Raw genomic sequence first — 288,358 nt, 5'->3', positions numbered from 1 at the left:
AATAATAAATTTGAACTCATTGAACTTCATAGCTTCGAATTTGGAAAAATCATTTTAACACATTATTTTACCCAATATAAGATTTCTAAAAATGCAGAAAAGGAAAAGTTACGTTAAAAATACATCAGGGAATAGAAATCTTAAATACATATTTAATATCATAATAAACAAATATCTGTCTAAGAAATGGGTAAATAAAAAATGTTTTATAAAAATAAATAAACTTACCTTTCTCTCTCCTTTGTCATTGTCTAAAAATGAGAAAAAACTGTTTCTCCCCCTCTCTTTTATAAAATAGCGGCTGACTTTGAAGATTTTATTTATTTATTTATTTTAACGAAAAAAAACATCTTAAAATTTCCTTTAAAGAAATGTAAGGTCAAGAGGAATTTAAAAAAAGTTACACAAGTGAATGAAATGTTTCTTATGAAACTCGTCTCTTAAAGAAAAGATTAATATGTCATTAAATATTATTGTTTGAAGTTTTTGATTATTGGAATATGTCTCACAAAAGTGGGATGCTAATTTATTTTATTTTGTTAAAAAATCTTTAATGTTACGAGATGTTTAAAATATGACTTTTAACATTATTGAAAAGAAAGCTCATTCGTTTTTACGGGACGTGGTGTAACGCATGATACTTGTCGCCTCTAACACATGATATATGAAATTGAAAAAAAAATTAGAGATAGTAATAATTTCTGTTATATATGTCAGGAACAATGATAATTACCATATTAGCGACTTGGTTACATTTAAAACGAAACATGGAACTCAATGCGTTTTTTTATTTTTATTTATTTATTCATTTTAAATATTACGACAGTTTCAGAATTGAAAATATTCATTAAATGATTCGGGGATTTTTTTGCAAATTTTTATAAGATCATGTGTTAGAATTTTCATAAGATCATGTGTTTTGTGCTTTTATAAGATCATGTAACACAAATATTAAAACACAAAATTCTCTTTGCAATATTTAGTAATAATTTTAATTAAATCTTTTGATTTTAGTTCTAATCTTAAACTCTAAGCTGGAATTTAATTTTAAAATTTTATGACTGGGAAGAGCATTGACCTGATGTCGTATTCTGATGCATTGATTGTATTGACTTGTTTGGGGTTCTCTCAGAAATGTTTTTTATTTTCAATTTCTTAGTAAAAAAAAATAAAAAATAAATAATTAAATAGATAAATGAAATATTTTTTTTACTGATTTGATTTAAATTTTAACAAAATCTTTTTATCGCGTTTAAAGTTATAGTTTTTTTTAAAATTAAACTCCAAATTTATAATTGAAATACGTGCAATGGAAACTAGTATTACTAGTACTAGTATTATACTTTTGCGAACAACTTTTTTTCAAGTTTAAGTGTTGTTTATTATGATGAAAGTTGAGATTGTTGACAATGTAATTTTCTCTATAAATCAACTACAGATATTTCTTAAGATGCAAGCATTCATGATGGATAAAACAAATCAATTAGGTTAAAAATTGCATAAATGCTAAAGAACAAATAAAAGCAGCAAAAGTTCTCTTAGAGCCCTAAAATGTAAATAACATTTTACTTTTATATATACTAAAGTGCAGGTTGGTATAATCAAACTGAAGAAACAAAGAAACACTGTATTGACTTATGTCAAGACACTGTAACTAATTTTATAATACATGTTTATTTAAGTTTTTAAAACTATATACTAAAATATCTGAAATATATTTCTTATCAGGGTTGGCAGGTTTTTGACATGTGACAGTTTAATCCATGGTTTAAACCGTCACGTCAAAAATCTCACTGTCAAAAACCTATATTCATATGTGAAATTTAATTAATACATAAAATTTATATATTTTTTAAAGTATAGTGTTTCTAAATATGCTCTAGAAAAAATAAATTTAAAATTTTGAAGAAACACTTATATTTTGAATAGTAACCAAAATCTTGTACTTTTGAAAACTCACATCTTTTGTAATATTATGTATTCATTTTCATGTGTTATTGAAAATCTGCAGTGATATTATTAAGAAATTTATTTATAACCAAATTTAGTGTATATATAGATTATACTAAAAATTAGACATTTTTAAAGATAAACATTAGCAGTTTTGTACATTAGACATCTTCTTTTAAAGAAAAATCTTTTTAATATTCTTTTAAATCTTCTTAATAATCTTATTAACATAAGACAATACAAATTTAAGTGCTTTCTGTTAAATACACAGAGTAGTTAGTGTCGATTTACAGTATATTCAGCCTATTCATTTACTATGCTGAAAATTTAGTTTATCCAAATACTTGTGAATTTCATTTTGCTGAATACTATATAATTTTGTTGAATATCTAAATATTCAGCTGTTGAATAATTACTTCTTACTTTCAAGATATACATTATTTGTATTCTTAATACAAGTGGAGAAAAAAAAATTTAGAGATAAAAATTGTTTTAAAATGATAAGTGTAATAATTTGAAATAAATATAATAAACAATATGAATTATATTTATCATTATTCATAAATATAACTACTTTTAAATTCAAATTAACATACTGGATAATAAAGATATTCGGTATAACATTAAAAAAAATTTTTTATACACTTGTATCTTGTATCAAGTTTGTATTTATACAACATAACTTGTTAGCTCCTTATAAATATTAGTTATATGTTCCTTATATGTCAAAAATGCATAGTAATAAACTTTTAATTTTCTTAAGTATCAAAAAGAAAAAAAATTTTTTTTTTTAAATATAAATATTTAAACAATTTTTGTGCAAAATTTTTCTGCGCATGCATTTGAATATAAATTTCTGAGATTTTAAATCTGTTATTTTACCTTAATTTTAATTAAAAAATATTTTAAAACCTGCTGATTACCTATAGTATAATTAAATTTCAATATAATGCATGGCAACTGTTGGTAGTTTTGAAGTTTATATATTTTCTTGGCAAACTTCAGTTTTTGACATTTTTGACGGGTTTTTGACGGTTTAAACCAGTATTATACCCTTGTCATGTCAAAAACCACTTTTTGACGTCAAAAACCCAACCCTGTTTCTTATTAACAAAATAGTTCACTGTTGCCTTCTAAGGATAAATTATTTTAAATGTATAATTTGCTTTTGTAGATCCATTTACTAAGATATTCTCCAATTAATTATTTCTTATGTAAAAATATTGATTTTTCTGTGAAGATTTTCTTATTATTTATTTTGAATCTACCATTCCTTTTTTTTCTTATACTATTATATAATATCTTATTTAGTAATGTTATAAGAAATTGCTTTCTTTTTTAGTCGTATAATTATGAAATAGGACTTGGTTCTTGTACTTTATCACTTTTGAAATTGCATTTAAAGAAAACAATGTTAAAGTAAAGTGCTGCGTATGATAATGAAATATATATAAATATTTTTTTAAAACTTTTATAACTTTTGAAACTGTAAACAAATGAATAAAATAATAAGGTTAAAGTAAAGCACTTTAAATGTATTAATTGCTTTCTCAGGTCTATTCCTTGAGATCTATTTTAATTTATTATTTGCGTAAAAGTATCGATTCCTTTGTGAATAATTTCTTATATATATTTCCAATTGAAAATTATCACCTTTTTCTGATTAAATGTTTAATTTGACTGTACTGTTTATTTTGAATGTATAAAGTGTTTCCTTAACTCATTTCTCAAATCTATCATAGTTCATTATTAGCGTAATAATATGTATTTCATTGTGAAGAATTTTTATTATGCATTTGGAATAAGAAAATTTAATCTATTCTTTTCGTTCTAATTACGCATCTGAAATGCTGAATTTAGCGATAAAAGCAATAAGTAATGTATTGCAATAAAAATACATTATAAAATTTCGTTACATTTGAAATTGCGAACTTTTAAGGTAATTGCCATAAGATCTTCATCCTAATTAAAAAATAATAAAAATAAGGTTAAAGTAAAACATTTAAATGTCTAAGCTTTCTTAGAAACGTTTTCCTCAGATCCATCTTAAATGCATTTTGTTTTGAAAAATGCATAGTTCATTTAAATCTTCATCCTATTGAAAAATGAATAAAATTTTTAAATCAAATATGAATTATATTTCAGAAACAAAGAAAAGAAACTGTGGTGCATTATAAGACTTTTTAAAATTATTATTCAAATGTTATCTCATTAATTTTGAGTCAAACAGATTTTTTTTAAAAAAAAGAATAAAAGGATTAATAACTTTAGATAAGACGTTTGCAAAACGTGTGTTTAATCTTTAGGAACTGACACCGTACGTTATTCAAGAACTAATATTTTGTATACGTTATTTAAGAACAAGAAATCGGAACCGGTTACTTAATAACTGATATATCTTAACCGATAAGTTCTAAGGAGTAGTCAGGGAATTTGAGCCAATGAGAAGGAAGAGGCGTAAACGTCATGATTCGAGGAAAACTGGTTCCCTCCGCCAGAAACGTTATCTTCCTTCCTCGGCGACTCTTCGCCAACTTGCCGTAGTTATGATAATATCCCCAATTTAACTATTCCTGAATTATAATGCATAAACTTAATCTTGCTCTTCTAACTATATGCTAACACTAACGTAAAGATGGTGCACAGCATGCAACACGAACAAACAGTAATAAACAAATGGAAAGAGGCCAAATCAAGACTGCCAAAACAGCGAGTTATTCAAAATCTAGCAACCATGTCACGTTTTTTAATAATAAATAACAAAATAACTAAAACAAATGTTCACTCCAAACTCCCCAGAATTACATAATAACATTAATATCTTATGAAATAAAGCAGATTTGAGCTCAGAAATTATCTAATTTATTTCTTTTATTGAAAACAAAATTAGCCGTTTGAAAACATCGCCTATCAGAATAACATGTAGTAAGCAGCTGCAAACTTTTTAACCGGAACTAGAGTTGGGCACAAGCTCGAGATTGTTATTGTTTACATTTCTATTGAAAACACCATCCATTGAATTATAATTTTAAAATAATTACTATTTTCAATGAAATAGCAGCTTTTTTCAATCACAATTATTACATAATAAATATTTTAAATGAAATAATAATATTAAAATAATAAAACTGATTTTAAAATAAAACGAGGAAAGTTTATGACTCTTGCAGTTTTTCGTTGACCCCCCCCCCCAGTCAAAGTAAAGTTTTCATGCCACTGTCAACAGTTCATAATTCTCTAGCTAATAATAATAGAATGTTAATTTTTTTTATTTCCACGTAGTTCTTGTACATTTTTTACACACCTGCTATAATTTGAAATTTCAAAGTCTAATAGTTTCTGCGCAGCAAATCAAAATTAAAAGTTGAACACTCAAAACTGTGGCTGCCTGTTCGACTTACAAATATTTTCGATAACCAAATAATATTATCAAATAATTTATTAGCTACGTCAAGTTGATGTTTAATAATTAACAACAAAAAATAGCGCCAGTTTGCTTTTTGGTGTATTGAAAACGAAGTTGAACACATAAAGGTCCCACTTTTTTATATTTTTATACCTTCAATAGCAGGGCTCCGACGGCTAAGTGCTTGCCCCGCTAACCCAAAACGGAAACCACTCTCATTATAGAGTTTTGATAGATAATTGCGTGGCTGTAATCAGGATTTTTCACATATTCACCATTTGAATTTTATTAAATTAGCTTTTGATTTTTCAAAGCTTACCTTAAATTTAAACTTTTGACATGGTTTTTTAAGAAATTTTACTTGTGATCTCTACCCTATGAAAATAAAACGAATAGTTTCGCTTTACCGAATTAAATGGCAACAGAGTATTAGTGTCATCGTCTGCCTGTATAGCAAATGTATATATATCTCTTTCCAGAATAATTGTGATTGTTTTTTTTTTATTGAAGTGAGAAATAATTAAGGTATAATGTTATTTTGAAATGAGCTATAAAATTGTGAAAATTTCATGGTTGCACTTTTCTTTGTTGACAAATGCTTCTAAATGTTTCGTCGATATTGTACTTCCCTAATGTTTAAATTTAATCATTAAATGTTGATTATACGCATTGTTTGGAGATATTTATTTACTGTAGGCTGTTTGCAATATTATATTTCAAAAGATCAAGCATGCATATTCTATTCAAAATACGTTTTTAGCTGATGTAAATATCCCTAACTCGTTTGTTGTTATCTCTTGAAATGTTCGCAACGGAGACAATCTGATGATGATTATTGGTGTTTAAAATATTCTATGAAACTTTTCTTTTTTCAAATCCTATTTTGTTGACGTTTTCACTGATTTTCTCATGTTATACTTTCAGCTGTTTTGAGTCAAAATCTAAACAAATGCATAAGAGTTTTGCTCCAAACAAGTTTGTTGTTGATTTAGGCACTTGAAAGAGAGTAGTGGAAATTTTGATTGACGAATTATAATTATTGAATTAAAGAAATAAAAATTCAACTTCATTTTATTTTAAACAATTTTATTGAGTGAAAGGTAGAAATTGCATGTACTTAAGTATCCCAATTACAATATGTAAATAAATATTCACCATAACTTTGATTTTGCATTACTAATGTTTACATCTTATTTGTCGTTGATGTGAATTCAAAGTTTTTCTTGATAAAGATTTTATGCTGTGTATAATTTAAGATTACTGCTTCCAAATATTTATATTTGATTTTTAACTTTATTGTTTTTTCCCTAGTCTACATTATATTGATTATTCTGTAGATAAGTTAGTTATAATAATAAAATGTTTGAATATATTGAATAATGAATACTATCATAAACGTTTTAATTTATAACACATTTCTTACTTTGTTATTTGGTCCTTCATTGTAATGCCCTTTTCATATTTTTAAAACTTTTCATTGTTTTATTAAGCTTTTGTTCTTTTATATTGTATAATTATCTGGAAAGACCGAGCTGGTTCAAAGTTATTTAAATTGTTCTATTTTTTATTATTTCTTCCCTCTCTAGTCCCTTTAAAAAATGCAATCTATGTTTTTTTTTATACCCATGAATATTTTTCTCTATCTCTTATGATTTAAACCAAAGATTTATAAAGCATCGAGTAATTTTATTCAATTTAAATTATTCTATCGGTAATAATTTTTAAAAACAGATTTTTTTTTCATTAATAAATTCTTTAGCTAATATTAACCTTTATGGGCTTTTCTTCTAACACTTTTTTTTATTATTTTTTTCATCATTGTCTCAGTCATTAAAGTTTTGAGGGATACAATATTTTAATACTCAGTTACGCAATAGATTTCAAACTTTCAGATATGAAAATAATTTTCTCATCTGCTAAGAGATTAATTTTTTTTTTTTAAATTGTTACCTTATTTTTTATTTAATTAAATTTAAAATTCTGATAATTGATAAAAATTTTTTTAGCTAGTCTGAAATATTCGGGGGACATTTTGAAATTTCCAATTATTGAAGGGCTCAATGCACATACCGTTCTTCTTGCCAATGGTGTCCATGTTGTTTTTCAGGTCTTTCCGACCCATTGAGGTCTTTAAAGTTATGTACACAAGACTGGTGTTTTAAGGTTTTAACTCTTCCCATCACTAATAAAAATATGAAATTAAGAAAAACTGATATCAAATAATTACTGTTATCAAATAATTTTAATTTTAAAACTTTTATTACAGGATGTAATTTTACATTAAACATTTTGATAAAGATCACTACATGGTATGCCTCCCTCCAAAAAATATAGTAAAATTATTGTTTTTTGCTCTTTAATATTGAAAGCTGGGATTTTTTGCTCACTCTATTATTATTTTTTTATATTTTATTATTTCAGCATATTTTTTGAACAAAAGCTATTATTTTAGAGTTATTTATTAAAAGCAAATTTTAAATAATCTATATGATAAGTTTTCATTAAATTTTTTATAATTTGGTTGCCCATAATTTAAAATAAAAATGCTTTAATTTTTGTAAGAAAGCAAATTTAAATTAAAAGCCCCTCCCCCCCCAATCTTGTTCATGTGAAATTTGTTATGCAAAATATTACTTTAAAGCAGTAAATTGAAAAAATGAAGTGATTTAATTACAGTTGAATCTAATTTAATTAATTTACATTCAAGTCCTTTCTTATTATATCTATTGACAGTTTTTTTTTTCTGTCAAAAACTGCTATTTTACATGAGAAAAGTAAAAAAGAAAGATGTTTTAATTGTTAAAAATTGTCTTCTAAAAATTGCTAGGATGAGGGCCAAGTTTAAGAAGGTTATGTATTAAAAAATATTTTTGTAGCATATTTTAAATATCTGATTATTAAATTAAATGTGATATTAACTTGTATCATATTTAAAAACTAGATTTAAAATACAATGTTAGTTATTAGTAACATTTAAAGAAATAACAACTATTTTTCTTTAGTCCTTGTGTTATTTCATGTTTGATGATTATAAAATTAATACTCATTTATTTAAATATCTTTATGCATAGCTGAACAAATAAATTCAAGAAGTTTGGCAAAAAATTTCAATTAGAAATTTGGTCGAATTTTCAAACTCTTCTAGACAAGAAAGTGTATAAGAATTAAAAATTAAACTCCATCTGAAATGAAATTCTAGTTATGATAATAAGCATTTAGAATTAAAATACTAGTATAAGTCAAATTATGTTACCTGTATTTATTTGTGACTTTCATGAATGTAAGTTATATTTAAAATTTTTGATCTTGTTCACCTTTTTACTTTTTGGGTAGAATTGAAATAATTCAATCTAATTTTTTTGTAAGTTTTTATATCAGTAAGGAACATTTGGTATTATATATTTATCATAATATAAAAATCATAATTAATAACACAATACTAATGTTTTTAAAATTTATTTAATTGGTCTGACACGTTATATTACTGCTGATTAGAATATCTGTGTGCTTATAAGAATATCTTTATTAGTATTTGTAACTATTATAATTACATCAATCTCATTTTAGGTCATGTCCAGTGCAGGTTCGCATCCATTTGGGTATGGCCAAAGTGCTAATAATGCTTTAGGTAAGCTACAATTTTAGTTTACTGGTAAATAGTTTAAGGAAAATTTGTCTAAATTGAATATTTTTTAATGCTTATGTGTAATATAAATGTGAAATAATTTAATGTTATCATATATATTATTTTAAATTAAAAAAGAAATGAAATTTTTTTGTCTTGTTCTAAACCTGTTGCAAACAAATACAAAAGGACCTCAATTATCAGAAGTTATTGGGACTGGAATTACTACAGAAATGATTAAAATATTTGTATTGTAGAATTTATGTATTGTAATATCTGTGTTGTAGAATATTTTATTGCAGAATTTTACCTTTCTTTTAATTAATAAAATGTGAATTTTCTGTTTTTTTATTATACTATTAGTGCCATACAAAATTCAATTTTAATAATGTTCATTTAATTAATGGTCATTACAGAATTTGTCCTAGGAATTAAGAAGGGCAGGGTGCTTCCTCATAGAATAAAGCACTTTCAGTTTCGAAAGGGCACTCACTTAAAAAAATTTATTGAAATGTATAATATAATGTAATAACTGAGTTTGATCCTCAATAATTTTTAAGTTACCATCTTATAAAATTTTATTTCTATATTTCCAAAAGTGATTTTCTCTCATTATTTAAATAAGAGAGAAATTTGTAGTTTATAAATAATAATTAAAGGCATGCTAACAGACAATCTCTGTGCATATATTTTTTTCCCAAAAAAAGTAAGCTGAAAATTTTTTTTTTTGATAAACAGCTTTCATGATTTTTTCTATAATTTATGCTGAAAATTATTAAAAGATGAACATTTAAAGGTGCATTTTAAAAAAGGTATTTATTTAGGAAATAATTTTAAAATTTAAAATCACTAAAAAATTTATTAGTCTACCCCCTTGAAAAAAGAGAAACTTATAAAAATTTAAGCAGTTTTGAGAATAATCCTAACAAAGTAAATATTTGTGATAGTAATCAGGATTAAACTTATAAACACAGATTATTTTTGTGTGTCATTATTATTTTAATAGTTAATTAATTTTTCTTAAAAATGGATCAGCATAAAAAGGCAGTGTTTTTAAGGGATGTGGGCTTATTTTTACTGGAAGAGCAAAGAGGGTGCATTTATGGCGATTAAAGGGCAGGCAGGGCGGGCCGCCCTTTAAAATAACGCATAGGGAGAACTCTGGTGGTTATTTTAAAACTCAGTGGCACTATTGGTACTCATCTACTCCTGTCTGGAATAAACCAGCAACATCTAATTCTGAATTTATAGCTGATGTAATTGAGTTTTGAGTTTGATTATATGTATCGATTTTAGCTGCTGATTTATTTAATTTATGTTTCTTTCTAACATTTTTTTCTGGATTTCATTCTTATTCGGATATATTTTTCTGGCCCAGGAAACATATGCTTCTTTTTAGCAGAAATGGAAGTCATGATGTTAATGTGATGCCAAAAACTGCAGCTGTCAGATTTCTTTAGCAAAACCAAAACAGCTTAACTTCACCAACTTATGAAATTGTGGTATTCACTTAAATGAAATAATCATAGTTCAAAATTAAAAGTGGTCTGTTGATTTGAGACCTCTAAACTAGACTAGACTAAGACTTGGTCTGCCATAAAATAACTATCAGTGGTCACACGGTCCAGCAACCAATGTAAAGGGATAATATGCTGTTTTTATTTTTGGTTTCATGTTTTGATCTGTGTTTTATTCCGAAATATATTTCATTGTAATTTGACTATTGCACATTCTAATTTTCAATTTAAAATCAGTTTATACCAGTGCAGACTAGTTTTAAGTTTTTTCTATCCTTGTAAATAATTCTCTGTTAAATGTATGGTATAAAGTGTTTGTTTTTTTAAAATTTATTATTTTGAATTGTTTCTTGTAAGCTAACTTATGATAATGTTGAAATTAAGAAAAGAAAAAAAATTAAGGAATTTCATAAGAATCATGTATTTAAAATAAGATAAAGGTTGGGGTTGAGTAAAAATATGATTTTTTATAAAAATGTTGCTAATTTTGACATTTATTAAGTAAACCTTGATGATAATAAAGGGTATTTCATTTCTTTCTCGAGTGTAACCACCTGAATGACCCTGAATTTTTAATTGCTGCTGTCAGATATGTTATAAAGTATTAAATTGAGTGACAATTTTATTTCTGAAAGGTATGGGAACACCAACTTTACAACAAACGCCTCGAAGTTTGACCGGTCAGCAATTCCCTTCTCGGTCAACTGGAAATGGTAGTCATGTTCAAGGTCATGTAACACCGACGAGTTCAGGGATGCCAAATTTTTCTCAGTGTCTTCCCAATAGTATCCCTCCACAACAACCTTCACCCAATCGGTACTCATCTCAGTCTTTTGGTGCTAAAGAAGAAAGGTAATATCCCACTTATTCTTTAATTAATGTTATTTTTAAATTTATTTTGTGATGCGCAGTCTTCATATTAAAATCATGTCGTTATTATTTTACTTGCACGATGAGCTGTTGCTTTAGTTATCAATTTAATTCAAAAACTTGTTATAATAACTTGCTTGTCATCATTTACATAAATTAATAATAAAAATTTATATAATTATTATACTAGTTTATTGTTTGCTCAGATGACAGCAGTAGCAATCAAAGCATGTTAAACCATTAAACTATTACTAACTGTATATGAAAATCTCTTGACCCACAAAAAACAATGTTTGCAAAGGAAACTTTTTTGCTGCTGTCTGCATAGTTGTCCTCATCTTTCATTGACAGCTAGTGAACACACTCTGGTTAAACAGTCTGTAAAATTTTGACAAACACAAATTCGTCTTTAGTTAAAGTATAGTTTATTGGGCAATATCAGGATCTAACTAATGTTGTACATGTTTAGAACTAGTAAGAGATACTAGTTTACTGGGATGGCTCAGTGGTTAAAGACTGTGGTTCAATTCTTAGCTGCAGTTTAAAGCCCACCTGGTTTCAGATTGATGGGTGCTATCTTGTCTGGGAAGTAAAGGCAATCTTTAAGAAATACTGATCACAATTATGCCAATGACCATGGAATTGTGGAGCCTTAACTTCCATGAAACCTTTGGCGTACAACAGGGAATGCTTTACTTTTTTTAATGATAACTTTGGTGAATCTAAGTACTACAGCCGAATTTCTTATTATATAAAATAATTTATTCTGTCATTACTACTTATTTGATTTGACAAGAGACAATAACATTCAAGCTTTAATGTTAGCCAATTTTAGTCCCTATTTGCTATAATTTTTTCCTTAAGTATCTGATCATTTATCATTTTAAATTGATTTTGACCATGCTAAAATGTAAAGTTATCTGAAAGACATTGTTTTTTTAAAATGATGCAATTAGCAGTCCTCATGGTTACTCAGTAATTGTTTTCTTCTTTTCTTTATTTTTTAAAATAATATTAAAAAAGAAAATTTTGTGTGAAATCAAATTTAGATTGACATTCTTTGTTCAATCTAGAAAGCTTAAAAAAATGTATAATTTTTTAAAAACTTTTTCTAAAAACAAATGTTTACATTTTTTCTATACTTATTATTTAAAATGATAATAAAGATCTCTATATTCAAATATTAATTCGGTTCAATACTTAAACTGTTTTAATATTTGAAAGGCATTAAAAGTTGTGGTGTAGAAAAAGTTGTAAATAAAATAATTGAATGTTATTTTTTTATAAAATTAAATTGGTGTCTATCAGCAGGAATATTCTCATGGGAACTCGAGCACTTCCAAGTCAAAGAACTTTAACGCAAGATATGAAAAGGATAGTTGGAATTGGGCCTTTAGGAGGGTATGGTTTTAATGATATTCTTGCTTCAGTAAAAGATTGATAGAGTTTACTTTTAAAACTTCTGTATTTTATGTACATTTATCAAATGCAATACTAATATCGAGTATGAAAATTGTTGATTTATTGTGATGCCTGTATATAAATAGTTTTAACTATAAATAGTTCGTCTTATTCCTCTTTTTAAACAATAAATGGTTCTTTGAAGTCTTCTCTACTAACACTGATCCTTTTTTTCTGGTTTATTTGGCTAAAACATTTTGAGAGTCATTTCTGCCCTTTACTTATTAGACACTAGTTTAGTATAAAATTAGCATTTTAAAAGCAATAAAGTTTGTTATTTTGGTTTATATGACATTGCTAAGAAAGAACAAATAAAATACATTAAAACATAAATGACTGTTATTCTAAACTGTAAGTGTGAATTTCCTATTTTCAAATAGAAATATTTAAGCACTAAGCTATCATCAGTTCTGAAAATAAGAGCTTTGGGAAAAAAACAAATAATGTGCCATTTTAAAAACATGCTATGGTCAACATCCATTCATTCTCGTAATAAAATGAACTAGTTTTAAATGACAAAAAATGTTTCTCTAAATTTTCTGAAAGTTAATTTTCTAAAAGCCGTTAAAATCTTTTCTCAAATTAAACGGTTTCTCAACATTTTTATGAGATAATTGGTTACAATTATTAAATTGTAATTCAATGATATTTTGTCAATTTAATTTTATAACTCTGTTAAAGCTATTGGTGACTTATTTGACTTTTCTTTATTTCATTGTGTTCATATTGCTTCATTAAACTTTGTAAAAATGTATTAGTAAAGTTAGTGTGTTCATTTGTTATTTTTCTTTTTAGAAATATGCCATCATCTGATGATTCATTTAGTAAACGGGATAGGAGCTCTATGTTTAATGTGTATGTATATTATATATTTCATTATTTATCATTAAATATTTGTATACATGCCCAAAATTGTACAATTAAAACCCAATTTCATATTCTGCTGTAAATTATAAGAGGAGCAATTTTTTTTTTGTTTTCTTAACATTAACTAAGTAACCATTCTTGAAGTTTCTTTTCTGAGTCTATATTTTGTTATTCTTTCAGCAGTCAAAAATGCTAAAAAAAAATTTCTTACTTATTTCAGTATTTTAAGTTTTATGGTAAAGTCTTATGATTTTTATATATTGAAACGTAATTTTTTTAACAATTCAATTTAATGTTATTTGTCGATTAAGAAGTTAAGTTTTGTGAAATATTAGTTCATTTTTTAAATTTTCTAATATGTAATATATTATTTTTTTCCGTTAGAGGTGTAAATTCTCTAGCAGCTATGGCAAATAGAACAGGTTTCTCTCAGAATAGTAGAGGTTTTCCTTTACAAGGTTTAATGAACAATAGTATGCAGCCAAATAATTTTTCTTCAAGTCCAGGTAGATAATTTTTTTATCATGTAGTTATTTTAAGCTATTTCACATTTATGAGCTATTTCAATTTTTTTCTGCAATTGTTTTAATACCATTATTTTAATTTTTTTTAATTCAATTTCTTCTTAAAAGGTTTAATGAACAACAACATGCAGTCATATAACTTTTCTACAAGTCCCGGTAAGTTACTACAAACTTTATTGTTATTAAATATGTTTATATTTTATAATATTTTTCTTCAAATGTTCAATGTTAAAAATTTTGGTTTATATTGCTTTTTAATAGTATTCTACAAGTAGTGATACTACAACAAATTATAAAATGTCAATTAACTACTTAAACATGTTTATTACCATATACAGTACTGGTAGTGAATGCTGAAGTTGTAGTTGCTTATGTTATATGGCATAAAATGTGCTAAATGTATTCACTTTAAAGTAAAGGAAAACGGTTTCCTTATCAATGAAAAATATTTTAAAACTTATAAGAAATATATTTTAGAAGCAATTTTATTTATAAGTTTGACTTTTATGAAAAGTTTAAGAAACAGCCTGTTTTTGTTTTATGTGTACTTCATGCAACCTGTTATAAAAAATTGCAAATTTTTTATTTTTTGATCTATTTTTTTTAATCATTTTTTATTTTGTTTACGCATTGAGATAAGAACGTCTCGTATGAAAAAATAAAATTCACATGCAAAAAGCAAATCGAATTCCTACTTGTCTTACATTTGTCACTGTTGAAACTAATTTATAACATAATTTAACATATTTAATAAATTAATAATAAGTACAGTAATTTCCAGCTGATACACCGCACCAACGTAAAGACCACACTTCCTTTTTTTATTCATTAACATAGAATAAAGTGTGAAATCTCACTAGATTTACTCAATTATATTAATAGGAAGTACTACATATAAATTTGGTTACAACTTTTTAAATACATAATTAAAGTTTGAAATTAAATAGAAGTCATTCACAGTTAAAAGAAAGAAGGTAACATCTTTAAAAATGCGGAATAGTGGGTTCCGATTCTTATCAAGTATAACATACATGAAAATACACGTAAAAATGATAATCTTTAAAACATAAAATCTATACTTAGAAAACAGTTATTATTTATAAATCTTTTTTTATATGCACTTATTATAAAAAGAAGGAATTGAGAATGATATTAACTTACGGTAGAAACATATGTAACCTATCAGAATCATAATTTGGAGAATGTGTATGCGATTAAAAATAAACTAATCACAAAATGAAAATAAATAACCAACTTATTATTTATTTTTCAAATATTTCCAATCTTATATTTAATCAAATCCATCATAATCAGATTCTTCACTTTCGGAACAAAACAAACGTTATAGTTCATCATTGAGTTCATTTTTAGATGATATAGGAAATGCTAAAGCAAACACAACAAAAAAGAAAATTACTGAAATTGATTATAAAAGACTATGCAAAATATAAAAGAAACATACTTTCAAGAGAAAATAAAAATAAATTATGAATTTCAATGACGAATGAATGAATTTAGTTTCAGAGACTGAAGCAAATATTGAAATATATTAATAGTTCGAAGTCTTGCTCCGTTTTATTTTTGGGTAATTTCTATAAACTGAGAAGGAGATTTTTCCAGAACCTCATTTTATTTTTCTCCCTTTTTTTAATTTTTTTCCTTCTTTCAAATTTAATCTTTTTTTCCCCAGCCACACTCTGACAGTTCTTACGTTAGTCAATCGGCATATCAGTGTCAACTTACATACTACTGTGATTTCCCTTTCTTAGACACGATTATTTAGTGCAGAAGCTTCGTTTTTTAAAATTTTTATTTCTTATATATTGTATACAGTGATTCGCAAAAGAGACCGAAATTTTTTATTAGTGTTGAAAAATAAGTAAAAAATACAAATTAAAGTATCTACGGAAATTGGATTGATACATTGAATAAAAAGATTTTAATTTTCTAGTTTTCTGACTGTTTGAAAATAAATAAATTATTTATAAAGGAAATATAGATGAGGAAAAGAGAGTAAAAAATATAGCGTACTAGTTTAAATATTAAGTTACAAATCTGAATTTGTAACCCCATTTATTGATGACGTCATACGGTTTTTCGTCAGTCAAAAAAACTACTTTTATCACCCCATATTTTAATTCAAAAAATAATAATTAAAAAAAACTTTTTTTTAGAGAAAACATTACAAAATAGGTTGGTAATGTCGAAAAATTTTCTGTAGAAGTCCGTTTTTGAATAAAACCACTGCGAATGCAAAATTATCATAATGGACTTGCGGAAATGAATTCTTTGGATAAGACACATCGGCACATAAGCCACACATCGTGACAACTGAACTTTTAAACACAGGCCGATGCCTATCTTCCAGAAATTACTGTACATAAATTGAATATTTTAAGGAATTTCCATGACAAAAAGAAATCTTATGAAATATAAACAAAAGTTAGATTTTTTTTCAGAAATAATTAGAAAGAAATGTACTCAATTTTTTTATATATAAAAAAATTGAGGTAATAAGGTTTGCATTTTGTGAAATACAATAGAAGATTTATATTATGCAATTTTATAAACAGCGATTCTCTGTTGGTGTAAACAATGTGTAAACAAAACAAACAAATTTGTAGGTGTAAACAATGAAAATTGTAGATAAGAAATTTTTGTAGCTAAGCTAGAGCTATTGACTTTTTACATTTGTTCGAGGTAACAATTTCAGTAGCTAAGCAAGCAGAAAATTAATAATTTTTTTTTATTAGTTCTAATGCTCCAGAAAATTTTTAAAAAAATTTCTGTGTTTTTAAGTATCCATATTTAAAAATTAATTTAAATTCCTAGTGCACTTTAGCATTCAAATAGAGTCTCGGTGCTGCCATCTAGTGTGGCAGAAACTAGACGTCCTAATTAACATGACCAACGGTATCTCACCCATTGTGGTGATCCTGAAAGAGTGGATACCACCTCTGGAGAACGCACTAGGTCTGCTCATCGGCAAGACCGATTGTGCAGCTCATTGGAAATAAAAAAATATTTAAAAATTAATTAAAGGTATTTTGAGATTGATCTGTTCGTGACTAATATTGCCATATTTAGTAGATAAGTTTAAAGATATGTAAAATATACTATATAACTCAAAAGTCAAAAAAATCGGAAAGCCTCTCGTTTCAAAGTTTGCGATATACTGATCTTTGACAATATTTTAAAAATGACAGTTCTCTTATTTTAGTAGTAGAATTTTTCATAAATTAAAGATTTTTTTTAGCTTCGAATGCTACTTTGAGTTAATGCGGCGTTACTGATTTTGAAAATGAAAATCATTCATGATTAAATGGATGGTCATGGTCATTTTGATCAAATTGGACACAATAATTGTCCAATTTGATGATTTTGAATATGATTAATTTTTACAAAATGATACTGGAAAATAATTATCCATTCAGGTTTATATTATAGCAGTTATTGAAAATTAATATTTTCCTCAAAGAAAGAGACAAATTGGTTAAATTTTATTAAAAATTATTTTTAAACTTATTTTATTAAACCATTTATGTGTGAAGAATTTACTGTATATCATATGTTTAAAATTGTAATTAGTCACAATTATAAATAAGATTTAAAAGTTTGTAAACCTGTTTCAGACTGATATTATATCTTCTACTATATAGTTTTCTCAGTCCCTATTTTATTTTTATTAATTCTTAGACTTGGAGCAGCAATTTTGTTAGTTATCATGTGATACTGTTGACTTTAAATATTATATAAAAATGGATGCATAGAATTTATACGCCATACTCTTGCTGTAAACTATCCATAGTACTATCATATTCTTTCTTTACGTAATTCATCTCTCAGTGCATAAAATTAATAACATATTCACTTTTTTGTATAAACATTGCTCTCATGCCGCAAGGAATCCCAGAGATTTTCTTCCTTTTTCTTTTCTTTTTCTCCTTTCAAACTGTTTACATTAAAGGCAGTATAGCTAATTCTGGCTCTTATTGAAACTTAGCATCCAATTCAATCTTTTATATCATTTTGTACTTCATTCAGCAATAAACCATTTTGTTAGAAGTTCATAGTTGTCCTGATTTTTTTGATAAAAAATATAGTGATTTTATTTTATAGCTTTTTGTCGTAATATTCCTGATTTTTGTGTGTGTTCACGACATTCCATTTTATACAAATGAAAGTTTTAAATTAATCAATTCAAAGAATTGAAAGATTTGGTATTTTGATCCAGAATTCCTTTTTTAATTATTAATGCTAGCAAAATCTGATTATTCAAACTTAACCGATTATTAATATCCTGATTTTTTTTGATAAAAAGTTCACAACATTCCTTTTTATACAAATGAAAGTTTTAAATTAATCAAAAAGATTTGGTTTTTTGATCCAGCATCCTTTTTTAATTATTAATGCTAGCAAAATCCAATTATTCAAATTTAAGGATTGTCTATCAATTACATACAGAGTTCAGGTATATAGCTTTGCCTGGAAGAATTATTTTTCTAAACTTTTTGGGAATTCAGTCATTTTATAAAAAATTAATTCGGTTAACCATTTTATGTTATCAAATTTTTATGGTTGTGAATTCAAGGTCATACACTTATTTATTATTTTCATCAAATGTAGTAACAAATCTTATAACATGAAGTTTTAAAGTTTCACAATTATTGTATTTAATCTTCTCTTTCATCTGGTTTTATAAATGATTAATTTCATTCAAAAACATGGTAACATTATTAGAAAAATTTTAAAGGGTTTATTATCTACTAAATTACTTTTGTACAAAAATGTTACGAGATACATTCGTTTTGTTTTCAGATCAAGATCTCTCCTTTAAAATTATTTGTTTAAGAAAGTCTTGAACTCTTACAAATTTTAATGAACGGTGCTCTAAAATTTTTCCTATTATATCAACTTTTGTGAGTTGTTCAGTGCTCCATTAATAAATTAATGCATTAAACTGTTAAAAATTTGTTCTAAACAAAGAAGTTATGAAATTAAAAATAATACCTTTTATTGATCTATTTTTGTGATAAAGTTTGCTTTTAATATACATTGTGAGCAAGTATTACTTTTTTTAGTTTTATTGCTTGCCTTTTTTAAAAGTATATAAGTATATATAAACTGCTTAAAAAATTCCCTGGTTTATTATTATTTTTTTTAATGAATTTTGTCCTAATTTATAAATATATGTATTTGACCCTCTACTAGTCTTGGAAGTTCTTAAATTTTTGAAGAAACCTTAAAATAAATTTAAACTATTTTTTTTTCTTTTTGTTGAATATGAAAACAAAATGTAAAATATGTATTTTAACATGTATAAAAATAAGATAAGTTTATTTACTGTAATGAAAAACCTATATTGACTGTATTCATCAATGTAAACCATACTTGCTCAATGTTGTCCTAAATTTGAAATTGAAAAACCCCTGTACCAAGTTTTTTTTTTTTTTTTTTAAAGTATACATTTGTAACATTCATTTGAAAAAAAATAGTATCTTACTAATAGTAATTGCATGTTGTCAGATGTGAATAACAGTTAAAATATGTATTATTTTTTATCAAAATATATATATATTTTTAACCATAACTGTACTATTATAACTTGAATATGCGAGAATTTTAGTGTTAATAGGTCAAATTGTACTTTAAAACAATTATTGACTTTCAAAACTATGCTGCAACAATTGGTATTTTCTATGGTAGATAAATATCTAGCAATTTAATAATTAAGCTAGATAATTTAAGTAATACTTTTATATTTTTGAAGAATATACACAGTTCTCATTACTAGAAAAAATTTAATTCTATATTGCTCTGTTTAATTTAAAATGTGTTATTCGATTATTCAATTAGCAGTTAAGTGGGGAAGACTGTATGTGTTAATAGTTTTTGCCTATTGAATGTAACTCAACAATTTTTTTCTTTTTTGAAGTATTTTTTATATTCTAAATTTAAAATTTATTTGTTGGTTTTTTTTCTGTCGTGCAACATAATTTTGCATACTCTCATCTTCATTCGTCAATGAATGTTTTCTTTTCCATTAGCATTAGATCTCTCTGAATTTCCTTCTCTAACAAATCGAAGTTCTCAAGAAAATTCAAGTGCCAATATGTCGCACAATCCAATGGCTGGTCGGCCACCTTATGGTAATAAATTTGTATATTTGCATGAGTATTTTGTTTTACATGAGATATTTTCTTGAAAGGCTTCTGCATAGGTTTACGTTTATCTCTATTTCTTTCTTTTTTTTCTTTCTTTTTGTTTTGTTTCATATTTTGATTAAAATATAAAAAAAATTTCTTTCACTTAACAGCTAATTATTAATCTAAATACTTCTATTGTATTATGGCTGTTTCTTTTAAATTCTAACGTCTACTGATACTTTTGCAAAGTAAAACCACTGTTAACACATCACTAATATTTTATAACAGATTTCAAAAACTTTATTGCTGCAAACAGAGGCAGGTTATCTTCATTTTGTTTTTCTTTGCATTAGCCACTTTAATTCAGATTTTCTACAGTCTTGCTATCTAATTATAAATAGAAGGTTTAGTTTGTAAATATAGTTAAATTAAAAAACAAAAAAACAACTTTCATAAGTAATTTTAATAAACTGCTAATTTATTCAATTGACTCATAAATATTTGAAAAATTGTAATGAGTCACTCTTTCCGTCTACTTGATTGTTCTGTTACATAATTTTATTTGTTATTGGTTTTAAGTTTTTTGGATTCCTTATTTTTTGCTTTATAGTCATAGCATTTTTTAATAAAATTTTTCTCTTCATATTACTGCTTCTTTTTTAAATCTTAACTTTTATATGGAGAAATGCACTTTAGGGATAGGGGACCAAATGCTGTTTTGGCCATAGCTTTAAAATTAATATTATTAATATATAAGTATTTATATTTTTACTTTTTGTGCATTTTATACAATTTTATTTGAAGTGTAATTTTGTTCTGTTTGAACTACTTTACTAAAAAGTGTTGTTCGTGTTTGTTGTTGTTAAAAGTGTACAAGTTTTATGAAAAAAAAAAACTATGTATCTTTGGTGATACAGTCATTATTATAAATTAAAATAACATCACAAATAATTTAATAAAAAATGCTAAACACATGGATTAAGAAAAACGTTGCAAATTTCAACACACTCAACAACTTTAAACATTTGTTATCTGGCACTTTAAAAAAAGTAATTAAAACCATCCTCGTTTCTAAGAGGCTTTCCATGTATATTAATAAATTGCCTCACTCCCATTCTTTTCATTTATTTTGAGACATTTTTTAATTTGTCATTGTTAATATGATCTTGCAGCTTTATATGAAAAAATTTTTTTAATACTCTTCTTGTTGATATAGGCACTTATTTTGATGTAGACAAACTGTCTAAATGCATGTATTTAGTTTTATCTACTAGTAAATTATTATTATTTTTTTCTTCTTTGTGACTCTTAGTTTTCAAAATATGACCACTTTTTAAATCGAATTACTTGTGATGTAAAATTTATTTTCATTTATAATTTTATTTTTTGAGTTAAACTTTAAAAGTTTAATTTTATGTTTGAATAATAAACATAGAGAAAGGGTAATATCAACATACTTGACTTCAACCATATCCTCTTTCTTTGTTATCAGAAAGAAGTAGTGATTACTGTCCTTACATTTTTAAGTAATATCAAAACTAATGCTACACCGCTGTCTTAATTATTTTTAATCAGTTGGCAAATACAGTAAAATTTTAACTTTAATTTTTGCAGCCTTGCATATTTAGTTGCTAAAGTTTGTCATATTTATTGCAGTTTTCCTGCAGTCTTGTCACAATCAACTGAGTTCTAAACACTTTCTTTTGTTTTAGGATTGTTGTGTGCATTTTTATTGTGCGTGTAATAACAAATTACATAGTGACTAATAAAATTAAGAAAATGTTGTAAAACTTTCAATTTGTTAATACTTAAATTATTTTACGATGTAAAAAAATGGCATTTGAATGAAAAAGGAAACTAGATTAGAAAGAGTAGCTGTATACTGCAACATATTTTTTATTATTTCAGTTGGAATGGTGAAACAACCTACTAATGAGTCCAATGAATTTCAAATACACAGTGAAGATTTTCCAGCTCTGCCAGGATCTCAAAGTCAGTTCTTGTTTCATAAACTTTTATTTATTTTTAAGTAAGACATTATTGAAGATGGAACTGAAACATATATTTGTTTGTTTTTTAAGATTTTTATTTTGTTTGCAGCTTAATATTTTAATTGTTTTAAAATTGGTAATTATTTGGCAATTTGATTATGTTAGTTTTGGCATGGCTTCTAATTGCAAATGATGTTGGAATTTTTATAAATATCAGAAAAATAACAAGTGATTTTATTTATTTATTAATTATTATTTTTTTGTATAAAATATCCAAATTTATACATGAAATATTTTATTCATTAGCTTTACCTTTTACAGATACCTAATAATGTGTAAAACAGTAATACATATTAGTTAATTGAGTTGTAAAAACAGATATACGGCAATTAAAATGTTTTTTTTTAAGAGTTTAGATATCATCCTCCTTAAAAAAAATTAATAAATTTGGCAAAACATTTGCAACAAAGTTTCAATGCGGGTGGCAAATAGTTTCTAATAAAGTAACAGGTTTCAAGTAAAATTTAAAAAATCACACTATTAGTAACATGCTTCAATAAGCACTACTACAATTTCGAATTTTAAGCCTGTGAAAAGTGTGAAGGGAAGTTACTTAAAAACATTCTTATAACCATTTTTTAAAATTGTCCAATTGTCGGACTGTCTTTGATCGTAATTGGTCCAAATAAACATCGCTCTTCTGTGTTTTAAAAAATGATTACGTATTTTGTAATGATTGAATGAGTTTTGCAATGTGGTGTCAATGAAACAAGCTCCAAATTCCTTTTACTTTTGAAATGTAAGCAAATGCTTAGCAAATAATATTTCATAAATTTGAATAATTAAAAACAGCTCACATTTTTTTAATTAGTTCTTTTTAATGATATGAATAATTTCTTGATTAGAACAGAGCCTTGATTATAAATATTTGGTTTAATTGAAATAGTGGGCTGGTATAGCCTGGTTGGCAGGGCCCTGAACTTTTTGTTTGAAGAACGTTTGTTAGAACGGGAGTTCGAATCCAGCTGACCAAAGATTCCCCATGTAGTAAATGGTGACTGGTGCATGTTAAATCTGTCAGGTCACAAAGGTCTTATTGTTTCCATAACAAATTATATCTCTGGGGGTACTGAATTGGAGATGATCGATCTCTGGTTCAGGTCAAAATTACGATCTGTGGATGAATGTATGAATGGGTCCACCTTATAAAACTGATGCGACGTATAGGTGTGGCAAAAGTTGAATTGTATGTAATGTTAAATCTGTCAGGTCACAAAGGTCTTATTGTTTCCATAACAAATTATATCTCTGGGGGTACTGAATTGGAGATGATCGATCTCTGGTTCAGGTCAAAATTACGATCTGTGGATGAATGTATGAATGGGTCCACCTTATAAAACTGATGTGACGTATAGGTGTGGCAAAAGTTGAATTGCATGTAAGAGATTTTTACAAGCAAACTCTAATAATTTTCATGGCAGGATACCATTTTCAATTACAAAATATAAGCATAATGTTTTTTGTTGTTGTTGTTTCTACTGAATAAGATGCTTAATTTTGTCTTGAAAGGTTTTTCTTACTTCAAATGATAAGGAAGGAAATTATAGGTAACAATTATAAGATTTTTTAAAATATATATTAAAGAGATAAATTTAACTAATTGCCAAAAATTTTACCAATATATTTCATTTTGTTTTAATATTGCATACATTCATCATATCCTGATATCAAGTTTCAAAAACAACCTTACAGTTACAAATAAGATTTGTACAACATGATTGGAAAGGTAATTCTATAAAGGTTGAAGCATTTTTACAAAACCTTTAATTGTCTTTATTTTTCTTTTTAAATAAAAGAAATTTAATTTTTTTGTAACATTTAGAACTTATATTTTCTTCAATAAAATTAATTCCATAATAGGAACTTCTATAAAAATATTAATGCAGTTAAATGAGAGACTTCTGTATTAACATTTTAAGTGCAAATTATGACATTTATAATAAATGAAAATCTAATGTTTTTAAACTAGGTTTGTATTCGAAAATATGCATTTCTCAAGTTACTGCATATTGCAAGTTATTAAATTTTTAATGTTACTAAAATCATATGACTCTTCTAGATCCAAATAGAGATATTAATTTCAATAAATTTCAATTCAATTTATTAAGTAAACGTTATTTTATTCTTAAAAATGTGTAACTTTTTTTTATTATTTTATTTTTTATTTTTAATGATTTTCTCTAATTTTAGCTCAAGAAAGCAATCAAGAAAATGTCAATAAAACGGTGAGAAATTTTTTATGTTCCTAAACTTATGAACTGTTTTCCATTTCTTAAAAATTCATGATAATGTACTTTTAAATATAATATTGTAAGTTAATGTTACGTGCAATTTTATAATTCTGTAAGCTGAAAATAAGGACATTACAAATATTATACTATGTATTTGCAAGAACAACTTTTTAACAAGCAATCAAATTTTTACATTCTAAGATGCAATCTTAATGCAATAGTGCTTATGTATCCAACTGGGTGAAAATAGGCGATGTTGATGAAAATTTTGTTTTTTATGTATTGTCTGTATTTGAACTTTAGTTCATTAGCTTTCTAAATCTCTCTAAATTTAAAATGAGTGTTATGATTTCTAATTATTATATTGATGTAAACTAAATTGTTTTGACATTTTTTTGGTAATTACATAATTTAAATGCATTTTTAGAAACAGGTTGATTTTGAGAAAATCTCTTTATAACATTCGTTACCAAAATTGTTTATTATAGATTGCTTTGAAACTTCGAATGTAGATTTTGTATAATGTTAACTATGATTTGAAACAAAAAGTGTGAATTTATTATTTTTATCATGCTTAAGTAAGAATGCTTAGATTTATTTGTTTCTATTTTCAATATATTTGTTTCTATTTTCGGTATATTTGTTTCTATTTTATTGTATATTTGATTTTTGTTAAATATATGGGTAACCATATTATTGAGTAATAGAAATAATTAATTAGATCTTAATGCATTACAGTTTGATGGAGAGCTGTTAGTGTGACAAAAAATTGCAATTTTTGTGCTCAAATTTGCCCTTATTTTGAAAAAATATTTTTGAAAATTTTAAAGTTTGCTTAAGTTTTTTATTTTAAGACCTCTCTTTATCAACAATAAACTTTAATTTAGGCTATTTAAAAAAACAATTTCACGTGCAGTCAGATACCTTAAGACTCAATCTTAATATATTTAATGTTTTTTAGCAAGGTCAGTATTTCCCAGTTTATCTGGGGGGGGGGGCTTTTTTACCAAGTGTCAATGTTTACAGTTTTCAGATATTAATGATAGGAATATGAAAGATCAAGAGTAGTAAAAAGAAAAGAAGATAAAAAAATTTTTTTGCAGATATGAAATCCGGTATTAAATGTGTTGTGCACAAATTACCATTATCAAATTTTTCATGCACTAAAATGCTGTCTTAATAAATCTTCAAGGTTCTAACCTTATATATCCTTAGGATTGGGGAACCCACATCCTTAGGATTAGGGTTTTGGGGATTTTGTTATATCTCTGGAACTATTTAAGTGAATGAAAAAAAATTTGCACTTATCAGTAAAACTAATTTATCTGAAAAAAGTGTCATGCCAAATATTTTTTCAAGAATATTTATTATTATTCAATTTAGTTATGGTCAACAAGATTTTGAGTTGTTTGATTGTAATTTTTTTATTATTTTAAAACTATGTAATTCTAAATAACAAAATCAAAAGTTTAGACGAAATAGGCTAAAAAATTGTTTTATTATAAAAATTTTCTTTTTTCTAATTTAAAACTATGTAATTCTGAATAACAAAATTCAAAGTTTGAACAAAATAGGCCAAACAGTTTATGAGTAATAACATTTAAAAAATACCTCATTTTTTAAATTTTCATCTCTCAAGGACAAATATAATTTTTATGAATACTAATAACTTTTTATAATTATTCTAACTGGTTCTTTTCAAGTTTTACTTTGTCTTAAATGCTGTAAAAATTAGTATACCTTACAGTTTGAAAATGTTTTGACCATTATCAAATAATTTGTAATAATTAATTATAATATTATAAATAATAATATTATAAATAAATAATTATAAATAATTAATTATAAATAATTAATTATAATTTTTATTCATGAAATTATCTCTGGAAAAACAAGTTTTATAATTGTGTAAAAAAATATTTGATTCACTGAAATAGTTCTGTCATTGGCAATGTATGGAAAATGTGAGAACTAAATGGTGAAAGCTCACCTGACTAAATTATCAGGACCATATTTTCTATACTATGTACCCCCCCCCCCAATATTTTGAGGTTCAAGAATTCAAGTCTGTTGAAGAAAAGGGTATATTTATTCAAAGGAAGAACGTTTTTTTTCTTCTAGGTTTTAAAACTTAAAATATCTTAAGTACAGAATAATTAGCATATCTAAAATAAGCTCTTTGAGACCATTAAAATTGCATCTTAGTGCATGACAATTAAAAGGTATTAAAGGCTTCTTTTTTCTCTTTTGCACACAGTAAACAAAGGCAACGAAGATATTATTATATTGCAATTAAAAAATAATTCAAATGGACTGCAATAATAGCTGTGCATACTTCAAATGTGATTATTATTATTTTAGTGTTCTGAAACTTTCTTGCAAGGACACAATTAGTAAATTTCTAGTATTTATATATTTACTCTATTTTGCATACTTTTGTTTCATTTTACAGAATATATTTAATTCTGTTTTTAATTTTTGTGTTGATTTAGGAAACAAAAAATAATCCACTTCAAAGTAATGTAATAGGAAAGCAGATATAATTTTTAAAGTGTACTTCAATTTCTTAAATATTTTATACAAAATCATCATTTCATTTATGTGGACATCTTTTTTCATATTATTGTCATTGATAATTTAAGTAGCAGATGTTTTTTCTGCATCTATTATAATATTCAAATCATCTAAATTGATCTTTCAGACATCTGGGAGGTGTTTAGAAACATCAAAAGATTCCAATCATTTTTCAAATGATAAATCAAGTGTAACACAGAAAAGAGGAATTCAAACATCAAAAGATGGTATGAATTTTTGTTTGCAAATTCTTTTTGTAGCTCACAATAATATTGCACTTTTAAATTAGACATTATATTTTCTTCTGTGCTTTTCTTGGTTTTTTAGAGAAATAAATGAACATTTACTAAACATTGCAGTATTATTTAATGAACATTTTTATGTTTATAAGAAGAATTCATAAACAGAAAGTGGTAAAAATATTACGTGAAAATGAAAAACTAATAGAACCTGAAGAAAATTCAAGCAGAAGTCATAGTAGGAAAAATTATATATTACATGTTTAAAATATTAAATATTGATTGACACAGGTAATCGATCACAAATTATTATTATATAAATATAGTTACTAGATATGGATAGCTTGTAATCATGGTGCAGTGGCCAATATTCTATGTTGTAAAGCAAGTGAGCAATATTTTTAATATAATGCCATTGCTGATAAGGAATATTTTTATTTTTTTCCTCTTTTAATTTTATTTGTATTTTTCTGCTGTTAAACTTGTGAATGTAAACGTATTGTAAGTAGAATCTCGTAAAAAGTTTATATATTTGTGTTCTTTGTAATTTCTTTTTTCTGTTCATTGTTCCTTTGTGAGACATTGGACTACCTAATCCTTATGGATTATAATTCTAGCTAGCCCTGTAAGGCAACAGCTGGTTCAAGTAAATATATAGCAGCTCAACAAGAATAACGTCACAACTAAAAAAATATTTAATTACTTTACATTATTACATTAAAAAATATACATTACTATCATTGTAAATTCTAATTAAAAAGAAAGAATAATCAGTGCAACATGTATGTACTTTTATTAGTTAGAGATTGTGTTACATACTTATTTTATGTTCCTTATACTCTAAATTATTGCTTTAAAAAAAAAAAGCCATCTGAGTGTATATGAAGTATCTATGGTAATTTTTATTTTATAATAAAGTTTCCACAAATTTAATAAGGATTTCAGAGAAAAAGTTTATTGTTGTGTATGCTGTTTAATTTGAAAACTAAAAAAGTCATTTTTTATGTTTTTCTTATTTTGTGTTCCTGTATTCTGTATAATATTTCAGAAAATATTTATGTAGAATTTGTCTATATTTTCCTGTGTATAAAGACGTTCATATGTATAAAGATTTTGTCATATAACTTCATTCAGTTTTCTGTTATTGTTATTGGAAAGTGCTAGGTTATTAATGCCAAAAATGCAATTTTTTTTCAAATATTTCTTTGGTAACATACTTTATTAATTGATTGAGAGGGATTAATTTTATAATAGACTATTCTGTGCAAATTGCAAATAATAGTGTATTTATAACTATTCCTAGGTCATCTAACTTATATTTTGTTTTAAGTTATAATATTAATAAGTTATTTTTATCTTGTTCGATCAAAAAATATTCAGTTATGATTTTAGTGTCATTAATTAATGTTTTATTTACTTACATCTGCATTGTTCGGAATTTTAGGTAGAGTTACTAACATTCCACCCGGTATGGTGACGGACCAATTTGGCATGGTGGGGTTGTTAACATTCATCAGAGCAGCAGAATCAGAACCAAAATTAGTCTCTTTAGCTTTAGGAAGTGATCTTACAACATTAGGTCTTAATCTTAATACGACAGAGTAAGTTTTTATTTATGTCTATAGATATTTAGTTTATTTATAAATTATTTTATTTTGTAATGTGTTAACTGGGAAATTTTCAGTAAAATTTACGCATTAAGTGGAAAGATTTCTAGTTGTGGTAGTAGCTACCAGAATGTCTCTTGATGCTCTTAAATTCCAATATGTTGTTTAATCATTAAAAATAATTTAAATGCTTAATAAAATCTTACTTATTTGAATCTCTTTTACCTGAAACTTTTTATCAGCCAAAGTTCATTTTGTTGAAGAATTTATTTTTTTCTCTGTGTGTCCATAAATAATTAAAAGTATAAGGAAATTTATTGTTATTGCTTTGAATAGCTTTTATTTGGAACTTCTGTTGTGATCTAAAAACTAATGTAACATTTTCATCCTGTTTTTATTATTTTTATATATATATATTTTTTTTAACAGTGCAATTTCTTTTTGATTGTCTCTTGCATTTTTTCATCATTAAGTTTTATTAGTTTTTTTTATGTATATCTTTTTTTTTTACTGATCACTGATTATGTTATGATGACAATGATTTATTATGCTAGTTTTTAAGAATTTTCAAATTTCTTGCAGAAATTTATATCCTAACTTTAGTGGTCCTTGGGCGGAGCATCCATGTAGACCTCAAGACATAGGTTTGTTTACATTAACTTAATCTTTCTCACAGTAACTTAATCATTCTTACATGCACTCCATTTAGTTTTTGAAAACTTGTTTATCTGTTAACTGAATGAAAATTTATAAAAGATATTTGCTGGTGCCTTTGAAAGTTATTCAAGTGTAGCCTAGGCATTTTTTAACATACTGCTGTGACCTGGATAATGCTGTGCTTTTTTATCACATACCTTTCTTATGTTTTGAATCCTGGGTTCAGACTTTTTTTAAGATTTCAAAAGTAAAGGAATATAGGTACACTCTTACTGTTCATGAAAGCTAGGTGAATTTATAGATATTGTGAAATGCTGATATTTTTTAAATAATGTGGTGATATTTTTTAATGTATTCATAATAGACAATTGAATACCATGCATTATAATAATTATCAACAGTGATAATATCATGTTCATTATTAATGGTGATAAAATCAAATACTGTATTATCACAATTATTATTAATAAAGGTGATTTATTGAATTTCATTAAAAAATGGGGCTTGTTATCAACCATAATAAAACTAATATTTTGAAAATTAATCCTAATGTTATCCTAAATTAAAATCCTAATCTTGAATGACATATTCTTAGAAAATGGCAAACTAGTGGAGGTAACCAGTTTTACGTATCTTGGTAGTATAATTATCAACAAAGGAGAAACTTGTGAAGATATACTAAATAATTTAAACATAGCCTGATGCAATTATGCTATTCTTAATAAATTCTGGAAAAACAAATTCAACAAAAATTAGAATTTTCAGTGCTAATGATGTAAACTCTGTCCTACTCTATGGATCTGAGACATGACACTGCATTAAAAATAGTATGAAAAAAATCTTCCAAGTATTTATTAGCAAAAGTTGAAGAAGAATCTATGCAATCAAGTGGTTCCATAAAATTTGTATTGCTGAAATCCCTTAGAAAACAAAACAGAATCCTATTGAACAGGAAATTAAAAAACGTAAATGGATTGGCCATGTTCTATGTAAACCTAAGAAATGAAAAAAACAAGACGAAACAAGCTTTTGATTGGAAACCTCAGGGCAATAAAAGAAAGACCTAAAAATAAATTTGCGCAGGACGATTATAAGTGAACGATTATAAGTGAATTGAAAATAATAGGAAAGACATGGAGAGAGGCAAAATGTATGGTCACAAATAGAGTGACCATACATTTTGCCTCTCTCCTGAGATGGAGATCTATGATAGGAGACCTATGCTTCAATTTTGAGTGAAGAGAAATATGTATGTATGCATTAAAATTTAATAAAATTAATTCAATGCATTGTACCAGGTCAATAGAAACATTGATCCATGTAAAAATAAAGTAGGTAAATTAGTGAAACCTTGAAAAATTGCATGAAATGGCAATATTTATAGGCCATACATTGTGGCAATAAAATTACAAAATCACCTTTGCTCTAATGTTTATTGTATTTCAATTTTTTTAAAAAAAAGTTTTGAAGCTTTTTTTTTTACATAAAAATTGTAGCTCTCAGCATTTTTATGTGTAAATCATTAAATCATCCATCATGGGCAATATATAGGGCTTAGAAAAAGGACTCGATCCTTTCTCTAGCTAATGTGCTATCTTGATGTAATCTTCTTTTTCCTCTCTTAGAAAAACAGCTAGTGGGTTGAATGCTGTGCCAAAAAGTGATCTTAACTAAAAGTACAAAGTTTTGGAGGTCTCTTATTTTATTCATTTTTTTCTGCATATAAGTTAAGTTTACAATTTTTGAAGAAAAAAATCTTTTGATTTCAATAATTGTCATTGTATTTAAAATAATTGTTTAAGATCTTTATTATTGAATTTTTTCATGTTATTCATAATTCAAAAATTTCAATTACTTCAAATACTAGTTGAAATGCTGCAATTATATTAGAAATTGGGTTTTTGTTCATTGTTTGGCCATTTTTGATGAATAATTAGTTTGTCCTAAATATCAAATTGTGTGCTCTGGCAAATTTTTGACAAAGCAGAATATGATTGTTGACTAAATAATACAAGCTGAGTGGACAGATGATTTTTTGGCTTTAGATGACTGTTTATAAATTAGTTTACTTACAAGTGAATTAGTAACTGAAATATATTTTGCATAAAAATAGTAAGTTATGATGCTTTTTAACATTTTTTTTATGGAAAATGTAAATAAAATAAAAAGTCTTTAATAGACAGTCAGCTGATTTAAGAAACTTTTTTATTGCAGATTATCATGTTCCAGCTGAATACTTGGTTAATCAAAGTATCAGAGATAAATTAGCCCCAGTGAAATTAAACCGGTATGGTGAAGATCTTTTATTTTATTTGTTCTACATGTTTAGCGGAGATGTACTACAAATAGCAGCTGCAGCTGAACTGTAAGTTATACTTTTAGTAATACTTATAGTTTCTGATAAGTTTAGACAGTATTATATAGCATAACATTTTTACATTTGGTTACCATAGCTGCCAACTTTACTGGATTTTGCCAAGTTCTCCTGGTCTACTAGTTTAATAAAAATTCTGGTTTTATACATATTAGAAAATTCTTTAAAATTGAGTTTCCTTAAAAAATCCCTATTAAAATAGAAATTTTGCTAGATTATTGCTTGCTTGAATATTTAAATAAGTATTACTAATACATAATGAAGCGAGCTTCATTTATAGTATTCAGTTTAAACCTCTTTTTGTTCAAAAATGTTCACTTTATTTTTATTCAGAACTTCACTTTTAAATTAATTACAAAATATTTTAACTATATTTTATGAATTAAATGCTTATTACTATTCAAAATTATGAGTTGACATAATACATAATATTTCAAGTTCTTTTGATGTCAATCATTTACTGGAAAATATTACAGTACATGACATATTTTGATGACTATAAAAGTTCCTAAAATTCTCTATGTGTATAATATTTAATACATATGCAACAATTATCATGAAATTTATAATACAGTGGGTGATCGGTTAACGAACATAATCCGTTCCAAGACTATGTTCGCTATTCGAATTGTTCGTTAACTGATTATCGATTTACCATAGACTTCTATGTGAAATCGATTAATTCGTTCTGGAGACCCTAAAAATTAAATTTTAAAAATATAATTTCTTAATAAGTTTTTAAAAAAATTATGCATACATATAGTCTAGCATATTAATCAATCCTTTTCATTTTATGCTTACGGGGCGGTCCAATGTCGATTGCTTTTCTCTCTCTTTCAGGATTTTCCGGAAGTAACTAATAGCATTGTCGTTGTAAAGATTCTCAAACCTACTGACATCAGCTTGGTTTGGGTGCCATTCTAAGACCATTGCTCTGACATCCTCCCACTTTTTCAAAATATCTTTAATGGCAGATGTCGGCATTGGTCCTCTTTCATCAAGAGTAGGAGACGCTGTGTTTCTTGGTGTTCTTCATTCAAAATTTCTTGGAGTTCTTCTGTCGTTAGTCCATCTTCTTTAAACATTTCTCCTTTCAGTGATCTTATTTCGTATGCAAAATGATCACAAATGTTTAATAAAAATTTTTTTCAGGCCGAGAAGTGTTCGTTAGAATTCGTTTTGTTCATTAACCGAATATGTTTCCGTTGTCCGAACACAAAAAATCTTTCTTGAAATTGTTCGCTATCCGAATATGTGTTCGTTATCCGAACACAAAAATCTTTCGTGAAAGTGTTCGTTAACCGATCAGTTCGTTAACCGATCACCCACTGTATTTCGTAAAATCTACTTAATATTTTCCTATTCATGTTGGCGGCTATGGATTACATACAATTTATTAAAAAACATTAATAAGTTTACGGGACAATATGTAACACATGATTGCATGTGCTAAATTCTGGTTCATCTCTGGTAGAAACTGAACTCTGAATGAATAGTGATTTTATCAGTACAAAAAGGGAATTTTCGGATCTTGTGTTGGCTATTTATCCGAGTTAGAGGCTGGTTCGTTACACTTCATTATTTAATAAAAAATGGTTGTATTTACAGGGTTGCCACTCCACGGAGAGTATAGGGAAAACCTGGAAAATACAGGGAATTTAAAAATCACTTAAAATCACAGGGAAAATGCAGGAAAGTTTGAGTTTTTCTTTAGAAAATGGGAAAATACAGAGAATTTTGTTTCTTATTTTCGTCTTTTAAAGAATGGTGACCACTCAGTCAATATGTAATCTATGAAACATTTAAGGATGATAATTCAGCTATACTAAACTATTTCCTTTACTATAGCATTATTTATTTCAACTATGTTCAGCTGTTCTTTTTTTCTTGAAAATTTTCAAGCAATTGAAACTAGTATAGTTAGCCCAATACAGCTCACACAAGAGCACAGTGATTGTGTTTTTCCTCTTAATATATTATGTAAAATATGCACAGGGATTTTTTCCCAGATTTGAGTGGCAACCCTGATTTAACATAGTTTGAATTTCCTAGTTTTATCCCTGAATGATTTGCAAACATACTTATAACATTATTTTGCAGATACATTTCTGAATATTAAGTATGTGTTGCAGAAAGAAAAATAAATTCTGCTTTGTGGTTATTTTTATTTTAATAGGACGGCCTTACTTACAAGTCTACAATGTTTTTAATCTATGTCCCTAGTCTTTTTTTTTAATCTACAATGTGTGCAAGGTTCTTTAAGTATGTTATGTTTTTTTTTTATGTATAACTGTAATTTTTATACATAATGTTTTTGTTCACAATAATAATAATAATGCTTGTAATGTGCAACCATTGTGATTTTTAGATATAACCGTGACTGGAGATTTCACAAAGATGAAAGAGTATGGATCACGAGGGTTCCAGGAATGAACCCTACAGAAAAATGTGTTTCATTTGAGAGGGGGATGTACTATTTTTTCGATGCAGATAACTGGAGGAAAGTTGCAAAAGAATTTCACCTGGACTACGACAGGCTGGAGGACAGACCAAACGTGCCACCAGCGGTGTCAAGTTTAGCACCATCGCAGGCAGTTCTGACGTAGTTCCTTTACTTTTTAATCTTGTTATTAGTACAAAAACTAAACGAAGGAACATCCGAGTCAGAAATAATCATCTGCCGATTACTTACTCATGTCATGTCATCACGCCTTTTTTTGTACACTCCATTCTATGAAATTTGCGTGATGCCATTTTATTTGCTAACTTAAAAAAAATCTACTGCAGTCAAACGTTATCCATTGTCTCTGCATTTATTGCGTTTAGCCCATGTTTTATTGCTATTTTGTTTAATTTTACAGTAGATTTTTTTATTAGGTAAAAAAAATGGTTTCTGCAGTTTTCATTATTCATCGCTTGCAGCACTTGGATCAGTTGCATTCAATGTTTACATAGTTTTGCCTCTTTGAAATATTATTTTCTGACATAAAATAGATTATCCTGCTTTATATTATTTTTATGGTTTAAAAATGCAATTTTTTGGGGATTATTTATGTTATTTATTAGATTACTAATGTTGCAATTTTTTAGTTGAATGGATTAAGTCACATGGCCATAAGTATTTTAGCAATATTCTTTCGTGATATATTCATTCAAATATCAACTGTGCGATGTATATAGTGTAATATGCTTGATTATTGAAATTTATTGTTGAAGTATGATCTAAAACTTGAGTTCTTGTTTCTCCATCAAAATAATTTTTAAATATCACTTTCAAGTTTGTTTTTTTTATAATAGGTATATAATTTTAATTTTAAATGTATAAAATAATTTATTTTTAAAAATAATTCTCTTATTTTTAATATAAGAGAAATAAAATGCAATTTTATTTCTCTTATGCTTGATGTTTGAGTAATGATATTTTTTTTTAACAATATATTATTATTAATATTACACAAAATTTGGAAAAATTTGTCCTTTATAATAAGTCACATCAGAAATTTCTTTTTTACATTAATGTGTATATTAACCACTAATATAATACTTAATTATTAATCACAGGTTATGATATATCGGAAAACATATTATTATAAAAATTTATTCTGAAAATTTTAAATTATTTTTAAATAATAAAAATAAAAATTAGGGAGAAAATATAGACATTGAAAATTTCTGAAATTAGTATGTTGGTAAAATATTTTGCAATATTGCTTTCATATTTATCTAATTTAAGTTAAAATAGTTTCTGAATGTGCTTTTTTTTCTCGACATTTTTTTCAAATATTTTGCCCTTCATATTAGTGAAAACCAAAAAGTAATTTGTATTAATATAATTCTAGACAATTTGATGTATGCTTAATTACAGAAACTAATTTTTTAAATTATTTTTTCGATAGCAACGAAATATCATTTAGAAAAGTATAGGGATTTTACATTTTTCCCCCTATCTTTTAATCTAAACTTACAACTTATTATTTGTAATTGATAGAACTAGAAAGACAGGAAAAAGAAATCTCCATTAAATTTAAGTTAATCTAAGTTTAAATTTTAATCAATAATCAATCTAAAAATGATGATTTATTTATAAAAATTATTATTGTTTTTCGTATCATAGCTTTTTAAATTTTTCTTTATAAAATTACTTAATATTATCAGAAAAGACTAGGATAAAATATTACCTGAATATGACTTATTACAAATTTGCAGCAATTAGTATTACCAAAGTTTATGCTAGCAGTTTATACCAAAGGTTGAAAAATTACAATTTTCTTTTCTGTATTATATTTGAAATATTTGCTGCGTAACAGCCAGAAAAGTACTAAGCATATAGTAGACATCAAAATAATCACTCGCCACATGGCGAGTCTAAAAAAAAAAAGTGACGAATTAAATAAACAACCGGCCACTTTTTGCTCTTTTTTTTGGAAATTGTTTAATCATAAAAGTACATCAATATAGAAAGACTTTGAAAGACTTAATTTTCTTTAAAATGCCTAATATTTCTATTCAATATTTTGAGCCTAGAATCTATGAATTTGTGATGGAAAGATTCATGTGGATAGAAAATTCATGTCTTTCAAACTTGTAATGTGTACATAAAATAAATTCGACCTCCCCAAATATTTTTAAATAAAGTTATTTTAAGTCACTATGTTTGACTAAATTTTGTCATATATTTGTTATTTTTATTGTTAAATTAAATTTTTATAGCCATAGATTATTTTCAATATGGTTTTTTTTTAAAATATAATTTAACCAAAAAGCAAAAGAAATTTGCAAAAAGTTGCTATTAAAGCAAAAGGACCTATTGATATTGGTCATCCACTCAATAGGTTTGAGGAAAAGTAAAGTGGCTACTAAATTATTAGTGTACCGGCCACTGACTACTAACTAAAAATTAAAATTTTCAGTTCTAGCATCTAGTATTTGTAAAATTTTAAAATTATGAAGTGTTTCTGAAAAATTTAACGATTGTTAGTTATATATTCCAACAGCTATTTTTTAATTGAAAATAAAGATAATAGTATTTAACCGGATAGATAAGAAGAAAAAAGTTAAGTTGTGATCAATTTTATTATGTGTCATATAATATAAAATTTAACTTGTTCATTAAAACTTTACTAGAAGACAGCATTTATAGTGTTAAAAAAATAATCCAAATTAAAAAAGCATGTTGTTCAATATGCTCAAGATTTTTCAGAGAATTCAGTTCAATTTATGACGTATTTAATTTTTCACCAAATCCTTGAAAAATATTATTACTAAGTAAATGTTTATTTTAAATTTTATATTTAATTTTCATTATGCGTGAGTAATATTATAAGCATTTCATTTAAATAACATTTTATATTAAAACGCAACTGGTTATGTAATAAGTGAATTAAATTATGTAGTAATATAAATATTTGTCTAAATAATATACATAAATTTAAAGTCTTGTTTTCCTCTTTTTACCTTTAAACCTTAACTTTCAAACGTAGTCAGTCCAGTAAATTTTTTCGATTCCAACTCCTGTAACATCAACTTCACAGCCATGGTGATTCTGTAAAAATACTAAAAAGTGATAACTATATAGTGTTAATAGTGTTTTTTTTTTATTTTATAAAATGAATTTACTGTCATTACTTGATTAAAAACTTCATTTGCTTCAAAAATATGTGAATTTGAGAAAATAGTCGACATGTTTCAAATACTCAAAAATAGCCACCCAGTTTCAAGACTTGCTAGACATAAATGAGAAGAGAAATAGTGATTTGAAAAATAAAACATAAAATTGCCAGCAAAAAATGAAAAAATAAAGGTGAGAAACAAAACTAGAAAAATCGCAGTAGCTGAAAGAGAAAAAATATTGTACCACAGTAGCCAAAAAAGAGAGAGAGAAATTTTTTCTCTCTGTGTGGTTTCTCTAGTTTTGTTTCGCACCTTTAATTTTTTATTTTTTGTTATCAGCTTTATGTTTTATTTTTCAAAGCACTTTTGTCTCTTCTCATTCATATCTGGAGATGCTATTTTGAGTGCTTAAAACATATTGACTTTGATTTCCATCTTCATGTTTTTGTTGCCAATAAAGTTTTTTAATCAAATATGTCTTCCTACTTCAGTTTCTTGGGATTATTTATTTAACATTCACTATTAGTTATTTTATTAAACAAAAGCTTTTTTTTCTTAACAAAAAAACTTAACTGATCTCAATCTTATACCCCTAAGTATCAGATAAATAAGATACTAAATTTTTTACTAGCAGCCTCATAAACTTTTACATTCAGTATAAAGTGAATTTTGAAAGCAAGTCAGCAAAACATTCCAAAATTTTACTACATATTCAATAAACATTTTTACTATTGCACTCAATATTTTTTCTGTGAGGGATTGAAAATAATTGGTTCCTTTCAGAAAATATTTTTGGAGTACAGACAAAGTTATGTTCACTTCATTCTAAAAAAAATGCACAATACTTGCCTCATTTTGTTATAATGACTATATTTTAAAGGTGACGCTCATGCAGGTACTAACGTACTAGTTCCCCTCTAATTGTTGACTTGAATCACCGTAATTTATTCATTGTTATGTAAATTAACATAGAATATTTTTGTGTGTCAAAGTTTTAAATTTTTGTAATATAGTTGATATGTATTGAGTTTTTGATTCTTTTTAAAAAAAACTTAAGTTTTTCTGTATTAAATATAGTAATGTTGTTAACTTTTATATAGTATTTTGTAAAAAATAAATAATTACTTTACTTAAAAATGAAAAAAAAAAGAAAGTTACAAGCAAGGTATCCAAAGTGTCACGGGTCAATCAAGCTGAATTTTCTTATACTGATAGCTTTTAAGGGTATAAATTTACATGTGAAACAATTTTTTTTTAAATTTAGAGATGGTTATTTAAAACTTCAACTTTTCTCTTAAGAATGCTGGCAGCATTTATTTATTAGAAGATAATTGAGAAATATAAAAAACTTATTAAAGGGTTTTTAAGATAGAAATGTTTTCAAATTTTGCACAATTCTCAAATTTCTGCTATAAAATACATTTTAAACTAAAAAGTAAGGTTCATAACTTATGTGTAAAAAAATAATTTAAAATGAAAACATCTTCTTTAAATGAAAGCAATTCTAATAATCACTTAGGATTTTTGACTTATTTTCTTATTAGTACTAACAATGAAAATTAATTTCTCAAAATTTGCAATAATAATACAAAAAAAATTTTTTTTTAACATTGCATCGTTTATTTACGAAACTGATTAAAAAAAATAAGTCAATAGCTACTTTAAAATAGATAATTTCTCAAAAATGTATTAAACGTCATCTAAGTAGCTAACTTTTTTCACTTTTTTAGTGAAAACTGAGTTTTTTGTTTTGTTAAATCTTATATATTTAAAAAGTTAAATTTTATAACTAAAGTGAAGTAGATAAAATAATAATTCCAATTTTATGATTATAGAATGACACTTCTGGTATTTTCCTTGTTAGTCTTTAAAAAAAAGTAGGTAAATGAAATACTTTGCATGTTTGCCTTTTTCATAATACACGTCTCCATAAAGACTGTAGTACATTGATACAGCTGAACAATTTGTGTTTTGTTTATGTAAAAAAAAAAAAAATATCTAAATCATTGAACCTTGTGCTGTACATTTTTATTTTTCTCATATGTTCATCATATTTTTGTAAATGAAATTTCAGTAAAATTATTGCAAGATTATTGAGCTCTCAGTTTTGTTCACTTTTTATTTTTTTAATCTGTTCACTTTTTATTTATTGATTTTTTTTTAATCAGGACGCTCTCTGCCTCTGGAGATATTTCTTTGTTATATTAGACTGCTCATGCTCGAGAGAGCAAGTGATGGATGTAATTAAAAATAATAATAATAATTTTTTTAATCTTACACACCCATTAAAAATTATGTATAAATTTTTCAAGTGCAAATTTTCAATTAACAACAAAGAAAAAAATAAGCTATTTCTGAAAAATACAGGCTTAAGCACTTTATAAGTTTTACTCTTGCGGCAACTCAATTAATCGTAACCGCGACATTTACGATAAGTAACTGTCTCTTACTTCTCATTCGCCAGAAGAATCCTAACTGTCTCTGTAGCATGACGTGCTGCTCTCATTTATATTACTCTTCTTTTTACTTAATATTTTAAATGTAAAATAAATACTAAATTAGTGTAAACTCTGTCAATTGTCTCCTGACACAACCAACCACCACACTCTAATAGACTAATGTGCAAAAGTGGAAGACCAGTTGGGAATTTTCAGTTTTTTTAATACATTGCATCATTTGTGCAGATTATTTCGTCATCTTGCATGAGATGCATTCAGTTGTCATAAATAATTGTCCCTGATTTGTTTAAATTCAGTTCTATCATGAATTTAGAGGTAGATAATGTGGTGTAATTATTCTATTGGATTTTGAGTGGTTGCTGAAAGCGCAGAAATTGTGGCACTTAATAAATCTAACTTTTCTGAATCTGAAATAAGTAAGTGTGCATGTGAGCAAGACAAACTATATGTGAACTTAACATTTCTTGAAAACACAGAGTGCTCTTAGTAATTATATTAGAAGCCATAGAGCGTTTGCTATCCAATGAGGTGAACCGGGTTCGAATCCGAGCAATGGCAGGTCGATTCGAATTCCGCTCCTGCTCGTAGCGTCCACAATGCTGACGTAAAATATCCTCAGTGGTAGACTGATCATGGGTTAGATTCCCCTTGCCGCTAGGCTAACCGTCGGATGTTTTCCTCTCCAAATAACGGGTTAGTTCCATCAAAAAGTCCTCTGTCAAATTACGAAGACAAAATTTCTCCCAATACTTGATCCCAGAGTTCCCTAGTCTTTTGCATTGGGTTCTAAATTACAAGGCTTACAGAGTTGAACATTAGGAGTCGTAAACCCAAAATTGGGTCGGCTGTTCAACAACGATTAAAAAAGAAAATAATAGAAGGATGGTTGCGCTATCTTCTGGAAAAATATTAAGCAGACTATGAAAAGACACCAATTACAGTAGGAGTACTATTTTAACACATTTAACCAATGAGTTTGCTTTATTATCCTATATAACCTGCAATGAAACCTTGATCATGAAAAGGATGGCTGGCCTTAAACTTCTGCGCATGACAATATAGTGAAAAAGAAATTTTTTTTTGGTAATTTTTGAGCTTATCAAAAAGTATCTTATCTTTTTTTTTTTTTTTTTTGCATCAGCATATGTAAATAGGAAGGGGTGGTTTTGGTGCATGCATACAAATGCTTGAACTATCACTTCACAGCTCTGAAAATTTCATTCACAAGCAAATTGTCTGTGAGTGGGAATATGTCAATGAGTAGTTTTGCATTAGCCTTTTTTAACACAAAATGATTGAAGAGGCAAAAATAGCCAGGGCTACTATCTATCCATAATAAACAAAATACTGTTAGCATACCTCTCAAGTCTCATGCTTTTTTTAAAGGAGACTCCGGTATTCTATGATTATCTCCCATTTACCTGTATCTTTTCAAATTTCTCTGTAATTTTTGAAAAAATTAAAAAAGAAACTTTTTTTTTTATCAAGAATTGTTAATGGCAAAAATATTTCTACATTGAGTAACTAAAAAATTGATTGTATTAAAAATAGTTTTAAAAAAATATTTCATATGTTATGTCAGGGAACTTATGCATTCTGCATTGAAATGCAAAGCGAAAGAGAATTTTCTCTTAAGTAAAAACCAAAAGAAAAAAGCTTACCAAATTTTGCTCATTGTCTGATGAATAGTAATTTATCTGGTAACTGTTATGAACAGAATTTTGATAAAAATTTCATATGCAAAGCAAAATCAGCTAAATATTAACATAATATGAAAATATTTTGAAAAAAAAAAATTTTAATGCTAAGAATTATGGAAATTAATGTTGAGTGTTTAAGTAATTAATAATAATGGTATAAAAAAATCATTAAACTAAGGCTTTTGCATAATTTTTACTGTGTTAGCTCTAAGTGTTTATATTTTGCATTTCATTTTTTGACTTTCTGGCTTTTGCATAATGTATCAAAACTGTACGTGTAGCCCACAATTGTCACTAGTAAAAATCTACCCTATTTTTTTTCACATCCAATTAATCAATTTCAAAATGAGTGAAAAAGTTTGTTAACAGATAATACTGTTGATTGGAAAGCTATAAAAAGTATTTTTTGCTGCACACCAATGACTATATTATGTTTACAATTGAAATTTCATAAACTTTTATTCAGATAACTGTTAAGTAAAAAGTAATTAAGGTTAGTTTGTTTCTGCCGAATAAAAGTTGGAATTTAAACATTTTTACTACCAGTTTTTATAGTTTTCCAGAAAAGAAAAGTTAACACATAGCTTTGACTGATAGATGAGTAGGGAACCTAACAAAGTATGAAGGTGATTCTCAAGAAATGAGGTAAAAAAAAAATGTCCTAAATTTGTTACAAAACTTACATTCACAATTTTAAAGTTTTTTCCTGTATTGTTTTTAATTGCTTAGCGTGAATTATGTTGTTTTATCTAGATTTATTCCAAAATACTGATAGGCTTGACAATTACTGTCTAGATATCATAAGAACTCTTCAGGACTGAAAGTCTGATGCTATAGAACCAAGAATAAAACTCATTTCTAATGAGAAATATTTCACTGACAAGATTCTTTCAATTTAATGTAAAACAATTGACTTTACAACCCTACTGAAAATAAATTCCCTTCATACTTGCCAACAGTCTGGTGTCAGGAGTTCTCGTGACTGGTTAACACTATATAAGGACAATGTGATTCCCCAGGCTATATATTACCTGGTGTTCCGAAAAAGGATTAAGTTCGAAAAATCAAATAAGATGGAAAAAAGAAGAGAGAAGTTCTATTCTACTTGGAAATCTAGAAAATATCTCGCGGAATTTCAATATTAGTGAAAAAGTTTGTCAGATAATACTGTTCATTGGAAAGTTATAAAAAGTATTTTTTTTTTTTTTTTTTTTGGTTGCACACCTAGCCATTTTGACTAAAAAATTTGCAACGTCTTATATTATTTTTTCCTTTGATTGCGCCATGCTGCAAGTTTCATTGTAGGCCAAAGAAAAAATCATTTTTCAAGAAAATTGGGTCAATTTTCGGAACAGTATACCAGATTTCTTTTTAAAAAGGCCAAATAAAAAACTCTACTTAAGTGAAGTAAAAGTAAATTTTATCGCAAAAGAATAATAAAGTATATTATTATAGAATAATAAAATATGTATTTAGTCGATAAATCGAACAGGTCTGAAGGTCATAATTCTCCACTCTTTACACCCCCACACCTTTACCCTGATTATCGCAAGTGCCAGTACTTTTCAATAAGAATTCGAATAAGAAGTAAAAAATGAAAATTTTCGTGGATTATTATCGATTTTAATTCCTTAAAGTTAAAAACATGTAAGAGATAAAACAAACAAATCACATGAAAATTGCATATAAGAATTTTTTTTTCTTACGTGTAAAAATTTTATCGTGATTGTAATCTAATTTCGTCCTCCTCAGAAATTGGTTCTCCGGTTGACACCAATGATACTGAACAACTCATGATAATTTCAAATTAATGCATGAATACTTTTTACAGAGGACTAATGCATGACAAAAATAACTAGCATCGATTAGTTAATATTGTTCATATTAATATTTCGTAAAAAATCATAAGGCCCGCCACTGTTTTGGGTGTACAACTTAATGTTACATTTTATTTTGCTGAGATAAAACTATAAGACATAGACGACGAAAAGATGTACAGGGAGTATAATGGAATAAAAAAAAATTAACATTCGATTATTAATTCGATCGACTGTTAAACTTGTAGAAAATATCCAAATCCGTCTGGATGCCGCATTTTTTTTTTTTTTTTTTTTTTTTTTTTTTTGAAATTCTAATTTGTAATTTTTAAGTGCTTTTTTCGTGAATTTTTTTCACACCTTTTTTTATGCTTTACATTATATAAGTTTTCCTTGTTGCACAAAAACTAAAAGACTTAAAATCACAAAGGTGTGTGGAAAAATATATGAGAAAAAACGATCGAATAAATATGGAAAGGAGGGGGCTAGCGTAATTTTGATATTTTTTCCCCTTTTCTATACCAAAAATCTAGTAATTTATGATAGATACCCTTTTTAATGCTTGAAAAAGATGCGAAATTTGTCTTTTCTAGGTTTCTCATGCCAGATTATTATTCATCTCTCTGATATTTAGAAGGCTTCTAATTGTTCCAATTTTTTACTGCTAATAAGTAAAATTTAGTTCTCCAGATGTCGTGAATTATAAATAAACATTGTAATTCGCATTAAAGTGATTAACTATTTACCCATCGGAGTTCATATACATTGCTCTACGAATCGCATGGAAGTGATTAACAAGTCGCATCGTGATTCATATAAGGTGTTTTATAAATCACATTGTGATTCATTTTTAAAGTAATTTCTCAATCACACATCGCAAATGTGATTTCCGATTCAGACACTGATTTAAGTTCTCTCCAAATCATGCATAGCAATTCTCATTCAAGTGGTTTACGAATCACGCATTAGGAATTGTATTAGAAGGATTTAAGAATTATGCATTGCGACTTGCATGAAAGAGATTTAAGAATCACTAATCGCGATTCTTCTCAAAATGATTTATAAATTACGTATGGCTATTTTCAATTAAGTGCTTATCGAATCACGAATTGCATTATAGTGATTACCAATATAAGCATCGCTATTTGCATGAAAATTATTAACGAATCTCGCGTCGAGTTTCGTATTACGGTGATTAACGAATCATCCAACAGGATTCAGTCATTTATGTATCCTGATTTACTACTTGTTAGTTCGTGCGTTTTTCGAATTGTATCATTTGCTATTCATATTGTCCCTATTTTGGAAATATATATTGCAATTCAATTTCAATTTGCAAATCGCACATTGTGATACATGATTTACAAGACTAATTACAGGTTTCATATAATTTCGACTCACTCATGGCATATCATGATTCATATAAAGATTCTTTGTATTTCAATAACTGTACAGTTACATAATAAATTCTATCAGTTATTTACAATGCTTGTTTCATGTAATATTATTTTTCAATTCTAACTTGATTCATTTAATTTCATGAAAAGTTTCACTGTCCGATACCAGTTTTTAAAAGTTGACAAGTATCCAATGTGAATTGAAAAATATTTTATAGTTTCCAAAGTGACTTGAAACAGCAATATTCTAATCTATATACAACTATCAGTCATTAATAATATATTTAATCTAATAACTATCAGACATTTGCATTGGAAGCTGTAGGCTATGCATATTAAACAATCTACAACTATTAAACAATGCATATTAAACAATCTACAACTATTAAACAATGTAAACTTGATAAATTTAATAAATAAAATTGTTCTGTCAACCAAGCATTGTGCTTTAAAAATATACTATTTCTGCTTCTACGTAATTATAAAATCTGGTTGACATGTATTTTAGCATACTGAATAGGAATATGTTACTGAATAGGAACTTAAAAATTTGATTTTAGGTCCTTGAATTTAAAAAAATAAAAAAAAATGGAGTGGAAACACTGAATTTGGGAATTGAAAAATTCGAAATAATTAAGTAAAAAAACAACATGTGATTTGTTCTGCAGTAATGCAATTTTCATTTGTGAACTTATTGAAATTTTTTTTTGTTGCTACTATTTATCTATTATTGTAGAAAAATTTATTTATCTTGCGATCTTCATTTTATAAGTTCGTGCTTAAAAACTTGATGAATTCATTGACTTGACTTGACGAATTAGTTTAATAAAAAAGGATAAATAAAATAAAAAATAAGCGATCAAAATATAAGATATAACTAATATCTTATCAGTTTTAATGCTTGCATCAAAATTTTTAATAGTATAAAAAACTCAAAAGAGCTCTTTCTAATTTGAACTGCTATTTGTATAGATATATAAGTATTTTATATCTGTATATTAGGTAACTTCCTCTCATTTTGTATGGGACAGCATTTCTAAAAGTTTCAAGCATGATATTTCAAATCTTCCAAAACATTTGCTAATAGAAATTTTTTTAATATAGTGTTAGTATAGAAGTGTTTCTATATTTTTGTCCACTTCTCATTTATTGCTTCTTATTATGTTGCACATTCTGTATTTCTAAGTTTAAATATTTTTTTTCCAAGTATAATTGATTATTTTTCAAAACCAAGTGTTTTTTAAGTTTGCTCGATAAACAAAAGGTGCTTACATAAAGTTATAGTAAGTATATATTTTTTAAACAAAATGATATCTTAATTGATTTTTAAGAAGAAAAAAAAACGATGATGAATGAGTTACAATCACGAGCGGGGAACAAATAGGGTAGAGAGCCACCTAGTTATTTCAAATTTGTCATCAAGCTCAAGATTACCTTAATCAAATAATTAAGTAAAATTTCAATCATCTCAAAATGAAAACACAGTAAATATGCCATGTAAAATTTTTTTGCAAAAGTAATTTCTGTGAATGACCCCTTAATTCATCATTTAAAAACTCTAAGGCATGATTACTGCATTGTTGGTCAGAATCGCTCATTGTTAAAATCAAATGAAAGAGACAAATGAATAATTATGTAACAGCAAAAGTCCACCCCAACAAGATTTGTTTCTACATTTGCTTGCAAGAAGAAATAAACTTATGACCCCTGAATTCATCACCCTAAAAATTTGATACTATAAAATTGTTAATTGAGTTTCTTTTTAGTAGAATGACTGAAATCCCAAACAGGTTAAATCCACTGATGGTTCTGTACGTAAAAAGTTGTACATTAACCTGCAGTCTTCTCTGCATAGCAAAAACCGGTTTTTCCATGTGATTAGATAGGGAAATAGTGAATCGGGGAGGAACATTCTCCCAGTTTTGCTCATTTGCTAAACCGCCAGGGGGTTAAACGATGAATGCAGGCAAGGCTATATCATATGCCATTGAATTCTGTGTTTTCTACTAGCATTATTAATTAAAATAAAAAAAATACTGGATCAAAAATCCAAATTTTTAAAAAATCTGCATTTGTATTCTTAGAAAAAGAGAAATTCTGAACACATAAAAGAATCGGGAATAACAGGGCAAAAAGATAAAAATCAGGACAAAATATCTTTTACCAGGAAAATTAAGACAACTATGAACCCTACACGTTGTTTGCTGCAAATGATGGTTAGTTTAATTTTTTTTCTTTACTTTTTTAGTTAGTTATTCGACACATAATGCTGCTAATTTTGAAACTTAGAACAAATGTCTTGTTTTCCTAAGCAAAATAATCAAACTGTTCATTTCAATGACCTTCCCTTCCACTTTAAATGATTTTTCAAATTCTTTGTTGTTTATGAGATGCACGGTATGTTCTTTAATAGGAAAACTCTTTGCTTAACAATAAATAAGTCATTTTGTTTTTGCAGATACAATTTTGAATGACTCTTCAAATCAGGCATGCTCACCGATTTATACCCACAAAAACTAAAAAATCTAGCTCCACATTAATGAATCTAACTAAAATTGGAGTATTGATTCGTCTATGCAATTTTTAAAGAGAAAAAAAAAATTTATACCAAAAATTAAACTTTAATTATCTAATCAGTTATATGGAATTTAAATGTTATGCGATAGAACTGTTTCACATTTCTTTTATAATTTTCTCATCTTTAGTAGGTTTAAACCAATATTTGATATTAAAAAAAAAGACAACATAATGTTGTATGAACAAAATGCTAAAAAAATTGAAGTAACAATGTAAAACTAATTTATTTATTAACTTTATAGAAGAATTTTAACTAGTTCTCATCACAAAGTAAAATTTACAAAAAATATATGCGATTCGAAGTATATACTAAATATGAAAATATTTGTTACAAATTATTTAGCTGCCAATTAATTCATTCACAAAACTTTCGATTTTATCTTCATCTTGTAAACCTATGAAGTTCTTCTGCACTTTGCCATTTTTGAAACCTATGACACAAGGAACACTTTCAACCTATAACAAATAGAAGAAAAAAATTATTGTTTTAGCTAAAAAAGTAAAATGAAACTTTTACAAATGTGTCAATAGAAACTATAATTTAAAATACATAGAGGTTTCTATAACAACATGACTATAGAAGTACACACACATACTACATTCACATCAATATAACAAAAGAAGAAAAGATGATGTGCGCTGCATGGCAGGAAGCTTATCATTCGACTGCTGTCTCTTACCGTAACCTCCGCTCTCTCTCTGAGTGTCTCTATATTCTCTCGCTAGGAGGCGTTGCTAGTTTCTGTACAATTGCAGTTCTTATTCTATTTTGAGCACTTCACGTTTGTCACCATTGTTTGAAGTTCATTCCCCATAATGAACATACTACATATATTCATTCAGATATTCTATATTTATACAGATTTAGATTTTCTAATGGCCCTCCATAAAAGATGTTAAACTTTTTTAAAAATATTTTTGGACTCCTTTCCTTCCCTTTGACATAATAATTCCTTGATGCACGCTTTAAAAATTAAAAAACCAAAAGCATAAAAAAATTTTGAGGCATACCAGTGGTTTGATATTTCTTTCTTTGTATTATTACAAGTTATTTCATTAGGGTTGCCATTTTGTCAGAAAGAAACTTATTTCTTTCAGGATACTGGAAGAAAATGAAAAAAACTGGACAAAATGGAAGAAACTAAAAATAATGACTAATACAATTGTTTAAAAATACTTAAATTTAAACAAATTAAATTTAATACAAAAAGAAATAAGTTTAAGTTGTTCACATTTAATTTTTTTTTTAAAATAATTTTTTTTCACATTTATTTCAGTTTTATACAGAATTTTAAAATGTATAAATCATGTTAGTTAACAGTCGTAAATTCGAAATAAAATTTAACATCCTGTTTTTCATTGGAAATAAAATGTGTGATTAATAGTAGTAGAGTATATGTTTAGCATGTAATTTATTAAATAAGTAGTATTAATAAAATTTGATCTTGATATCTCCATAGTTCTTTATATATGAAATATTGAAGAACTACGAATAGTTTAACTCAAATTTTTTTACTTTAATATTTCTTAGTAACTGTTGCTTTTAAGTTTTTATTTAATTAAAAATTACATATTGAATATCTTAAGAAGTTAATACTGTTATTTAAACTAGATTGAGATTATAAACATCTTGAAAGGAATATTTAAGTATTTTATATTATATCTTTTTAGAAAATGTTTCTTCCACTTGGGAGAAACCAATTTTTTCTGGGATATTTTTTTCCAATGTGAAAGAAACTTGTCATACCTGAAATAAATGGAAAAATATTTTATATATTAATTCAGTATATTATTAGCCACTTTTTGTTCAATGGGATACATGTGATTGTTTATATGAAGTAGAGGGTAGATCTAGGGCATGTCACATTTAATGTCTTATTTCTTTCAGTTATTTTTGATTATAATAGAGTAGAAAAACGCGATTCCTTAAGCTGCCCTCAATAATTTACCCACTTTCTCAATGTTAATTAATAATGTCGCACTTTTTTTTAATATTTTTAGACCTCCCTCCGTTACTTTGGCACAAAGTGTCACACAGTCAGTTGTGGCACTACATTAAGATATTTTCAATTCAGAAACAAAACTCTACCATCAAATTTTAAAACTTTAACTATGTGTTTTAATGTCATTTGTGAGTGTAAAAATAATATTTAAGTTATATGCGCACTTATTTTGAAAAAAAAATACAGCATAAAAATACTCTATGACTGACTTCTTTTCAAAAATGTCTTTATATTAGAAATGTATTTTTTGTTCAAGAAATTTTAATTGATAAGTATTAGGAACTTTTTAAACACACAAATTAAATGGATTTCTTTTTTTCAAATCTTAACTCTTATCATACAATTCAGGCACCTCCATCACATAAAAATTTTGTTTAATGACAAATATTTCTGTTAAACATCAATTTTCTTTTCAATACCTGAAATTTCCTCTTCATCTTTCACTTTTAATGAATCATGTTATCATTTAAAAGATTTATGATTTTTTTTAACAAAAAATATTTTATTTTTGTCTAGATAATTGTATGAAAAAAACTAAAAAAAAAAAAAAAATTTTAAATACCAAAACTAAAAAATATGCTTGTACCAATTTATTTAATGTGCTAATTCATAACAGGCTAATTAATAATAAATAATCCTAACATGTGTGCAAGGAAATTTTTTCAAATAATACTCTTATCCACATATGCTGTTTAAGAACTTTCTGAATTTGAGAACTATTTTTTGGTACTTTATTTCTGTAAAGTCGCAAAGTATATTGCATCACTAATTAATTTTTTTTAATGTTAACCAATTACTTTTCTTACCTCATATTCCATAGCAAGATCTTGAAAAGTATCAATATCAACTTTAACTAAGTGAACTTTGTCAGCATTTTTTGCAACTACAGTTTCAAGCCTAGGTTCTAACATTTTGCATGGTCCACACCAGCTGGAAAAAAATATTTAAAATTAATAGAATAAATGAAATAAAATCAGCTATTTACTTAGTATCGTATCGTTAATACAATGTTATAGCCACGTTCGAAATTTGAATTATCACTATTTAATGTGCTCGATTCCTGACAATTCCATCGTAATTTCATGTCGTTTGATGATAATTTTTTCAAAAGCTATACATTTTTAAAGCTGATATTTTTTAATATGATGTTATGATATACGAATTTCGAGCTTGAGTTATCACTTTTTGGCGTGTTTGATTCCTAACAATTTTATTGCAATTTCATTGCATTTGATGATTGCTTTTCGAAAGTTATTAATAATTTCTCAGCCTTTTTATGCGGTTTTTTTAAATTCCGATATGTTAAGTAGGACGGTCGAAATTCAAATTTGAGTTATCACTATTTGATGCTTTTGATTCTATCGCAATTTCTTTTCGTTTTATGAAAGGTTTTTCGGCAATTATTCATTATTTTATCAGCCTCTATAACATGATTTTTAAAAATCCAATATTTTTATCACAACAATCGATTCCATTGTAATTTCCCACCTTCTAATGATATTGGGTCGTTCGAAATGTTCGTGTCGATTCCATAATGCTAGTTAATGTATCGGCACGAATGTTTCGGATAACCCAATACTTCTTTCGGCTGTAAGTAATAAGTTTTTTTGCCTTTTGCACATGGTTTTTCTTTCTTCTCCGATATCTTTAAAAGATTTAATACAACGTCCGAATTTGTGTTATTACTTCTTAAGGCGTTTGATTTGCAACCATTCCATCATAATTGACGTCGCTTCGTGATAGTTTTTTCGGCTGTTATTTATCATGTTTTTGGCCTTTTACACCTGGTTTTTCACACTCCTATGTATATTACATTATTTTGACATGTGAATTTCGAATTTGAGTTATCAGTTTTTAAGGCAGTCGATTTGCTACGAATCCATCATAAATCCGCATCGTTTCCTGCCTTTTCCACTTGTTTTTTCTTATTATGATAATTTTATACTATGTTATTATGACAAGCAAGTTTTTCGATTTAAGGAGCCACATTTTGACATACTCAATTTATATCAAAAATCCAAGAAGACGTCGGCTTCGGTGGTCATATTTTTATTTTATTTCATTTGTTTTGTATCAAAAATCCACGTCGTTTATGGCTAATTTTTTCGGGCAGCTGTTAGCAGTTTCTTGACTATTTCCTCATGATTATTTCAATTCTGATGTAATTAATACAATGTTATGGCTAGTGGATTTCATATTTTAGTAATCACTTTTTCACATGCTTGATTCACGACAATTCTAGCTTAAGTCCACATTAATTTTCAATTGCTTTTTTGGCAGTTATTACAATTACTTGTCCTTTTTCCATTCATTTCGACATCATTTTTAAAATCCCAATATTTTTAATAAGTTATTATTATGACACGCAACATTTTTAAAATTTCTGAATTACACTAATTTTAAAACAAATTTATAAAAAGTGTGAATTTAACTAAGGAATTAAATTTAGACCCCTGCAAAATAATTGACATCAAACCAAAAAAATAAAATAGGAAGTATATGACTTAACAAGATGCCTTAAAAAAGCTTAAGCTAGGAAAATCACCAAAAAATGGGAAGATTTCCGTACTGTGATCTGAATTATCGCCAAGTCTTAACATGATCCTTGAAGAACTAAAAAAATTAAAAAAACATAGCAGAAGGGGAACAAAAAGTGGGGTCATTTCGGTATCGTAATCCGTCGGGGAATATTTCCATATCCTGATCTGTCATGCCAACTACAATCGTAAAGGTGCCAAATAGATTTTTAACTTGCAATTTTTTTTAAAAAAAACCTGTAGATATTTGACCTGGGGTGGCTACGAGTTATACCTTTCGAGTTGGTCCCTTTCTGTGATGTTTTTTTTTAGTTGCTTGCATGCCACTGCCCAGACTTGGCGATTATTTTGCCTGGATTCGAAACTTGCAAATTAAAAAAAAAAAACATATAGACGTGTGACTGGGGATGGCTACAAGTTACACCTTTCAGGTTGGTACTTTTCTGTGATTTTTTTTTCCTTTAGTTTCTCGCAGACCACTGCCCGGATATGGAAATCTCTCCTCGAAGTGCATAATTAGCCTGGCAAACTTCAGCACGTTATTTATTTAAATTTACAAGTTTAAAATCCGCTTGGAGCCCGGGCGATTGAAGTTGGTGAGGTAGATCACGATACGGAAATATCTGCTTCGAAATTATTAGTACCTTGCTTTAAAATCAACTACAACAGGAAGTTCACTTTTAAGTACTGTTTCATTAAATTCAGATAAATCTTGAAGAGTGAAAACTTTTCGATAATTGGATGAAGTTGAAAATAGATTGGCTCCAGTGTTTGATGCAAGCAAGGCCCTCTTAAAAACTGCCTTCATTAAACAATTCCTAACCACAGTCATAATTAATATTTGAATTTTTTCGTATCTATTTAATTTCAAATTAGTATCTTTTGTACAAATCGAAGAAGTTATAAAGATTCGATAAGGTTTTGACTACCTATTTCTGTTAAGCTCAAGTCAGAAAGAAGCAGACTCTCTTCCTTCTTGGGTCTCTATCTTTTAAGGAATTGGTAACTAATTTTAAACCATAGTTTCTACTACAGAATGGCAACAAGGAAATGATAACGTCGGATCAATGGGCTTTTCGCATTGTGATTGGCTGTTGACTATCACTCATGGTTGCAAGAATTTGGGAAGTTATCGCATTTATTGTGAATTAAAATAAAAATTTCAATAATTTTGTGCACGCCTGTCTGTGTTCTCGCGTAATCTCGTATTTGGTGTGATGAAACAATTGGTTCATTGATGGATTCTGTTTACATTTATTTCGTAAACAGACACTGGAAAAGAGGAGATTTGTGTTTAAAAAAGAAATTAGGCGAAAATGTTTTCGAATTTTTAGATATTTATAAATGTAACAATAAAAATGAATGTTTTCTTTGCTATGTTTATTATTTGTTTTTAAATAAAAGTATGTCATTTTGATATTAAGAGTATGTTCTTAATACTTTGCTCTTAATACTTTTAAATTAAGTATTCTCTTATAAAAGCTTAGCTGCAATATTTATATAATTTTCTTACATTCTGTTGTAAGGAAAAGAAAATTCGGATCTAAATTAAAAGAATTAATTATGCCATGTAATGTCTAATCATCCTATGCATATTTCCTAACATTTGTACTTAATTATTAAGCATTATAATTGAAACATAAAAAATAATTCTGGAGTAAAGTTCAAATTGATGTTTAAGTGTTTATATATTATGTTTATTCGACATTAAAAGTGTTTCTACTTCTAACATTTTATAAATGAATTTGTAACCCGCAGTTTTAATAAAATAAAATTATCGCTAGTTAATAAAACTATGGCAAGAGAAAAATTATCGGTAAAATTTTTATGTGGTTATCAATTATTATATATTTATTTGGAAGTAATGAAAAGTAATAATATATTTGTGAATCTAAGCACATCATGATAAGCAATAATATTGAAATGATAAAAATTCTGTGGAAATAACAATAATATTAGAAATGAAAAAAATTCATGTTACATGAAATTTATTTTCGAATAGTTGACTACTTACTTTCAAGATGATAGATTAGATTTTTGATTACATATTATTTACTGCTGTGTATTAAGAGTTAGGTCAAATGTGCATCAAGTGGCAGTATAAAAATGTTGCTTTTTTTAAACTTACCACTGCTTTATTAGAAAAACAATTTTGTAACAATCAAATAATAAATATATAAAAATCTATATTTGAAGCATATAAGAGTAAAATTTTTTATTTTTTGATTTAGAAACTATCAATCAAAAAGATCCTTTAAAATTTGAATTATATTTATATAATAAGTAGAAAGAAATATTAGCAAAGGAAAAATTTCATAATGAGTCATTGAACAATATATCAATCACTTTTGAACTGACCCCCCTACTATTTTAATGAAATTTGGTGGAACATGCACACATGATAAAGTAAACAATTCTAACAGTTTTTAATTTGAAATTTGTCCAAGTTATAAACACTTGAAAAAATAAAATTTTCACTGAAAAAACCACTAACTTGCATACATATAAATAACTGTATTTTTTTTTTACTTAAAAAAAGTTACTTTAAGAACTTTTATTTTATAAGTTACTTTTTTTTTACTTTAGAAGAAAGTAAATGGTGTTTAAAAAAAGATTTGAAACACCATTGCAATAAACCTTTCATTTGATGCCTTATATGACTTTCTGAGGCTAGGTCAACTTTCAAAGCAACCTGATTTGACCTGTGATATGTGGTCTCAAAGAATTATGAAAGAAATTTTTTTTTTTAACTACAACATTCTTCTACACCTTTCAAATTTGTAGCATAGAAATTGAAATTTAAAAAAAAAAAAAACATTAATTATTGCAAACCAAAATTTTTATTAATTGAAAGTGGTATGCTGTACAAGTTTTTTTCCCCTTTAAGACATTTCATACAATATACATGGAAAACTGAGTAAAAAGCCTAAAATTCTTAAACCAATATATAAATCAATGATCATTCATACCAAAAGTAGTATTTATCCCATACTTTTGTCTCCTAAAATGTATCGAAAATAACATTTTTATTTTTAGCAAGTGTATTATATTTTTCTTATTAAAAAATGGTTTACCTTTTGATATGCAAAAAATATGTGAAATAGTTACAAGATATGAATAACATTTATTTCATAGAAATTTTTTTTTAAAATTATGATTATTAACTCTGTTACAATATGTTATGAACAGAATTAGTAATTTTTTAAACATATAAGCATTATAAAATTTTATGAAATAGTTAGGAATGATGTAGTGCTATTTTTTTGTTAATTATTTTTATCTCATTAGACGGTATAAAAAAATCTTAACCTGTTGTTGTTAGTACTTCAACCTTCTAAATGATCTGTGATTTATTTACTTTTAATATCAAAGGCTTCTGTGGGTACGAGTATGACAGTGAGGGTCCATGAGGCTGTAGAAAACGTATCTTAACTTCTTCGTAGTTTATATTTACATCTAAAATACATCGTATCCACCATTGGCTGTACTGCAAAATTACAACATACCCTCTAATATCTTCTAAGAGCAGTTCTAAAGGATGTAACACCACTGACTGGATCTTACTTTCAGATGAATTTTAATACATTTTCGTTTTAATTGATGTGTGGCTTTCGTGTCTGTTTTCATATATTTTTTTGTGTACCGGAGATTGTGTGGCTTTTCAAAAAAGTGTCTCTATTTCTCACAATCATAATATGATTTTATAATACACAAAATTTGTTTATTGAACACAATATTAAAAAGTGTAAATAATTTACTCTAATTTTTATTTCATCAAAGTTTTTTTTAAAATTTTTTATAGGATTGTTTTGTGTTGAATGAATATCTAATTTAAATTGGTCTAAATGTTGCTAGCATATATATATATATATATATATATATAGATTTTTTTTTCTGAAAAAGTTATGTATGAATGCTGAAACATGAAGGAAGAAATTTTTTTTACAGTACAACTATCGTTTTGTGTTAAAAGGGCATTTATTTTTTATGCTTTGTTTAGAAACATAAAGAGACCAAAGAACATCTTAAGGGATTGTGGATCTCATTTCAAATCAGCTTAAGTAAATAGAATTAAATTGTTTTTTATTATTTGAATTAACAGTATTTGTTTATGCTTACATGGTTACTGCTACTTTATAGCCTAAAATAATAATTTCTTGTTTTGTAATCAAATGGAGAAGTGTATTATTTCTTCTTAGTCTAAATCAACTACAGTTTAAATGGTCATAAAAAGTATTTTTAATTCTTAATTTATTTACCATTTGTATCAATGTTAATGTACTCAAAGTTTGGTATGAAATAAAACCTAATATAAAAAAGAAGCTGCTTTTGTACATAGTCTTAAAAAAAAAGCTACAAGTAAAGTAAAGTTTCATTTTTTCATAACATGTTACACATATATAATTTTTTTTTTTCATTTTTTTATCATGGCTAAAATAAATTTTCATAAATTTAATACAGAAAATGAGATTTGTTAAATATTTAGTTAATTTTTTACTCATGAAAAAAATATATATATATAATTTTTATTTTATTTGCATGTATAGAATTGGCCTTTTATGTATAATCTGCACTAAGGCTCTTTCTCATACTGTTTAGCAGTTTTGGAATTTTGACATTTTTTTCAAAAAAATTATTGAATATAGCTTTTTTTATTTTATTTATTTTTGTCATTTCTTAGATGACCCTTTGACTATCCTTGGGCTGCAACCCGCAAACAGTAAGCCTATACTTATCCCCATGATTCATGCATAGAATAAAAAGGCATACCCCATTAATTTAACAGTACTTTTTATTATTTATTTTTAATTGTTTATTTGTAAAATCGCTGTTTGAACTCTAATGCACCATTGAAAAAGATTTTCCTTAGAGCAGGGTTTCTTAACCTGTGGTTCATGAACCCCTAAGGGGTCCATGAGTTATATTTTGGGGGTCCACTGACTACTCCTAATTTTGAAAACGTTTGGAAGCCTACCCATTGCTTGTAAAGCGAACTATGGCAGCTATAATTCCGTTTGCTACAGTGTATCTTTGCGAAGCGGGATTTTCCACACTTGTGACAATAAAAATATAACATCGAAATCGATTGAATGTTGAACATGATATACATGTTGCTTTGTCAAAAACCATCCCCCAGTTAAATTTATAAATTAAGGAAAAGCAGCAGCAACCATCAGATTAAAAATTTTAATTATAAAAATTTTGTATACTATTAAAATGATAAAATGAAATGTTTTCTAATAATGGATGGTTTTTGCAATTATTTGTTTCACAGGGGGGTGGTCCATGACTTCTTAAAAATTTTTAAAGGGGGTCTATTATACCAAAAAGGTTAAGAAACACTGCCTTAGAGCATGAGTGGTGAGTTTTCATTGCTTATTACTAAGGAAAATAGTGAGGTTAACTGGCAATCAATAAATAATGTTTCAATTTTGATTTGCTACGTTTTATATATGGATTAATTGTATTTGAAGAGAAGTGTGCTTAGGATAAAGCTCAAACTGGACTGACTCTTTCTAGATGAAATTTCAGTTATAGTTTAATGACAGCATTACCAGAATCGACTACACTGTTCCAAACATCAATGATATTAAAGAAAGCTCATCAATATTTGCAACATGCCTGATAAACACAAGGATAAAAGCAGCAGAATTTTATTTATTTACTTTTTTTTTTCCAGAGTGCCTTCGACATTCTAAATGCTCCTCAATATCGTTTGAACACTAAGTTGTTCTTTTTTTCGTAAAATCTATGCAACTTTTTACAATAGCTCATTCTAAAGAGCTGTCGAAAATATGAGCACAAATGTATTGGCAATTCGCATTTCCGTCGTATCTATGAAGTTAAATTCAAGAATTTAAAAATATTTTCACATTACAGTAAAATTTATTTGTCCAAAACTAATGTTGAAGTTCCTTTAAGAATTAAATATTATTTGTATTTTATTCATTAATGATTATAAAAAGAAGTGTATTTTAAAAGGTATGAAACATTTTATATCATTCTTAACATCATAATTTTTCAACATAATTTTGAAGAGACGTAGTAATTACAAGAAGTTAAAAAATGATATTTTTAAATTTTAGGTATTAGAAAAGCTATTTATCTTATTAAAATTTAAATTTGATTGTGAAAATTACCTAATTAATAATCACGTAAAATACTGTATATCATACAGGGTGTTCTGTAATTACATATAACACGTTGTGAAAGCTGCAAATTGATATTTCATAGAGGAGAAAAAATGACAACTTCATCGTATCAGTTAAATTAATTGGTAAATAGGCGGTATGAAAAATAGAAAACCAGTTTGAATGGCCGATGACACACGAACGTGTTAAGTTTTAATTGCCTTCTAAGTTTTGTTTTCTCTAGTAATCACAAGTTTTTAGTCAATCCCACCTTCATCAGTCGTGATTCATTAAATTTTGATTTTTTTTTCCTTGCCTAAATATTAATTTATGACCCTTAATGTGTGTACTCGTTTTTTTACTTAAATTTCATCAAGGATTTTAAAAATATACATTAAGGTTGAACTTTATGAAATGCCCTGTTTAAGTTGAAACCTTTTATTGTTTTTAAATGAAATTATTACGACAACCAGTTTCGACAACAATGATTGTAATAGGATGATTTGAATGCAGTCATCCAACTCCATCCAAACTCAAATATGTTATGCAGTTTAAGTAATGATATTTAAGAGCTTTAAATCTGACTCTCAAAAAAAAAAAGAAATCGGGATATTACTGAAAAATATTGTGATTGGAGCGCGTGGTTTTTATTTTATTTCATAATCGTCGTTCAACAGCCGACCCAATTTTGGGTTTACTGTTACCAATGTTCAACAACGTAGCCTTGTAATTTTGTACCCAATCCAGAAGACAAGGGAACTCTTGGATCAAGTGTTGGGAAATTTTTTTTATTGAAACTAACCCGCGTTTGCGTTACACGAAGAAAAAAAACCACGAAATCCTATAATCCGTCTACCGTGGAGGATATTTTGCATCAGCACTGTAGTAGGTGCAAGCCGGGTGCGGAATTCGTATCGACCAGCCATTATTGGGATTCGAATCTGGTTCACCTCATTCGGAGGCGAATACTATTTCCCTTGGTTCCATCTTCACTGAGTATTAACTCTACAGGATGTTCCAATTTTATTGATTGGTACCAATTTTATTGTTTTGTCTAAATTTAGTCATCTTCAAAATGTAAATAGCAATTCGATCTTAATTTAAGGAAATAAACGGTTTTTTTCTCTTAATCCGCAATGATTAATGAGAAGCAACCATGAGGGTTGATCAGCAACGTAAACAAGGGGCGGAACTTTCCAGTTTTTAATTATAAAATTACAAAACTACGGAGTTGAACATTAGTGGTCGTAAACCCAAAAATTGGATCAGCTGTTCTACGACGGATATAAAATAAAATCAAATCTATCTATTATAGGCCTGGATAGTAGGGCACTGAACCCATGCCCAAGAGTTCGTGGGTTCATCCACAGCCGGCCGAAGACTGCCCGTGTAGTAAATGGTGACTGATGCAAGTTAAATCTATCGAGTTGCAAAGTCCTCCATGTTCCTATAACAAATCAATACCTCTGAGGGTACTGAAACAAAAATTTCCTTGTCTTCTGAATTTGTTCAAAATTACAAGGTTACAGAGTTGAACATTAGGAGTCGTAAACCTAAAATTGGGTCGGCTGTTCAACGATGGTTATAAAACAAAATCTATATTTTAAATAAGGCGAGTGAAAAAGTCTTTCTCACAGTTCAAATAAGGGGAAAAATCAAAACTGTTACTCGAGTAACCAAAAGTAGATTACAAGACAGGATGTGAATATTAAAGTGCAAGAGCGTTTAGTTTAGAATAGTGAATTAAGAAAAAGACTTCGACAAAGGAATAACATAAAAAGATTAGTTGAAGCGCTTTATGTTACACACACACACATATATATAGGGAGGGGGGAGAGACTCCTCCCACTCTATAGGTACTGCCGCGGTCATAATTTTACTTCTTATAATCTTAGCTTAACTAAATTACGCCGAAGGAAAAAATGTAGCTTTAACTTAAACTAAACTCAGTGGCGCGACAGCCCCTAGGGGGCCAAGGCCTACTGGGCCCATCTCAGTTTTCTTGACATTGGGCTCTGGGGTACAGGAGCAGATGTTCCAGTTAGGTGGTCAGCCGAACGCGGAACCCCAAGTGTTTAGTTCCCAAGCATGCTTGGTACTCATTTGTCTACCCACTTAAGGGATGAAAGGCTGAGTCAACCTTGCCCGGCCTGAGGATCGAACCCAGGACCGGTGGCACGGGAGCGCAAAGCACTACCACTCAGCCACCGGGCGTCTAGCTTTAACTTAAGATAATTTAAAATCTGTTCTCCTATTTATATCCAATTATGTTAGAGGCTATGTGTCCTTTTCGCTCGCACTCACTTGTTTTTTCCTATATTTTAAAAACATGAATGTAATTATAAATGGATGCAGAATTTAACAGAGTATTTATAGTTTGTCTAAGCTAAGAACACCCCCCGCCACATGGTCTGAGGCCGTCTGCTGCTATGGATACAAGAATAGCGTATTCCAGGGAAGGTAGCTAGCCGACCGGCCTGTGGAGGGGTTAGGGAACTGCCTTTGCACCAGAAAGGTTCTGGGATCGAATCCCGGGCAAGGCATGGATGTTCTTTTCTTCTCTGTACTATCTGTCCTTACTGTGGGAGCAACGTTGGCCCACCTAATATGGTGCCCTTGTAAGAGAGGCCAACAAATCTGCCCTGTTCATGTCCGAATTGACGAACAATGTTAACACAGGAGGGCATTGGGGGGGAGGGAAGGTAGCTTCTCTTCACTCTAGGGCTAACACAATAAACTGGAAAAAAAGTCCTCTTACTCTCGCTGAATCTTAGCCAAAATCTGTCCTAAGCAATGACCCCACATCCCTTGAAATAGTTAGACCTCGTTACCATAGTCACCGCCAAGGGTCTTGACAAATGGCTAGGCGAGTTTTAACTTTAGACAAACTATACATTAACTAGTTCATTAAACATTTTTTTAGAAAAAATTGCACGTTGAGACATAAAGGTTTGCCACCCCTGGACTAAACCATCCGACAGAGAGCAATGAAATTTGGCATACTAATAGTTCGTCTCGCACGAAGGTTACTGTTATTATATTACAAACCGTTCGAGCGAAAAACGGATTGGAACTTTCTTGCGTCATGTCCACTTAATTACATGTCGGATAATCGAATAACAAGCTTACACGAATGGAACCAAATCATTTTGTATGCAACTAATGTTAAACTTCCCCGTTTAAACTGACATTCTTTGTTTTTTGTCCCCGCCTAATTGCATGAAGAAGAGGTACTGAAATGAAAAAAATTTGTTTATTTTGGAGAAATGCTTCACTAACTAAAATGAAATTTTCGTTTTTCAGTTAAGATAAGGATACAATAGGTGGTCACTTCAAAAGGGTCCTGTTCATTAGTTGGTCTAAACAGGTGTTAGGGGTAAAATTGAAAAAAAAAATAAATTCTAATCTTGCTGCTAGTTATACATTGAAGTGAGCGACGAGTGTTTTACCCCTCTTTGAATTATAGTTTGTTTACGGTAAGAACTCCCCCCGCCACTAAATCTGAGGCCGTCTGCTGCTAAGGAAACAAGAATAGCGAATTTCAGGGAGGGTAGCTTCTCTTTACTTTAGGGCAGTGTTTCCCAAACTTATGACTTTTGTGTTACCTTTCTAAATTTTTCGTAATGCTGTGTACCACTAATAAAAAAATGAGTGTATTTTTTACTATAAAAAAAATTGCACAAAAGTTAAAAATCACAACTGGCTGTTGACACCACTAATTATTAACTGCAAACTCCGCAAAAAATAGCAAATAGAAAAATACGTAATCGTAAATTTTCATGGCTAGCTTTGTTTTTAAATAAGTTTGTTTGAAATTTTCGTTTATTGCAAGATATTTCGCATAAGGACACGTACCCTCGCTAAACTGTTCCCGTACCCCTGGGGGTACGCGTACCACACTTTGGGAAACACTGCTTTAGGGCAATATGAAGAAAAATGATTCCCTTTCTCTCCCCCACCCGAGACAAAATATATTCTAAATAGTGACCCACACCCCTATTTGAAATAGTTATACCTTGTTACCATAGTCACCCCCACAGGTCCAGACGAATAGGGGAGTTCTTACTTTAGACAAATTGTACTTACTTACACATCATTTAGAATTTTAAAAAGGTACAGAGTGATTTGTTTTGTAGTCAAGATTTGTGGTCCCCTCCTGGTGCGCTATTAGCTTTCATAAGAAAAAATTTCAAAAACGTAACAAATCAGTATACAGTGTGTCTTTCTCTTAAGTAAGAATAATTATTGCTTAATCCAGAGAATAACTCTGAGAATGATTGCAAGTTCAGCGAGAAAAGGATGGATTTGAATTAATAGAGGGGGGGGGGCAATGAATCTGGGAAACGATATATTAAAAAAAATTCCAAACTAAAACAGCTCATTAATTTGGAAATTCTCAAGACGAGGTTAGAAAAAAAAATTTTTAAATAAATAATCTGACTATACGTTTGAGAGGAATACGCAATTATTCATGAAAGTCTTAATAGAAACTGAAAGGGAAAATCTAATTTTGATAAATTGACGAATTAAACGGGTATAAAAATAGTCTTCAATTATAGATTTTTTCGGAAGGGATCAAATAATATTTTAGTACCTATATATTACACTATTCACTAATATTGATTTATTTTTATATAACTTTAAATGACATTTATATTTTATGATACTAACACAGATACTATTAATCAAAATTGTTTATTGATCATAAAACTAAGTTTATTTAATCAAAACACTATAATTTGCATTAAATACCATTAAAAATAAAATTTCGCAGAAATTTAGGATAGAATATTGCACTATCCTTTTAATCGAATAACCTGCTCAATTGCATAGATATGGCTGGAACTGATGATTAAGGCCCGGATTTTGATGACTTTTGCATTTTTTTGCATTTTTGGACATTTTTTGTCCTTTAGAGCATTTTTTTAGATTTATAGGGCATTTTTCTTTAAATTTTTCGGCGTATTTTGCATTTTAAAGCATTTTTTAAATTTTTTGTTAATTTTTTCCAATATTTATTATTTTGTTATAATTTTTTATTATTACACTGGCTTCCAAACAATGAAGAAAATCTCTAAGATATTAACAGGTGAAGCAACATCTTTTCAAATTGAAGAATAATTGTCAGTAAGTGAGACCGTCTTTTTCAAGTACGCACCAATAACATCAGTAGACGTTGAAAGAAGCTTCTGCAGGTATAAAAATTTACTTTCAGACAAGAAACGCTCGTTGACATTTCAAAATATCAAAAAAAATTTAATAATCCAACGTAATTCTGATATTTAGTTATATTATGAGATGGAAGTTGTTATATTCATTTAAGTTTCTATACAAAATGAAAATGTTTTGGAGTCAATATATTTTCCTTTTTTTGTTATTTTAGGATATAAAACATATTTTTCAAACTTTAATGAACAAGTATTGCATTGCTTTATATTTTTTGAAATGACTCATAATAATTTTAATGAGTAAAACATTGTTTTAGTTCAATATTTTTATTTTATTTTAGTCATGTCATAAGGCATTTTCAGCGCAATTTTCGCATTTTTAAGGGCATTTTTCGCACTTTTTAAGGGCATTTTTTGCACTTTTTAAGGGCATTAATTGAGATTTTTTAGGTCATCAAGATCCGGGCTCTACTGATGATATTCCTTTAAGCGGGGTTGACTGGTTAAGCCTTAGCCGTTGTTTCCTCAAAAATCTTAAAGATAACATCATTGATACTTTATAGCTCTATTTAATAACAATAAAAAAAAGAGTTATTGCTTGTACTTTATTTAGTTTTTTTTTCTCGCTACGTCATAATTTCAATCAACAACAGTTCCGCAATTGACTGATTGTTGACACGTTCTCAGCAGATCACCGAAGTCGAGCTTAACTGGCTGCTGTCAGCGTGCGGGTGAAAAACTACTTGGATCAATCTGTGAAGGGACCGAGAGTGTGAGGTATTGGTTCTCGTTAAAATGTTATACGTAAGTACTTGACTTCACGCGCATGTCGTCGGTCTATCGAAGCGAAGGGAGCCTCACCTCGGCAGAGTTCAAAATTGTGATGGCATGTCTTCAGATGATTGTCAGGAATGTTTACCAGACCGTTACCAATAGCCCATTGAGCAGCCTTAGTGCGACGTAAACAACAACAACAATGAAAAAAAAATTTACGTGGTAACACTATGTCACCAAATTATCTCTGAAGTTATCTGAAATCACGTATTTAATTTGTCACGTCTGTCAAAATGTGTTTCGGTATAAGTAAATAATTTAAAAACAGCGGTAATTAAAATTTAAAAAAAATTCTTTTGCAATGAAAGGCAAAATTAAATGGGAAAGAGGTACTAATTTGCTTAGGAAAAACGTAGAAAATTACTTCAGTTTTATTAACAGCTGTCCCTCTTTTCTTTTTCTCTGGCCTTTTAATTCCTAGTAAGAATATATATATTTTTTGGTATTCTCTCTTTAAAAATAAAAAGTCAAACAGCTGATAAAAAATATTTGTTAGATTACGGAATTATATATTTTACTGAAATATAAAATTCAAAATAATTAGTTTGGAAAAATCTTTTTTTGATTCATATTCAAAAATGTATTAATGATTTTGTAAATTAAAGAAGTTTCAATTATAAATAACTGTTTCGCTAAGATTTAAATAACTGCATATTAGTTAAATTGTTTGGAAGTGAACCGCGTTTGAAATATTTGACTTTTTATGCAGGAAAAGACATGGTGTTTCACGTTATATTTCATCTCACCAAATATTATTAAACTTCAAAATTTATTTCTCACCTATCCTGACATGAATAAATACAAAGAAATAATGAAAAAAAATATATTTAATGAAAATTCTGAGTCAAAGTGTTAATGCTGACGCTCAGTTCATTTAAGTAATGTAATAGATGCATATTGAAATACTAAAAAGTAAGCCATTATGTTACAAAAAGCAACATTTATGGAGTTCAGGTACTTATTCGTATAGATTAATCGTAAACAAGCGCCATACTATTATTGTCGCCAATGATGCTTAATTAATATGGGTAATTCCTATTATATAAATTAAAAAAATTACTTATTTACAAAAATTCCAAGTTAATGGTTAATTTCGATATTATGCCTAGTAATGTTGAATACAGTTAATCTCAATTTTAATGGGCTGAACAACAAAAAACAGGTTTTGTTATGTTTTTGCTTATTAATTTTGTCAGTATATACCAGTGGTCGGCAAAGTGCGGCTCCAGAGCCGCAGGTGGCTCTTTGTCTCCTTAAGTGCGGCTCTGGCACAAACATCCACGGAAGGTGCCATAATATCTTCATTTAAAAAAAACTTGGTAAGAAAAAAATTGCATCTTATTTTGATAAATTAAAATTCTTCTATAAATCGAGAACATGTATAATTTTTTGTTTAGGTTAAAAGATAGATAGGTGATTAAAATTTTATATTGTTGTAAAAATGCGTAACGAACATCGAGTTTAATTTTATTAGTTTTCGTAAACGTAAACACAAACCATGTACAAGCTACCGGCTGAAACTGTTCGTATGTTTTCGGCGTACTCCGGTGTGATATAAAGGTACCACAAGCATATGCACGTATACTTTTTCTAAAGTAGTGGGGGTACAAATTGGCATCACAGACCAGCACTCGCGTTTGCTGTTCTTGCCCTTTTCGGTTTTACATATATATGCGAACAATCTTTTTCAACAAGAACATTGTCAAGAGTAAACTGAGAAGTCGTCTTATTGATGAGAACTTGGAATCATGCCTAAAATTAAAAACAACAATATACAAACCTGACTTACTCAAACTTTCCAAGGAGATGCAAGCACATGGTTCGCATTAATACATATTTATTAAGTATGAAATAGTTTTATTTAGTGTATTACTTATTTAGTGTAACAAAAGTTTACTAAACAAGCAGATTTGGCTCCTAAATTTTTTTAAAATTGTTGTAATGTTCATATTTGGCTCTTTGGCCAATAAGTTTGCCGACCACTGGTATATACCGTTCAGTTTTGTCCACGATTTCATTGGGTTGTTCAGTACCGAGTTATTGTTTTTTTGATTTTATTAATCCTGTTCGAAGAGTGGATATTTAGCTAGTTGAAAATAAAAAAAAAGTTGAATTACAGTTCGTTAAAAATAAGTTAACTAACGCTTTTCGTTTCCCGAAACTCTTGTTTTTTTCTCAGGTCAAGAGCTAGCCCTTGTACAATACTTATCAATATTTTAGTCAAATAACTTCTAAACGTACTATTGGACGTATTTTCAAAATTTTAATTAAATATAGTAGCATTAAATTCTAACTTGAGATTCATTTAAACTGAAATAGTTGCAGTGTTATAGTAGTAGCACCTTGGATACATATGTACTATAAAATAGTATCTTTCTCTTGATATACATCTTCAAGAAAGAATAAATAAATGAGATAAATTTTCTTTTGAATATACAGTACAGAACCCGTTATCCGGAAATCAGAAAACCGGAAAACCAAAAAACCGGAACGAAATTCGATAAATTTTTCCGCAATTTTTAAAAAAAATTTTTTTTTCCTCATAAGATTTTACGATTTTTCTTTCTTTTTTTTACCTTACCATCATTTCAGAAATAATCATTAGTGTATTACCTCATCGTTTTTTCTTATTTTAAAGATTATTTCCAAATATTTTTTTTTAGTTAGGTTTAACACTAAAAAATCGGCTTTTTGTAGCGATTCAGAAAACCGGAAAAATCAGTTATCCGGAATAGCGATAGTCCCGATCGTTCCGGATAATCGGTTCTCTACTGTATTTATTTTTAGTGGTAAGAGTACAGTATATGTAAAAAGTATAAAAAAGGAAGAAAAAAAAATTATTCAAGTTGGATCTGAGAATTTGAAGCACGTATATTTGTTTTTGTTCTTACACAATAGACAGAGTATGGTAGCTAGCTTGACTCTATGAAGGTGCTTGCAGATGCAATCATATAAGGTCTATGACCACTATCAGTGGCATCATCCTGAGAAAAAGAGCAGCTAAGTCTTTCTTTATAACTATTGCATAGCTGCCAACCTTATGAATCAAAAATGAGGAACACTATATGCGACAAAATTATACGCACTAATTACGAGAGTAAGATAAAAATTTAATTATTAAATCATAACATTAATAGACATACATTTAAATATGTAAATTAGTAAAACAAAACTATAAACACTATCTTTTGTGGGAAACTTATAATATTAATGTTTTATAATTAGGAATACCGGTATAATATATTAAAAACAAACATTACCTATTAATATATAATTATTTATCTCCAAATTATAAAACACTGGTAAATAATAATCTACATCATAAACAAATATTTCTGATGCAAGTGTTTAAATACTACAAAAAAAAAATTTCCAAAAATAATAATTTAGTGAAATAATCAGCAACAGACAGCTATTGGAATAATATTTTCCAATAAAAAGCTACTAAAAATTACTTTAGCACAATAATCACAGGATGCATGCTTGTGGCGATCAGAAAAAAGGATTGGTTTAAAATAAAAAATTTTATGAAAATTCAGAATTTTTATAAAAATATCAGATTGGATTTAAAAATTAGGAACAAATCCGAAAAATTCTGAACAGTTGGCAGCTATGCTATTGTCTGCTTAGTCAGCTGTAAAATAAAAGCATTTTTCTAGATAAAAAAATAGAAATCATGTTACTTTAAAATTCTACAGTGGATCAGAATCCAATCAAAGACTTCAGTTATATTAATAACTGACAACCGTGCCGGAAAATAAAGAGCTTAATTATTTTTATGAATTTAAAAAATATACAATTATATTTAATACATATAGCAAAATCAATGACTGAAATGTTATCTTGTTACGGTACAGAGATATTCTTCAAACTAAATGAGACTCTGCATAAACCATTGTAGAAAATCAAGTCCTGGTAAATATATCTCACAGAAAAGCTTTAAGCAGACAATGCTGTGAGACCATTCCCCGGGACAAACATGAATCATCAGCAGAATCCAGGCAAAAGCTAGAAGAGAACAAGTTGCTTCAAATTAATATTGTAATCAAGATACCTTGTTAAGATTTCAACCAATGGTTAAGTATATAGATAAAAGCACAACTCTTCAAATTGTGAATCTAATAAAGGATTGCATACATTACTTTGAATCAATTTGAATTACAGAGTGAAAGAACTTTTAGCACAGAAGTATAAGTTTTAAGTTATAAGCACAGATTAACAGAAATTTTTTTATTATTATTAAATCTGGCATATCCATCTTTTTCCACGCATATGGCATACTTGCGACACTTTCAGAGTGGTCTCACAACTCTTTTGGGAGGAAGCATCACTCAAACTCATACTCGGGGATTTGACACATCTGTCACTTTAAAATCAAGACATAAAAAAGGAGTGTAAATTATTGCAACATTAGCTTTGTTGCTCGATTTTTTCTTTTTGCAGATCCCCAATTTAGTCCGGTTACTTACATCTGAAAGAGAGGGAAAGTGTCTGATTAATGTTATTTAATATTTCTATTGCAGCATCAATCAGGGTTTACATATAAAGACTAATGGCTTTAAGAACAAGACAATCACAGGACATTACATCACAGTATTTAATAGTTAGTCACAGCACAGATTTTATTATATTTTCTTTACACAACATAAATGACCCCACAGCCAATTGTTCAGTTGGTGTGTGCACTGTTGAGTCACCGTTTACCCTAGAGACAGCCACGTAGGCTTCTTAAAGGCACGAGTCCATGATGGATCATGGAATGTGCATGTTGTGTTATCCCCACGCTGACTTTTAATGATGAGCCAGTACACGTTGATGTGTTTGTCCATTGTTCAGGTTTGATTGCACTGTTCCCAGTTTTTTAGTATCTAATCATCTAAATTCTGTCGACATCACCAGTTCCTTAATGAATATTATTTTCTAAACATTTTACAAGAATAAAAAATAAAATCATAAATTGCAATAAATGCCACTGATAAAAACAAAAGTAATAAATATTTTTGAAATAATCAAAGTAAAAGAATATATATTATTAATAAAAGAGGAATATACTAACTGGTATGGCACTGTCTTTTCCTTAACCACGGTGTGATTAAAGACAAATACTGATAAACATTAAAAGATCATTTAATTCATTCTGACTTTAATTATTTTATTAATACTGCAATAATTTATAAACAGTGCTGTACTAACAGTTAACAATCCATACTATAACAATACAGTTGGGGGAAAAAAACTCACAACGAGTAAGGTATAATGCCACTGTTAAAAATATACAATTCTCCGAATAATCAAAACATTATAGTAATAAAAGAGAAAGATACTAACTGAGACACTCATATTAGCTTCTGTTAAGTCTAGATCTCATTTAAGCTAACAAAGAATAGAATTAGATCAATCTCCGTGCAATCTAAAATTTTTTATAATCTCTTTTAGTGTTGAACATATACCCATTGCTATTTAGAAATAGCAATTGGCATTATTCATTAGCGTTATTAGCATTATTCATTTAGTATATTTTACCAAAGGCATTTAAAGTGGAAGAGTATTTATAATTCAGGTACAATGCTCTAAACAATCTTCCCTCTGTCCTTTAAGGGTAGAACCAGAATCATTGAGAGAGAGAACTAGTCATAAAATATTCTATTGCATCTAAAAAATTTTCTGCATTGTGTAAAGTAGCACAGATAAGAATATTAGAAAAAAACACTCTCTACTGAATATTTTTCTTTACAGCATCATAGTACTAAATCTGTTCAAGTACTGTCAGGGATCTGTCCAGACATTCTGTAAAAGGTCCGTATTTGTAAAATTGGAAAAAAATTACTTGTAATTTGTGAATATAAAATAAACGTTAAGTCAAATTCTTTCAACCAGGGTCCTGCTTTTGTGAATTTGTGCAAATAGGGTCTGTTATTGCAAAAAAAAAAACTTTTTCAAGGAGTTTTTAAATTGTAAAGACTTACAAGATTATGTCCAACACTGTAAAATTATAATTAAAAAAATTAAAGTTTAAAAAATAAACAGCAATTGCTGCTACTAAATTAGAGATGCAACATACAAATATTTGGTATTTTGCCTATACTGCTGAACGCAGAATATTCATTTCGGACGAATAAAGGAAGAAGTGTCTGCCAAAGACAAAATTTATTTAGATTACATCTGTCGTTCTCCCCCCCCCCCGGGAAGGGCTTATTCGATTAACAAAACAATAATGAAGATAAACGAATTTGTGAAGGGTCTGAGTAAAGGATAAATTATTTTGTGAAATGTCCGTTTTTATGAAAAGATATTTTGTGAATAGTTCGTTAACGGACCCAAATCTCTTCTAAACAGATATCTGACTGTGACTACTCTTTCTTATTTGTATGGGATGAGTTCTGGTTATCTGGCTAAATGTCAAGACAAGATTACAATACTTTTATATTATTAGTATATAAAGTTGTGTATAAATACACTTCTTTTTTAATTACTTCATTGAATCGCTTTATAGTGATGTTTTCAAGATTAACAAAATGTTGATGCATACGCTGATCTTTCAGCAAGAGAAATTTCTAAACTCTTCGTTCGAGAAAAACAACTCAGAAATATTTCTGTATTGTGATCTGCCGTGCCAACTACAATCGCCAAGGTGCTAAACAGATTTTAAACTTGCAAATTTAATAACAACAAAAAAAAAAAAAAAAAACATGTAGATAGTTGTCCGGGGGTGGTTACGAGTTATACCTTCTGAGTTCCCTTCTCTTTTTATTAGTTCCTGGCAGCTGGCTACCCAGAATTATTCTTCCACAGATAACCAAACAAAATCACCCCAATAACCCCACAAATTTTATTAACCACACAAGCCAGTTTTTTAAAGTTGGGCATTGTACCCAATTGCACATCATTAGTTCCTTTATTTTTAAGAAAAGCAAAATAAATTATTATTTTATAGCACAACCATAAGTAATATTAATAAAAAAATAAATAAGTATCTGAATTAGAATAGTTACACAAGATACTAACAATGCCAACAAATGGTTTAGATACATAATCATTAAATATGTAAATAAATTACATTTCAACTTACCAACATGAATTAAGACAAAAACACAATCGTCCCTTCACAACTGCACACTTAATTTGTCCACACCGATTCCAGGGTGTGCAAACATCGATATCCCATTTTCATTCAGCATTTAAGTAATTAGCCAAATACTTCTCCAAGGAATCACCTAGTAAAAAAGTATTTTATGAAGAGAAAGAAGAAATATGAAAAGTTTGCTTTACATTGTCCACGTAAACTGTCAAAAATCTTAGGGTAATGAAAAAATTACAATTATAGATATAGTTTGAGAAGTTAAATAATTGAAAAAATTCAATTTCATATTAATATCCAATAAAGATAACTTAAATTTAAGATAACTTGCTAATCTGAATTATCTTCTAATTTATTATAGTATTTGTATTATGTATTTTAAATAAAACAAATTATTGAGTACAAATTGTTTTGCACATAATTGTGATACACCTATAGAATAAAAAAATTTTTTGAAAGTATGCATGCTCATAATTTATTCAATAGTTAAGACAACCTAAAAGAATAATAATGAATGCAGTAAGTGTGAATGAAAATGATAAATATTATCTAAATTTGTTCCATTTCTCTCAGAATTTTTTTTTAGATTAGTTTACAATAAAATTGAAACAAATTATTTTAGACATGATCAAAACCCTCTTCACTATTTTTAAGAAAATTCAATATTAATCTTTCTACATATAATAAATTTTAATTAGCAATATATTTCATAGAAAAAAAAGATACCTCTGTATTATGTCACTAAAATAAACATAAATCAAGTAATTCAACTAAATGAAATTTCATTACTAAACTGCTTCACACAGTTTCGGCAGATCAAACAAAGGATTTCTAAGGAAGCAGAGAAAAACTTTGATAAATGAATTTTTATAACGATTTTCTTAAAATACATACATTTTACAAACTATTTACTTTAAAGTCTAACGCGTGGTATTCACAGATATTTAATAAAATTCATTAATCTTTTTAAAAATTTCATGTAATTTTTTTATATACTGCTATGAAACGTACACTAATATTATAAATCTTTAATTAATAAGAATTACCTGTAATTAAAACTTTCATGATGATAAAATATGAAATCCCGCGCAGCCAAATACAGAAAATGGCTTCCTCTAACAATAGCTTTTGTTTAAACAACGCCAATTGCTTTGGCGAAAAAGTTTGGTCACACAATCAATATAGGGTTATAAGAAGATTGATGGATAAAAGCTAGCGTCAAGCTCACTCCGCCCAGTTACCAATTCCTAAATTGACCAAATATCCTTCCTTCTTTATTATTACGTAAAGTGGCAACATCCCAAAATAGATTTTTATAAAAAAGTAAACAAATGAATCTGAGTAAAAAGGATAGCTATTATTTCTGACATAAATTATTTTAAACATTAAAAATACTGCTTTTTCATACAAACTACATTCTTAATGCTTAATAATATTAAGAAATATGTCTTCAAAAACACCAATATCATTGTTAAACTTCTTCGTATTTAACTCATCATATAGTCACACAGAAGATGACGTTAGTTTTTCTTATATTTCTTATTATAAATTTTTCGTCGTATGACATGTACAATAACTTTAAAATTTCATTACTCAGAATTGAAATTTTTTTCAAGCATTTACTTTTTAAATTTATTGGTTTGGGCCTTGTTTCAGAACTTACGTAACAGCTTCAAAAGAGGTAGTTAATTAAAATTCCAAGGGACATGTTACTTGGCACTATCTACCAAAGTGTAATGTTAGTAGAAAAATGCTTTACGAGACACTTTAAATCGGAGCTAAGCTCTACTGTTTTTGTTTTTTTTAAATTAAAAGGAAAGTTAATATTATTTACTAGAGAATATTCAACTTGAAGTTAGTTTTCAGTATGTTGATGTTATTATGAAAACTTAAATCAATTCATAAACAAGGTTGGCATTTTTTGCGTCTGTCAGTTGTTGTTTGTATTTAACGAGGGAGAAATTTCGTATCATGATCTGTGGCAGAATTATAGCCAAATCTTGTGGCATCCCTGGAGAAACTAAAAAAAAATCACAGAAGGTATAACTCATAACCATCTCCGGACAAACATCTTCTTCTTTTTAAAATTTTTTTTTTTCCATTTGAAATCAATTTGGCGCCTTGGCAATTGCAGTTGGCGTGTCAGATCACGATACAGAAATATCCCCGTTTAGGCTATGGTAATTGGCATGTACAGATATGTATATGTAAATATCCTCAGGTTAAACACTATATGCCAGTTTTCTTATATAATAAGTGTTAAATAAGATGTATTTCCATGTTGGGATCTATTGTGACAACTGCAGTTGCCAAAGCGCTAATTAGATTTTTAACTTGCAATTTTTTTTAAAAAAACGTGTAGTGGTTGATACCTTTCTGTGATATTTTTTTAGCTTCTCACAGGCCACTGAAGTCTAGGACTTGGTGATTACTTTGGTGTGGATGACGATATAGAAATATTCCCGTTAAATATGTTAAGAAGAGCCTTGGAAAAAAACACCTATTATTACATAAATGTATTTTTATTATACACAAAAGTGACATCTTGTAAATTGCACTTTGCTCAATTTGTATCCATGGTGCGTAGCGTTTTTAAAAAGTGCTTAAAGGTGCTTATTCTTGATTTAATTTTTTAAAAGGGCTTTTCTTAATGGGTGTTTTTAAAAAGTGCTTAATTTTCCCTTTTTGAAAATGAGATTTTTTTTTCTTTACCAAGTTAATTTTTGACCTGTATTATTCAAAAGCGTACTTTTCACATTGTTCTATTCAAGGTTTTCACAATAAATTCAACCACAATCTGTTTCGACATCCCGTCGGTCCTTAGCGCATGAAAGCGCCAATCATTTTACATGTTTGATGAAATACTTGTGGGTTCGTTCATATGTAAATATATTGAGCTGGGCTCAGTGAGATTCTTGTACTCTCATATGCAACTCTGCTGCATTTTGCAAGATATTCTCAATTTCAGGCCTAATTTTCAACCCTCAGATATCGAACCGAAAAACCTCTTGATCTTTTTATAATGGTTAATATAATCAAGATAAGAGTTCTTTGTCAGAAACTGGTTATTTTATCATGCTCATGTAAAGTCTTTAAAAATTATATTGCATTTTGTTAATGTATGTAGTGCTTAAAAATATTTTTTGAGTGCTTAAAAATTACTTAAAAGGTGCTTATTTTTGTTGAAAAATTTGGCTACGCACCCTGATATCCGTAGTGGGAATCTTCCTTAATAAACTGTTGTTTTGACTAGATCTATACAAATGTTATCGGTGATATATCATTCTTTTCAGTTATGAATATGAAGGGAAAGAAGGACATTCTTCTTGTGTTGAATGCAAATGATAAAGTGTCACTGCTTTGTTCTTGTATTTGGAATGAATTCCAAAAAGTCATATAATGGCTTTTTTTAGGATAGCTTTGTATTTTGCATTTCAACTTTATTTCATTGTGTGATATTTTTATTTGTATCTCATGTTTTACAAATTTTTTGTGCAAATTTTCTAATAATTTCAAAGTTATGTTGAAAATGTGGAACTTTTTATTAGTTGTTGTCAGTTGAAAATATTTAACGAACGTTTTGAAAAAGTGAACTATTGGAAAATGGAATATTTAGTTCGCTTGTAATAAATAGACTCATGTTTCGTAAGATTACTATATTGGTACCAGAACCAATAAAATAATCACCAAATTTTAGCAACCGTTAGGCAATGGCCAGCGAGAAACTAATATATATATATATATATATATATATCAGAGAAGAAAACCAACTTTAGAGGTATTACTCATAGCCACATGCTGGCATACCTCTATATATTTATATATATACAGTAGGGAACCTATTATCCGGAACAATCAGGACCATCGCTATTCCGGATAACTGATTTTTCCGGTTTTCTGAATCGCTACAAAAAGCCGTTTTTTTTTACTGTTAAACCCAACTAAAAAAAAATATTTGAAAATAATCTTAAAAAGAAGAAAAACGATGAAATAATACACTAATGATTATTTCCAAAATGATGGTAAGATCTTTCAAAATAGAAAGAAAAATCCTAAAATCCTATGAGGAAAAAAAAAATTATTTTTTTTTTTGAAAAATGGGGAGAAAATTTATTGAATTTCGTTCCGGTTTTTTGGTTTTCCGGTTTACTGATTTCCGGATAACGGGTTCTGTACTGTATTTTAATTTTTTATATATTTGAAACACCTTTGGCACCTTGGTGATTGTAGTTGGCATGAACAGGTACCTATTTGGAAATATCCCTTTATGCTCAGTTCTGATTCAAGTAATTCAAGAACTGTTAAGCTTAGAACAATTGATATTTAAAAATATTCCTTTATTTAAATATTAAATAAAAAAAAATTTTAAATATTGAAGCCTTAAATATATTTTTATTGTTTTCATTTTAAGAACTAGTGCACCTATCTATTTATTTGGTGATTTCCCAAATTTTTTTTTAATAAATTGTAAAGCTTTAACTTGAAAAAAAAAATTTTTTTTCATAGGAACAGAATAAAATTTTATATTTTTATCCTACTGAAGTGGAATTGAACACACAAATCAAAGCTGTTGGGCTATGTGAAGCTATAATTAAATTTACTGAGTAAGTGATTTTAGTTTGCTTTTTTTTTTTCATTTAGTAAAGTGTTATAATTTTAATTTTTAAGTATTAATGTAACTTTTATTGTACCATATTACTATAAACTAATTACAAATGTTAAATGTGTTTTAAAAAATAAAAAACTACTGGATAAAATATGACTATAACCAAATTTGATATCCATAATTTTGTTGTCCAGATGTGAAAGATTTGCTCAACTCTGACCTTCGACTTTGGTTATTTAAATTATATAACTTAAAATTAACATTTATTAAATAACATAAATTTTTCCCTATTGTGTAAAAATTTTACTAAAGTATAACTCAGAGAAAAGTTCGGAGTTGAATATTTCAATGATTACTGACTCGACAACACCATGTAAAAAATACTGTGATAGACTGTAAATGTATCAATTTTTCTTTAGAAAGCTGTAAATTTTAAAAAAAAAATTGAAATCTTACATTATTAAAAACAAGGTAAGTTTTAATACAAAACATTCTTATTTTAATTATAATTGTAAATTCTATTTTAACTCATCATCCTTCATGCAGTAGACACAAACCAGCTTTTTCTATGTTTTTAGGTAGAAAAACATTGTATTGTACAAAAATATTTTCCCAAATTTGCTCATTTCCAATATCATCCAAGTGGTTGTCTGCTGAAAATTTTTAATTTTTTTACTTTTTTTTTCTTTTCAAAACGTATATTTAAAACTAAATTAACTGAAGTAAATAATTCTAAAATTGATCAAATAAATTGATCTTTACTCTGAAATGTTGAGGTAAATAAAGCCAATATTTTTTTATAGTGCAAGAATACTTTCTTTATTGTTGCTGTCGTAGGCCATTAAGGCAAGGGGTATGATTGTTCATGTTATCCAGTGGCACCATCTATGGCTAGGAACTAGACTTCCGCCACACCCGTACGCCACACCGTTTATAATGCGGACCCATTCATATGTCCATTCGTTCATCCACCGATCGTAATTTTGACCTGAACCAGAGAACGATCAATCTCCAGTTCAGTACCCCCAGAGGTATAATTTGTTATGGAGACTTGTGGACTTTGTGACTCAACAGATTTAATGTGCAATAGTCACCATTTACTACACGGAAAGTCTTCGGCCAGTTGGACTTTCTTTATTAATATGATTTTCTAAGAAATACCTAGTCAGTTAAATACTTGACATTTTTGTAATCTTTCTCAAAAATAAATTAAAATAAGTATAGACATAAGGGAAAGAAATTGAATTTTAAACAAAGAATAAACTAAAACTCAATCAAAATCTTTCTCCACACTATGATGAACGTGGGATGAAAAACATTAAAATCAGTTAGTTTTTCTGATGAAACTTGGAGGCATATCTTATTATTACTTTCTATTTTAAGAATTTCAGAAAGTAGAGAATTACTAAATATGGTTTTAAAAACATTCAAAGTGCATATATTGTACTTCTCTAAAATTTTAGCATTAGAAAGTTTTTTCTTATAAAATCATTGTCTGATTTCAAAATTTATTTGGTTTTGATTTTTTAGAACTTTTGGAACTTCTGCTTGTGAAGCCTTGCATACTCAAAAAACTAAAGAAGTGTTTTTAGAACCTGAACCAGGATTTTGGATGATCATGGTACATATTTTATGTGTATTTTCTAACAGTTTGTGGATCAACGACATTAAATGCACTGATTCACGGACATTACTAAGTCAATATCCCAGTGGTGATTGTATTCCGGGTGTACCTTGGAATTCCTGTTTTTTTGTATCTTCCCTCCAGGTCTAGAAACTAGTAGCAGGGCATGTGATTTTTTCGCCGAATTCCGCATAACTCACGAACATTGATTTTCGGATTTCCACTAATCAAAACTTATAGTTCCATGAAAATTCTCAATTTAAAGTAAGAATTAAATTCTACAATCTAAAATTTACATTTTGAAACCTTCGCTAAATCGTGTTAACAAGACGTCTTCATGCACGTGACTCTTCCGCAATTTTTTTAAATTTATTTTTATTTTTTGGTTTGTTGGATTTTCATAGCTTTTAATGTTTGAAGCTATGCCAGAATCCTCTAATATCCTGATTCATATTCACGCCATTTTAATATCTAACATCGATTTTTATATTATCCTGATTTAAAAGTTATTCATTGTGAATCCTATTCATGTGATCATTAAAAAGCATAAAAATCGAAATTTTAAAGCGTGCATCGCGTTTTATGTTCCCGTGAGTTTTAATTCCAATGTCGCTATTTGTATTCTCTGGCTCTAAAAATCATGTATCCCGATTCATATTTACACAATTCAAAAATCCAATGTTAGGATTCGTATTTTTGCGTTCTAAAATCCAATATCTCGATTAATATTTGAAATCTAATATCACGATTCTTGTAAGAACTTTACTAAGTTTTTTCTTAAATTAGTTACAATAAAAGCGTGATATTCTTTATTGGTAGGTAATTTAATTATAAAACTTAGTTTAAAAAAATTATATTAAATATGAATAGTATATAAATTGTTCGACTGACCACGTGACCGGAACATCTGCTCCTGCACCCCAGAGCCCAAGGTCAAGAAAACTGAGATGGGCACAGTAGGCCTTGGCCCTTTATGGGCTGTCGCGCCACTGAGTTTAGTTTTAGTATATAAATTGGTATCTTATCGAGTTTTTGCACATGAAAGTTTCAGGGTTTTTCATTTTGTGTCATAGTCACCCCTAATAACCAATGTTTTGCGTTTTTTTTTTCTTCCTCAATTCAGTTTTCCTTGTTTGGATGAATGCAGGATCTGTCTCTATGGATCAGAGCTTTTGAATGCAACATCATTTAACATCCAGTTTGAAATTTGCATTATCTTAGAAGAAACGTTTAGAGTGAATCGTTTAAGTTTGTTTATATTATAATGCCATTGTTCTTATGCAAATTGGGAAGTTGTATAATAAGCCTGTCACTTATACTTCTATTGCTATACTTTGGTATTTTTTGATTACTTTTTGCTACTCTTATATGTTTTTGAAAATGTTTTATTTATTATCATTTATCATCTTTTTTTGAATATTTATATTTAGTTAATAATTTCATTTATTCTTTTTTATTTTTCAACAAGTAACTATTTAAATTTTAAATCTTATTCTCTCTCTCTCTCTCTCTCTCTCTATTTTTTTTTTTTTTTTTTGTTGCTATAATCAAATGATCTTTTTTGTTATCATTATTCAATAAACACAATTTTATAAAATTGTTTTATTTATTTTTCATTGTACCGTGTAACATTCTTTTCATAAACCTTTCACTTAATTAAGAACAAAAGATTTGTTCCTTTTAAAAACTTGTATTTAAATGTTTTTTACAATAGTTTTAATAATTTTTTAGCATTTCATTTAATAATTTTGCTGTTGTTGAAAATATGACATTGTTTTATTTGTTTATCTTTGTAAAGTGGTACATTCTCTCATAAATCTTTTATTTGATCAAGTAGAAAAGGTTTATAATTGTAAAAAAAATGATATTTAAAATGTTTTCTTTGGCCTGTGTTTGTATATATACGCACATGTCTATAAACTGCAGTTCTTTATAATTTTCTATAAATTACTTTACATTTACAATTTGTCAAGCAAACCACCAAACTTGATAATTTTTTTGGTTTTTAGCTCTCATACTTTTGATAATATTTTTTTTTCTGAAAATGATAAATAGTATTAAGTGTATAAGCGTATAGTATTATATAGTATAGTATAGATAAGCGTATAGTATTAAGTGTATAGTAATAATATATAGTTAAGTTATAGCAGATGTATCTGCTATAATCAAGTCTAAGAAAGCCCTATAAAAACTGAAAAGCTACACATTTAATGATGTACTTATTAGGACTAAATAAATTTTTTTGGTCTGTTAATTGTGATAATCTATTATATTAACTCATTAATTAAAGATTTGCTGATGAAAAGATTTTATCATAATTCAACATTTAACACTAAGTAGTATATTGCAGTTAGCAATGCATGCAAAAATTATAACTGTTTCAATTACATTGATAAATTTAAAGTGTAACTTTCTATATAAATGTAAAACTATAACATTTACACGTGTTTGCTGACTAAAACAGTTATTTGCTTCTAGTGGTTCATTTATGAACTCTGCACCTGATATTGCGATCTTTATTATTGAAATGAAACATGTGAATCAATAAAATAAACAAAAATAGTTTTTTTTATAGCTGTTGCATAATTATTACCGAACACATCACAATTCGTATTCACTTGATTTAAAAGTACACGTCATGATTCATATTCGCTAGATTTAAAATTACATCATCACGATGCATATTCGCGTTATTTCAAAATCTCCCTTCAGGATTCGTATTCAGAAATTTTTTTTAAAAAAAATTGTGCATCTTTCACATTTTGCGATTTGAATTCACGTCATTTAAAAATATATATCGCAATACTTATCCACGAAATTTAAAAATTACACATCGTGTTATTGAGATTTAAAATTACACATCGCTAATTCATATTCGCACAATTTAAAAACCTCACATTGGGATTCACATTCTCACAATTTAAAGAAGAAAAAAAAAATCCATTCATTGATATATTTTATTAAAATGGGGATAATATTCTTGATAATATTAACTTTTTCACTTGATAATATTCACTGATATGATTCATTTTTTCCTTGTACAAATTTCAAGTATTTTTTCCAATTTTTCAAAAATGTGTTCATACCATTTCTATTTTCAGCTTTTTTGGTTTTTTACCGAACTAATCAATGCATGCAGAAAGTTTTTAATTAAGATTTTGTGTTTGAAGAAATTTTTTCACTTTCTCTCCTCACTCTTTTTCAGACTTTAACCATTCCTTTCCAACAAAAATCTAGAGATGGACAGTCCTATGTGGAATATTTTACAGATGAAATACAAGACCATGTATATCAGTCAGTTTTATTAAAATCATATAGGATGTTTACAGTAAGTAAAACTTAGCTACCTCATCCCTATTTGTTCTAAGTTGAAAATTTTATTAGACTTTTTTGTGCTGATCTAATAATTTGAATAAATTTAGACTTTGAAACCATTCATCTTGAATTTTTTTCTTTTTGTTTCATTCATCTGAGGAACCTTTACTTATCAATAGAGACCAGATTTCCTCACTTATTATATGGGTCCTAAAAATACACTTATAAATAGCAAAAAATTAAAACATTTCGACATTAAAAAATCCTTAACAAAGAAAAATTCCCATAGAGTGAAATAAAGAATTTTTATTTTAAGCTCTTTTTCTTTTCTTAACTTAATTGTATTAAAATATATACAGTTGAACCTCGTTAACGCAAAATTAGCGGGACTATCTTATTTATGTTAACCAGATTTCATCTTATCTGATGCATCATGAAAACAATTTATTACGTACTATTAGTACATATTATGTACTACATTTATGTACCTAAACAGTATTATTATGTACTACATTTATGTACCTAAACAATAATATTATGTACCAAACAAATTAAAGTAAGCTTAAAAATTTTAATAACTTTATTTAATTATTTTATTTTAATCATTTTATTTCTTTGCCCGTATGGTATTTCTAACAAAGGTAAATAACAGAAATAGGATTCCTCAAAAAGAATAATTACCACTTTATTTGCATGCTTCTTATCTGTGTTGTGTCCAGTTTCCTTTCATGTTAAGTGATAATTAGCTTTAAAATTTCATGTTAAACATGTAATATACAATAAGAATTGATTGCTGACTCACTGGACCAAACATGGGTTTATGTAAAGGGATATTTCACGCTAAGGGATTTCGCGTTAATGAGGTTTGACTGTACATGAGAAGTCGCTTGGTTGCAATTTTAATTAAAGATTCAAATTATCTTGTTGACTGGGAAAAAGTAGCAAATGGGAGAAAACAAGTTTGTACATAATATGTACTATTCAAACTTATTTAAAAAATACATTATCTTGTGAAAATATAAAAGATGTTTTGATGTATCAAATATCTCCACCTGGTGTTCTTTCCTCTAACAAAATATCTAGTTTTGTTGTATTATAGAGTACTATTGCAAAATCTGTAATAAAAAAGCATTTTTTTTTTTAAGAATGGGATTATTGCAGCATACCTGCCAAGTCTCCTGTTTTTTGACAAAAAATCCTGTATTTTACAACTCTCTGCTGTTTGCCTGTATATTCTCAAATTTCTCCGTATTTGCTGAAGAAATTTAAAAAATAAAAATGGCGATAAGATATCCGCGAATAGCAAAAATACTTCTCTTATTCCTCAACAGATGGTGCTATTGCTAGAACTGCAGTATGTTGAGTGTTTATAGTTTAAGTAATTATAAATAATTGCGTAAAAAATCTTTATTAAGATTTATATACATATTTTTACTTGGCTAAATGTAAATGTTTATATTATTTTCAATTTTGACTTACATGATTATGTATCAAAACTATACTCATAGCCCAAAAAATTGCCGCTAGTAAATTTGTATTCCTTCACTAGTATATCTCCTTGTTTTGTTTTACCATTACTTTCTTGTTTATTTTTTAGAATCATCGTGAGCTTAAATTTGTAAATTAATTTTAATTCCAGCTCTTGAATGGCACTTTTGGCAGTTTAGTCGGAGAAGGCGAAGGAAACGTTAATTCTCTGAGGAAAAAATTGCAGCAATTCTATGATACAGTATGTTGATAATTTATTTGATTATATTAATTAATTGGATTTTATTTTTATTTGATTTTAATGTTTTTTTATATTTTGATGAATAATGTTGTAAGCTTAAATCTAATTAAATTACTTTTTTATTATACAGAGTTTTTATATATACAGTAAAAAACTTTTTATATTCTTGAAAAATGCTGTGTTAAATCTAATTAAATTACTTTTTATTAAAAAACTGTTTATTTTTTTTTTTACATGCAGTTGAAAGCTGTTTTTATTTTTCTATCGACTTGACAAATGTTCAGATGTAATTCTTATGTTACTAGTTTACAGTGTGTAAACATGTTGTAATCCTTTTTAAGTGATAGCTTTGCTCACCTTCAATATATACATATTCTTGTTTCAATTTTCATTGGCTTAGTAATTTGATATTTTTTTTCCACTTTCTCTTTTTATATAAATGAAATATTTTAAAGATTTTGCATTTTAGTATCATTAAATATTTAATAATGGCATTGATTTGTCATTTTAATATTTTTGAAAACAAAAATTAAAATATTTTCAAGTCTAGTTAATTCTAAGTGCTGTTTTAAAGAGGGCAATAGATTGTCAGTTACAACTTTAAAAAATGAAATCTAAAATCTAATTAATTTTCATTTTTAAGTATTTGAGAAATGCATAGTTATTTTAGAACTTATATTTTTTCCTATCTTTTTGAAAATAACATAATTTTTCATTTAAAATATTTGTATTTAAAGTGAACTTGATAAGGTAATAAAAGTATAAAGGATTTTATAGAAAGGAGATAAAATGCGTGAGGGAAGCGAAGTCAGTTCACAAAATATATTGATTATTTTATTCTTAGTGTATATAGGTTTTGTATATGTTTATAGATTTTATTATTGAAGATGTATTGAAAACATTAGATTTTAAGAAGTTTTTTTTTTTTTTTTTTTTTTTTTTTTGCATAATTTAGTTCAGCATAACTATTAATAGTAGAAATGTGTATATATGCAATCACATACTATTATATTTGAAAAGAAGCAATATGTTTTATTTTGTTGAAATTTATAATTTTGATGAAATTAAATTCAAAAATTGCATTTTTTATTATGTTAATCCATTCCAATATCACAATTTTTACTACTTTATTGGTAGTTCTCACTGCAGGTTTGACCTGTAAAATTGCAAAGTGATATGAAAAGAACTGCACAAGCGAACCAGCAAGCTTTAGCTGGCTATTTTTTAGCTCACGAATATATTTAACATAAAGTCTGAAAGGAGCTAAAGTAAGGGTTGGGATAGCCTGGTTGGTAGGGCTCTGGACTCACGTTTGGGAGAACGGGAGTTCGAATCCAGCCTGCTAAAAACTCCTGTGTAATACTGGTGCAGTTTTCCATGTTCCCGTAACAAATTATACCTCTGAGGTTACTGGATTGGAGATTGATTGTTCTCTGGTTCAGGTCAAAATTACGATCTGGGGATGAATGAATGGATGGATGTATGAATGCGTCCACCCTATAAATGAGTGTGGCAGAAGTCAAATTCTTTGCCATAGATGGCGCCACTGGAAAAAAGTGCCTTAATGGCCTATGACAACAACAAGCTAAAGTAAGAAGTGAATAAAGCAAAATGAAGTAAATAAGGCCTGTGCAAAAGGGCAGAAATGTTTGTACCTTCATTTGTGCTTTATTCATGTCTTGTTTTATTCACAAGTAGCACAAAGTATTCCCTATCCTCGTTTAAAATAGGAAGTATTAAACAAGACAAAAAAAAAGTGAGGGAGCAAAACAATCTGAAATGAAGTGTGTAAGCAGCTCTGGGCACTGTCGAGTGACGACGAACAGTTGATAACCCTCACTTCAGTCTTTAATGAATGCACAGTGCAATCATATGATTAAGTACAAGTTGAATTAGTATAGTGAATAAGTTTATAAATCAATCCATGTAATAAATCAGTCCAGTTCTTTAATGAATGCACAGTACAATCATATAATTAAGTACAATTAGAATTATTTTAGTGAATAAGTGTATAAATCAGTCTATATACTAAATCAGTTTAGTTATTAAATGAATGTGCTATACAATCATATGATTAAATACAAGTTGAATTATTGTAGTGAATAAGTGTATAAATCAGTCTACTTTGCAAAAACTTTTGTTATTTTATATTGAAAAAAAAAACTTTTATTACAAAGAATTGTAGTATCATTTATGTAGTTTTTATATTAAACATTTTATTTTTTAAAATAATTTTGTTTTATGTAGGCAAAATATCTGAGATGGAACCACTAATTAAAAAGTCTTACTGTATTCCATATTATATTTTCATTCATGTGTGATTTGTGATATTATATTCTGAGCTGAACCTAAGGTTTAAAATTTCTGATGGATCTTTCATGAGAAGAGAACGAAGGTTTAAAAGATGTCTGGTGATCAAGATAAAAGATAGTTCTAAGACATTTGCTTTGGCATTATGACATTAACTATCTTTGACATTAGCTTTGCATGACAATGTTTTCTATCAATAAAATTTACAAAATGTGTCTCAAAAGTTTAGTGAACAATAAAATGAAATGTAGAAAAGTAAGAAATTAAATCACGGTTGAAGCAACATACGCTAGACACTATAGATTTTTGTCATACTTGATAAAATTGCTCAAATGTGTCAGTGAAAGTTTTTTTGGAGACAGTCTTCAACAGCATCTGTTTCACTTACCTTCCTTCGTGTTTTTGCCTCCCAAAAGCATTTAAAGCAGTCTTAAACACATTTTTTTACCATTCACAACATCTGTTTATTATGCTTGAACTAACATTACTCCCAATTTGGAGGCCTTTTACCCAATTTTTAATTAAATATCTTGTTTATATGTTCCATTTCAATAGGGTGGAAGTTTATACCCACACCCTTATCCTGTAGCAGATTATTCTACATCAGCTACTTGCATTCCTTACATGTTGCTCTGCTTTCCATAGATTCTTCCCTAACTAATGTTCCTGCATGTGGCTACGCATTTTAAATGTTGTAGATGATATTTTCAGCCATTTGCCAAACTTTTTAGACACACCTTAAATAAACAAAAGCAGTTTTTGTGTTGAAAGACTTGTTATAATTTTATACATGTGATACTATTGGAGTTTTGCCATGAGTTATAAGAATAGTTCTTTTATGTATGAAATTAAAAAATCAAGTTTGCTTATTTTCTTACGTACTATTGTAGTTATGTAAATTGTCCTATTCTTTTTACGCACTAAATAAAATGACTTTACTATAGTAATGAAAATCGAAACTTCTTAGCACAAGAAGCAAATCTTTTAGAAATAGTATTTTTATTTTTTATTTATTTTTTTATTTTTCTAAAACTTGCAGTGCCTGATCTATCATAAAGCCTGTGTCAGAGGCCTCATTAAATGTTATAAATATTTATTTATTTTTGTATTTTTTCTAAGAATTATCTATTAAAATTATGAGATAACAAGAATGGAATGAAATATAAGCTCAAATATACTAATATATCATAATTTACTTATGTTATAAGTAATTTAAAAGCATTTTGTAAATAAACAGCTTGTAAATTTGATTTAAACTTATAACCAAGTGGCTAAATTATGTACAGAAATGATTGAAATTATTAATTTTATTTATATTCTCTTCCACCTCAAAATGATTTTAGCTTATAAGTTACAGAAAAAGTATTGAAACTATTGATTTTTTTGACTTTTTTCTACTTAGACTAATACATGAGTCTAAGTTTTTTACTTTGAGTTAAATTTATTTTTGATACTGTGAATAGAAACTTGACACATTTTATGTCTATGATTTATCTTTTTCATTCATTTTAGCTCTTCTGATAACTCATGGCAGATTGTCAGCAATTATATTTACTTACCTATTTCATTTTGTATTGTGTTCATTTAGGTTATTTGTTGTAAAAGACTGAATAGATTCTTGAAGATATTTGTTATATTATTAAAATTCTATAATAATGCATGTTATGTTTTTCAGTACCTTGTTAATTTGAAGTCGAGTGAGGCTGATCTTTTAGATATTTTTCAAGGCATTCATTTTTTACCACTTGAGAGATATTCTTTTCTCAAAATACTATGCTTTATAAATCAGCTTGAAGAAAAATTTAGGTAAAACTTTTTTTTAATGATTTTTTTTAAAAGATTATTTAAATTAATCATATTTGTTCACAAAAAGTCTTATCTATCTATCAATGCTTTTCACTCTTATCTTTAAAAAGCAATAATGGGATAGCTTTTTCCAATTATTTTAATTCATTCTATATCCTCCATACTACCTTCTAAACAAGCATTTTTATCCCAAAATTATCTCAAAACTGTTCTAGTCCTCTTCTAATTCATCCTAACCATACTCCAGAAACGTTTATTATTATTATTATTAATTTAATGGTATGACTCAACCAGCTTCAAAGAAAGCATTTTTCACATCAGGTAAATGCTGATTGACATCTGTTTAAGCTTAATATATACAGATATTTTTTGTATTTTAATTGGTTATTTTATTTGTTTTTTCCCTACTAACTACATATGGTAATATATCTTTGCCATTCAAATTTTTTTCATTATTATGTACATTATTTTGTATTCATGGCATTTTTATGTTTTTGTTTTATTAAAAAAAGTTTTATTAATATTAAGTACAAAGAATTGTTTTTTTGTAAAGTTAGAAAATAAAAGTTCTATTTTTTAAATTTGGGCTCTTTTACTCTAAGTGAACTTATCATTCTATAATATAGCACTTATATTTCTTAATTATATCTGTTTTTTTTTATACCTGCTTTTTGTTTTTAAATGCTAAAAATTTCTTTATAAATATTTAGATCAGGTGTAACATATTTTTCCGAAATGTTAAAAGTTGATTTTCTGTTTATCTTACACAATTCAAACATTGAATTGATTTTATAGTGACATGAAGCAGTTCAATCACTCTCTTTCTTAGAATAGTAATTTTATTTTTATACTTTGTAACATTTTTATTATTTTAAAAACTTTAAAATACATCTTAAATCCAAAGTAGGTCACAATCTTAAAGAAAACAATAAGTAAATGAGAAAAAATGGGTGATTTTTAAGTTTTTATATGAGTCATAAAATAAATGAGTTTACCTATTTTATTATTGTGAGGTTATGGTGGTTGGGAAGAGAAGGATTGTTATGTTGATCAAAGACAAGGAAAGCATTTTCAAAATGAAAACAACTCTTTATTTACAGTGTAAGCTCATTTATTCGGATCTTCGTAGTCCTTGAGAATCATAATTTTTATTTTAAAAAATAACACCTTCCAATTTCTTTAATCCTTAACAGCAGCTGTCCTAATAGCAACTTGTCCTGTGATCCACTGACATGGTTATTTTAACTATTCTTTTGGCTGCTGTGTAGCAATATTGTATTTAAAAATATGCCAGGGGATAAGCTTCCTATTTGCTGCCACTCACCAATCCCAATGATTGCTTTGCAGTAACTGTTCAGGGTTGCCACTCCACTGGGAGAACAGGGAAAACCTGGAAAACACAGGGAATTTAAAAATCACCTAAAACAAGAGGGACAATGCAGGGAATTTTGAGTTTTTCCTTACAAACTTGGTGAATACAGGGAATTTTATTTCTTATATTTGTTTTTTAAAAGTAGTGACCAGTCAAAAAGCAATCTATGGGATATTTAAGGATGATATTTCAGCTATACTAAACTATACTAATTTTGAAACTTTCGCTAATTTGCACTAACGAAACACTTACAGTGGGCAGAAATTCGCCAGTTGATTCTTTTGGTTTCAGCGGATTTTCGCCATTTTGAATATTTAAAACTGCGCCAGAATCCACTATTATTGCTATTCTTATTCACACGGTTTGAATATGTAACATCGATTTTCGAATTTACCTGATTTAAAAATTACACATTGCGATTCATATTCACTTTGTTTAAAAATCGTACATCGCAATTCGTTTAAAATAACATATTCATGCGATTTTAAAATCCAACTGCGCGATTTATATTTACACGATTGTAAAAAATCGAGCATCGAAATTCCTGTACGAAATGAGATTAGTTACTATAACGATGTGATATTCATCATTGGTGGGTAATTTAGTTATAAATCTTATTAAAAAAATTATGTTAAATACAAAACATGTATGGTATAGAAATTGATATCTTGATATTGAATTTTTGCACATAAAGTGTTCAGGTTTTTTTACTTTGTTTCACAATCTCCCCTGTTTAACAAATCTCTTTAACTGTAATTTATGCTAGCACATCAATGTAATTCTATAATGAAAATAAAATTACATAATTACAATAACAACACTAAAAAAATAATAATTGTAAATCGGTTAATAAGTTTAGACACTGATTCCAATAAGTTTATCTTAAAATGTAGCGTAATAAGATAGTATCATAGAATTACTTTATAATAAAGAAACGACTCTTTTAGTTTTTAACTTATGATTTGGAAAACAATAAAGTCAAAAATGTAATAATAGCAAGAAGACAATATCTTTATGACTTTTGTTAATTTTATGCTGATGACAACCAAAAGTAAATGGAAATTAATGTAGGTAAACTAGGTTCTACCTTGTGATTTTCGAGCCAATAAAAATGGAAGTCTGTGACATCACTGCTCTTCATTATTTCTTTCATGTAATCTCCTTAATTTTTTTTAAAAGGAGAATTACAATTATTCAACCTATACAAGGAATTAAATGTTAAAATATCAATAAAAAAATCAAACATGAAATAAACATTTTAGGTTGCTTTTCATGATAATGCAAATATCTAGTAGTAGTATTTTCTTTACAAGTAATATTTTAAACTGTTTTATGAAGAAAAAAAATTTAGTTCCAATACTCTCCAATTGAGAAAATGTGGCTCTGTAGCTGAAAAGATAAAAATCTAACAAATGCATAAAAAAGGAAAGGGGTAATTTATGTGAAAAAATACAAATGCGTTAAATAGAGAACTTAAATTAATGTTTGGATAAAAAATTTCTAAAAAATTAATAATTTGAAATTCATCTGGTACTAACGTGAACACTAGTACCTAAGTTCTTGCTAATTTTGTGTTTTTTTTACACTCTAAACAATTTGTGAACAAGTTTTGCTAGTTTGCACATTTTTCAATGAATCTAGTATTTCAAGTTTATACGAAGTAACGTTCTTATATGGAATCAATTCAATGACTTTTTCCTCCTATTAGAAAGCTTGGGTCTAAATTTTTAGCAGAATCTTCTCTCCCACATTGTCCTTTTGTCTCTTTACCAAATTACAGGTTGCTTTAATTATTAGATTGCAATACGAGTTGGCTCAGTTTAATTAAAAATGCTCTGTTTATTCGATGTATATTCCATATTTTTATAAGAATAAAACCATTTTAATAATTAATTTAAGAAATTAAACGTTACAAAAAACAATTATTTTTTACGCATTACTAAAATTATTTGTTCTTGAATCAGGTTGTTAGATAAATAAATATAATTTCAGTGAAATTCATGTTTTTCCTCACTTTAATTTTTAATAAAAATATTTGAGAATGATGATATGAGCTATGTGTACAGCAAAATATGCATAAAATAAAAGGCAAACACAATCAGCATTGCTTTATTTTCATACTAGTTTTAAATTGTTTTTCTACAAATTTCGAAAAATGGAGTAGTAGAATTTCCTATCTAGACATATTTAATTTTTAAACAGAATATGCTATCTTTACCTTGTTTTAATTTTTTTTTTTTTAAATGTAACGTATCAAATTAAATACCTGAAAAATTAGTTGGTGAATTTAAATGAGATTTTGTATTGAATTTAATTAATTTTTATAATGTTCTTGTCAGATGCGATAAAAAAAGCTAGATAGTGACACTAACAAAACTACTGGATAATAAAAACATCCTCTTTCCATCTTACAATACTTCTTGCTTAATCTTTACAATAAAACATGTCAAAACAGTATTTCAGCAAAATTATTACCATCACTCTTTTAAAATCAAAATTTGGCACTAAAAATGCTATTATAGAAAAATTGCAAATTCAATTTTTTTTTTTTTAGGTTTTTAGAAAATTTATTTTGATATTGTTTTAATATATATTTAAACAAATAATTAAAGAAAATTTTCTTAAATTGTTATAGTACTTGATTTAAAAGAGCTTTTTGGAGTGCAAAGGAAATTAAAACTAAAGAAAGAATTAGCATTGCATTTTTATCAATGGCTTGTGGAATTTAAAATTTTATTCAGTTTTTTAAATTAAAACATTTTTTAATTGTTCATAAAGATTAAATTTTTAAAAATCATCAATTCAAAATAAACAATTTTTATTTGTGTATACAGTCAAAATGTTCCTAGCAATAATAAATAAAAAAAAAATTTCAGTTGCTATTTTATGTGTGATTTAAAACATCTATCATCTTAAGGGTGTATCTAAAAAATTAAAAATATAAATTATTGATTCACATTCATTTGTATTTAATTTTAATGTAAAAACTTGAGCTATTTTTTTTTAATGTATGAAATTATTTTTAAATTGGTGTTTATAAAAATAAATGTTCTTTTACAGATGTGTGAAGTATTCTGTTTTTCTTTACAATGATCAACTTGTTTGGTAAGTTTGCAAATATTTTAACCTATATTGTTCGACTTTTTTACTTTAATTAATAAACTTAAATTTTTTTTGCTTCATTTACTATAGAGATACGTCTTAAACAACCCAAATTTTTTGTGATTGCTTTGTTCTTTAACATTCAATTATTCTTTTTAGTAATTTATAAAAATTATCACAGGTTGAAATAAGTAAACTAATTTTATAGAATGAATTTTTGCCTCTTGCTGAAGTTTGGGTATCTGATTGGATTACAACTTCTCCAATCTGGTCTTAGCATTTTTGAATTCACTATAAAGTAATATCCCTGTTGGTTTCAGAGCCAAAAATGTCCATGAATTGTTAGCCTGCTGGGAAGGTGGACTTGGAGTCGGAGATTAAATGATTAATATCATCATCTCCTCTCCAATTTAAATTCTGCTACACCAGTGAGAACACACTGGTAATGACCTTGATAATGACTAAGAGTGATTTGCACCAATATCGTCCATATACTAGCGGTTTAGAAAACGGGTGAAATTGGGAGAATATTTCTCCCCAGTTCGCTATTTCCCTATTTAATAACATGGAAAAACTGGTTTTGCTATGCGGAGGATATAAGGCCGGGATAGCCTGGTTGGTAGAGCACTGGGCCCTAGTCCAAGAGTTCGTGGGTTCATTCCCCGCTTGCCGAAGACTTCCCGTGTAGTAAATGGTGACTGATGCACGTTAAATCTGTCGAGTCGGAAAGTCCTCCATGTTCCCATAACAAATCAATACCTCTGGGGGTACTGATCCAGGAGTTTCCTTGTCTTTGGGATTGGTTCAAAATTACTAGGCTACGGAGTTGAACATCAGTAGTTGTAAACCCAAAAATTGAGTCGGCTGTTCAACGACGGATATAATAATATGTGGAGACTGCAGGTTAAAATACTACTTTTTTCGTGCAGAACCGCCAGTGGGTTTACATAGCTCTGGTGTGATGTTAACGAGGAAACAGAACTAATTTTGGTAACAATTCCTGAAATTTCTACTTTTAGGAAATATTGCAAAGACAAATTTTATCGGAGAACTCCATTAGTCTTCGCAATATTTTCCATTTCCAATAAATTAAAATTTAATTAAAGAGCTATTTATTACTTTTTTAATCATTCTGGTGAGAACAAAAATATGCCGTAAACACATATATATATGTTGTAATTTTTTCTTTTATTTTTGTTGTATATCAGCTATTAAGTATTGCATGAATTGTAATATTTGTTTTGTATATTCATTTTAACAAATTTGTTTTTTTTCTTCACCTGTTTAATTTTGAACTATATAATAAAAGATATTTTTTTAGTGGAATTTTCAATGCTTAAAGACATCTGTTAGTTTGGCACATTGATTACAGCTTAGAAGATATTTAAGAAAATCATCTGTTTCTTCCAAATATTTAGATAATATTCTTTTTTTTTTTCTTCGAAAAACTAAATAATAACCATGAAAATTTAATTTGTCTTAAGTAATTTGTGGTGTCACTTTTTAGTGTAACTATTTTAAATTTCTTTGTGAAACTATTGATTAACTTTTTACACTAACTAAACTTTGTATAATATGACAAAATTTAACTTATACATTTATTTTCTTTTTCAAAAAAAGAATTTTTTCTTTTTTGAAAACTGTACTTTAACTGATCTTTATTGTCACAAAGGTAAAAAATTAAGCATATGGAAAAAGACTTATTTTTTGAATGTGAAGCTTCTCTATCTGGAATGTCTTGTTAGTTTCCTCCCTGAAAAAAATTTCTGAATATTGCCCTAATTATCAATTAGTATTGATAGGTAAAATTAATAACTGAAGGGGGAAATTCCTAAAGGTTTTTAATGACATTTGTGTAAATTAAAGAGGTGAGTGGAGGAAGGTTTGAAGTGACATTTTAATGAATTCATGAAAATTAGTTTTAAAGAAAAGTTAAAGGACATTATAAGAAATTAAAGTAAATTAGCTTCAAAAAGGTAATTGGATGAATGTTTTAATTTATGATGCAGTGAATTTGGGTAAAATAGCTTGAAAGAGGTGAGGAGATAGAGGTTCTAAGTGACAGTTTAGTGAATCCAGGTTAGTTAGCTTTAAAAGTATGTGTTAATGGTAGGTATGAAGAAAGATATTGATTCAGGATGCCATTATTATGGAGAAGGGATTCTGGGTGCCAATTTATGTTGGGATGATGGTGGAATATTAAGATGTGGGTGAGGAGTAGTTTGTATTTGTATAGTGGGCCAGTTGAAGATAGTAATGAAAACAGAAGATGATGAAAATAATAGTTGAGCCGGATCAGAATTAATAAAAGGCTTTTATTTAGTAGTATAGTATTTGTAGAGCTCGAGATACAAAACTAAATATTATCCATAAATTTTAGTTGAATCAATTTTACATAATAATATTAATAAGGACAGGCCATGGGAGACGAATCCCCCACAACCTGCCTAGTCAAAAGCCAAATTAAAAAGTACATGTAAATTGTTCCCAGCGGACACAGAAGCATTGGTAGGAGATCCAAAATTGGCGATTTATTAAAATATAGCATAGCCAAAACAAGGCCAACCAGCATATCAATATTGGGTTTAAAATAATACCTTGGCGATCACGAGTCGCCAACAAATTTATGTGAATTATTACAACCATGCAACCGAAACATTTAGCCGTTGGAAAATTAGAATAAAAAGTTATAAATAGATTTTTGTTTTCGATTAAAGGCGACAGTGAATATATATGTCTGCATAATAATGAAATAAAAAGAAAGTATCCGTTACATTGATCTAGAAGAGAAGAAATAAATATTTTATGTTTGTTTAAAAAGATTAAGTTTGTGATTTATTTTAAATGTAATTCTATTAATAAAAAATCAGCTTAAGTAATGAAAGATATTTTAAAAGATAGAAAATAAATATGTGTATGCCAATTCTGGCATCACATATATCCCCTCTGAACACAGAAAAAAAATATGTATATATATAGATATTTTTTTTTTTTTTAATTAATGGATCTCCCCCATGTTACAAAAAAATTTTATGCATTGAAACATAATATATTCAAGAAACAAAATAATAATATACACCTATGTAAAGTTAAATATCAAAGCAAAATTACTATTAAAAAAATTTTTGACATACAGTTATACTTCAAAAATATATTTTCAATACTCTTGTTATTAAATCATATGTTGATGTAAAATTAGCTGAGCATTGTCATCACCTGGACAGGATATTCTAATTTCTCTCTAATTTGAGAAAACTTTATCAGTAACAAATAGTATAATAATCTGCGAAATCATCTCAGTTACCAAATTGATATACCTATACAATTCAAAATATTTAAACATGTAAGTGCAATTTATCATATCATATTCTATATTTCTTATTATAACTCAATAAAATGTTTATTAGTATCAAATATTCAAATAATTATAAGTGTCAATAAAAATTCTTTAGTTTATTGTTTATTATTACAAACATACTGAGCAGAGCATATCATTCAAAAAAAATATGAGCTTTTATTTTAGCTCTAAGTAAACAGTTGATCAGACTGCTACATTATTTACCTATGTTTAGTCATCCCTTTTGCATAAGGGGCAAAATTATCATCTCTTATATTTCAAGAGGCAAAATTTTCATCTCTTATATTTCAAGAGGTAAAATCATCTCTATTATTTCAGAGGCAAAATTATCTACAAATGCAGCATATATATCTATATCTTTATTTAACATTTTTTTTTTAACCTTTGAACTAACTATTATGATCTAGAAAGCATGTGATCAGGATTCCAACCTGAATTTTTGTGACACAATGTATTAACAATTATACTATCACAGCTATCTAGTATTAAATTCAAGGTAAAATAATTTTATAGTTTTTTTTTTTTTTTTACCCTATCAACTTCTGAATTAATGTTATAGCAAGCCTATGATCAGGATTCTAACCTGAATTTTTGCATACATGATGCATTGTATTAACGCTTATACTATCATGGCAGTATATTTTTGTATTCAAGAAGATAGAAGTTATTTTATTTTTTATTTTTCACTGCATCTATAAAAATTCACTTCATTTTAATGAAGGAAAATATTGTCATATTATATATAAATGCTCAATTATTCTTATTTTCATGAATTTTTAGCTCAGTTGGACACTTATTTAATAAAAATTAAAATGCTTACAAGATATTCAGTAGTTGCATTGTTCAAATCAATAGAATTTCTTTTTTTTTTATATATAATAAAATTTTTGGATTTGTTTCTATAAAACAAAATATTCGTGAGTAACTATTTGAATTAACCCTGTTGAATATGCACTTGTAATGAATAAAATGGCTTACTTATGTAAGTGAAAAACTATTTGTGCTAAATATAATAGCTATTGTAAAATTTAAAAAAAAATATTACACAAATTGTTTATTACTGTGTTCATATTATTATAAAAATATCTCTATGCCACTTAATGAGTTTTAATTACCTGGGCCCTAGTAAAGAAAATCACCATAAATCATTCTGCACAGATGCCTCCATGCAAAGCAACAGCAACAATGAGACAGTTAATGAAATTTTTTTTTTTTATTGAAGAAAAAAAATATATGCTGAAATCTTTAATTTTTAAATTTCGCAAACACTTATACCAAGATAACAAAAATGTGTAATTGTGTGTTTATTATTTTACTTCTTAAAATAATCTGGGTGAAATTATGTTACACTACTATAAGTATTGATTAAGAATCACTTTGGGATAGCTTAATCCTTATAATACATTTTAATAACATGTTATTCCCTATTGTGTTTTCTTGTAGATGTCAATATTCCCTATTAAGTATTGTTATCTTATTTGAAATTTGCAACATTTCAAAAAAATAGAGAGTTAATTATTGATATTTATGAGTACTTCAGAATAACTTAATTAGCTTGAAGCTAATTTAAATTGTAAAATTTAAGTGTGCATAAGGGTTTATAAAATATATCATTATTATTATCAGTATTATTTAAGATACATTTCTGGTTTAGTTTAAGAACATTTGTAAATGAACAACAATAATTTTAAAAATGCACTTGAAATATACATAACTAGTATATCAATTTATGGCAAACAGTATAAAATCTATTTCTTTTTATTGTAATATTGCAATGCTTGATAATGATCAACCCAAAATTTTAACGGTAACATAAATAATTTTAAAATGACCAATGAAATTATACAAAATTGAAATTCTTTTTAAGAACCAATATGATACGAATATTTAAGTTCTGTTATTCTTAATTTGATTGCAGAAATTAATCTTTGAAAATAAATTTATACATAAGTAGAATGTCAAACACCTCACGATCTGTAAATGCAAGATATTAAAAGAAACTTCACATGCAAATTACACCTAACCAACACTATAATCATTTCTTGTTTTGCTTTGAAGAAATTGTCTGTTATATGAATACAAGAGTTGAAGATATTTTTCAAATTAACAAAGTTTGGTTACTGGTCAAATCAGATGCAAAAACACTAAAGCTCCCATAACATCATAAAACAAAACGCAAGGAAGTCTAAAAACATTCCTTCTAATTTACCAAATTTATTTTCCTTGAAAACCGAAGTATATTTGAATCATTCTGTTCAGACGTTAAAATAGTTTAATTCAAGAGTTATAAGCAATCTAAAATCTTAACTGAAATATCATTTAATAAAATAATAAATGGGAATAATAAAAACTCTTAAATGTTATTGTTAAGAATATACAAAAATTCTTTAAAATCACTGAAAACTTCGTTATTGTTCATTAATAAAATACGTAACATTCGATTTTTTTATATAGAAAATAAAATATGGAAAAATTGATTTTACTTATCATTTCTTTTGTATATTAATTAATTACAAATCCTTATCACTGAAATAAAAACATAAACTAAATTATTCAAATCCTGTGAAAATATATTCGTTTCAGAATTCAAGTTAGTTCCAACAATAATTCAATTTTCAATAAATTCTTCACCTCTATAAACATCACCAAAAGGCTAATAGTAAAATCAAATATGCCGCTTAACTGGATAAATTACAAAATTTCAGGTTGTAATTAAATAAAATTAAAAAAATTTTCTATTATATTTGTAACTTTTAAAAAAAATTCTTAAGTCAAATGCTCTATCAATTTGTCATACAAAAATTTTAAATTCAATTAAATGTTGTAAACATAAAATATAAATAATTGAAAGGATACGTAACGGATGACTGTTCGATGAAATCCTGATGAAAACGAAATCAAAAGCAAGACGAGAGTTGAAGGAAACACAAATTTAATTTCTTCTTTATGATGAATCATAAATTAATAGATATTTCTTTCGAGTAGCATTTGTTTAAAAAGATTAAGTTTGTGATTTATTTTAAATGTAATTCTATTAATAAAAAATCAGCTTAAGTAATGAAAGATATTTTAAAAGATAGAAAATAAATATGTGTATGCCAATTCTGGCATCACAGTAGGCAATAAAGTTTATGCCTTGATTTCGTTCCTTTCTAAAAAATGTTTATTATCGAAATCAGTGAAACTTTAACACACTTTTAAACTGTTTGTATCACAGCGTGTTCACCTTTTAATTTGTTGCATCCATTTTACTTTCCTGCAGATTTACAGGTTTTCTAAGGTTACTCATCTAATGTTTGTTACCAAATGTGCTTGAAACCTTCTTTTGCTTCATAAACATTCAAAGGCAGTCCCTTAGTGCAATCATTCATATTTAATTTACTAATGAAATAAAAGAGTATAGTATAATTAAAGAGAATTAAAATAAGTTCTTTCCCTTATGAATCTCAATTTTTTCAAATATGTCATTTAAAATCATATTTGATTAAATTCTTCAATTATAAGTTTATTTTAATCATCATTTTTAACTTTCAAAATTAATTTTCCAGTTTGGGTGGTAAAAATACGGATTTGAGTATTATATGACATTGCAGTGTGAGTAAATCTTTTTTATTAATTTTGTTTGTTTTAGGAGTGGTCTTGAGCCTGATGACATCCAAATAGTGTATCAACATCTTTCACTGGATTTGATACCCTCATTCATTGATTCAGAGTTAAAGGGTGGTGTATTCTCTCCTTCTAGAACAAGTGCTTTTGGTTCTGGAACACATTTTGGAAGGTTTGTTCTCAGAACTTACATAGTTTGTTCCAAGGGTTCTGAAATTGATATGTTTTTGTTTCCAATAACCACCTGTGTTAACATTTCTTCAATTCAGACATTTTTAAGGCAGATTTGTTGTCAGGGGCACCCTATTAGGTGGGCCAACGTTGTTACCACAGTAAGGACAGATAGTACAGAGAATGAAGGAACACAGATGCCTTTCCCGGGATACAAACCCAGAACTTTTCTGATACAAGGCCTGTTCCCTGATCACTACATAATCTAGTCAGCAAATTAATATTCAATTACATGATTTTTATTGTGCTTGTTTTTTTATGAAAGTTGAAATAAAATGAAAATGTTACAATAAAATTTTATTTAAATTATAAAATACTACTCTTTGTTGATTATATTTATGCCTCTAACTTTTTAATGTAATAACAACAAATTATAAGATCATTGATGTTGCTTGCAACTTGTTGTCTTAGCAACTAGTTAAATTTCTTGATGTTATTTGTCAATGACTTTGTGGCATGAACTGTGTCTTTTTTTGTCACAGTTTGAATGAGTCAAAACTCACAATTAAACTTCCAGGCAATCTATTAAACGTATTAGATTGATCCTTTGTGAAGTCAAAACTTTTACGCATCTCTCGTCAATAATGTGAAAACTGTGTCCTATAAAATTAATTTGCATCTGAGCAACAGGGCTAAGCTATCTTATGTATTTCATGTGTTATTGCTTGTAAGATTTTAGAGTGGTTTTGAGCCCAAGGACATTCAAAAGTTAGTTTATAATTATTTTTTAGGAAAGAAGATTAAAATATTGGTTTTTTTTATTTTTATATCGATCAGATATATGCTGAGATTCAATGCACTTTAAAATACAAATTACTCATGTGTTTGAAAAATTCATTGCATTGCACCTTTAATATGTAATGCATTTTCTAATATTGGTAAATGTTATTTATAGTGTATTATGTGTTTCCTTATGAAAATGTTAAATTATCAAGTGTCTGTCTGATGATTTTCGTTAAAATAATCTTCACATGACCTTTTTTAGAATATTAAATGTTAGAATTACCTGAAAGAAAATTTTAAACTTAAAATTACTGAATGATGAAGTAACTGATTTTTGTTTTATTTTAAATTCAGATCACATTTCCTTCATAGAAAATTTATTCTCTCTCTCTCTTTTTTTTTCTTTTCTTTTTTTTAAGAGATGTTGGGGATCGCGTCATTCTCAATTTTAAAGATGTTACTGTTAACTGAAGATGATAAAAGGGATTTCTTAAAGCTGTTAGCGGTCAATATTGAATTAAAAAATGGACTTGACTTGCTGTTGAATTGGAAACTGTTATTCTCATGAAATTTTTGAGAGCATTTCAGAATTTAAATTAGAAAAAAAAAATCTTAAACCCATATTTATTAAATGCAAATGTATACATTTAATTTTTCTTTTTTAAGGTTTATGACTGGTCCTAAATCCCCAGAAGATGAAGCTGGTTTACAAAACATACCAAAGATATTTCTCAGCAAAGGCTGCTTCTTTCTTGTTGCATACCGTGCATTAAATGCTACTATCTGTCTTTTTATTGAAGGTATAAAAAATTGTACCATTACTTACATTTTTTCAAGTTTAAGTTTTAATAGAGTAAAAGTTAGTTGTTGAAATTATGTTATGAATAAATATGGGTTTGCTTGTTAAGAATAATTATGGGTATTTTATGAATAAATATGTTATGTTATGATTGAAATTATGTTAAAATTTCTGCCCTTACTTACATTTTTTCAAATTTGAGTTTTAATAGAGTCAAACAAAAATTAGCTGTTGAAATTATGTTGATTTCAATATTTTAACTCTCTAAGCGAAATTAAAGTGTCAATAACCAACCAATACAAATCTTATGTATATTTATTCGATTTGGAACAGTTTGGTTAAAACAGTATTTTATTGAAAAAGGCTTTTGCAAAAAGGAATATCCACATTAAACACAGCGCTTGTATTTTGTTGCACTATTTTAAGAACTAAAATAAACATTATGTACGTGCACAGAATTTAGTTTTTTAAACAAAATAATACAAGTTATATAAAAATTGTTATAATTAACCTTTTTAAAGTTCATTTATTATATTCTTGAAGTTATAAAACTGACTTATAAAGAACATAATTCAAAGATTAGCGGTTTTCTCTACCAAAATTTATAAAATCTGCCATATTAAAAAAAATAAATTAGTGTAATGATAGGAATTATTATTTATGAACAAAATTTCAATTCTGTAAAGTTTCCTTAAATAGTTTGTACTATTTTTTGAAAACTTTTAATTTAAGAATCATACATTTACTTACACCTAATGATTAAATAAGTGTCTATAATATATTTATTTTAATTTATGATGAATTTATTTGTCAGCCTTTTCACCTTCAAAGACGTTATGCTAATATTTTTTATGTTATTTTTTATATATTTTAAGTTTTAATTTAACATACTTTTTTCTTTAATTTTTGTAATCTAATACATATTTTTGCTTTTTTTTAAAAAAAATAGCTTGCTTTAAATTAGTATCTGCATTTTAGCATTAATTTTTATTGCTGTGTATAATTAAACCAAATGTAAATAATAGTATTTTATTTATTAATGTTATTTTCTAACATTTTGAATGGCTATGACTTCTATAACTATTACTATAAGGTGGAAAATACACATGAAATAAACCAAAGTCTATTTTTTCTTGATGAAGGACAATCCAAATATAGTGCATACATTTTTTCTTCAATTTTTACTTTATACTAAATAATCATTATTTTCAATTTTATAAATAACTTATGATCATATAAATGTTTATAACATAGATTTAGTTTATTTCTGAAACTTTTCAAAAGGCTTCTTAATGACATTCATGCCTTCCATAATATTTTAAAAAGTAATGAATTTTTATTGCTGCTAATTTAGTAAATTTTTTTTAAAGAAAATAGCTTGTTGTAAATAAATATCTGCATTTTAGCACTAATTTTTATTGTTGTGTATAATTATTTCAAATATAAATAATAGTTAGTTATTTGTAACATCAATGTGTTTTTTTTAACATTTTGAATGGAAGTGACTTTTTTTATAACTGTTACTGGAAAGTTCATATGAAATAAATGAAATTGAATTAATGGACAAAAATACATATGAAATCAATTAAATTCTTTTTTTTCTTTGATGAACAATAATGCAAATATTATATTGTTATTTCAAAGCTGAGAGAAGAACATTCAAATAAATAAAAAAGCAGTAACAAATTGGCATGCAACAGTGTATGAAAACATTTTACTTAATTTAAAAATTTTTAAAACTGGTGGGACTGGACAAACACTATTGTCATGTTGACTTATGTGAAACTAAAAATTTATGAGGAGGGACAGAAAATATTAATAAAATTATTTCTTGTCTTTTGAAATAAGAGGCTTGTCTTTTCTGCATGGTATTGCTCAAAATATAAAAATTGGTTAAAATTTATCTGTTCTTTTTATATACAGAAATTTTTTTTTAGTTATTAATAAAAATTGGTGACTCATATTATCCCATCAGTTATATATTCGGAGAAAAGGTTTTCACACTGTTTGCAGCTCGTAAGAGATTAGAGTTTAAATGATAAATTCTTTTTAGAAGATGCACATTTTTGCATACATTTATACCCCACAAATTTTCAGTGAGTCCTGATGTGTTTGCAAAATTTTTGCTTTATCATCTGATTAAAATTGTTTTAACCGGCACAACATATTAAGTAATTGCATATAAGAGACCTCATAGGCGCACTGTTTTTGAATGCTGACAAAATTTTAAAAATAATCTTTGTATATTTAGTTGATGTTTTGCTACTACTTCAAATATTATAGAAATTTTGTTTTTATTATATTGTATACACAGTTTTTTTTAATGTAGAGGAAGAAAAAAACATCTACTTTTCAGGTCCTTGCACATTTTTATGCTCATCATGCCCATTTTTTCTTATATTTGTAGATACATATGAATTTAAATGTGATTTTTTCAAGAGCCTGGATGCTGCTCTGGGATCACATCTCTCAAATCTAGCTTCAGAAATCGGAGAACACTTTTCAAAAACTTTTTCTCAGTATGTATGTGTTCTCTTTTTTATTTAAACTAACATTTCTATTTTGTTGTGAACATGCATTAAACACAAATTTGCTTTTTCTAAAATTATCAAACTTTTTCTTCGATACTTTTTGTTCTAATTTTATCAGTAAGGCCTTTTTTTTATCAACTACATATGCATTTTGCTGAAGTATTTTATCCATATGCTACAAAAATATTTATGCATTTGATAATTTTTTTTCTTAGTAAGTAGATAAAAGTATCAAATTTTTCTTTTTTGTCCACTATGGGCAAAAAAGAAAAAACATGTTTTTTACAGTGAATATCATAATCTTGTTATGTTTGTTTTCTCTTTGATTATTTAAAAAATTTAAAACTTTTTGTTACTTTTTTCAACTTTTTGTCAGACTGTTTGTCAATTTATCAAAATTCGATTTTCCTTTCTTTTTTTTGCTAAGACTTTCATGACTTGCATATTCTTTTCAAATACTTTCAATTTTTTTAAAATCCTTTTTGAGAAATTTTAAATTAATTTGCTACTTCAGTTTGGAATTTTTGAAATTTATTTCTTCCAAAACTTCTATTTTTTCTCTCTTTCAGTCAGGGTGCGTAGCATTTTTAAAAAGTGCTTAAAGGTGCTTATGTTTGATTTGCGTTTTTTAAAAGCTCTTAAAGGTGCTTTTTTTTCGGGGTTTGTAAAAAGTGCTTAATTTTCTATCTTTTAAAATCTGATTTTTCCTTTCTAAATTACAAAAAATGCATTATTTTCAAAATTTTCTTTGCAATATTTATCATAAACTATTTTATTTTATCATGATTATAAAGTGTTTTTAAATTTCATGTTTATACATTTAAGAACTTTAAACTCTAGAAAAAAATAATTTTTATTACTGCACAGATCCTATTTTATTTTTTTCTGGAAAGTGATAAAAAGTATTTTTTGAGTGCTTAAAAAGCATTTAAAAGGTGCTTATTTATTGTTGAAGAATCTGACTATGCACCCTATCGATTATTTCAAATCATTCCTTTTCACACTCATCTTGTATTCACTGGAGTAAGCAATGATTATTCTAATTTAGAGAAAGACACACGGTAGGCTAGTGTGTTAGGTTTTTGAAATTTTTTCTTATCAAAACTAACAGGGAGAGGGGCATAACAGGGAGAGGGGCATAAGTCTTCATTGTGAAACAAATCACTCTGTAGCTTTTTATATTCAAAATAATGTGTGAAGTAAGTCAAATAGGAGTAAAACTTCATTCATTCACTCCAAACCCCCCTTCAGTCACTCCAATGCCAGCAAGATTTTAATTCTTAAGCTATATTCCTAACATCCGTTCAGAGCAACAAATAAACAGGAAGTCCCTATTGAGAGGATCACTTATTGTAATCTTATCTTCTTAACTGAAAATTCCATGCTAGCTGGTGAAACATTTCTTAAAAATAAACAGATTTTTTCATTTCAATACCTCTCTTTCATGCAATTAAGTGAGGGCTGGAAACAACTAATATCCATTTAAATGAGGAAATTTAACATTAGTTTCATATAAAATTATTTGGTTCCATTAAATTTTGTTCATGTAAACGGGTTAATCGATTATCAGATACGGAATTAAGTGGGGGTGACTGTAATAGCATTATAATGAAAGAGTTAAAAATGTATTTTTATTAGCTTCCAATTTAATATTAAAAATACAGAAACTGTAATTATGTTACTAGGTATGTTTATTTGGAAAAATTAAGCATTATGTGGACACTAATTTATAAAAAGACATTTTATTTTTTAACTTCTGCTACTACTTTTGAAAAATTCTAAGGACATTACAAGCACTGGTATCTTGGAAGCATTTAAATAAAAAATATTTATATTTAACATCTTTTTTTGTTTCTCATTATGGGTATTGAGTTTGATACAAAATATTTTAGATTGGTTAAAGTTTTAGATATAGTTTTTTTTTACAAAAACAAATAAAACAAGAAAATTTTGAGTTTTGAAAGGGGGTTATTTTTAGACATATTTTTGTGTTTATGCAGCATCAGCGAAACAGTGGTATATTTAATTTCTATTGGCATTAAAAGTTTTTTTTTTTACACATAAAAATACATAAGTATGATTTCAGGCAAATTCATTACAATCATAACAAGTTCTAAAACAGAACCTCATTTTGTGTATTATAAACATAAAGAGGAAAAAAAAACAATTTCTTTGAAATTTCACGAATTTCATAAATCATTTGTATCATGCTCTCAAGTTTCTGTGGTTAATGCTGTTTTTCTTGCTTACAATATCATTCTTGGCTATGTTTTTAGTTTTCTATTCCATTCTAGTCTATCAAATATTAATTTGAGATGCATGAAGAGACACATTTATGAATATACTTAGATTATAGTTAGTCAGGGTCATCTTAATAGCAAGCAGGACCCCCTATAACATGTTATACTGTTTAAAATCAAACTTAAAAACTTCACATACGTAAAATAAATCATTTTTAAGATATGCAATAATTTTAACAAACTTAATACATTTTTATTACCCCCAAAAACTCAAGGCAAGCAAAATAAAGCATTTTTAAACGTGTGATCTTAATTTAAAATGGGAACTTCTAATTTAAAACCTCTATATGCATAATTTTTTAAAAAAAATTGAGATGCTAAACAAGTTGCAATCCTCAAATAATAAAATAATTTTCAAAACCAAGAAGGTAATTAAAATAATTAAATTAAAAAACATGAGGCAAATAAAAAATTCAAAAAGTATGAATTATTTCGTCAAACTATTAAAAAGTCAGTTATTTAAACACTTTTCAATGCACATCAAGCATAACCAGCTTAAAAGTTGCTGTCCCATAGTGCTGTGTAATTAATTCTAAACTCTTTTAATTATTACTTTATTTAATGAATTATAAATACTAAACAGAGTTGGTAGAGGCCAAGCATATTTAGAGACATTATGACTTAGAGAGTTGAGTACCTAAAAAATTAATTTTGACGTAGAAAAATATATTTCGGTTGATTTTTTAAGTTTTTCTGATGATAAACTGTTAAAACTATTGGTGTTTGCATGATAATCAATCACTGTTTGTAGAAAAAAATGCGCACATGTTACATGAGAATATATATTTTTTTTAAATTTTATAATGCAATGTTATTTATTCTTACTTTTTTTGTTTTAAATTCGATTTATAGAAAGTAAGATTTTCAAGGGCCCCCATGAGTGCTTGTGGCCCCCGGGTGTACCCATGCATAAAGACGGTATTGTAGTTAGTAAATGATTGCTGTAAACATAGTAAAAGTTAACTGCTAAAATTACACTTTTTATTTTCTTGCAAGTGCATAGAAATTAAACACATGATCCAATAACATGTTTCTCATTGTCTTAAACATAAGCTCTTATTTCTATTCATGTTTATTGTTTTACATTTTCTGCTATTTTTGCTTTGTTTCTTTCAGTTATAGGTTTTTAAACTTAAAGTGGCTTACAGATCAGATTGACAAGTGTAACTTCTGCGTACATTTAAAATTGAAGAAAATTCTGAAGTGATTTCAATGTTACTTTGCTTATATTCATTTCTTTTTAATAAGTTAACATGTTTAAAAATAAGTATTCCTGGATAAATTTTCTTTCAAATATTGCTTTAAAATCTGATTTGGTAGATGCAATAATTTGCTTTTCAAGTTAAAGGATATAAATTGTGTACTTTTGAACTGAAAGTTTCAATTCACAGGTTTAGCTACATGCATGTTGACTGAGTGGTTGTAATGTGTGAATATTGTTTAAAATTTTGTTTCTTATTTTTTTTACTTGCATTGAAATCAATTTGTTTCCTTATAATTTTCATCTATCAATCTGAAGAAATCAAAAAGAGTGCAAAAGTTTTTTTTTTAAATTTTGTGTGAACATGGTATTGTCAAAGGGAAAAATAACTCCTGCTTAAAACAAAATATTCTGATAAAAATTGTCATTTTCTCAAAATACTAAAAAATATTTAATGTTTTAAAGATTCTTGATTGAATTTAATTAAATGATACTATCGTGTTACATTTCTTAAGTATAGAACTAAATAGTGATTATAAAAAGGCCAGAGTAATTTAAAAAAACTATTAAAAATAACAAGAGATTTATTATTACTAAATGTTAAAGTAGTTATTAGAGCATAAACTTTGATGACCTTAAAAATACCTTTAAAAATATTATCTCTTTCTTAAAAAATATATAATTATATTAAAATATGTATAGGAAGAGAAAAAGAAATGCAATTTTCACTAAATATAAATGAGACACATTTAATGTAAATAAATTTAAAAAAACTGGAGAAAATTAATAAAAATGTATTAATATCTATCTTAAGTTACATGTATGTAATATACATAAAGCGTTGCAGCATAAAAAGCAAAATTATTTGAAAAATTTAAAAAAAAAAAAAATGACGCAATTTCAAAAATAATAAAGATTTTTAAAAAAATGCTCAAATTTTCAAAAAATTCCTAAATTAGAAAAAGCGTTTAAAAATGCAAATCAATAGCTTAAACATTATAACATCATTTTTTAAAACACTTTTATTTCTATCACATATTTTTTAATATGGATTGTGCTTCTTTGTTTGTCATATGAAATTAAAATGTAGTTTATTTATTTTTCAGCCTAAATGCTGAGCAACAGTCAAAGTTCATGTACATGTATTTTAATCACATGAATTTGGCTCAGAAAACCAGCATGCATGCTGACATGAAGAGCACTGGTCATGCCTTGATCACAAGTGACATTATGAAACTCTTTGCAGATTTCTATGTCGATTTATCAAAGTAAGTTTTTTAGAAAAATGTTTTCTAAATATAGCCATGATATAGTTATTTTACTTAAAGCTTCTTTTAATAACTTAACTGTTCAAAAGTAGTTATACAATAGAATATCTTTTGTTGCATAAATCTATAGAGTAAAACATAAAGTAAAACAATTTTTATATTCTCTTAAGTAAAAAAAAAAAAAAAAAATATGAATTAGTCTGCTTTAATTTCTGATGCTCTTGATCATTTAATTTTTTTCAGTAAATAATGGATACTTAAGTGCATATCTTTTTATTATAAACTATTTGTGTGTAAAAATTATTTTTAAGCATTAATAGTGATCTGTCCCAAATCTATATTGCTTTGTTTAATAGATTTCAGGTTCTATAAGAAGTGTTGGATTTTTCTTTAAAGCAACTTTGTTAATCTTTTTTTAATAAATGTTTATAGATTGTATAAAAATTATGTATTTTTCTAAAGTTATTACGTGCTCTTTCTTATCATACTAAAAGTCTCTTAAATTTATTTATTTATATTTTTTTTGTATGTTTTCTGCCACCGATTTCTAAACATGAATTATCGCAATTTACGTGTTATTTTTCTTTATGAATTTAAAAGTAGTCATAGCAGCTCAGTAACTGTTTGAAACAATAATGGTGCGTTTTTGAAATTTCCTGTTATTAAAAAGGCAATTCAACGTTGGTTTTAAAAAATTTGAAGATGGTGATGAAAGTTTTGAAAATGAACCACGTGGAAGACTAAAGTCAAAGCTTGAGGACACTACACTGAGAGCTCTTATGAAATCTAATCCTCACATTACTGTTTGAGAAGTTGCAAAAGAATTAGGAGTTAGTACAGCAGCAGTGTCACGCCACCTCTCAACTATTGGAAAGGGTTCTGAACAAACAAAGAAAACATGGCTTTGAAATCTGCAGCTATGTCATATGTTAGACTCCCTTTGCCGTCAGGTTAACCATGAGAGGTTCTCGTGATCTTCCTCTTCATGTAACACAAATGCAGGTTAGTTCCATCAAAAAGTCCTCTGCGAAGGCAAATTTCTCTCAATACTTGATCCAGGAGTTTCCTTGTCTTCTGGATTGAGTTCAAAATTACAAGGCTACGGAGTTGAACATAAGAAGTCGTAAACCCAAAAATTGGGTCAGCTGTGAATTCTGTCATTAGGTGACAGCTTCTTTAATTGCCAAGAGCTCGCTGGTGAAATTTAAAGCTATCTGGCCAGTATTCCTTTTATATTGATATTTACTTCCATCTGGAAGAAGAAAGAGGATGCTTCCACCTCTTTTATTAAGATATTTGTCTGATGAACCGTTGATGTATGCAATTGCCAGGTTATCGTGCGAGAGCTTTTTAATGGTTTCAACAACTTTTTGTTTAAGAATATTGGGGTCTTCCTTCTTTGAGCAAATTTGTAATACGTTCAGGCAGATCCTTATTTCCCATGACATTAATAGAAGAATGTTCCAGATTAATACGACTTTTGATATCCCGAACCAGCTGGAGATTCGAGGACCTCTTGAGTCTGGTTGAGCCTTTCCATTCATTGAATACTCTGTTAGAGATACGATCCATGTTGTTACTACAGAGCTTGTTGGTGAACAAGTTGCAAAATTAAGGCTATTCTAGGAGGGTAGGCTACAAAATTAAGCCAGTTCTAGGAGGGTAGGCCACAAAATTAAGTCTGTTCTCCTAGGAGGGTAGGCCACATTCTTTTTCAATCTTTTATTATTGCTTGAGGAAATTGCGCTTATAATGATTTTTCATGCTCTGTGTTGGACGGAGTACATTTTTGAAGACTCAGCACCCGGATTCCATATAAAGGTGGCATATTCAAACACAGGTCATATGATGGTGCAATATGTGCTTTTTACAGTTGTAGGTCTTGAACCCCGCGTAGTTCCACATAATTTTCATAGAATATTTAACTTTCTCAGAGCTTTGTCTGCAGTATGTGCCTTGAGAAGCAAAGTTCAGGATCCAGGGGTAGCTGAGGTGGGTAAGAGAGTATCCTTTTTATCTGAGAGCTATTGGTTTTAATATCAATGTTAAAGGTGCTTTTGTGACTCTGTAGAAAATACACAGAAATTGGTTTTGTTGGTATTGATAGCCAGCTTGAAATTCTTTGCCCAAGTCGCAATGTTCTTTAGTGTATCGTTTAAGGCCACCTTAGAGATGCTGTAATATCTCTGTGGGTGTGCCGAATTGCGATATCTTCAGCATAGCAGGCAATTTTTGTATCCACATGAATATTATGATTAATGGTGTTCATGTAAACGAGAAGCAAAAGAGGACTAAGAACTGAGCCTTGAGGCACACCAGCCCATAATATGCATGACTTTGAGCTTACACCATTAAACTTTACAGAGAATTTTCTGCCTCTGAGAAAATTGTTGATCCATATCAAAGCATTGCCTTTTATTCTAATGCTGTGATTAATATGTACAAGTTTTTGCCACCGAACTCGGTCAAATGAAGCAGATAAATCCAAAAATACTGCAACAGATTTTCTGAGAGGTTTTTCCTGCACCATCAATAATTGATTGACTCGGGTAAAACAACTGGTCCACAGTACCATGTTTTGCTCGGAATGATGTTTGATAAAAATGGAGAATATTATGCTCAACAAGGTAGTCCAAGGTCGACAGTGGATAATACGTTCCAGAAGTTTACAGAGGATGGAAGTTAGAGAGTCTATAACTTTTACAGTTGATGGCATCCTTTCCTGGCTTAAGAATGGGTATAATTATAGAGTTCTTCCAGATTCTGGGCAATTTGCCAATACACCAAGAGGCATTAAAGATTTTAATCAAAAATCTTTTTATGTTTTCACCAAAATGAATTATCATTTGCCCATAGATGAGATCAGGTTTTTGGATCCATGCGGACTTTTTTATTAGTTGCAAAATACGATTTCCTACTAAATTATGAAGAAAAAAAATATTTACATTTTTTCCGTGCATACTCAGAATAAAAGAACTATTTTTATTACTTATATGTTGCTCAGATTTTAAAGAATTTTTTTAAAATATTAAAGTAAAAATTTTGTAATTAAATTTAAATTGCTCTAAAAATTATGTTTAATTTTATTGAATATTTTTAAAGTTATGGCAAAAAAACGTAAGAAAAAAAACATTATTTTTTCTATATAAATGCCCATATCTCCATAAATATTTTAGATGGGCTTATGAAGTTTTGTGCAATTATTGCATAAAATAACCAAATTAATTGTTACAAGTTACAATTTTATTGTTGCATTTTTTGGAATAGGATGTTCAAAACATTTTTTTTTTTCGTTTGTAATTTATTGTCGATCCTTCAAACCTCTAAGAAACTTTAAACTTCATTGATAAGTATGAGAAATTTTATGATTTAAACACTTTTGAAGTTATAAAATGATTCTTTAAGTATTTCTTAAGAAATCTGAAAAAAGTCATTAGTTTAGAAGTGTTTCCATTATTTTATATATATATATATATATATATATATATATATATATATATATATATATATATATATATATATATATATATATATATATATATATATATATATATATATATATATATATATATATATATATATATATATATCAGGAGATAACCCCACTCAAACATACATTAAAATTACGCCTCTGAATGTAACCATAAGTAATAACCTGAACCATTTTTAAATTTTTTGACATATTCTCAATCCTATTACTAATTTTTGATTATTAATTATTAATATTTGCTAAATGGTCACACCATTTTGTTTTCGTTGAGTACATAATCAATGTTTGAATCACATGATCTCAAGAAAATGAGACAAAATTGTTTTGATTTATTTATATTTTAAAAAATAAATGTTAAAAACTCTCTGGAAATGTTATGTTAATCAAAATAGAATACCTTATTTCAAGTTGTTGTTTTTTTGATAATTCTTTTTTGAATAGAGTTGCAATTAACTTCTTATTTTGAATTAAAATAATTTAATAAATATAACAGAAAACATGTTTGAAAATTTAAAATATCTGATAAATCTTAATATTTTTACTTTTTATATTTGAGAGTGAAATAATTGGTTTAAGTATATGAGGAACTCATTAACATCATAATGACAATTTACTATCACATCCAATATTTCTTTAAATTTTCTTGATCTATTCATTCTTCAAAATGTTTTATTACTATTTGTAGTTGTTATTTAGTTGTAAAATTTATATTGAAAAAAGAAGTCAATATACTTAATATTGATTTCTTAATTTACTAATGTGACAAAAACATTTTTTTTCCCTAAAGGATGCAAGATTATGGTGAGATCAATGGGAAAACACTGGGTGATTATTGGGTGATAGCAAAATTGTCTGACGAAAGGGAACTCTATGTTGTTTTGCAACAAAAAAATGCTAATATTGTTGATGTTAACGGTAAGTTTAAAGTTTTATTTTATAAATATTTACTAACTATGAAATTATTATTTTAATTCGGAACATAGTTTTGAGATATATCCTTCATTGATGTATACCAAAAATTAATTATGTTCATGGACTGCTTTAGCATTTATGAAGACTAAATAAAAGCATGTTTGGTAGTGTTACAAAGCATTTTTCAGAAAAGAACCTCAGAATATTTAGAATTTTTTTTTTTTGTAGGATCTTGGAATTTTTATAAGTAAAAAAAATAAATTATTGATTGAAATTTTTATACCAATAAATAATTTAATATCCATTAGTGTAATAAGAACAATATCAGTTTGTCTTGATAATTAAAATAGAAAATGCATATTATTTTTTAAAATAAAACTGTTTGAACACTGTCTTTTTTAATAGGTTAAAATTATAGTAGGTTTTGAATTTTCCCTATGGAAAAATTTATTTTATTAATATTATTACTATTTTGCATATAAATTTCATACGTCCTTCATTTTTTAATAAACACTTAAACTAGATTTTCTAAAACATGTCTTACTTAGGAAAATTTTTCTTTAATATAAAAATAGAATTATCAAAAGATTTTAACCTCTTTTTACCTCTTTATGTTTATAGAATATTTAAATAATAATTTAATATTTCATTAACGTGAATAAATGGTGAATTAATATTATTTTTTTAATTGAAATTATTTCAAATTAAAAGGTGCTTTATCCTCTGATATTAAACTTAGTCAAAGCTGCATTTAGTTTTCTTTTCTATATAACTTCTACCTATAGTAAAGGGGTTAATTAAAGCATATGGGACAGGAGTGGCATATAAAAATCAAAATATCTATTAATTTTAGTTTCTTATATCAGTTTCCATCAAAATTAGAATTGTCTTGTCTCTATCAGAAATAACACAACGAGCAAGGATATATATTAATGCTAGTTGGTTGCAGAATTTTTCTGCCTAATATATACCCACAGTTAAACTTTAGAAAAGTTTAAAAAAAAGCTTTTACGGGTCCCAGGACAAAATTTATAGTTGGCGCCTTCCTCAAATCACAGTCTTAATTTTGAATTTTGTATAATTTTTGATAAACCTTATTCAAAATTAGAGTTTTTGTATGAATATAAAGGAATTCTTTGCATTTGAAAAAAACTAAATGTTTTGTAAAAAAATTTAAACTAGGCCCTGGGAAAATTGTGCTTGTATTCTCCCCCCCCCCCTTCTTGAGTACAGCCTTGTGAATAAGGCTATCATTGGCACATTTCTTCAAATCACGGTGTTTGATGGAATATAACTATTTTAAAGTTCCTTTCTGACATATTGAGATATGCTATTTTTATTTGGAAAATAATAAAATTTATGTTAAAAAAAATAATTTTAAGAGGAGAAGTATCAAATTCATTGTTCATGTAGCTGAAAATCTCTAAACATAAACCACACATGAAGTGTTAAGTTTCAAAAATAAATATTTTTTCTGCTGTGGAATTATCTTTACATAAACTATATTTTGATATAGTTTGCAGATAACTGTTTTATATGTTGGTGCATTAATTAAAAATAGTTTTTAGCACACCAGCAGACAGACAGAAAGAAAAGAAATTAGGTTTATAATTGCTACTTATAGTTACAAGAAATCAGCCAGGTGAAATGGTAAAACTTCCTGGCCAAACACTCAAACTTTAAATTTACTCGAAGTAATTGTGCTTAAACTGATATGTCACTTGATACTTATGTCTCATTTTTTCTTTTTAGATGAAATGAAGAAGCTAAGTGCATCTCTTTTCCATAATATTTTCATTGTGGAGTAAAGATAATGTTGTGATCATTTCAGTGAAATGTAATTTTTAATGTGATATTTTTGTTTAATCATGTGTATGATATTCATTTGTTAATAAATATGATTATTTATATTTCCAAAGATGTTGCTCATTTACATTCACTTTTAATTTTTTTAAAAATTTAAAAAAAGTGATACTTTTAAATTTATTGAATTACAGAACCTTTTAAATTATTTTTTAAAAGAATGCATTTTTTTATAATTTATTTTAATGAAATAAATAAGTTTTAATGCTATGCAAAAATTACGCAACTGTAATGTTTTTAACCATATGAAGGTAAACTAAAATTTGTTCAATTTTAATTGATACATAACTTTCTCTTCAAGGGGGGAAACTGGTTGTCTGGCAAGAAAAACAGGTGAAAGCATGGCTTCAGGTGTAGCTGTTAACATGTCTGATAAACTTCTTTTCACAATCTGATCATTTAATTCTTTACTAAAGAAACTTTAGTCAGACTGATTTATGATCTCTATGTGTACTCTTTATACTTTGTCCAAGCTTTCATCCAAGTGTAATTAATCTAAGGAATTTGTGTGCGAGTTTGTTCATCTGCCTATGTTTAGCAAATAACCGATCATCAACAAATGGTGTCACTTAAAGCTGTAAAATTGAAGATATTCTTAGTAACTGTTGACCCGAATTTCTGTACACCAAAGTTCTATTTTCAAAACTATGATTAGAATTTCTTATAGCAATCTTTTGATTTTCAGATATTTTCCTATTATTTAAGTATACTAACAAGAAAAATCCATATTATTTATTTAGTTTAAAACTAAGAATTTACACATGATCCAACCAGTAATCCAATTTTTTGAGCAATTTATAAAAAAAATTATCTCAAAAATTTGGTGACGTCAAACAGCAGCACTTACTCATATACGATTAATAATCCCCTATGCCAGGGGTCGGCAACCTGTTTGTCCTTAAGGGCGCAATACTAAATTTGAAAATCACCGAGGGCGCATATTTTACAGATAATCATGCACAATCCTAAACTCAACTGACTACTTGCTGTATATCGCCGTTTGACAAGAGTTAAGTAAATCGCTCTGGCTATCATACATTTACATTAGTCCAGCGAGGGCGCATTAAAAATCGATCGGGGGCGCCCGCGGGTGCCGCGTTGCCTACCCCTGCCCTATGCAATGGATATAGCTTTCTTCAGCCGAATGCAATACTTCTGTTTCACTTGATAATTTATAATAGGAATAGTTTTGCCAAGTGTTTTAGCAACTTTGATGTTTAAATCTTAGTTTTATAATTTTTCAAATTAGCACCTGAAATAAAAATGTCAGAATTGATAGTGAAAATAATGTTTTTCTGTAAAAAAGAAAACTTCAATTGTTTTAAAAAATTTCGCAAGAATTTATTGAGGAAAAAAAAGTCGAAAAATAGTCAAAAATACAATTCCCCCACTCCAAAATTATATATTAGTTTCCAGAATTAAAATTTATGCTTCATATCTTTTAAGCCTTGTACTTGAATAATTTTAAGCACAATTAAAAAAAACAGAGTGTGAAATTACTTTTTCATTTGAATATTAATTAGTAAATGAAGTGCATTACTGGAATATATTTCATTTACTAATTACATGTGTTCCAGAAATACATTTCATTCGCAAATTAATGAAATGTATTTATCGCTTCCATACATTTTCGCCTCTACTCTTGCATAACATACATCCTTTTCTTGCAGCTTTCGACCTGAATCAAATACATCGATTTTTAATTTTTGCCTGCCATTCAAAAACCAAGTCATACTTATTAATTCTTCATACACGAGTCTCGCAGTGGACTGATCGTTAAGAGCAGATCACCAAAGTCAAGCATCACTAGCTACGGTCAGTGTGCGGGTGGGTGACCACTTGGATCAGTCTGCGAAGGGACTGAGGGTGTGCGGTATTGGTTCTCGTTAAACTGTGCTACCGTAAAGTGCTCGACTTCGCGCTCAGGTCGTCGGGCTACTGAAGCGGGGGTGCCATCCCCTCCGCAGAGGATCAAAATTGTGATGGCATGTCTTCGGATCATCCTCCGGGATGTTTCCCAGACCGTCGCCAATAGCCCATTGTGCAGCTCTAGTGTGACGTAAATTAACAACAAAACAATAACTTCATACACGAACGAAAGAATTGCCCCTTATCCCCCTACGAAAATCAGGATGTCACACATGCGCGAATGTGACGTGCTTCGTGCAATTGCAAATCGCATGTGAATACGGATCATTTTTACTGTATGCGAAAAATATCTCATAAGTGAATTTTTCGCTGGTGAATATCTTTCACCAATTAGGTGTCCCGCAGTGGACTGATCGTTAAGACACGGTTCCCAGCAGATCACCGAAGTCAAGCATCACTGGCTACGGTCAGTGAGCGGGTGGGTGACCACTTGGATCAGTATGCGTAGGGTCTGAGGGTGTGCGGTATTGGTCCTCGTTAAACTGTGCTACCGTAAAGTGCTTGACTTCGTGCGCAGGTCGTCGGGCTACCGAAGCGGGGGTGCCATCCCCTCCGCAGAGGATCAAAATTGCAATGGCATGTCTTCGGATCATCCTCCGGGATGTTTCCCAGACCGTCGCCAATAGCCCATTGTGCAGCTCTAGTGCGACGTAAATTAACAACAACAACAACTTCACCAATTAGGTTTTTTCCGTATGTAAAAATGTGAAAACATTTTCTTATACAGTGAGAACGGCCCTTTAATAGATCTACGCATGCGTTAATGCATACGAACTTTAAAATTGCTTGAAATGAAAATCCCAAACCAAAAACGCATTCAAACTGGGACAATAAAGCTGCTTCCGTGAAATACTTGCTTAAATAAATAAAATTTTATTTCATCATGGTTAGTTGTCGCACACGATTTTTGGACCATTCCGACTGCCTCGGTTTGCTTTCATGTGAGTGAAGAGAAGCTACTCAAATTCTTGTGTAGTTTAGGTGCAAGCGTGCATTAAAGACATTATGATGCATTCTGGAACAAATCATTGCTAACGTAAACAAAAAATATTTTTGCCTTGAGCCTGACTTTTTAAGTAAATTTTCGTTTTTTTCTTTTAGATTGTTCACTTGGGGATGATTATCATAACTACGGCAAGGCCAAGTGCCGCCAATTTTTTGGCGACCTATTTAGATAGGCCGCCAAGGGGTAGGAGGAAAAAGAGAAACCCGATCATGACATCACGACGGAAAGGGGGAAGATGGGGGAAAGAAAAGGCGCTCTCTAAGAGGAGAGGACCAAAAAAGAACGGTGTTACCGTCGTGATATCAGGAACAAGGAGAAAATTGAAATAACAGGTACAGAAGATAGAAAAAAAAATCGCATGCAAAATGTAAACATAGTTCAAGAATGAAAAATCTGGGTTTTAAAGAAACAAGGATAACGAAGTAGAAAATCAAAGATAAACATAAATAAACACTTACTTATGGAAACTCTATTCAAGTAGGCTAATCAATTTTAAAATTGTTAAGCTTTAACTGTTAATTCTAAATGGAAAGTTTGGCAAACGTAATAATTTTTATATTTATTGCATATTAAATACTATGCTTTTCAGGTAACATTCTTAATAAAACAAAACTAATTTTTTTAAAATAGTTAATTGAATTAAACTTTCCCTCAGAAATTTCTAATTAAATTTCAATTTATGGTTATCGATTTCTAAAACATAAATTTTAAGCAAAATCATACTAACTTTAAATTTATATTTAATTTTTTAAAGAATTATATTAAATTATAATTATTAAAACTGAATACATAATACTTTTTCTTCCAATATTTACACATTATAATACTCTATACAATTTTGATCTTATTTAAACAAATTAAGCAAAGTAAATGGTGTTTTTTTTTTAAACATAAATTTTAAGCAAAATCATACTAACTTTATATTTACTTTTAAAATTTATATTTACTTTTTTAAAGAAACAATAATTAGTAAAAAATAAAGATGCATTACGTCTAAATTATACACTATAAAATTTTTAAAATACAGGGAAACTTACTTCATTTACGAATAAACATCGAGTCGAAAGAGAAGGGGGGGAAATAAACAGTAATTTTTTAATAGCAAATCTTAAATTAACAAAAAAGGAAGTTTGAAATTAAAAAATAAAATTATATTTATTGCGAATTAGACAATTATTAATTCAAATAAAAACTCTTACAAAAAAACAGTTTGTGTAACTTTCCACACAGCCATATTGAAAGAAAGAAGTGCGCGCTTTTCTATCGAACCAATCAAAACGTTAGTTTGGAGTGTTCGGCGGGAAACTTGACAAAGTATCGGGTGACCTTTTTCTTAGAATCCATTCCTCCCACAGCCTTAGAGGAGCCTAAGCCCACAGCTGCACTGGGGGAAAAATTCATCAATGTCAAAGTTCATCTTCTAGAAAAGACCGCTCTCTTCCTATTCAACTGAGCAATCTGAAATTATCACACCCCCTTCAATGGGACTTAGGAAATTTATTACCATTGCAATACTGAAGTTATGCTTTCATGACTAAAAAAATATTCCTTATAAACTAAATTTTTTATAACTTAAATTATTTCGTAATAGTAACTTCCATCAATAATTAGGGTGAATAAAATTCAAAGTAAATTACATTTTTTAATAATAAGAACATTCCATCAAGTAAAAATGTATGTATCACGACAGCGATTCCCAAATTTTTTTCGATTATGAAACCCTAAATGATCCAACTTTTTTCGACGGAACTCCGATTTTGTAAATGTAATAAGTTTACGCATGTAAAAATTTAAAACGCCTTATGTAAACATTTAATGCATTTATATCCACGAACTAATTTTCAGATGCACTAAATAGCTTAAAAATTATTGAACTCCTAATAATTAACATTTCAACATATTTTTCGCTCAAATAATTTCTCGGTATTAACTTCTGTTTCGAATTCTATAAATAACACTTATAGTCTTCAATTAATTATTAAAAAGAAGTTTTATTTAGTGTCAATAGAAAAGGGTTAATGGGTTCAATCATTTAATCTTTTTTTCATGGTTTTTCAGAAATCTAGATTCTGATATTTTATTAATACTTCAGCCTCGGGGGGGGGAGTGCCAGGAAGGAACTGCCATGTAATAAATCAATTATATGCATTTGCCTTCAATAAAATTGACCCAACCTAATATTTATTTCTGAGTTCAAAAATTGATCTCAGAAATAAATATTGGGCAGGGTCAATAAGGTTCATATAATAAACTAGTTTTAAAGTTCTGCTTTCACGAATTCGCCTCTCCCCTTCTATGACTTCTCATTTATTAATTCCATATAGCTGATTACGACCTTAAAGGTTTTTATCAAAAAGGATGGAAATAGTGCACTTAATCGTCGTTGACGATTGATATAGTTGCTTACCAATCTGCAGTGGACGTTAACCCATTTTTATTACATATTAACTGAAACTGAAAAATAAAATTTAAAAAATTTCTTTTTTATTATTCATTTTCGAATAAGGTTTCTTAGTTTAAGAAATTTTAAATTGTTACTTTTATACATGTAATATAAAAGAAATAAATGATAAAAAGTCATTAAGAGTGGTGAAATACGATTCCTCTAAATTTTTCTCATCAATCCCACAATTTAAATTGAAAAACTCTGATGTCGGTGAAAATCTTCTTGTTTTTCGCATTTGAATTATTTATTTTCTGGTTGTCTTTCTTTGAAGATTGAAGTCTTTCGAATTTTCTATTTTGAAGAATTCAAATAATAAAATCAATAATACAGAAAGTTACATTAAGATTGAGAAGAAGGACACATCCATAAAATAATATAAAAAAAAAAATTAGTCTTTGACATAATGAACTTATCTCGGGAAATTTTATTATTCGTGCTTACATAAAACTGAAGCATAACGGAATAAAATTATCTATTGGTAACGATGCAATATGTTCATTTTCTCTCCGGTTGAGTTCCTTTACCATCAGGCTAACAATGGACGGTTTTTCTCTTCTCCCACGAATACGCGTTAGTTTTAACTACAAAATTCTTCACGAAATCGAATTTGGTCGACTTGATAAGGTTGCTGGGCTTGACTTAGGAATCCTCTTATCTTCTAGGTGTAGCTGAAAATTACAAGGTTTAACATTAACAGCTGCAAATGCCTTAGGTAGCTCCCATCGTCCATAAGTTGCGTCTGTAGTTTATACATATATACACCTAGATTTCTTTTTTTCTGTTTAGTTTTGAATAACTGGACCAAGCCAAATTTTAGGACCCGCTACGTATTATTAGCATTTAATTATTATCATATTATTAGCCTAATTATTAGCATTTATTTATGATGTGCTTAAACTTCAGATGTAGCCAATAATTCCAAAACTCTTTGTTTTTCCAAATTGAAAAATACTGAAGCTGAATATATTTTCCCGAATCGACAAATTGTTTGGTTATTTGCGGAACAGATAAAAATACCGTGTTTTTTATTGTTATCAAATCAGTAAATAATTCTTTTCTTAGCAAGTCGACTCCAGAAGTTGATTTTCTTAGATAAAAATATTTAAATAGTATTCATTACATCCTGCTTCACTTGTAATCTTTATTATTTTTATTTTGTCATACTTTATTAACGTCATTTTTTGATCAACGCATCTACACGCACTGTAAGATAGCCTATTTCGAAACTTCTGTTCTTATGATATTAAACTATACATTTATGATTTAAATTAATCTTAGCAAGTGTTATTTTTATAACCATAAGTTTTATGACTACAATGAAGATTTATAACATAATTTACCCAATTGTAAAAATATAAAATTCTGTATATTGTATATACCGGTATATAAGTCGACCCGCTATATTTTTGATTGCTCTCTTGTAATTTTTGGTATGTCAGGTATATAAGTTGACTGCTGAAAAAACCAAATATGAAAATTTTTAAAACGAAAAAACATGGGAAAAAATTATTAAGTCTATAAAGACTATTAAGTGTAGAAAAAAAAAACTATTAAGTCTAGTATCTGCAAAATTTTCTTTAGTTGAAAATATTCCACACTGTACTCACTCGCATTTATGTTACATAAAATGCTTTGTAATTATTGTAAAATCTAATAAAAAATGTGGAATTTCGAATTCTTTGGATGAGGGTGGAGAAAATTTTGTGTGGAACTCAGTAGTTTAAATTTGAAGCTTTATGGTATTTTTTTAAAAGTTTTTCATTGTGTTATATTTTTTGAAATAACTTCTCTTATTTAAATTTTTCTATCTGAAATAAATTTAAAAAACGATTTTTGAAGAAAAAAAAAACTTTAAAAGTAAAATTTATTGCAAGCATATTAAGAATAGTGTTGTAAAGGGCAAATTGATACAGAGTTATTCATATCTATCTCATTGAGTGAAATGTATCGATATTTCATGATCAACGAATGTCCGACTTTATTACTGGTGCATAAGTGCCTGATTTACGTCAAATTTTGAATTCTTTTATTATTATTTTTTACTCTTTGTTTTATTATATTTTATTCTTATTTCTTTTATTATTTATATTTTTTCAACCTTATTTTTATTATTATTATTTCCACCATACAACTAAGATTTTTCTAATAAATGATTATTATTAAATTTTATATTAAATGAATCTCCTACAATGTCAGATATTAGATTATTCAAGATTTCAAGGTACTTCTGCCATGGGGATTTATGCACCTTGAACTCTTTCTCGACATAAGAAAAAAAAATTGTGCCAGAAACACACGAAATAAAGCGCCTTAAAAAAAAAAACTGGAAAAAATAAATGAGTGATAGTTAAAAAATTTTCAAGACAACTGAAAAATGCTTACATTTATCTTTCATTCGTAAATTCGATTCTTGAGTTATTTTTTTCACCAATATATATTTCCTTTAAATTAAATATTTTTTAACTGCTTAAAATATCTAGTTTTATCCCACATTTGCGACCACTTTGAAAAATTTTCCAGACCGTGGGAACCCTGCAGCAAGTAAAATAAAATTGTATGCGTTTTTTTCAACTTTTAAATTTTTTAACTTTAAGCAACTGTAAAATAGTTATTGACTAACATAAAGGAAATGAGAGATAAATGTGCGAAAGATTTTAATAATAAAAAAAATTGGGAAAAAATGCTATTACAGTTGACCGTCTTAATAGAGTATACTAAAAATAAATTTCTTAGTATAAAAAAGTCGATTTTTTCTTATCAATTATATTTTTTAGATATTTTAACTCTTCTTTCTTCTCAACATAAAGTTTATTCTATAATAATTTATGCTTTTTCCAAAAATAAATTTAATTTTTTCGATTTAACAAAGTCTTAACAATGCACGGATACTTCGAATTTACTTCACCAGTTTTTAAAAAACCCATGCAGGAATTTTTAATACATTTTTTTACAATTAATCGTTTTATATATTTAGTTTATCTTTAAAACAGTTTTTCATATTTTTCGAACCATAGTTGTAGAGTTGGTAGTTGAAATTTTCGACTCCGAATTTTTCAGAAAGCCAACCACCGACTTATAATATATTGAAATTTTCATTTAATCTTAGATTCAAGACATGCATTTGTAAAAAATGTTAATGCACAATCACGCATAACAAATAAATGTCTTAGCCCAAGCTGATTCTTTAATAAATATTGAAGGAAACTAACCATGATACATTAAATTTAATTTTTACCTTTAGAACTTAGCTTAATAAATTTGACTTAGGAATTTTATGAGCTGAAGGATACCTTATTTGTTAAATATTTAATTAAATAATTTATAAGTATGTATTATTTGCTATGAAAATCGGTGCAATGTTAACATGGATTGTCATGAAATCATAATTATAAATACATTTTTAATTATAAAAGTGTATTAGGATATAATTATTTAAAAAGTAAGTAATTTTACAAAAAAAATATGTTTAATTATGTGTCAATAATATGAACCTATCAATCTAAAAGATATTCGTTAACTTTATTATTTATAATGTATTTATGCTTTTAGAAATAATAACAGCTCCATAGACAATATTAATTTTAAAATAGTCCAAATCATGAATTAAAGTTTGTAAAAATACGAAATAGTTTTGAAAGATCGCCTTGAAGGTGAAAATAGAATGAATTGCAAAAAATAATAAAAGTAACAGAAACATTTCGTTCCTCTTTCCAATTTTCTTTCTATTTAAGTTCCCTCCCCCCCTTTTTTATCTCAATGCTGATTTATATTTTCGCAATTAATATCATTTATTTTTATTTAATCATAACGTTTTGCCGTTTCCAGAAAATCAATAGCTAGATTGTCTCTCAGTCTCAATAGCTTTATGCGTACTTTTTTAAGATTTTAGTAAAAAAAAAATAGGTTTAAAAACGTTTAAAGATTATAAATTAATTTTGTAATAAGTAATAATTTAAACGATTGTAGTAAGATTAATAAAAGTAATATTTCTATCCTCATGATTATAAACATTCGTCTAAATCATTTTCATAATCGGAGTTGGGCTAATTTTTTTACAATTCCGATTTATAGACATGATTATTTTGAATGCAGAATTTATTGAAAAGTTAGGAAACGGTTATTTAGTTTATTTTATTTAATTGAGTCAGATTACAAATTCTCTCTACGACCCAGCTCTTATTTGATTTTTGTATTTATAAACTTTAAGAAAAGCTTTTTATTTATTTATTTTTAAATTTTTGCAACTAATTTTGCTCGATTTGAAGATTTAATTGATTACAGCAATTAAATATTTTTCCTTGAACAAATTTCAATAAACTACACTGCGCTCTGTAAGATATTAATAAATGCAACTAAATAAATATACAAAAAAAAAATGATTATTTTGAAGATTTTTAAATTTTAAAATTTTTTTTTCTTCCAATTGTCATGTTTCCAAATAATCACCCATATAACTGTCTAATATTAACATTTCAAGTTACTTATGCTTACATATAAATCAAATGCCTTTAGTCTGAATCTATTGTCTGCAACTGGATCGCAATATTATTAGGCTTGATTAATTTTTAGTGGGATGATAAGTGGTTGCGAAGAAAGTTTGAAATAAAAAATTTATGATAGAATTTTTAAATAAAAATGAAAGCTTAATGCAATCATTACTTTTTATAAGCATTTATGGAGAAAAAAATTTGCTAAAGCTATGTAAATTGTAGGAAATTTTGCCATTTATAATGGACATTTTAAAGGAATTATTAAATATATTGTAGGAAATGGTGTATTATATTTATATAGTATTTGACTATTTCAAAACCAAATCTTATCAATGAACACACACGAAGGCCTCCCATCCATTAATCATATGGTACTTGCGAACCTAATCCCCGCACCATGACGAAAGTGCTACAGCGGATGTTAGCAATAAAGCCCCTACCTTGGAATTTATGGTTGTTGGTTGATAATAGATTACTAAAAGTTCAATGTAGATTGTTAAAAATTAAATTTATAATTATTATATAAGATTACAAATGAGATGAGCTAAATTATAATCATTAAGATACATAACCTGAGTTTCATGTCAAAATTACTGATTTAAATAAATTGCAAGTTGCACTTTATTTAATAATAAAAAAATACTATTTTCGACTATTCGAATTATTTGTTAACATAGCATAATTTCTCTTATTGTTTATTATACTTTGCTTAGTTCAAGCCTCTATTTACAAACTATTTAAATTAAACCCCCCTCCCTCTCTCTCTTTCCATTTTTAAATTGAAAATAATACAGAGATGAATGTGCTCCGGAAAAAATCCGGGTTTCCAGATGTTTCGCTATTTGCGATCAGGAAATCCACAGTCCAGAAGTTTACAGAAATCATCGATCACATTTATGTGTAAAAATTCTTGTATATTTTATTTAAAAATATTAGAACTAGAATTTATTCTTGGCATCTCTTTCATTTGTAAATTTTTTTTCTTTTGGAATAATAAATGTGATTAGAGATAAAAGTAAACTAAATACATAATTATTAATTTAAATTATGCTGCATATAATTTATGTAGACTTTCACGTTGTGAAAATATCAATGATTTAAATTTATAAAGATATTAATTTTTTGAAATGCGTCATTAATGATTTTACTCAGGAAGTTTTCAGGATTTTTTAATTGGGCTCACAATCACCCCTGATAATAAGAATAGGGGTGGAAAATAAGACACTACTCGTAAGTGGAATAAAACAAAAATTTTTATTTGTCATGCTGCTCGAGAATATTTCAAATGAGGAGTTAAAAAATTCTGTAGAAAATTAGCTATTAGTTGTGGTGCAGCTACATTTTCTTACAACTCTGAAATCAAGAAATTGATCCTCTTTTGTATTCTTAACAATTGCAATCGAAAATCTTCTTTTATAAATAATGTTGCTTGCTAGTTGAAGGCATCACATATGATTGTGATTTTTGGAACTTACAATAACACTGTATGGCTAGATTAAAATAAGAGAAAAACAAGCTTAATTTCCCGATACATAGATATTAAATATTTTTTTTATATATATTAAATTGGATTTTTACTTACTATATTGTAGAGTTAATAAGATAGCTTATCCATATATTTTTAATGTTTATTAACACATCATTGCTCATTTTAATTGAAAGTTTATAACAGCAAAGATATATTTCATTAATAAAAACTAGTAGGACAAAATATTACTCGTACTAAGATGCAGTTTCCCTGTTTTGAGAGGCACATTTAAGATATGCAATTTAATCACTGCGGGTGCAAATAATAATTTAATACAGACTTAAAAAGCAAAATCATACTCTTTTTTTTTAATAAATATTCCTTCAGATTTTTGACTTAATAGCTTGAGACGAATAACAAAACTTTTCTAACAGTGTTATTGATAAAGATGTTGAGCCATAAATACTAAATAAAAAGACTCATTCTTGTATTGATATCTTTGTTAATGAATATATTCGGACTTCTCTTTTTGAATTAAAATTTGCCTGGTTTTTGGGAAAGTACTGCACAATTTTCTCAGATTTTTTTGTCCACTCTTTTTGGAAAGCTAATTACGTGTAAAATAATAAATTATATTGATTTTTGAAATGGGTTGTTTTAAAAATACAAGCTACAGTGGATACGCAATGCATACGAATCGTCAGACATAATTTCCATCCTAGAGCGTTTGATACATCAGATACTGTTCAAACAATTTTCAGTTTGCTTCTATGTAATAAAATAATAAATTTGAACTCATTGAACTTCATAGCTTCGAATTTGGAAAAATCATTTTAACACATTATTTTACCCAATATCAGATTTCTAAAAATGCAAAAAAGGAAAAGTTACGTTAAAAATACATCAGGGAATAAAAATCTTAAATACATATTTAATATCATAATAAACAAATATCTCTCTAAGAAATGGGTAAATAAAAAATGTTTTATAAAAATAAATAAACTTACCTTCCTCTCTCCTTCGTCATTGTCTAAAAATGAGAAAAAACTGCTCCTCCCCCCCATCTATTATAAAATAGCGGCTGACTATGAAGATTTTATTTATTTATTTATTTTAACGAAAAAAACATCTTAAAATTTCCTTTAAAGAAATGTAAGGTCAAGAGGAATTTAAAAAAAGTTACACAAGTGAATGAAATGTTTCTTATGAAACTCGTCTCTTAAAGAAAAGATTAATATGTCATTAAATATTATTGTTTGAAGTTTTTGATTATTGGAATATGTCTAACAAAAGTGGATACTAATTTAATTTATTTTGTTAAAAAATCTTTAATGTTACGAAATGTTTCAAATATGACTTTTAACATTAGTGAAAAGAAAGCTCATTCGTTTTTACGGGACGTGGTGTAACGCATGATACTCGTCGCCTCTAGCACATGATCTTATTAAAATGAGAAAAATAATTAGAGATAGTAATAATTTCTGTTATATATGTCAGGAACAATGATAATTACCATATTAGCGACTTGGTTACATTTAAAACGAAACATAGGACTCAATTCCTTTTTTTTTTTTTTTTTTTTTTATTTATATTAAATATTACGGCAGTTTCAGAATTGCATCAGATTTGAAAAATATTCATTAAAAGAATCGGGAATTTTTTTGCAAATTTTCATAAGATCATGTGTTAGAATTTTCATAAGATCATGGGTTTTGTGCTTTTATAAGATCATGTAATAGAAATATTAAAACATAAAATTCTCTTTGCAATATTTAGTAATAATTTTAATTAAATCTTTCAATTTTAGTTTTAATCTAAAACTCTAAGCAAGAATTTAAGTTTAAAATTTTATGACTGTGAAGAGCATTGACCTGATGACGTATTCTGATGCATTGATTGTATTGACTTGTTTGGAGTTCTCTCAGAAATGTTTTTTATTTTCAATTTCTTAGTAAAAAAAAATAATAAATAATTAAATAGATAAATGAAATATTATTTTTACTGATTTGATTTAAATTTTAACAAAATCTTTTTATCGCGTTTAAAGTTATAGTTTTTTTTTTTAATTAAACTCCAAATTTATAATTGAAATACGTGCAATGGAAACTAGTATTATACTTGCGAACAACGTTTTTCCGAGTTTAAGTGTTAATTATGATGAAAGTTGACAATGTAATTTTCTCTATAAATCAACTACAGATATTTTTTAAGATGCAAGCAATCATGCTTATAATTAAGAAATAAGACTTGGTTTTTGTACTTTATCACTTTTGAAATTGCATTTGAATAAAATAATGTTAAAGTAAAGTGCTGCGTATGATAATGAAATATATATAAATATTTTTTTAAAACTTTTATAACTTTTGAAACTGCAAACAACTGAATAAAATAATAAGGTTAAAGTAAAGCACTTTAAATGTATTAATTGCTTTCTCAGGTCTATTCCTTGAGATCTATCTTAATTTATTATTTGTGTAAAAGTATCGATTCCTTTGTGAATAATGTCTTATATATATTTCCAATCGAAAATTATCATCTATTGAAAATTATCACATAATTGAAAATTATTTCTGATTAAATGTTTAATTTGACGAAAAACGATTTAATAAAATATCATACATCTGAAAAAGCAAACAAGTGATTCAAATTTTTTTTTGAATGTATAAAGTGCTTCCTTAACTCATTTTCTCAAATCTATTATAGTTCATTATTAGCGTAACAATATGTATTTCATTCTGAAGAATTTTTATTATGCATTTGGAATAAGAAAATTTAATTTATTCTTTTCGTCCTAATTACGCATCTGAAATGCTGAATTTAGCGATAAAAGCAATAAGTAATGTATTGCAATAAAAATACCTTACAAAATTTCGTTACATTTGAAATTGCAAACTTTTAAGGTAATTGCCATAAGATCTTCATCCTAATTAAAAATTAATAAAAATAAGGTTAAAGTAAAACATTTAAATGTCTAAGCTTTCTTAGAAACTTTTTCCTCAGATCCATCTTAAATGCATTTTGTATTGAAAAATGTATAGTTCATTTAAATCTTCATCCTATTGAAAAATGAATAAAATGTTTAAATCAAATATGAATTATATTTCAGAAACAAAGAAAATAAACTGTGGTGCATTATAAGACTTTTTAAAACTATTATTCAAATGTAATCTCATTAATTTTGAGTCAAACAGATTTTTAAAAAAAAAAAAAGAATAAAAGGATTAATAACTTTAGATTAGACGTTTGCAAAACGTGTGTTTTATCTTCAGGAACTGACACCGTGAGTACGTTATTCAAGAACTAATATTTTGTACATGTTATTTAAGAACAAGAAATCGGAACCGGTTACTTAATAACTGATATATCTTAACCGATAAGTTCTAAGGAGTAATCAGGGAATTTGAGCCAATGAGAAGGAAGAGGCGTAAACGTCATGATCCGAGGAAAACTGGTTCCCTCCGCCAGAAACGTTATCTTCCTTCCTCGGCGACTCTTCGCCAACTTGCCGTAGTTATGATAATATTGTTTGGTAAGTTTTCATGTTAAAAATATTTCTCATCTATTAGTGACATTGATATTTGTTATAAATGTTTGTTTATAATGAGAATCTTAAATTTTTTTTTGATGATTAACTTTTCTTTTAATACTATCAGTGAAGCTGATATTCAGTTCTGTATTTTAAATAATTATGAAAACTAATTGGTATATAAGTATCATGACAACCACATAAATATTTTCGATTTATGAATCAATTTTCTATGATCGTCGATATTATTTTTAACTTACTTTTATTGCATTATTGTTCGAAAATTGTTTCTTATGGATGGTGTTTTCTGCACTGAGATGCACTGCAAGATCTTTACTGCCTATACCTCTGGGTAACTGTTTCTGGTGTATTATGAAGCCACTTGGCTCACAAAGTGATCATTGTATTTTGAGACTCTCTTGGGTAATAATTTGGGAGAATTCCATATTGTGATCTGTGTCAAAACAATCGCCAAGTCTTGGCAACTTTCTGGCAGCGGCCCGCGAGAAACTAAAAAAAAAAAAAAAACACCACGGAAAGATAGCAACTCGAAAGGTATAATTCGTAACCACCCCCAGATAAACATCTACCTGTTTTTTTTTTTTTTTTTTAAATTGCAAGTTTAAAATCTATTTGGCTACTTGGCAATTTTAGTTTGTGCTACCGATCACATTACAGATATATCCCCAATATTTCTTGTATACATGTATTTGTTACCTGATTGGAAAGATTTTCAAATGGGGATCTGTGGCTGTATAATTCCCAAGTCTTGGCAACTTCCGAGCAGCGGCCCACGAGAAACTGAAGAAAAAAAAGAAACATCACAGAAAGGGACCATCTCGAAAGTTATAAATCGTAGCTTTCCTCAGGCAAACATCTACAGGTTTGTTTTTTTAAGGAATTGCAAGTTTAAAATCTATTTGGCACCTTGTTGATTGTACTTGGCACTACAGATCATGATACGGAAATACCCCCAATTTATTAATTGTGTTTAAAAAAAGAATCGTCATTTGAAGACCTCTCATTTCAAGACGTAAGAATCGTCATTTGAAAAAACAAATGGTTATGAAACACTTTTTACCTTGTCAACAATATACCAACTTCGAAATTTAATTTTAAATTTTAATTTGTAAAATGAAATTAATCTTGCTGCTCTAACAATAAGTGATATTTCCATATCAAGATTTGCCACAACACCTACAATCGCCAAGAGGCCAAATTGATTTTAAATTGGAAAAATTAAAAAAAACATGGCTACGAGAGTGGCTACGAGTTCTATCCTTTGTGTTGGTCCCTTTCTGCGATGGTTTTTTTAAAAAATGTTTGACGAGTGACTGCATGGAAATTGCCAAGACATGGCCATTATTCTGCGACAGATCACGATATAGAAACCTCCCTGAACAATATGCTAACACTAACGATGGTGCACAGCTTGCAACAAGAACAAACAGTAATGAACAAATAAAAAGAGTCCAAATTGGGACTGCCAAAATAGCCATTTCTTTCTAAATCTAGCAACCATATCACCTTTTTTAACAATACATCTATAAATAACTAAAACAAATTTTCATTTCAAACTCACCAGAATTACTTAATATCATTAATATCTTATGAAATACAGCAAATTTAAGCTCTGAAATTGTATTATTTCTTTTAGTGAAAACAAAATTATCTTCGTTTAAAAATATCGCTCGCAGAATGAGCTGAAGTAAGCTGCTGTATACTTTCCAACTGGAAGTAGAGCAGAGGTCAAGAGCACAAGATTGTTGTTTACATTTATATTGAAAACACCATCCATAAGATATTAAATATTTGCACTCTTATAATGAATAATTATTTAAAGTAAATGATTCTAGTTATTGTAAGGGATGGTGGAGCACCTTGAAGGATCTCCCCAAAATGATGTCATGTTTAGAGGAAAAGTAGGGGTTTTCTCAAAATTGTGGCAGTTTATGATAAAGTACCAAGAAATATGACATCACATATTTTAATTCAGTTTAAAACATTTAAAATCAGCAGATTTAATATTTCTATAATATTTATTTTTATTATTTTTTCCATCAAAATAGGTAGGGTGACCTAGGGTAATTCCTGATCAAAAAATGCAAACATCTATTTTGTGAAAAAACTATTCAAGATAGAATTTTAATATTTACTATTAGTTTGAGGCTATATGAGATGAATCCTATGCTACCTTCTTTTGTTTGAAAATCTAATTTCTATTTAAAAGATTTTAAATTTTTAGTGATCAGGAATTATCCCTTCTCTTGATCATTTCTGGGGTAATTCCTGATCACCAGTTTTTATTGTAAAGGGACTGCTTTAAAATAATTAAGCAATGGTAATTAACAAATAAGACATCAAGATCAAGCAAATAAACCAAAAAGATATGTTTAAGCAGCCAATATAACGATTTATTTAAAACCAAAAAATAAAGATTAACACTTTAAATTTTCCAAAAATCTTACATTTTAGTCAAGCAGCCAACTCATTCTCATGTTCTGCTGGAATATAAGAAAGAGTTCCCACATGGGTTTCTTTTGCTGGATTTTTTATCTCCATTAAGTGAGAGTGAAGTTTAGTAAGGTATGTCAACAGCTCGGGCATCAGCCCTCATCACACTGAAATTTTCATTTTCAATCATTAAAAGAAATTCACTAATTTTGCTTTCTAGAAGCTTAGTATCCTTTTCAGACTCGTAATTTCTCACCATACTTATATTAGGCTAATTTATAAACTTAAAAATTATTCTAAAAATTTATACACATAAAATTAAGATAGAAGCAAGGTAAGACAAACCAGAAATGGTGCAAATCAGAACACATTTGTCTTGCATACAGTTAAAAACAAATTTTATGATTACAGCTAAAATATATTTTATAGTTGTTCCACTTAATAAATTTGAACTGTCATTTAAGAAAAGTCAATTAGCTATTTATTAGCTATTTTTAATACTATTTATAAAAAGAAATGACAATGATCAGGAATTACCCCAGTGATCAATAATTACCCCATCTGTAGGGGGCAACATTTGATATAGTTTCCTATAATAAATTATAATGTTTACAATAGATGTGAAACAATTAAACAAAAGCTTACACTATTTTCATATCAAAGAAAAAGAAAGTAACTCAAAATATTTATTATTACAGAAATGTGCACATTTTGAAACCCATCTTTGAAATGGAAAATACAGAGAGCAGTTTAAAAGATACTCATTTTGTTACTTTAAACAAAAAACTATTATTGAGTATATGTAGTTATACTTTAGTAAAGTGTACAAGCAATTTTGTCCATGTCTCAAATTTAAAGAAAAATAATATTTTAAAAATAAAACTTAGGTGATCATTATTTAACCCAGAAACAGAGTGATTGTGAATTACCCCGGGTCATCCTACACATATAATATATTTGTTATGCTCACTATTGCTATCAAAATGCATAATTGAGGTTTTCAAATAGAATATGAAGTATGATATGTAATACAGTGTCTTTAGTGTATGATATATAATATAGTCTTAATACAGTATAGTGTATACAGTACAGTGTATCTGAACTGTTAGTTTATGTAATGTAGTGTGATATGTCACTAAGGGATGTGGGGCATAGAGCAGTATGAGGCTTTAGGACAAGGGGGAGGAGGGGTTAAAAATATTGAAAAAAAGTGTGACATCATCTCCCTTTGAGACACTTTTTAGGTGATGGTTTGGGGTAAAAATTTAAAAAATTTAATCACTGGTCCATTCATATTCCAGAATTTTTACTTATAAGTTTATCAAAGGTTTCATCTCTGGAGCTCAAACTAGTTTGAAGTTGCTTCACCTCTAATCTTTACTAGATATTTGGATTGCATATTCAAGCTTGAAACCTTTGTTGGTAATGAACAACAATAGTGTGAGAAATTTCAACACTATTGTTCTTCTAAACAACTGTTGATTCATTAATTCTTGGTTATACCTATGAAAGAGAAATAGCCAAGTATTTATTTAGTTAATTAAATAAAAATAAACTATAATTCATTTAATGATGTAAATACTTGCCCACCTAGTAAAAAAAATTGACCTCTAAACTAGTTATTTTCACAATGAGAATAATATTAGAATTTTAAAATAACTTTTTAAGATTGCTTACACCCCAGTAGACATTAATGCTTAAAATAATAGTGAAGCCTTATTAACAGCGAATTTGGTGGTCTTTATTTGAGCCTTTTTCAGTGTTTTTCCTATTAGAAACTTTTTAACCTCTACAGCCTCAACCATTAAACCATCCCACTTGGCTCACTATATAACAACTTCCAAAGAGTACAAGACATCCTTTGACATAAAAATTATTATAAAGGCGTATTTTTTTAATTCCAACATGTTCTAATTAAAATGATTTCATTTTAGGTGTAAAATTTTTATTACGCCTGAGCAGAACTTTTTATTCACCTATTAGATATGTAAAATAATCAATTAATTCACTGTTTTGTCGTTATTTAATGATTTGGTGACTAATGTTAACTCGCTAAGTTAGATGCCTATTTATTAAACTATGACAAAACAGCTATATCTGGTTGTACTTGAATGCAATTTTCGCAAATAATCATTAGAAAATATAAAATTAGAATAATGTAAGTAAATAAAAGAAACTGCATCAACTTACTAGTGTTAAACGTAAGAACTTTAGCATATTTTCTTTACAGATCTGACCAGTTTCAATGTCCGTTTTTGTGACAGTGGGTTCAACTTCATTTGATAACCTCATAAAAGTTGCCACCTCCGAAAATGTTCTCCATGTCTTAAAAAGCAAAGGCTTCAACAAAGTTGTTCTTCAGATAGGGCGTGGAACAGTCCTTCCCGAAAAAAGCAGCATCTTAGAAATCGAATGGTTTAAATATAAAGATAGCCTAGCAGATGATATTAAATCAGCGTCGTTAGTGATTGGACATGCAGGTGCGGGTACGATTTTAGAATCCCTGATAGAACAGAAACCATTAATTACCGTATTTAACGAAACGTTGATGAATAACCACCAGAGTGAGCTGGCAGAGCAAATGGAAAAAGATGGCTTCTTAATATCTTGTTCCACTGATAAGTTGCTCAAAACTCTAGAGAACTTTGACTCTAAGAAACTAAAGACATATATGTCAGACCAGAATAGATTTCCTGCATTTTTACATGAAATAATGGGATTTAGATGAAATACTGAAATGTTAAAAGATTGGATTGTTGTTTAAATATGGAGCTTGATTAGAGTTTTAGAAGATTGAATCGATGTTTGAAGAGGGAACCTGATTGCAATGTTAATCTGCTATGATAAATTCCTTTTTTTTTTAAATAAAAATATGAGCCTGGTTTTATCATAGTTTTATGATCATGTTCATAAACAAATATTTTTTTTTCATAGTGTTGGTATTTTTCGGAAAATCGTAGTTTATTTATCTAAATTTGATTTAAAAGGTTTTCTGTAATCCTTACAACTTGTTTTTAAGTTCCTTGTAAAAAAATTTTTCAAAATTATATGCACATTAAGAGTCGTTAATAATTTTTTCAGAAAAGTGAAGAGTTATTGAAATTTAAGGAATCACTATAAAGAAAAGTGGGATTTAAAATATAAAAACCTGTTTGATTGAAAAGGAAAACTGCGAGGTAAGGAAAGGCGATTGTCAGAAACACTTTTATAGTTCTACCAGTAATCTAACTGGTAATGATGTTGTAATCTCACTTTAATTAATAGAAATTTTTCAGAAATGGACAGTATTTTTGTGTTTTACTTGATTAAATAAGTATTTGCGCTTCTTCAATGCTCATAATTTTCACCCCATTTTTTTATTTTTTACAAGGAATCTATATATATATATATATATATATATATATATATATATATATATATATATATATATATATATATATATATATATATATATATATATATATATATATATATATATATATATATATATATATATTATGTCGTTAAAGATCTTAACTTTAAGTAAATAGACGCCATAACTGTGTGATAATTATCAAAAAGTTGAAATTTTTTCATAATTTTATACAGAACTTTGTACTTGAATAGAAAATTAAAGAAAGATTTCTCATAATCTTGTAATATCTATCTCGCAATTTTTATTATGTTTTTTCATCTCCTCCCCCCCTACAACTGCTAAGTATCGGCTCCAGCTGCTAGTATTTAGGCGTCATGGCGATTAGATTGTGTGAACCCCTGCTCAATCTATACAATTAGTAATTTAAACATATTTATAAATAATAAAAAAACACAATAAAATTTTTAGTGGGCCCTTGTACTTTTCAAATTTGTTTCTACTTAATTTTTTAAGTACTTTGGCAAAAACTATGGTGCTTTGTTTTTTTGCTACGTTTGAATTACTTGTATTTTAATCTCACTTGTTACACACCTGATATTAATATGTGATGATATGAATACTAGTAGGTTGAAATAATGAAAAGTTAAAAAATTTATACGGCAAAAAATAAAGTACTTATTCCTTTCAGGGAACTATAAAAGAACCTATTATCACAGTTCTTGTATGTGATACCTCTAAATACTTAAAATATGAATTATTTTTTACTCTAAATATGAAGATTATACTATTGTTATATCTGATCCTTTTAATTATCATTCATCAGCAAAAAAACATTCAATTCAACTCAGTAAAATAAATACTCATAAAATGTATCCAATCCATTTTTAAACCCTGAATGCTTATAAACCAGGTTGGTACTTTAAAGAAAAATCATTCAGTTTGTAGTGGCTTAAATCGCAAATTTGTGAAACAATAGTGCTGTATAATTTTGAACTTAAGATGAATTTTTTACAACTTTGTATTTTATCATCAATGATAATTCCTTCTTAATCTTGATTCAACTCGAACGGCAACAAGGTTCATTTTAACCTTTGATAAAGATTGTTATAAATTTGCACGAAAAATTTCTCCAGTTCCCAAAATGGTTGTCTAATTTCCTTGTATATCACAATAGGACGAAATTCAAGACCTGCATCGTTAAAAATTTTGGAACCACAAATTTGCTTGTTTGCGTGATGCCAAGTTGAATTATATTATCACGATAATTACTCCTTCTTAAACTTGAACGAAAAGGAAAATATGGTTTATTTTAACACTTTATCAAAAGTGCAGAGTTTGCATGCTATAATTCAAAATACTGATATTATAGCTAAAAGTTGAGGCAATTTTTCTGAGAGTGTATTCGTATTTCATAATATTTTGATGTTGCAGGTATTGGAAAAAAATAGCAAAGTAAACATATTTTTTTTTTATTGGAATATACTATACATAAAATTCAGACTATGGTTGATTTAGTAAAAAAGATTTAAGTATAAAGCAGAGATGCCAACTGCACCGGACACGCCAAAATAATTTGAAAAACGGTAAATAATTACAAACTAAATTTTGTAAATACCTGACTAGTTTTACCTGCTTTTTAAAGAGTTTAAAATAACATAACTATAAAAAGTGATGAATTATATAAACCTACGAATAATTTAGAAATAGTGGTAGATAAAAATCTAATAAATTGAATTTATTTAACCAAGAATTACAATTAATAAGCTACCACTTAAAAATATTTATTCGCTGTCCGGAGCAAGTTGGCATCTCTGATAAGGGTACGCAAAATAGTTGTTTCTTTAAACTTATTTCTTTCATCCAAGTAAAATAAATGACTATAACGCTACTTAAAGATTTTCGCTTTTCTCATCTGGATGTTACGCATTTTAGTCCTATTCAGTTTTGGCGACCGTACAAAAATTGCCGAACTATTATTGACGTCAGTGATGCTTATTTAAATGTGGTAATTAATATTCAATTTACTAATATAGGTACTGTGATAATAAGTATCCAGGTAAATTGACTGGTACTTAATTTACTGGTATATTTAGGTACGTAATATGTTAGTATAGGTAACTAATATAGCTAGTGAGATAATATGTTCCTACTATACTGATATACGTGTTGTGATAATACCAAAAAACGGAAAGTACCCGCTTTTGTAAGACCTTCAAAATAAAATAAGCAACGTTGATGTAATGTATACTTATTATCAATAATTGGGTTGGTATCCAACTTTTATATTAAAAAAAGGGGGGAAACATAATTATAGACTTAGCCAATGTACAAGATTTTTTAGTACTTTTCCATTTCGCCGGTGCAAGTAAATTAAGTTATTTTATTTATTTATTTAGTTGTTTTTTTTAAATAGTGATCACCAAAAATTAAAAAATGCTCTCAGTGACTTTTTATTGGCAACTTTATTCTTTGCGCCGGCGATATGGAAAAATTGTATTAGTAAGAAGAGAAAAAAAAAACTTTCCTTCATATTTAAATTGTTCTTTAACTATAAAGATATTAAAAGGATTTGTGTTGACATATTAAAGTAAATGACAAGTTTGTACATTTTTTTACAAATCAACGAATTGGTTCTAACATGATGTTTAAAGATCATGCTAAGTTAAACTATATAATTATACAAATTTTGCTGAAAACTACTCTATGGTGGTAACAGTTTTTACTAAAATTTGTATATAACTAGCTGTCAATTATGCTTAGTACTATCAATTGAATGTATCATATCAAACGAGGAAGGTATCCGAAGTGTCATCTGCAAATCAAAACTGATTTTTTTATATTATATAGATAGGTTTTGTGGTACTATTCGGTTAGCCCAGCGCAAGCGAAAAGTCGTCAAAAAATGTAAACATCCGCCAACTTTTTAACTATTTTTAATTTTGCTTATTTTTTAAACTCATAAAAATTAAATAAAATATTAAAAAAAAGGAAAAGATAATAGTTGAATTTCCGTGCGCCCGGCTAACCGGTTTAGTTTCTCGGTTATGAAATATGTTAAAAGAATGCTTTCTGTTTTGCTTTTGTTGCGTAGACATGAATTTTGAATGTGAAATTTTGGGCAAAAGTTTTGTTAATCGTGGAAATTTCGCCAAATGTACGATAATGAATACAGTCGAGAGAATCACGTTTAAATTCTAATTTTCTAACGATTTCTCGTTTGAGTTCTAATTCAGCACTAAACTATTGCTTTAAAAAATACTTATAAAACGCAAAGTTATACAGGAACCTAATTCATTAGTCAAAACAATAAATTTGATACTAATTTTTAAATTTAAACTTCTAGTTTAAGCCTTTTAAAAATATAAAAGCTTCCGATTAATAATAAAAGACGTAAATTAAAGCGATCTTTTACCGCCAACTCTTTGTTTTCGTCAGCTTACAACATGTTCAAGGTAAAAATTTTCGTTTTTGATAATATATAACTTATTACTTTTGAAGTAGAGAAATAAATTCCATAAATGTTTTCTGAAACTGCAAAATTATCTGTAAAAAAATAACCCGATTGGTAAGTAATTATCCGAAACTTTAATTATAATAAATAGTTATGCCTCTAGTCAACAAGAGTTGTCACAACTGCTATATTATTTTTTTAAGAAATTTAAGTTTTGGATATTTCCGTAACTTTTTTTTTTTTTGCATTCTTTCTGTATAGCAGAAATGGTCTAAAATTTATCGCCCTCTCAAACATCGCCAATGTTGCAAAACTCACCGTGTAACGTATACTAGGATTAAGCCTTACATTATTGTCTTTTCCATTATCTTGGAGATTTTTTTTAAAAATTATGTTCTTTTCTACGCCATAATAGAAATGGCACTTATCCATTTCGCCGGGGTAGGTGATCAAGTCGCGTATGGAAAGAAAGAAAAACTAAATTCAACTCTTTCTTAATTTCTTTATTTGAATAAGAAGAAAATTAAATTGCTGAATTTATTTACTCGGATGAAATGGATAAGTACCGTAGAAAGTAATAGTACAATTCTGTTTTAGGAGACCGTAAAAAAAAAATCGCCAAACTATTATTGATGCCAGTCATGCTTAATTAACGGAGTAGTACCTAATACCACTTGTACCTATCATAATTATGGTATCAAAAATAGTTAGACAATTTATTTACAGCCTCCAGAAACGGAATAGTACCAAAAAAAATAGCAGCAGTACCTAGATTCGGCCAAATATTTTAATGTATTTTTAACTAACATAATAACTAATAAATAAAATATTAAAAAATGCTCATGTATCTTAAATTTGGTACTTAAACTAATAAACTGAAATGCTTTGAATTCGTTACTGGACATTTAATAATTAAACAAAAATACATTGATAAGTTAATATTCTTGCATCTACAAGTCTCGGACAAAGGGTTTTAGTTTAAACTTTACTTGCAAATATTTATATTTATTAGTGCCTGATAAGTTGAAAGTCCATCTTCGTGTTTTTCAGTTATGTTCCAGCAGCTTTTCCTTTCTTAGATCGTTTCTTGCGACGTCCTCCACTTTTTCCTTTAGACTTTTTCGATTTCTTGCCTTTAGATTTTTTTCCACCTTTAGAGCGACGTTTTTTATGCTCGGCGATCTTGTTGTTAACTCCAAGATTCTTCAATGTTCCAACTCTTTGCGAGGCTTGAGACAGATGTGATGGATTTTGTACAAATCCTGACAATTTCAATTCTGATTGCAAAAAATTATCCATCTTTTTTTTTAATTGTAAGATTTAGTAATTCTGTGATAGTGACAACTGATTCTTTATTAAAGGAAAAATTTCGAATGAGAATAACAGTTAAATTTGAAATGATTAAGAAACGAGAATTGGATATGAGTTTCAAGATTATCTCGTGATATAGTGATACGAGCTGATTTTTACTGGTTGCCAATATAAATTTGAAAGATATTCTTAAAATTGGATTATTTTCTTTTATGAAAAGGTTGAACTAGATTTTCAACTTAATGAAACACAAGTTTAGGTTTATTGAATTCTGTGCCTGCGTTAATAAGTTAAGTTTCTCGTTGAGTACCGACTTTAATCTCTAACCATATTGCGTCCTCTGCGCCAGTTACTCTCAAATAGATTTTTGAAAAATCTACATTTTGCGCTTGCGCAGAGGACGCTATAGCCAATATTTCATTGTCAGCGTTTACTAGGACTATAACGTTTCAGAGAAATGTTTTTTAATGCAAATGTCCAAAGGTAGCATCTCAACTTACATTGATTAGCAAGGGTACTCCAACGTATGAAGTGACATCAAAAATTGTGCCACTTGTCTATTCTGAGTTTGCGCAGAGGATACAGCACGCTGAGGCGTTGCCATCAAGCCTCACTGCGAACACAACCTAACTTGGCACCTTTAGATGAACTTATACATTTTTCAGATGAACCAGTATATTTTTTCGTTTTTTGGCTGTTTAAACAAGTGAATAGCAAATAAATTTCTTTTCATTTATTATTAAAACCAATTGTAACATCACAATATTCCTTATATGTATAAAAATTTGTAAACATGAAAAAAATAAAATAAGCTACTATATTTTCCTGTTTAAAAGTCTTCGGCCAGATTATAATTTTAATCTTATCAAAATAAATTTTAAACAAATATGAGTTAAAAATTAATATTTATGCAATAAGCCTTTACTTTGCATTCACGAAACTTTCATTAAGGATAGAAACGTATGTTTGGAGTTATGTTAAAGTGTCAGAGGAAGACAGATTCTCCAGTAAAATTTCGTCTACATTATCATTTGGAAAGTCAACTGTAAATGACCTGGTTACTAATAATTGAAGTGGATATTGTTTAAAATGTAATCTTAAAAGTAGATGACCAAGAAAAACGGCAGAGAAAGAAAACCGTATAATTAAAAGCAAATTAGCGTTGCACACCAAGAAAACTGGAGTTATACAAAGAAAGATTGTAGATATTGCTCGCAGTACTGTTTTAAGACGTTTATATGATGGTGCATTACATAGAAATATAACCACAATAAAATTATGAGTAAAAAAAATGCAGTTGTCTAGATTAAAGTTTGTCTTGGACTACTTGAACTGGAATTTTGAGAAATGTAAAAAAAAAAAAAAAGACAAAAAAAACTTTTCCGGATGTACCCAATTCACTTTACTCAATAGCGTGACAAGAAGTATGTATGGTGTCCACCAAAAATAAGGAATAATGTTAAATTGGATTTTTATTCTATTTGTAATGTGTGTTTCGTCGCTAAAAATATATATATATAAAAAAAAAGTAAATATCAAATTCCTGCTGAAAAACATGATAAAGATATTGTTATGTTCTGTAGAGGCTTTCGGAATAAGAACTCGGGCTATTAGGACAAATTAAGGGCTTTATGTATCGTATATTCTGCAAAACAATCTTCTTGTATATGCAAACCAAATGATGATACCTTGGCCAACAGCCCGAGTTCCTCCTCAAAGCTTGTGAAGCAACACTTTTTTCAGTACTTTTTTTCAGAGTTAAGTACATTTGAGATCTTATTTCATAACTTTAATTATCGTTTGCACAAATACTTAACCATAATTGAGGTTAGTCATTCGAATAATTTAAATTGTTTCTTAGTTTGTAATTCGCGATCGCAACGAACTATAGGGGGCGTTGTTGTATGAGACTAATACCTGCGATTTCTATATGAACAGTCCTTTCTTATGAACAGTCATTCAGTTACTCTAGAGACGTCGTTAATGTAGCACGTAGCATTGCAACGTTCCTTCTTTATTGTGGCTAATTAAATTTAAAAAAGAAAATTTTTTGATATTCTTTCTTATGCAAACGAAAACAAAATGGTATCTCTTTTTATTAGAGAAGGAATATCCAAAACACATCGGAAAAATATTTGTACATTAACAGAAAAAAATATGTATATTCTTATAAGAGTTAAAACCTAATGCCCGAGAAATAGTTTTACTAAATTTAATGATATAACATGAAAGGCCCATTTAAACTTTACATTCTATAGTTTTAAGAATCATATTACTTCAAAAATTTAAATGAACAATAAGTATACATAAGCCTCATAATTTTATGAAATTTAATTTTGTAAACAAAGTTTTTTGACAACAATTTTTATCAAAAAATTTCAAGTTTCAATAAAAATCATTATTTAGAAACTAAGAAACGTAAAATAAAGAATGCTGACGAAGCAGGAAAAAAAAAACTATTTTTTGTCGCCATTTTTAGTGCTACGAAAATTCGTCTTTGGGATTTGCCAAAAACAAAACAAGATGCAATTTTATTTTTTCAGGAGGGAAATATTTTACCGAAAAAACGAAAATGTACCAATTCCCACAACATAAAACTTTATCTTGGTAAACGTACGTTTAGGAAATGTTATTTCATTTGGAATCTTATTTATCAGAGTTCATATGGCGATATGATTGTTTTGAATCTATGCTAAACTCTATATCGGCTCATTTTCCACCGAAATCCGATTGACTATTTTGATTTTAAATAAAGTGTTTTATTTTATGAATTGTCGCAAAAATTTTCAGTGTAGATTAGCGGCACTTAAAAACCACCAAATCTGTAGCGGCGGAGGCGTTAATACGTAAGTACCGAATTTTTATTCCATACTTTTCTGAATCATATTACTTCAAACATTGGAATATACAAGAAGTATACATAAACACATAATGTTATACCATTTAATTTTTCAAAAAAAGTATTTTGAGAACAATTTTTATCAAGAAATTATAAACTAAAAAACGGAAAATAAAGAATTCTTAGGATAAAAAAACGATTTCAAGAATTCTTTACATTGAAATAAAAACTTTCATATTGTTTCTTTTTTTATTATTCTTATAGTTCTTAATCAGACGTAAAATACCATTCTGTAGAGAACCATCATCAAATGAAAAAAAAATATTTACAAACAAATTTTTTATTGTAAAAATCATTGCACTTACCTGATTTATAATTCCCGGAGAATTCCAAAATGATAAGTTCCTTGTTTGAAAACTTTATTCTCAAATAATAGATACATAGTTAATCCCTTCATTTCTTTTAGATAACATACTACACAGCAAAATTTTATAATTGATATGAATTTGAATATGTAGCTAAAAACAGAATAGCTGAATTCTAGTTGAACTTATTCTTTCAAAACTATAAAATACTTACCAAGAAAACGATTAAAATTAATTAAGAATCAGCACAAATGGCACTATTTCAAGTAACTTGGACAATTTTTTATTGTTGTTTTCCGAATTATATGGATACAGAAATCTATACTATTCTATAACGAAGAAGAATATGCTATAACTATTACAATTCTGTATGTTCTGAATTCATATTTATTCACTGGAATGACGAAAGCAATGTTGACTTCACTTTAATTCGTAATGAATTGAAGACAGAAGAAATGCATATTACCTTAATACACACATCTGTAACAGTATCCGAAATCGGAAGTCATCAGTTGCAAGTTTGTTGATAATAGAAATTAAAAATTATTGAGGAATTTTTCTTCAAATGTTTGGCGTGTTCTGTTCCTGAAAGATTTACTAATATTCTGGAGATTTTTTTCAAGTTCTTCGGCCTTTTCCTTAGGGAAATTTTGTTTCTTATTTGCTGCTAAAAAATGGCGTCTGATTCTGTCAATGATTTCGATGGAACTAAATGAAAACGTGATAAATTAATGTCTGATATTTACAGGCTCCCGCTAGACGGCGTACTCGAGCGTTGCGATCGCGAATAATACATTCATTAAATAAAAAATTACTGAAGTATCCCACTTTTTAATTTTGCGTACTGCGCATATGAAATAAAAAAGAAAAGAAAACGAATGATTTACATAAATATATACGTTGAACGCTATATTTACTAGTATCATTCCTGCATATAAAACGAACTTTATAGTTTCTTCAGAAATAAGTCGCTTGCTACAACAATGACAACGATTGGATGACGGATTGTTACTTTTTTTTCGCCTGTAACAAAAATGTTTAGTGTAGCTCTACAAAAGTAAATGAAAACTGCATATTTTCATGATACATCTTCTGAGGTTGAGTCAAATTACTTAGTATGTTTCTGAAATTTGAACATTTTGACATATTTCAAAATTGCTGAGATTAGTGAAAAACGGTACCAAGTTGCGCTCTTAAAAAGCGTGGACTTAAAATAATTTAATCGTCAACCGATTGTAGAGAAATAAAAAAAATTTCTCTGTCAGGCCAAAAAGTAAAACGATTTTAAACAGTAAAATATTTTCTGTACGCAACTTTCTACTGTCACTTTGTTTTCTGAAACTGATATTTTTTAAATCACTATAATTTCATCTTTTAAGGTTTTGAATTGTGAGTGTAAAGTTTAATTTTATACAAACAGCATCACATTACGGTGCAAATTCGTGCTGTAAAAAGATACATTGGAATAATAGTGTTTTGTGAAAGGAAAATATTCTAATAAATTTTTTTTAATCAAATTAATTTCATTTCTTACATTCCTCAACAAAAGTTAGAATAGTAATAATTCGAGAAATCGCTTTTGTTCCTTCTTAATATTTTAGCATACATTTAAAACATACAGGCACTGCTCTCTGCAAAAATTGATTAACTCCATTTTTCGAAATGTCTTAAATTTAAGTATCGAAGCACATCTTTCAAACGTAGCGTTTTATATTTATAATTCATTTCCCAAATAATAAATATTCTCAGATTCAAACGATGTTTTTTAATAAGAATTTTGCATTTTAAAGGAAATTTTGAAAAGTAATGATCATTTCTCACTTTAAAAAAATTATATCAATTATTTAAACATTATGGGTCTCTCAATTTAGATACTGCTGACGAAAAATATACCCAGTGGAAGAAAGATCATGGACTTGAGATCTACTGACGCTACGCTACGATCTATTGACGCTTCGTGGTTTTACTCTCAATGTAACTCAAATGCGGGTTACCTCTACTTAAAAAATGTTTCGTGCTAATGTTTGATTCAAGAGTTAATCTTCTGGGTTTAGTCCGAAACTACAAGGCTACGTCGTTGAACATCAATGTAGCTGCAAGTTTGACATATATCGGCTGTTTTAATCTGGTGATAAAATAAATAATCAAAATATTTACGACTTAAATTACTTTATTAAATTTCCAAACGGAAAAAAAACTCCCTATATCCTGGAAAAATTTCGAATTAAAGCATCGGATTTTCGTTCACAAGACTACAATTTCCATGGTTTCAGTTGAACACTTAATAACAACTTGGAAAAACAATTAATATAGTTTTGGTTAAGTTAAAAATGAACTTTCTGCGAAAGTTAAAGTAATTTTGTATACATAAATTTAAAGCTTAAAAAAACTGCTTTTGATAAATAACAAATTAATAAAGGGTAGAACTAGAAAAAAACAAACCTGCTCATAATGCATTATGGTAAACTCGAACTGCAACTTTGCATATACTATATACACTGTAGGGGCGTACGAATATTTTTTATTTGCTTATCTATATGAACTTACTTTTAATGTGTACAAATATCTTAATGGCAACTCCATTCAGCACAATATGTCTTAGTTTTTACCGTTAATTCTATTTTTACGAAAAAAATGCCCATTTTGTAAACTCGTATATCTATTTTGAGGCGACATTTCGTTTTTGATATGACTGGTTAAAAATTTATAAAGTGTGATTAAATTAATTAATGTTTCGGAGTTTGATTCGAACTTTACATTAAATCTTAAAATCATGTTTCATAGTTATTATTTTTAATAATAATAAAACATTTTGCGATAAAGCAAAGCCCAAAATTCATTTCAAATCGAATTAATGAAGCTTTTTATTTCGAATAGTTTTTTAAAAACTTCTAATAATTAAATTTCATAGGACAGACGAAAACATTTTTTACTCAGGCTATTTTGGGATTCGGGAATGAATTAGAAAAGTAATTCCGAGATTTGTTTAACGCAGTTTGCGTCCTAAAAATCATTGTATTTTTATGCTAGTTAGAAATGGGCAGGATGTTACGAAAAGATAGCCGTAATATTCCTTTTTAGAATTCTTATTAAAAATTAAAATGAAAAGTCCACATTGGAGATGCAGTTTAGTGCAGGAAGGCTACATAATATATATATACAGTCAAACCTCGCTATCTCGAACCTCGATTTCACGAATTTTTCGATATCTCGAAGAAAAAAAATATTCCCTTCAAATTTCCTATACACTCAATGTTAAAAAAAACTTGATTTCACGAATTTTTTTTTCTAATCCCTCGATAACTTGAATTTTTTTTCATAAATAGTGTAGATTTTTTTTCTAAAATTAAAAAAATATTCCAAAAAAAAAGTTTTAAGAATGGCTGACAAGGCATGGAATGATTTGTCTTCATCTACGATAATGAAAGGCTTCAAGAAGTCTGGATTCATTAAAGATCACGAAAGTAGTCAAACAATCAATATCGTTAATTCTGCTGAAAACTACACCGAAAATGATTGAAACAGATTGACCGGACTCATGAAGCTTGAAGACATCGAATTTCATGACTTTGTAAACGTAGATTATCCAGTAACAGTGCGTGGTCAGTGGGATGACAATGATATCATCGCTCAAACGAAAGCTTTTTGTGAACTATCAGAAGAAGAGGATGAGGAAATCAAAGATTTACCGCCCAATGTTACTAACAAACAAGCACTTTCTGCAGTGAACACTGAAAGGAGATTCATTGAGAGGCAGCCGAATATGTCAGAGGAGACATTTAAAGCTATAGTCCACTTAGAAAGTGTTATAGACAAACTTTCTTACTCATCTATAAAGCAAACAACAATTTAATCTTTTTTTAAATGAAAGTGTAAAAAGTGTTTTTAGAATAAATATGGAATAGTAAATAAGGTATGTAACGAGCATTTTTCTTTATTCTACCATCGATAACATGCGATTTTCGATATCTCGAATTTTTTCTCCTCTCCCTTCAAGTTCGAGATATCGAGGTTTGACTGTATATATTATATTAAGCAGGAAATAATATTTATATTATATTGGCGTTTCTACAATAGTGCTAAATTTTTAAAAGCGTTTCTGATTGTCATTATTTCTTTTAACGTTTTTTGGATAATTTTTCATCAACCATTTTTTTTATTTTAATATCTGTTAGTCAGCTTTTTTTTATTTTATTTATCTTGAATATTTCTAATTATCTTTAACATTTATATTAAAGTTTTTTCTCTTTACCCCATACCAATAATACAGCTAAGTTTTGATTATTTTTCAATAATGACTAAATTTATTTATAATTTTTTTTTTATTTTTTAAATACTATATATACATATTACAAGTTAAATGTTGCGATTCGGCCGTCGAATATTCGGTATTCGACCAAATCACTATTTATTACATCTCTCAGCGGAGCTGATGTAGACCGCTGGGATTCCAGGGTTACCTCATTGGGAGGCAAGAGCTCTAATTATTATTTTTTTATTTTTTAAATACTATATATACATATTACAAGTTAAATGTTGCGATTCGGCCGTCGAATATTCGATATTCGACCAAATCACTATTTATTACATCTCTCAGCGGAGCTGATGTAGACCGCTGGGATTCCAGGGTTACCTCATTGGGAGGCAAGAGCTCTATCCCCTGAGCCACCAAGATTTTAAGGAATGCGCTTTCTTTCTCCTCCCTATAGTAGTTAACAGAATTAAAGCTAGATGCCGGTTTTTGAGCATTTCCACTATATCCTTATTCAGGGTTCCCACTCTATGATGAGATTGAAATTCAAGGACTTTCCAGGACTTTTCAAGGACCTCAACAAAATTTTCAAGGACCTTAATCTAAGACCAATTTTAAAAATTATTCTCTTCTATTTTACTAGAAGCAAAAATGCTTGTTGTGGCAATAATTAATTTCAAATATAATACCTAAATGCTTTGCCTATATAGAGAGAAGAGAGTATATGTTTTATGGACTAAAATTTATATTTTTTTAAAAACAACCCTACTGGTTTTACATATTAATTCACAAAATCATTTTCAGCACAATCTATAACTATAATGGTAATGAGATGTTAATGGTGAAATCCTTTAATCCTGTGTATTTCCATGTGAAGGCTGCATGAAAGACAGAGCTAAATCTTAGGTATTCCATATTCCATGACTATTCCATAACCCCCTCCTCTCCTCTATTAAACATCGTTTCTGAAATTATTCATCCATAATTTACACAACCTTCTCTAAATGTTATGCAGCAACAATTTTTTCTGAAAATAAAAATTAGAAGGAACATATCCCATTTTCACCATGTTTAAAAGCATTATTCGTTATGTGTAATCCACAACTGCCAATGAATATGACCTGGTGGGAATATTTCTCTTTTAATTCACACTGAAGCTTCTAATAGAATTTCCAATTGACGTAGGGTCCATCCATGGATAATTGAAGTATTTTAGAGAGCTTTTAACCATCATCCATGCATTTGTAAAAAGAGGACAAAATATTTTCTGCAGTTCCATGACCCATAAATTGGGAGGTAAGATACTTAGTGCAAACTTTATTATCAATTTCTTACCATAATGTCCATCTGCTTAGATTGTAGAGACTGATTTAACGTCTCATCAAAGAGTACAGTGTAGCAATCAACATTCTTCAGCTCATTTATAAGAATCCCTTTGAAGTATAGTGCCAATCCAAAGGAGCCCAAATAGGCTCACTTTGTGGCACTACAAAAAAATTGTCTCGCTATACAGCTATCAGCAAACATTTTGGAGAACAATTTACTAATCCCTTCACAGGAGTTACATGAATAATTACTAGTGGTGCACTTCAGACTCCAGAGAATTTCAGCATCAAGCACATTCCTTTTGACCAGATAAGAAGACAATGTTACCTCGGCCACTAAATTTTCTGTTTCACATGGGGCACACGATGTTGAAGGAGTATTTACACCAGATGAATTAGATGTTGATGTCTCTGGAAAAAGAGAACTCAGGGCATGAGACTGCTTTTTTGTTTTACCTTTCTTTCATGTGTGTTTTCAGAGCAGATTCTTCCATTTTTGCGATATCGATCTCCTTCATGCATAATCGGCACTTAGCTCTGAACTTCTTTTCGGGCATCGATAAAATCCATTCTTTATAAGCTTGATTATCCATCCATTGGGGATTAAAATAGCACTTCCCAGGCATAATTAGTCTAAACTACATAACACAAATACGAAGCCGTGCCTTTGCGAATACGCTTTACAATAAAGTTTTGAAATGACGCAAACGTATAAGGACAAGTGCGGATGGTAAAACGGCAAATTTATTGAAAACTACAAGGTACATATTGTTACGAAATTCGAGAGTATTCCAGTTTCGATAAGGAAAAAGAAGATCTAAGCATATGCGACAGAAGATGAAGTGGGGTCTCGCCCCGAACGCATTGATTGTCTGCTGTGCTCCGCGCGCTTGGCAGACACCAAGCCCGGTTAGAAACGGTGGCGTTAAAAACCACGTGAGAGAGCTCGGGAACAAAACAGAAAGAACGAGAAAGATCCGCGGGTGTTTTATAAAAAGGGCCGTCGGCAGTGTTGGACAAATTCAAGGACCTATCAAGTTTTTCAAGGACCTAAGATGTTTTTCAAGCACTTTCAAGGACCTAAATTTAGCAAAAAAAATTTCAAGGACTTTCAAGGACTCTCAAGGACCGTGGGAACCCTGTTATTTAATGATATTGTATAAACTTTTATTGTTTTCTGTGTTTTTGAATTATACGAAACATTTCGGGCAATGAAATAATAAGGCACATTTTCAAATTATGAGGAAAGATTTTGGAGAAAAAACACCTTGATTCCATGTAAGCCATAAAATGTTTTTTATATATTGTGCTGCAATCTTGGGGAAATTCACGGAATTCACAAATTAACTCTCTGGAAACAATACTGGGGTAGAGTTTCAGTGAAAAACAAAAACGTCATATTTGGATAAAGGGTGGCTCATGACTATATTAGCTAATCCCTTTGTAAACTAAATACCAGATGAGTTCTTCGAAAATAAAATTTTAGTACAAAAATAATGCAATAATAATAAAATGAAAACTAAAAAGATAAAAACAACATTTATTTAATTGACAAGAACATAACAGATAGAATCATTATTTCATGTATCATTAATTCAACATCATTTCAACAAATGAGGTGGGTTGGTTATCTAGTATAGGAACATTTTGAACTTCTCTCTCAGGAGTGAAATCAGTCTTATCTTTGTTTCTTCAACATTAAAAAGAGTATAAAAACGTGCCTATTCTCTGATCTAGCGATTAAGAAATTCAATGACAAGTTGTATCAGAATGATTTATAACTGATATTTTTGATCACCTGATCAGAGAATAAGCCTGATACAGAGATGTACAAACTATACGGACAATTATGATGTACAAAAATAAAATCTGGAGATGGAAAAAGTAAATTTACCAAAGCTTATTAGAAATTGTATAGCTTTCCCTCTTTTAGTTTTACAAAATTATTTTGTTAGGGTCTTACTTATTTCTTTTTTTTTCTGTTACAATAACTTATCAGTACTTAAAGTAAACAAAGAATAACATTAAGAATTGACAAACTTATTCGAAATGTCACAACTATCAAATTGAAACTTTTATATAGATTGTATATATTCTACAGTCACAGTTTGATGGGCTGAACTACGATTTGCTATTTAAGAAATGCAAACTATAATAATTTTAGAAACGAAATCGGACAAATACGTAATGCTAAAATAAAAAACTTATGATCTGATTGTCAGATTTCTACATAGTAAGATGCATTTGTATATCCCATGATGTGAAAAATTTTAATATTGTTTTATATTAAGCAATAAATAATCTTTATAACTTTATCTTCATAGAGCTTTATTAATTAAATTAATTTTTTAATTGTATGAAAAAGTGTTTTTTGATTTGCCTGAATAGTTGTGGCACAGATGTGGCAAAATTCGCAACAAATAAAATTCATATTAAGGAGACTAAATTTTCAACGATTCTTCATACCAAATTATTGGAACCATATTCTCCAAATTGCGACTATGCTTCTCCCATATTTTGAGAATCGAGAACCCTAATCCGTTGAATAAAGAGGCCTGTTTGTTCGTATAAAGTATGTTTTTTAAATCTAATTTTTGTAACCAATCGAATCATTAAGATTGCACGTCAGTAGGGGATAATACGATCATTAGTTCAAAAGCTATCTAGGTTTCCATTCTTTATTTTGCACACTGTACATCTCTGTTTTTCGGTAAAAGGGTAGAGATTAGAAAAAAAGAGCAATTATTAAAATGAAAAGCATATTTAAAAACGAAAAGTCACCATCATACTCAATTTCGAGAAATATAGAGTGTCTTGAGGGTTATTTTCTGAAAGTGTATAGCATCAGAAAGCGCCAAGTGGAACTTTTTCGAACTAATAAAACACAGGTGTAATAGTAAAACTGTGAGGCAACAATTTTATACAACACATACTAATTTATGATACTGGAATCAACAGAGATTTGATCGAATAAAACCTTTTCTGTACTACCATGACTACAATTGAGTAAGATCCCGAGCTTCAATTCTTTTCTTTCTGGTTAGAGCGAATGTGGATTCAGCATTCCTTTTTTCCTTACCTCCTTTTGTTTAAAGTTTTCTTTTCACAGAAAAGACTCAAGAGTTTGAAAGATGATTTCTGCTAATTATATAACTCATTAAGAAAACACAAGGTTCTTGAGGCGAATCTATCTTGCTATTGCTTCATAAGGTGGAGGCGGTTCTGTTCCCTAAAAAGAATGGAAATTGTTTTTACTGAAATCTTTAGAATGCATGTTTATGGATAGTTAACTGAATGTAAACAATAACAAGCTTCCTAAAACCGGAAGAAATATAGAAAACTTCCGGTGTATCCCTCCGCTTATGTTATGCTTACGAGGCGATGTGTGAACAGGTTTAATATTCTAGGAAGTTTTGATATTGTGATTTGTATTTAAATTTAAGCGTAAAATTTTACAATTCATAAGAGTTTTCTGTAATTTATAAATTCTAGCAGATCGTGAGTCTAAAACAAATTTAACAAAATTAATATCAAAACATAAATAAAGTGTAAGGTTTGCCACGTTTTGAGTGTTATCCCTTATTTGGCTATATTTGTGTGAAGTTGCACCGTTTGCTATTTTTTGGATAGCATCATAGCAAGCTTGAGGAGTCTACCAAATTCATTTGTTGTTTGTTTCGTTGAAAGTTAGATTGAAAGAACGTTTTATTTTGAGAACACTACAACAAGGTGCGTAGTTATATCTTTCAACAAAAAATAAGCACCTTTTAAGCACTAAAAATATTTTTAAGCACTATATACCAGTAACAAAATGTAAAATAATTTTCAAAGAATTTACATGATCATGATAAAATAAATAGTTTCTGACAAAGAACTTTTTTCTTGATTATATTAGCCACTATAAAAAGATCGAAAGATTTTTCGGTTCGATTTCAGAGGGGGGCAGGGAAATAAATAGCCTGAATATCGTGCAAAATGCAGCAGAGTAGCACATGAAAGTGCAAGAATCTCACCGAGCCTAGCTCAGTATACGCACATGAGGACTCGCAAAGTATTTCGTCAAACATGTAAAATGATTGGCGCCTTTATACGCTACGACCGACGGTACGCTGAAATGCACTGTGTTTGAATGAATTGTGAAAAAGTTGAATGGAACAATGCGAAAACCACGCTTTTGCATAATACGTGGCGAAAATCGACATGGTACAGAAAAAAAACTCACTTTCGAAAAGGGGAAAATCAAGCACTTTTTAAAAACACCCAATAAAAAAAATCACCTTTAAGGGCTTTTAAAAAGTGAAATCGAAAATAAGCACTTTTTAAAAACGCTAAGCACCATGTAGAAGTATAATAATATTGAATAAGTATATTAATACAAGTATATTAATATTTGCCTCCCAAGTGAATACAAAATGTTACATTTATGTCAGCTTCTTGCTTTTATTGAGGCAGCTGTATTCTGCACAGTCAAAAGTGCTATTTTTATGTGGAAAATTTAGATTTATCTGGTTTTTACACATCGGTTCTCAATTACAGTTATTAAATCGACTTCTGAAAGAAAATTGTTAATGTCATTTACATAAATTGTTAATTAGATCAGTAACTTACATCTAAAACAATAACTTCTGGGGCATGAGGGATGCTTGTTGTTACAGATGAGTGAATAGTGGGGATGGCAGTTGTTGTTGGTACTGATAAATGGATGGCAGGAATGACTGGTACTGATGAATGATGGATCGTTGCATGTACTGATGAGTGGACGGAGGGAACGCTTGTTACTGGCATCGTCTGCATTCCTGATGTTGTGGTTCGTGCAGGTTGACATTCGGTACATCGTGTCGCTTTCCCCCTTCTGCGACTTCTTTCGTCAACGCAAACTTCCTGTCTTCGATTTATTCGAGGATTTCGCGTCCTGCGAGACCCGAGAAGGGCTCTCTGAGTTCCATCCTCCATTTGACTTATGGAGGATGGATACCGCCATTCTGGGTGATATGAAGAGCCATTAAGCCTGTTGCATCGACGATCTTCTTGCAACAAACGCCATCTGCAGAGAAAGCAACATGTAAAGAATAATATGAAACATTTTAAAAATTAAACATGTAGAATTATATTTGATTAGTTAATTACGGTTTTTAAAGTGTGCTCTTATAATTTTCCACGTACAAGGGTGAGTTGGCCATAGGTACTGACAATCTTTATATAAAAAGGTGCACATCGCAACAGGTGCATCAGACTTTTTATAAATATGCTCATCGGCTTTACATACGGAGCGTATTATTTTCCAGTAATAATTTAATAGTTTTAGCAGGAATCAGAATTGACTAAACAGGACTTGCAGCGAACGAATGAGATTGGAATATCTAGAGTTTACTCCAACATGCAGCGAACGAATAAGATTGGAATATCTAGATTTTGCTCCAACATGCAGCGAACAAATGAGATTGTAATACCTAGATTTTGCTCCAACATGTAGCGGACGAATGAGATAGGAATGTTTAGATTTTGCTTTAATGGACTTGGGAGATTACATAGAGGTTCTGTTTACATTAAATAAAATCTGAAAAATATAGGCTGAATAATGTCTATAAAATATAGAGTGAATCAGACAATTTATCTATTCTATAACCAAGGTTTTGATTCCAGATGCTCCGGGTATGCTTTTAGGCTTGCTTGCTTTGAGGTGATTCTATAAAGCTGATTTGCGCTTATTGTTATATTGCAGTGCAGGTTGATAAAAAAGATACAAATTAAACAAGAGGCCTACTTAAGAGTTAGTAAGCCACAATGTCATTGAAAATATTAGTCCAAGAATATTTTTTATATCATAAATCAGTATGTTTTTCTGTGCTGATTTAAAGTGCCTGTTTATATCGCAAAATGTTTAGATGCAAATGATTGCGAAAAAAGGATTTTCCATAAATTATGAAGATTGTTTCTAATTTAATAATGTTTGGTGAAAACAGTTAGAGTGGGTATCAAAGGAAGAAAATAGAATGAAATATAAAAAAGTCACTATATCTAACTAAAAGCAATTCTAGAAATTAAGTGCAACTGCAAAACTATAGTTCAAGCTTAACTATCATTAAACTTAATTTGTCAGATTAAAATATAAGTGTAAAATTTTTTATATATTAACCCTTTCCGGCGCAGCAAATTTTGATTAGAAATTTTGGTTAATAAGCAAATTAGTGATTGCGATTGCCAATTCGAAGGAAAGAGATTCACTTGAGCTGCTTGTTGCTTACAAGAGAAGTAGTTAATCGTTTAAAAGCTAACCTTTTTCAGTTTCTAATGGTTTATAAGACTTTTGGAATAAGTGTTTCCAGACTGGCAACACTGCACCGGAAGAAGTTACTCAAAATTAGAATATTTTAAGGCAAAAAAAAAAAAAGATTAACATTTTTATTTAATTTTTTTGCATCAGATTAAGATTTTTTTCTCGAAAACAAAAATAATTAAAGCAAAAAAGTCTCAAAAATACCAAATATAGACTTCAAACTAGTATATTATCTTTAAAAGCTTAAAAAAAATACTTACAACCAATATAGAGCAAAGATGACAGCTGACAAAACGGCAAAACTGACCACTACTATGATTATGATGACCGTTTCGATGGCCACGGGCATCACAGAGCTTTCTGAACATTATACAGTTGTGGGGTTCGATCTGAAAAGGGAGAAATATCAACATTATTTCAATAAAATGTTGGTATAAAAGAATTTTTTTAAAAAATGCATCAATCATTTAAATTATCCGACAATACTATCATACTTAATTTCTTTTTTAGTTTTTAGGAATGCTCACAGCAATATTATATGTGAAATGAAAAGTTCAGAACTGAAGTTATAGAGGGGGTTAGCTGCTCCAATTGTTTGTCAGTTGTTCCAACAGAAGGGCCTTTCTCAGCGCATGCGAAAAAATCAAATATGCGAATTCGAAATACGATTGAGAACCTGATTGGCGATTTTTTTAGCAGGTAAATATACACCAAAGAGCCATTACATTATGACCTTCCTGCTAGTAACATGTAGGACCACCTTTAGCCCTCAAAACTGCTAGCACCCGCCGTGGCATTGATTCCACAAGGTGCTGATAGGTAGTCTGAGGTATCTGGTACCAAGCGCTCACCAACTGGTCCTGCAATTCCCTCACATTGCCAGGGGGTAGCGTGGCAGCACGAATTTGGTTTTCCAAGTAGGACCACAAATGCTCTATTGGATTACGGTCAGGTAAATTTGGGGGCCAAGACATGACTTGAAAGTCACTGGAATGTTCCTCGAACCAATCCAAGACGATTCGACCCTTATGACATGGCGCATTATCCTGTTGGTAAACACCATCCCCCGCAGGAAAAATTGTTGCCATGAATGGGTGAACCTGGTCTGCAACTATGTTCAAGTAGCTTACAGACGTCAGGGATTGTTCTACGAGGATTATGGGTCCTAATGTGCCCCATGAAAACATTGTTCCTGGGCGAGAAACCATGAAAACCTGGGCGAGCCCATTGTTATAGATGGAGGGTGGTCATAGTGTAATGGCTCTTCGGTGTATATTTCACCAATCAGATTCTCATTCACATCTCCAAATTCGTTTGCAGTGTGGACTGTCCATAATGACTGTAACTGCTGTAACTCTTCCAAAAGAAGATCCTTAAAAAATTTGGTAGAGAAAAGAAAAATATTTGTAATAGACATTTTGAGGCAAATTTTTGGTGAAAAATCAGAGCTATTACAACAGTTGAAATATTATAATCATTCTACAAAAATCCGCTGTGAGTAGCAGTGTGAAAATTCCGTGTTTGAAAAGGTTGAAAACAAAAAATATGACGATAAATTCCGGTGAAGAAACAACGGCAGCTGAATTTCTATATTTGTTACATAAACAATTATGATTTCGATTCTTAACCCTAATTCGTGTTGGTTACTGAGTTAGATGACTTTAGTCCTACATTCTGGCATCTGAGCTAGAATTATCAGTACGCAATATCGGCGGGGAGAGATTGCGGCGGGGAAAAAGAATTTTGCGAGAAGAAAAAAATCTTCCTTTTAAATAATAAGAATAAAAAAAAGCAAAAATTTGATGTAAAAACTGAGAAATTTACGTAACTGAACCACCTCAACTGTCTGTTTTATTACAAATTAAATTTTTACAAAGAAGACCTAATTGGGATCTGATTAATTGCTTAAGAAGTTTCGATGAAGGTGAACAATACAATAATACAACTGATATTTGTACCCCTTAATACAACTGAAATTTGCAACACCGTAAAAAATCATCCGAACACAATCTCATTGTTTCAAGAATGAGGAAGTGCACCATGACAGTTATTGAGGATCACACTATCTAAGTGCTCTTGACGAGCATACAAAAACGTGATTAATGATCCCCATTTATCGTGATTTGCAACTCCTTCATGAAAGAATCACGTTAAATGCATTATCTTTATTCCCAATACCGAATACGTCTTCTTTTCCAAGTGAAGTAAATAAAAATATATTGCACAATTTGCCCAGTGCCCTATAGAGAAAGTTTTTCTTTTCTTTTTTGGTTAAAAATGTCTCTTAATTTCTGTATATTTTCCATTATACCTAATTGTTTTGTAATCAAGATTGGACACTTCAACAATTGAAAGACAACCTACATTGTCTTCTAATTATTATCTAAGAAAATCATTAGAAATGCCTCAGAAAAAAAAGAACTTAATCTGTCCCATTCTAGTTCTAAAGTAAACTTTAAACATTAAAAGCAATAAAAGTAATACTACAATTCCTGACTCTACGTTTGTTGCTAACATATTGTTATTAGAAGTTTACATGGATTCTGGCATAAGAATCGATTAGATCCCCATTTATTTCGTGGTTTCTGTAAACGTCAACTCCATATAGTTCCGGTTTTCTAAAAAGGATATCGTTTATTAAAAGTGGCTAGTAATTTCATTTCATAACTAACGCTTTACTCCCTAAGTGCCTTTAAAAAAAAAAGATTTATTAATATTATTTAAAATTTAAAAAAAAATATTTTTAATGATTTAATTTTAAAACAAATTGCATTTGTAGATGTAAACCTATAATCGGATAATAAAAAAGAGGTTATGTCAGGAGGTTTCGTGGTTTCTGTAAACGTCAATTCCATAGAGTTAATGTTCACAAAAAGGATATCATCTATTAAAAGTGCCTAGTAATTTCATTTCATAACTAAAGCTTTACTCACTAAGTGCCTTCCAAAAAACATTATTTTAATTTTTTTTTTAAATATTCCTAAGAATGCTATTTATGAAAATAATGATTTATCGTAAAAAGCAAATATTGTATCAAAAGCACGCATTTTAAAAACGCAATTAAAAATAAAAATTTGTATAAATTTTCTTTAATAATAATAAAAAGTCGACCTTTGTTGGTATACGTTCCAATGGTAAATAGTGTTCGTAACTTTAACCAACTAAACCATGCATTTGGTCGTGAATTGTATCGATTGAGTATGATTACTTTCTTGGGTAACCAATTGGATTATTATGAAGTCAATGATAAAAAAAAAAGCGTAAAGAAGAGAGAAAAATGTCAAACAAATTTGCTTGAACAATTAACGTTCAGAACCAGCACGGTGAATAGAAATTGCTTGGCCAACTTTGATAAGCTATAGCTCCGGAAAGTAAAAAGATAAGCCAGTTATATTTCTTTCTTTCCCTTCTTTTTTGTCACGATAACACATTAAATTTGTATTTTTGTAAGAGAAACTAATTGCAATACACAAAAAACTTGAAAAACTGAACGAAATATGCAAAAAAGGAAGTAAATAACGTATGAAAAAAATTAGTGAAGTAATTCTAATACACTTTCTATAATAAATTCTTCAGTGTTTAAAATTTTTTAGTTGAAAATATTCCCAAAAAATGCTCATCTTTAAATTCTTTTTATAAGAATATTTTGTGAAATATTTGCTTAAAACAATAAAGCTTTTAGCACATACTACTATTTTTAATTGCCTTTATAAATACATTCTTAAGCATTCTGTGATAAAGGGGAAAGCAGTTACCTAAGTTTTAACACTTTATCAATGGGGGCAGATAATGGATTACGATAGTATCTATCACTTAGTTGCCAATTAACGGAATAGTAACCGAGTTCTCGTAACACCCAATTTAACTGAATCAGGTTTTTAGGTAAACTCTTCTTGATAAATGCTACCAGTCTTTGCAATGTTTCAAAAACTAAGATACCAATCAACTTAAAAGAAACACAGCTATTGATAAGGGAAAATACCACTTTCAGCATCTGAAAGGAGACTTGTTTTTCTAAGAAAAGAAATTTCATCAATACAAAAAAGCTAGTGAATTTATCTACATTGTTAGAAACTATATTTACAAGAGTTAATAAAAGGAATTCCGTGAAACGAAACGATGATATCATAGATATTTAATGCAATCGCTTGTCTCGAAAATTTAACAGCATGAGTATTGTAGATTTAGTTTCTACATATACTTTCATTATCAAATAAACTGGTGACATATCAATCACAATTATAATTTGTTGATTTTAGTTTTGAGCACAATTACTTGTTGACAATATTTTTGACCATGAATTATTTGACTATCAATTGTTTATCGACAATATTTTTGCCCATCAATTGTTTATTGACTATGCTTTTGCCCATTTATCAGAAACTTTAATGGAATGAACTAATTAGAAACTAACGTTTTTTTAAATATACAATCAACTCTCTTGATTTACATCCAAAAGATATCTAATAAGTTCATTGGGTCAACTCAAATTATTACCATTATTATTTTTTTACCCATGCAATGGGTATTTTTCCTGTGAATCGTAAATCACGTGATTAGGAATCGCATTTTGTGATATAGGGTCAAAAAAGTAAACTTTTTAACACTATCTTTTTTATGAAAATTGCGTTTTGTAAAGTTTGTATATTGTGAAGTCAACTAGCAATATGTAATTCATAAATCTTGTAAATAAAAATAGCAATATGTAATTCATAATTTTTGTAAATAAAAATCGCAACATGTAATTCTTAAATCCTGTGAATGCGAATTGGAGTGTGTAATGTTTAAATAATGACAAAAAACCACTTTATCAAAAAGTTCCGATATGAAAAAAATTTGTGATATAGCATAGATTAAGTCAAACTTTTAAAACGCTGTTATATCTGTTATTTTATAATATACAGATATAACGCTTCTGCATCAATTAAACACAAAACGTTTGTTACATTTTTGTCTTGACTACCTACAGATTAACTAAAGGTATTTGTATTATTTATTTCACTATAGATAATTACCAACACATATACAGTACGGAAGTTAGTTACGGTAATATTTTGTTTTTATTAATTTCTCACATTACACCTAAAAACGTAACAATTAAATTATCCCTTATGTTCCGATAATTTTGATTTTTTAGGCGTACTCCTAGTCGATTAGGCATTCGATAATTTTTTTAAAATAAATATTTAATGATTTATATCATATGAAATTAATTAGTAAAGCTAAAAAAATAATACTTTAAAACAGGTAGGAAAAAATAATTAAAATTCGCAAAAAAGAATTATCTTTCAGATATTTTCACAAAGGTTTAATAAACGCTGCTAGATGAAATAATCTAGTCATTTTTAAAAATCACAGAATTCCCAAAAAATAAGAGCGCACACCAGAAAATTATGTCCCTTATAATTATATTTCCAGAAAGGCTATTAAGAACTTCATTTTTTTTTTCTAAGTTTCAGCGACATAATTATGACTAATACTTGGCTTGGGGTAAAAAATTATTACAGTTTTACCCTCTAAGTAAGCTATTTATTTAAATTCCACTCTCTTATCTTGACAGAAGAAAAAATCTTGAGAGTATTCAAGTCTAACGCCCTTGGCTGATTTAAAATTACAGCGCATAAAAAAGAGATTATAAACCTGGCAACCCATATGCTCCCTCAACTATGCAACATGTAATTTTGAAAAAATGACATTCAATCGCCATTAAGGACAATCACATAGTTTAAGTAAATCCAGTAACAGTTTTACATTGCTTGTGATTTTTTTCATTGCTTCTCTCATCAAAGTAGTCAAGAATTTTGTCTGCCTGTGGTTCATAACTTTCGAAAACCGAAACATATCCTCAAAATATCACTGATTATCAAGTAACTTAATTAATCTATATTTTAGTCGTGTAAACAGAAATTCATATTAGGCTTTATAATTAAGATTTAGAATTAAATAATTATTTTCATATTAATTTAAGTCTTCAATATTGATAAACTAACCTTAACTTTTGACTTTATTTACTTTTAATTTATTAAGGACGGGGTATTATGGATCTTCTAACGATTAAATTAATAATGATACAGATCCAGCATTTTTCCTGAAAGTATACAACGATCGTTGAAAATTAAAAAAATTGAAGTCTCATATCTCCCGATTTCTCTTAAACATGTTTTCAAGCTAAATTTTAATTGATCCTTAAAACTTAATTAATATTTTAATCCAAAACAGTGATCGAAAAAATAAATAAATAATAAATGGAAAAAAAAAGCTTTCTGAATAACTTTCGTTACATCAATATGATTTTTACGCGAATTTGAAAAACTCATCCTTTTAATTTTAGTTTTATTAAGTACTAGCTGAATACCCATTCTTCGTACGGGGTGAAAAACAAAGCACCCATTAATCAGTCAACCTTTTGCTTCTTTCATAAAAAATATACAGTTTAAGACTTTCTTTGAAAAACATTCGTAAAAGCATACGAAGCCATTCAAATGAATTTTACTATTTAAATTCTTTCTATCATAAAACAACAAATGAATTTTTTTTTCTCGACTTTGCTTTGGTAATAAAGAGGTAACTTTTTGGTAGTTTTTAATCTCTTTATTTTACATCACATTGGGCGGCATTGAACATTCACATTAAATTTGACAGGATAAGCAATTCATTGCTAAATTCTTCTTATAAGACAACGAAAAATAAATCATTCTTCTCTCTACTTTGCTTTTGTAATTAAGAGGCAGTAGCGTAAGCAAGGGAGGGGTTTGAACACCCCCCTTGAGCTCAGACAAAATGGTAAAAATAAAATTTTTAGTAGAAATTATGCGGGAATTATTTTTTAAGACTATATATTTTTATTTGCCTTATGCCTACCATTTTTTCTCACGGTATTTCTCAGAATACTGGAAAAAAAAACATTTACTATAATAGGGTTGTACTTTTGAAACCAAATTCAAGTAATACTGTTATGGACTGGTTCCTTTCTGTTCTGCCAGTCGCGATAGTTTTCGAGACTGGCTGTCATTCGCGAGTTCTTTACGCGATGATTCTGGAATCTTAGACGTTCTGTCATCTTTGGGACAATTCGAGAATTTTGGAGATGCAGTAAAAAATTATATAAAAGGGGGAACGGAGTACAATGTAAGTTTTTCTGTTGTACGGAAATGTGATACTTCCGTTGAAGAAAACGTTTCGAGCATAACAAAATCTGATGAATGTGAAAGAGGCCCTCAAAGTGTTACTTCCCACCCATATGACATTGGATTTTTTTCAGAAGATATTACATGCGAGAAGATATTACATTATGTTCTTAAAACTTAAAAAATCAAATCAAAATTTAACTAAACAATGTTGTCTAAATAAAAAGTCAAAGCTGTCTAGCTGTCTAAATTAGGGAAATAATAGTGCTTTATTACATACTCGAATTTCTTTTAGTAGCTTCAGAAAATTATGAACACCCCCCTTGAAAAAATTCTGCGTACGCCACTGTTAAGAGGATATTTAGTATCGAAGTTTCCGTTTTTGCATTGAAAAACGTCATCAAGTGCACCGCTTTTTGTCTTTTAAAGTTTGCTCATTGTCGTTTTAAATGTCATTATTTTACATCACGTTGTATCAATAGAGGCATTGAACATTCACATTAAATTTGACAGGATAAGCAATTCATTGCTAATACGCTTAATTGCATAATACGTGGCGAAAATCAACAGGGTAAAGGGAAAATTAAACACTTTTTAAAAACACCCAATCAAAAAAGCATCTTTAAGGGCTTTTAAAAAACGATAATCGAAAATAAGCACCTTTAAGCACTTTTTAGAAACGCTACGCACCCCGGATAAGCTATTCATCGCTAAGTAGGGAAACAATTCAGCGTTACCTTTGACGTGAACCAAACAAGAATGAAATCGATACACTTTTTGACACACGAATATTTTATTTTAAAAATTGTTTCTGTTATAAAACTGATCGTGATTTCTGAATAACACTTGGGATACTTTAAAAACAAATCTTAATAACCGAACATTTAATCAACATTCCAACAAACAATCAATTAGTGTCCTTGAATTGGATGCGATTTGAATCGAGATTCCACTTATAAACACTGCCATTGTTTTCGATTGCAGCGAGTTTTTATTATCATCGACTGAAGTCATTATTTTAAACATAGTCGCAAACGTAGATATATAATCAAATGCATTATTGCTTTCATCTTATTTATGGCACAATCTGGAATCCGGCAATACTATTTCAGAAGCACAAAGCGGGATTTACCAACAGGCATTAGCCATTAAAGTAATAGTCGCTCTTCCTTTGTAATTGCGGCTCTTCTAAAGGCATAAAAAACGTGACAAAACGGAAATTACTGTTTGATCTGTTAGTGTCGAACTGTCAGACATTTCCGTTAAGTGAGATTTGAAGGGTAAGTAACGGCTAATGATTCAGGGAACAGGTATTTTGTATCAGTTACAGCGTTGGATTTGTTTTGAAAATAACCAGATCCAAAGCTTTAACAGATTCCAAACATGTGTTGCTGGACTTTTTCTACTTAAATTAACATACACGCGTTAGACGGAGCAAGGACTAGAGTTACATTAACGTCGCATTTCCATGTGGTGGTTTCTTAGTTCTGCTCATAATTTAAAGCTAAATAAGGCGGTGGTAGTAATCAGCCAATCGGCATTTGCAGCACTCTGCTCAACCACCTAACCAGTTTTTTCTTTCTTTTAACTAGGAAACTATCCGGGACATTTGATGCATTTCGAACCATTAAAACACGATCGAAGAGAGCAGTCCGATTAGACACCCAACCTCCAGCACGAGCAATCGAACCCAGGCCCCAAGCATCGGTTGACGCAGACTATAGTGCGACTTTCAGGAGAACTCCTCCAGATACCCGTCTTGCGTCGTGGCGGGTACTATGGTTACGAGGAAAGGTCACTTCGAATATGGGTGTGGGGTGAATAGTTTTGTCTTTATCTTAGCGTAGGTCGTCGTGAGTAAACCAATCGATACCTTCTTTCCTCCATTTCACCCCCATTAGAAATGTGCTCTGACTTGTTACCATAGCAGCAGACAGTCCCAGACTTTAAGTCTGGAGGAGTTCTCCTCAAAGCCGCACTATAAATCTACCGTATAGTTTGTTTGTGTGTGTGCGTGTGTGAGAGAAAGAGAAATATATATATAATGCAGAATTTTTCAATTAAATATGCGCCATATGTATCTGATAATTTATATTAATATTGATGACTTATATTAACCCAGATAAATTGAATTCTTTTTAACTAAAATTTTATTTTTTAAAAATTTAAACCTGATTCTTTTAAAGACACTATAAGACAATTTAAGAAAGTAAAAAGTTATTTAGTTTATCATAAGTTAAATTTTAAAAATATAGTTATAGTTAAAATATTATTAAAAATCAATGCATTTTAAATTATATTGCATTAAAAATTGATGATTCAATACTCGTCGCAAACGTTTGATTCAAATTTTTTAAAATGGAATATCACTGTACTGAGAAACAGGTAAAAAAAATCATAAAATTAATTTCATAATTTTTCTTCCTCTTTTTGTTAAAAATTAAAAATCCATATTCAATACTCCTCTGCATTACATTTCACATTGTTCTTAGTTTGCTTTCTAAAAAAACAATTTTAAAATGTCATTTCGAACGTGCTGTAATTTATTTTACATAAAGTGTTTGCGTAATTTCGCTAAATGAAACTTATTAACACAGCTATATATTTATGCTAAATTTCAAAACTTCAAAAATCAGTAATAAGTTTAAACCAGCTCATTGCAAAAAGCTTTCTAAATAAATCGATGATTTCTTAAAAAATAACATTACATTTAAGTCAATGATTTTTGAAAAAGAAAAAAAAAATCAGCTGATTTAAATCAACGAACTCTACTAAAAAGTGCAGAAGCTACATTAATAGCCATGTTCTATAGTAAATGAAGCAGGATTTCATTGGTACGGGAACTTACAGGTTTAAAAATTTTAAAAAAAGAAGAAGAAAAAAGAAACAGGCATTTCAAAACATAGCAAATAACCTTTCTTTTCCCTGTCTGGTTTCAGACAATGAAACGGTTAGGTCATCGATGAAATTTCAGTATTAGCCTTGGGAAAAAAATGCAAAATTTATTTGACATTTAAGTTCTGAAGAAAAAATAAATAAATGCATTATGTCTCTCTCTCAACAAACTGTCGTCTGAATGAATTATGTGGTCGATGGTCGTATCCTGTGATATACAAAATGGCTTTTGGAAAACACCTACGTGTCATTCAAATTCAGCTTAGCGAAAAGAAATAATTAGTTGCATTTTATGACTTAACTCGGTACAGTTCGAGAAGGGAATAACTAAAAAGGATTCAACTATTTTATTTCGAATAGTCTCTCTCTTTGTTGTATTTATTTAACCAAATCGTGAAGAAAAAAGATTCTTAATCAAAATCACGCCCTTCGTTGTTTATTAGTATAATATGATTTTTGGAATACTAAGAGGCGTTTTATATCTTTATTCTGTTTATATCTAACAACACAAAGCTATGATGAATTGCACAGCGCCATGGAAGAAAAAGTTAAGGAATAAAAAACTCAAGGCTGCCAGAATATCAAAATAAACCTTGGAAAATTCGTTTCGTTATCATGGATTAAGAATAATTATGTAACGAAAGACGCAAGAGCTCTGTCGAATACATCAAAAGAATAATTTTACCAGTATCAGTTCTCGTTTTACAACAACAAATTAATAAAATATCGAAAGTAGAAGAAAGTATCGAAAGGCAGCATCAAAAAAATAAATTAGAGAAAAGTATCGTTTTCTATCTAAACAGAGATTTCCTACTACTCGATACTAAGCATTGAAACAAATGTAATAATACTACTGAAAACTTTGATGGTATTAATACAAAATTTTGATTTATGTTTCAGCTTATTGATACGATAGCAACAATATTAAGATCAAGCAGACCGGCCTGTGTAGGGGGCAGGGAACTGTCCTTGCATCAGAAAGGGTTCGAATCCCTGGCAAGGCATGGATGTTCTTTCCTTCTCTGTACTATCTGTCCTCACTGTGGGAGCGACGTTGGCCTACCTAATAGGGTACCCCTGAAAGAGAGGCCAACAAAATCGTCCTGTAAATGCCTGAATTGACGGATGTTAACACAGGTGGGCATTGGAGAAAGAAAATATTAAGATCAATATTGATTTACAAACAGTTGCCGTCATTTTGCAATGCGCTGGGATAATTGGAATATTTTTTGAAATGAATAACAATTTTTGGATTTATTGGAGTGAGCCCATATACCTTTAGGTTAATCAGAAATTATATCATTCATTGCTAAGTTAGCCTTACTTATTTCAGGCTGTTTGCAAAATGCCTAGAATAGAAAAGATTGTAAATAGCCTTATTAAAAGCTTATTACAATAAGCCATGCAAATCTGATTATACCTTCGTATGTTTTCTCAGTATCCTAAAAGAATATAGGTTGATTAATAAGTCTAAAAAATATCAAGCTTGCAATAACATCAGAGTCGTGAATATTGTAAACAACCTAATTAAAGTTTATTGCAATATGCAGAATTAAATTCAGTGAAATCGAGTCTGATGTCTTCGCACATTTTCTATTTAGCCTAGAGGCATATAGGCTGATTGTAATAAGGCTAAAAATATCAAGCAGATTAGAAATGCATTGAATAGGCCTGGCTAAACTCAATCAGTCGTAAAAATACATATAATTAACCTGGCAGATTGCAAAATACAGTTAACTTTTACAAAACGCTAAATTTTTCAACCAACCTATTACATGCGTATTTTCTTTTAGAACATTTTTCAATAGGTGAGATGGAATTTCTTCTTCTTCAAGAAACGGGCAAAAATTACATCAAAGACTAGACCTAAAACTTCCAAGTTTTATTTCTTTCATGATATAGACAGCTTATTTATCCTTCGAATATTGAAATTGTAGTTAAGGAGCAAACAAATCTTTACAGCCTGGGGGATTATTTTAAGTACTAAATGTCAGTCTCATTTGTAAATGAGCGAAAGGTCAATCAGCGGAAACAGGAATTTTTGATGTCATTTATACAAACAGGTGTGCTTGTTCCACCCCAGGTCAAAAGTCGAAAATAGTTGCCTTCATGAGAGAATCACGTTTTGAATCTTTATTTAGTGAAATAAAATCGCTGATTTAAAAAAAATAAATAAAAAAAGATAAATAAAATTATCTGATTGAAATTAAGTTTAGCTTCTATTTAACAAAGAAAATTCGAAATTCTTATTCCCTTTCATAGATTTATGGAAACATTTTGAAATTAATGCATTTTAAAATAATTTACTTCTATCAGAGATTAATATTATCTGATTGAAGGTAAGTTTTGTTATTATTAAATTTTCTTATAAAATAAACTCAAAATGCCAATTCATTTCTATAATGGGATACCTGCAAGTGACGTAGTGTGGGTACCTCGAACCTGAATGGTTGTTAAAACGTGGCTTTGATTACGTTAGCAACTGTTCTTTCCATCCTATTTCGAGTTAACGTACCCCGTCAAGCATCAATTCTCATAAGCGATACATTCATTAATCCTTCACAATGATTTTAGTTCTTTCAACATATATGGTGAAAGAACTGAATCCACCATATATATATATATATATATATATATATATATATATATATATATATATATATATATATATATACACACTTCCTTCTTACATAACACCATAGAGAAAGACAGGCACGAAGCCATGTAGAACATAAACAAACTAATTATGCATTGAAGTTGCCAGGTACAGAAAACAAAAATATATAATGTGTAACAATAAAATGCATAAACAAATAATAAATCTAAGAAAGAATTATATTTCAACAAATTAAATGTGAGATACCGCGCTGTATTTAATTAACTGGGTGTTGGATTGTTCTTGTTTTCCAGTGCCATTTATGGGCAAGAATTCGACTTCTGCCACACCCGCACGTCACACCCGTTCATAAGGAGGACCCATTCATTTATCCACAGATCGTAATTTTGACCTGAACTAGCAAAAGATCAATCTCCAATCCAGTACCCCCAGAGGTATAATTAGTTATGGGAACATGGAGGACTTTGTTACCCAACAGATATAACGTGTACCAGTAATCATTATAAGGGAAGTCTTCGGCCGGCTGGAGTCGAACTCCCATTCTCACGAACTTGAGTCCAGATCCCTACCAACCAGGTTATCCTGGTCAAGAAATTTGCTTGATTGAATATACGAATTTTAGCAGTAGCTGGCAGCAAAAAGTTGACACAAAAAGATGCAACGAGTTGCCCATTATTAGATTAGGGGAAAGGGAGTTTGTATAAGATATCGAAAAGGGATCGAAGTTTATTTTCGTAATTCTGTCATCAAATTTACTTTTCAATAAAACATAATGTTCAATGATACTCAATGTCTCAAAAAGAATTATAAAAGTATTATGCATGTTTATCAAAACCTTCGGTCTTTTAAATTTTTACAAAGTGATTGTTTTAATTTTTACTAAGATTTTATTAAATTTTTGTTAAAACTAGAAAATTTTAACAAGATTTTACTAACTCTTTAAGTAATTAAAATATTTCATTAATTTTTTTAATAATTATTACTAGTTTTCATTCTAGTTAACAACATGTGTATATGTTACAGATTTCCTTAAAGCATTTTCTGCTAAAGTGGCGTAGTTGGAACAGTTTTGTCAAAATATTTTCATGAAATTATTTTCAAGTTTTTTTCAAGTAGTTAAACTGGCCACATCATCAGTGATATTTAGCATAAGTATAACAGAATAAAATAGAAAAAAAAAAAATAAAAACTTTGCAATAACTCCCACTCTTTTATATTTTTTTAAACATGTTTTCAATTTTATTTATGAGTCATAAAGATTTCACATTCGATGAAAGAGTTTTTACAGAATTGATTTTCTCTATTTCGTTTGACATCATAAATTTTTACTATGATATTAAAACATTGATTGTTTCTGGAAAGTCTTTATCCTCATAAACCATTTCAGTATCCAGAAAATTCGAAGCTTCTTAGGTTGGATTCGATTATGAAATACTTTCCAAATAACATAATTTTCTGATCGATTTGATACATACAATTGAATTTGTTAGAGCAATGATCTAGTTTCAAAAAATAACAGGATTGTTTCGAATTCTTTTTGATATGATATGTGAATAATTCTCAGAGAATCATACTATTACGACTTCTTTGAATGAGCATGCATGAAGACATACGACATTTCCAAGCCAACAATGCAAATTGGGAAAATGGCTGTGACTCATGACTGCGTTTTTAACACTATGGATCAGAATAGATAAAAAATGCGACCCATTACAAGTAATATATAAAATTATCAATTACTTATAAAAGTGGTTAAAAATAACCATGAATGCAAGTAATCATGATTTACGATTACAAGTAAATCATGATTACATTACAAGCAGCTAATAATTATTGATAATGTAATCTTAAAAAAAAAAAAAAAAAAAAAACTATTAACGATAGTTGGTAATTTAATCCCGATTACCAGCACACTCAAAATTTATAATTATAAGTAGTTGGGGCAATAAGTTAATATGACAATTGTGCTTGTAAATCAATGTTTGAATTACATCATTGATTACAAAAGTAAGATAAGAGTCTAGTTAAGGATAAGATTATATATCAGTGATCACACTATAACGATTACAAGTAATCATAATATACCTACGATTACTGGCAAATATAATTTCAAGTAATCTTGATTGCTTTGTAAATGAGATTATGAAGTAATTGTGCTAATTTTATACCTAGATTAATTCCGTATCACAAATCGCATTCTCATTTAAGGGATATGAGACACTAGTTTGATATGGTTTAAAAGTATACTAAATTTTAGAGAAAATAAATATGAGAGAATTAACGAAATATGTATTAGAGAATAAGCGAACCAATGCGACAAAAATTTGATGGACGATAACAAATCTTCATATCAACGATTGAATGAACTAATAATGAATGAACAAATCGGTAAAAACAGAGACAAAGAACGATCTTATCAATAAAGTTATGAGAGAATCATTTAATGAGAAAAACAATGGATAAGTAAATTAATTAATCAGCATTAGTAGATTAGTAGAGAAATTAAAAAAAATTAGTTTATATCAATGAATGAGCGTATCACTACATTAGAGAATTAATGATTCACTCATCTGCTAATCATACACCTTCCTTGATTAGCAGATCCTTTAACTCTCTCAACTATCGATTCACTGATGCATTGCTTCTTTGATTCACTGATTTGCCCATTCAATGATTCATACACCCAATGATTAACTGATTCGGTTTCTCATCAATTCACAGATTTGTCGATTTCCTAATTCGTTGAATCACTCAGACATTGAACGCTAATCATATACACCCAATGATTAACTGATTCGGTTTCTCATCAATTCACAGATTTGTCGATGTCCTAATTCGTTGAATCACTCAGACATTAAACGCTAAATCATATAAGTTAGATTCTTGACTCCGTTGTTTTTAATCAGCGCTGTGGAGGTGATGTTTTATCCATAAAACGCATTTCATTTACAAAGTTGCTACACCTTTAAAAATTTATCTAATTTTGTAATATTATTGTGTAAATAATAAGGTTTCTTTTTTAATATATAGAAATTTTTAAAATTCTAAACAATTCTGTTTAAATTTTTATTAAGAAATTGTTCTCTTGATTCTGAAGTTCTAAAATGTATATTATTAACACTTAATACCAGTAGGTGAATTCAAAATGTTTTGAACAAAAATAAGATTAAAAAAAAATTAGTTATGATAATTTTTTAACTTAAGTTAACCAGATTATTTATTTTATCAAGAAAATACAATTAGAATTGAAGAAAATAATTGGTAGAAGTATTATTTTTTTTGCATCGTGATGGTACGATTACTTATTTGATGCATACCCGGTATGAACCAAGGGAACAAAACAAAATGGCGCTTCCGAATTTTTATGTTATAGAAAGAAACGGCTCCAAGGTCTTTTAAAACACGATCCTATATTTGTTTGAACTGTTTTTATATCTCATTCACCTCAAGCAGTTGTTCTCGAAAAAAAAACAGTTGAATACTTAAGAAATGTACGCGGTTCTGTACAACAATTAAAATAAAACTTTTTTCTGAATACAATTGAATGCCTAACTCATTTTTCCAAAAGACAGTTACTCGTATTTATAAAACAGTGAGGTATAAATATGTGATTTCAATAACAACTTAGCATTCTGCCGAGGGCTTTTATCAAGGCCCAATTACTGATGGTAATAAAAACCTTTAATGCAGTTGTTTTTTTCCTTCCAAGATAATAAAAAATAAATAAATCTTGCATTATAGATTGAAATTTTTTTTTTTTTTAAATCTGTGGTTACTAAATGTCGCAATACCAAATCTGTAAAAGCAAATTTAATTTTAAAAAATGTAGCTTTAAATTGAGAGAGAAATAGGAATTTTTGCATTAAGATACTAAACAAGTTTCAATAAAACGAAAATAATTTTCTTTTTACAAAAAATCTAATTCTTTTTTATTTAGCCCCCCCCCCCAATTTTCTCTCTCTCTTTAATTGCATTTATTTTGCATTTTTTTGAAATCAGAACAAAATTTACTTCGATCTATATTTCTTTAGGTTCCAAATGCCAGGTTCACATTAAAAAAATCATTCTTTTTCCAAATGAAGTGTTTTCACAAGTATTACAAGCACAAATATGAATGATTTACAACAAACTCTCAATTATACGGAGAATTATCCGTAATTTCATTGTGCAAAACTCTGGCGTGCCAACACATACAGCGAATGTTACTAGTATTTTATTCATAGGCGAATCTTTCTTATTATATATTAAGTGTAGACAATTCTTAACACAAGATTTAGTCTCCCCATGAGATTCCATGGTATTTATATCATGATATTTTGTTAACATGGAATTCTGAAATTTGTCCCACGATATTTTAATCACCAGAAATTCTGTCGCCGCGATATTCCGCGAAATGACTTTTAGAAAAAATTTATAAATATTCCGTTGTTTCTTAAATTACATTGTCACTCATAATAAAGAATTTTTTTTCTTTTGCAAATAGCAACGCACCAAGGGAAGAGAACAGTGCAGTGAAATAATTTATGCCCACGCTATTTGCGACAAGTACTCGTTTATGAATTACATAGTATATAAAAAAAAAAGTTTCACCTTTTGTTCCCTGTCACGGTTATGTGAATGCTTTATGTTCTTCTTCCATACTCTGTTGGTATTGAAATCATCGTGAACACTTGTGGTTTAAAAGTAATACTGCACGTTCTAAACCCAGGAGAGAGAGGGGTGGGGCGTGTCATGTGCTTACTCGAAGACGGTGAGAGTTTTGATAACATTGTCTTGATACACGCAATTATTTACACATGAATGTTCCTCACTTATGAGTTCCGAAATGAACCGCTGATGTAGGAATAGAACATCCTGTTGAGTCGATTCAATTTTTAAGCAAGTTCGGTAGTCGTATCCAGAATCACATCAGTTAGAGCAGTGTTCCCCAACCTTTTTTAACACCGCGGACCTTTCAACGTAGGGGGGACGACGACGTTGATTGCTTATATTTTAGATTATTTCGATTTATTAATTTTAATTTAATTGTATTTAAACATGCCTTCAAAATAAAATACAGTTACACCAAAAAATAAATATAAAGTGATATAACATTTTAACTTACTAGAACGTCAAATCAATGAGAACCCTGAGCTTGTTTTTTTGCAATGAGACGGTTCCACCTGGGGTTAATCGGAGACAATGACACCCAAAGTGTGTTGCTTATGTCCAGTTTATTCCGTTGCTTTGTTTTGGTTGCTGCTACTGTTTTTCATTAGTTCCAATGTAAATTTCGCGCCGCGCTTTCGTGTTTTATTTATGATATTTACAGTTATGAAATACTACTATTTCAACTCTATGGTTCAGACAGCTTGTGAAAGGTCCGGTTTTCGTGAAATTGTGAAAAAATTACTCACATTCTTTCAACCAGGGTCCTGCTTTTATGAATTTGCGCAAATAGGGTCCGGTTATTGCAAAGAACTTTTTCAAGGAGTTTTTAAATTGTAAATAGATACAATAATATGCTCGGCACTGTAAATTTATTATAAAAAAATTAAATTTTCAAAAATAAACAGCAATTGCTGCTTCTAAATTAGAAATGCAACATACAAATATATGGTATTTAGCTGAATGCAGAATATTCATTTCGGACGAATAATGGAAGAATCGTCTGACGAAGACAAAACTTTTTTCGTTTACATCCATCCTTCTTGTTTTCTGCCCTGGGAAGGGTTTATTCAATTAACAAAACAATATTGAATATAAACAAATTTGTGAAAGGTCCGATTAAAAGAAAAATCATTTTGTAAAGTTCCGTTTTTAAGTTAAAATATTTTGTGAAGGGTCCGTTTTTATGAAAAGATATTTTGTGAAGGTTCCGTTAATGGACACAAATTTCTTCTAAACAGACCCCTGATACTAATATCCATTTAAAATTAAAAATTCTTGTCTTCTAAAATGAAATAATAATTGTGATCCGTTCTCACCATAGTTTTTTAAAAGCGAATTTTACAAAAATAATAGTAATAAATAATATTTCGAAATGACTGTCGTATTTGTTAGCTAGCTGTTTACTGTGGTAATAAATTAAAATAGACTAATACCATATAATATTCTACTCACAGGAATTACCATGCGAAAACGTAATTTTTGATCTCCTGTTCTGAAGACAAATTCTAAATACAGCACCAATCATATGTGCCATTTTGTTTAAAAAACATTCCCATTCTTTAAAAACTAAAAATTTATCAAAAAAAGAAAAATCAAATTTTTATTATAGAAAAAACAAAATGACCACATATATAAATTCCAAATGTTCTCATCCTTCGAAGATGGATGTGATTATAAAAATGAAAATTTCGACGCCATTATTGACCGATATTACATTACATGTATTACTTACTGATAATAACAACTATAAATTTATTTTAATGCATATTTGCTTTTAATATCTATAATCTTTTCAAAAAATTTGCATAAATGCATTCGCAATGAGCAATTTGTTTGGTACATAATCATTCATAGAAAATTAAGGCACATGACAGTTGAATAGTGGGATAAAGACGGAGAAAGAATTAAAATGATGTAATAAAGATTAGCAAAAAGCATTGTATTAGTTCCAGACATTAAATAAGTTAACTGCTTTTTGTACTGTTTATTCATATTAACTTCGGACTGTATTAAAAATGAAAGATTCAATACGAGAGGAAGTTCTTTTCAACATCAACTATTTTCTAAAACTAAATATGCAAAATTATAAAATAAATTAAAATGTACTATGCACTGATGGAAAAAAACACGCCTAACTTTTGATCTACAGTACATAACTTTAACTACTTAACCTTACTATAACTTTAACTAATAATAACTCTTGATCTATACTACACATCGCATTATTACGTCTCATAACTCAATAGGTTCGAAGACCTCTTTCGATTCCCTATAAATAATTTTTTTTCTCTAAAAATTACATGGGGCAAAATTTGTATAACTTACAATGGGATACCTGAGAAAGACGTAGTGTGGGTATCTCGATCCTGATTGGTTGTTGAAAGGTGGCATTTGTTTACGTTTGCAACTGTTCTTTCCATTCTATATCGAGTAAAACAAGCCTCTCAAGTAACAATTCTCTTAAGTGACGCATTCCATATTTTTTCACAGAGATTTCAATTCTTTCACTATATATTTCTTACTTAACACAAAGACAGAAACGAAGCCTTGTAGAAAATAAATAAATTAATTATGCATTGAAGTTGTCAGGTGCGCAAAGCAAAAATATATAAAATATAAAAGACAGTAAAATATAAAAGATATAAACAAATAAAAATCTAAATTAAGTAAATGACAAAGACGATAAAGAATTATATTTTAACAAATTCGATGTGTGATACGGGGCTGTATTTAATTAACTTTGCGTTAAATAACATCCTAATTTAGGTGGAGAAACTGAGTTCAACTTTAAGACGCCCCGTTTTCCTTACAAACTATCAGCTGGAGCTGACGTCGTAGGTCACATGTGTGGGTATCCGTGAACTTCTTCTTCTTGAAGAGCCAGTACCCAATTCGAAATGTTTTCTAGCCATTTGTAATTAAAATGATAAACATAATTTTGGCATGGAGTGATTTTTGGATAAACAACTTTTATAATTGAGAGCAAAAAAATTTTGTTGTTGTTGTTATATTGGTTTGGATGCTTGGTTTCAGAAATAAATTGAAATAGGCAGAAAGTGCAGTTAACATTAAGAGGCTGTAAACGCGAAAATCAACGTATTAACAAGATCTTTCTGTGTGTGTGTGTGTTTAGTTCAGAACCTAAATGTAACAAAATAAAGAGGCCCCAAGTGAAAAATGCCAACGCCCAAGCTAGTCTAGAGTAATACCGTGCGTTGCAATTACATTTTATCGAAATCTAGTGCAAAGAAGTTTAAATATATTAATTTTGTTTCATTTTATAAACGCTGTTGAACAGCCGATCCAATTTTGAGTTTACGACTACGAATGTTCAACATCGTAGCAACGTAATTTTGAAACCAATCCAGAAGACAAGGGAACTCCTGGATCAAGTATTGGGGGAAAGTTTGTCTTCGTGGAGGGCTTTTTGCTAGAACTAACCCGCATTTGCGTAACATGGTGATGAAAACCTTCCAAGGTTAGCCTGACTGGAAGGGGACTCTAACCCACGACCTGATTATTGCTGAGGATATTTTTACGTCAGCACTGTGGTCGGTGCGAGCCGGGTGCAGAATTCGTATTGACCATCAGCCATTTCTGGGATTCGAACCCGGTTCACCTCTTTGGGAGGCGAACTCACTATCCCTTGAGTTACCACGGCTCAAAAATATGTTGATACCCATAATAATACGATACCCATTATAAATATACCAATAGACGTTGCGTCGGCTGCATGGCACATGCCTCTCCTCCTCAAAAAAAAATGTTTTTTGTTTTGTTTTATTTCTTCACGCTACGCCTATGACTGTGCCAAAAAAATTCAAATAAACTTACCATTTTATTAGAGGAGAGTTGACTTGTCTAGGACTGCATTTTTTGCCGATGTATTTCAGTAGGAGATGTTAGAGAATAATTATAAACGAGCGTCATATCTCACTTTACTATGACGGCCATTCGTTTATCCTTAGTTTGCAAAATGATATCTTTTAACGATTCATGAATCACGTTATAACGAGTTAATTCATAGATAGAACAAAAAAAGCGGATCAGTGCATCGGATGTTGAAAAAACGTTCGTAATTAGATTTTTTTTTAAAAAAGGCTTATTAATTTGCAATTCTTTATTGTGTTTACGGATAGTTGAAATCATATACCATTGAAAGTGCGAGAGTTTCTCGCTGGTTCTTTGGTATTTTCATTCATAAACCTATCGGGAAATAAATAATTGGGTAATAGTAAATTTATTCAATGAAATATTTTGTCAAATGTCTGTAATGTAACTATATACACATAATTAATAATATTTACATTATTTTACTATATTTCAATGGTAATCGTAAAAATTTACTATTAATTTTTTACGATTGTACAATTGACTAATGGTTATATATATATAACCTATGTAATATTATATATATATACATATATATATATATATATATATAAGTTAAATGAACAATTAACTTATTAATTAAATATAATTATTAATTATAAACTTATTATTTTTCTTTGTTTTTCTCTCTTTTTTATAATCATTTTGGTCTTTATTGTGATTTATATATACATATAATTTCCATCGTACTGAAAAATAAAAATAAATCACAAATTGACATATTTTTTGGTGTAACGTTAATGTTTTGTGGGAATAAAAAGTTGTAAACCACTATGTTCAAACACTTTTCACATTTATTTATTAAAATTTAATTAAATTAAAAAAAAGAAGCTCACTTACCCTAAAACACTGCGCAGTGGAAAAAATCTTTACGATTCATTTTGATGGTGATCTAAACACTGAAAGCAAACAAATGTAAACCATCTTCCAAAGTCAGAGGCGCACCTGCGTTATACGTTCTAAATGCCTCCGGGCACTGAATTAATAAAAACAAAACAGAAAGAGCAAGCTAGTAGTGAGTCATTCACAAAAACGAATTACCAAGGTGAGAGACAAAACAATCTCTCTAAAAACTTTTTCCTCGTTGAATTACCGATTTCTCATGAAAAGACGGAGTTAGAATCAAAACAACCAGATAATCAATCGTGGGAGAAATCAGGTAATTAAAACAGAAGATGTTCTGATAAAAACGAACAAAGCATTCGAGAACACGCGATGTTCGTGATGCTCTTGACTTGCTGTCTATTTTTCTAGCTGTGGTTGTGAAGTTGGTTGACTTTCGGGATAAAGTTTACCAGGTGATTCGATATATCCACCAGGTGGCGTTTCGGCCGTGAACTTTCTATCTCAAAAGGTAATTGCTGATGAGAAACTTGGTTAAAGCAAGTGAAAGTTAGCACATTTCTCTAGAAAAATATTTATTACTTATATTGAAGGTTAATAGAGCGCGATGAAGTTTTTTTTTCTCAACGATTAATTTTAAAAATTAACAACTTGTTGCACTTATTATATCAACAGCATATAAGTGCAATAAGTTGTTTACATATTTATTATAATTATTTTAACATACATTTAAACATACGATTATTTTGATTATACGAATATTTTAACATAAATTTAAACATACAATTATTCATAATTATTTTATACATCATGAAATTTCAAATCTGATTTTGTTGTTTAAAATTACATTGTGTGATTTACATATCTTATAATTAAACTTTTTCGATCAATTGTTTAGAAATTAACAGGGCTAGGCTGTTAAAGATAAATGCAGTTTTTTTTCTTCCATTTTGGTTGTTTTTTTCTTCTTTATGGCCATTATTCATGTTTTTTGGTCAATTTATAGTCTTTTTTTTTTTTTTTTAAAGTTATTTTCGAATGATACTTTTCCTTTTAAGCATAGGCGTAGAGTGAAAGAAATTTTTGAGGGCACAGAAGGATTTTTTTTTCTTTTTTTAATATAAGATAATAAGAGATTTATTTTATAACTTCAGAAGTGTTTAGATCCTGCGATTTCTCATACATGCAAATGAAATTTAAAGCTGTTAGAGGTGTAAGGGACCGACAATAAATCACAAACGGAAAATAATGTTTCAAAATACCCTGCATCAAAAAATGTAGCAATAGATTTGTAGCTGGTGATAGTTATTTTGGCTATAATATGCAATTATGACACAAAATTTCCCAAGCCTATCTTCAATATTTATCGAGATATGGACATATTTACAAAAAAAAAACTTTTTTTTTTGTCTTAGTTTTTTTGCTATAACTTTAAAAATATTCAATAAAATTAAACAAAATTTTTAGGGCAATTTAAAATTAATTATAAAATTTTTGCTTTAAAATTCGCGAAAAATGTATTTAAAACTGTACTAACTTTATGTAAACAATATTTCCTTTAGAAGCAAATGTATTGGAAGATTTAGCATGACAAAATTGTTGGCACAGTTTGAAAAATCACGTTTTTATAAATGATGTCCATTGAGAATGAATAGATGAAGTTAATAACTTCTTTCAATACCAGCAATTTTGAAATCATTCTATATGAGATTGCAATATTTATATTTTATAACCGTCGTTGAACAGCCGACCCAATTTTGGGTTTATGACTACTAATATTCAACCCCGTAGCCTTGTAATTATGAACCCAATCCCGAAGACAAGGCAACTCCTGGATCAAGTATTGAGAGAAATTTGCCATCGGGGAGGACTTTGTGATGGAACTAACCCGCATTTGCGTTACATGGAGAGGAAAACCACGTAAACCTTCCACGGTCAGCCTAACGGCAAAGGGACTCTAATCCATGATCCGTCTACCACTGAAGATATTTTACGTCAGCACTGTGGTCAGTGCGAGCCGGGTGCGGAATTTGTATCGGCCACATAACGCTGGGATTCGAACCCGGCTCACCTCATCGGAAGGCGAAAGCTCTATCCCCTGAGCCACCACAGCTCTACAATATATATATATATATATATATATATATATATATATATGAATGGTTTTAAAATTATAGTGTAGGAAAAAAGCTTTTTAACTTCCTACGCTTTCACCATTCTTAAAAAGATTCAAGCATAATCTTTCAAATTTTACCACAGAAAATCTTCTAAATCATTTGTAGCTAAAAGTAAAATTGCTTACATAAAGTTAGTGTAAAAGTGTTTTCATATTTTTGCCCAACCACTGTAAGTTATCGTTATATATGGTTAACAAGTAAAATTACTTAATACGTATTTTTTCTTATTGTAGCACTCTTTCTGTATTTTTTTTTTCCAAGTGCAGTTCAATATTTTTCAAAACCAAGTAATCGTTTATTTTGTTGCGATTAAAATATTAAAAAAAAAACTACTCCAACAAAATTGTAATTATTGTATATTATATAAACAAATAATTTTTAAAAAAAATATCGACTTCTAAAAGCAATAAAAAATAGGAATGATTGACAAGCAACCATGGGGAAACGGAGCCTCTTTGTTAATTAAAATGATACTAAAAAACTTTTGACAGCAATATAAAATGTAGATAAATAATAATTACAACTAAAAATATATATATATATATATATATATATATATATATATATATATATATATATATATATATATATATATATATATATATATATATATATATATATATATATATATATATATATATATATATATATATATATATATATATATATATATATATATTGTGCATAAACCAAACTAAAATAGCCGATGCCTACAATTGCAATCCAAAAATAAATAAATAAGTAATACTTAAATTTTGCTTCACTGAGATCGAATTATAAATACTTTAAAAAAAATCATTTACTAGTTTTTAAGATAGCCTTTACATCAAAGTGATAATCATAAAATATTTTCGTTCCCTTATATATAAACTATTGAAAATTGCAGAGTTTTGAAACTTTTAAAAACTGATTTTTAATTTGATTGATTTTTATGTTGACTTTTTACTTTTGAACTTTTAAATTAAAAAATCTGTTACCTGTTATTTTCTATCTGTTATTAGCTGTTAATCTAAACTTTTAAAGTTAAAAAACTGTTGGGGGTTTTGAGGTTTAAAAAAGTAATGACTTTAAAAAAATTTTGAAGTTTAGCAAAATTGCTGCGGTGGGGGGCATCTTTCCCCTCGCCGTTACGCCTATGCTTTTTAAGGTAAGATCATTTTCCCTGTAAATGAATTTTTTCTTCATAAACTTATGCAGATTTCGCGATGAATCTTGTTTCAAATATGTTTCAATAATAAGTGCAGATTCAGAAAGTAGCTTTCGTGATACAAGAATTAGTTTTTGGACAATGGTCGTTTTTTTTCTACTTTAATAATATCTAAAAACATTTGATAATGCAATGCAAATCTTATATTCCTAAAGACTGTATTTGATAATTAAATTCTTATTAAACTTTGCAAAGTTAATTATGTAAGGTTTTCTAATTAGCTTATAAGGTTTTTCTTAACATAGTATTTTTCATAAATTACAAATTTATTTTATCCTTTATTAAATATGTAAGTACATATCACGATTTGCGCCGACCGGCCTGTGTAGGGGTGAGGGAACTAGCCTTGCACCAGAAAGGTTCTGGGTTCGAATCCCGGGCAAGGCATGGATGTTCTTTCAATCTCTGTATTATCTGGGAGCAAAGTTGGCCCACCTAATATGGTGTCCCTGGCCAACAAATCTGCTCCTCAGATGCCTGTATGACGAAAGGTCATTCTCCAGGTGGGCATTGGAAGAAAAAAAGAACATATTACGATTTACAGTAATAAAAAAAAAAGTTTTTTAAAAATTTTAAGGGCGTTATTTTAATTTTATTTTAAGGTCATTTCTTATAGTTTTTAGAGAATTTATTTTTGCATTTAAGAACTAAGCCCTTAACATTTTAGCCCTGATAAGTAGTAACTAGCTGAATTAGATAACCGCTAGAAAGTAATTCGATTTCAATTTTAATAATTTTCAAGAGATGCCCTCGATATTCTCTAAGTATTGAATTTTAGTAATAATTTAAAAATTGTCTGCCAGCAATTAATTCGCACAAACCATTATGAGTTCGATACATTTTAGTAGGATAAGCAAAAGAACTATTAAAATTATTTCCATTTCTCGTGAGTTAAGATTTCATCCCGATGCTCTATTACCCGTACCATTACCTTTCAAAACCCGTTTATATTTAAAATTTGATGCCGTTTACTTTAATGTGATGGATAATAATATCTGCCATCTCTGAATGGCTCATTATTGTATCTGTGTGCATTGATGCATTCTTCTTAAAACTTTTCTCCGGAAGACAGCAAGTCTATTTTCATGTGAAATTTTTTTTTATAGCACATGTTTAATGTTGGTTTTATACAACAAGATTTTTTTGTATTCCTTTTTACTATTTTTTTTATAGAATATTTCTTAATCCATTAAGATTATGATTAACAGCAACAATTTTTTACGTCAATTGCTCTGACTGTTAACGTTCGAGTCCAGGTCTGAAGACGAGTTTAAATTTGCAATAATCAATTTGTAAGAAATTAAGTTTTTTCACGGGCATGTACTTTTGTTTTCATTAACAATTAAGTGTATTTTTGCTGCTGATAGTTTAATAGTAGTATAAGCCATTATGAATGCTTTTTTAGTTCGGACAATAATAACATTATAATCAGTATAGGCAAGAATTTGAATTTTCTTAGTGAAGATAGTTTCTCTGATATTAATACCAAAATCCCGGATAGATCATTCAAAGGCAAAATTGAAAAAAACAGGGAAGGGCATCACCTTGTCGGACACCATTTTTTGATATTAAGGTTATCAGTTAAGTTTACGGGTACTCTTACACAAGAAAGAGTTTGAGTGTAAATTTTTTTATATATAAGTTTAATTAAATATTTTGAAATCCCATTTCAACCACAATCCTTAGATGCATTGCCATAGATACTAAAGTCAACAAAAATACAGTGCAAATCTATTCCGTATTCTCTACATTTTGAAGAATTTGGCGCATGTAAAAAATTTTTAAGTATGTGGATTTTCCTTTTTTAAAACCACATTGAAATTCTCCCGAAATATGTTCAACCAAAGGAGGCAACCTTCCATATAAAATGTTAGAGAATACTTCATAAGTAATATTTAGTAGGCTGACGCCACGATAATTGGAACAAATTGTAGTGTCTCCTATTTTGCAAATAAGATGATAAACTCGTTTTTTCTTTTTATGTGTATGTTACTGTGAATAAATTGGTGGTTGTTGACAATCATATAGTCTCGTTGGTAAATGTCCGAAATATAAACTAGTTAAGTGCCACGGCCCAGTTCGCATTCCACCGGTACCCCGAACACTGATGTTTCTCCTAATCTATCCTCAGCTAATATTAATATATCGAATAAACATAATATCAACCAACGACTAAATTAATATCATTTCGTACATTCACCAAAGCGGCTATGTGATTGTTGACATTCACCGGTGAAAGTCGACATTCTCTCGATTTCGGTCATTCACGGTAACATGTATACCACTAGCTCATTTGCATTTTTCAATCGGGATAAGCTTTTTTTTTTTCAGTGGCTAATCTGCACTTATTGTCAAACCAGTTTTTCGTATCGATTTTTCATCAGGTCTTAGAGCCTTATCAGCAAGATATGTTTAACCATTTGCCGTTGCGATTCCACATTCACAAAATTGCGTTTTTTGCCCTTTATTTCCTCCTTAAACCGGTTTCCTTATCTTTTAAATTTGAGTAATAAAATTAGCTGACATTTTCTTCATATACTTCAGAAGTTAGATATTTTTGCTCTTAATTTAAAAACTCCAAAACTAATTATCAGTATCAATGATAGCATCTCGAATGGTCCTCACATCCGTAAGATTAGAGCGATGTCTGTCAACTATCAAAGCATAATTCATCTGATTAAAGGTGTTAGTTAGGCTATCGCCATGTCATCTTATTGCATTATTTTGTGTCGAAATATAGTGCTTCAAATAAATACACCATGCTCCACTGTAAAATTAATGAGTCTGATTCCCTTTTTGCTTGTACTGTCCTGCAAACATGCTATTCAATGACAGATTTAAACGTAGTCAAATTATTCACCAAAAAATATTTTTAAGCACTTTAAAAAAATAAAAAATATAATTAGGCAGGGTTGGAAAGTTTTTGACAATTGACGGTTTTATCTTGTTTTAACCGTCATGTAAAAAAAAAAAACCTTTTGGCATTGTTTTTGACAATTGACAAAAATTTTGAATCACGTAAAACGAATGGTGTTTTTATACGTTTCGGACCGACAATATGCCGAAATAGATTGGGGTTGAATTAATTATGAAAACGTTGAATAGAACAATGTGAACTGTGTCTTTTTGCATAATTCGAAGCGAAAATCAACAGGATAAAAGAAAATTTTCATTTTGAAAAAGGGAAAATTAAGCACTTTTTAAAAACACCCAATGAAAAAAGCACCTTTAAGGGCTTTTAAAAAACGAAAATAAGCACCTTTAAGCACTTTTTAAAAACGCTACGCACCCTGCCATGTCATGTTATTGTACTATTTTGAGTCAAAATATAGTGTTGTAAATAAACACATTATGCTTCACTGCAAAATTAATGAGTCCGATTCCCTTTTTGCTTGTACTGTCCTGCAAACATGTTATTCAGCGACAGATTTAAACTCATTTTCAATTCCTATATCGTCTTTATCCTCTAACACTATAGTTATAAAACAAATCCCTGATTCTCAATCCACTATGTCATTTAGTCTTAAAATCCATTTCATCCGTTGAGGCAATGAGTCAAGCTCCAAATTCTTTCAAGCTGTATGGCGAGGCATCAGATGAAGAGTAAACACCCTGGTCCTCCAGGTTGGGCTGACAACCCCACCTTGTAAAATATCTCCTGTTGCATAATCTGAAGAATGAAAAACCGCACAGATTTCTCGAAAACGACTGAGAACAATTTAAGGATATGAAAGCTGGAATAAACATGACGCTCTACAACAGTCAGGCACTTAAACGAATTCATATAGTATTGACCTGATTGCTATCCAGAAGATGAGATAGTTTGTCTAAGGAAACAACTCCCCTCCCCTCGCCGGCTGTCTACTGCTATGGAAACAAAAAATAGCGCATTTCAAAGAGGAGAGCTCCTTTCTCTAGCTGACCCAAGCTAAAACTTGTCTTTAATCATGCCCAACACCCATACTTGAAATAGTTTAACCTCGTAACCATAGTCGCCGCCATTACTTCAGACAAATGACTTGGAAAGTTCTTTACATAGACAAACTATAGATTGGAGAGGGTTATCTGGAAGATAAAAACATACTCTTTGTTTTATAGCTGTGCTCCTATGAAGCACATTTTTAAAATAAGATTCAAATTAGCACCACCTAAAATTTTCTCGAAAACCCCACTGTTTAAATAGAAGTTAGTTGGCATGTATTTCAAAACGAAGAAAATTTTTTTTAAACATTCTTAGAGGAATAATAATAAAAAAAATACAAAATGGAGACTACAAATGCACTAGCATAAAAGCTGACAAAATGCTCGGGGAGAGAATTTAGAGCTAAAGGAACCATATGTTCCTTGACGGATTTTCGTCTTCAGTTCATCTCAAGAACAGAATTTACGAGACGGTTTCCATCAGTTCTTGATAAATTTTAAAGCAGAAAATCCGCAGACTTTGAAATCTTCCTTATTGGGAAATCAGACTGCTAGCAAAAGAAAAGAAATCGATTCACAGAAAACTCTTTAAACAAAACTAAAATTTTTAAAAAACATTTTACTTCAGTTGGGAACCATTGCTGTAGAGTGTCAGCGGCTGTAGAGTGTCAGTAACTTAAAGTGTTTTACTTTTTTAATCTAAGCTTTGAATAATTACTTTCTTGAGCCAGTTGGGCAAATGATTCTTTTTTGTCTTTACAGAATGACAGATTTCAGTGTACCTAGACTACCAATCGACATAGCTGCCAAGTCTACTGGATTTTCCAGTATACTACTGTATTTTGCCAGTTTCTCCTGGTCTACTGGTTTAATAAAAATACTCCCGATTTTTGAAAATTCCCTGAAGTTTCTTAAAAAAAAAAAAAAAAAAAATCTGCATTGAAATAGAATTTTTGCTCAGATTATTGCTTGCTTGAATATTTAAATATGTGTTACTAATACATAATAAAGCGAATCTCATTTATCAGTCTAAAATTTTTAGTTTATTTTTATTTAGAACTCCCTTTTTAAATTAATTTAAAAAATCGTTTAACTATCTTTGATGAATTAAATGCCTATTACTAATCAAAATTATGAGTTTATATAATACATAACACTTCAAGTTAATTTAATGTTATTCATAACTGGAAAATATTGCAGATTTTGTTTTGATGACTATAAAAATCCCTAAAATTCCCTATATGTAAAATATTTAGTACATTTTGCAAAAATTGTCATGAAATTTATAATATTTTGTAAAATCTACTGGATTTATTCCTATCCACGTTGGCAGCTATGAATAGAGCTTCTCAGCAGTTCTTCTTTATTTCATTGTGGAAGCTGAGTAACTCAGTACCCCTATGAGGCTATCAAAGCTCAAATTCTATAAATTGATGAGGTATAATTCATATACTACTCCCAGTTCACACTGATTTATAGTGTATGTGAAAATTATTCCCTATATGGTAGACGATGGGCAAGTGTTTCCATGATGTTGGGCTAACTGTAGAAAGTTTTCATAGATTTTCTATTCATGTATACAAATATGGGTTAGTTTTACGCAACAAGTCCTCCATAAAGGCGAATTAGTTCTGATGCTTATTAGTCCAGGAGTTCTTTTGTTTTCTATATTGAACATGATGCATCAAGTTTTGATTGCTGTTCAACCTCAGCAAAAAAAAAAAGCTGGGTAGATTTCTAATTATGATTTAAAACTAATTCTAACCAAATGTATTAAGATTTTTTAACAATCTTGTTTTAAGAAAAGCATTCATATTTGTTTTTCTCTATATTCATCATTTTAAATGCTCACTTTACGTTGCAACATATTCAAGTTTTTAGATAATTTTAAACACTGATTTTAACTGTCAAAATTTCATCCATGAAAGTGATAACTGATTTCTGAATTAAAAAAAGTAGGTTTTCTTTTTAACTTTCAATTTCTTAAAACAATTAGGTCAAATTAAATGAAAATTTAGATTAATTTAATATTTCATAGTTTCAAATAATGCAAAATTTTGAGTTCCAAACATCACTAAGTTATTCTGTGATGTAAACAAGTTTCATAATTTTTCTCTCTATTATTTTGAATTAGCTCAAATGATGGTGATGATGGATAAATCATAATTAGAAATCTACCCAGCTTTTTTTTTGCTGAGGTTGAACAGCAATCAAAACTTGATGCATCATGTTCAATATAGAAAACAAAAGAACTCCTGGACTAATAAGCATCAGAACTAATTCGCCTTTATGGAGGACTTGTTGCGTAAAACTAACCCATATTTGTATACATGAATAGAAAATCTATGAAAACTTTCTACAGTTAACTACTTTCTACAGTCACTAAGTTATTCTGTGACGTAAACAAGTTTCATAATTTTTCTCTCTATTATTTTGAATTAGCTGAAATGATGGTGAAATATGCAAAACCTGAAATCAACCTTAGGCGGCTTGCAACTTATTCCAAGGGTCAGAATCTGTTGGGAAAAATGCTCATTTAAAGTAAGTACATTTTTCTGTGATTTCATAGCTTACAAAATTGTTTTAATTAATTAATATTTCTATTTATTTAAGGTTTACACCTTGAGCTATTAAATTAGCTTCTTAATTTGTAAAAATCTGATCATCAGATCTTAAGCTATTCAGGATGTTTCCCCCTTTTTTTCTCTTTTTTGCATATTATACTTTAAAAGCTTACATAAAAATACAGGGCGCTTGGCTAATGATTCAGTTTTTTATATTTTATTCAGTTTTTTATATGGTTAATAAGATGCCATTCCTACAATTTTATCCATAAAAGTGTAAATCAAAAATAGAAATATGTCAACAGTAGTCAAATATATGTCAAATGTAGTTTATTTCCATTGCATTTAAAAAATAAATGAAACTGTCAAGGGGATAGCATTTGTCTTTATTAAATTCAAATTTCAATCAAATCAGTTTCTATTTTTTGACTTATACAATAAAAATTCGATTATTTATCTATTTAACAAAAATTTACCCTCTGTAACTATTTCTTGTTCACATTGTTTTATGAATAAAATTTTTATTATTTCAGGAATATTTTTGTTTTATAATTAGTATTAATTATTTATTAATAATTATTTTTAATAATAATATTAGTAAAAATTCAATTATTTCATACATAAAAATAGTGTAAAAGAAATAGGCTCTATGGGTAAATTTTTTTAATACCTAAATATTTAAAACAGTTGATCCAAATAATTTAGTAAAATTTGGGACAAAACACACTTAGCGTTCTTTAAAATTTATTTTTTAGTAATTTATACTTTACAACGTAACATAAAAAGTTATGAGAAAACATTTATCTTGAATTGCTAAAATATATATAAAAAAGACATTGAAAAAAAAAATCCTTTATAAGAATAAATAAAATCCATACAACCAATTAAAATATCACCATAAAATAGTGTGCTAGGCACTACAAATGATTCTTTAAAAAACAATAGTAGAAAAATGATAGGTTGCATAACTACTGTACATAAATGTAGTTCATTCATGATTTTTTGAAAAAGTGTGATGCAAAACACACTTTAAATGAATCTAAAAGTTACTCTTGTTGTGAAAATATCTCTTTTATGTTTACAAGAGCTTTGATGGTTTTTCAGTTGTAATGATTGATGAGATGAAATTTAATATGCAGCAGGTATTATGTTTCTGGAGGCATTTCAGCATCTTGGTCCTTTTCCCCATCATAAAACTCGTTAGGAGGTTCCACTCTAGAAAAAAGTAATCAGTAATGGAATAATCTATTGAAAATTAACCATAATGAATTTTAATTCTAAGAACTGAAATTCTTCCTCTGTTACCACCATGATAAAAAAAAATTATTGAACATATAAGCCAAAATCAAGCCAAAGTAACAATCACAAGGATCTATGTAAGCCCGTTAATTTTGAAGTTGTTTTTTAATATCTCATTTAATAATGCCGTGAAATCAATTGAATAATTACCTAGAAATATTTGCTTGAAAACTCATATTTAAATAAGCCCAAAAAATATTAGATTAGATAAGTCCATAAAAATATTACACCAGCATAATAATTACCTCCCTGATAAAAATTTTTTTGTGAATATATAAAGCAAAATCAAGCCAAAGTAATAATCATAAGGATCTATGTAAGCCCGTTAATGTTGAAGTTGAAGAAAAAAATTGAAAATAAGATGATTTTAATGTTTTACATGAGCTTTAATCTTACCCCTTCACCTCCCTTGTCAGCAAAAAAATCACAACCCCCTCTCTTATTAGGTGCCTAAATAATTATTGAACTACCCTTAAATGTAGAGATCTACACTTCAACTTATGAGAATCAAAATTAGCCATTAAAAATATAAATATCTTGTATTATTCAAAAGCAACAAATAGATCAAGGTTTTAGAGGAGCAACTTTTTAAAGTTGCTTCTCCTATAAAGGACAATTATTCTTTTAGGAGAAGATTGTTTTTTTTTTTTTGCATAAGCTGTTGTTAGCAACTAAATTATGGTGACAGTAAGAAAAAAAAATTAAATAAATTTGTATTACTTTATATCTATTTCTTCTTGCGTCATTCTCTTATCAGGATCTGGTTCTTTTTCTTCTTCCTCCATTTTAAGACGAAGAAAGTCCTCTGGAACGTCTTGCATTTGTACACTGGGTGAATGCTGGAGACATTTCAAGTTTTCTGTTACATGCTTCACAATGGTTTCCAAATACTAAAAAATTTATGGAAAAGCAGGTTTCATTTCTTTCTTTTTTTAAAAAAAAAAATTAATTTATTTCATATAAATGGGATTATTCTGACTTTTTTTTAAAAACACTTTGATAACTTTCATTTCACAATTTTAGAAATGCGTTATTACATTTATAAATGTAATTATAATAAAATAGTAATGACTATGAAACGATAGCATTACAATGGAATAGAAATGTGTTATTATTGACACTGAAAAAGAGGCTAAAACAAACAAATCACAAAACAGGTTTCACAGATTTTTTAAGACATTTGAAATGGCAAAAAAATTTGTTGCCTTACATCTTAATTGAAGTTTTATAAATAATCCAATATATAAAAACTCAAGATGCATATTTATTAAAAAAAAAAAAAAATCACATTTTTAGATAAACCAATCTATATTTATTTTTGTACGGCTTTTTTTACCATATAAGGATAATTTTATTTCAAAATTGTATGTTCCTTAATAATATATTTGTATTATTATAATAAAAAGTGGCTTTGAAGAGTTTTAGAACTAGGAATTGGTAAAAATTTCGAAACCATTGTTTTTAACTTTTCTACAAATTTATATGTATAAAAAATATTAAATGTTCACTACCTTATTTGAGCTCCAAAAAATCAAAATGATTTTTAATGAGAGATTTCATAAGTGCTTTAAGCACTAGCATAGGTTTGCTAAAAACTAATTGTTATAGCAATATATTTACAATAAATTTCAAAAGTAAGAAAATCAATAAAAAAGTTTTTTTAATCCTCAAATATTACAATGTTTGTATATTTTCAAATCTACTTCTCTTTAAAAAATTTAATTTAAATCAGTGATTATCTAAAATTTATTTTCTTAGAGTGTAGTTTTTTTTAGTATATATTAATAATTTTTCTTCTCTTCAACACATAAAAGAATATAAACATAGAAAAAAAAAATACTTATTCCTCCTTTTTCGCACTTTGCATCCCCCTCATCGAAAAAAAAATTTACTTTAGTAAAACATAAAGAAGAATGTAGAATAATAATTCCATACTTGTTTAGAATTAGCATTATCTTGCTTTGTGTTGACATCTGGGTGAAGAGTAAAATCAGGTGCAAAATATTCAAAGTATTCTAAATAAATAAAAGCAGAAATTTAATAGAGATAACAGAAAATTTTTTTTTTTCTTAATATATAGATTTAAAAAAAAATATTGATTAAATAGTTAAAGCATAAAATTTTATTAAAACACTTGTAAACAAAAATCAATCATACTCAGTTTAGATAAGTAAGCAAGAGTTAAAACGTTTCTACTGCTCAGTAGGAATTTAAAATCAGAATGTAAATAAAAAAAATTATAATAAAGATCATTGCAAATTCCTTAAATATATTAATTAAATTTAAAAAAAAGAGATTAAAAAACAATTTTTAATCCTTATTTTTTTAAAATTGTTTGAAAATTTAAAATTTAACAAAGAAAACTTTATCTCTCTATATAAACAAATACGAAGAAAAATTAAATTTTAAATAATTAGTAGTAACTACATAGCCAAGAGCTAAAGTTATTAACTTTATAAATAACATAAAATAAAATTGACTGATTCTTGTAATGAATGAATTTTTGAATTAATTAATTTTTTACTCATTTTAGGAAATATTCCTTTCATTAATTTTTATAAAATTTGAATTTGTAAAAAGTATTTTGTCTCACACTCAGAGCCTGTAGTTGAGAAATAAAACAGACAAAAAGAAATATTTAGAAATTCTTCCTCTGAAAATGCCTGAACTAGATCAGTAACTCACTTTCATTTTAATTTAATGATTATTATTTTGCTATTCACCATCCCTCTCAAAATGTAATCCATACCACTAGATTTTCTCATACATATATCAGTTATGTAACTTTAAAAACAAAATTATATTTCAAAAGGTATTATTAAGTAATTAAATATTGATGCCCCCACCATCTTAATGAACTCTGAAGATGTGCTTAGATGTTCATCCAATTTGGGTATCCAATAAACAAACTCAGTAAACAAAGAGCAAGGAATTATTTTTCTTTGATTGCACCAAGTTTTCTAATAATTGTTGCAAACAAGCAATAAATAACTAAACAGGGTAAGGAGAGGTACATTCACAAACTTTACACATTCACTATTTATGGCTTACACTCACAACACTTTCTCATAAAATATGTAGGAGACTATTTTTTTTTTCTAAATTTCTAGCTTATTGAATAAAACAAAACAGGGCTCTTTTGTAAAGCTTTATCCCTTTGTTCATCGTGGAGTTTACAAAGGCAATCTCTCATTCATATACTAATATAATTATTTTTTTAAAATTTAATCAAAAGATTAACTAGGTATTATAAAAAAACTTACAGAAACAAATTATAACAAAACAAATGTAATTTATAATTTTAAAACATTCTGTCACATAGAATACATTTTAAATTGCTATAATGAGACATGTTGCGGCTAATAATTTTTTTCACAAAAATAAAATACAAATTACATTCATAAGAATTGCTTGCATTTTCATTTATTTTAAAAGTAGTATTAATTACCATTATATGGAATTTCACTGCTAATGTTTTCCTCCACTAAAAGTGATGTTTCATAGGTCCAGCACCTTGACACATTTCTCACTGTGTAACCACCCCCACCCAGAACAAGGAGAGGCACGTTCAGTTCCTTCACAAATTTTACACATTCGCTAAAAACAAATAAATGTTACGAACATCAAGATAAAAAAAAAAAAAAAAACATTTAAAAATTCTCATTGGAAGAAAAATGTCAGTCAGAGCTTTAATGTATTGAATCTTAACCAGTAGTCATAAAAACTACATTATTTTTGCAGTTTACTATAACTACTTTGTTACAAATATAGTTAACTACAACTACAACTACTTTTTTTAAATGCAGTGACTACAAACTACTTTGGAATTGTAGTAACTACTTCATTACTTTATAGAGACGAACACTGCTGGAGAAATTAATGTATATGTCTGTAAAAAATGGTTTTAAATAAGAAGTTGGCTTACATTAAATATAAGGGAATAAGTAAGAAATATTTATTCCTGTTTATATGAGTAAATTTGTTATTCCAAAACATTTTTTTGTCGAATTTGTTCACTTAACCTTAAACTTTTTCGACAGCGAATATTTAATTTCAGAAATGAGAAAATTATTAAATAATTGCTATTTTTTAATTGTTTAATGCTCTTTTATTTTCTAAGAAATTAAGTAAATTAAAAATACAACCCTTTTCTTTAAAATAACATCAATGTTTCATGAGTGTGCATTAGCGTTTGAAAGTGTGACCAAAATGATTAATTATCTATTTTTCATATTTTCTGGTTTAAATATTAGTTATACTTGATTTTGAATACTTAATTTCTGTTACAGCTCAGTTGCAGCCACTGGGTCATTATTATTGCATCCATTGATGGATCAGTGAAGATTTGTACCCACCAAATTTGAAAAATTAGTTGCACTAGAACCGTGTTTCTTTTATAAACTAGTTTTTTAAGATAGTTGTCAGGAATTGCAACAAACTATTGTTTTTTGTACCGCACAATTTACGGCATTACGTTTTTAAAAAAGTAGCATGCTACACTACAAACTACAAAAAAAAAGCTGCGACAACAGTAGTTTCACTACTTGTAGTGCGCAACTTCCGACCACTAATCTTAACTATGCTCAAAATTCTAAAGATTTCCTCACTTGTTTAAAAGTGTTAAATTTATTATTTTAATAATTTATTATTAAGGGAGTAAATATTAAATTCAAATACTGATATTATAAAACGTATAAAAGTATAACAAAGTTATAAAACCTTATTTATTAAATTTTTAACAATTACAGATAATGTATAGGTACATACTGACTGATTAAATAGATATTGGATGACTTACCCATGCCCTTTGGTACTTAAAGCAAAGCAACCTAATCGATCTCCAGCCAAAGAGTCAGAACCACACTAAAATTGATTAGATAATATGTGAAATTACTAACAGAACATATTTAAGAGTTGAACTTTTAAGCAAACAAAAACATACTAGTTACAGAAACTTTATTTTTTAAAACGGCAAGCACTGAACTCTATGAAAATACTTAAAAGACCACATGTTATGTGGTACTGAAATGTTATTACGGTCCTGTTATCTCATAGAAATGCAATGGAATCTCAAAATTTCATTATTTCATGGAATAAATAAAATGAAAATTTAATTATAACATTATTTTCAAACATTTTAATAAGTTTAAATTACATATTTTATAAATGTATTTGATATTTCCAAATAGCCAATTATATCATGACAAACTTTTTATTTAAAAATGGATAGTTGAAAGTTTGTAACATTGTATACAAACAATGTATGACTAGAAAAACAAACTAATTATTATTAACCTACTCAAATTTTTGGCTGTCTAACATGGAGAGAAACTTATCCGTGGAGTAAAAAAAAAAACTACGTTCTAAATTGTCACTTCATGTTTAACTGAAAAAAAAAAAAAGAAACTTGGTGTCCCTCCTGAAATATTCTTTGCATTTAGGTACATTTTTAAGTGTATATAAAATATGTTTCATTATTTTAGGTGAAACCAGAAATAATAAAACTTGATGTGTACAAATATATGCAAGTGACATATATACTTGAGGAAGGTTAACACTCAAATCTGGAAAAAAAATATCCTGTTTTCCCTGTACACATTATATTATGTATACACAATATATTAATTATACAATTATTATACTGTATACACAATATATTAAGAGGAAACATAATTACTGTGCTCTTGTGTGAGCTATATTGGGCTAACTATACTATTTTTAATTGCTGGAAAAACTTAAGAGAAAAAAATGGAACAGCTGAACATACTTAAATATTGCCATAGTAAATTAAATAGTTTAGAATAACTAAAATATCCCTAAATATCCCATAGATTGCAATTTGAATAATCACCATTTTTAATACTAAAATAAAAAACGAAATTCCCTGTCTTTTCACAGTTTGTATAGAAAAAAAATCAAAATTCCCTGTATTTTCCCTGTTATTTTAGATGATTTTTTAATTCCCTGCATTTTCCAGGTTTTCCCTATTCTCCCTGTGAAATGGCAACCTTGTTCAGGTTTTACGTACTCCTATTTTTATAACTAAATTATAAAATATAAATTTAGTATATATAACAACGAGAAAAGCTTTATTCTTTGGGAAAGAATATGAATGAAATACTTCTGCTTTTTTTTTGAGTTGTTCTCTTTCACAAAATAAAGAATTGTGAAGAGTTGATTAAAGTTCTAAGCTGTCACTATGATTTTCTAATTAGCAGATTTCCCAAACTAGTTAAAAGACAGATTTTAAGAAAGATACAATATTATATCATTTCACTCCCTTAGTCATATAATTCAAATAGAGTAAAGTTATTATTCTTGCATGAAAACAAAATACTACTGACAAAAAGTAAAAAAGATTCTAAACTAAAATTTTCTTACACATTTTAGTACATTTGATGCAATATATATGAAAGATTTTCATTTGATACAAGTAAAGTGAAAAATAATTTTTATTTTGTTTTAATAACCAATATTGCTAACCAAAAAAAAGTTACATTTTAATGCTTAAAAGTGTTAAAAAATAATAACAATTATTTAGCACAATAAGGACTACAATTTAGTTAAACTAAATACCATTGTTCTTACTGTTACTGAAATTGATTTAAAAATTTTTCAATTGAAATGTAATTTAGTGGTTAAAAGTTTCTTCTCAGACCTGTCTGGAAAATATATATTTTAATGTTATTACTCTCCTAGACTTTTTTTTTTTTTTTTTTTTTTTTGTAATATAACTTATATAAATCACCTTTATGATAATTAAAAGGCAATATATATATAGAGAGAGAATCTAAAAAATTAATCTATTATTTTAATTACACATTATGTATAAAAGAATGAAAAAAAAATGTTTTATAAGCCTACGTAAGCATGTATGAAATACAATTTATCAACTAGGGATGAAATGAATAGTGATATGACATAATAGCCGATTATTAGGCCAAAAAAATTGACTGAATATTCAGTGGCCAAATAGCAAAATTATTATTTTTTTAAATATATTAATAAGTTGAGTTATTCTTGAAAAATAATCTAAATTTAGCTGTATTATTGGTATGAGGGGGCTGTGTCATAATAAAAATCTCTATAAAAATAAAGATTTTTTAAAAATTTTTTTTAAAAAAAAGCTAGATAGAAACCAAAACAAAAATCATTCCTAATTTTTAAACAAAAAATATAAAACTAAAATTATTCATACAATTTAACTAAAATTATAAAATTTTTTAATTGTGTAAAACTATACAATTATAGTATTATTAGAAAAACCATAATTTAATAATGTTTATTAGCAACGCTCTTTAAAAATTGCTGTATCATTACATAAATACTGATAAAAAGAAAAGTTAATATAAAAAGCATATGAGAAGTAGAAATTTTTTTCCTCTTAAATCTGAAAAATAACTTTAATGTTGAGAATCAGAGTTTCTGATGCTATCGGTAATCTGTCTTACCATACAGAAAAAAGTGACAATAAAAGTCTATTAGAAAGACTCCGTTAAAATGCTGCACTATAGTCAAAACAGGAAAACAGCAGAAATGAGACAAACAAAATAAAGTTTCAAATATTAAAAAACAAAAAGTGTCGAAAAAACAATGAAGTTGATTTGCCTGAATATAATAATAATATTAAAAAAAAACAGCATCGCAAAATTAATGATTTAGTATATAGTTATCTAGTTTTAATTTTTCAAATTTCGTTTTCCTATTTGTCTTTCAAAATATAAATTATTTCTAATAATGTATAGTAAAAAAAAAGAAAAAAAAAGAAACGATTTTATATAACTCTTTATAATCTATTCAAATTTGACATATTTGGCCTATCTATTCAAATTTGCCATATTTGGCCTATCTATTCAAATTTGCCATATATATCGAATAGTAATATTAAGACGAATATTTGGCCAACCGAATATTCAGCAAGAGGGTCGAATATTTGTTACATCTCTATTATCCATAATATATAAAAAAGAGATACCTGCAAAACAATACATGTAGGCTGATAAAATTCCATAACTGCTTGTATAACTGGCTTAAACGTTTGAAAATAACCTATTAAAAAGAAGTATAACAATTATTAATGTAAGTATCATTTTTACTATATCACATTTAAATGTCAATTTAAAGAATATACCGTGTAAAGTATTTTAAAGATTTTTATTGAATGTCCTGAAAATACCAATGATTTGAAAAAAGAAATCAAGTTAGATAGAAATATAATGTTATCTGTGCTTTACTGAGAAAACCAGTTTTTTGTCCAATAAAATTTCAAAATTGCTAACAAAGTCCATCAACAAATAATGCTGCTAACTGAGAAGAACTGTAAAAAATGTTCTTAAAATAACCACAGTATGCAGCTATTACATGCTACAGTCTGAGGACAAAACTAACAAATATTTTACTTTCATTCCATGTTTAGTTTCTGAAAAGCATCTATGTTTAGTTATAGAAAAAATGAATCTCTTAATTTACACGACAGAAAATTTACTACTAATAACGAAAAGGTCCTTATTTTGGTAAAAAACACTATGCTTCAGTGTGCAGACCTGCAGAAGGTGGAAGAGTAAGATAGGGGCTTTTAAAACCCTCTGCCGGTAACTTGAGCCAAAATGAGGATTCACTCTTTAATAATGACTTTACTTTTGATGAATTGCGAAAGGCAATGGAAGAAACGAAGAGAGGTAAAAGTACTGGGCCAAATGATTTACCTGCTGACTTATCAATAATGGCTGGGTGATTCTTTTTCAGTGTCTCACTAGCCACTGCGGCATTCCTGGAAATGAGAGAGCCGATCGCTTGGCAAAAAGCGGCTGTAGACTTCCTCAACCCGCTTTTGCTTTCTCCTACAACTAGATCTTCTCCATCATTGTGAGAGTGATAGACAGATATATAAAGAATGCGCAAGATGTGGATGCTGCAAGAAAGATTTGGTCTTGCCTCCTCCATAACCCTGCAGATTTTTCATGCCAAATTTTCGTGCGTAGACTGTTCACGACTATCTTTAGACTCATCTTCACCGGATTGGTGTTTCGAAAGCTTCTGACTGCCCTCTGTGCTCTTCAGGCAAAGTAACGAGTTTTGAACACTTGACAAATTGTGCTTCGATGACCAATACAATTTTACTTATTGACCGCTAGAAGGGAAATGGCACATAAGGCCAACCTCCCCAAGTAGGAAAATTTTTTTTTGTTTCTTTGTAAATATTCTAGTTTCCGTTTTCCAACATGCAGAAGATATTGTTTTATATTTTTTCCAGTCAGCAAATACCATTGGTTGATAAACTTAGCAACTAGTTGTGAAATGCACTGATAAGAAAGTTTCTGATTTCCCCAGAAGAATGCACTTAAGTTTCTCTAACAATTATGTCATGTAACAGTGTCTATGTAACCACTGTCAAATTGCATAATCTCTGTTCTTACTGATCAAGGCGTATCTATGTGAAGCTGGAACAAGTTTAGATTTTACTATTTGAGATCTTAAATGTCACTTTTATAACATAAAATTAATCTCATTATTTCATAAAAAAGACAGTCTTAACTTACTGTGATCATCAATTCCTTCTTTTAGAGGAACATTAACTGAGTAATAACGTCCACTTTCTGCACCAATTTCATACATATCACCTAAAAATATATTTTCCTTTCATTTAATAAAATAAACAATTTAATCAGAAATTAATTCAGTTTACATTATTATCAAAATATCCTTAACCATGTGAGTGTTTCATTCAGAGTTTCTCACTATTTAATATGGTTGCTTTTCTGTCTAATAAAACAGTTTTTCTAATGCCATTCAATGAGAAAGGGCAGAAGGCACAGTTTGTTTTATTTTTAAATTTACATTATAATGATGATCTTGCATATAATTTAAATATAACTTTTACCATATAGAAATAAGCATAATATCCCATTTCAGAGGGAAGGGGAAAAAAGAGGAAAGAAAAGCCGAAGTGAGAATTAGAATAAATTATGGCATAGATTTTAGTGTGAGTAACTTAATTCAAGTGTAAGAATCAAGCTTAGTTATATTTCTTTTTGAATCACCTTTATGAAACCTTCAGCTTTAAAGATAGATCAATACACTTATTTTTAAAATTAATTTTTATTTTAATTTTTCATTAAAGCTCAAAATCTATTTTTTTTTTAAACTTCCTTAAATTATTTTAAAACACTTATTTTTTCAATATTATTTGCTTTTAACTTACTAAAAACTATTTAAGAAATAAAATAAACCCTTCCTTCATGATTATTGAAAAAAAATACTTCACTTCCTCCAGGCTCTAACATAAAGGTGTATAACTTCATTTCAGAGGATTCTCTTTAACATAATTTTTAAAAAAAAAAAAAAAAAAAAAGGATATTTCCTCTTCTTTTTGAAAAAAAAAAAAAAACTTCTATTTTTGATCATATTGTGTGTACATGATACAAAAACATTATTTTTCCACACTGTTTTTATTTTATTTTGGAAAATCCATTAGTAAATAAGAAGAAAATTCCTTTTTTTAAAGTATTTATTTGTTTAAAGACTACTATGTCATGTTTAAAGACTACTAATATTTAGAAGTGTTTAATTTTATAAAATTATATTAGTATGCTCAAAGATGTCTATATACTCTAACAAGGGAACCTTTCATCCATCTGTTTACCATTGAACTGGCACTTCCCTTCAAAAATTGTGCACTCTAACTTTTAGTAGAAACTTTTTAACACATTTTTACTCTTTAGAATTAAAAGGTACTAACATTAAACCGATTCTTCCCCATTACAAACATTCAACTATCTTTTAACTTAAAAAAAAAAGAGACTTCATATTATATTTCTTACTATACTCAGACATTGTTTTTTAAAATAATAATATACCAGTGCCAGGGAAAAAGTAGTTTCCATATTTATGGAATGACACAGTCATCACTCTATCAGTGAGGTAAAAGGCTTCTTGAACACCATCTCCATGATGAATATCAATGTCCACATAAAGAACACGAGGATGAAATCTAAAGAATCAAATAAATAAATATTACATATTTAGAACAGAAATGAAACTATTTTCTACAACAGTAGTTCCTAAAAAGTGTGTGTTTTTTAAAAAAAAAATCCATCAGTATTTTTAATCAAAATTTTCATAACAAAATTTGAGAAAAAAGAATTTTATTTTTCTGATAGCCATTCTCAACGTTAATTAAAGTTCTTTTTTTGAAAAACATTATTCAGCTTAATATATTCATTTTAGCTTATGTATACATCAAGAATAAATTCCAATTTTGCTCTATTTTCTACAAAAAATTATGTCAAAAGTAGTTTTTGAAATTTGCAAAACATACAAAATGGTGCTGTAGAATAAATGTTTAAATAACAATTATTTTTTCCTCTTGCTAATATGTAGAAGATTAAAATTGAAAATGATGCCAAGCAGCTTATAAAGCATCATGTTCACTTACATTCAGATTTAATTTAGCAGCAAATAATTTAATCACATTGTAGTATAATTTATTTTTTTAAAGAAATAACAAATCACAACACATTGAAAACTTAATTTTGAATTCCCTTAAATACTTATAACGTTACTGCTGATTTCAGATTAAGGTTTTACCGGGTAATGGAAAATATAAAATAGAATAACCAGAATTTCTTGACCCCCCTGTTTTAAGGAATAGGTCCTGTTCAAAGTAAATAAATTGCAAATGCTAAAATTTTTCACCTTTTTTTTCTCAATAAATATAGCATTTCTTAGGCATTATATGTATTGAAATTGTATTTGTAAAAAAATATACAGATAAACTGTATTTTCTAAAAGAAAGACATTTGAATAAATTATATACAGAAAAAACAAATTTTCAGCCATACGTTAAACATAAATAATTTTAATAAACATAAAATGTAATTTTTTAAAAAGAATTTTATTATGACATATAACGTAAGTTACAACATTTATTAACATAAAATTTACTGTTAGAGAGAAGTAAGGAATTTCTTTTATTATTAATACAAGCATTTAATTACAAAACCAACAATATCAACATTAAACTTGTAAAGAATAAAATAAAAAATATTAGAAATGCCTACTTCAAAAGTTCTAGAATGGCAATTACTATATCATTTACATAGCAAAATCCAGAGGCCTGCAAAAAGGAACAAAAAGTTACCCCAAAATCTACAATTGAATATTTTAGAAATTATGCAATTATTGGCCCTGGTTTTTAGAAATAGGTTATTTTTATAACCAACAGTCTATCTTTTCATTAAAAAATAAATAAATAAAAATATGCAGTTGATATACAATTATTGTTATTTACAAGATAAAGACTTCAAAAAATAGAGTAAACTTTAACTCAGAAAGAAATTGATCTTTGTAAAATATGAAGGGGTACAATAAAAAAAGAAAACTCAATTAAGAAAAATTCAAAAATTCCACCTGTTTTCTCTGACCAGTTTATAGGTTATTTAAAGATTTTTATAGGTTGGCAAATTTTAAGACAAATCAGAATTCCTTGACTTAGAAAGAAACATTTGAAAAAAAAAAATATATATCATAAGAATTTGAATAATTTTAACATTAATTAAAAAATTTGCAAATAAGAAATTTTTTTTATGCAAGAATTTTATACGTAAATACAATTTTTAAACTAACTTTTAATTAAGAAAACATTAAAAAATCCAGTCTAAAAGTTTACTGATATTAATAAACTTATTATTATTTATAATTTTTAATGAATAAATTAAATTTTAGTACAGATTCAAGAAGTCTTGACAAGAATTGATTTGCAAAAATGTTTAAATGTCTTCATCTGTTTTTCTCCTCAGAATTCCAGGTATTTTTTTGCTTCCAGAGAAACAAACTAGCCTTTTTTCAGAATTGACTGAATGTCTGCACTTTAGCTGTATGCTCATATATGGTATGGTTTTATGAAAATGGTTTTTGGAAGAATATTTTTTATGTAAATTTGTGATATATTATTATAATGTATTTTATGAAAGCTTCTAAGACATAAATTACATTAAGAAAAAAATTATAAATTTGTGAAAAGTATAAAGGATTTTTTTTAATTGTTGCTCTAGACACAAATTTTTTAACATTAGTGTTCTAAAATTTAATATTTCAAATGCCTAATAACATAAAAGCTTTCGCTTAGAAACATTGTAAAGTGACAAAAATTATAAATTTTATTACAGTAATATTTAAAAAAATGTTATTTTACCATTTTAGTAATAGGAACAGTTTCAATTAAGTAAAAGCTTTTTATGAACCACAAAAACATAATATTCATGCATGAAAACTATATACAGTCAGACCTCGATAAAAAGTCACCCTAACGGACATCGCAAAAGTGACCTTACAAGCGGGGTGACCTTTTAACCGATTCATTAGCAGTTCGTAACTAAGCACGTAAACGGTACACATTATGATTTTTTAAAAATGGTAATACAAACGAAAACGATCGGTCATAAATTAAATGTTTAAGCCAATAAATTTTAACCGAATTAGTAAAGAATTAAAGAAAGTTAGATCTTTAAGAAAAATTTTAATTTAAAATAAAGCTGTTTACAAATTTCCTCAAAGTGTACATACATACATTACATATTTTATTACCGTATTTAAAATAAATCATTTATGCGGGTCTGTCTCGTTTTTGGTTTTCATATTTCGTACAACGGTTTCTAGATTTTTGTAAAAAAAATTTGCATGACATTTCTTGCATTGAAGGCCTCCGCTTGGGTTACAGCTACAGTCTCAGGATCACTGTCATTGTCCTCACTGTGAGACAATTTCAGAGATTGTAATTTGTTCGTTGGTTGCAACATTTTCATAGAACTCGAGATGGGTAATTGCCTTGTAAAGAAGTTAAATAGGCTTTTATAAAAGAGATCTCCTCGCCTCATATAAAAATGACCTTATAAGCGATAACGATTTTTAAAACTTGACCATATATCCGATAATCTGTAACATAGAATTCCTATTCAGTGAGCCGGGACTTTGGAAAAGTGACCTTATATGCGGGGTGACCTTATATGCGGATGACCTTATATCGAGGTCTGACTGTATTATAATATAGAATAACAATGTTTATCTTCGTTTTAAATTTTAAGTGTAGGAAAAATTATTTTGATTCCAATGGAATACAATTAAAGATAATTCCTTTAAAAAGTAGGTTGGTAAACAATAAATTTAAAAATTAAACATATCAAATTTTTTCATGAAAACTTACTTCAAATTTCTTAGCATGATGTAAACCTCCAGACCAATTAATGGCAATATCACAGCACTGAAAAAATATAAAATATATTTCTACCATTTCAAACTAAGGATGTGGTTTTCTGGTAAACCCCTCTAATAATTTTACTCAGTGTACATTATGCATGTAAATTATGTACAGTTCGAAACTTGATATTTAAAAATATACAGGCAAGAACAAATTATTTAATATTTTAATTATATAACATTTAAAGTTACATCCAACATCTTATTTAATTGAACAGAAATGTAACCTAAACAAATTATAAATTTGTTTAGATTACAATGAAAGAATAGAAACAAATAAAAATTATATGTTAGAAAAGACGCATATAGCAACAGTAACTACACCCTTTGATTTAGAAATATACCCTCAAGAATCTATCAAAAAATCAAGAATTCTATTGAAATAGAAATTTTTTTAAAATTTACATGCAATTTTGTTATTTGGTAGAATTTTTTCAATAATTTTAAAATAAATATAATATTAGGGACAATTTTTTTCACTTTTTACTCAAATTAAAAAAAGGAATAAGAAAAAGAATAATTGAAACTTTTTAAAATGTTTACAAATGGTTATAAACAATTAAAAAACGTAGATACTTAGAGTTTGAAATAAAACAAAATTTAACATTAGTAACTTAATCTAAGATTAAAAACTTTAACCATTTTACTAATAAATATTAATGATTTGTTAAATATGTGTTTTTCGTATTTTAAGTGCTATATTTGTATTAAGTGCTTAACTTACACAATATATATATTTTTCTTTTGCAGAAGAAAAATAGTATAAAAAAAATCCCAAAACCATCGGAAAAAGATTAAACAAAACCCACTTAAATTAGCAGAATATCTAGAAACTGATAGAGAAAGAGAAAGAAAGGAGAGAAAAAAACTTTAAAAATAAAAACAGCAGCCAAGAAGGAAAAACAATTGCAGTAACAAAAACAAACTAAGAGAAAAAGAAAATTGATATTACCTTCTTAAATATTTATTTGCTAATAACTATTTTATTATTATTTTTATATTATTACTAGTACTATGTTAAATAAAAAAATCTCTGCTCTGCAAATATTTGTGTCGGTCATTCATTGGCCATGCAAGCCACATACACAAAGAAAACTTTCAATATTTCCTACACAGGCAAGAATTTAGTAAATAATTCAATTTTTTCAAAGAATACTTATTTAAACATGTCGAACATAAAAAATGTATGTCTTTTCTTATCACACCCACAACGTGTTGAAATAATTTTTTTAATAAATAAATAAAATATTGGACAACCCGTAGATTTGTATGAATGTATTTGGAAATGAAATACAATGAAATCCACAAAAATTTAAACCATGGCTCTAAAATATTTTAGCTAATGACAAAAATAGTTTGTGTAGATGTCACACCCCCAACTTTGGATAGGGGAAAAAAATAAAATGCAAAACTCCCAAATTCATCGAAAAAAAGGTAGGTTTTTTCAGAGAAAGTACATTTTCATGTCTGATTTTGTAACTTAAAATATCATCTACACTTATTAATAAGCATATTTGAAGTAACCACCTGACTGAGACCGATCATTAGATCGAAAGTTACTTAGGGTGATCCTTTTTTTTTGCACACTTATTTTATTTAGAAAAAAGTCAATACGTAGAACAAATCAGAGCACACACAAAAATAAAATTACAATATAATGAAATCCATAGAAAAAAAATCATTGTTATAAAGGATACCTAACATTGAAAAAATACCTGATTATTAAGGCGCATAGCTCCTTCTAATGAAGCTCCTGTGTACATTGAACAGAAATCAAATAAACCATCAAAAACCGGACTGGAAAAAAAATATAAAAAATTCACTTCACAACCAGAAAAAAAAAAGAAGATCGCAAGATTATTTAATTTAATTTTACAGGAATAAAAAAATAAAACTCAAAATTAGATCAGAGATGCCAACCTGGAAATCTTAGCTATCCACAATATGTAAAGTAGTAGCAAAATAACTAATAACATTCAAGTTTATTTTGTTTAATTTTACTAGCAATTAAAAGTTTTACTACATAATTATTAAAGTAGTATGGCCTGAGTCTTGATAATTTGAGGTTGACGGGACAGAACCTACTTCGGACATTCGAAATCATGAATTATCGAAAACATAAATTTAATAAATATTTATATAAATGGCAACAAAGCAAATTTTAAATTTCAGTTTTTAATTGAAAAAAATATTATATTCAAAGAAAAGTTACTTACATTAGGGGATTAGGGTACATTTACTGAATTACACTAAGTTACATTACTGCATCAGGTCAATATAATTCTCTAATTTTTTTTGTTTAATCACACTGTTTGTTTTTCAGGAAGCAATATTGCATCATCATATCACATTGTTGACTGGAGTTGCCTCATGTATCGTATTACAGACTCTAGAGTGTCAAGATCCTCACTGTAACTCATTCATTGAGTGGAATCTGCCGGATTCTCCTCTGCACTGCTCTCTTGCATTTCCGGAGCCCCGATCATTTCTATAATGGCAGCATCTGTAAATTCTAATTATTTATCCCTATTTAGCCATTTGTCTATCACTGTCACTCAGGTGTTTTCGCAAAATGAAATTTTTTTTTTATTAGGCTGAATCTGGAATCAGTAATAGCATCATTCATCAACGATGTGATCGGTACCTGTAAATTTGTTTTTCAACATTCAGTCACAGTAATCATTGAAAAATCAGTTGTAGTAATCATTTCATATGTTGTTTGTGCGTTGGTCATTATTTAGGAGCAAGATAAATTTTTTTTCATTAGCTCAGATTTATGGGAAACTCGAACAATCGAGACTCTACTACATTATATTACATATTTGTTCAAATTGTTTATAAATAGTGGTAACCATTGTAAATTAATTTTATCAAATAAAAATAATTGGATAAAGCATAATATTTTCAATAAAAATCTCCTTTGACAATGAGAGAAGTTGGCATGCATGCAGGGTTCACTTCACAAGAATAACAGTAATAAAAATATTCAAAATAAGATTTATTCACAGGAATGTAAAAAAATTTGTAATTCATTTAAAATTTGCAATTCATATAAAAAGTGGTGGTTAATTTCATAGAAATAAAAATAAGATTCACTTCAGAACAAAAAAAAAAAAAAAAAAAAAAATTCGAATAAGATTCACATCACAAGAAAGAAAAAAAATTAAAATTAGATCTGAGAAGTCTTAGCTCCCTACAATAAGTAAAGTGTTAGTGTAATAAAAAATAAAAGTAAGCTTAATTTGTTTCCTTTTGCTAATGTTTGTTGTTTCCTAATGCTTTTCAAATTAGTCTAAGTAGTAATTAGTCAAATTAGTCTAAGTATCTAAGTAGAGGTAGTCTTTGTAAGTTAAACAAGTCAAAAATAATAAGGAAAAGCATAAAATTTACCACAACTATAAATATTCAAGAAAAATCTCCTTTGATAATGGGAGATGTTGGCATGTAGGTAGGATTCATTTCACAGGTGTAATAGTAATAAAAAAACTAAAAATAAGATTCATTCACAGGAACATACATAAAAAAATTAAAATAGATTCATTTAATAGAAATAAAAAATAAAATAAGATTCACTTCACATGAATAAAAAAAATTAAATCAGAGAAGTCTTAGAGAGACCCAGAAGTCTTAACTTCCGACAATATGTAAAGTGTTAGTAAAATAACAAATAAAGTAAGTTTAATATATTGCTTCCTTTTGCCAAGCTTCACTTTATGATAAATTGATCTTTTACTACATGTTTGTTCAATTTGTTTGTAAATAGTGGTGGGCATTGCAAGTTAAATTTAATAAATCAAAAATAATAGGGGAAAAAATAAAATTTACTACCATTTTAAATTTTCAATAAAAACAAGAGAAGTTAGATTCACTTTACCTTTTAGATGTAAGATTCACTTTAACGAAAAGAATACTAGTGATAATAATAACATTAATAAAAAGAATAAATAAAATAATATTCTTTGCACAGGAATAAAAAAAAATTACAAAATAAGATTAGCAATAATAATGATGTTAAAATAAGATTCACTTCATTAAAAAAAATAATAAAAATATATATTTCACAAAATAATAATGAAACAAATTATTACCAGTCATCTCCAACATTAAAATGGCTTAAACTTTTGTTGAAAGATTGAATGTTATGGGGTGTTACTCTTTGCAGGAAATCAATATATTCATCAGAATGGAAGCGACTCATATCATGTGCACATGCTCGGTAAGGACGGTAAATCTGACAAAAATTTTAAAGTATATAAAAATTAAATAAAAATTTTATGTACCAAGAAAAAAACTGTACCTAAAAATTTTTACAACCCAATTTAATAACAGTAATATTGGAAATATTTCTGCTTAAGATTTTTTATATTTTTTATTTATTTAAGGAAATAATTTTTTTTTTTTTTTTTGACTGGTGAACTTAAAAATTGATGTTATAAACACAGCAAGAGATACTCTAAGAAGTGTCAACTTGCAGCACAATCTTCAGAAATTTAAATTTGTTTGCGATTGTGACACAGTCACTCAAAGAATATAGTAGTAATAATCAGGCTTAATCAAACACATATGTAGCAAAATTTGCACAGGTTGAAAAAAATTTAAAAATAAATAAACTACATTGTTAAAAATTAATACATTTTAATTAGAATTTATACAATGATATACAAAAAAAGTAGAATATATTCAGATATAGCCTGAAACGATGTAACAAAATTATTAGAAGTATATATATTTTTAAAGCTTTTTTTCCAAATTTTATTTATTTATTAAATTCCAGTTAATTAAAGAAAATAATTTTGAAATCAACTCATTTTAGCTTAATATCTGCAGAGTATTATGTATAATAATAGTAATAAATATAGATAAATATAATATATACTTATATACATATATTTATAAATATAAATATATTAACAGTTTTAGGTTTCGTAAGTTTTTGGATAGTTAGCAATAGTTCACACATTCGAAAGGAATAATGCCAATTTGTGGTTTGAATGGTAATTCGTTTCTTTGCATCAGATTTCTAAAGGGAAAAAATAATTTTGTTTGTTTCATCAAGGAATATTAGGAGTTTGTCTAGGTTTTTTTAAGGCTACCTATTTTGTGAAAATTTAGACATAATTTGTGAAAATTAAAAATTTTATTAAAACATCAACACAAAAATATGGTAAATTAAGAAAATATTTTCAAAAATTTTCGCTACAAATAAAAATCATTTATGACTTGTGAATTTCCATACATATTTGTCCCATATGTTCAAAAACAATTTTGCTACAGTAAAACTTTGGGCTTAAATTGTATCCAAATTTAAAAATCCATAAAAATCATTGTCCATAGTCAAAATTCAACTTAATTTAATAAAAACATACATTTAACAGTACTAGTATTAAAAGTTATCTTCATTATGAGAAACATTTTTGACTGTGTCATACAGAAAAGAGTTTCACAGGGAAAAAAAATTTTCATAAAAAAATAAAGTTCTATTAGAATAATGTTTAAAATAATAGTTCAAATTTCAACTTCAAATAAACTTTACAGAGGGACAGCTTTGCCATTTCATTAAAAAAAAAACTCTGCGAAAAAAAGCTCGTTATAATATGGTGTAAGCGACCGGTTAGGCTTACCACACCACATTATCTAACCAAACACATGCAACATATTCGTAGAGCTCTTTTTCCTCAGAAAAGCAATCAAAATAGCAATCCACGGGAGGGTTCCATTGCAAATAAAAATACTTAATTAACGTTTTATTTATCGTTTTTACAGGAATACAACAAATTTCAAGAGGCGTGGGAAAAAGAATCTTAGTACTTGCTTTTTTAAAAGTATTTTGTGAAACTACCATTTTCCCTTAAGATTAATTAGGGAAGGTACTGCTAAACAGTAGTAAATTTGTCTTAGACAGACCCCTGAATATAGAAAACTCACTTTTATTTTATTTTATAGAAAAAACTTTTTTTTTTTTAATGGAAAAGTCTTTTCTCAGCCTTTGTTCTTCTCTCAGCACTTTTGGGCTGTTTTTTCCCTCCACCCCAAACGTCAGATGAAAAACAATCCACAAAGCTCACTAACTGCAGCAGATTTCGGAAAAAATTGTCATTTTATAGAAATTCTATAAAAATTAAAATTGAGTTATGAGAGAAAAATATAGAAAAAGGTTCTGTTAAATACACAGTATCTAGCCAGCTCTAATTTCAGCCTTGATTTGAATGAGGTACACATTTTGATTATGAGGGAAAATATTTTTCTTCCTTTTGAAAATTTATATATATATATATATATATACCCAGAAGCCGAAAGTGCCTAAAACTGTGACGTACGTCACAGAACAAACGAAGTTCTGCAGAACAATTTGTATATTGAATAAGTGGCAATGTTTTCCTTCGAAAGATTTTTAAGGCAGCCCTTATTTTAATGCTCGGATCATCATATCATAGGAATTTTATTAATAATTCATCATCATCATTAACAAAACTTTGTACTTCAAAAGTGATTGAAAAAGTAAAAAATCAAGAATGTTTCCCTTGGTTTAAAAAATAATGTAGTGTATCTGTGTATGATCCTGTATTTTAAAAAATGAAAATATGGTATTTTATCGTGAAGTTGCCTTTTTTTCGCTGTGAAATGCTTGCAGAACATTTGTATAAATTAATAAGTCCTGTTGCAGAACATTTGAAAATATTCTGCTTATGGGTATATATATATATATATATATATATATATATATATATATATATATATAATTATAATATATATATATATATATATATATATATTATATATATATATATATATATGTGTGTGTGTGTGTGTATGTGTTTCAGAATGTATATTCAGATATATGTATCAGAAATATCAGGCCAAGAAATAATTAACCATGAAAGTCTAAGATTCTTATGTTTCACGTATTTTAACAAATATAAAAATATATTCTAGAAAAAAATGTTAGAATACTTCAACTTATTGACCCCAATTAACCCTTAAGAGTCCAAAACTTTTTAAAGTTTATTTCCCATCAGGTATAATTATAATAATTGATTATAAAAATATTAATTATAATCACACACTTAATTAAATTTGAATGAATTGTAAATATGGCAAAAATAAAAACCTTTAAAATAAAACAATTATTTTTGTAGATATATAAACAGCATTTGATCCAGAAAAGAAAAGTGTCATGCCATTAATATGGCAGCATGGTCTGTCAAGGGTTAAAATCACGTATATCTATTAGAATCATCAATGTAGATATCTGGTGTGTGTGATTTTCAATGGCAGATAATGCTATAAATTTTGATTTCAATTGAAATCGGTTGATTCCAGTTAAAACATATTGATATCCACTAGAATCATTCATAGATATCTAGGTATCATATGATTTCCAAGCTAGTAAATGCAATTATTTTTTTTTAGGATCCAATAGCTTGTTTTTCAATGCACATTTTGATTATATGAGCACTAATAATAAATTTTGAGATAGTAAGTGTTGAGCAATCTGAGTTACTATAATAAAATTATATATAGACCAAGAAAATTCTATAACTAGAACTTTAAATGAAACTTTTATTTACCTGCATTTTCTTATAAAGTCCGTAATTCAATACTAAACTATGAGTAACAGATAATCTATGAGGTTTCATAGGATGCCCAGGTCCTATAAAAATATATTAGATTTGGTAAAAAAATTTTTTTAACTCTATGCTTCAAAGCAAATTACAAGAAGAAATATTAATCAGTAATTATATAAATATTTAAAATGCATTAAATAATTAATATTATGAACTTAAATAAAAGGAAATTCAGAGGCAAAAACTTCACTATTTAGTGTTAATTTCATGCAAATTATGTGAAATAATGATTGTTATCAATTGGTTATCGATCGAAATGGGTTACAGGTGGCGTAGAGCAGAACTTTCTAACTATAGCAACACTTTGCATGCTTTCACCATTAGCGTGTGGAGAGTCATAGAAGGAAGTATGTTAGTTTTTGTCTTGAATTTCAAATTGATTAAAATCTCTTAAGTTAGGAAACTATACAGAACAGAACTAAAAGAAAGCGTCATGGAAATTTAAAAAAAAATATTTTTAACAATTAAATACAAAAAATATTAAGAAAAGGAAAAATATAGTAGTACATTCTTATACAACTGAAAAGAGGAGGAGAGGAAAAGGCCAAAAGCATGGTGGCTCCTCAGATGGCATTTTCGAGAGTTGCAATCACCTATTATTTTCTAAAAAATATCAATCATTATTACACATAACTCGTATGAAATTCTGATAAATAATTAAGGGAATCTTTTCTAATAGACTAATTTTGATAACACATAATAAGAAAAGGTTTTAAATATCCTGTTTTGTACAAAAAAATTTTCAAATGCTTTTTAACATTTACAACATACTTGTATTATAAAAAAGTTCTTAAAACACAGGTTTATAATGCTTGAAAATTAATTATGTTAAAATTGATATTCTTATCAAAAATCTAAAGTAAAGAAAAAAGTGAGTTTTTGATTCCTTAAAATTTATTAGATAAACTTACATTTCCTTGCAAATGTTTATTATTAACGATTATTTAGAAATGGTGTTTTACTCAACATATTTAACAAAACTCTCAGAGTGTGTATTTTCACACTATATGTAATATTTTCAGAAAAAGCACAAATGAATGCATCAAAAATTGTTTAAAACTCAAACACTCATGCAAATTGAGCTACTTTTTCAAAATGATATGTTATTCAAATTACAGAACAATAAACAATTTATTTAAAAAAATTAAATCTCATACTTGGCAGGCTCAATTTTTTGTAAATCCACGTCATTTAGCAAATCACTTTTATTGTCGTTAATGCTAGGTACAGATTAAGACAAGGTTTTTAAAATCCTAATGATTTTAATGCAATATTGTTTTAAAGCAAAAATTTTGAAAGGTAAGAATTTGACACACTTTAAAACAAATTTACATAAAAATGATCAAATTTATTGCACTATTAATTATTTTTAGGTTGAACTGTTTCTGTTAATTGGGATAAGAACTTTGAATTTTATAAACCATTTTCTTGCAAAATTCAAATAGTTCCATTTTGCTAAAAAATACCTATTTTAAAAGGGTACCACACCTTTATCAATTTTTAGTGCCCTGCTTTTCTTAAGTTTTTTTAAAATTAATTTATTGCAAGTCTTTGCTCAATATTTGCCCAAATCTTGCGACCATTTCATTAAATTTTTCCAAATAACTAAAATAATAAATATTTTAAACAATATCAAAATTAAACACATTCCTACTATTGCTTCTCTGTGCCAATATGAAGATTTATCAAATAAGAAAAAAAAAAAAAAAAACATTTCTGTGTTTTTTAAGTTATCATCCTTAAAGTTTTTAAAACAGTCTCACCCTGCTTGCCCTTTTTGAGAGATGAATGTACCTTTCTTTTAAAATCATTACCCTATTTGGAAAAATGCAATAACTCTTTTTTTATCATTTAAAAAAAAACTGATAGCATCGTTTTCAAGAAGCTACAAATTGAAACAACTACTACAAATTATTTTTATTTCAAGTTAATATTAAGCATTATTAATTACCTAAATATCTATTCATGCATTTTTTTTTAAAGACTCGTTTGAATAATTTTTAACAGAACAAAAAATCACTTTTCACTTTCAGATTGCCTTTATTTTAGATCAAAGCATTGGCATTTTTTTTATATCTATTTACTTAAAGGGAGATCCTTCACCACAAAGAAATAAAATTTTGCAAGAAAAAATTAGAAACTTTGAATTCAAAACTTGCAAGAGGGATGATTTCACAATCGGTATCAATGGCAAAGTAACAGCCAACTTTTGGTGACTTCTGAGAAACTGGAAAAAAATACATCATAGAAGGAGACCAACTAGAAAGGTTTAACTTGTTGACACCCCGAGTAAATATTTCTCAAAAATTTTTGCAAGTTAAAATGTCTTTGGCACCTTAGCAATAGTAGTCGGAACATACAGAAAATAGCAAAAAATTTTGCTACCATGCGAAATTCTAATATTTTTAAACTAAGACAAGTTAAATACATCCAGACGTCTGAAATTCTTACTCAAATACATGATTTTTCCGATTTTAGCTTCATTGTTTAATAACTTTAATACTAAGTTTGTACTCTGCACTAACAGGAAAACATAGAAGGATATTAGAAGCTTCTTATTTAACTTAACAGAAATATTCACTTTCATGCTAAACTCTTTTCTATCTTTAATGATTCTTTGTTTTAACAATAGGGAAATTCATTGTGAGAAATATATAAGACTTTATAGAAGAATCTCCGAATAATATACAGGCATTTATACAACAGTTGCTTAGGTTTCTGATAATTGAAAAGTTATATAAACTAACTTCATACCATAATGAAAATTACCAACATCAGGATCCCAGAAGTAAACCACTCGTTTTCGAGACATAACCACAAATTTATGTTCAGTTATATAGATAATAAACAAGTTATAAACATTTCACTTATTTTTTACTGATATTAACATATTTTTGGCAAGAGTTCTCTTTTAATTATAATACATCAGCGTTAATTTCAATAAAATAATTTATAATTAAAAGTAAAGTCAGATTTAAAACATTGTTTTTACTGTAAGAATTGGGTGCAAAAAAATATTTGTATTGTTTATAAATTTGTATTGTTTATCGAGCAGAATTCAATCCGAACCACGGTTAAATTAAGTCAAAACACTGTACAAGCAGGAAAAATGACATGTTGTAAGCCTAATTTTCTTCGTGTTCAAATATCGCAGATTCATACACTTTGGGCCATTCTTACTGAGTGCGATTTAAAGGACATTCCCGCTGTATGCAGTTCACAACCTCCGCTCACAGTCAAGAGAGAATCTGCTTTAAGGTCTATCGGCGATCGAAATGGGCTACAGATGGCGTAGAGCGGATGGAAACACTTCGCATGCTCTCACCATTAGCGTGTAGAGAGTCTTAGGAGAAGGAAGTACGTTAAGGCCTGTTTACACGGTCCAATTTATTGAATCCGAGAAATTGGACGGATTTCTCTGTCCAAGAAATTGGATGATTCGTTGACACTATCCAAGTTCTTGAATGTCACTGATTCGTTGAAAGAAAAACTTTCGCATGCGCATTGTTCATATTCAACATTATAAAATAATACTTACATAAGTTTAAAATTACTAAATGAATTCAAATAAAATCATAATAACAAAAATAAACCCCAACAGATCAATTTATTTGGACTAAAATACATGAAAACAGACAACAAAACGACATAATTTGCTGCTTTCTTGTTGACATCACAAAACCTAAGACGCTGATTGGTTAAGGGAGAAAAAACTTGGATGGAAAGAACTAGAACATGCTCTACTTTCGTTCAAGAAGTTGGACCAAGTTCTTGGATGACTGTTTACACAATCCAAGCTCAAAGCAAAACAAGTTTTCATCAATATCAACCACTCTCTGTCCAAGAAATTGGATCGTCTAAACAGGCCTTTAGTTTCTGCCTTGATTTTCAAATAGATTAAAAACTTTTAAGTAAAAGGAAACTATTCACGATCGCAACGCTCGTCTACGCCGTCTGGGGAAAAGACCAGTTCCATGTCAAGACCATCACCTCATCCCTTCTCTTTTCAGTTGTATAGGAATGCACTACGATATTTTCCCATTTCTTCGTATTTTTCGCATTTAATTGTCATAAATATTTTTTAAAAAATTTCCACGATACTTTCTTTTAGAATTATGTTCATGTAGTATTGAGTTCCATACAGTTTCCAAACTTAAAAGTTTTTAATCTATTTGAAAATCAAGACAGAAACTAATGTACTTCCATCTCCTATGACTCTCCACACGCTACGGGTGAACGCATGCGAAGTGTTGCCATAGGTAAAGAGTTCTGATCTACGCCACCTGTAATCGCCAATATGAATCTGAAAACTAGATTGAACACAGTTTTAAAAGAAATTGTCGTGAAAATTTAAAAAAGTATTTTTGACAGTTAAATATGAAAAATATTAGGCAGAGAGGAAATATCGTAGTACATTCCTATGCAACAGAGAAGAGAAAAAGAGGGAAGGGGGAGGGTCAAGACATATATATATATATATATATATATATATATATGGCGCCAAAGCTCCACTTAACATTAACCCATAAATTTTAAACTGGGTCAGATATCATATTATATCATTCTATACTACCAAACCAAAGGAAATAATTATAGACAAATTAAGGTGCCCACAATACGACATAATGTGTAAATATGTATATATATATTTCTAAGAGCGTAAATTGCGTTAAAATGGAGATATTATTGCTTATATCATGTATATTTATCGTTTAATTACTGCCCAATATTAATCTACAGTTTTAAAATTTGATTATGCTTTATATAATAACATACTACTAGGAGGCTTCGCACCCTGCTCGCTGGCGCTCGCCAACCCCCGGAACTGCTTTCGCAGTTCATTTCGGATTGCTTCGCAATCCGATGCTCGCTTTGCTCGCTCATTGGATACGTTCTTAACGTCTAGCTTTTGTATACTTTTTTGAACACTGAAGTTCCGAAAACTTTTCACTGTAGAAAATTCTAAACCTGTGCATTTCAATATTAATTTGAAATTGAAAACAGTTCGCATATTTTTCTTAATCACACTATTCTAAATTTCAGTTGTTGAGAAAAGTAACTGTTGTAAGTTTTGTTTTAAAGTCTTTCCCACCGGAGGGCTAAATCCATGTGTTGTAAAACAATATGAAATAGTACTGAACGCCGAATGTAAAGCATTGGCTTCGATGAAGATAATTTTGTGAGAATGTTTTTGATAATTCGGTGAGAATTCACCCGATTAGACATATGATACTCACTACGTGCTCTTGCGCGCCGAAGCCTATAAATTAAAACGTATTAGCGCTTTATATAATATAGATTAGCCATATGATGCTCACTACGTGCTCTTGCGCGCCGAATCCTATCAATTAAATATGAAAACTGTTGCCAACGCGAGAAAAGAAGTATCATCGGTTTTATTGATACATACGTACGTATTAGCGTTTTATATAATATAGATAACACTTCTCACGATAAAAGAATTATAGACCAATCAGCTAGCTCTCAATGTATCACAATATGTAGGTATGTATAGATTTCTTAATGCGTATAACAGCGCTAAAATGGAGTCCCCATAACTCCCCTTGATATTTGCCTATAACTTTCAAACAAGGTCAGGTATTATATTATAACTTGCTATAATACAATACCAAAAATAAATAAATAAATAAATAATAATAATTATAGACAAATAAGAGGACCCACAATGTGGCACAAAATATAAGTGTGTATATTTATGTTTCCAAGTAAGTATAATAGCTTTAAAATTTGGAAATTGTTTCTCATATACTGTATATATATATCGACCCGTAGCTTACCTAAATATTAACCTATAACTTTTAAACTCGATCAGGTATAATATACTATAACACCTTCCTTACAAAGGAAAATAATTCTAAACAAATTAGGGGACCCTCCATGTAGTCCAATATAGTTACATTGACAAACCGCAGAAATTACTTTAAAAGCTTGTTATAAGTATATACATGCACATTATATAATGATGCACGTATAAATGTCTAAGTGCGTATAATAGCGTTGCAAATAGAGGAATTGCCATGCGTGACCGGTAGGGTAAAGTGATAAGAAGCATCAAATTACTGGTTCCGAGGATCGGGGATTCGAACTCCGGACATGGTTAATATTTTAATATATTTAATAAAAATATTTTTTTCATTATTTATTTTACAATATTGTGACGTAAATAAAATATTTCTTTACTTAAATTTCTTATTTTTCCAAGGGTGTAATAAAAGATAGAGTTAAAATGAAGTAATTTGCTCATCATACACTGTGTATATATATATATATATATATATATATATATATATATATATATATATATATATATATATATATATATATATATAATACATAAATAAATACAAGAAAACACGAAGAAAGTTAAGAAAAACAATTGTTTTCTGTTTTTACATGTTATTTTTACTTTTTGTGATCAATTTTATTTATTGTTATTTTTATAAAAATTTTTTTGAGTGTTCCTCACACTATTGTATTGATATATTTTGCTTTGGCTTTATTGATACAATATCAGAAAGCACTCTGTTTTGCGGATATAATCGTGTGAGCTAAAGAAAAGATTATATCTTTTTTTTTTCAATTTTTTTAATAAAATTTAATTTTTCTTTCTATTTTTTTAAATTTATATATAAACTATTGTTTGTTATTTTTTACTTATTATCCCCCCCCTTTCTTTTTATATGTCTATAATTTTTCTTTGTTTTATTCTTCATTTTGAACTTATATATATATATATATATATATATATATATATATATATATATATATATATATATATATATATATATATATATATATAAGTTCAAAATGAAGAATAAAGCAAAGAAAAATTATAGACATATGAAAAAAAAGGGGGGGGGGAAATAATATGTAAAAAACTAGCAAACAACAGTTTAAAAAAAAAGAAAAAGGGATGAAATTTTATTTAAAAAACCGGAAAAAAAAGATATAATCTTTTCATCAGCCCACACGATTATATCCGCAAAAACTTATTGTTTTCTTAACTTTCTTCATGTTTTCTTGTATTTATTTATTTATTCTATATATATATATATATATATATATATATATATATATATATATATATATATATATATATATATATATATATATATATATATATATATATATATATATATATATATATATATATATATATATATATATATATATATATATATATATATATATTCTATATATATATATATATATATTATATATATATATATATATATATATATATATATATATATATATATATATATGTGTGTGTGTATGTGTAAGTTAGTAATTTGACGAAAGGTTAAACATAATAGATTGCAGGGAAGTTTAGGAAAAAATAATTCAAATTTTTTTTTCCGCATTCGTTAGGTATTACATCCTTTTAATTTTTTTTTATTTAATTTCACTTTTTGCGAAACTTTTTATAGGTAACAAATTTTGTAATATTTTTAAGTTATTCAGAATGACATGTTTTAAAACTACTATTTATAATTAGATTGGAGACAAATTTCTTTTTAGAAAAAATGCAGGCTTTGTTTTGAATTTTTTGTGTGATGTTGTACCAGTTAATAAGTTTAAAAAAATTGTTTACGAATCTTTTTTCTTATTTCTGATAAGTGATGTTACTTATTGTTTGATAAAACTGAGCATACCATGCTTCAATATAATCAATATATACGAGGGTTGCTATTTATATTTCTGGCTTTGGCAACAGTAAGTACATAAATTTAGCAAACGATTTACCATTATAGCTTCATTTGTGTTGTTGACAGTAAATTGAAAAGTTCTTCTCTTTCAAAAAATGGAATTGAATCTTGAACATTTTCGTGCCATTATTTTTCATAACTTTTGACGTGGATTGTCAAGACAAGAGTGCTTCGATGAACTTAATTCTTTATTCAGCGATAAAGCGCCATCCTACAGCACTGTAAAAAATTGCTATAACGAATTTAATCGTGGTCGATGTTCGATCCAGGACGAATCCCGTGCAGGTAGTCCAAAATCCGTTGTTGTTCCAAAAAAGATCGATGCTGTGCGTGAACTGATAAAGCAAGATCGTCATGTGACATACCGTGAGATAGAGGCGTCTTTGGACATTAGTATGACTAGCATCAATAAAAAATTGCATGAACATTTGAGCGTAAAAAAAAATTGTTTGCGTTGGATCCCGCATAATCTGACAAACGCTCAAAAAAAGGCTCGTGTCGACTGGTGCAAGAAAATGTTAGAAAAATACGTTCAAGGTACACCAAAGGCTGTGTATAACATCTACACAGGTGACGAATCATGGATCTATGCATATGAGCCGGAAACAAAACAGCAATCAACTGTATGGGTCTTTCAAGACGAGGCAAAACCAACAAAAGTTGTTCGAGGAAGAAGCACATCGAAACAAATGATTGCCTGTTACTTCGGCATTAACGGTCATGTGGCAACAGTGGCGTTGGAGCAACGCAGGACGGTCAATTCTGAATGGTACACGACCATCTGTTTGCCAGAAGTCATCGGAGAAATTCAAAAAAAAGCAGAAGAACAGGCGAATCATTCTTCATCATGACAATGCGAGCTCTCACACATCGACTCAAACAAAGGCATTTCTGACGGAGCGAAAGATCGAAATGATGGGTCATCCGCCGTGCAGCCCTGATTTGGCACCCAATGACTTCTTCTTATTCCCACACATCAAAAATAAATTACGTGGACAACGATTTTCGACCCCCGAAGAAGCGGTTGATGCATTCAAAACGCATGTTTTGGAGTTACCTTAATCGGACTGGAAAAAGTACTTTGAAAATTGGTTCAAACGCATGTAAAAGTGTATTGATCATCATGGAGAATATTTTGAGAAACAATAAAACCAATTTCGATCCTACATATTTGTTTTTTCATTATTAGGCCAGAAATATAAATAGCAACCCTCGTATATATATATATATATGTATATATATATATATATATATATATATATATATATATATATATATATATATATATATATATATATATATATATATATATATATATATATATATATATATATATGTGTGTGTATGTGTAAGTTAGTTCTAAGTCGAATGAGGAAAGAAATAAAAAAGGAAGAAAAATTTTTTAAAGGAGAAGAAGACTATGATAAATTTAAAATTTATATAAAATTTCCTTTAAAAAATTAAGAAAAAAATAAAACGTCCGAAAACAAAATAGCAAAAGGGTATTTATATTTAATAATCAAACTTAGAATTTTCATGTTGTTGATGTAAGGTCAAAATTACTTCATGATATGGTGTGGTCAAAGTTATTTGTACGAAATTTAGCGAATCAATATGTTACTCCCTGTTACATATTAATACGGTCTGAGATGCCGTTCTTTCATGAAGGTAATTATGCTTCTAAAAAGTCTAATTTTCTGGCCAATTGATATTCAGCAAAATAAATTTTGCAAACATTTTTAATAATTTCAGAGCTTTCAATCTTCTTTTTTAAATTGAAAAAAATTGGCATTTTTTTATTTAAATAAGAAGTAAAATTTTAAAATTAATGTCGAATTATAAGCTGTGAACTTTTATCCTTGATGATACAACACAAGTACGAAACGTAGCTTAAAATATTTTTTTTTTTTTTATGTGATAAAAATATTCCAAGTGTAGTTCAATATAATGGACTCAAAAGGTTAGCTGAAAAAATTACACTAAAAATTCAACAAAATTATTTTATTCAGAAAGACTAAAATTTTACAAGCTGCGCAACATGTTAAGATTTATGAGTGAACAAAAAAGTAAATGTAATAATCATGATTTCAAAAACAAATATAACTTTGCAAAACTCAACAATGAAAAGGAACATATCTAAAACTAAACATTTGTTTACATAACCTACTTTATTACAAAAGTTTTAAAAAAAGTGTTAAATGATCCACATGTGCTATAGATTACACTTTTTAATGGCACTGTGTGGAAAACTATATTTACAAGTTGAAATAGGTCATTCCTTTAAATTTTAGCTGCACATGGTGGTCCTTTTCGGAAGAAAAAACAATATTCTACGAGATAATATATATATATATTTAGAAGAATGAATATATGTGTTTTGGAGAAATGCAAGTTAAGAATTTCTTTTAAATATTTGATCAAGGAAATTGATATTCGATCTACAATTAACTATAATACAAAAATACGTAAGAGGTGTTTAACTAAATCTAAAAACTCTTTTATCAATCAGTAAAAATATGAGTATAGTATATATACTTAAAAAATCTTTCAAAAGCAAATGAATTTGGAAATGATGTTAAAAGTAACATTATCTTACAATAAAAATGCATGAAATAAACTGCTGTTCATTACAGTCAGAGCTAGAAATTTAATAAAACAGCACCATTAACATAAAGAACGGCCTAAAAGTATGGCGTTAAAACATATAATCACAAGTAAATGACCTTGAAGTAAGATTTCAAGGTCAGTCAATACGCTCTAAAAACACTTTTATTAAGTTTTTATTTTTTAATTTCTTTTTTAACATGTTAAGCTGTGATAAAAATTAGTTTTCATTTTAATTAAAAATCAATGACGGAATTGTCTACCTGTAAATAAAAAATTCATTTTCAGTCTATGACAAAAAAAAGTTTATGAAATATGTATCACGTTTGTTTTCATCTATTGGACATATTTTCGTGAAATTTTTGAACTAAAGAATCGTAAAATGACGATGAAATTAGATAAAAAAGAAAAAAAAAAACTCCATTTACGGGAATTTTTTCAATTGCACTACTGTTAAGGGAAAATGTTGGGGCGGTGGGGTAATTTAAAATCATGTTTTGTTTTAGATACTTTTGTGCCAAAGCTTTCAATAAATATAATGCTTTTCTATTATGTTTGCTGCCATTTATCATGCAAGAGTTCTATTGTCCTTTGAGTTGGACTACTAGGTTAAGCAAGTGAGCGATAATACCGAAGTTACAGAAATAAATTCGCATTGCATTTAAATAACATCTGAAGATAGGACTAAATCCAAAGTTTAATATCAACAAAGCCAGAATTCTCTATACAGTAAACAGCATTAACTTTTCAAAGTAGAATAAAAAAATTCTTAGTTATTCCGAACTCATTTTATTGCTTGCCATAAAAACCTTATAAAAATCTTTTCGTACCGATCATTTTAAAGTAGCTAACACTAAGAAAAGTTGACAGCAATTTTTCAGAAATTAACATGGTCGATAACTTGGCGAGCGAACAAGGCAGGATCACGAAGTGATTCTGATAATGTTTTAACTCGTCTTTGAGGGTGGTGAGCAGCAGCAAATAGGGGGTTGACCCTTCGCATTGATTGGTATGAAAATAATCCATTTCAGTGAAATGTTTAACTAGAATGACACATTTAAAATTTTTAAAATTTGTGTTGTTTTATCATGATACAATAATTCAGTTTAATTCTGCAGTGAAAGAAGTGTTCAATCAGGTAATATCAGACAGCTTCCGTTTCTTGAGATTATTTATTTCGTAATCATCTAATAGGAGTATTTTTTTATGTATTAGAGAGTAGTTCAAGATCACTTTATGGCAAAAACCGATTAACTCAAAGACTTATATCAAATAAATTAAACACTTCAATTAGAGCTCAAATTAGAGACCCATTTGTTGATTAGATTTGTAGCGTCAAATGTGGCAATTGAAAAACGCATAGATTAGTTCTGTACACAGAAACTGAACGCAAATTTAAAAAAAAAATATTTAGTTTAAAAATTGGTCAATTTGAAGTACGATTTCCTATTTTTTTTTAAATTATGGTTACTCCTGCAGATCTTTTTTTTTTTTTTTTTTTTTTTTTTTTTTTTTTTTTTTTTAAAGGCCGCATTATCGTCGAGCCTTGGTTACCAACTTTTGTTCAGGATAGTAGCTGACTCTATCATTAGTGTATGGCGCTCTACAAGTCAAAAATTGAAATTTAATTTTGAACAAGAATAATTTCAATGGCTCATAATTGATAGACTCTTAATAGGAATTTCAATTAGATTTTAAGTTGTCTCTTACCTTTTTTTTAAAAAAAAATTTCGTGAATATTTTTTCCTGTTAGAGTGTGCAAAGTCAAATATTTTTCATTAAATATTAGCGTTTTTAGAACGTATTGATTAAGATACAAAATGCTTTTGCAAGCTGGCAGACAAGAAATAGTCTAAAAATGTTAAAGCTAATACTTCGATTGAAGGAATCGAACATTGATTTCATTTGATTAAGGTTAATAAAGAACACTTAAATAATCAATAAAAATCTAAAGATATCATTGATACAAATAAGATATATAACTTTGTACTATACAATTTAATTGTAATGCTTTTTATTCATTTTAAAAGAATACTTAATCTGTAATGCTGCAATGAAATAATATTAGATAATAAATCTTCAGAAATAGTTGGAATGATAAATTTTTTAAGGAATCGGAATCCATATGTATAAAAGTGTTCATTAAATGAAAGCTATATGAGTAGAAAATTTCAGAAATTTAAGTCTAAAACAACTGGTTAGGAAGATAGAAACCTAGAAGTATTTACCCACACAACACAAAGGATCCCAAAAACTTATTAAGAAATATGACATGTTAATACATCAAAAAATAAATAAAAAAACTTCCAAGATAGCTTACAAGTATTTTCATTTTCTTCTTAGTTAACATTTATTAACACAATACGCTGTTAAAACGTGAAAAATGTAAATAATACCAAATGCTCTTTTTAGAAACAATATGGAGTCGAATGTTGCTATTTTATGTTTATATTATATACGTTAAATGTTATGCGTCAAAAGCTTCGTGGGACCACCTATATTTTAAAAAGCAAATTAATAAACAAAAATAATGTAGAGTAATTACAATTGCATTCAATTTCACAATTTTGTTCCGCTTAACACTGCTCAATTCATTATCAAAATTTTTTAAATTCACATCTCAAGACATTTCTATTAAGGTTCAAACCCAAGTTAAATATTAATCTTGAGGGATTGGATTTGTTAATAAGGATTAAAACCAAAACACACAGTAAGAGATAGCAAAAAAAGTTTCGATATTTGTTGTAGGTTTACATTTTACAAAATAATGTGACTGGTATGTTCTAAGGGATTAAGCAAAATCTGCCAGCAATGTAAAAAATGCCTAAGTAAATACCCTAGAAATGTTTTTACTGGGAACTGAATGTTATGTTTTCAAGTTTACACCATCTTAACACTTTTTTGATTTTATGTTTTTCAGAATGAAAAAAAAAAACACTTCTAAGACATTAATGAGTTTTTTTTGTGTTGTGTGAGTATACAAATATAATACATATAAAAACATTTTGATCATTCAAATTGTAACCTTTATGCATGTAATTTTATTTATTTGCAACGTAACATAAATGGAATTGATCAATTGCTTGGTTATTTTTGTTCATACGAGCTACAAAAAGTTATAGATAAATGTTGAATTTTAAAACTTGTCCATTAAAATAAAATGTTTTCATCAGTATTGTGAAAAAAATAAGAGTTTTAAATAATTATGACTATAATTTCATATACGCTATTTGTTTTAAACTTTTATACGTTTCATTTTAACTGTTGTTCAGAACTTAATTTGAATTTTTATATATTTTCGTTTGAAAGAACTTAAACGCAGAAAATCTTTTTCTGGAATTTTTAATTGCAATTATATATTCGTAATCAGTGACAAAAGCAAGTTTAAGTATCAACAGAAGCGCTGCTATTATAATTTCTTTTATTTATAGTATATGTATGCGATAAAATTAAATTTTATAACAGAATAATTAGAGAATCAGGAATTATGATAAAATACTTGAGAAATGCTTAATTTTTAAAAGAATTTTTTCATTTAAGAAGAAAATTATTCTATAAGAAAATATAACACAATTTATGCTAAGGAAATATCAGAAGATTACAAATGATGTAAACGATAATACGAGAAGAACAGAAATGATGTTAAAGACAATACAAGAAGAGCACAAATGATGTTTAATACAATACAAGAACACAAACAATATAAAAGACAACATGAAAAGAATACAATTTGTTAAAGAATGAGAGATACTATATAATACATTTTAATAAAAAAAAAATTGTTTCAACAGGCACTCTTTTTTACACAGGACTTTTCACGAAAAATCAATATAAGGCAAAAATAGAAAGAAGAAATGCTGTAATAATAAATAAATAGAACGTCATATATTGCTACAGCAAATTTCATTATTTGCTGCTTTAATTTTATCACTATATATAGTCGTTGATATAATCGTTTGATATCTGCAAATAATAGTCAGACATATATACAGGTGACTAATTCAGTACAATCTAAGAACGTAATGCTTTACCGCAGGAAACTAGATGCAACATGAAATATTTGTATAATATACGAACATGCTTAAATATATATATATCATAATAACAGTCGCGAAACATCATCAAATATAGGTGTCGTAGCAAACTATCTTCTTAATCTTAATCGATCTCTTGACAAAACAATCACAACAATTTTCGATATGTAAAGCAAGTTTATATACTTGTCTATTTTTAACATTTTGTGGTCCTATAAGTTAAGAGCATTCTACATTATTCATTCGTTTTAATTCTTTAAACATAAAGTAATGTTCTAAATAATTTAAGTTTAAAAATAATTATGAGCAGATTATTCAGAGTAATTTTGAATTTTGTAAAAAAAAAAATCTGAAAACTTCAATTTAATTTTTGTTAACTTACTTTTAACTCGAATTTTTAAGAAAAACAACTTTTCAATATTCGGTAAAATAAATAAATGAGCCAAAATTTTTTTAATTTATATAATTTAAAGACAAAATTATATATTAACTATGCACTTTGTTTTCGTTTAAATAATCATTATAAGCTATTATCTAAAAATTTTCTGTTTCACATTTTTGAGTGTTTTTAAGAATAATTATAGTGAAAAAAAATCTTTTTACAGTCGTATCTGACGTTATAATGGAGCATTTTTTACAAAATCAAAATAATATTTTGCTTTTGCCTCCTAAGATTGTTGCCACCTAACGTTAAAATGTATGAAAATTCTGCATACTTAAAATAACATCTTTAAATTGAAAAGTTTAAACTAATTCAAAAACGTTTTTTATTAAATTATGTCAAAATAAGGCCTAGATTATGTTAAATAATAATATAAGTTTAAAATATAGCAAATGATACAATTTGTGTGCATACAAATCTATAAATGTTTAAAAAGTAGAATCATTTTCTAATTTGGTAATTTGGAATGTTTTTTGTTGAAATAAAATAAGCATGCAAAGAATCTTTCGTGATATCAAATTTATAGATTTGCCAAACTTTTAAGAATATATACCGTATTAGTAAGTTGATAAAAATTTGAAATCTACCCTTAATAAATTTCTTAATTTTAAGTGAAATAAAAGCTTTAACAAAGAGTTTTTATCATATTTTAACATTCGAAGGCATCGGTTTTACTTAATGTTGATACATATGGAATTTTTACTCACAGTGTGTTTTTCTGATATAGATAGAGACACTTTAAAATATAGAATTTTAGTTAATCAGGTAGCAATTATAAGGAGAAAAAGGAAAAAAGTGAAAGTAAAGGGAAAAAGTGATACAATTTCTGAGACCGTTTTATGATCTGAGCAGAATTTTAAAGAAATAAAAAATAAGATTTATACATTGTTTTATTTGAGGAATATTAGCAATTATGTCGCAATTTCAAGGTTGTTTTTGTAATTTACTTTAAAAGTTACAATATAAAAATGAAATATTTTGCTGTTGGAAAATATGCCTCTCTATTTCCTGGACAAACAGACATAGAAAACAAACACACATTTGTACCTGACTAATTAATTCTTTTCGCATAATGTCTATTCAACATTAGTATTAAATAAGCTGTTGTCCTCTGGGCGTTACAATTTAAAATAAAATTGAAGAATTTATTTAGATAATAAGTATCAATAAATTAAATAATAAAAATTCTCCTCACCAACAATAATAAAATAAAATAGTATTTCTTTTTATAAAAAGTGGATTATTATTAGAAATAAATAATATTAGAAGTAATATTGATAGTAATAATAATGTGTATGATTAATTTGTAATGTCGCTTTTTTAACTCAAAACTGCGTATTTGGATTTAAAAAAAAATCAAATCGATTATGTTAAATACTAAGAGTTAAGAAATAAATATTACAAAAATTATCTTTAATATTTGAATCATATCTACGGGCTTTGTAAAGATGCAATTTATCTTAAACTACAGCTTAAGAAAAATTTCAAAAAGCATTCGCCAAAATGCTTTGTATTCGATGCACATAAAATACAGTTATTTAATTGCCTTCTTGCTTTTTGCTTCTTTTATACCTTTTGATGAAGGAAAGTAAACTATTTACCAGCTAGTTTTAAATAGTTGACAATAGCTAGCTTTAATTATACTACAAACACAATATAAAATTTTATTGCAATAGAAATATTCTTCATTGTATTTGATTTTTAAGAACATCAATGATTTAAACATATTTATAATCCCAAATAGTTTACAAGAATAATTTCTTAACTTTGAAGTAATTAAGAAGTATATATGTGATTTTGATGGATGAATTCAGCGTTTACCTAAGTGATAATTGATAAAAATAATTTAATGATGACAAAAAAGGGCACCATTTAGAATTGAACGCAGTGTATACATATATATTTTGAATTTTCATAATTTGTGCGCTTGAAAATATATAATTTTTTACCGTATAAAATATCATAATTACATTTAAATAAAACTTGTTTAATACTGATAACAATGATGACAAAATAAGCATGTTCTTCAAATCTAGTTTTTGTTATAGACTTAAAACAGCGAAGAATTTCTATATTTGGATAAAGCATGTAAATTAACATATTTTTTTGATAAAATAGTTATAATATAGAGCTAGCCTAAATGATTTATCATGTTTCAAATGAGTGTTCATTAACAAGCATACGTCGTACAAAGATTGATCATGCATGAGAAGATACATACATTCATCAAGTTTCAGGTACATACAGCAAATGTTCACGGCGCTCACTCTTGGTACATATTTCATATTTCAACTGTAGTTCAGGTCCATTCATACATTCTATAGCAATTTTTTCCATTATTCATCACAGAAGCAGTGAAAACGTTTTTAGAGTACTTACAATGTTATTGACAATGTTATAGAACTTCACTGAAAGATATCCCATTGAGTGAGGTCTGGAGACCTAAGGAGCCATGTCAACGGAGGAACATCACCAAAACCAACAAGCAATGTGACAGTTCTTTGAGAAAAACGTGAACTGGATTACGGTTGGAAATGCTGGGTGCCATCGATGCACTTGGGTGACGAAACTAAGGTGTACTTGGGAGACCATAGGGGCGCAGATTGAACGTTTGAGGTATGTGTCAGTGTATGCATCTTTTCATCAATAACCCATCTTTGTACGCTGTATAATTTTAATTCAACAGTTCTTTTAAACCCGATGAATCATTCAGGCTAAACCTGTTTTTTTTATTCTGTCTACAGTGGATTCGTAACTTTGCATTATTATTGAAGAATATATAGAATTTTCGTGCTATGCCATAGCTGTGAAATATTAAATTAGTTATGAGTCAAATTATGTACAAAGTTTTGAGTGAACTTTTTGTTTAATCTTGAACTACTTCTGTAAAGTGAAAAACACAAAAAATCTAATTCCGTCTTTTTGTTCTTCTCACTATAACTGTATACTACTTATTACAGTGAAAGCTGTACACATGATAAACTACCATACTGTAACCAATCAAGTTCCAGTCTATTTATGATGAAGACAACACATAATGACAGACCGAACTAATGTTTTCTTGTTCTTGGCTCATCCGACTTAGAAAAACAAGATAAAATGGTTTCAGGTGAAAAATATTGTAAGCTTAAATAGATAGATTACATATAACACTTTTCTGTAAGTCTTTATGAAAATATAAATATTCAAATCCGATGTACGGTCATGAAAAAATGTTAGTATATACAATAAAATGCACCAAGGATATATTTAGATTTTCTTTTACATCAATAGCTCTAAGAGAATATTATATTTCTAATAGTTGATATCTTAAGATTAAATATAGTATCAAAAGAAAAGTCACAGCCAACTAGGAATCGGAGAGATAACAAAGCTGCGTCCCCATTTGTGCTCTAGAAGATATAGTAATATGTAAGCTCTACTTTAATAATAAGGCTTTCAGCTTTTCTTCACACATTTATCTCACTTACAAAGCTGCTTCGTTAGAATGATAACAACAAAAAATGCTGCTGATGGTAAAGACAGTACTCTTGGCCACTATGGCTATAATTCCTTATTCCACTCATAGACTTTTTCTTCTCCAATATTTAACGAAACTGCAATATTATAAAGTCCTACTTAGTAACTATCATCTAGCTCTAACCGTATTTGAGCCATTTTGAGAAAGCATTTTGCAAACAAATTGATGCCATTTTCATGCCTTTATAAGAGTTTTCATGAGAGAGAAAGAGAGAGAGAGAGAGAGAGGAATAACAAGCTTTTAAGTAAATTCTTTTTAAGTGGACGAAGGAAAGTGAATAATAATTGAAGTGTTTGGTTCCAAAACCACTTAGCAAAATCATAAAACGTTTTTATTGTGAAAAAAATTTCACAATTTTTTAGCATATTTTTTAACTACTTTTAATTAGAACCTTAAAACACAGCAGAATGTTATCGTTTTTTTAAAAAACCAAACTCTGGTTGGTTAAAACTATTTTCAGAGAAAAATAGTGAAAATTCTTCGTTTTTTATGATAATGCCTTTGGATAAGGAATAACCACAAAATAAAGCAGATAGTTATTTATTTAAAAAACCAAAATTAACGTATCTAAATCGACTCATATCGAAAGCAGCTCCATTAAAAAGGCTTGAATCGAAATGGAAAATTTTTAAAGAAACAAAAATAATCACATGACGTGCAAAATTTTTGATGGTCTTGGAACCGAAGGCCACAATTATAGAACGAATCACAAGTTTAGAGTCTTTTGAATAGCTTACCCTTAAAAATGTTTTTTGATAAAATGCAAAATATCCTCCGAATTAAAAGACATTCAACAGTGTTGATTTCTTTCTTTTCTTTTAAACTCAGTTTATTTCGCTTAGTACGGGCCTTAAATCACAGATGAAGTCAGGGACGATAAGTTGTTCTCACGTAAACGATGAAATGAAGAAAAAAAAGCACTTCGTATACTTGTATAAGTAAACAAAACTCGTATACTTAGTGGGAGAATTAGCTCGGTCTGTCATTTATTTTTCGAATCAGGCCTCCTTTGGTGCGTTGTTCTGTATTCACATTATTACACATTTTCCTTGTAGTTTCTCTTTGCGAAGCTGCGATCTTTTCTTGCTCGTATCCATGTTAAGACTCACGTTTCGCCTTTTTTCCATGTTTAAAAGTTCCTGGAAGAGTTCTTTTACGTTACAGTTGGTCTTCGCAGACGTTTCCATGAAACCACAGCTCCATCTCTTCGCCTGTTCCTGCCCAGTCGTCGTTTGCACCTCTCTAGACTCGGCTTCGTCACACTTGTTACCCACAAGCATGATGGGAATGCCCTCCATGTCTCCACTTTTGACTTCTTGGATGACCTCGAAGATGGGACGAAGTTCTTCTAGAGACTGTGCGGAGGTCACAGCGTATACAAGAATAAAAGCATGTCCCTTGGAGATGTTCAGTCTCTGCATGGCAGGGAATTGGTGACTACCCGTCGTGTCCGTGATTTGAAGAGTGCATATGTTCTTGTTGCAACTTATTACCTGAAAAGAAGACAACAATGATGTCACTCAGATTTATGAAAATATTAAAAAAAAAGAGGAATTTATTGGTGCAGACTGTCCATCATAAGATGAACTTCTGTCAGCAATGCCGCCAAGCTTATACAGGGTTTACCCTATGATGGACAAGTCAATAAATGCATCGAGAAATCAAAATACATAATTTAAGATCAAAATTCTCATGGTATGAATGTTTAAAATTTAAGAGGTGGCTACACTTAATCATTTTAATTTGTAAATTTGTCACTATAATTTATCTTTCAATTTATTTTGCTTCACATTCTACCTTTGAAATACTGATAAAGGACAATTCTTTTCGAAACGGCATTTTTTTTTATTTGAAGTATTACAGATCTAATCCCATAAGGTTCTCACTTAAAATTTTGAAGAAATTCACAAAAGTAATTTTTCTGACGCTTGTAAATACGATGATTTTCGGAGTGTTTGAATATTACGCATAGTTATAAAATTTTAGAAAAAAAAATACAACTTTTGTATAAATTAAATAATTAAAAAAGATTTTCCAGCCCTCTGATCGCTTGACTTGGAATTTCTAGAATTTTCAGGAAACTGTGCTTAGGTCAAACTAGAAGGCTTTTCTCTTATTATATTCATAAAACTTCCAACCAACCCAGAAGTCTTAAAGTTCCAGAATATTAATCGAGCCCATTTGAGAGCAAATGCTTTAAAACTTTACTGTAAATTAAAACTGAATAGCAAGCATTCATATTTGCGTGAATTTTTAAAATACTGCGGTAGTTTCAATCATATTAAATAAAACGCGAAAGCTTCAATTTTGCTACCTCATTCATTAATTAGGAAAATTATCAATTCAGTGCAAACAATTTAGTACGAGCCGCTGGTGGCTCAGGGGATAGAGAGTTCGCCTTCCAATGAGGTGAACCGGGTTCGAATCCCACCGATGGCTGGTCGTTTCTAATTCTACACCAGGCTCGAACCGACCACAGTGCTGCAGTAAAAATATCCTCAGTGGTAGACGGATCATGGGTTAGAGTCCCTTCGCGTCAGGGTAACCGGTCTCGTGGTCTTCCTCTCCATGTAACGCAAATGCGGTTTAGTTCAGTTTAAAAGCCCTCCACGAAGGCAAATTTCTCCCAACACTTAATCTAGGAGTTTCCTTGTCTTCTGGATTGGGTTCAAAATTACAAGGATACGGAGTTAAGCACTAGCAGTCGTAAATCCAAAATTGGGTCGGCTGTTCAACGACGGTTATTCAGTACAAACTCACCCAGGGCACATTATATAAATTTACATCACCTAAGTACCATCCGTTTGTTGGATGAAATCCAGCGGATATCACAATAATTCCATAAATATAATAATTCGGAAAAATGGAAAAGTTATTATTTATACGCTCAAGATTTCATAGCAAGTTGTTAATTGTCCTTCTTACATTATCCATTCAAACATATGTATTGTTTCTTTTAGTTTGAACTTAAAAATTAAAGTATTGAGAACTTATTGTTTATTTAAAAAATAAGAAAACAAATCTTACGTTGAGTAGGTTTAATTGGTCTTAGACAAATTTCAGATTGTATCAATATGTTATTAATTATGTTTGACTCAGATATTTATTATTCATTCTAGAAATGCGAAATTCTTAAAATCTACTCAATGAAAGTCAAAGAAGTAGCGACACAAAGAATAAAAAAGGTAAAAATTTTAAAATTATCTTTAATAATTAATATTACATGAAATACGAATTCAAAAACATTTTTCATACATACACACAGGATAACTTATCAAATCTTATGCGATTTGCACACAAGCATAGAATCAACTTTGTTTGCACTGCAAGATTTTTTTTTCATAAAAAGAAAATAAAATTTTCATAATGATAAAATTGAACTACCTAGCTTCTTCAAATAAATTATATTGATTAAGTGATTCCTAATGAATAAACTTAATTTATATTAGTAATATTTTATACGAAATATAAAATATAATTAGTGAACTTATAATTCAATCATAAGACATGTATTAAGTAGTTGCACAGTTTATTTTTAAACCATGAATTTGCAAACAGCTAACAATTAAATTCAAAGTATTTCTGTTAATAAATCAACCATTTTATTCAAGTACAGACACTGAAAAGTAAGCTCATCTTTTCTCATAAATAACAAAAGTTTCTCGAATTTTATTAAGCATCATTAAGTTAATTTAGTATCTTTTTTTGGAAGATACCTTAGTAAAATTTAGTTTCCAAGAATTTCTATTTCCCTAAAACAAAAATAAATAAATTAATTAAAAACTTATAAATTTGTTCCAAGCAACGTTAAAGTTCATTAAAGACTGGAATCTCATTAGCTCCTAACAAGTAATTGATTAATTAAATCAATGTTTTTTTTCCTTTGAAGGAAAGCTAAGGAAAGCAAACAGTAATAACAATAAAACTTGGTGTCTTCTCACCTGGCAACAGAAACTCGAGTTTTAAAACATAGAATAGAAAAGAAGTGAAGTGAGAGGTTTTGTCAAGTCAACGTCATTTTTTAATCTCAAACAATCTTGTTACAATTTACATTTCTTTTTGATAAAATCTTTCGTGCAACTTTTAATGAATTTCATCGTGATTATGCTGGCACTAATTAGGTATTTAAGACGGCAGGTGGAAGATTCTCGTAATTTGACGAAAGGTTAAATATAATAGATTGCAGGGAAGTTTAGGAAAAAATAATTCAAAAACATTTTTTCGCATCCGTAAGGTATTACAAATCAGCCAACATAGAATAAATTAATTTACATCCTTTTAATTTTTTTATTTAATTCCATTTTTTGCGAAACTTTTTATAGGAAACAAATTTTGTAATGTTTTTAAGTTATTCAGAATGACATTTTTCAAAACTACTATTTATAATTAGATTAGGGACAAATTTCTTTTTAGAAAAAATGCAGGTTTTGATTTGAATTTCTTGTGTGATGTTGTACCAGTTAATAAGTTTAAAAAAATTTTTTACAAATTTTTTTTCTTATTTTTGATTAGTTTTATCAAACAATAAGTGATGTGACTTACTGTTTGATAAAACTGAGCATACCATGCTTCAATACAATCAATATATATATATATATATATATATATATATATATATATATATATATATATATATATATATATATATATATATATATATATATATATATATATATATATATATATATATATATATATATATATATATATATATATATATATATATATATATACTATAGTGTTCGAATTAATTGGGACAAGCAAGATTTTCTCATTCGAGTTGGTATGGGATTGCCAGTGATGTCCCGAACCGCTTCAAACCAGTTATATGTGCCTTGAGCTGCGGTGACGGATAGACCTTCACTATAATTTACTCGCCTAACTGGTTTTAGTGTATTTGTAGTTCAGTTGTGAGCATTTCAGTGTGGAAACTGGTGGTTATAATTTTGAGTTTAGTCTAACGCAAGTTATGTGCTTATAAAAGATTGATATTAGTCCGAGGAGGCGCTCTAAAATTCTCGCTCTTAATGTACACACTTCTAGACTGTAAGAGACATCGCTACAGCAGTTGGTGTAGGGAAATCTAGTGTTTCTAGAATTCTTAAAACATTTTAAGATTCCGGCTCATCCTCTCCAAAAAGAAAAGGAAAATGTGGACGCAAACGGAAAACTACTCCAAGAACTGATAAAAGTCTAATAAGAAATAGTAAAATTAATCCAAGAAAGACGAGCACAGACCTCCGAAGGGATTTATTGGATTGTGGTGTTGATGTGAGTACTTCAACTGTACGAAAAAGGCTTCTAGAAGTTGGACGTAAGGCAAGAAGACCAAGGAAAAAACAATTTCGAACTCAGAAAATTATGAAAAAACGTTTAACATGGGTCAGAAAATGCCAAAAATGGACTGTAAATGACTGGAAGAAAGTGGTTTTCAGTGATGAAACACATTTATTTGTGCAGGGACACGAATCAAGTGTAGTTAGACGAAGTGAAGGCGAAAGTCTGAGACCAGATCATATCCAACAGACTGTAAAACACCCTTCTAAACAAACGTTTTGGGGTTTCTTCACAACAAATAGCACTGGAAGCTTAGTGCCTCTAAAAGGCATGAGGAATTCAGCCAAATACATAGATATATTACATAGTAGGATTGTTCCATTGATGGAAACATTCGTCAGAACATTTCAACATGATTTGGCCCCTTGTTACAATTCCAAACTGGTCCAGAATTTTATGCGAGAAAACAAAATAAAAGTGCTTGATTGGCCTGGTAATTCACCAGACCTAAATCCCATTCAGAACCTGTGGCATATTCTAAAAAATCGCTTAGCCAAGATGTATTGCACGACAGCAAAACAAATTATAAAAAGTGCTATTCAAGTATGGTTCCACGACGATGAAGTCAAGAACATGTACGCTACACTAGTGGAATCAATGCCAAAACGTGTTCTTGAAGTCATATCTGCTAAAGGAGGACATACTTCATATCAATACAGACATGTATCAATGTAACTTAAGGTATGTAATGATTAAAAGCTAAAGTTTCAATAAATCACTTTTTTTTCATTTGTCCCAATTAATTCGAACAGTATAGTATATATAGATATATATATATATATATATATATATATATATATATATATATATATATATATATATATATATATATATAGATATATATATATATATATATAGCTACATTTCTAAAACTAAACACTGAATAAAAAACAGTTTCTATGGGTTTAGTGGCTCAAGAGCTTCTATAAGCTGAAAGTAAAAATCTTTCAATATTACTCACTATAGATAACAAAATTCAATGATGCTATATACTAGGCTATATACTATATACTCTAAATCAAAAAGAACTGAAGGATCAATAATTTATCACTAAAGTTTACTTATCACGGAACTTATTCATCTAACTTGTCAAGGAAACTAATATAACTAAGCTTCTAAACTAAACTAAAACTGAAAATAAACTAAAACTACTTAAGCTTATCTTTAAATATGTTCCCTAATAATGTGCACTTTTTAATTAATAACGAAAACTGTCATAATTTTCGAAATTTTTTTAAAAGCTTTAGATTACTGAAAATGTAATAAATGAATGATGTTAATAATCATAAGCATTTTAAAACTACTCTAAGAAAAAAAGTATGGAAAAATTACAAGAGCATGATACAATTTATCGTGTTTCTTTCTTTATGAGAACATCAAAAGGCACAGTGATTTTTTACGAGACCATTTGGTAATAATTTTGATAAAATTAACAATAAAATAATGTTTTATAATCTTTGTCAAAACTTCGTAAATAAGGAAAAATTTGGTAATTTATTATGATACTTAGAGCATGGTCATAGAAAACATTAATTCGGTTAAATTTACTTTTCAGTTTTGTATTTTTACTAAATGTTTCGTAGGGACTATAATTTTAAAAGCAATAATTTACGGTAAACTGTTACCATATGCATGGTTTTAACACCATATAGTTTTATTACCAGAATTCGTTTTCCCCCCACCCAAAATGCCTTTATTATACAGTACGTCAATTTTGCCATACTTTTTTGTCTGTGTAAAAGAATAATTAAATAAAACTGTTAATTAAAATAAAACAAACCCTGAGGCTTATTTGCCGAAATATTTCGAATGTTGAGTGAAACGGGCGATGTTATATCATTAGTTTTTAATTATGGCTAATACTTTGAAAGATATGTTTTGTGGTAAATAAAAAAAAATTTATATTTTTGAGAACAATATTTTAAAGAAGTACTCTCTTGATATATTATGAAGACCATATCCTAAAATAAATATCAAATATTGATAATTATCGACACGACACTAATAACACCACGATTATTTAAAAAAAAAAACAATCCTGAAAAAGATTCAATATGAAATTATCGTGATCATTATCAATAATGATTAAAATAGAAAATGATAATATCGTGAATTCTGTTGATAAGAAATAGGATTGTTAATGTGTTGATAAATTTCGTTTGACAATGAAAATATTGATAGTTTTAAAAAATAATTTAAAAATTGACAATATTCGCATTTCCTGACTATGTATCGTATTTTTACAATTCTGATATCACCCAGCTGCAGTGTTTATACGCACAGTGTTTTTAATTATGCATTAAAATCTCGATATCGCGAGGTTAGTCAAGAAACTGTTATATAATTATTTACAATTGTTAATCAAAAAATTTTTAAGAAATTTATAAAGGGAACTGTTGATTAACTTAAAGCAGAGAAAAAAAGTAACGTTGCGATAAAGCTCCGAATGATTTGAAATTTCTCTATCTTAATTCAAAAGAATTGGGTACATGCAGCTAATCACATGATCGTGTCTAATCACGTGGTTGGACATGGCATAAGGTTACAACTTTAAGACTTGAGTTCAATATCACGCTGTCAGTTTTAAGTCTAAATATTTTGTTGTAAGTCTTAATTTTTTTCAGGTCTTAATATTAAGTCTTGCTCAAACCCCCCTTTGTATGGAGAAATAAGCAAATCACAAAAACTCTTCCAAGTTGGGTGCTTAAGTAATATTTGATATGAATATTTTTTTCATAAAATTAAAACATGAATCAAAAACATAATGAAAGAAACATTTTTCTTTTATTTACGTTTATTAAACTTATATTTGATTTATGTAAAAAATTTAAAAAAAATGTGTTTCGAAAATTAGTCGAATCGAATTGAGTAAGTTTCGAAAATTAGTATGCCTTGTTTTTATTCATTTAATATTTATTATTAATGCAAGAAAAAACTCTGAATAATTGATTCCGAGACCAAATTATTCTATATCTGCTATTGCTTTCCGTTTCTTAAAATTATAATTATTTTTACAATATCTTTAATTGTATCACAGCTTAATTTATAATTCAGTTCAGTTTATTTAATCTAATATTTATTTTAATTCCATTATTTGTTTACTTGCCTTTTTCTTATACTTAAAATAGAGATTAAATGTATTTCCGGAACTACCTTATTTTTGGAACTTTTGTTTGGGAGGACGATATTCATATTTCCGGTCAGTCCCAATAAAGGGGTTAACCCTAAGGGATTAGTCCCAATAAAGGGGTTAATCTTTGACCTACGGAATATAAAGTAGGTGGATCATTCAATTCCTTTTAAATTGTACAATTGTGTAATGAGATGAATCGGGTTCGAATCCCAGCGATGGCTGGTCAATACGTAAGAGTGCTTTAATACTTTCACTTTTATATTGATTGTTTTAAAATTTAAATTAAAGGGTATTATTAAAGGGTAGTTTATGAATTTGTGAAATTAAATCTTGAGAAAAGTCTTATAAGTTAACTTCTATTTACCTCGGCTACGTAGCAATATTCACGTGTGCAGTCGTTAATGTGTAGAGTTTTTTACTTAATTTTTGACAAAAACTTTAAGGATATCTTGTGGTGTTTCTATTTTATCTATAAGACTTCGGCTTCGATTTCAAAAGTTCAGTTAAAACTGTAAATAATAACAGATAAAGTTTACACATACGTTATTAATTACAGTTTTAATGGCTTCAACTACATTTATTATAAGTTTTCTTATAATCATATGATTGTTTATAATCAATGAGATTGCCCCTATAATCATTGCATTTATAATCATGATCGTTGAATAAGACCTGTGAGATAAGGAATTGTAGTAACATGTGATTACAAGATAGCAAAAAGCTAAAATTATAATAACGTAACAATAACGCATAAAATAGTGTGAATTCATTATTTAAATCTCATTATTTATTGTGAAAACATTTATTTTGAAGGAAAATTCTTTTCGGTGCTATGAGTAAAAAAAAAATCATTAAATATATCGATTAGATGCCTATATGACAAAGTAGAAACTGCAACTATAATCGGGCCTTATGATTACTAGTAATCAAATTTACATGCATTATACATTTAATTATTGATAAATATCATAAATATACATCATAAATATACATCATAAATATACATCATAAATATATATCATAGATATTTACCTTAGTCGTATATTGTAATCCCACGATAATACGATTTCAAGAATATGATATGATAAGATTATATGACTACATATAATGTGACTTCAAATATATGATTCATTATAATAATTTATCATTATAAAAATGATCATGGTTTTTTGTAATTGAAATTATATTTAATCATGATTATGCTTGTAATAGTAGACCACATAATTACTTATATTTACTATTCCTCGTAATCGTTAATTATGATCACAAGTAATAGAGATTATATGGAATCATGATTTATGGTTGTAATCGCGGATTATATGATAACTTGCAATCGTGCATTCCTTTGATCTTTGATGATTATGATTACTTATAAGCATGATTTATTCATTCGATCATAGATCATATGATTATCTATAAACCCAAATTTTGATTCTTTGTGACACTGGTAAGGTTTTTTTTGTAATCATTGATTATGATTTTTCGTAAACATTGATTATGATTATTTGTAATCATTGATTATATTTATATTTCTGAAAAACTACATTGATTCCCAAATCACTATTTTCTTCCATGCTATTTATTCAATAAATATTCAAAATATTATGTTTATTAAAAGTTATTTTATAATAGTAACAAATACACTATCCGGCCAAAAGTATCCGGACAGCCAGTGGTATGGACTTAGAGCGTTCTGAGGCACATATATCTCTCATTTGGTGAAACAATGACGTAACAGCAAAATCAACCTAAATAGAGTAATTATCAGTTACGTCATTGTTTTACACCAAATGAGCAGTATATACTTACATTGTAACCTATAGGACCACATTGTTTACCCCATAATAAGCCTATAATTATTTCTTCTATTGGGGACAATGACGTAACTGCAAAATCAACTTAAATAGAGTAATTATCAGTTACGTCACTGCTTCACTAAATGAGGGGTATGATGTTGGCCCTTCTTTTGCATCAATGACAACCTGTACATGTCAGGGAAGATTTTCCACAGTTTCTGATAGGTGGTCACAGGAATTGACATCCAGGCTTCCACCACAGTGCTTGCAGTGAGGAGGGTCGATTTGGCTGGCTACGTAATCTGCTCTCTAATTCGTCCCAAAGGTATTCTATGGGCTTTAGATCGGGGCTCTGAGAAGGCCAGTCCAGTTTTCGTCAAACCACACGTGTGAGCAGCGATGAGGGTATAGAGCGTTCGCCTTCCAATGAAGCGAACCGAGTTCGAATCCCAGTCGATACGAATTCCGCATCCGGCTTGCACCGACCACAGTGCTGACGTGAAATATCTTCAATGGTAGACGGATCATGGGTTAGAGTCCCCTTGGCGTCAGGATAACTGTTGGAGGTTCTCGTGGTCTTCCTCTCCCTGTAACGCAAATTCGGGTTAACTCCATCAAAAAGTCCTCCACGAAGGCAAAACTTCTCCCAATACTCGATCCAGGAGTTCCCTTGTCTTCTGGATTGGATTCAAAGTGACAAGGCCACGGAGTTGAACATGAGTTGTCGTAAAGCTATAAAATTGGATCGGCTGTTCAACGATGGTTATAAAATATAAAATAAAATAAAACCACTTGTGTGCAAGCCTTGATGTGTGAATGGAGCAGTTATCTTGCTGGGCCTTCCCCGAAATATTGCCATAGAGTTGGGAGTGCAGCATTGTCCAGAATGTGCACATACACATCTCATAGTTTTATGTTTTCAACCACAGGAAGTAACAGACCCAGGCCAAACCACGAGAAACACTCCCACACCATTATGGTTCCACCACCATAACAATCGGGTGTCCGGATGACCAGATAGTGTATTAAATGGATGATAGGAATAATCTTTGAAAATGAATGAGTTACCTGACGATATGTGTCTTCAATAGTTGGTATATAGGATTCTCTGAAGGTCCCTTTCACAAACCTTAGAACAAGTGAGCTTTTTCCAACTCCTCCAGCACCAAAAACTACCACCCTGTAGTCGTTGCTTTGTTCAGGCATAGCGACTCTTCCTGGAGTGAAAACATATATTATGCACAATTTTGTCTGCTTTGACAGAAGACAAAATGCACTATCAATTTGAGTACGATTCATTTGCATGATCTCTATAAAAAATGAAGTGAAGAATGTATTTAAAGTATGATTAAGTTGTAAAGAGAAATGTGAATATCATTACATGATGGAAAGAGTTATTTTTAGTGTGATTTATGATTAAGTTAAATAGCTTGATGTTCAAACAAATTATGTGAGCTAGAATAAATATGTTAGTCCCTGATTTAACCCAAGGCCTGAGAGGCCCAAACCTAAGGTCTCCTAAGTATTACAAATATTTTTTTTTTGTATTTTTCCTTAAGAATTGTCTATTAGAGTTATAAGTTAACAAATATTGAAATAAATAAAAGCTCAAATTGACTAATACATCGTAATTTACTTGTGTTATAAATAATTTAAAAACATTTCATAATCAAACAACATGTAAATTTAGTTAAAAGTATTGACCACGGGGCCCCCGACAGTTCTGTGCCTAGGGATCCCGCCGTTCTAGATCAAGCCCTGAATTACGCGTTCCATATATAATATAGTTATTTGAAAATTTCATACACTAAAAAAAATGCTTGCTATATTACCTCAATACAGTGACAAACGCTAAGGTAATTTAAACACGCTTATGTATTTAAATTTTAATCTAATGCTTAAAAGAAAATTTAAAATACACTAGAGGAAAGAAGGCAGACAAAATGCTATTTATAATTAATTTCTAAATATTTTTTAATTTAATTAACAAAGATTTTTTCCCTCATATTTAAAAATTGTGTGTAACAGGCCAGCTAATAAATGACATTCATCTATGTCTGTTAACTTATGAAAGTATGGAATACTTTTTAAAAATAGGAGGCGTTGTTTTTTTGATTCTATTGGAGGATCTTTATCGAACATCTTGTAAGAAAAATTATCTAACTTTAAAAAAAAAGTATTACGAAACTCTTCATGGAGTAAAAACATCCAAAAAATGGATATATTTTAAATGTAGTACGTTTTGACTCCCAATTATAATAATTCATAAAGCTCTTGCAAAAATTGTTTTTATTAGAACTATTTCAGAAATATAGGATTTAGCATTATTTAACAAATCAATATGATTTATTAACATAAATTATGAAATTGTTATAGGCGTAGCATAAAAAATGAAACCCAGCACACTTGCATTAATAAAAGGGAAGAACATGTAAAGTGACATGCTTATTGAGTGTTAGAAATCAATATTAGAATGTACAATTCTTGTATCCGTAAATTTGAGTATGTTCAAAATATCACTTAACATGATTGTAAGAGCATATTAAGTAACATTTTCATGGATTTTATAAAATCAGCTTGTGAATATATAAAACAAGTTCCCGGAAAATTGAGTGATTTCAAAATCAATTAACATATTTGTAAGTGCACGTTTGTAAGCGCATGTTAGTAACATTTTCACAAAGTTTAGAAAATCAAATTTAGTATGTATGGAACAGGCCTTTAAATTTGATTACTTTTATAGTATCACTTAATTAGTTCTTCCCTTTAGCTTTAAATTACTTCAATGAAATATATACATCAATACAGGAATTGAAATATACCAGTTACAAGACAATAAAATAATAAAAATTGTATAGCAATTGCAAACATACATTCAGACAATTTTTCTTTGTAGAAGGAAAAAAAGAAAGAAACATTTATATCCATTCATGCAGATAGATTGTTTGGTAAACACAGTTTCGTAAAGCAACAAGATTGTTAACATTCAACATTCAGCAACAGGAGTGTCATTTCGTAAAAGCAACAAGAGTATTTTGCTAAGATGAGGATTGTGCGAGGGTTCAAAGAAAGTTAGCATGCAAAATAAATTTCATAGATACAACACACAAACGTGAGATTTTTTTTTTTCTTTTGAGAGAAAAGGTTTGTCTTAAAATAAGGAATGCAGTGCCCAGAAAGCAGGTTTTAAAAAATAGTTTTACCAATAGTTGTCGCTGCCGTCAGTACACTCATCCTGTATCCTGGATGGAGTAGCTTAGAAAACACATTTATTAAATTTTACAACCTTTGTAGTGCTTACATTACGTGAACTGAAGTGAGGAGATGATTCTTACAGTAATGTAGATGACACCTGAGGAGAAAATATAGAGTTGTATTGCTTTCGTTTTCGTCACCTTGCACATTTTTTTTGCTTCCTATAATAAATGTTCTTTTTAAGCCTCCCATACCCTGTATTGCTGTGTAAGTCCTTTTGTAAGTCCGTGAGAAGTGTTCTTCCCACGAAATTCTATCATTTTTAAATACATATGGGAAGTTTTTTTAAATTTTTTCCATCAAACTATCATTTGTATGGCCACTGTCTATGGATGGGTGGCCTAATGTAAACAATAACCGTTCTTAAACCGGAAGAAATTTAGAAAATTTCTGGTGTATCCCTCCGCTTATGTTGTGACTACGAGGCGATGTGTGAACAAGCCTAATATTCTATGCAGTTTTGTTATTGTAATTTGGGTTCAAATCTAAACATAATTGTACCATTCATAAGAGCTTTCAGAAATGTATTGATTCTCAGAGGACGTAAAGCCAAAAAAAATTTTGGAAAGTTAATATCTCATTGTGAATAATTCTTAAAGTTTGCCATGTTTTGTATTTTATCCCTTATTTGGCTACATTTGAATAAAATGTCGCCAAAAATATCTTTAAAAGTTAGTCTAATTAGAAAATATTCTAATGATTATAATATTAATATGATAATGCAGAAGTTTAAAGGCTGAAAGAAAGAACTCGGTACATGTGAAATACTGCAAAAGATATGATGCAATAATATGATGGCGCGTTTTTTCAATCTGCGGCGTAAAAATATATCGGAAGCAGTAACCCGGAAGTCTTGCGAGAGCAATTTAACCACTAGCGCCATCACCCTTAGCTTTACACGATCACCCATCCATAAGTTCAGAAAATAAAAAAAATACCAATGAAGAAAGCTTTGTTTACATAAATGTGGGTAGCGGTAAAGGTTTGCGTGGGTGCAAAGAAGAAAGGCTATCACCGGGGAGGGGAGAACGTTATGGGTTCGTTTATTTGATTGTTTCGCATCAATGTCATTTGCTTTTATAAACGCGGAAACCATAAATTTGGTTATTTATAAGTACAGAATTTCAAGTTCATGGCCAATTCTTCACAATGGGAAAAAGTTTTAAGACTTCCCCACCCCTTTCTCGCCTAAAAATGGTCTTAAAAATCATATAAATTTTAAGTAAAAAGCTAAATGAATATCTTTTTATAAATCAATCTAAAAATACTTACAAATCGATAGGCATAAATAGTTTTATTTAAATTCTTCATCAAGTCCAATCGTAATATATTCGAAAAATATTACAAAAAAAGCTATTTGTGTCTTAAGGAAGAATAAAACGCAATTAATTCCTGAGCTATTGTGTGAGACTATTTTATGTTGAATTTTTTATTATGTTGTATTTATGTATTTTATATCATGATGATTCATTTAATTCTTGTTAACATACGCAAGACATGAAAAATAAAAAGGAAAATATGCTATTAAAATTTGAATAGCACCTTTAAACACTTAATTACAGTTGTTTTCTTGTGTGTTCTGAGGAAAAGAAAACATACATATGAAACATTCTTAAGGTGTATTTCTATCAACATAGACTTATTTTTGATTTTCTGTCAAATTCTATAACATGTGACCAACAGTTGATTTTGAAATTTTAAACTTGGTTGCAGAATATAAAACATTTTTCTCAGCTTCTTTAACTATCAAAAGACAACAGGTATGTTTTTCCCTTTCTTCATACCATAAAGCTGATAAAACCTTACCTTAAGATAATGAATGTCAATAAAAGTTTAGAAAACTTAAAACTTTTGGTTACTTTTTTTTAAATTCGTGGTTTGGTGTTTGTTAAATTAAGAATTTTCAAGTCTGTTATTAGTTGTTCCCCATGTAAGATTAATAAAGTTACAAATTACTAATTTACATCATTAAGAAATTTCGCCTACAGAAGAAAGTTAGAACAGTAAAACATATCATCTCAAAGCTTTTGCTCCTTATTATAGGCATTTCTGCAAAATATTTCATATTCTTTGTTACAGTATTGATTATTACATTTGAATGAAAGTGAACCACTATGTAGTTTTGACAGTGCAGTCTTTCGCATTTTTACAAAATAGCATCTCTGTACGTTTAATATGTATAGAAATTCTTTATTCACCCCAGGGTTGTTATATAAATGTAAAGAAGCATATTCTTTAGAAAAATCGTACAATGGTTATTTTTTTTTCATTTTTCCTTGAATTCCTTTAATAGATATTGTGACCAGCTGTCAGTATATATATATATATATATATATATATATATATATATATATATATATATATATATATATATATATATATATATATATATATATATATATATATATAAGTTCAAAATGAAGAATAAAACAAAGAAAAATTATAGACATATGAAAAAAAGGGGGTGGGAAATAATAAGTAAAAAAAAACATCAAACAATATTTTATTTAAAAAAAAAAAAAAAAAAAAAAAAAAAGTGAAATGTTAATTAAAAAACCGGAAAAAAAGCCGGAAAAAAAGATATAATCTTTTCTTCAGCCCACACGATTATATCCGCAAAACAGAGTGCTTTCTGATATTGTATATTTATAAAATTTTTTTTTTTTTTTTTTTTTTTTTTTTTGAGTGCTCCTCACACTATTGTATTAATATATTTTGCTTTGGCTTTATTGATACAATATCAGAAAGCACTCTGTTTTGCGGATATAATCGTGTGGGCTGAAGAAAAGATTATATCTTTTTTTTCCGGCTTTTTTTCCGGTTTTTTAATTAACATTTCAATTTTTTTTTTTTTTTTTTAAATAAAATATTGTTTGTTGTTTTTTTTTTTTACTTATTATTTCCCACCCCCTTTTTTTCATATGTCTATAATTTTTCTTTGTGTTATTCTTCATTTTGAACTTATCTAATGAGTGCTGTTTACTTGCAGCTTAAGCGCAATAAATGTTACTTATTGTTTTTCTTAACTTTTAGTGTTTTCTTGTATTTATTTATTTATTTATATATATATATATATATATATATATATATATATATATATATATATATATATATATATATATATATATATATATATATATATATATATATATATATATACACACACACACACACATATATATATATATATATATATATATATATATATATATATATATATATATATATATATATATATATATATATATATATATATATATATATATATATATATATATATATATATATATATATATATATATATATATATATATATATATATATATATATATATATATATATATATATATATATATATATATATATATATATATATATATATATATATATATGGATGAAAAACTAGAAACTTGGAACACACATACAAACACAAAAAAATAACTCTTCTTGAGTTATTAAAATCGCACCATTTAACTTTATTTTTAGTCATTTTTCTTATTTACTTTTGTAACTTAAAAGTTTCAGAAAAGATCAAAATTAGTAAGCTCACCGGACAAAAAATTAGTCACCCTAGTTAGCAAGCAGTGATGAATCGTTAGGTCTCGTTAAATGACGCGGTGGTCCAGTGACGTGCTCAACTGTGTACTCATTGCTTCAACGTGATCAAAGGCAAGTAGCTATCAGTGAGATATTTTTGTTTGAAGTGCAAATTGTGTGTAAATATGGGTAAGTGTAAGGATGTGATAGAGTGGCAATTGTGTTTGGCCGTCCCCATGGTCATACAGTGAATGAAGTTTCTGGATTTGTTGGTGTTTCGATGCGAACTGTTCAACGTGTCTACAAGCAGTTGTGTAATACACGTGGTCACGAAAGACGACATCAGAATTGTGGTCAGAAAAGATCCTGCATGAAAATGACCAGAGACGTGTTTCCCGACTTGTCATTCAAAATCGCTTCCAATCCCAACAGGAATTGCTTCAGTTTATATATGAAGGTCCATCCTAACCTGATAGTGAGAAACATTGCGACATGAGCTGCATGCAATGGACATTTGGAGTTGAACACCTCGTAAGAGGCCATTGCTAACGCAGGCACATTAAGCTGCGCGACTTCAGTGGGCTGGAAGTCACTGAAAATGGACAGTTGCTGATTGGCGAAATGTAATATGGTCTGAAGAATCACGGTTTTGCCTTCATTCAAAAGACGCACTTTGTCGAGTGCTACTAAGAGCATATGAAGCATATCATACTGACTGTGTGCAAGGTCAGGTTCAGGCCGAGGGTGGGTCTGTCATGTTTTGGGGGTGTTTTCCTTACTATGAATTGGACCCCCTCGCTCATATGACCACTAACATGAACCAACATGTTTATTTGAACATTCCGGATGATTAGATGTTGCCTTTCAATCAACATCTTCATGAAAAGTGTGTTGTCGATACCCCTATTTATAAAGATGACTACAACAAAGTTCATCGGGGTGGAAGAATCTGTGACTAGTTTTACGAACACTCAGCTACTCAATTACATCTCGACTGCCCTGCAAAATCACCCGACTTGAACCCCATTGAATATATGTGGGATATGCTGGAACAACAGGTAAAACGTGGAAATCAGCATCCTTGCAATTTGGTGGATTTGCGTGATCAAATCCTCAGCGAGTGGCTTATACTGGATTCAACGTACCTGCAAAACATTGTGGACTCCCTTCCTAACCAAATCTAGGTGGTTATCATATCCAGAGGCGGTGTTACACGCGATTAAATGATGTTTTTCATGATTTCTCTAAGGGTGACTAATTTTTTGTCCGGTGTGCTTACATTTTAAGCTTTTTCTATAGTAGGATATATTGTTTTTGTCAATAGGTTAATAATCTTTAGCAATGTCAAAGTAATAGAAAAAGAGGGATAGATTATTTTTTCAACGATATCACCGTTGATGTCTTAATCCAACATTCTATAGAATGAATGGAATTGACCTGAAAAATATGAAGTGATTTAAATTTTACAAAAAAAAACTTTTTGGGGATATAACATGAACAAAAGTTGTTTGGGGACTAATTTTATATTAATAATTAAAAGTTATGTGCATTTTCGAAAAGTAGTCCTCCTTAAACATATTTCTCAGAAAAATCAAATTAATAATAATAATAACCATAATAAAGAAATATTAAGTAATAAGGCGTAACGTACTTTTTACACGTAACGTACTTTTCATTCACATTTTATAATATTGTACTGAAAAGAAATAGATATGGAAAAAATATTTATAGAATAAAGTATTGTTATTGTTTGGTTTGAAAATCAGAGCTTCAATCTCCAAATATTATGAGAGTATTCGTTATTATATCTCACGTCTTTGCATTGTTGTTGTTGCTATGGAAACTGGGTAAACAATCTCTCGCACGTATTCTGTAATAGGAGGTTTAAAAGATGATAGATGATGTGTTTACTGCAAGTTTTGCCCTATTTTTACTCAGAAAAACCCTGAAAATTCCTCCATTGCCTTTTTGCATGATCTGCTTCGTATTTAAAACTACCATAAAGAGAATTCTGATTCGAAAATTCTTTTTTTTTCCAACTTTGAAATTTAAGGTATTTTTTGAAAAAAAAAATTGATAAAAAAAGGTATTTAGTCTTGTTAGAAAATGTATAATTCAAACACAAAAATTATAAAAAAAGGTTGCAAATTTTTAATAACCCTCAAATTTAAAAAAAAATAAATCGGATTTTCAAAATTTTAATTTTTGAATTAATTTTTAGTGATGCGTCTTATTATGTATCAGTAAAAAATTATCACTATTATCATTAATTAAATTATTATTATTTTTATTTTGAAAATTTGAATAATTTAACAAAGGAGTTTTAGAAGATCAGCTGATTAAGCTATGACTTTCAAATTTTTAGGGGGGAAGGAATTATCAGTTTTTCCATCTTTCTTTGAAAGACGCTTTAATGTCCAAAATGAAATTGTAAAAAAAATAATAATTTTAAACCCAAAAAAAAGAAAAAGAAAAAAAGACAAAACATTTTATGAAACATCATCGTGTTCTGTGTAAGAGGAATATAACCAAAGAAAAAGAAAACATTTAAAGATCACAGATGGTGATCCTGGATAGTTAGTGTTCTAATAATATTAATTATTCATAAAATCAATTATTCACAAGTCATTTAAAATTTTACGAAGATCGTGACCTCGATTCATTAAAATGTATTCAGCAACCACACCACAAAGCAGAACTAAGTGACATTTTATTGAATACTAGCTGATATTATGAGAGTATGGAAAAAAGTAAGCAATAAATATATCAGAAATAAACAACACTGAGAAATCCTGTACAAAACTGAAAGACATATAACAAAATTAGTAAAGCTAAAATAATTCATTTTTTAAACTTATTGTTACATTTTGTCCTTCCCGGTGGCAAGACACTTTTGCAGTAGTTCATCCCATGAAAACAAAAATTAAATTTATTCAGAATTTAGGTTGGCAACCGGGCATGGCTGTCTTGTCGCTCACGTCTCCAGACTTGAGTATCTTCCTTACCCAAATTGAATTCTGTGCAAGGAGGACAACCTAATGAGTGATGAGTACCCAGGGATATGCCGATTAGTTGTAGGAAGTATGTACGACAGATACTGGAGGGCTCGTGAGCTATTACAAGCCCTGCAAACTGAATGACTTTCTATTAACTCTTGGTTTATGTTACTGTTTTTGATATTTTTTATACTTCTTCTATGTTCTATTGTTTTCATTGTTTTTAATGCTCTAATGTTTTAAATATTTATAATCTTTTAATGTTTTTATGTTGCATTTTTAATTATATGTTAATTTACGTTATTCTCCCAGTATGCTTGTGGGGAGTGCTTGAACGCTCCAGCGAATGATATGTGTATCAATTGCTGCTGCTAAGAAGAAAAGAATTACCACAATTATGCCATTTTCTTCTGTATTTATCCCTTTAGAGGGACAGCAAAAAAACTCTTTTCACATTATCTACATTAAAGCTTCCCAGTATTGTTTCAGTTTTATCATACATTTACTATTATTATTATTTTATCATACTACATTTGGTAAATATTAAAACTGAACCAATTACTTTAAAACTAGTAGTGCCTATTAGCAATATTAATTACGCATCATTGGCGTCAATAATAATATAGAGATTTCTTACTTTGTCCTAAACTTAGTTGCGTCATTTCTCTATACTTTTTACTTTTCAGTACTTAGAGTATATAGCTTATTTTTTTAATGGCAATTAGTAATTACCAAAATTAATTAAGTATAAAAACATAAACGTCAATAATATGGCGATTTGTACGCTTTTCCTACACGATTTAGCACTATTTGTCTATTGATATTGTTTTTTAGTACATAGTATATGTTTTTATTTCTATTTTTACATATTACCAAAATTAATTAAGCCTCATTGGAGTCAATAATAGCATGGTGATTTTTCAAGGTTTCCCTAAAAAATAAGTTTCTTTTGCCTTTTCGAACTTATTTTTGCTTTTTTATTTCAATTAAAATTCACTCCCGATTGTAATTCAGCATCATTGGCTTCAATAATATTATGTCGATTTTTTATACTACTCCCTTATGAAGCTTGCACTTTAAGCCACCAAGAAACATGCTTTTTCCTTTGTTGATTGTTTGTTATCATATGAAATTTTCGTATCATATGCACTTTACGGATGATATCATATGCACTTTTCTAAAACACTCAAAGGCAACCATTTTGCTTTCAACCACCGGTTTACTGACTTGACAAAATCATTGAAAGCTGTAAGATTAAAATAAGATCTTTTTCCCAAAATATCAGTTAATTAATGATGTAAAAATTTTATTAAAATTTACTTAAAAAATTTAATTTAAAGTAATCATAGCTTGATGCTAAATTGTACGTTAAAAGTAAGAAATAAAGGTTCGTAATAAAATTAAAACTTTAAAATTTGACTAAAACTAGTTTTAGCGGAAAAAAAGGAGAACACTGAATTGGGTGTCACTTTATTAATATTTCAATAGATTTCAAAAGATATTGTGGATGTTGGATTTGTGAAAACATAGTACTTAAGAAGAGTTAAAAATCGATAATGGTCAGGAACAAGAACTCTTTGATTATTTAGGAAATTTTTATTAATATATGTGCGCACTATGAATAAATAAAAACAAGTTAAAAATTTCCGATGGAAATCCCCTCAAATAGCTATCTCGGGAATAAGATTTGATGTTAAGAAGTGATCATAAACTACTGAAATCTTCTAAACAAATCTTAAAAAATTTAAAGAGCATTTTAAAAATGGAAGCACCCTATAAAATATACATTTTGCAAAGTTTCTAATGATTCTTACGAGCGCTATTTTCAAGGTGAAAAGTATTTATTTGGAGGGAAAAAAATACGGCACCTGTAATGGGGCACATTAAAAGCATTTCAAAATAACTTTGATACGCAAAAAATCATTTTCGTAATATTTCATGATATCGTTGAATATGCATCAAAATATTTTTATAGCTTTTGAGTAGTAAGGAAATATCTTGTTGCAATAAACGAAAAGTCAGAAACCTATTTTCATTAAATGCACATTGCTATTTACCATGGCGTAATCAAACAAAATAAATGAGTGAGAAGAGAGAGAGGAAAAAAAAAAAGAGCAACATTTTTGGATAGGCGGGACAGGGAATCCCAATTGCTTTTCCTTCTCCTCCTTTTCCGTAGATGTAGAGCAGCTCCCAGTGACGGTTACAGAGACAAGGAATCGATAGTCGCATCCACTGCGCATGCTCTTTGTGTCGGGACCGTGGAATCTGGAGTAAGATTGGGGCAAGACTTTTCCAGTTCCCACGCATCTCATTTTTTGGATTGAGAAAAAAAAAAATCTGTTCCTTTAGAACCTGAAAGATCCCGTTTCAATAGGGATTTGGAAGGTAGTTTACGTTCTCCAAGGAAAATATTAATCTATGAGGAAGAGTAGATTAAGTAAACTCTATCAAACTTTATTTGATGTTTAGAAAGTTTTCTTCCGCATTTAAGTTTGTGAAGTGGCGACCCAATTAAGGCGAGTTGGTATGGGAACTCTCCAGTTTTGATTTTTCATTTTTTTTTGTATTTAAAATAAAGAGTGATGAGATAATTAAAGGTTAAAAAACAAAACAATCTTTTTATTTTTTGTTCCGTTTTATTAATTAGGGGGAACTTAAGTTGTAAAAATGTAGCATAGTAATTTAATACGCACAATTCTGAAGTTCTTTATTCTATTTTGGTGTAATATGAACACATTTTTGTTCATTTTATTCATTAGGGGGAACTTAAGTTGTAAAAATGAATCATAGTAATTTAATACGCACAATTCTGAAGTTCTTTATTTTATTTTGGTGTAATATGAACACATTTTTGTTCCATTTTATTCATTAGGGGGAACTTAAGTAGTAAAAATGTAGCATAGTAATTTAATACGCACAATTCTGAAGTTCTTTATTCTATTTTGGTGTAATATGAACACATTTTTGTTCCATTTTATACATTAGGGGGAACTTAAGTTGTAAAAATGTAGCATAGTAATTTAATACGCACAATTCTGAAGTTCTTTATTCTATTTTGGTGTAATATGAGCACATTTTTGTTCCATTTTATTCATTAGGGGGAACTTAAGTTGTAAAAATGAATCATAGTAATTTAATACGCACAATTCTGAAGTTCTTTATTTTATTTCGGTGTAATATGAACACATTTTTGTTCTATTTTATTCATGAGGGGGAACGTAAGGTGTAAAAATGCAGCGTGGTAATTTAATACGCATAATTCCGAAGTTCTTTATTTTATTTTGGTGCAATATGAACACATTTTTGCTCCATTTTATTCATTGGGGGGAACTTAAGTTGTAAAAATGCAGCATACTAATTTAATACGCACAATTCTGAAGTTCCTTATTTTATTTTGGTGTAATATGAACACTTTTTTGTTCCATTTTATTCATTGGGGAGAACTTAAGTTATAAATATGAATCATAGTAATTTAATACGCGTAATTCTGAAGTTCTTTATTTTATTTTGGTGTTATATGAACCCATTTTTGTTCCATTTTATTCATGAGGGGGAACTTAAATTATAAATATGAATCATAGTAATTTAATACGCGTAATTCTGAAGTTCTTTATTTTATTTTGGTGTTATATGAACCCATTTTTGTTCCATTTTATTCATTAGGGGGAACTTAAGTTATAAAAATGCAGCATGGTAATTTAAAACGCATAATTCCGAAGTTCTTTATTTTATTTTGGTGTAATATGAACACATTTTTGTTTTATTTTATTCATGAGGGGGAACTTAAGTTGTAAAAATGCAGCATGGTAATTTAATACGCATAATTCCGAAGTTCTTTATTTTATTTTGGTGCAATATGAACACATTTTTGCTCCATTTTATTCATTGGGGGGAACTTAAGTTGTGAAAATGTAGCATAGTAATTTAATACGCATAATTCTGAAGTTCTTTATTTTATTTTGGTGTAATATGAACACATTTTTGTTCCATTTTATTCATTAGGTTGAACTTAAGTTATAAATATGAATCATAGTAATTTAATACGCGTAATTCTGAAGTTCTTTATTTTATTTTGGTGTTATATGAACCCATTTTTGTTCCATTTTATTCATTAGGGGGAACTTAAGTTTTAAAAATGCAGCATGGTAATTTAAAACGCATAATTCCGAAGTTCTTTATTTTATTTTGGTGTTATATGAACCCATTTTTGTTCCATTTTATTCATGAGGGGGAACTTAAGTTGTAAAAATGTAACATAGTAATTTAATACACATAGTTCCTAAGATCTTTTTTTTTGTTGGTGTTATATGAATAAATTTTTGTCCCATTTTATTCATTAGCGGGAACTCTTAAGTAATAAAAATGCAGCATAGTAATTTAATGCGCATAATTCAGAAGTTCTTTATTTTTTTTTGTTGATGTTATATGAATAAATTTTTGTCCCATTTTATTCATTTGGGGGAACTTTAGTTGTAAAAATGTAGCATAGTAATTTAATACGAATAATTTTGAAGTTCTTATACAAGTATGTACTTTTTTGGAACCACATTAATTTAGTAGCTATTTATCAAGTAATAATATTCGTTTCTCTCTTGTGACACGATAAAGCATCTGATTTGTTTGTAAAAGAAAAATCTGCGCCATTATGTGTTTATAGACAAGCTTATTTTATTTTTTTTAATGACCGTCGCTGAACAACCGACCTACGTTTTGGGTTTACGACTACTTATGTTCAACTCCGTAGCCTTGTAGTTTTTAATACAATCTAGAAGATAAGGGAGCTTCTGGATCAAGTATTGGGAGAAAAAATTTGCATTTATGGAGGACTGTTTGATGGAACTAGCCCCATTTACGTTACATAGGGAAGAAAACCATGAAAACTTCCCACGGTTAGCCCGATGGCAAAGAGACTCTAACCCATGATCCGTCTACCACTGAGGGTATTTTAAGTCAGCACTGTTGTTGATGCGAGCCGGGAGGGGAATTCGTATCGACCAGTCATCACTGGGTTTCGAACCCGGTTCACATCATTGAAAGACGGACGCACTTACCCCTGAGCCACCGCGACTGAAACAGACCCATAAATCGTTTGCCTTTCGATTTCTTCAGTTAAAAAAATAATTTAAAAAAAAATTAGATTCATGAGACCTAAGTGTCGAATACCTTTATGCTTGCTAACCCGTTATATCTAAGTTGAGAGAAAGATAAGAATATTGATTATATTAAAAAGTTTGGATTTGCTTCATTACAAGCGTTATGATAGTATTATAAAGTGCCTAATACTCAAGTAACAATTCGTTTAAATAGTTTTGATTCGTTTAATAAAAGGGTTATGATAGCACTATAAAGTGCCTCAGACTCAAATGGTGTTATCTCCCCTTTTCTGTGCATCAAAGTTTCAAGAATGTTAAACAAATCAATTTATTTTAACAATTTTGATTCGTTCCATTACGACGTAATGAGAGTACTTTAAAGTATGTTTAAGGCTCAAATGACTATGTGATTACTTTATCCTTTCATCATAGTTGCGAAAAATATAAAAATAACAGTCAATTGAAATAATTTGTTTAATTGCCTAAGACTCAAATGGCCCTTTGCCCACTTTTCCCTTGTATCAAAGCTACAAGATGGATTACGATATTAATTCAATTAAATGCTGGTAGTATTGATCAGCTTAATTACTGCCTGGTGACAAACTGTAAAGTACCTAAGAATTCAGTGGCTCTGGGCTAACCTTCCTTACATCAAAGTTGCGAGAATGATAGGAATGTGAAAGTTCAGATTCGTTTAATTACTGCATTAGACCCCACTAAAACGTGCTTAAACACTTATTTTAAAAGTCCTTACCTCCTTACTTAGAAAATAATTAAGTTAAAGGGTTAATGAGCATTTCCCATACATTCCTTTAATACAAAGTTGATAGTATTTTAGAATAACAGTTCTCATAATCAGTTTTTTCAGTAAATAGTTCTCATAGTGTAGTAAATAGTTCATTAGGGAATCAGTTCTCCTCCTTGCTTGTCTTATAGATCTGGCAATTCTAAACATCTGTATTTTCGTCGCGTCTGATCTTCAAAATCGGATTAATTTAATTTTCAAAGAAGTTTTCGCTATCTCGGACGACTGCAAAAGAAAAAAATCATAACAAATGTCTAGACTCTTATTATCAAGAAATAAAAGAAATGCTTCAAATGAAAAAGTTAAAAAAACGACGATGAGGACAACAGAAATTCTACATGAGAATGTTATATTTGTCTCTTTTTTTAAAGAAGAGACTATGCGTTAGGACTAGAAGAAAGAGTTTAAGAAACTTTTCTGAAAGTTGTCTATATAGTTAATCTCAAATTTAAAGGTTTTATTTCAAAAATTTTATTTGCTTGCAATTCAAATATAGAGAGCGTATTTGATAAGCTTCGAGAGCATGTACAATGGAAAAAATCTTATTTTATAGTATGAAAAATATACAAATATCGGTATTTGAAAACAATATATTTTGAAGCTTTATAGTATTATAATATAAAATTTTGTATTTCATACGAAGAACTTCATAAATAAGAGGATCGTAATAATAGAAGACTGAATTTAAGTCAGAAATTTATTACCTATTTTAAAATAATTTCAAATTTTTGGTGATATGTCAAAAGTTCTCTATAAAATTCAGTAAAAAAAAAACTTAAAAGAAATCTTAAAAACAAATAGTTTTCATCACTTAGAATGGGCATTTTGACATATAATCAAATGACATTTCTCTATTCACTACACCCCACCCCTTAATAATTAACATCTTAAAAAATGGAATTTAAACTCACTTATTTAAAACCTGTTTTGAATCTTAATTGAATGAGGAAATTTTTTTAACCACAGATTTTGAGTCTGATAATTTCTTGCACGTTGTAAGAAGTTTTAGTACGTTTTTAATCGGATAACATGGAACCGCGGTCAAATTTGACGAATTTTAACATCTTGCTCTACATTCTTTAAAATGATGTAAAAATTTGTGAATAAGTTTTCAAATCAATTCAAAGTTTTGTCTATTATTGAATAAATAATAAATAATTATTAAAAAGCATTATATTAGCAAGAGTGTATATTTGAAAAATATTTGCAATTTAGTTGGAGGAAATAATGGGCATTTTGAATAAAAATATTATAATCAAAATGCAATTATCATTTTCCTTCTTTAATTGGAACGTTTGAAAAAGTAAAAGTGACACGCATGATATTTTTATTCCAAAGTTGGCATTTATAGTTGACATTCTTATTCCACAAAATTTTGAAGCTTTCGGAATAAATTATCTTAATTTATGTATTGAAGTCCTTAAAAAAATTTCTGTATAGAAAATAAAAGAAATAATACAAAAAGAAACTTGCTTTAATGCTTTATGTTAAATACTACTTGCATTTACGTGACGAAATTAATTTTGGAATTCTCACTAGAATATTCTATTTTTAAGTAAATTGTTTTATGCTGCCAATAGTAAAACCACAATGATTGTGCAATGAAACCAAACAGCTAAATTTAGAAGTGATAAAAACCATTCATTATTGGACATTATGTTTTTTGAATTATTTGCTTAATTTGTTAGCGATCTTTTCAAGCTATTATCGTTGTTTTGATTATCAGCATAAACCATATTGATTTACCGATATTGACAGAAATAATGCCAGACAATATTAATGTGTTATTTATATTGTCTAGAACTTATGTAAATATAATTTAATAAGATATTTTACAGCATTAATGGTCATAACAACAAAGAGAAAAACCTGAAAAAAAAACTGCTAAATCAATCTTTTTTAAGTGATTTATTTAATATAAAAATTGTAAAAATGAAATATTACAGCTAAGGCATTTCAAATTTATAGATAAAATATTAAAAGGAAGACTTCTAACATATGCAGGTCACCATAATTATAAACTTTCAGGTTTTTTTTTCAAAACTGAACATATTACATCAAATGATATGTAATTTTAGGGTTTTAAAAATAACACAAAATTTACACGAAGAAAAAAAATAGCATTAAAATCTATCGAATCACCAAATAAGGAAAAATATCAGAGCCCTTTTAATTGTCTGATTAATTTCGGAAATGATTCGATTAATCTTTTTTTTTAATTCTTCGATTAATATTCTTAATATTCTTTTATAATATTTGAAAAATTATTTCAAAACTGCATTATTTGGGCTTATAAAAATAAGTTGGAATCATAACAATCTTGCCAAATTGGCGATTTTTCAAGAAGTTAAATTTTTTAAAAATAAAATCATTAAGCTATTTGTTTTTTTTTTTTAAAATCCAGACAAGTCTTTCTCGCAAGTTAGGATAAATAGTTTAAAAGTAAAGTTTTGAGTAAAATGTAAGGCACTGAAAATGCGGCATTTTTATTTTTCGTAGCAATACAGCTTTGAAAAACATCCTTAAAAAGTAAAATAAGCAAACAACAGTTTTCGGGAAAATAGTTTAATTCTTTGCCTTTAATTTTTTTCATGAACATAGTTAAGACAATCCCAGTCTATTAGACCTAAACTCAATTGTATAGCTTATTTTCAGGAGGAAAAAAAGCTGCTATCGGCAGTAAATTCCACAATCTAGTTTTCAATACTTTCAGTTTTTTGTTGACGTTTTTGTTTTTGGAAAGCATTTGGAGTATTTTTGGTCCTACTTTTGTGAGGGAAACTTAAATGGCTCTCGTTCGTAATAGTTTTTCCCTTAAGAACTACTTTGAAGGTTTCTTATTTATTTATTTCAGCTAAAGGAACAAACGATATGTATAAACAGATTGTTTTAAATTTACGACTTTAACCCTTACTGGTTCCAATTTTTTTTAATTTTATTCGAAGACCAACCTCCTGACAAAGGTTTTGTTTTTTAAGGCTGTTTCGAAGTTAAGTGGTTTTGAAGATTTTTGGTATTGGTATCACATGGCCATAATATCTTAACATAGATTTATGCATATCGCAAAAAGTTTGCTTCATTAATTTCAGGGTGGTCATGAACTATTGAACGATTTTTCTCTTTGGAAAACACACACAATATCTGTTTTTACATGTCATTTTTATTTATTTTTACTTTTTGTGTTCTATTTTATTTGATAATATTTGGTAATTTTTATAAAAAATTTTTTTGAGTGCTCCTCACACTATTATATTAATATATTTTGCTTTGGCTTTATTGATACAATATCGGAAAGCACTTTGTTTTGCGGATATAATCGTGTGGGCTGATGAAAAGATTATATCTTTTCTTTCCGGTTTTTTAAATAAAATTTAATCTTTTTTTTCTTGTTTTTTTTTAAACTGTTGTTAGTTATTTTTTTACTTATTATTTCCCCCCCCCCTTTCTTTTCATATGTCTATAATTTTTCTTTGTTTTATTCTACATTTCCACGCCGCATTCTCCACGCCGCAAAACAGAGTGCTTTCTGATATTGTATCAATAAAGCCAAAGCAAAATATATTAATACAATAGTGTGAGGAGCACTCAAAATTTTTTTTTTATAAAAATAACAACAAATAAAAAAGATCACATAAAGTAAAAATAGCATGTAAAAACAGAAAATAAAATAAAATAAAAAACATTTAAAAGGGACTATAAAGCGAGTAGCACAATCAGATCAACTTAAAAGGACAGAAAATCGGATATAATCGTGTGGGCTGAAGAAAAGATTATATCTTTTTTTTTCCCGGTTTTATTTTTCCGGTTTTTTAAATAAAATTTCATCCTCTTTCTTCTTCTTTTTTTAAAATATATTATATAAACTGTTGTTTGTTATTTTTCACTTATTATTCACTTGTTATTTTACCTCTTTTTTTTCATATGTCTATAATTTTTCTTTGTTTTATTCTTCATTTTGAACTTATCTAATGAGTTCTGTTTACTTGCAGCTTAAGCTCAATAAATGAAATTTATTGTTTTTCTTAACTTTCTTCGTGTTTTCTTGTATTTACTTATATATATATATATATATATATATATATATAAAACAGACCTCTCTCAATAATTTTTTATCAAGTGGAATCGGATCTTCACGTTCCAATGACTCTTTCTTAATGGTTCAGGAGGGGGATTTCAAATATGCTAATTAATTAGTGCAGATGTTATTTCAAGTTCCAAAGAGAATTCCATGCAAAAAATAAATTTTAGTAAACATTTAATATTTTTTAATGTCACCCTTTCTTCAATAAAAATCATGCACGTTTTTATATTTCTGATATGTTTTATTGCAATGTTGAGTATAATAATTAAAATATTTATGAAACGTATGGCATTAATGTTTAATTGACATGCTTAAGAAAAAAGTTTAACACAAAAATTTTCATTAAGAAGCAATTGAAAAGTTTTTGAGATGATTATTTTTTTAAAATCGATGTTAAATACGGTTTTGAAACGCTAAAGAAATTGTTCAATAATGATTTTATTCGAACGGAATTAGATTTAACTTTTTTAAATCTGTATAAATATTAATCTATGTCCCGTTGACCTTTTTTAACCAGTTATGTTGTCTCGTTCCTTTCTGTTTTATTTTTACGCCAGATAGCTTCTAGCACTGTTTGATTTTATTGAATGAATAGCTAGCACATTTTAGGTTTGCTGATAGAAAAGCTCAATACAGCCTTGCAATTTTAATCTCTACCCAGAAGACAAGAGAACTCCTAGATCGGGAATTGGGGCAGGTTTTTCTTTGAGATGGATTTTTTCTTCCTGGAACTTTTTCTCTGGAAAGCATTTGTGTTACAAAAAGCCACACAAGACCCTCACGTTTAACTGGACGACAAGGGTGCTCTAATTCATTATTGTATTCGCTACTGGGGTTATTTAAAGTCAGCACTATGGCCGGTGCGGATAATTATTAGGATTCGAGCCTGAGTTGTCTCTTTGGAAGGCGAGTGCTCTATCATTTAGGATATACCGTCTTTTATTCTAATTACTAGGAAGAAAAAAACTCCACCAATGATGTTATGATAGCTTTTAAAAGTTGGTATAGAGGAGAGTGCTTTTTATCATTTTATGACATAAAGTCCAAAAAAAAAAATTGAAAAAGACTAAAAACATTTGCAAAAGCTAATAAATACGCAAAAACATTGCATTTTACTTAGCTTAAAATACTTTGACAATAAATAGAAAACGACTAAAACTGCGATACATAAAAACTAGACCATCTCAAGCTTCATCGCGAGCTTAAAAATGGGTGGGGCAGAAGTCACTTTATTGAAATTTGGTTAATGGATTTGGCTCGAACATTTTCTTCGCTTAATAAAAATTGTTCGAATGGTAGCGATTTCATGGTCATTTGACTCAACGCCAACACTAAAAAGAAATACTTTTGTTTCATTAAGAATAATTTAATACCCTTTTTTTAAACAATATTTCCTGAAATGTCATAGGTATGAATCTTGACTTCATTTTAATCGCATCAACTTTCTTAATCATAGTAGGGGGCTAAGCCCCATGTTCGCTGCCACTCACCAACAACGATGTAATAATTGTTATTTTTTGGCAGAAATTTTTTTTTCTAGTAAAGTTAAAATTATTCACTTAACATATATGTATTAAAAGGAATTCTGTTTGCTTACGTGTGTTCCTCCACATCCCACGTCCCAATATTATCTATTAGTATTAATAATATTTCGATCTACTGGTGAACAGAAATAATTTTTCTAAATATTCACTTTACGAAATAGTATTTATATTGTTATAACATTATATTGTTCAAACAAATTTGATAAGTTCACAACCCTAATTTTATATTTTCGCTTACAAAACGGGAGGATATATTAACTACTAATTTTGCTTGCATCTCAATGGGCATGAAGCCGATCGTTAAGTTCTAAATCATTGAACAGATCTCTTTAACTGTAATTTATGACAGTTTATTAATGTTATTTGCACAAAAATAATAATTGTGAAACAGTTAATAAGATTAGACCACCTTTCTAAATAATTTTATCGTAAAATGTAGCGCAGAATTACATTATAATAATGAAAAAACAACAATTCTCTTAGTTTTAAACTCTTGAATTAAGAGCTTAATAATAGGAGTACAGGAAAATTTCACAAGAAACTTTAAATTAGGGATACAAGAATATTTATAGAAAAACAATACTTTTATGACTTTTACTAATTTTAAGCTGACGACAACCAAAACATTATGGAAATAAATGAGGAAAAACTGGATTCCACCACGTCATTTCCCGGCCAATAAAAATACACTGACAACAATGGAAAACTGCGACAATATCATTAGATTTTTATGTATAGTAAGATTTAAAAATGAGTGAAATTTGTTGTACGGAAATTTAAGGCTTGTTTTGCAATATAACATAAAAAAATAATTGTCTAAAAACGAGTATATTGTTATCTCTGCTTTCTTATTGGTCAGAAAAATTGGAAATTGCGGTATCTCACTTTGAATTAAAAACTGACTTGCAATTCTTGTTGTTGTTGTAGTTCATTTACGTCGCACTAGAGCTGCACAATGGGCTATTGGCGACGGTCTGGGAAACATCCCTGAGGATGATCCAAAGACATGCCCTCATAATTTTGATCCTCTGCAGAGGGGATGGCACCCCCGCTTCGGTAGCCCGACGACCTGCACGCGAAGTCGAGCACTTTACGGTAGAATAGTTTAACGAGGACCAATACCGCGCACCCTCAGTCCCTACGCAGACTGCTCCAAGTGGTCACCCACCCGCACATTGGCCGACCGTAGCCAGTGATGCTTGACTTCGGTGATCTGCTAGGAACCGTGTCTTAACGATCAGTGCACTGCAAGACGACTTGCAATTCTATGGAATAAAGATAAAAATTAGTATATTTATGAGCTTTGTTGCTTAGATACGATAGAAGTCGATAACCTGTGGATCGAGTTAGTATTGCGAATTCTTTATTTAGCTGCGATTTGTGGAAGAGTTTAGTGATTTTATTGAATTCTGAGCAATCGCAATTTCTGATAGTTAAGCGAACGTAAGCAACAAATCAACTCTATGGAAGGCTCATAAAACGAATCTCACTGGGAACAAAAATAAAAACATTCAGAAAACAGATGTTAATTTTACAATCAAAAAGCAAACGGAGATTAATTGCAAGGGGTTTTGGTTGTCAACGCAGCTCTAGAGAATAATTAATGGGTTATTGGTGACGATCTGGTATTTATTCTTAACCGTTGTAGCTTTACAAATAATGCATGTACGGTCACATAATCAGGTGTAAGAGCTCTACTATCGGGATTCTAACTACCCTTGACCAAGAGGAAGAGGCAGGTTCCGCAGTGGACTTATCGTAAAGACGCTGTTCCCAGCAGAACACCGATGTCAAGCATCACTGACCGCAGCCCGTAAGCGGATGAATAACCACTTCGATCCACCTGCGTAGGGACCTAGGGTGCACGGTATCGGTCCTCGTTAAACTGTTCTACCGTAAAGTGCCCGGCTTCGCGGGCAGGTTATCGTGCTACCAAAGCAGGGAGTCATCCCTTCTGCAGAGGATCAAAATTGCAATGGCATGTGTTCGAATCATCCTCAGGGATGTTTTCCAGATCGTCGCTAAAAGCCCATTGTGCAGTTCAAGTGCGACGTAAATAAGGTACCTACCCACCTCCCTAGGTAGAGGCAGGCAGTACTTTTAGTTCATTTTTCAATGGAGGAAGCGTTCCACAGTGACACGGTTCCCAGTAGATCACCGAAGTTAAGCATCACTGGCAGCATTTAGTGAGCGTCTTACAGAGACAGACGCATACCCCATTTCTTTTCACCAGATTGTGGTAGTAATCAACCAGCCTCCTCAACCAACAGGTGGACTTTTTCGGCTCAGAGAATGTCGGGAACACTACATTAAAATAGATTCCGAACCACTAAGATACGATCGCAATCAAATCAAGCATCCAGTTATTATTAGCAAGGGAAATAGAACCCCGGCGTAAGTAGTGGAAGGCGAAATTTCTACCTTCCACACTAATGAGCTCACAAGTGTGCGTTTCTAGGTAAAATTAGGGAAAAATCAGGGGTTACATTAGGGGTGGTGGGGTGAAACTGGGTACCTCGATTGGATGGGAATTAGTTTTGTTTTCCACCGGATAAACTCTGAATTACACTTAACTTGTCAAGAAGAAGGACCTATTATATTGTCGTGTTGTTGTTGATTAATTCACCGCATTTGTTAATTTAAGTTTGTTTTACTGTGTCAGCTCTATAATGTTCGCTTGTTTTTAAGCTATCCTTATTTACTTGTCATTACAGTTATAAAAATTATTTTAGTCCAGCTTATTTATACATTAACTAAAGACTCGTACCCTAGCAAGCAATAAGGATTTAGTCCGATAAGTAGCACTGTTCTGTTTCGCTTAGATAACCTCAGCTCGCAAGGTAAAACCAGGTACTGTATGGTCCATCACCTCCTTGATTTGTGTCTATGCTGGGCCAGCGAAAGTGGCAATGCAGCGGAGGAAGAAGATAATTACATCAAAGGCTGAACAAAGATTTTACGGGCCCCGAGATGAAATTTATTGCGCACCCTTTTCCAAAAAGCCTTATTTTAATATTTTGTAGAATTTTTGAAAACACTTTATGCAAAGTAGTAGCTTTTTATAGCTATAAAAAATTCTCTGCTATTTTCTTTTAAAAAGAAGATTAATAAACACTATATTTTTGTATGGAATTTTGGTCGGGCTTTCAGCATCCCCAGGACAATTGTCCCTCTCTCTCCCTTCTCCCCTTGAGTACGACCTTGACTACATCACATGAATATTACATGAATAATTTTTTTAAATTGAAGGGTAAAATAGAAATATGTGCTACTTTTTGACGGAAATTTTAATATTTTTAAATTTTCCACGCAGTTAACATGTGCTGTCGGTTTTACCTCATTACAGAGTGACTTGACCTTTTCATGGAAAAAAATCATTTATAAAATAAGTAGAACATCTGTGACTTTTCAGGATTGATATATTGTACGCAATTAAACAATGAATATCTTGATTAAATCTGACAGTCTCTAGGTCAAACAGTTTAGTTTTAACAGAACTGCGAATTTTGACTACTCTTTACTGCCCCTATTTTCCTCGATATGTAACAGCAAATAAATTACTCTTCGGTATTTTTTTCTTTCTTTCCTTTTATTTTTTTAGAACAATTAGGTGAACTTCAAGATTTATTTTAATCGTCATTCTTTTTCGATGAGATTTAAACAGTTTTTGTTTACATGAATAAAATGTTTCTTTTGCTAAGCAAGAACAATATTTATATTCAATAGATAGTTTAAATGTTCTGATACATTTAAAAATTATCCTGTAAAGCTCTATTTATCATTTGATTTCAATTATAATGTATTAAACTGCTGTGAGGAATAGAATTTTTTATTCATAAAAATGCAGCAATACCGGGATGGCATTTTGTACCAAGGTGGTAACCTCTGTTAAATATTTGGCTGATTTTTAAATTAGGAGATACTTATTTTCTATCATTAAAATAAGATTTGTTTATTCTGCAAAATGTTGTCAAGGAGTATAAGAGATTTTTAATAGTATTTGTAATTTTAATTACTTAAAAATGTAGTTAAAACTAATTTATATAATTCGGGAGAAATGCCACATTTTAAAACGTGGTCAACACGATGAAATCTACCATAATGATCAGATTTGAAAAAGACCGTGAAAGTTGTTTTACTTTTATATGTAGTACATAATGTATATTTGCTTATATTATATTCATTTACGAAATAGTAAAGGGACAAGGTATAAATCAATACAATGTATTAAATAAGTGTTATTGACATCCACTATTTACGAACACCAACCAGGTGTTCGTAAATGCACCCACAGTGCATTTATCTTAAATTTTAAATGTTTCTGAGTATAATAATGATGCATTTTAGAAAGCAATCCGCTAGAAAATGAATATTTTATATTAAAAAAATTTAAATATGGAATAATTGTAATAAAACAGAAATGTTTGAAGATTTGTTTTCAGAAAAACTTCTGAATAAATGCCGATTTCGAAACCTTGCACGTTGAGTTTGAAAAGTTAATTTTATTAACCACAACGTCAAAAATTAAAATGGTTTGCGTATAATCCAAGCAAACATGCTCGTGATTTAATAAGTAAAATTTAGTGCAGTTGCTTAATATTTTATGATCATCCATGTGAATGATGGAACTATTTCCTCTTATATCCCAGTTTCAGTTTTTTGCTTGAGCTTGTAGTGAGTTAGGAATACTTAATTAAAAAATCACCACTATATTTTGAGCCTCGGAGAAAGAATGATTATGTTATGCAGGTAAATAATATTATGTGGTAAATTTGTATTTTTTCTCATTAATTTTTGTATTTTGTTAGTCAAAAGTATGTTTCACTACTTCTTTTAAAACATTTTTTGATACATGGTTCTGTTTTTTAGTTAAGAAATTTGGGTTTGTCATAATCGTTAATGAACTTCAAGTTTTGAGAGTAGTTTTTTTCTTTCGGTTTTACGATTTACATTTAGATGTAGTTTTAAACGCTAAAATTTTCTTTACTATATTTTTCTGGCACAAAAATGAATTTTGACAAATCTCATAAGCAGAGTGTTCTACCACTACTATTTGATTTATAAAATCTTAGTAACAAAAAGCTACAAATTTTTCTAAAATATTTTTCATGCTCAATAATTAATTTTTACAAATATCATAAGCAGAGTGCTCCACCACTGCTATTTGATTTATAAAATCTTAGTAACAAAAAGAAACAAAATTAAGCACATTAGAGGTTGAATATTTCGAGAAGCACATAAACATTATAGGATCCTGACCAATCATATTTCAGTTTGAAATAAGAAAATATCTAAAAGTGTTTTTAAAAATACTTTGTGTCAAAAGTACTAAAGTAATAAAATAAAAGATGCTATAAACTGTGCATGGCGAGAGTAAAAAGGCCGAAGTCGTTGTCGAGAACTTGAGAAAAAGAAACCCACTGACGAGTAAAAAAACTCTCGAATTTTTGGCAAAATGGTGCTTACGGCATTATAACTATACTTTAAGTAAATTTTGTGATTTATGTTCAAGATTCTTTAAATCATTAGTTTTGTTCTTTGTTTAAAAAGTAAAAGAAAAAATGCTTATATTCATTAACTTACATTCATTTGTACTTGAAAAATTCTTAAAAGAGTCATTTAAATTTGAACAAAAACCTGATAATAATCAGAGCAGATAAAATTACAATCGAAAATAATGTAATAATAGGATAAATTTGTACATTTGCCAAAATAGATAAAACTTCGGCCTCCTGATTTATGAGATTTCTTTTTATTCAGCATAAAAGAAATTCTGTTCCGACAGTAAAAAGTTAATAATGTGCAAAGCAAGACAAAAACGGAACAGAAAAGGATTCTAAAGCATTAGGGAGAGTAAAAACATGTCATGGAGGAAATCCAAAACATGTTTCTGTTTAAAAAAAAAAAAAAACTATCAATCAGCAAAAATAATAAGAAATGTATGCAGTTTATTATGATAAATGTAAGAGAGCTATTAACTGATTAATGAATAGAGTTCATGAAAAAATATTTTAGTCTAAGAAATATCTCAAGATATAAAATGAACAGTCGATATGTTCATTATTAACTGAACAATGGTTGCTATGATTTGAGTCGTGCTCTTCCTGATGTATGTCACGCGTCTTGTGGATGAAGAATTCACAAGACAGTTCATGCGTTTCAGACACTTAATGCATTTTTTATTATTTCTCTTACACTAAATGTGCGAAAAAAATCTTAATGGTGAATTCTTGTATACCCAAAAGTTATTTCTCTATAAAAATTCACCATTTTTTATAATTTAATTTTAAAAAGATCGAAAAAGAAATTAGATGATGTAAAAGGAAACATTCAGAAAAATAATTTGTACATTTAAAATGGGTGACTGCAGAGAGTTAAATTTTTCTATTACAATGTAACTTAACTATAGTTATAAATATGTAACATTGAAAAATATTTGCAAGGGAAGGTAGGGTATCAGCGGGTACCTCGATTGTGTGGAAATTAGTTAAGATTTCTGGCGGACAAACTCTGCATAACACTTTACTAGTTAAGAAGGACCTACCATATTGGTTTTTGTTGATTAATTCACTACGCCTGTGTAGATAAGCTTGTTTTGCAATGTCACATCTCTAATGTTTGCTTGTTTTTTAGCTATCCGTTTTTAATGGTCATCACAGTTATAGCCTATTATACGTTTATTAAAGATTCTTACTTTAACAAACAATAAGGATTTCGTTCCATAGTCGCTCTGTTCCATTTTGTTTCGATAACCTTTGCTCTCGAGGTAACTTCCTTGGTCTATGATGGGCCCACGAAAACTGCATTGCAGCGGAAGAAGAAGACAACTGTATCCCAGGCTAAACAAAAGTTTTACAGGTCAAAAGATGAAATTTATTGTGGAACCCCTCTACAATGCACGATAAACCTTTTTCATATTTTGTTGAATTTTTGAAGATGCTTTTTACAAAATCGTAGTTTTTATGTAAATATAAGGAAGTTCTCTGCACTTTTCTTTAAAAAAACTTATTTAATATGAACTATAACTATATTTTTTGTAAGGAATTTTGATCAGCCCCTCAGCAGTACCTCACGCCTGGCGTCCTTCACTTTGAATGTATAACATACGGTTTTGAATGCTTCACATGTAAATTACATGCATATTTTTTAAAACATTTCCTGCATTCTTACTTTTTTAAACTAGAAATTCCTTTCACTCTTTCATTGAAACTTTAGAAGTTCCAAATTTCCCATGGATTTAACGTGTGTATCCTAGTTTACCCCACTAATGGGGTAAGAGCGGTTAATTTGATTTTTTCTATAAAAAAAATTCATTCATAAAAAAGTAATACATAAATAATTTTCCAGAAATGATATATTGTACAGCTAAACAATGAATAGTTTAGTTAAATCTGACAGTTTCTAGCCTGAGCAGTTTAGTTCCAACAGGCCATCGAATCTTAGTTAACCGGTATATCCCAACTTTTCTCTGCATTAAAAAAATAAATTAAGGTACCATATTTTTTTAGAATTTAGGATTGTTTTTTTATTTGTAATTCAACGTATATCATAGGCTAGGATAGCCTAGTTGGCGTGGCGCTGGACTCACGTTCGTGAGAAGCTGAGTTCGAATCCTGTCGGCCGAAGACTCCCCTTGTGTAAATGGTGACCGGTGCATGTTAAATCTGTCGGGTCACAAAGTCCTCCATGCCATCATAACAAATTATACCTCTGGGGGTACTGAATCGGAGATTGATCGTGGTCTGGTTCAGGTCAGAATTACGATTTGTGGATGAATGAATGAATGTATGAATGGGTCTGCCCTGTAAATGGGTGTGACGTAGGGGTGTGGCAGAGTCGTATTCTTGGTAAAAGATGGCGCCACTGGAAAATAAGAACAATTGTACCCCTTGCCTTAGTAGCCTACGACAACAATAACAACGTGTTTCATAGAAAGAAATACAAGAATGTGAAAAATATGATTTGCCCAGAATTTTTAATTTTGTAAATTTAAATGTACTTTGTTTGAGAATTTAAGCAATTTTAGATCTTAGAACACAAATTATTTTTGATGAATTAAATAAAAAATCTAAATAGACTTAATTAAGTGTTATTTCTTTGAAAACATATTTAAGAAAATACATTTTATAAAAGAATGTTGAAATGCCTTCAGAAATCCGTAACCCATCAAAAAAAAACATGTTAATTTAAGAAACTTAAAATTATCGCCAACACTGATTATGTTAAATATTTAAAATAGACATTTCAATATACAAACATTGACTCTTAGTAAATGATAATGAATAGAGATATTCAAAGTATGATATCAGCTTTCTATTTTTCTCACTTAACATTGAGAATTAATTAAAGATAATCGAATATTTTTATAACAATTTCGATAGTGTTCAATAAAATGTTTTATAATTAAAAAATGAATGCTTATCTTTTAATAATGTAATCTCTGAAGATTTACTAAAATTATCGCAATAAACAAAGTCTTGTGACTATGAAAGCTTAATTAACTTTTTCAAACACCGTCGTTAAAGTGTTTTTCTGACCCGTTGCTACGTTACAGTTATAATGACCACAAGAGATTGGTCACGCATTTTCCAGAAAATGGATAAATATTATCTTCTTTATAATAACCCTTTACATTACATTTTGCTCAGTTGCATTGAATTTTCTAAATAAAAATAATAATGCATTGTAATGTTATTGTATGATTGTTTACATTTTGTAATAATTAATGTTAGCACTTGTAGTTTCGAGGTTGTTAACATCTATTAAGTGAAATCCTCTTCTAAAAAGATGTTTTTATTTTACTCTAGTGCAAAAGAGGTCGAAAAATACTTTATTATAAAAAACGAAATCTAACATTTCACCCTGATCATAAGTTTGAACTAGTAAAATGTCTCAAAATCTGCTCAATTACTTTTTGAATTTTTTTGTGCTCTTTTAATTAATCCAAAACCAGAGTTTAAAAGACTTCATTTTAAATAGGGGAGAGTTAGACAAAACTGGACATTTTTTCACTGCACTGCTGCTGATAATTATCAGAAATCCATTAAACTAGTTGCTTTAATCCGTTATTAGAAATCCGTTAAACTTGACGTTTTTGCCATTTAGAGATGAATGAAAAAGAGTTGGCTATTTTTGGACGCCAGACTTTTTAAGAATTCGATTAGAGAAGTTCTGATTTTTACAACTCCAGTACTGTAGTTTCTAATTGCCTGATGTTCAAAATATGCTAAACATATGTTCCAACTCTCTTTAGACGCCTTTTTAGCTCTTCTTTTAAACTGTTAAAGCATGTTTTACATCGCGTTTAAAATATGCTCAGCCATTTTTTCTGTCACAGTTTTATTTAACTGTTTATTAGTCGTGGTTTTATTTAGCAGCACCAGTAAGGTGCTGTTAAATAAAACCGTGACTTTTCAAGCCTGGCAGAATCAGATACTCGATTTTATCGCATTTGAAGAATTTCTTTCCTGTGTATTACAAACCTATTATTTGAAATAAAACTTCTCACTCGCTCTCGTGATGGAAAAAGATAAATATTTTAAAACTTAAAGACATAGTTTTCACCCCCTGATCTTAGCATTATTAAATTCTGTATGTTTCAAAATGCCTAAATAAATGAATTAATAAATAAAAAAAAAGACAGAACTCAGAAAATTTTTGAAAGGCATGAGAGAATTGTTAATAAGTTGGGCACAAGTCACAAAATTTTGACTACATTTTATCCCATAATAGGAGTTTGTCCACTAAAAATAGCAGTAACGGCAGACCATTTGAATGTTACAAAAATAGTGGCAGACATCATGAAAGCATCATTTGTGCTTGAAAAAAAAATAAAACCTCATTATTCGCATGCACTTGATAAAACATTATTACTCACCATTATGAACATGAATATTTTAAATGATTTAGGTCCAAAATGGTAAAAGCGAAATCACGGGATGAATACATTGGCAGACACTTTCAAAATGTCAAAAAAATTGGAATAAAAATTAAACTTTTCAAAATATAGAAGAAAAGCTAAAAAATAAATAGATTTACTTAAAGTAAAAAAATGCATGTAATAACGAAACTAATTTTATCCTACAAGGTAAGATAAAAGGGAGTTTTTCCTTACTTCTAGAAAACGACTTTAGACTCCAAAATTATAGTTTCTTTACATAGATTTTTATTTTTAGTATTCGAATAAAGATCTAAGCAATTTCATTCATGAAGTATTTTTATTAAAAAAAAGAAACCTTAAAGGATCTGATTTTCGCAGAGTTTCTCCTATTTACATCTTGAGACTAAAGCTTTAAATAATGACACAAAATTCAAATTTTATCTCGAAATTACTAAACACTATTTGAAAAAAATTCAATTATTTAAACCTATTTATATTATCTTAACATCAAACATTTTTTTTCTAGCATTTTTTCCTTAAGAAATGTGAAATTTATTTTAATTTAAAAAAAAATTACTTTTTAGCACTTTTTGCTTAGTTGTAGGATATTTTTATAGTTTCAATTTGATTATGAAACAAAATCCACTAGTCTCAAATAAGGGTATTTATATGACATAAGACTGTCTAAAAGGACATCAAACGTCTATTCTAATTTTCAATGCTGTTAAAAACTTGGGCCAACGAGTTTAAATCTGATTATGTTTTCACTTAAACAATCGCTTTGTAAAGAAATGCAAACAGAAAAAAAACTTAAAATATTATTTTTTAGACAATAAAATTGCACCTAATATTGTCCAATATATTTCACGCTTGGTTTCCGGAGAACATAAAGAAAAATATCCAAATTAAATAAGCTCTTTTGAAATAAAACTGAAAATTTTGGTTTGGCGCTTTTTTTAATTTCTTTCAATAAAAAGAACTTTATTTTTCAATATCTTTGAGGAGAAAAAATAGTAAGGAATCATTAGATAGCTTGAATGTTTCGTAAAAAATGTAATGAAAGTTTTTAGGCGAGAGTGAATGAATAATAACCATTGTTCATCGTGTGGAAAAATGAAATTAAACTCAGCGTGCAGCAGCTCATTTGCATAACAAAGACTCAACACGAAACTAAAACTGCATAAATTCTCATTTACTCTCTCTGCAAGTGAAGAAATTCTGCAGAGAAAATGAACATATGACGTGTATGGGTTATATGTATTTTTACATGGAATATTATAACCATATTTATTTTTTTCCCCTCAATTTTTTATTCCAAGTGGAAAGTGTTGAAATAAGTTGTTTAAGAACATTATAATTCATAAAGAAGTTTAAATATTCGTCTAGCGCTATTCAACGCAAGGTATTTGAAACTGTTAATTCCACTTTCACTAACGTAATTTGTCAGCCTATCACGTGGATTAGAATAAACTTATTAAAAATGAAATCTTACAAGCAACATAATTCTTTTGTGCAATAAATAAATAAAAACTACAGCACTTTTATCAGAAAAATAATAATTTCTACGACTTGTGTTTTACAATTGATTATATTTTTTATTTTTACATGATTCGACGCTATGCAGACTTTCGAATGTCTACTAAAAAATATAATCTGTAGCCTATACAATGTGTTCCGTAATTATTACCCTAAATATATATTTTGAAAATTGTTGTTATAAATTTATGTAGGAAAAGGACCTATAAAAATATAATGAAACACACCTAATGAAGTGTTTGAAAACATTAAAACCTGTTTGTTTGCCGGAGGAAACTTAAACAATTTTCATATTAATTGGGCACTTGCACTTCAAGAAGAAAACCTCCCATACCCACATATGTGACCTATGGCGTCAGCGCCAGCTAATCTTTATCAGCAAAATGGCGTATTAAAGTTTAGCTAAGTTTCTTTACATTAGTTAGAATGTTCATTAACGTTAATCAAATACAGCGCCGTATCGCACATCGAATTAGTTGAAATATAATTCTTTTTCGTCTACTTTTTTTACTCAACTTAGATTTATTATTTGTTTATGCGTTTTATTTTAACCGTGACACATTTTTGTTTTGTGTACCTGGCAACTTCGATGCATAATTAGTTTGTTTATGTTCCACATAGGCTTCGTGCCTATCTTTGTGTTAAGTCTTTGTGTTGAAGAACGTTGAAAGATACGTTGAAAGAATTGAAATCTCTGAGAAAGAATCTTCATGAAAGAATTTAGAAAGTGTCACTCAAGAGAATTGATACTTGACGGGCTTTGTTTACTCGAAATAGAATAACAAACAGTTGCTAACGTAAACAAATACTACGCTTTAACAGCCAATTAGGATCGAGATACCCACACTACGTCACTCGCAGGCATCCCATTGCCTTCTTGTTTAGGAACAGATAAAAGAATTGTGTGACAATATCATTACAATATTTTATAGACGCAAACGGTTTTAATATGTTAGCTGCTGTGTTAACCAATGATCTTAAAAAAATAGAGAACGATTTATTTCAAATTCATTTTGCTTAAGCTACGTTACTGCGAGTTTGTAAATATTATAAGAGCTGGTAGACCCTAAAAATCTGTTTCAGGCTTCCCAACTCGACGATATCATTTTCTTATTTAGTGCAACTAATTTGTAAAAATTCACAATAGAGTCTTCATCTTATTTTTTATATTCGTTCAGAAAGCAGAGAATATGACATAAAAATGAGATTTTCTATTAATATGAAATTGTTAAACAACTGTGCTTAAATCTCTCTTCAACAAAATGAGAATCTTTTAAACGTCGATTAAGAGACGAATGCTCTATTTTTCATACTAAACTGCTGTGCTTAAATCTCTCTTCAGCAAAATGAGGATCTTTTCAACGGCGATTAAGAGACGAATGCCCTATTTTTCAAACTGAACTGCTGTGCTTATATCTCTCTTCGGCAAAATGAGGATCTTTTCAACGTCGATTAAGAGACGAATGTTCTATTTTTCAAACTGAACTTCTGTGAATAAATCTCTCTTCAGCAAAATGAGAATCTTTTCAACATTGATTAAGAGACGAATGCTCTATTTTTCATACTAAACTGCTGTGAATAAATCTCTCTTCAGCAAAAATGAGAATCTAAGGTATCTCAATTGCACAGATTCACTGGCCTCACTTCATCTGTAGAAAAGCTTGTTGTGGAAATTCAGTCCATTGCCCTCGATTTTATTGCTGAAGTCCATTTTTCTTATATTCGGTGCAGTCAATCATAGCAATAATAGAGCGGACCAATTAGCCAAAGACGTGATTTGCCTTCATATTGATCTTTCGATTCCTGTCCCGTTGTCACACTGGAAAGATGTCAGTTTGGGAAAAAGCTGTTTTGGACTGAAATATTGAATTCTTAGCTTCTCCAAAAGCAATGTGGTCTGAAAGTATTTTCTAAATATTTTTCAGCGGTTGAAGTGATAGAAATTTTTTGATGACTTTAAATTAACTTATATTCTTACAGGACATGGAAATTTTAACAGCATACTTGCTAATTAAGTGAATTTTATTTTATAACCGCAGTTGAACAGTCGACCAAATTTGGAGTTTATGACTACCAATATTCAACTCTACATGCCTTGTAATTTTGAACCCAATCAAGAAGACAAGGGATTAAATAATGAGAGAAATTTGCCTTAGTTGAAGACTTTTTGATGGAACTAACCAGCATTTGCGCTACATTGATAGGGAAGCCTCGAAAACCTCTCGTGGTTAGCCTGACGGCAAGCGGACTCTAACCCATGATTCGTTTACCACTGAGGACACTTTACGTCACTATTGTGGTCAGTACGAGATGGGTGCGGAATTCACTCGACCTGCTATCGATGGGATTCGAACTCGGGTTACCTGATTGGGAGGCGAGTGCTCTATCTCCTAGGACACCATGGCTCTAATTTAATGAATTGTAATTTTTGTTTTTGTGGTCAGAATGTTGACACCGTAGAACACATTTCATTATAACTTATATTTAGGTAAAGGAGAAAGCCTAAAAAAGGGAACTCTGGTATTTCTTGGCCACCTGTTTTGTCTTTGTTTGTTAAATGCCCTGAAAATCCAAATATTTTACGTAATTTTGCTTACAACTGAATTTTGTTCTGTTTCTTTCCAACTTACAATTATACTTTACCCACTTGCCTCATGATTCACTTTGTGGAGCATGAGAAGTTGTAGAGTAAGTTTAAATAAAATAAAATATTCATAGTTAATTAAAACGAATAATTAATTAAACGTTAATTTAAACGAAATTATGAGCTTTAAAATTATTTAAGCTCGAAAGATGCGCGTTTAAATTTGAAAGATTGCTCTAAGGGACCTTGTTATAATTTTTACAAAAAAAAATTTGCTTGAATGAAAATAAAGTAATGTATGACCTGAATAAAATAATTAAAGACATCTTTTTTTTTAAAATCCCACAACTTTTTTTTAAATATGTTAAAAAGAATCGACAGTTTTTCAAGTCGAAATAAAAGCGAAATGTTTAACTAAAGATTAAAAGCGGCACTTTTCAATGGCTCAATAAATAGAAATCATACATTTCATCACATGAAATTCAAATACTTTATCCCTTGAATATATAATAAAGGATTAAAATTGATAAAAACTGCCAGCAAACTTATCTACTTTCTCTCTTTATACATTTTTCATTTGATTTCCAAATACCAAAAGGTAAAAAAAAACTTATGTGAAAACTTTTCATCATTTAATCCCCAAGTGATGAAATAAATACAGTACCGGAAGACCTCAATTTATTTTATTCTGTTTCTTTTCATAAAGAAAAAGGACTCGTCTTTAATGACATCCTGATTTATTTTCTTTTTCATTGGAGATAAGAATTTTTTTAATTAAAAGTATTTCTTTTTCTTTTTGCGAATGATTCTTTAATTTTTAAGCCTCTTTTCTTTCCTCTATTATTCATTTTTTAAATAAAAAAGGAAGTTAAAGATAATCCCACAAGGTTCGTCTTGTTACGAATAAAAAGGAATCGGAAAATAATGACCCCCCTTTTTACATTAACGAAAAATGATGAAAATGCAGAATTTAAATAATCAGATTTTTAATAGTTATTCAAGATTTATTGAGTAAATGAAATATGGAGCATAGAAAAGAAATTATAGCAAAATAGTAGTAAAATATTTGTTTTATATTCGTTTAATAAAAAAAACCTCAGTTACATGAAAGAGAACATTGATACATACAGTAGAACCTCAATTATCGGAATATCTTTCATCCGTAAAATGCACTTAACCTGATTACACATTCGAATCTATTAAATACATCCGAATGTTATTCTGTTAAATACATCTGAATATTAATCTGCTAATACAACTGAATATTACTGGATTAAATACATCCGAATATTTCTGATGAGAATTATGATATTAAAAAAAATGTTTTCTGCTGTTACTTTCTTACTGAAACTTAGGCCGCTAAAAATCAGTGCTACAGATGATTCATTTTATAGTTTTTCATAGTCCATCTGTTGACAAACTTTGTAACTAACTTTGAAAGTAGATGAGAAAAAATAATTGGTTTTCTAAGCAGAACGCAGCAAACGTAAATTTATATCTCCTCCAGTTTTTTTTTCCAATTGATTTTTCAAATCGTCCGTCATTTTCCTGACAGCTGGCAGCCGAATTTTGGAACTATAAATAATAGTCTTAAGCCATAGTTTATGTTTCGTGAATATTTTTGCCGATTTTGTTAAATTGTTTAAAGCAGCCTTATTTTAAACAATTGGTCAACTGACAAAGTTACTTCTTAGCAATAGAACTTTATTGGAATCTCTTAAATTCTGTTTTTGGTTTGCAGGGGACTTTTTTATATTTTATGAAAACGATTCCAAATTATTCCAAATGAAAAAACATATTTATGAAAATATGAAATGGTCAGGAAAATATTTCAAAAGAAAGAAATGAAAAAAAAAACAATGGCATGAGAAAGTCAATTAAATGAAAAAATAAATAAAATTAACCCCTCCCCCCGGAACAATATTACAATTTTCGATCCCATGGAGCTATAAGTACAAAAAACCAGGCGTAAAAGATTATTCTGTTCATTGCAGCGATAACCGTTGGTGGGTTTTAAGTTAAATGAATAAGTTTTGAACTAAATAAATGAATAAATAAAGCTAATTTAAAAAATAAAAATAAATAAATATAGTTAAATAAAATAAAATAAATTAATTGATAAAAATAAATAATGCCGCCGACATAACACGAATTTCGTTCGCGGTATCGAAGTATAGAAGAAGGTTTATTATTTTTATTTTGAAACAAAAATAATAAATAAATACGATCCACTACAAAATGAAGAAAATTGTGATAACCGTAAGGCGATTACATGTTCCTTTTGTGCAAGTTATTGGGTACGTTGACAATGGATCCTTTTATCCCTAACTGGTTATCAACTGGTGGATCTCGTATTTGCATGAAAGGGGTTCGGAGTATCACCATTCGCTCTTCGGTAGGGTTCAATTCTCTCAACCACTTTGGTACTTTTGTGAGAGACGGGCTTCCTGCTTGGGTTCGCGAACGGAATCCTTTTGTTTTTCCGTTTGTATTGTAACGCTTAAGGTATTCCCGTCTACGTTCTTTGACTTAGGCTTTTTCAGCCTCGTAAGTTTAGGTCTTGGTGTCGTTTTTTTCTTGTTTCAACTCTAACTTTTGAGACCGTGTCAATCAGTTTGGACCCTCTTTATTTGTGATATTCACATGAATTAGTATTGAAAACGATCCAGTTTGAACTGTGGGTTAGAATTTCTGATTCTTAAATAAAAAAAATAAAAACACAAATATCGTTCTAAGGCTAAAATTCTCTTTTATTCACAACTCAAGAAGTATTTATAGGATCTCTCCGGTCCCATATCTCAAAAATAAACTCACCAACTTAAAGCATAACACAATTAAAAGTGAAAAAAAGAATTCTAAACAAATTATCAAACAGCAGAGGTCGCCATAGCAACGAATGCGAACTGTTTGCTATTACTCTTGATTACTGTAGTTGGAAAGTGAGGACGCCATCAAATCCAAACCAAGACCCATTTTGCCAATGGGTAATAATTATTGACTGATTGACACAAATTAAAATCTCCTCCCCCAAAAAATATTTTTAATGCAATTTATGATCGAATAGTACAAAAAGTACAAAAAACAGCAGCAAAAAGGTCAATCTGCTTATTGTAGAGCTAACTGTTGGAGAGTTTTGCGCTTTATCTCTCCCTGTAAATTTGTGCTTATTAGTTTCACTAAATCTTCCTGTACTGAGGTGAGTTTGTCCCAATGGTTAATACAGTTCTTCAGAATTAAGTTTAAAAAATACAACGAAAATTTTTTCTTTTCTTTTGGAGACAAATTTTGTAGTGTACAGTGCGTAAAATAAAAAAAAAAGGCCACCCTTAATGACTTTTATTCTAATGATCGGATCTTCACTTTTTAGGACTCAATCTCAATGGTTGGAGGGGGTGGGGTGATCTCAAATATGCTATTTAATAAGTGGAAACGAAACGATATCTTAAGTTCCGAAATCAGATGCAAAAACGTACTTTCTCTGAGTAAACATACCTTTTTTCAGCGAATTTGGATTTTTGACCCCCAAAATAAAGGGACTAGGTTGTAAGGTATATAAATTGCTGAATTGTAAGGTATATAAATTTTTTCATAATTTTAAAGTATCTAATTTTGCATGGTAAAATACAAAATTTGAGCGAAATCGGTTGAATAGTTCCTGAGAAATCGAATTTTAAAGATGCGACTTTTTTAAAGAGACCTCGAGTCATTAAGATTGAGTTCTAGAACGTGAAGATCTGATCATTAGATCAAAAGTAATAAAGGGTGTTCTATTTTTTATGTTGCGAACTAAAACTTAGTTGCATGCTTATGAGATAAAACTCCAAAACGCAGAATAAGAATTAAACACTGTAAAATAATTTCTTAAATGACTGATAGTTGCCTAAATTGGTTGTTGTTTCAAAAATATACATAAGTGAATTTTTTGACGTAGATGGTACACCGGTTTTTTTGAGTGCTCTATTTACAATCAAAAAATATATTTGGTACTTTTTCAGTTATCAAAAACAGTCTAATAGTAAGTAAAAATCTGTCGGATTATCTAAGTTTTATTTGTACTAATGTATAACATCCAAAAAAAAGTGATGTGATTTTTTTAAATTCATATTCAAAAATTTCTCAACGACTGATTTTGTATAAATAAGAAAATTTTTTTAATTATGAATAAATGTTTTTCTTAGATCTAAATAATTGCAAATAAGTGCACATTTGAAAAATTACTGTTGGGAAGTGAGCTGTGTTCAGAAGATTTTATTTTAATCGCAAAAAAAAAAAAAAAAAAAAATCGCAGGTGTCTCAAGCTGTATTTTATAACCACAAACTATTGAAGTGCTAAATATGATATTTTGACCTAAATTAATAATAAAAAAAAGTATGAAAAATGTATTTAATAAAAGTCTTTGATAAAAGGATTACATATAATGTAACAATATAAATACAAATATTAAAAAAAAACCAGAAATGAACGATATTTTTCTTAATGAAACAAGGTTAATGAGTATTGCTTGAATAGATTTCAGATTCAAAAATAAAGATTTTAAAAATATATACTAAGCAACAGTCATTACGAAATACATAAATATTAATATTACAAATTACATTATATAGCACTCAAAATCTGATGGGGTAAGTTTTGGAAAACAAAGAGATGTTGAAAAAGGATTTAGAGTATAATTAAGTATCATTTTTCATTACCCATCCAATTATCCTATGTCTGTTACAACCGAATAAATGAATGGGTAGTTAGATAAAGTATAATCATAATTAAGAAATAGTTTCTTCTTTAAATAACTCACTTAATTGTAACCTTAAAACCTATAATTTGAGCCAGCTAAAAATTATTAAGTCAAGCAACAACGTTAAAAAAAATTATATTTTTTCTCATCCCATATCCAATTGCAGTATGATTCATGCAACCATTCATAAATATTCTTAAAAAAGTAAAAAAAAAGGTGTTTTTAATCAAATTAATAAATTTGAATCAATATTTCATATCGTATATATCATATGATCAATATATAAACTTTAATGAGGAAAATAGAAATTTATATGGATAAAAAGTTTAACGTTGTGTTTTGAGTTCATCACATTTAAAAATAAAAAAATGATGGATGAAAAAAAAAATAGAAATGAAATAAATTTTCATTGATAATTTATGAAGATAATGTTTAACATTGTACATAACATAACCTTCATATTCATGAATAAAAAATGATAAATGATTTCAAAATGATAAATAAATTAAAATAAAACAGTAAAAACATCCAAAGAGAAGCATAGGCTTTAAATATACTTTTTTTTCACTCGCTTTACTTAATTATTTGTTTAGTTATTTGCTTATTATACGAACGAGAATAATTATTATTTATAGGATGATTTTTATTCTGAGTTTAAATATAACAATGTATAAAGTATATCTAAATATAACTAATTTGGTGTGATTTTCCTTTAATCAAACAAGCACATATTGAAGCAATTATTTTCAGCAAACAAAACTGCATATCAGTTAAAATTTCTTGAAAAAGTAAAATAAAATATTTGTTCATTTAATCGCAAAAACTTAAGCGTAAATATTTACAAAAGAATGTTAAAAACTTTTGATTATTTAAAATAAATAAGTCGAAATGTAAAGAAAATATGGAAAAATTACAGAACATTGAAAAAAAGGAAAATATTATTCTTTTTCCCTTTTTTCATTGTTCTGTAATTTTTTCATGTTTTATCTACATTTTGAACTTATTTTATGAGTTCTATTTACTTGCAGCTTACGAGCAGTAAATAAAACTTATTGTTTTTCTTAAATTTTCTTCGTTTTTTTCTTTTTGTCCATTTTGTATTTATCTATTATGCTATATATATATATATATATATATATATATATATATATATATATATATATATATATATATATATATATATATATATATATATATATATATATATATATATATATATATATATATATATATATATATATATATATATATATATATATATATATATATATATATACATATATATATATACGTATATATATATATATATATATACATATATATATATACGTATATATATACATATATATATATACGTATATATATACATATATATATACGTACATATATATATATACATATATATATACGTACATATATATATATATATGCGTGGTCGGAAGTAGTGTACGCTACAAGTAGCAAATGTACTGTAGTCGCTACTTTTTTCCGTAGTTTGTAGTGTAGTGCGCTACTTTTTGAAAGAAAGAATCGCAAGAAAACAGTAGTTCGTAGCGATTCCTGGCATCTACTTTTAACGTTAGTTAAGTAAAGAAACTAAGTTCAAAGGCAAAAAATTCTACGAATCTGATTGGTGCAAATTCTTTGCGGTTCCGTCGACTTGCGATTTGAGAATGCCTCTATGGCAAAGCGTTATGAGATCTACGCCTGATGCTCCAATTTTTTAAAAAAAAATTTGTTAGCAGCAGTTATTTTTTTCAATCTTGTAATCGAAATCACACTTTCACGACATCTACTGCACCATCTACATTAAAGGCACTCGAGAGGATGATCTCAAGTATGTTAACTAATTAGTACAGGCTAAATTTTAAGTTACGAGATCAGACAATGTATTTTTTCTGAATAAATATACCTTTTTTCCAATGAATTCGGAATTCTGACTGTCAAATTATACGGGGTAGCCGCAATCTGGGAAATATGGTCCCAATAGTTTGGCAAGGAGAGCGATCCAAAGTTTGGACCCCTTAAAGTTAAATTTCACTTTTTGTGTATTTCATCATATTGCGAGAACTTTATTAGCGATTTGAAACATTTTTACACACAATTATAAGACTTGTTTATCAAAAAATAATTTAGTGGAAAATATAACTTTAAGTAAATATTTATTATTTTTCACTTATTTCACTTAATAACTGTCGAAAAAATTATGAATTGTAAGGTATAAAATTTTTTACACTATTTTAAAATATATAATTTTAATGATAAAATGAACAAATTTAGAGAAATTGGTCGAATTGTTTCTTAGAAATCGAATTTTAAATATCTTACTTTTTTAAAATTTGATTTCACAGGTACTATAAAGTACGTTTTTGTGTCTGATATTGTAACTTAAAATATCGTCTGCATTAATTAATCAGTATATTTGCGATCATCCCCTCAAACCATGAAGATTGTGCACTAGAAAGTGAAGATCCGATCATGATATCAAAAGTTATTCAGGATGGTCCGTTTTTGTTTGCGAACTGAACTTTATTTCTTAGAGGATATAAAAAAGCATTGATCGCTTAAATCACAAATATTTGATAATTTCTTAGCATTTCTTAAATCTCACTTAACATTTCTTAATTCTCACTGTCGAGTAAAGCATGGAGTTTGAAGGTTAAAAGAATAAATTCGAAAAGGTGTTTTTCAGAATAAAAAAAAACTATTTCATGTAAACATGAATTAAAATCTCTTAATAATGCCTCACATTTAACCAAGCCAACTCTTTTTTCAAAACCATTTTAAATATAGGTGAAAATTAAGCTCTCAAGTTACGTTTGCCTCTTAAAAGTAGTGAAGCAGTTTGTAGTAGCTACATTTTAAAAAAATGCAGTTGTAGTTGCAGTTAACTACAAAGAAAATGTAGTTTTTCCGACCACTATAAATATATATAACTGTTAATTAAATAACTGCATAAAATTTCGTAAACCTAGAGTAAATATTTATGGAAATAAGAGCATTTTTATAAAAAGAAGATATTTTTTTGTCTTACGTTTTTTGCTATAACTTTATAAATATTCAATGGAATCAAACAATATTTTTGGTGCAATTCAAAATTAATTACAAAATTATTTATTTAAAATTTAAAAAAAAATCGAAAATTTAAAATTAAAAAAACTGCTCAAAATATAAGTATTTAAGGTATATCTTTCCTACTGCACGTGCTCAGAAAAAAATTAAAAAAACTTCTTCTTAATTTTGTAATGAATCAATCATCTTTGGAAACTAATGAAAAAAGTTTAATTTAAATATCTTTAAAATTTAAAATATTTCAAGCAATTTTTAAGGTAGTTTTTGTACTTTAAAAAGAAAGCTCAAAACGATCAGGAGTTTCCCGCAAATTTCATTTTGCTTCATAAAACAAAATTTACTAACAAATGATAATATATTACAATAAACATCCGGAAATCAAAACGCGATGAATATATAAGGAAAGAAATATATAAGTATAAGGAAAGAAATTTAAGTATAAGAAATACGTTTTCTTTCCTTATATAAGTATAAAGAAAGAAAACGTAATTTTATGGGGGATGATCTCCCACCATGCCGGTCTCATTTTTACTATATCTTGGTAAATAGTTCAAAAGGAAATCTCAGGAAAACCCCTGATCGCTTTGAGTTTTTTTTTACAAATAGTACAAAAACTAGTTAGAAGATTGCCTGAAACTTATTTATTCGTTGTCAAATACGATTCACTACAAAATGAAGAAAATTTTTTGAAAAATACTTTTCTGCTCATGGGCAGTATAAAAGAACTACCTTAAATACTTATTATCTTGCGCAGTTTTTAATAATTTTTTTTTAAAAATCTTAAATAAATAATTTTGTAATTAATTTTAAATTGCTCCAAAAATATTTTTTTATTCCATTACATATTTTTAAAGTTATAGGAAAAAAAAAAAAAAAAAAAAAAAAAACGTAAGGCAAAGAAATTAATTTTTTTATAAAAATGTCCATATCTCCACAAATATTTACCCTAGGTTTAGGAAATTTTATGCAGTTAACATTAAAATAGTAATTTAAGTAATTGATACAAGTACAAGCTTATTTCTTGATTTTCTGGCATAGGGTGTTTAAAAATACTTGTCGTAATTTATTATCGGTCTCCCAAACCTCTGAAAGCTTTAGATCTTATTGCTAAGTGTGAAAAATCGCATAAATTAAACATCTCTAAAACACCTCAAAAGTTATAAAATAATCCTTCATATATATATATATTTAAAATCCTTGTCGTCTGAAAAGTATACACATTAAGGATCACAAATTAATATTCAATGATAAGTTAAGTTGGAGTAATACCTTCAAAACATATTTTATTGCCTAAGAAAACTACATTTAAAATACTTTCTGTTTTCTCCAACAATCAAACTGGGTTTGATGTTTACAGTTCAGTATAAATTTGTGATGTGTATACTTTAACTACAGGGATTATAAAAATATATATTAAGGGCGGTCACTGAGGAATATATTTTAGAAAAAACTATAGAACACGATGGTGAAAATCATTTGTGATCATGAATTAACATTTGAGGGCAAAAGAGTAAAAATGTGTTCAGATTCTGACAAATTATAATTGAAGTCTGTAAGAGCAAGGGAGGGATTAAAATAATCGAAAACCAGTTTATTTCACAAAGCTTATGGAAAGACAAATCCCTTAGACTCCCATTAGAAAAATGAAAGGCTTTTGATGATTTTTATTACTGCTTAGCTTTTCATGATCTGAACAATAATTGATATTAGTTACTGAACATTTTCGTTTTTTTCCCCACATAGATATTAAACTGCGACTTCTAATGTGCATACTTTTCATTTTACGTCATTCTTGACAAGAATTCAAACATGAGACATGAAATACCAGTGAGAATTTGTAAGAATTATTTCTTTGATTATAACGAAAATATGTAGCGAGTTTAGTAATTATATATGTGTGGAAAAAATTAATAGCTAATGTTACTTAATTGGTCTTCAAAAAAAATATATGATTCAAGAAATCATTGACCTTTTGTGGTAGTTAGTTTCTTTTCAATCGTAAATTCGCTTTCAGCAAGAACCTTTACTGATCTTACTGCATTGAACAAAACTGCCAAATTAGGTCTACAGATTTTGAAGATAGTATTATGATAAAAATAATTTTTCACAAATTGTGTTAAGTGCTATACATTTTTTTTTCATTCTGAAAAAAAATTTCCTCCTTGCATATACAGACATGTGATTGCTGGAAAAAGAAATTATCTGAAATTTTTTTCTCAATGTGTAGTTTTGTTTTAGTATTTAACTTTTTGTTTTCTTGTACATAGCAGGGGATATTCAAAAGACTTGTTTTTATGCACAAAAGTAACATTTATAAAATGTGAAGAGATAAATAAATTTTTTTCTTATCTAATAATAAGATAGAAACACGGATATATGGTGGTATTGAGTGCGCTGAAAAGAGATTACTGAAATACGTGATTCGAGATTCTCATGTCATCATATTATAAATTGATTCGATCTAATTGATGCTTATTAAAAAAAGGGTAATTTTAATTGAAGTCAATTGATTAAATAAAAACCGGACTTGTGTAAAAAAATTTCAACGAATTAAAAAAATAAGTTTAAAAAAATGAGAAAATCACCATATTTCCAGCCAACTTTTTAAATGTTTGCCATTTCGGAAATACTTTTAAAATAACAAATTTTGTACTCTTGCGTTTGCCTTCAGTAGTAGTTCATTAAGTTCAAAGTTTTATGAATGAATTTTTTTTCCGAAATTATGTTTTTCTCTAACATATTTGCGTAAAAAAAATCATGATTGCGCGTGAATGAGAATATGGGAAAAAGAAGAAAAAGAGGACGCTGGTAAGGATGGAATAAATGTCTCGTTAACCAGATTTTATGTAACAAAAATTAAATTTTTGGATTAGTGGAGCTCCGCGAAAATTTTGTCGGAAAATAAATTATTGATTCTCGGAACGATCTTGAGATTTGCGGAAGTCCGCGAATCAACGGTCTTGAATTTCACGGATTTCCGCAAATTAGCGGAAAAATCACATGCCTATATAAATAGAGGATGTGCTTACATAAATCAGATGCCTATATAAATAAAGGAAAATAAAATTTTTATTTCCTTTAACATAAATTAATTACGACAGGTGTGACAACTATATATCAACTTAATACTACCGTAAAGAGTTATAATCTATTAGGGTTATTAAATAGTAGTTTCATAACATGTGATTTGATAATGTAAAAATTCAATGTATCTGGACAAGAATTTATTTAAAGTTGACTAATTATCAATATTTATGCATATTTTCTGAACATTCATCTGTTAATTGTATAATTTTCTTGTAATTTCAGAAAAGGCAAAGTTCATGAACTTTGCAAAGTTCAATTTGTTCCATGTGAAAAACTCTTCATTATTTAGTGAGCATTGTGTAAGCTCTTATTTATAAATATATGCTAAATGCTTACAAAATATATTTTATAAGAATTATAATGTATTTTTATTTGCCTATGAAGATCTAATAATTAATGTATCGATTTTTCCTATGAAATGAATATCCATTTTATTTTATTGAAAACTTTAAAAAATGTTTGAGTATTTGTAGTAATGTAGTATTGACTAATTTGTAGTAAAGTAATAATTAAAATAAATACTGTCAATGATTATAATATTTTGTTAATTGTTATTAAAAACTTGGTGCGCATTGAAACATATTATCATCCAAATTTGCTACTACAATAAGGAATTAACTTGAATCCTACAGCCTGATTATCTGGTTTCTTGGTTTTAGTAAGGAAATATGGTTTAATTTATTATGGTCTGATGTAAATTAACACCGTATTATGATGCAACATTGAATTTTTTTCTGAGAATGCACGCAAACTCAATAACAATAAGGGTGTGTCAAAATTGACAAAAAAAAAGTGACAGCGAAATATATAGTGAGTTTTTTACGCGTATTTTATAAGTCAATATAAAAGATGTTTTCATGCTACAATTGTATAAAAAAGAAAAGATGCAATATGGACCAATCTTGCAAAAGAAAAAAACAAGCGAAATAAAACTAATTGCTTACCTTTTACAGATTATTGCTCTACGAATAAGAAACAGCTCTAAATATATACGTATTTAAATATAAAATATCTATATTTTTATCGTTTTTTTTAATTAAATATAAAGCACCTTAAAATGAGACCCGATGTCGTCAAGGTGACAATTAGATCTTTGCAGAATTAAATCTGCTACGAAGCGACTTGTTGATGAGAATGAGTAGGCGTGCTGCACCATACGTTCACCATATTCATGAACGATGGAATAAAAATGATGAAAAAAAGAAGAGAGGAGAAATAATAAATGTTGCTCTCCCTCTTCTTCTCCGCCTTATCTCGCCAAGCACCCACTCGTAAATATTTCGTCGAATGTGAATGGAGAGTTGCTAGAGATGCGTGCGCTCTTTAGCCTTCTACGACGACCGGATCTCTAAAGATGTGCGCAACAAAAATTTAACCAGGAAGCTGTAAGGAGGTGGCAATAGTGCTTCCCAGAAATTGGCGATTTTACGCTTTGTCGCCAAATTGTTTATTTTGAGACCACGCGTTATTTGTAAGGGTGGCTGAGGAGTTGATTTCACTCAGAAGTAATCAGTGGTATTATTCGGAAGTTGCTTCCTACGCGAAGAAATCGAACAATTGTTGTTGTTTTTAAAGTTATGGTATTCTCTGAGATTTTCTAATGTTGTAATTAAATAGAAATCATTCGATGGTTTGAAATAAAATTAGTTACTTTACTAAACTTTATGCTAAGTTTATTCCTTTCTTTTAAAATTAGAAATGGTATGCAGTTAAAGTTATTTTTATACGTATATAATTTATTAGTATATCGGTTATAAACCATATTTAAAACTGTTACGATTTGAAATTTAAAAATTTATTTTATGCATGCATTTTTATTTCAGAAGCAAGAAAATAAATTTCTCACAGATTTCAATAAGTAAAACTTTTCTATTAATTATTTATTTTTCACTTACCTTACGGCATTCACAAGTAATGCTTAATTAATGAATCCCTTTTTGATTTTGCTCTTTTTTATAGTAAATTTTTCAATTTTCTATTTTATTCAAAATTTAAAACTTGAAACTATAAGTTGGCTTATCTTTTATTACATTTTTAAATAATCTCACTCCAATATGCAGCAATATGAAATCATATATTTGCTGTTTTACAATTATTAAACGGTAAATAATAAAACTGTAAATAATAAAATAATAAAACTGCAAATGGTAAAATTAAACTGTATTCTGTCAACGCATAAAATTATAAATCTGAATCTTAATAGCTATTTCAAACTCTAAAGTAATATTAAGGAATAACTTTTTACACTATCCCTTTTTGATGTAGAATTTTTATTAAAGATATTTTTAATACTTTTTAATTATTTTGTTTTAAATTAGGGCAAAGTAATGGGAAAAATATAATATTTAGAATTTTAATAATTTATGGTTATGAGATACAGCATGAAACATCGACGCATTAAAGATAAAATCTCCTAAACACGGCTCACTTGCCAACAAATTCAACTTCCACTTTTTCGCAGTTATTTCGCAGATCTAAGAGTTTTATAAATAAAAAATACCGAAATGCATTTTACTTGTGATTAGAGTGTCAGAAAAGAAATATATAAAAGGGACACTTTTGTCCCATCTTTGTCAAATGGTATTGTAGGAGGAGAGGGGAATCCTCCATTAAAACTTAAATTCGAACATATTTTTTTTTAATGGAAAATAAATAAGAAATAGCAATTATGCATATGGATATCATTATACAGCTTTAATGCAAAATTTTAGCAGGGAACATTAAGTTTTTGTTCCTTAAAAAAGATCCTTAATATGTCAGTTGGCTCATGAAATGGCAGAAAAAAAGATGTCTCTCTTTAATTTGGGTGTGTGAAGTGTATTTCGAAACCATTACCCGTAAAAAAAGGTGGATTTCCATTAATCATAAAGGTAATAAAAATTTCAAGCATAGATGCTCGATTAAACGGTAGAAAGACTGTTAAAAGAATAAAAAAGAAACAACCTGTTCACGTGAAACCATTTCCTACAGCCAAATTATACAGTAGACGGATGATAAGTAACAAATTCACACACCCATAAACTGCATTTGATAAATTATTACTATAATTCAGAGAAATGAAGCTGAGCATGAAAATTATTTATTTTTTTTATAATGCAGTTTTAAACGTGCTGTAATAACTAAACTTTTTTTCTAGTTTTCTTCCCCTAATAATTTAAATATAAAAGGCAAAAAACAAGAATTAATTAATTTTTTCTAACATGTTCGCTTAATATTTCTCTTTTGTATGGTCATTTTACCTTTTAATAAGGCTTGGATTGAGGCTTTAATTCGAAGTGACGTTGAATCAAGAGTTTCATTTATATAGTCTTTATTAAATAAGTATAAAAAATCAGTGCAATAGGAAGTACTCCATAGCTATTTACTTTCAAAATCAAAGTAAAAACGCTGCTATGAAATACAGACAATTTTGCTGTGTTATAAAATCATAAATTCCTTTAAAGAAATTCAAAATTTTTAAATTTATTATTTTCAAGAAATTATGATTAAAAGCTTGAAATTAGAGAAAAATTTTATAATAGTTCGTCCAGCTCTGTAAAACCTAACACTTTTTAAGATTTAAATAAAAATTGAAGTTTAATATAAATTGAAAACAATCTTGAAAATAATTATACTTATAATATTATTATACTTATACTATCAATGAATCATTATTAATATAATAATAATATATTGATTAGAAATAATTTTAGTTCTATTCTTAGGATTATTTCTATAGCACCTCAAACTGTTTTATTTAAGCACCATTCCCTTTAAGTGTTTTTAATTGTGAAACATTCTGTTTAAAAAGCACTCTAATTTATTATTGTCCTAACCAAAAGTATTAATTTTCTTCTAAGAAAAATAGACAGTAAAAAGTTTTTGGTAATTATAAGACTTTGCAATAATTTTTAAAAAGTATAGTGGAACGTGTTGTGTATTGGAACATATTCCACTGTTTAACTTCTAATTTCGACAATGATTTCTAATAATATCAGACAATATTAAAATACATAATCATGTTACTTTAAAAAATGGTTTTTTTGAACACAAGAGTTTCAAAATAAAATTTAGTGTATTACTCAAGAAGAAAGTGCTAACTGTTCCTAAGGTGCAACTGCATATTTAACCCTTTGAGGAAGAATTTTTATAAAACATACTTTTCATACTCTTTTCATTATTTTGTTTTATGTCAAAATAAGTGAAAAGTTTAGCAGTGTTACGGTTATTAAATACAATGGTGTCTTTTTCTAAGTTAAAGGTAAAATCAAACAGTAATTTTTCAAATTTTCACTTATTTATAGTTATTTAGATCCAAGAGAAACAGTTGTTCACCATTGAAATTTCTTTAATTTACGCAATCAATAATTAATACATTTCTGAATATAAATTAAAAACTTTTTTCAAACTACTTTTGTTATATTTTAGTACAAATATAATTATTATAATCTAAAAGAT

At 28.4% G+C, this 288,358-nt stretch overlaps 8 protein-coding genes and 2 long non-coding RNA genes across 17 annotated transcripts; 5 read left to right on the top strand and 5 right to left on the bottom strand.

The window, feature by feature from the left end:
- The first annotated feature begins 5,741 nt into the window (after nucleotides 1-5,741).
- LOC107441627 (CCR4-NOT transcription complex subunit 2) lies at nucleotides 5,742-34,945 on the top strand. 4 transcript variants are annotated; one of them, XM_016054963.4, is made up of 15 exons: nucleotides 5,742-5,881; nucleotides 8,924-8,984; nucleotides 11,134-11,350; nucleotides 12,680-12,769; nucleotides 13,625-13,684; nucleotides 14,081-14,202; nucleotides 14,329-14,376; nucleotides 20,268-20,369; nucleotides 22,275-22,358; nucleotides 24,608-24,642; nucleotides 27,350-27,449; nucleotides 28,906-29,062; nucleotides 29,651-29,712; nucleotides 31,940-32,090; nucleotides 34,468-34,945. In XM_016054963.4, the coding sequence occupies exons 2-15, from the start codon at nucleotides 8,927-8,929 to the stop codon at nucleotides 34,703-34,705; spliced, it is 1,524 nt and encodes a 507-aa protein (XP_015910449.1). In that variant the 5' UTR covers nucleotides 5,742-5,881; nucleotides 8,924-8,926; the 3' UTR covers nucleotides 34,706-34,945. The 4 variants fall into 4 exon arrangements, with proteins under 4 accessions (XP_015910449.1, XP_015910447.1, XP_071040098.1 ...); XM_016054961.4 differs by having other exon boundaries at nucleotides 12,677-12,769; XM_071183997.2 differs by lacking the exon at nucleotides 20,268-20,369.
- A 12,927-nt stretch (nucleotides 34,946-47,872) lies between these two features.
- LOC107441640 (thioredoxin, mitochondrial) lies at nucleotides 47,873-53,141 on the bottom strand. Its single transcript, XM_016054980.5, has 3 exons — nucleotides 52,844-53,141; nucleotides 50,469-50,592; nucleotides 47,873-48,115 (listed from the first exon to the last, which is right to left on the bottom strand). The coding sequence occupies exons 1-3, from the start codon at nucleotides 53,029-53,031 to the stop codon at nucleotides 47,999-48,001; spliced, it is 429 nt and encodes a 142-aa protein (XP_015910466.1). The 5' UTR covers nucleotides 53,032-53,141; the 3' UTR covers nucleotides 47,873-47,998.
- A 39-nt stretch (nucleotides 53,142-53,180) lies between these two features.
- On the top strand, nucleotides 53,181-55,800 carry LOC147814129 (uncharacterized). Its single transcript, XR_015432676.1, has 2 exons — nucleotides 53,181-53,602; nucleotides 55,572-55,800. It is a non-coding gene; the product is annotated as an uncharacterized LOC147814129 (long non-coding RNA).
- An 11,308-nt stretch (nucleotides 55,801-67,108) lies between these two features.
- LOC147814128 (uncharacterized) lies at nucleotides 67,109-72,596 on the bottom strand. 2 transcript variants are annotated; one of them, XR_015432678.1, is made up of 3 exons: nucleotides 72,457-72,596; nucleotides 71,402-71,546; nucleotides 67,109-68,803 (listed from the first exon to the last, which is right to left on the bottom strand). It is a non-coding gene; the product is annotated as an uncharacterized LOC147814128 (long non-coding RNA). The 2 variants fall into 2 exon arrangements; XR_015432677.1 differs by lacking the exon at nucleotides 67,109-68,803 and having other exon boundaries at nucleotides 70,233-71,546.
- Nucleotides 72,597-72,705: 109 nt separating this feature from the next.
- On the top strand, nucleotides 72,706-113,611 carry Ccz1 (vacuolar fusion protein CCZ1). The gene is made up of 13 exons (XM_016054965.4): nucleotides 72,706-72,929; nucleotides 75,917-76,014; nucleotides 77,547-77,637; nucleotides 80,846-80,968; nucleotides 82,595-82,684; nucleotides 86,670-86,800; nucleotides 91,233-91,277; nucleotides 98,264-98,410; nucleotides 99,859-99,992; nucleotides 102,399-102,510; nucleotides 107,130-107,291; nucleotides 111,569-111,696; nucleotides 113,446-113,611. Exons 1-13 carry the CDS (start codon nucleotides 72,855-72,857, stop codon nucleotides 113,499-113,501), a joined length of 1,392 nt encoding a protein of 463 aa, XP_015910451.1. The 5' UTR covers nucleotides 72,706-72,854; the 3' UTR covers nucleotides 113,502-113,611.
- A 2,813-nt stretch (nucleotides 113,612-116,424) lies between these two features.
- Nucleotides 116,425-133,762, top strand: Alg13 (Alg13 UDP-N-acetylglucosaminyltransferase subunit). The gene is made up of 2 exons (XM_087159864.1): nucleotides 116,425-116,561; nucleotides 133,106-133,762. Exon 2 carries the CDS (start codon nucleotides 133,121-133,123, stop codon nucleotides 133,601-133,603), a length of 483 nt encoding a protein of 160 aa, XP_087015990.1. The 5' UTR covers nucleotides 116,425-116,561; nucleotides 133,106-133,120; the 3' UTR covers nucleotides 133,604-133,762.
- On the top strand, nucleotides 128,098-204,389 carry LOC107441631 (Alg13 UDP-N-acetylglucosaminyltransferase subunit). 3 transcript variants are annotated; one of them, XM_087159867.1, is made up of 3 exons: nucleotides 128,098-128,424; nucleotides 185,821-185,919; nucleotides 195,987-196,124. In XM_087159867.1, the coding sequence occupies exons 1-2, from the start codon at nucleotides 128,304-128,306 to the stop codon at nucleotides 185,916-185,918; spliced, it is 219 nt and encodes a 72-aa protein (XP_087015993.1). In that variant the 5' UTR covers nucleotides 128,098-128,303; the 3' UTR covers nucleotide 185,919; nucleotides 195,987-196,124. The 3 variants fall into 3 exon arrangements, with proteins under 3 accessions (XP_087015993.1, XP_087015992.1, XP_087015991.1); XM_087159866.1 differs by lacking the exon at nucleotides 195,987-196,124 and adding an exon at nucleotides 203,818-204,389 and having other exon boundaries at nucleotides 128,100-128,424; XM_087159865.1 differs by lacking the exons at nucleotides 128,098-128,424; nucleotides 195,987-196,124 and adding exons at nucleotides 176,457-176,584; nucleotides 203,818-204,389.
- Nucleotides 149,294-176,569, bottom strand: LOC107441630 (uncharacterized). Its single transcript, XM_016054967.4, has 4 exons — nucleotides 176,071-176,569; nucleotides 154,311-154,439; nucleotides 152,382-152,817; nucleotides 149,294-151,002 (listed from the first exon to the last, which is right to left on the bottom strand). The coding sequence occupies exons 2-4, from the start codon at nucleotides 154,397-154,399 to the stop codon at nucleotides 150,961-150,963; spliced, it is 567 nt and encodes a 188-aa protein (XP_015910453.1). The 5' UTR covers nucleotides 154,400-154,439; nucleotides 176,071-176,569; the 3' UTR covers nucleotides 149,294-150,960.
- On the bottom strand, nucleotides 186,670-212,214 carry HDAC3 (histone deacetylase 3). 2 transcript variants are annotated; one of them, XM_016054966.4, is made up of 14 exons: nucleotides 211,874-212,214; nucleotides 209,063-209,145; nucleotides 205,583-205,725; nucleotides 203,210-203,291; nucleotides 201,442-201,498; nucleotides 199,301-199,356; nucleotides 198,098-198,231; nucleotides 196,781-196,861; nucleotides 195,217-195,290; nucleotides 192,040-192,104; nucleotides 190,690-190,838; nucleotides 189,177-189,256; nucleotides 187,962-188,131; nucleotides 186,670-187,157 (listed from the first exon to the last, which is right to left on the bottom strand). In XM_016054966.4, the coding sequence occupies exons 1-14, from the start codon at nucleotides 211,929-211,931 to the stop codon at nucleotides 187,088-187,090; spliced, it is 1,302 nt and encodes a 433-aa protein (XP_015910452.1). In that variant the 5' UTR covers nucleotides 211,932-212,214; the 3' UTR covers nucleotides 186,670-187,087. The 2 variants fall into 2 exon arrangements, with proteins under 2 accessions (XP_015910452.1, XP_087015989.1); XM_087159863.1 differs by lacking the exons at nucleotides 205,583-205,725; nucleotides 209,063-209,145; nucleotides 211,874-212,214 and adding an exon at nucleotides 203,711-203,854.
- A 15,742-nt stretch (nucleotides 212,215-227,956) lies between these two features.
- LOC107441632 (GTP-binding protein Di-Ras2) lies at nucleotides 227,957-285,308 on the bottom strand. The gene is made up of 4 exons (XM_016054969.4): nucleotides 284,866-285,308; nucleotides 240,919-241,067; nucleotides 238,784-238,932; nucleotides 227,957-228,942 (listed from the first exon to the last, which is right to left on the bottom strand). The coding sequence occupies exons 2-4, from the start codon at nucleotides 240,947-240,949 to the stop codon at nucleotides 228,478-228,480; spliced, it is 645 nt and encodes a 214-aa protein (XP_015910455.1). The 5' UTR covers nucleotides 240,950-241,067; nucleotides 284,866-285,308; the 3' UTR covers nucleotides 227,957-228,477.
- Nucleotides 285,309-288,358: the final 3,050 nt, after the last annotated feature.

This window comes from Parasteatoda tepidariorum, chromosome 3 (assembly GCF_982258835.1).
Source record: "Parasteatoda tepidariorum strain Cologne lab strain chromosome 3, Ptep-v5.0, whole genome shotgun sequence".
NCBI classification, from domain to species: domain Eukaryota; kingdom Metazoa; phylum Arthropoda; class Arachnida; order Araneae; family Theridiidae; genus Parasteatoda; species Parasteatoda tepidariorum.
The sequence above is the reverse complement of the archived record's forward strand: the minus strand, read 5'-3'. Positions and strand labels throughout refer to the sequence as shown.

What these genes read in the sequence shown, in the direction of transcription:
- LOC107441632 (XM_016054969.4), bottom strand. Translation starts at nt 240,949, where the DNA reads ATGAGTGTACTGACGGCAGCGACAACTATTG. An exon ending in GACGGCAGCGACAACTATTG is followed by an intron (nt 238,933 to 240,918) that starts GTAAAACTATTT and finishes TTTTCACTCCAG; the next exon opens with GAAGAGTCGCTATGCCTGAA. An exon ending in TTGAAGACACATATCGTCAG is followed by an intron (nt 228,943 to 238,783) that starts GTAACTCATTCA and finishes TCTTCTTTTCAG; the next exon opens with GTAATAAGTTGCAACAAGAA.
- Alg13 (XM_087159864.1), top strand. Translation starts at nt 133,121, where the DNA reads ATGTCCGTTTTTGTGACAGTGGGTTCAACTTCATTTGATAACCTCATA.
- LOC107441631 (XM_087159866.1), top strand. Translation starts at nt 185,839, where the DNA reads ATGCAAAACCTGAAATCAACCTTAGGCGGCTTGCAACTTATTCCAAGG. An exon ending in GGGAAAAATGCTCATTTAAA is followed by an intron (nt 185,920 to 203,817) that starts GTAAGTACATTT and finishes TTTGTTTTTCAG; the next exon opens with GAAGCAATATTGCATCATCA.
- LOC107441640 (XM_016054980.5), bottom strand. Translation starts at nt 53,031, where the DNA reads ATGACTGTGGTTAGGAATTGTTTAATGAAGGCAGTTTTTAAGAGGGCC. An exon ending in GTAGTTGATTTTAAAGCAAG is followed by an intron (nt 50,593 to 52,843) that starts GTACTAATAATT and finishes ATTTTTTTCCAG; the next exon opens with CTGGTGTGGACCATGCAAAA. An exon ending in ATCTTGCTATGGAATATGAG is followed by an intron (nt 48,116 to 50,468) that starts GTAAGAAAAGTA and finishes TATTTGTTATAG; the next exon opens with GTTGAAAGTGTTCCTTGTGT.
- Ccz1 (XM_016054965.4), top strand. Translation starts at nt 72,855, where the DNA reads ATGTCTTCAAAAACACCAATATCATTGTTAAACTTCTTCGTATTTAAC. An exon ending in AATCATATAGGATGTTTACA is followed by an intron (nt 80,969 to 82,594) that starts GTAAGTAAAACT and finishes TTTTAATTCCAG; the next exon opens with CTCTTGAATGGCACTTTTGG. An exon ending in CAGCTTGAAGAAAAATTTAG is followed by an intron (nt 86,801 to 91,232) that starts GTAAAACTTTTT and finishes GTTCTTTTACAG; the next exon opens with ATGTGTGAAGTATTCTGTTT.
- LOC107441627 (XM_016054961.4), top strand. Translation starts at nt 8,927, where the DNA reads ATGTCCAGTGCAGGTTCGCATCCATTTGGGTATGGCCAAAGTGCTAAT. An exon ending in AGGAGCTCTATGTTTAATGT is followed by an intron (nt 13,685 to 14,080) that starts GTATGTATATTA and finishes TTTTTCCGTTAG; the next exon opens with AGGTGTAAATTCTCTAGCAG. An exon ending in AATTCAAACATCAAAAGATG is followed by an intron (nt 27,450 to 28,905) that starts GTATGAATTTTT and finishes TCGGAATTTTAG; the next exon opens with GTAGAGTTACTAACATTCCA.
- LOC107441630 (XM_016054967.4), bottom strand. Translation starts at nt 154,399, where the DNA reads ATGCCCGTGGCCATCGAAACGGTCATCATAATCATAGTAGTGGTCAGT. An exon ending in ATCTTTGCTCTATATTGGTT is followed by an intron (nt 152,818 to 154,310) that starts GTAAGTATTTTT and finishes CTTTCTCTGCAG; the next exon opens with ATGGCGTTTGTTGCAAGAAG. An exon ending in CAGAAGTTATTGTTTTAGAT is followed by an intron (nt 151,003 to 152,381) that starts GTAAGTTACTGA and finishes CATTCTTTTTAG; the next exon opens with GGAACAGAACCGCCTCCACC.
- HDAC3 (XM_016054966.4), bottom strand. Translation starts at nt 211,931, where the DNA reads ATGTCTCGAAAACGAGTGGTTTACTTCTGGGATCCTGATGTTGGTAAT. An exon ending in ATCATGCTAAGAAATTTGAA is followed by an intron (nt 199,357 to 201,441) that starts GTAAGTTTTCAT and finishes TCCTTTTTGCAG; the next exon opens with GCCTCTGGATTTTGCTATGT. An exon ending in TTAAGTACCAAAGGGCATGG is followed by an intron (nt 190,839 to 192,039) that starts GTAAGTCATCCA and finishes ATTTGTTTTTAG; the next exon opens with CGAATGTGTAAAATTTGTGA.